At 41.0% G+C, this 248,559-nt stretch overlaps 4 protein-coding genes across 6 annotated transcripts; 3 read left to right on the top strand and 1 right to left on the bottom strand.

Annotated features, from left to right (window-relative positions):
* Positions 1–578: 578 nt before the first annotated feature.
* Positions 579–191,518, top strand: roraa (RAR-related orphan receptor A, paralog a). Of its 2 annotated transcripts, XM_085412223.1 has the most exons (11): positions 579–876; positions 131,014–131,043; positions 176,438–176,523; positions 178,134–178,275; positions 180,226–180,621; positions 181,261–181,382; positions 181,488–181,620; positions 182,603–182,710; positions 183,697–183,807; positions 184,000–184,112; positions 184,512–191,518. In XM_085412223.1, the coding sequence occupies exons 1-11, from the start codon at positions 723–725 to the stop codon at positions 184,674–184,676; spliced, it is 1,560 nt and encodes a 519-aa protein (XP_085268349.1). In that variant the 5' UTR covers positions 579–722; the 3' UTR covers positions 184,677–191,518. The 2 variants fall into 2 exon arrangements, with proteins under 2 accessions (XP_085268349.1, XP_085268350.1); XM_085412224.1 differs by lacking the exons at positions 579–876; positions 131,014–131,043 and adding an exon at positions 144,657–144,775.
* Positions 191,519–193,510: 1,992 nt separating this feature from the next.
* ice2 (interactor of little elongator complex ELL subunit 2) lies at positions 193,511–202,981 on the top strand. 2 transcript variants are annotated; one of them, XM_085412226.1, is made up of 15 exons: positions 193,511–193,648; positions 194,919–195,020; positions 195,117–195,468; positions 195,579–195,698; positions 195,801–195,935; positions 196,158–196,274; positions 196,633–196,792; positions 197,527–197,708; positions 197,794–198,574; positions 198,676–198,845; positions 198,926–199,055; positions 200,136–200,220; positions 200,420–200,470; positions 201,937–202,180; positions 202,654–202,981. In XM_085412226.1, the coding sequence occupies exons 1-15, from the start codon at positions 193,635–193,637 to the stop codon at positions 202,747–202,749; spliced, it is 2,739 nt and encodes a 912-aa protein (XP_085268352.1). In that variant the 5' UTR covers positions 193,511–193,634; the 3' UTR covers positions 202,750–202,981. The 2 variants fall into 2 exon arrangements, with proteins under 2 accessions (XP_085268352.1, XP_085268353.1); XM_085412227.1 differs by lacking the exons at positions 194,919–195,020; positions 195,117–195,468 and having other exon boundaries at positions 193,526–193,648.
* A 155-nt stretch (positions 202,982–203,136) lies between these two features.
* LOC146664887 (annexin A2-A-like) lies at positions 203,137–207,308 on the top strand. The gene is made up of 13 exons (XM_085412228.1): positions 203,137–203,278; positions 203,857–203,909; positions 204,195–204,288; positions 204,790–204,884; positions 204,993–205,106; positions 205,251–205,341; positions 205,531–205,610; positions 205,782–205,841; positions 206,031–206,124; positions 206,242–206,337; positions 206,482–206,540; positions 206,797–206,919; positions 207,022–207,308. Exons 2-13 carry the CDS (start codon positions 203,862–203,864, stop codon positions 207,079–207,081), a joined length of 1,014 nt encoding a protein of 337 aa, XP_085268354.1. The 5' UTR covers positions 203,137–203,278; positions 203,857–203,861; the 3' UTR covers positions 207,082–207,308.
* A 29,539-nt stretch (positions 207,309–236,847) lies between these two features.
* Positions 236,848–239,243, bottom strand: foxb1a (forkhead box B1a). Its single transcript, XM_085412229.1, has one exon. It carries the CDS (start codon positions 238,825–238,827, stop codon positions 237,886–237,888), a length of 942 nt encoding a protein of 313 aa, XP_085268355.1. The 5' UTR covers positions 238,828–239,243; the 3' UTR covers positions 236,848–237,885.
* Positions 239,244–248,559: the final 9,316 nt, after the last annotated feature.

Genomic DNA, 248,559 nt, shown 5'->3' on the forward strand with positions numbered 1-248,559 from the left:
GGCTGAGAGCAGCCGACAGACTCCTATATGCTTATGGCTGGCAAGCCCAGTGAAGGAATTTGAAGTGAATATTCCCTGCACCCCTACAGCTTTTGGCTGACGTTAGAGAGAAGAGAGATGGGTAATATGGCGATAATTATAAAAGTTCCATATTTAACAGGGATTTTTTTTTTTAAATTAAAGCAAAAATAAAATAACAACCCCAAGAATAAAGTGTTTTCCTAAAATTATATTGATTATTTTTAGATCGACGGCCTAAAAGAAATAGATTATGTAGCTACAGGCGCAGTTGCGTGCACAAGGATGCATTTTGGCCACACTGTGCAGTTTTGCAGTTTATAATTCATAGTATTCTATCCCGGTTTTCTTATTTTGCATATAAGCAAATGCAGAGATGTAAAAAATCTTTGGAAATGGTTAGACAGTAATAGAAAATCGATATTACCATGCAAAACTGCGCGGGGTCGATCAGCGTGGATTACTTTCAGGCCTACATCTATTCTTCGACTATTGACAACCTCTCCCTTTCCAGTTTGCATGACTGGAGCTCTCACTAGCGCTGCTAGTGGACAATCAAACCTACACACCCACCTCCAGACACACTCGCATTTCTCATTTCTTACTTCTAAATTAGATAGCGAGACGTGGTGTCGGAGCTCACAGATCGCATAGAATTAGTTTGAAGTATCAGCGGTAGTTAAACAATAAATCTGAAATTCAACATGGAGTCCCCTCCAGATCCAGCGAGCGACCCGGGCAACAGCGCCTCGGAGCCGGCTACCCCGGTCAGGGAAACCCCGGTAAACCTGGAGACGCTCCGGAAAGCGGACCATCCAGCCCCGGTTCGAAGGCAGACCTGTTCCAGCACCAACAGAGGTAAGCGAACCGATTTCCCCCTTTTCACTTGATGAGAAATACGGAGCGATCGGGGACATTTTCATCAAACTTCAAAAATGAATTAAATCGCGTCCCCCTTGAATAACTGCACACTGTCTAAAAATCACCCAACCACAGGTACACAGCTTTTTATTTATTTTTTATTTAGTACCACAGCGGCGATTACCCACTTGGTCGTAATGAGTGCTTCGGTGTGGGATCCTGGTGTTTAGGCTCTGCTGACAGCTCAAATCATAGGGGGTGATACGGTCACAGATGTCACATTTACTCTGACTGCAAGATTAATCAATTATCCAGGAACCCGGAGTTGGCCAACGGGACCTTCTCCTCGTGCCAAAACGGGCTAACGTGCTCGCTCTAACGCGATATTGTCACAGAGTCGAAAGTGAACTTTGGGAAACTGTGGGTTAGTTTATCGATTAGTGCTATTCGCCTTCGCACAGACGTGTCCTCCACAGTGCCTTATACAACACACTGTACCGTCTGGATGGATTTTTCCCCCTTTTTTACATTTCCAGCTAACAGATTTGCGCTATTCCTGTGTGGAAAAAGACGCCCCAGCAGCTGGAATTTGTTTAATGCCAGCAAACAGTGTTGCAAGCATTGGAGGCTTCTGCACGCCTTTTGCGATTAAGCCCCCTCCCTTCAATACGAACAGACAATGAAAGCCAAACGAGCCCTACATTGCAATTAGCCCGTCAAAACGTCTGCATTGCTGCATGAGGACTGTTTCTTTTTTACACGATTTATCCATCACGTCCCGTCCATGTTGTACAGTACAAGACAGTATTTAACCACACCCCCTCTCGGCTGTATCCAGCACAGGCTAACCGGGCTCACCCAAGTTCAAAGAAATAGTGCTTTCTCTGCTGATTCCTGACAAGCAGAGTTGGTGTGGATACATGGCAGCGAAGCGACCGGTGTAGATGTGACATTCATTCATTGAACGACGTTTTCTTTTTTCTTTTTTGTGAGCGCACTCTTCCTGTGCGCAAGGGTATATTTAGAGTGTGATATGGTGATTGTGGAATGTAAGCTGGTTATGTAACAGGTTTAGCCATAAACAGAGGCGCGCAACTGAGAGCAGAAATCATCATCTTAGATCTTTTCACTTTATAAAGTGGTTACCCCCCCTTACTCCTCGTTATCACCGCGCTTGTTTTATATAGAAAAAACAGCCCAGTTCAGCGACTATTTATATGTATTTACCGCTCAAGCGAAACTGTGTGACTTTGTGGGCTGGCACAGCCTGCGCGCTTATGTAATAGCGGGGCAAAGACAGGTAGTTGGGAGGCTTCGTGGATTGATTTCTTTTTTCACAAGTCTGACTTTGAGACACTCCTAACCTGCTGACCCATATTCACCCCACCCTTTTATGCACAGGATTAAAGTGCGTCTGGGAAAGAGAAAGACAGGAAAAAGAACGCCTTTGGTCTGTTATGTAATGCTGAATGGGTGAAAAAAATGTCTTCACTGGGGCAATCTCTGCACTTTGAAAGGAGGTTCTCAGCACGGAAACTTTATTTTGGCCTTTATACAAAGAAAACAGATTATCGTTGGATATTATTTAGCATAGGAGGGCTTAAAGAAAACTTTTGAGAACTTTTCAAAAACTTATTGCAAGTAAATATTTGTCTGACATCGCTTATGGTTAAATTTCTGGAATTATTTTCTCATGTTTAACTGTGTAGTTCAAATCCTGTTTTGTATTTTAGCCTTTCATACAGGTGGGAAAAGCATTAGAAACTTTAACTCCACTCTGTTACGGTCAGTCGTCTAACCTTTAGAACATTAATAAATATTACAGTGAGATGACAACGTATTGTAATGCTACAAAGGAAGGCCACTGGTTGTTTTAAAAGACCCCCAAGCTGAGGTCACGATGGAGATGTCTTATAAATGTAATAATCTAGAAATATTTACAGCATTCATCATGCAGGAGAGCAGAAGAAAAGCTTGCTTTCATAAAGATATTATGCCATAATTGCTTTATTCAATTGAAAGTACACATGTTCTATTAAGGAGAAGCTGCAGCCGGGTTATTGCGTAGGCAGAGTTGATTGTAGGGTTGCTTAAAAAAATAAAACAATAAAAAAGGAGAAAAAAAGAAACAGTAAAAAAATATTTATAGTTCACAGCAGTGTTACAGACTTCTGAAACATTTTTTAGGATTACGCTTCCACGCTCAGACTCTGGCTTTTTAGGCCAGGCACGGAAACCAACATCTGAAAGGCGGCAGACACTCGCTTAAGCGCAGTTTCCCTCTTTACAGCAGCTGTATTAGACTTTCTGAGGATGCACATTGCTTATCCTGCATGCAGAGCGTTTACTGTTTTAACCCTGAGTGCTAATACCTTATAAGTAGAAATGGCTTACTTCAGCAGAAGCTCTGCTGTAAGACTTGAGTGGGTCAGAGAACAGGCCTTGAAGGGCTTTTGGTATATCATTACTGGAAAGAAGAAAGGGTGTTATTTTCATATTGCAAGATCTCTCCGTTCACAAATTTGGAAACAATCAATATTAATGGCTTAGTTATGTAAGGTGACGGTCTCTGCAGAGGTTTGAAATCTCACAGTTGCACAGGGAAGCACCGAAGCCGCGCGTGTGATGAGAGACCTGGTGTTTGCATCCACATTTAACATTAGTTTGTTCGACTGCTGAAAATGTGCGTGCTTCCTAGAAGTGTGGAATTAGACTCCACCGAATGATGCTGATTGATATGCTTGTCTTCTTGTGCTGCGCTATCATTGTCATGTATGCAGACTGTGAGTCATCTGAAAATCATTTTCCTTCGTTAGGGAGTAAGAGGTTACTCATAAAGTACAAATAACATTATGTTGGTTTAGAACAGCGTAATCTGTCACTAGGTGAAGTGTGATGTGGTTCCCTGTGGTGGAGAATATTACAGAGCCTCCTGCTTATTAGTTTGCCTCCGTCTCATATCTCGATTAATTCTGATATGATTTTTTTTTTAGCCTGAATAACAGCTTTCTTCCTATTGTTTCACTACATCTAGCGTTATTGTAGTTTTTCCCACCACACATTTTTGTTTCCATAAAATAAAAAAAGTAACCTGTTCTTCAGGTTTCAGTGTAGAGAAGTCTTAACATACAGTGCAGCATATTGCGTGATCCAGTCTAACGGAGGAGAGTTTAAACATTGTCACTCATCTCTTAATGAACACGTAGCCACAATTTACTCAGAGGTTTTATTTGTGGGGAGTGAAACGAGAGCTCTCAGCTAGACAGCCAGCATTTATTTAGTCGTTGTTGAAAGAGGACGGATGAGGTACAGCAGCATAGAGTTTTAACTTTTTGCACTAAATCTCAGAAAGCTGGCAGTTGGCTGAGGTTAGCGCGCCTCTCGAATGGACAGCGGCATTTCTGTGGCCGTGGCATTCTCAGATTCAGTGAATGAGGGCACTCTGCCCGCTGGAGAGCGTGAAGGTACAGGTATAGGCTTATAACTTGGACAGCTTGGACAGATCCAGGAGTGGAACTCCATTATGTGTCCTTTTTTTCTGGCTGGCTGGCTATAACATAATATCAAATCTGAGTCCTCTTGCGTTTTCAATTCTGAAATGTGGGTGAGGTAATGATATCATGAACTGTTTTATTGCTACCCATCAGACACTTCACATCGTTAAATGTTAACAGTCAGTCTTTCTTCAACCATACACCGAGCTGTTGCATAGATGGTGACAACTGTTTCTCGTTTTGACTTTGGCACTAGAGCTGTTGGAAACCCCCCCCCCCCGATCTTCTGTTCTTATGAGCTTCAAAGGTCAAACATTATTTCAGTTGCATCATGCTTATCTAGGCAGTGTACCTGTGAATATCAGCATAATATTAGAGTTAGTAGTTGATGAGCATTGATTGAAATATTGCCAGGCAAGATGTGAAGCTTTTTTTTTCTTGCTGTCATTTCAAAATATGAAATTAGCAGCACAGTGGCTCAGTGGTTACTACTGTTACTTCACAGCAGTGATGTGTGTGGTGACTTTCACAGAAAGGCGAATATAGATGATGACAGGAAGAAACATGCTTAACAAGACACATTAGATGAGATTAAAACAGATCTTTTTATGATTTTGTACTGCCTGTCTTTTATTCTTTTATATAAACTGACAACCTCCTGCAGCTTTCTGTACTCTGCACGGACACGTCTTAACCTTTCGGCAGTTGTTTCTGGATGAAGAATTATTTTAAAAATGTACTTTAGTATTTACCATCAAAAGATTTAGCATTAGCTGACAATTACAAGTACTGGAGGAATTGTTTAGTAAAATTATACTGCACTATGAAAATACCCAACTCCTTGTCTAAGGAGCTTGGTGGAGAGTCCCTAAATCTGGGCGTCTCAACCATTTGACCCTAGAACTGAAGAAGCTTCTCGGATGAGAGGTGAAACGTCTTCAAGCAACTTAAAGAAGTCCACACACCTTTCTTTCCAAGCTCCTTAGACTACGATGACCTGGATGACTGAGAACCTTCACAGACCCAACTCCTCGTAAACCGTGAACTATTGGAGCGTTTAACTTAAAGTATTAAAACAAATAGCAATTATGCTGCATAAAAATATTTTCTTGCGTTGTTATATGAATCGGTATTACTGCTGCATGTTTGAGCTTGAGCTTTAAATATTTTATATTCTGTCTAATCTCCTGTAATTTATCATATTCTGTAAAATTGTGTTTATAGTCGCTGTCCTGTGAGGATGCCATTTCTTAAAAACAAAACAAAAAAGCAATTTAATGAGCTCACTGGGATTAAAAATATCAATAAAAAATGAAGTTGATATTTTAGCGAAACACTGGGGTTAAATTTAGTACGTCCAATCAACCAAGTGAATTCTCATAGCTGATAATCTGAAAGTGATGGCCGAGCCTGCACCTGTGCAACTTGTCTGCTTTATTAAACCAGACGTGGCAGGATTTGACGTCCCCTCTCCATCATTGATGCTTTCTTTGCTGTTGTGCTGAAGGAATTATTAAAAACTTTTTCACACTATACTCTAACTCCGCTACATCACACAGGTTGGCCAAGGTGATTAGCTAGAGAAAACCTTGTTGTTGAGATGATAAATCATGGAGTGCTTGTTTATGTACTAATGTTAGCTCTGTCTCCACATAACATGTAGTCTGTAACTGATATTAGAGTAGTAAAAGCAGAGTCAGCTTTTCTAGCATACCTCTGAGTTTCCCACCAAAGCCCAGCAGTTTGTGGACATGCAAAGTACCAGAAAAACCGATTGTCTCTCAGCTTGCCAGCTAAGCTTTGCGAAAGGGCATTTCCATCATAATGCTGGCCCCGTATAGATTCCAGAGTCAAGCAGAATAAAGCCTGCTTCCAGAGACAATATCCAACTGTGGCCGCAAGATGGTAGGAAATTAAAGGATGGATGCAAACAAGTGAGCAGTTTTATGACATAATACTGTGAAATGCAAGGAGACAGATCACTTTCACACTGGTATATTTTAGTTGGTGTTAGTTCACTGGACAAGCTCTGCCTACCTTGCTTGCCCTGATGAAGCAACACTGCTTCACAGCAAACAAAATTTTCCTCCAGCCCCTGTGTTTGATGAATGCATTCTTTCACAGGGACGGTCGGCCTAACCTAGAGCTGGCTTAAGTTACCTCCAACTAAATGTGATACCTAAAAAGCACATATGTTCAAAAGCAAATCAAGTCATAATACTGTGTGTTTGGACAATGTATGTTTAAACATTTTCACAACTTGACAATAGCCTATTTTGTTAGTAGTACAATCCCCAAATGGTACTCATAGGTGTGGTTAGTTTTATGGGTCATTAACAAAATTTGGTTTCTGAACACAGGCACAAAAAGCACAAAAAAACCATGCTTTTTTCTGCATTAAATATCAACACAATTAGCAGCAAACTGCATGTCACAAACAGTTAATCAGTTTGCACAGGTGATTTAAATATTCCCCTTTCTATATTTTGTGCCTTCAGAAGGGAAATCCCAGTAATACACATCAAATCAAACCAAACTTTATTGTCAGTTTGCTTTGCATGCAGCTGTAGTGTATGCAAAATGAAAGGGCTTTTCTGCAGGGTCAACACAAGCGTATGCAACAGGGTCAGTCATAAAAACCTTTTCCACTTCTTGCATGCAATCTTATCACCGTGTTGTCTTTGTATATACAGACAGTACTTTTTTTAATGCCAAAACACAGTTTACACTGGCACAGGCGATTAGAAAACCAGAGCCAATTTGGATTAATCCTGACATAAATATTTTATTATTTGCACATTATGGTTATTGTCAACATCAGTGTGTAAAGCTAGACCCCAACTTTAATGCATACAACAGATGTAGGGTACTGTACAAGAGGGACAGCAAATATCGTCTCAGTGTTGAAGAAGGACAAGCACTCTTTCGTGCAGACTTGGAAGAGCTGGTATAAAAAAGCATCATACAGAACAGAGGGAAGCTGTATACAAATACTGTGGAGTAAAAAAGAATGCTGCTCCAAGTGGAAGCATGACTGATTTTCTTTTAACATCTTGTGCAATTCCAGGAAAAAACTGAAACACAGACACAGCTGTTCATGATATGGTGTTTGGTAACACCACTCCATTTGCTAAACTATTGGATTTGGCAGGGACCTTTGATTTCTTTATGTAACAAGACATGTGAAACAGCTCTAGAGTTTAATTCTATTTCAGCAAATACTCGATTGGTCTGACCTGTAAATATGACATAAAAAAGTCTCTCAAGTCTCAGAGATGCATAGTTACAGATACATTAAAGGTAGTAAATTAAGTTTAGTTTGATTAAAATTAAACTAAACTTGTGAAAAGACTCTAGACATTGGTTAAAGAAATTTGCTTGTTTTTCATTGTTTAGCTCTGTTTGTCTCAAATGAAAATCCAATATTCTCTGTTCATTTAACACTTTAAAATTTTATGCATAACACATATTAAGTCATTGTTAAATGAACTGAAGCATGCACCACAGTATTTGCCATTTGCAAAATAGCAGATTTTTGCTTGACCTGTGCATTTCACTCACAATTGTCCATATAAACTAAAGTGCATTTGGCTTGAAAATGCATTTATGTATATCATTTACTTTTGTTGACATAAATGCATTTCATATGTATATTTAATTTGCATTTTTTGCATAATTTAAGTTAGAACTTATATTTATTTTAGGCTTACACTATAGGTAATTCAATGCCAGCCTTTAACAGGCAATATTAATTAAAATAAGTTTAAAAACTTAACCTAGACCATCTATGAAAGTTTTATTCTTGTGGGACAGCTTATTTTTGAGTTTGAATCACTAGTGACTTAACTGGGGCTGGCGAGGAAATTTCAACTGGTGACAGACACCAGATTTGATGTGAAATCTCCAGTGGTGAATGATAGCTCAGATCTATGGCCCATTTACTGAAGTTTGTATCTTAGATAGAAAATTTTGAATAGTTATGACCGGAAATACTCCAGATGCATTATTGGAGGGCGTTAAAGGAGTCTAATTTTAATGTGGTACACTGTGACCTAAGTACTTGTGCTGCTTGGCTCCATGCCTCTCTGTGGCTCTGCGATATGAAAAGGGCCCCTTAGAAGAGGACTAGAGGGAAAGATATGGTGAGAGGGGTCTAAAATCTCACTCTGGGGGGATTCTTATGTCACATCTATGGCCAAGGCTTTCACATCTCCATCATTGTGGATGGTGAAAAGCTCCCAAGCAGGTAGGTAAGCCCTTTGCATGTAAATTTTTTACACTCAGAAACTTTGACCGTTTTATCTTTCAAACCATCATTCTTTTCACTTCTTAACAAAACTCCTGCAAAACACCTGCCAGACTGCACCACGCCCTGCGTGACATTCAGAGAAGTCTTTTATTATTTAATTCAAATCACAAATCCTTTACCTGTGTGTGCACTCTGATCGGCCAGCTATGGACATTATGTGCACATGTCTGCTTTAAAACGAGAAGAAATCTAAAGCATTTTATTCAAACAGCACAACTCAAGAGCTTCTTGGCTGTCATTTATCTTTCTTTCTGAAGGCTAAATTCACTGCAGCCTTGCTTTAAGGATTCTGTCGCGTATGATGTCGGACTAAGATAAAAATGGAAATATCTGTTGCATATTGCTGCCTTTCTAGCACAGATGAAGAGCAGCAGCAACGGACTATAACAAGGCAGAATAATCCATTTGCTTTCTCCTATGCTTAGAGTAATAATGTAATTTAACAATGTCTGCACTTACGCATTCTCACCATGTATTACATATAACAGAATAGTGTAGACGAGAGAAGGTGGTCTCAGGAGTTGTTAAACCTTCACTCAGAACAATGTGTTTTTACGAGTCTGTGCGCCATTATTGCACTACATGCAGAGTGTTTTTTCCGTTTTTACAGATTCAATTTTTAAAGAAAAAGAAGACCAAAATATTTTGTTATAGTAACAACATTGCTTTTCTGTGGTTCTGTCACACAAAATCCCAGTGCTGCAGGAGGTAAAGCACTCATATAACATCCTCCACTGCTAATTTCGTTACATTAGTAGTGCCGTGTCATTACTTCCCAAAGTTTATTTGTCACCTGAAATAAACAGAAAACTTTTGGAGACGTGGGAGATAAAACAACTTGAAAATCAGTGTCATTTCTGTTGGCTTGATTATTTATATTGGAATAACAAGCCCAACTTAATCTCATAAATAAAAAAGGGAGAGATACAGATCCGTCCCCTCCAGGTACTGCCACCACTTAATCGAATTAGCTCCACTTGCAGGCTTGACGGGCTCTTCAAACACCCCTGGTGACTTCTGAGTGCCGATTACAATCAGCTACTATTTTCAGCCTTTGATTATAATCTGGTGAGGTTGGACAGAATTTTTTTGAACGCAGAACTAACTAATTATTAACATCGCGGCCCATCTCTGTCTTTTTCTCTCTTTTTTTTTTCGTGCCCGCTACTCGGGGCCAATGGGGCTGGAGTAGTTAAACAATACCCACAAGTGTTAATCATATCAAATCAAGCAGTAGTGTGAAACTATTAGCTTGGTCTTATTGAAACAGCTCATATTAGTTGTTGTGTTGTCCAAACAATTAACTCACTAATTGTAAAATATGTGTAATATTAAAGAGGTCTTTTGTATATGTTTCTTATTGTGAAAGGAAAAAAAAGCTATAACATTTGTTCATACAGATTTCGCCACCTGACAGACAACAGTAATGAACACAATTCGCTACTCATAAAATAATAGGAGATGATCACAATTGTTCTTGCCTCACACAGTATGTCACAGAAACACTGCAACGTGCCTGTCAAACACAATTCTGCTCTTTTGTTACTTTTGAAAGGCAGCTTTTGAATATGAATAACTTACTAATGAATATTTGGTTCTTGTGTGTGTGCGCGTCTGTGAATTGATTGCTTTAGGAGGCGTGCTAAGACAGACTGTGGCACGATGGGGCTCAATCAGTGCAGCAATACTGGAGTGCTGCTTTCTGACAGTGATTGAAAGACAGACTTCACTATGTATGATTCTCCAATCACTTATTCACTGACAAATATCATCTGTCTGATCAATCAATATTTGCAGCTTTATTTTAGTAATGCAGTGCTTAAGAGGCAATAATTAACGCCGTGCTGGGTTGTTAAAAGCCTATTTTTATGTGACAGACCGAAATAGACGTACAGAAATAGGAAGATGAAAACTTTGGGTTGAGGTTGGTAGTGGCAGACCCTGCAGACGTTCGCTGCGCGCAGTGAACTTATCGAGAACTTGAGATTGTCCTATGGCATAACTATTTCAGTTGCTTTCAAGTTATGTTAATGTACAAAACTGTTTTTTTTTTTCGTCTTAACTTTGAACTTTCTTCCTTCTTTTTTGGTTGAATGCTTATTTCAAAGAGCTATTTGGATTAGAGCTGTATTGGAGACAGCGCTTCGAGAAAGTTCCAGGTATAAAAATGTCCAAATCTAATTCTTTAAAAGATTTTTTGAGCTGTTGTTGACACAAAACTTTTTGTTTAGCTTGCTGTCTCTTCAGGAACAATAATAAGTTCAGCTTTTTTTTGGGGGGGGGGAGGTTGCGAGTTTGTTTGTGAAATTGAAAATATACTGTGAAATAGTCCGAGGGAATATTCATTCAATGTCATCTTGCATTAAACAAGTGTGGCTTGTGATGCTCATTAATTTCTGCTTGCTCCACTTGCGGTGTTTGGGCTCTCTTTGCTGGCTCAGTGCCACAGTGTCTTCTGAAAGAGCCACTTCATCTCTGTCAGGGGCAGGTGGAAATTTTCTGCACACTTCTAATTGGACAAAGTGCCTTTCAAACTCTGAGCCATCATACACAGATCAAATTATCATACAGACCAGGTGTCAACAGAGGTTTTTCACCTCCCTTTTCCTCTTCTGCTCTCTCCGGCGTCTTTTGGTTGATTTTATGATTCTCCCTGGGCTTTTCAAACTCCCTAATGCTTAGTGGCCCCCGGCACGCTCAGGCTCGTCATAGGAATTGATTACAAGAAATTGCGCTTGCTATTTTGACTTTAAAGCTTTCATTATTTGCTGTCAAGAAATTTTTTTTTCTCCAGTGCAAGATCCTCAAGCAGATATAAGCAAATATTTCCACCAGATACAAGGAGAATTTGAGGCTGTGGTTTTAGCTACCAGGGAGCTTTAAGATCTTTAGTAAAGCTCGGGGCCAAACTTAACTGTGCTTTTAATAGTAATGGGTCAAATCTTCAGATGAATTCTTCATCTCCTAGGTGATAAGCGAAAAGAGCAACATGCTGGGCGATGCCATTTTGCCAGTATGTGTCATTTAAAGGTGTAACTGTATTTTTGATTGAGCACCAGTGAAGCCGGCTTGTGACTAATGTGAAAAAAGAGGCTGTCCAGATACAAGTATCAGACATGTGTTGGGTTAATTTTTTAGATAGTTAGACAGTTCACGGTACAAGACGGTAGATCAAGTGTTTTGAGTCTTTTAGGTGCCCTTTGTGTCCCTGTGCAGCAGTAAGAGGAAATATTTTGTTTTGTGTTGATATGAAAAGTAGGAGCAGTACTGGAGGAGAATAAATAGAGGATGGATTTTGAAACAAGTGTCTAAAAGGTTTCATAAAAGCTGAACCAATTACACTAAGTGTGATTTTTATATTTTCCCAAGCATGTGAGGTGGTCACTTTAAGCCGCATTCATTGCGAAAGCTCGCAGTAAATGAAAGGATGAAAGGACAAGTGCTGAATTTGCCTTTTTAAATTTAAACCTTGTTGGCGCTTGTACTCATGCATCACATTTTTATCCCAATATCTTTTGAAGGTTTAAAAGCTAAACTGGTGTAATGATTAAACGATTATCTCTGCTCCTTTAACAAATCACACAAACACGGCAAAGTTTTGACACGCTCGATCGCTTATCTTGTCTGCATGTCGTCAACGCAGATGCACTACACTGTGCTGACTTGATTCGGCGCAAAGGAAAGTGGACAGGAGAGATTGATGGTGGTGTCCCCAGTCAGACAGATAACACCTGATTCTGCCTGCAGGGGGCTGGTCTAGCGCGCTCCTCCCCTGCGCCTCAGATGCACCGAAGGCTGCGCCGAGGAGGTGAACCGTTCCTTCGCTCAATGCAAATTCATGGCCACATTCAGAGATGATCCCATGACAATTGAGCCAATGTGGCCCAGAGCACTCTGCAACACATGATCCATGCATCAGCCACACCTGGGAGAAACCCACACAGGCACGGGAGGTCATTTGTTCAACACAGGTGCATCACGTATTCCGATGCAGTCAAACAACCCACATGCTTGAATGCACGCTCGGAGACACACATGGCCAAATGCACACATGCGCATAGATACACAGGTGTTAATGAAATGCTCTGTACACACGTGGTTATCTATGTCTGCAGCACATCAGCTTTTTATTCTATTGTTCTTTGTTTCTATTGTTTCGTTGTTGCTTTGTCTGCTCAGGTTTGAAACATTTATACTTTTTACACGGGAACTTGCCTCAACAAATCAAAATACTATAAAATAATTAGTAGTTGAGGAAACGATACTATAATTGTCAGCCTTCTTGAAGGTGATGAGATCATGTGATGTGTTGGATGGTGTGGTGATTCTTTCTTTCATAGAAACATGTTAAAAACGTGATAATGATTTTTGGAAAACCACCTCCGGGTGTTGATATTTTTAAAGCCGAGCACTACAAATTGGGTGTTGGTCTTGATGCCAGCAAATATGTATTTTCCTGAGGAAAATGTACTTGTAAAACATGTCTACTAAAATGCCAACTCTCTTTAATGGAAGTTTGATTTCATCTGTTTGCCAGATCAGAAAGAAGTCTGGCCAGGTGTAACAGGCAGCACCTCACAAGGGTTAGTGCCAAATTGGTTTGTGTGAAGAATCCACATCATAGGGTGCTTGAGCTGTTACCCTCACATTGTCGCTTTAGGACAGCTGGTTATAAAACTAAAAAACTCCTTGTCTTTTTCTCATGTGCTATTGACTTAACAGCAAATAGCACTCTGGCTGCACTTGTCACACTACCCAGAGAGGGAGTTTGCTTATTTTGGTATGAATTTTCCATTTCACGCATCATTTTTTTTGTGATTTATTGTTGATGCTGTGATTTTGTATTCCAATACTAAGTGAACTCCTGTTGCAAGGTATCGTTATTTGCAATAAAGATAACGTAGAAGCTTGTATAGAGCTTTCCAGACTAAACAAGCAACTCAAAAATACCGCCATAGGCTTGGGGATAATTGTGATGGATGCCTTACTGACAGCTTTTTGATGTTGTTACATCATTTGTTGTAATTTACCAAACATCTGTAATATTTGAGTGTCTTATCATCCCTTTGAATCAAAGTAAGCTACATCTTCAAGAAGACATACAGTGTAGGAAAACAAAATCTCATAAATAAAAAAAAAATCAATAACAAGGTGTGTTGCACAGGTTCTCGGTGTATAAAGCAGATGGTGAAAGCCTTCTGTATAATAGATCTCAATATTAACTGTAGCACATGCTGGGAGTGTTGGTGGATGGCACACAGCAGAGTGAAAGAGAAGCAATGACCTTCTGTCCCATCATTTACCCTCTCGTGCCCCCCCATACTGCTCTCAAATTACTTTGTTTTAGCCAATTAAAGCAGCCGGCTGAGCATCAAGCAGGCTGCCATTTTTCGCTCACCTGGACCCAGGTGACATTATCGCTCTGTCATCGGGAGAGATAGCTGTAAGTGGGAATCTCCGGCATGGCGCCGTGCCACCTTAGACCCCACAGTGTTCGCTGAGATTAATGCAGTGATGCTCCCCCCAACTTGCACGAATCAGTCGGCTCTCTCATCTGTTCCCGGCGATAGCACCGCGCACTGCTTCTCACTGCATGAAGCAAGGACCCAGTGACTCTATAAGTTTTTGTGCTACAAAGCATATACACACAGACATACACGTGTACGTTTATGTATATATGTATATATATATATAACATTTCCTAAATCGCCCCAGTATAAGTAACTATCAATTTCTGAATATACAAGGAATTTATTGTCTCTTGCTATCTTATTGCCTTGTCGCTGATCAAGATACCATATGCTGAGAAATGACTTTCCATCCAAATCCTTTAATGGCTCAATAATAGAAAGACGGCAGACACAACAATACCATGGCACAAAATGAGTGAAGGACCGGAGAGTGTGGTGTTTAACAGCCATACGAGCACAGATTATGTGCTTGAAGGGGCTGAATCGAGTGCCAGCCGTGACAGTTGGGCTGGGAATTGAGCGTTCCGGGGACGTGCGGCTTGACTCCGCTCGGAAACACCACTGGGTCCAGGGCTCATCTCCGCAGTCCTCCGCCTCCCTCCTCGCATAGTGGCATTGTGGCCTGCCGTTTGCTCCGCTTCTCCGGGGGAATGGACGGGCCCTTGCTCTCGCTTGATGAGCACTCGCTAATGGCTGCTTCTTTGAAAGCTGACGGGCCCGTTTGAGGAGGAGTGTCTTTTACTTCCCTCCAGCTTGCCTTGGCCGGGCATTCGTCAGGCAGCCTGGCTTTGCTGTCCTGCCCACATGATGGTGCGCCAAGGGGCTGAAACGTCTGTCATTTGTTTTACTTTCAAATAAAAGTTGACGATTTACCAATAAAAAGTAAAAATAGTCTTTTGATGATGTCTGGAGGCATATGGAGAAAGTGTTGCAGTAGTGACATTTACAGCACTTTGTTGGGCTAGAAATAACAAAAGACAAAGGAGATTTGTCTGTTTAATTTTTTTTGTCTGTGTCCCCTCTGTTAGAGTTGTTACATGCAAATTAAACGAGTGAGTATAGAAAGTGTCATAGACATTAAAACATGATTTGGAGCCCCTGCTGAAAGTTGCACTTCATTAATGCTCTAAAGCTTCTTTTAATATATCGCTTGCTGTGTATCAATTTATGCACTGAATTGCCAAAATACATTCTTGCTCTCAACAAAACCCCACTTGTTTGTGCTTTATTTAAGAAAAGATATTTCTACTGCTCAGCCTCTGAAAAAGGACTGTAATAATCGATGCACTGACTGTGATTTCTTGGCCGAGACTAATTTGTGTGTGATTTCTTTTTTTTTTTTTGTTTCTGCTCTTTATTATATACAACAAGTTGCCAAAATGAATGTAACAAAGCAGATAAACACCATCCACTAGTGGTAAATGCCATGTTATTTGCCAATAGTCTGCTCATGTATAGTGGTCCATCCTTGTATTAACAAAGAAGTTGATTGCCTGGATATGTTGTTTTGATGCTTCGCTTGCATCAGTCAATCTGCCAGTTAGTTGGTTACATATCCTGCTGATACCCTTGACCAGTCTTCTCACCCCAGAGGGAGCTGTTGTTCCTGTTGCCCTCCTCTACACTACTGTACCAGTCTCCAGCTTCTGGAGACTCCATTAAAAAGTTAGTCGTCCTTGGAAATCTCCTTTCTTTAACTTCTCTTGTCTTTACTCTCTCCAGCCCTCTCCCACTCTGTTTTCACGTGGACTCTTTTTTTCCCCCCACTTGAAACTAGGGCGAAGGTCAGAATGGTGAATTTGATATAAGAGCTGACATGGTTTCGTGGAGCACCTTGTCAACTCAAAACAATAGGTTTGCAGGAGCTGTTATGCCGAATAAAGAATGTTCGCATATTCCCACTGAAATGTCCTCCGCTAGACATTCCCAAAAGAGATGTGAACATTTGTCTGCATACATTTTTACCAGTCCTGGCCCAGTAGAAAATGGAGGTTGAGGCAAAATGAACATGTGAGCAAATAAGTTATTTCACAGGGGAAGCTAAAAAAAAAGAAAAGTCGACCACTTTGCTTTTATCCTCGTGTAGTGGCCTGCTCTCTTCGGTCTCGCTCCGGGTTTGCTTTAAATAAATTTAAGCTTCTTGTTGTAACCCTGCATATAATGATGCAGCTACATCAGGCCACACATATTATCTATGAAGAAGTAACTGATGTTAGTAGGTGCGTAATGGCAAGAAAGGGCAGCTGGCTGGGATGTTGTACAGTGGCGTGATCAAATAGTTTTAATTTGATCTGACCTCTTTGTCTCAGTGGCGTCTCTGAGCTGCCTCTTAGTTGCAGCTTAAACAACAGAGTATAATGAAACAGGATGAATGTGGTGACGAGAACCAGTCAAGTTCAAACATACTGTGAAAAAGTAAATTGTGCATTTGCTTTTGTTTATCATTAATGAAACAGGGTTGGGAATTTTTACAGCTTAAAATATAGCATATATATATACACACACAAAAGAAGTCTGATTATGAAAATGATAACATCTAAAAAGGATGGATTGATATTATTATAACAGCTTCATTCGTTTCCTTTGTTAGAGATCTCTCACCAACCAGTTGTCGCAGGCAGTTTCATCTCAAATTAAATTCATTTGGACATGACATTTTAATTGGAACACTATTCCCATTAATTGAACAAATTAGAGAAAGTCTGCTGGGGGAAAGGTAATCTCTGGGAGAAATGATTTGGAATTCACAATTTAAAATTAAAAATCAGCTGCTCAGCTTTGTTTGTATGGCAGCCAGTTTGCGGCAGTGCACGCAGGCAGCGCCAGTGTTTGGGGTCCCAGCGGCACTCAGGGCTCACATTGTCTTCATTAAAAGCGATTAAGGAATAGGTCAATTTAGTCTGCTTGGCTGCTTAAGCCGAGCATTATTTTTTCCTAGTAAATGTCTTTGTCTGCACCAGCCTTTCCTCTGTGGGATCGGGCAGTCCCCGATTTTATTCATGTTTATATGTTTGACTGAACGTCTGAGTGAGTCATAGCAGTATCATTTTAAATATTGTCATTTTGTTTAATTTGTGTGCACATACACATGTTTGGGTTTTTCATGCTCCCGTGCTCCGGTTTTAGCATGCAAGCTGTCCGGGTGCTGATGACTTGCTGTCTGATTAGCAGTGAAAGGCAGTTGAACCCTGCAGCTTCGACTACAGTGAGCAATTAATTGTGCTAATAAAGAGCACCTTAAAATGTGCAGTTAATTTTGTAAACACACATGGATAGAGGATTTCACCCCTGTTGTTGATGAAAATTAGTCATCATTCACTGTTGCTTTCAGAAAAGCAACATGTTTCTTCACATTAAGTTGTTTGGAATGTGGCACGATTTACTCCGCTGCTTTTCACAGATTTTGAATCAAAAATGTTTTGCTGATTTTTTTATTTCAGTGTTTATCATTTTGGATAGAAAGATGACTTATTTTAAACAAGTAAATAAAATAAGGGAGGTTGGTATCAGACATACACAAACTCATAAAGGCTTTAAGTCCGAAACACTTACAAGGACCTGTGCTGTATGTAAAGAAAGAACAAAACAGAACAGTCTGCCTACATTCTCATTAGGTATACATATGTGCACATAAGAATAATAATGGGTGATGTGGTGTGTCAAAGCTCACACTTTGGCCAAGAGGAAAAAATCAATCGAAAATAGTGAGCGTTATAATGAATCAGGTGTTGATTTAGAGCGGAGAGCTTGTTACATTATTCTTTCATTTTATTACCCTACTCTGTCAAATGATATACTTAGGACATGTGCTGCATGTTTCAAAAGTAGAAGTCTCTGTAGCCGTGTTGCCAGCATACAACTTTTCCAAAGGAGCCCTTTGAAATTTCATCTCATTGTGTTTCCCCTGTATTCAGATCAATCCCGTGGTTTCTCAGCTACCACATTATTATTCATCAGTCTATGGAGCTAGATCCTGATTGTAAACCTTGAAGATGAATCACAGCACATGTTTGTGCATTTGTGTAAATACCACTTGTTTGTGCTTTGAAAACTGGGGGGAGAGACAAAAAAGGTTTATAGTGTCTCATCAACCTTGGAAGTCTCAGTTATTATTATTATGTTTTGGGGGTTTTTATCGCCCTGGAATATTTTCCAAAATTGAAACAGCAGCGATGCCTGTGATATGAATGAGGTAAGAACTGAAGAAAGAGGATGAGAGCCTTAATTGGAGCTATGTGTTGTAAAAATGTGGCGAGAAAGGAGAGGATGGAGTGGAAGGAGGAAAGAGAGAGAGAGAGCCAGACAGAGGGGGCTCCTAGATAGAGGGCCGGGGGGAAAAAGTTCCCCCATGCTTGTCAGAGTTTGAGCAAGTTCAGAATTGATGGAGCCCACAGGCAGCACTGCTAATTTTAGTTGAAATCACCTAAGTGGTTTGGCTAATTTATCCAGGCTCCTCGGCCCTCAGCCCCTGGTTTCTGGCTCTCTTCTCCCTGCCCCTCCCTCTGTGAAATATCCACAAAGCGTGAAGGTACCAGGAGGTGACAGTGGGAACAGAAGGGTATTTTGTGCCCAGCTGATTTGCGGAGCACTGGGCGGTTTCAACCCGTGTCACACTCTTGGATATTGTTTGAACCCTAACGACAGCCCAGGTTCAATCATCTATTCCGCAAAATAATTCCCACCACCCTGAATTTAATGGAAAGTGAAATTACATTCGAACTTTAAAGAAAATCAGATGCAATCTCTCATATATCTTATTTCTCCTAATGGCTTACATTTCACGTTTCAGCTATTTCTTCATTGTTACTTAGATATCAGGAACACTTTTGGAGAGGGAGTGAGTCTGATTTTGTGTAATGATGGTCTGCCAGCTGGATTTGCTGAACATGTTGAAGCTTAACAAGCAGCATTGCTGGCGTTTGAATGTTTAGTAACAACTTGGAGAATCCCTTTTTTGTCCGCCTGTGAACTGCAATTTGGTAGAAAGTCGGGAAGAAAGAATTTAAAATGAAATTGTCATGAAATTACAATGAAGACGGGAGGTCAAAACGACTTTTTTGGTTCCTGGTATCAAGTGATGTTAAATTATTTGTGGAGTCTTTTATGCATTCAGAGTTTAAATGAAACATTGTGAGCAGCTTGCTATATCATAGGTTATTTTCTATGACTATTTGATTGTTTCAAATGAAAGAATCAGAACAACTTGGCTAAACATGTCAAGGTGACTGGAATCCATCAAGGCTTTTAGATGTCATGAGGTCCTTTCATTCCTTGCCCATTATTAGGAAAATGCTTTGAAATTTAAGATTTACTGATGTTTAATTACTTTAAGTGTGCTTTGGATAAGTCTAGTAACAAAAAACGGACCTTCTTAGCCAATTTAGTGGATAAGAAGCTTTTGTGGTTATGAAAATAGCCATTTCTCATTCAATAGGTGTGCGGTACACCCTATATAAGTAACCTCGTCACTTCTGGATATGTAAAATGAGAAGCAAGTTAAGACAATTAAGAGTTTCATAAAATTAACATTTCAATCATTTGGAACCAGAAGAGCCATCAGAAACAAAAAGGTAAGGGAATGTGTGGTTACGCTAAAATGCATTCTAGTTAATCTAATAGAAAAACTCCTGTTTCTTTAATACTTATTTTGCAGCCAATTGATTTCTTTTCTTTGTAAGAAACCTGTTTAACCCCAGTTTCTGGTTAACTGCAAGGCAGCAAATAAAACTGCTGGACTGGGACTGCCTTTCTTTTATTGTTTTAAAAAAAGATTACACCCTATTTGCCGTTGATATAAATATTTGTTGAAATACCTCAATAAAAACTGTTTGTGTTTCTAAGTGGAGCCGAGTTTCTTGAAAAAATTTTTCGGAGCTGTGACCAAGAGGGATGTTTGAAGTCTAGTGTGCAAGCCAGCAGTTTTTGGCAGATGAATGTAGGGGTTTTATGTGCCAAGCACCTGGTCAAACTGCAAACAATGAGGAGCTTATGGATTCGCTTTATCCAGCGACGGAGACGATACAGAGAACGTTAGAACTCTTATGGGCCATTTTAAGAAATGCTGATGCACAATAAAACTCAGCTCTTCTTGATGCTGTGGAAAGATTTCATATACCATAAGTTTCATATAGCATGTGTAGTAGGGGCGCAGATAGCTATGGATATTAACATATTAATGTTAATCTGCAGTGAGCCTATTTATACTTACTCATTACCATATGAACAAAATTAACAGCCTTCCAGGTTTGCTAACCTGATCAGGTTAGCAAACCTGCTGTAGCATGACGTCTTTCCAATATAAACAAAGGAATGAGGGAAAATAATTAGGAAAAAATCGTAGCCCTATTGAGCTGATGGAATAGTGATATTGTATAAACAGCTTAAAAACTACATGCAGAATTGAGATTCAGTGTGGAGGGTCTTGTTTGACTCTTTAGCAGTGATCTAATAATGAGCTCCACAGATGGGTTTGTTGGCCGAAGCTCTGCTGAGTCCACCGTGTATGCGGTAGAGAGTGTCAAAGTGTCTCCTGTGCAGGATCATCTCCAGGTTTGGGAAATGGATGGTGTCTGCCAGACATGCTGGCATTCAGTGGGCCTTCACTCGTGCACTACCTGGGCTGGTGCTCAGCCAGGGTTAATTATAGGGGAGCTCCAGAGTCTTGTGTCACTAAGGATTCTAGACAGAATATTGTCATACTGCCATGTCCTATACAGAAAAGACACGAGTAAAAGCACAACTGCTCCGTGGCGTTTCTGTCTTGCACAGTCATTTCACTGTTGGTCTAAAATCAACAGTGGCAAAGAGCCAAATGGCTGGTAAAAATGTGTGTTTGGTGAGTAAATTAGTAATAGTGCTCCAATAAAATGAGTGGTAACTTTTGTCAGATGGTGACATTTTATTGAATTGCTTGCAGTATTTTTTAAATTTTTTTTTTGTCTCAACATTTTAACTGAGTATCCCTGCCGTGGTACAGCCCTCTGAAAGATGGGGAAATTAAGAGTACACCATAGCAGCACAGCTCGGGATGCTGCATTTTTAATTCTCTGCTTTCTTCTTTCTCATCAAAAACTGGTGTCTACATTACCAGCCTTGAACTCCTAGCCTTAAGCATACAGTAGATGGGGGAGGATGAGGAAGAGGTTACAGAAGTCTGGGCAGATCACTTCTTCTTCTTTTCTTTTTTTTAACACTACACCCTTGGATTTTTATTAATGTTCAAACTTGCAGTCAGTGAACATAGCCTCAGATGACTGTAGTTCAAACAATATGTTAGACTTTATGCAACTTTTATGATGGGTCCAATATTCTCCGAGACGTGTTTCTCCGAGTTTTTCTTATGGCTGACAGTATACAGTGGTGTATTAGCTACACCATGTTTTCAAAAGGTTGGATCCCCAACAGCAAGGCAGTGGAAACAATTCCTCAGAGATTTTGGTCCATATTGACGTGATAGCATCACACAGTTTCTGCACAGCTGCACATGCTTATCTCCTGTTCCACTACATCTCAAGCGTGCTGTATTGAATTGAGATCTGTTGACCGTGGAGGCCATTTGAGTACAATGAACCCACAATAATGTTCAAGAAACCAGTTTGAGATGTGAGCTTTGTGACATGATGTGGTAACCTCCTGATAACAGTCATTAGAAGATGGGTACACTGTGGTCTTAAAGGTATGGACATGGTCAGCAACGATACTCAGGTAGGCTGTGCTGTTTAAATGATGCTCAGTTGGTACTAAAGGACCCAAAGCGTACTAAGAAACCCTCCCTCATACCATTATACCACCAGCACCTGAACTATTGATACAAGACAATATGGATCCATGCTTTCATTTTGTTTACACCAAATTCAGACCTCACTATCTGAATGCTGCAGCAGAAATCAAGACTCATCAGAACCAGGCAACACTTTTCCAAACTTCTGTTGTTCAATTTTGGCGAGTCCATGTGAATTGTTTCCTGTTCTTAGCTGCACCTGGCGTCTGGTGCAACATCTGCTTCAACTTTTGACATTTTGTGCACTTACAGCACAATCTCATTGTAATAAGTGGTGCTTTGAGTTACTGTTTCTTGCCTGTCAGCTCGAAGCCGCCGTTCTCCTCTTAGTGCCACTCTCTGGAAATTTTCAGTTTTTCAGACCATTCTCTGTAAACCCTAGAGATGATTGTGTGGGATAATCTCAATATCCTTAGCAGTTTCTGAAATACTCAGATAGCGTCCCATCGGGCACCAACACCCACTCCACATTCAAAGTTACTAAGATCACCTTTTTGTCGACTTCTGATGCTCGGTTTGAACTCCAAAAAGTTTTTTTGGCCATCAGTATCTGTCTGAATGCATTGTAATGATTAGCTAATTAGATAATTGCATAAATGAGCAGTTGAATAGATGTATCTAGCAAAGTGTCTGGGAAATAGTTTTCTTAAAAGGTACTTCGGCTAATGTATGTTTGTCTATTGGTTCAATCAGCTAATTGGTCAAGCAAAAGATCTTGACCTCCACTGATATTAGTGCAGCTAATTTAGTGTATATTAAACATCTGCTGAGAATCACTCCTAATTAAATTTGTGAACCCCTGACCATTATTGCGACTATAATTTCAGATATTTCTTCTTGACTAAGGCTTTAGTCCTTCAGCTTTCAATCCTAAAGCCAGTATATCCACCAGAAAACTAGTGATTTCGCTTGTGGAATAAAAATATCAAAACTCGTTTTACTACCAATAATGTAAGATTAATTCAAGCAGTTGATTCTGTTGTCCTGATAGTTATCATATAAAGCTTGTGTGTGCTTCTTCTTTCTGTGACCCACTAACCTTTCTATTACCATCACCCTCAGGGGAAAATATCTATACATAACATCTTTCATGAAGTTTACTGGACACAGCCTGACTTTGTACAACTGGTAACTGACCTTTTCTTTGGTGCCACACTTTCCTCAAATTATAAAAAGAAAAATTCAGTTGTCAATGGGTCATTCCAATTATATGTCACTTGAATATTCATTTACAATATTCATGATTTTCATATACATTCAAGATAGAAATGTAGTTCCATTATGAGTTCAATCTTTACATTTTAACCTCTTGGCAGCAGCACTCTAAGGACATACGTGCATTAAATTTTGGCACTGTGGGATAATGAAGATTGGCAGCCCACTTCGCACTTGTCTAGTTTATTAATCAGATGAAAAGGTGTTGCTGCCATTGACTCTAATTTTGACTGTTAATCCAACAGTTCTGTCTCCCCCTAAAGCGCTTAATAATGTAGCTTAAATTGGTTTATAAGAATTAAAAATGAGTCATCTTCACATTTTCACGGTCTTTTATCAAGTTTCCCCGAACTAAGTCTGGAGCCACAAATCTAAAAGCAAGTTATTCATCTATCAATGCTTTCCTCTAAAGTAAAAGTGTGTTACTTCCCCTTTTTTACTTAGACAATGTCTAGTCATGGCAAGCTGGTGCACACTGGCCTAGAAAAAAAGAACAGCTTGTGTTTCTGAAGTTTTCTCTCCTGTCTAGTTATTTTTAAAATGCCCCATTTCCGCCATTGTTGTGGCATTGTTTTGACCTTACGCAGAACAATTTTCCCCAAGTCAAATTAGCTTTCACCATTCAAAGAAATGTTGTAATATAATGGTTTGACGGTTCTGCCTGTGAAATATAAAGAAATGGAAGGCCGTGCCACTGGGGTTAATAATATTCCTCCTCTTCAACAAGTACCTTGGGATCGTAAGTGTCCTTGAAAGCAAACGGCATCTGACTTGCGCTGGGCATCTTTCAGCACTCATGGGTAATAGCAGTCTACTTTCCAAACTCTGTGCACTTTGTATCAGTCTGATATGTTTGCTTTCTCCACTTTATAAGAGTTGATGGGGGGGAGTGGGGAAAAAAAACCCTTTCTCCTGCTGTAATTTTTTTTCATGCTTTCTAGAATAAAAGTGAAGATAATTGGAAAATAATTTTCTTGCTATTACTTCTTTGTCCATGAGAAAAGCATCTTCTGCAAGAGATCAATAGCAGCTCATCAGTCTTTTGAATGTACCAGCGTGAGAACTAGAGTCAGCCTTCATGCAAGTCAATGAGCACCTGGAGCGCTTTTCCCAGAGGCCACTAAGTGTGCATAGCAAGGGACTACAAGGGAACTGCAGCAAGGTCTCACATCCTGCTTTGATAGGACAGAGTCAGGGAGGCTTCGTGCGGAGATGCCGGGCCCGCCGAGGTTTACACCACCTGTTTGTTTCCCTTCTCCTGAGCGGCACAGATCTTACATGCCTTTCTGTGCCCAGCCTGCTGGGAATTGGGGTGTTAGATACAACAAAAAAGGTGACTGAGGTGTGCTGAGTTCGGGTTTATGATTTATTAATCTGCACTCCTTTAAATTCCAAACTAACGGTGTGGGGCTACCATGCACACTCTGGGGAGTAATCTTGAAACACAGAACAATTCAGATTCACTGAATTACCGTCTTCTCCATCTGATGGAGAATAGACAATGCGGTAGCAGAGTGCAGCTGAGAGACACGGGGAACAAAAGCTTTAAAGCCAAAAGTTCAAGAAATGGAGGTCACAGGCAAAGAAAAATGTGGTTTCACTTTTCATCTTGTGGACTATATTTTAGTACTCAAGCAGCAAGCTGTGGATATCCCGCAGGTCTGTTGGGTATAATTTTGGATTAATCTCACATGAAGAACACCTTCTCCTATCAAGTTTTTTCCTGTCACTCGTGCTTTAAGAGGTGCAGTAATTTAGAAGTTGGGTATGATTACAGTTAATTTAGTCCCACCTGTGAGACTCTAAACACAAAGAAGTCAAAGTCAACTGTTCTGGTACAGTAGTGGCCTCAGGTGTACTTATCTACCGTGGAGATTTATCCAGCAGGAGAGATTTTTTTGCCAGACATTTCTTTGGCAATCTTTCACTACTTGACTTGGCTCTGTATTTTGGGTGTATCACCCCAGCCAACAAGGTGGTTAAAGAAGCAACAATGTTGAAGCATGCACATGTCAGAAGGTGTCAGATCATCATTACAGCTTTTTTTTTTCACATAAACTCATGTTAGTGTTGCTTTGGAGGAATGCGTGCTAAGCTTGTAAAATAAGGTGCGCTGTGAATTTAAAACACACCGAGGCCATTTACCAAATATTTCGCCTTTGCAGTCCATCATCCGCCACAGCACATTCTGTGTAGTGTAAAATTTCACTATCTCCGCAGAGCTGTCAGCTGCACACCAGATTTCACTCTAGCTGCATGTGAAGTCCATTATGTGCAACCATTCCCCCTCGGTAATACACGGGTGTCACTTCGAATGTACTTCTTCTTGGGTTACTTTGATATCTTTAACATGATGGCCATCCATCATTACAAATGTTCTGGTCTCTAGCCTGGTGTGTCAAGTAGTTGCAGCAATCATGAAAATATGATGTATTTTATGACACAGCCAACACCATATGGTAGTGTGTGTAGTACACAGGCAATAAATCACTAGAAAATTGTACATGCAGTCCGCTCCTTTGTCTCAGTTTTAGAAATTATTCGATAATAATCTAATAAGCAACATGTGTCATGTTACTAGTTTATACAAATTCCTTGGGAAAAGAGAATCCTGTTAACCTGTCAACTAGCAATATATAAAAAAGTAAGTGCTAACTGTGTAAAAAAAAAGGTCTTAGGAGAAAAAACAGTTTACTAATTGATTATTCTTGGGGTTTTGGGGGTTAATTCCTGTACAAATTTCAACCCAGACTAGAGAAAAATGAGAAACTGGCAAATGAAATGTAATTTTAAAAAATTCATCACAAAAATAATGAAATTTCACTCAGAGGAGTAAACTTTAAACATTCATAGCTACAAAGGAAAAAGGTTTTTAAGGAGATTTTCACTGGGAGCTTTAGACACGTTGTTCTAGACTCTCCCATAGATGAGTTGGTGAAATGACTGTTAATAAACTGTGCTTATTACAAAGAGATAAGTGTGTCTGATTGTTGGTTTTGTACTGGCTGTCTGGGGTTTCCTTTTAAAGTGCTGCAACTGAGAGGGCAAAGCTGCTCCTCTGCCCATTAGAGCAGAACCACTATCCTTCACCTGACAAAGTTTGGGAAAGGACACGGATGTTTCCAGTCTACTTCATAGAGTTCAGCATAGCTCCGCCTTGGGAACCCACGTTTTACGTTTGAAGAGTGGATGTGAGGGGTAAATGGGACAGGGGTGATGGGCCGGTGGGGGTCTGTATGAGCGGACACGGATGCGGGGATGCGAATAGAAGGTCTAAAATAAGAAGTAGCCCCTTGGTCAGAGTCGTGGCAGATGGAGGCTCAAAGAATGAAAGGATGCCAGCATTCTTTGTGCAGTCTGGTGCCAGCAGAGCACTCGATGGACCACTTGAGACCGGGGTAGGGCCGATGTGATAAGACAGCTGCCTTAGCCTAACCTCCACAAGGTCATTTTGGCCAGAGCAGAGTGTCGTGCTGATGAGGGGAGACACCCTGAATCCTGAGAACGACAGCTGAGTTGAAAGGGAAACAAGTCGTGATTTCTTTTTTCTTGTTTTAAGCTATGGAACTTGAAAGATGCATTTCCAAGAACCATTATTAACGTTTGCGCAATTTAAACCGAGCTCTCTCATGTAAGTGACTGCGGAAGGAAGTTGCATTGGGTGTGAAAGTTTTAAACATTAGCAGTCTGTTTCTGAACTATGTTTTAAATGAGCTACCCAGTAAATCAAAGCAAAAATTAGCATGGAGAAAGTTTGGAGGTGCTAATGACTTTGACTGTCCCTGTGGAAAGGCTTACTGTTCCAGAGAAGTTGTAGAGTCGTGTGTGTGCGTGCGTGTGTGTGTCTGCGTTACGGAGAGCGAGCAGAGTGTGATTCACTAGTTAATAAATCATGCCAGATGAGTTTATCATGGAGATACAGAAGCTCCTCTGGGTCCTGAGCTAACAGCGAGTATCTGGGAGCTGGTACAACACATGATGAAATGCCGTTGTCACGTATATCATTTTTATAGCCCCTAACTTTTTACCTTCATTGCTGTCAAAGGGGCAGGATGAGTGACTGTGTATCAAATATCCCAATGTGCTTTAAGGAGGAGCCGGCTGACTTATCAAACTAGAAACATTTCGGCTCATGCACTACATTCCCTGCCACAGCATCTTAAAATCACTTTTTATCAGCTTAATCCAGTTTGATTATCTGCTGGCAACAAATTAACTATTCTTGTTTACTATAATTGAGTTCTTCGATGAGCACTTGGTAATTCTCCTGAAGTTTCTCATCTTTGCTTTCACAGGGGAATTGATGGTATCTCCCTAGATGCTCTTATCTTTATGCAGATGATACAGCTTGTCATCCATTGGGGAGTGTACTTGGATAATCATCAATAAATTGACTTGATACGTTGTGACTTGGTGGCTAAGTAAGCCACGCTCCAAATGAGGGGGGGAATGGACCTCGATCACGCCTGTAATTTTTTTCTTTTTTGAATAACATTTCTTGGAAAATCTTGCTTTATTTAGAATGGACCAAACTCTTTGGAATGACATTGAAGGCAAGAACGGGCAGTGCACCATTCCTCCTGCGCTCCTCTTAGGGAATAAAAGTCAGTATAACGGCTATCTCAGCTAATGACTTGGGAGAACAAACCTTGGTCTCTTAACATCGAAGACTTATTATTTTTAGCTCTGGCCAATGCTAAGCTTATCCCTCTTATAGGGAGCACGTTTTGTGATATCAGATGTGGAAATTAAAGCTAAATGACTTAAGGGGAAGATTGCCCACACTGCAAGTAGGCTACTCTGACCTTCAATAAAGCTAAGCTTGACATGCCTATTTCCCCTCTTTTTTTGCTCAGTTCTTTTCAAATCAGTGGGCTTGTAACATGATGGTTTGGTATTAACTGCCATCAATTTCCTGCTTTCTCCAGGGTCCTTTTTTTTTTTTTTTTTTTACAATGCAGTGAGCTGTCCTACAGGAAATATACTCGAAATTGTGTCTGTTGTTTTTTTTTGTACTTTAATAATTCCTCAATCACAGTTTTGGTTTCTTACTTTGGCTTGACATATTGAACTATTGATCAGCATTTAAATAAGTGGTTATGTATAAGAAACAGCACTAAAAATGTAGGTTTTGCCTGCTGTTAAGTTGTTTTTTCTTTGGCTGTCTCTTCTTTTGCTTGTTTCCTGTCGGTGGCTTACAGTGATGTTTGCCCTTAATGCTTCCGCAGCTGCTAAGATATAAGTCACTCGTTTAAGCACTTTAAACTCTAAGTCACACGGAGCAGGATCATTTAAAAGTTACCTTTTTCGTAACAGCTGTTGTGTGTATTTACTTGCTGTTTATTTTGTAACACCTCAGTGGGTGGACTACATGGATTATTTTGAGTTTTTATTTTTAATGCTTTTTTTTTCCCATATGCCCACTCTCACCTCTGTGCCTTCTGAGTCGCAGGAGAGCTCAGAGCTTCAAAGTTCCTGTTGATGTTTTTGACTCCTTCTAGTAATGAGATGAAGTACAGTACATAAGGGGAAGAACTCTCAAGCTGCTTTTCCAGGGGGCTTTGGAATACATTTGGTAAAATGTTTATGATGCCAAAGACCAGGGCTGGCTTCTCATTAGCTGATCTACCCGTTGCAAGTGTTACAGCGGCATTAGTCTTTTGGGTTAATCTTCAAACGTTCCCATATTTATACCCATCAAATACCAGTGACTGCCTGCGACACCCTTGTGTGCATTCGGGGAACTTGCTTAGTTAAACGCCACAGAATAAATGCAGAAATGTGAGCTAAACTTGACAAGATCAAACACACTGGTGAATGTACAGACTCTGGCCAGTGTTCTAAGTGTGCTGCATTATTCATGTTCTCCAACATGGGGTCCCTAATGAGAGTCTGGTGTCTGTTTTTTTGGAGTTGGAAAGCGTGGAAGTCTGTGTGACCCGTACACGAGTCTGTGGACAAAGCTTTGCATTTTGTGGTGAAAGTGGAATTAAAGGCAAACCAAGTTCATCACCACTCCAATTTAAAAGAGTTTTGATCCAAGTCCTTGAAATCGTTCGCATTCATCACAGCGTCATGTCTTTTCGTGTTTGCCTGTCCTACAGTTTTAACACTCACAAGTCATTTTTTGTAACCCTAATGTAACTTAAGTACGGGTATAATAATTAATGTCAAAAAGGAGAACATTCTGCAGTATTTCCTCAAACACGATGCTTAGTTTTTCCAAGGATAATTTTTAACTTAAAAAAGTTTTCTTAACAGCACAATAGGCCGTTTTATGATATGCTGTAGACTTGACACTCCCTCCGGAGGGTTCCTCTCACATCAAGCGGCTAAGGCCTGTGGTTAAATGCAAAATCTACTGCTAGCATTGTAATAAGCCAGTGCAACAAAATAAGGATTATCACCCTGCGGCATGCTGGTTCAGTAAGAGGACGCTGAACCAAAGGCTGAGCATCCATCCTATTAACACCACATATCCCTTGAAGAGTAAGCAGCAGGTTGCAGCTGAGCATGTTGTCTTCATTCTTGAATCAGAGCTGGCAATAACATATTCAGACTGAAGGGCCTCAATTAGACACTTTAAAACTCTGTGTAATTGGCGTATTTCTGCAGATTGCCTGTGGATATGTAATGCTCAAATTAAAACAGCCTAACTTTATGTCTGTGGTGCTGTGATTGTCATGCAGTGTGGTGGCAAGGCAGTGGAGGTGCTGTCATTTTTGTATTTCAGTGGCATAATTGAGGCCCAGTACATGGTACTCTATGTGTTTATGAATATTGAGAATCTGGCAGCAATGGACAAGACAGATTTGCCTCCAAAGTAAAAGCTGCACCTTCGGACCGTGGAAAAAAAACCTAATCATGTTTTTGAGGGTGTATTTTAAAAAAGGGGAAAATTAAACTACACCAAGCTAAAATGTTAATCACATTTCATTTTAGACTCGTCTAACCATTTTTTTTCTGAGTTTCAGTATCTTATAAATAAAATAATTACATTAAAATTACATTATGGGATTGCACAGTTTTGGCAGATACTGGTTAGAGGCACCAGCCTTCAGCCATGCAATCCATCATGTCCTTCAGTCCATTGAGGGCATTTTTGTGAAATGATTTTCCAAACTACCTTTAGGTTACTTTAATGCTTAAGTGCATTAATTTGTTGAATAAACTGTTGAAACTCTGATCTGATTATTAACAACAGTATAGTAATTTTTTTAAAAATTATTTTTAATCACTGCTCAAATGACTTAACTGGGGACTGTTTGGCTTACTGTGTTACAAAATGAAAACCTAAAGTCTATCCACAGAGGGACTGTATAAGTCACATTACAAAGAAATTAAACCTTTGTCAAATGTTTTCACTGGATACAAAGTACAACAGTGGTCTTGGAGCATCTGTGTTTGGGAAAACACTAAAATCGGAGGACCAGCAGATCTAATTTTATTCCCATAAACTGCGGTTCACAGCAAGAGGGTCCCGGATTCAGTTTCCAGTCTGGTTTAAATCCTTCTGTGAGGGCTTTGTATGATCTCCCTGTGCCTGCCCGAGTTCTGTCAAGACACTTTACCTTCCTGCAACAGGCCATCCACGAAAGCCCCGTAATAGACTGCAGTCCTGATTTCCAGGGTGTACCCTGCCTCTTGCTCTATGACACTGGGAATAGACTCCGTCTTGTTTAAACACCACAAGAGATGTTTGGTTGACTTGGAATCCCTGTTATTCCAAATGTATGACTTTATACATAGGTAAGTTAAAAACCAGTACTTAAGTTTTTTCATGTGTTTTCATTCAAGTGGTTCAAACCTTTGTAAATTTCACCACTTCAGCCAACACAATTCAAAAGACGCAACTTTTATGTTAAAGGAAAACTGGGTCTGGTGCTATCGAAGACTGTAGCTTTATATTACCACAAGTAGCTGAATGAAAATAGGAAATATCCTCAAAACTAGAATTTTTCAACAAATGCAAGTGATTCAAACTTCATGCACGAATCATGGTGCACTGCGTTCACCAGCCACGGGTGAGTGGGTATTGATTCCTTGCAAGCACAGTCATTGTGCAGAGCCACACAGAAACATGTTCACTGAAATGAAACCTCAACCATAGCTTGTAAAAATGGTTCTGCATTCACTGTCAGACAATGACCAACAAATGCAACCGGGAGTCATGACCCTCGTATCAGTTGTCTGCTAACCGAATGTCCCAAAACATTATTGTTGCCCCTGGTTGAGTCATCAGATAAAAGCCATTGGGTTCCCAAACTGATGTTGCCCCAGTCAGGAATGCTCATGTAACTGCACTACGTATGTGAATTATACAGTTCAAATGACATGAGAGACGAGACAACACCACGGCCACTTGCAAACCCACATGCTCATATATGCCAATTATTGATCATCCTGTTTTTATATAAAGCAACATATTTCTGAAAGTTAAATATTTGTGGGTTGGCCACTTTTAAAACTTTTTAATTAAAAAACATATTTTGGAGAATTAGATTTACCAATGTGTATTACAGCTTTAGCAGTATTTTTCATCATCAGGCCTTCTAACAGTTTTTCAGAGAAACTTGAATTGTTTAGTTTATACAAACCTGCAATTACAATCCACGTATTAACATTTTTTAATGTTTTTGTGACAGATGAACCATGAACCTCTCTGACAGATGACAGAGAGCCACAATTTAAGGTCACACAAAGCAACAAAGATAAAAAAAATAAGACAAACAGTGATAAAAGGCATCACGTGTAATGCAATATAAAAATAAAAGCAAGTCTATAAAAATGCGTCAAATGAAGGCTCATGATTTCGCTACCCTTATCTCATTGCAAAGCTGAGGGAGCCTGATGGTAAAAGAAAGGCCATCTTTAGATTTAAGCCTTGACTTTGAAACAGCCAGGAGGCCTGCACCTGAGGATCCATGGCTGTGAACTGGCTCATAAGATAAGATAAGATAAGATAAGATAAGATAAGATAAGATAAGATAAGATAAGATAAGATAACCTTTATTAGTCCCACACGTGGGAAATTTGTTTTGTCACAGCAGGAAGTGGACAGTGCAAAAGTTATGACGCAAAAATTAGAATACAATAAGAATAAATACAGTACACAGCTGTACAGAATAGAATAAAATAATATACTATATACAGTAGAATAAAATAGAATAAAAATATACAATAAGATAAAAATAGAATACGAATGCTATATACAACTGAGTAAAAATACAACGATGCCAGAAAAGATTATTGCACTTAGTGTTATTGCACATGTGTGGATGTGTGTGTTTGTTCAGTTAAAGTCTTTGTTGTGGAGTCTGACAGCAGTGGGGAGGAAAGACCTGCGAAATCTCTCCGTCCCACACCGTGGGTGCCGCAGTCTCCCACTGAAGGAGCTGCTCAGTGCTGTCACAGTCTGCTGCATGGGGTGGGAGACGTTGTCCAACAGGGATGACAGCTTAGCCGCCGTTCTCCTGTCACTCACCACCTCCACTGGGTCCAGAGGGCATCCTAGAACAGAGCTGGCCCTTCGGATCACCCTGTTCAGTCTCTTCCTGTCCCCAGCAGAGATGCTGCCGCCCCAGCAGACCACACCATAAAAGATAGCAGAAGCCACCACAGAGTCATAGAATTTCTTCAGGAGTGGGCCCTCCACCCCAAACGACCTGAGTCTCCGCAGCAGGTATAGCCTGCTCTGCCCTTTCCTGTAGAGGGCGTCTGAGTTATGAGTCCAGTCCAGTCTGTTGTTCAGATGAACACCAAGGTACCTGTAGCTGTCCACAGCCTCAATGTCCATACCTTGGATGTTCAGTGGTTGCAGTGGAGAATGCTTGTGCCTGCGGAAGTCTACCACCAGCTCCTTGGTTTTACTGGCGTTGATCTGGAGGTAGTTCAGCTGGCACCAGTCCACAAAGTCTTGAGTCAGTCCTCTGTACTCCTTGTCGTCCCCATCAGTGATGAGGCCGACTATTGCAGAGTCATCAGAGAACTTCTGCAGGAAGCACTGGGTGGAATTGTGGGAGAAGTCTGCAGTGTAGATGGTGAAGAGGAACGGAGCCAGAACCGTTCCCTGTGGGGCCCCCGTACTGCAGACGACCCTGTCCGACACACAGCCCTGAGTCCTCACATACACATATCATCAGATTGCACAATTAGGTTAATCTGCTGCAATGCTGTTTCCTTTGTCACTTCTTTAAGTTGTATTATAGAAACCAGCTGTGGCGCCCATGCTTATGCATCCTTTATCAAATGGATGCAAAATCAAGCCGAAGCCTCCCTTTTCCGTGCTGTCCACTTAGAGTTGGCTGTTGGCGTGGAGGCAACACTGAGTCATTTTACTGTAAGCGACAAGTATCTGGCTACATTTTTCACCAAGCTCAGGTAAACAGTGGAAATTTGAGGAAGTGCTTTTAAAACACACAAATTGTCTAACAAGTGTTCTCCAGTGACCGACACTGACGGAGTGCTTCTGGGGGGAAAAAAGGCAATAACAGATGCTCTAAGAGCTGGGAAAATATTTTGGTTTTAAGTCCAGTAATAATTAGTGTGACTGCCAAGTTACTGAAAGTTTGTGACCTTTCTGTTATTCTGACTGTATCCATGAGCACCTAGTTACAGCATGAAAACATCCTGCTCTTTGCCGTCACAACAGTTTTTCCTGTCAGTATTAGCTCTATAGCAGCTCCTTGTTGCTTCAGTGCAACCATGTAGACAGGCCTGACTGCTCTCCAATCCAAACATGTCAGCCTCACCATGTCTTTTCTGCAGGCACAAGCCACCCTCTGTTTGTCACTAAGGAACAAACACATGCGTAGTAAAGGAAAGCCCTAACCTCAGCCTCTGGAGTGTGAGTCCTCTCAGTTTAAAGAGCTACTCAGCATGGCTACCAGACCCTTCTGGGAGGGGCCTGGTTAGTGGCCAGAACCTGAGTCCACCCAGAGTCCCAGCAGATCTGTGCAGCCAGTGGCTGATGGGCTATGTGAGAGGGCTTGTTACACACACCCTGGTTAAGAAACAGCTGGGGGTCCAGTTCAGGCAGGGGGCTCTGCCCACGGATCAGACGCTGGATTCTGTCTTTGTGACTCCATGCTGGCAACCTCATGAATGTTTCAGTGAAAAAAAAAAAAAAAAAAAAAAATATGAATGTTTCAGTGAAGTGCTGTGAGGTCTGCCTGAAGAGCCTGGCCTAATCCGGCACTCCTCGAGCCATGCTGCTTCACCTTGCCATGGAGACGCGGCTTCTCATCGAGGGGGCTGAGATGTGGTCAAGCAGAAGCAGATATTGAACTTCCTGGGGGCTGCTTTTGTTTCTTCCCCCCAGTGCATAGAAAGGCAGGTGGGATTAGAGCACTGGGGCATCCAGCTTTTTCTCTCTCTCTCTCTGACTGCTAACAATCCCTGTATTGAAATCCTGTCAGCACACTGCTTTGCGTCTTCCATTTGCATTTTGTTGTAGTGTGCATCTTGAATTGCTCGCTATGCTTCTCGAATTGCTCCGTCTGGCAAGCATCTTGCAAAAAAAGGAGATCCATCCAAATACTAATAAGGCCTCTTTTATACGGAAACTTTGGTGCTTTTGTCACTTTGCAAGTCCGCTTAATTTTTCCAACCCGACTTAACTGAATAATGAGAAGAGGTTGGCAAATGACAAACTGACCTGAGTAAGAACAAACATCAGTGCACAGAGTGTTGTGACATGCGAGTGTTATTCATGCACAGTCAGCAGGGCTGTCTCTTTTTCTCCCTGTGGTCATTGACTTCAGCTTGTAAGCTTCCTGTTTCCGATAATTAAAGGTGAAGCGTGTGTGTGTAAGTATGTGTGTGTGTAAATAAAGGGAAGCTAGATAATGAGCATGTTGCCTAACTATAGACTACTTAACGAGCAGGCGCATCGATAGCCTTTGCCCCGTAGAAAGCGCTAGATGCTGCTGCTGCCCACTCGCTGACTAAGTAAAGGCTACATTTGCATAATTATCTGTTTAATTGGTGGGCCACTGCCAGAAAACTGACCTTTTTTGGGTAAGCAGTAGCATCCACACTAAATTTATTACAAAGATATGGGGGAAGAGATTACAAAGCAAGCAAACTGCCAGCTCATGGGTTTCTTCTGCTTAACCTGATAATCGTTTGCGCTCATAAACACTTTTCTGCCCACGCACATTTGCAGGAGATAATTTGCCAAGTGATTTTAAAGCAATCATGTTGCTCTGACGTGACAAGAGTATCCGCTATGATTGCAGGCTTTATCATGCTGCCGAAAATAAAATCATTTTTTCAGGAGGGGGACAGAGTCTGGTAAAGTTTGCTCTACTGCCAAATGCAGTTAAATGAAGATAGGTGTTTTTAGTTCTCAATGATAAAGAATAAATCTGATTTTTTTTTTTTTATTGTAAAGAGTTTTGTCTCTGCTGAGCATCAACACATGATAAGGTTCCCATCTGTGTTTTACAGTCCAGTGACAGTGGAAAAGCATTAATGCCCCTCCCCCTTTCCTGAGCACAAATACCCCCCGCCCCGCCATCTCCATCCTGTTTTCATCTCCCAGGCTTCAGCTGTGGCCCTGTGAAATGCTCTAAAGCTGAACAATTAACTGAGAGACTGTGAAAACGATTCATGTAATTAATATTTTGTACAAAAAGAAGTGGCAGAAGGATTGGGGGAAAAAAAGAAAACATAAAGCTAATTTTAATTGAATCTATCCCTGGGAACAGGTCAGACGAGCATGCTCAATTTATCTACGCTATCGAAATCCCACTGGCCAGTGTAGACATAAAGGTGTGCGCGCGCGCGTGTGTGATTTGTTGCTCCGAATAATCGCGTTCGCATTCTCCCTCTGAGAGGCCGTATTCAAGCGTACACTTATCTTTTTCTCCTCATGCTGGCTCGGTGTAGTGGGAAATGCAGTATTTAGGAGGAACTATGCAAGAAACTGTTGAATCAGTAACTTTGTTCCATGCGACGCTGCCTAAGCTCTGCAGGGTGTTGTGCTTTGGAATACAGTCTCAGTTTCCCTCAGTGGCGAAGCTTACGCTCACTCTGTGTGTAGGCTATCAGTGGTGGGTAGAGGGCTCATTTGAAACTGACTATAGTACGAGTGTTTGTGCCTACTGCTGCTGCATTTGCTGCGCTGGGCAGCTTCTGATCAGCCTGAGCCTTGCCTGCAGAGAGCTGGCACAGCCTCCAATCCTATTCTATGTTCAAAGGTAAAGCAGACCTCTCATAGGCCCCGTCTTTGATGTGCTCTTCGACACTAGAGCCATATCTCTGCCACTGCACATCTCTTGGCAGACAACAAGAGCCAGTCCAAGGGAAGGAAGAAAAGAAAAAAAAAACTTAATTTGCCAGTCACAATTCATTTCTACAGACATGGTTCATATTCAATTGCGGGCCTGTTTCTTGAGCCTGTTGGTATTATTTACGAGAGGAGCACAACAACGGCAGAACAAAGTGGAGAATTAAAAGGGCTGCTGCATTTAAGCCTCCAGTGCTGGTTGGTTGGGAAGCTGAGCCAGGATTAGCGGTAGAACAATGGTTTCCTCACAATGAGCATCCTCCATATAGCACATCATTGTATCTGCTGCAGATGGAAGGCTCACCTATAAGCATGCGACTGAGACTAAATTTACCGCTTCTTCATGAAATTGGTGGGTTTAAATGACACAAATGGCACCTTATGAATCATTTATTATGATATTCCGATTCCCAACCCCACAGCAGCCATTTTCCAGCTATTCCATTGGTGTTTAAATTAGCTTGGAATTATGCAAATGATCCCAACAAGGGGTTAAGTTTACCATCACTCAGCTTGTTATGTTGCATTTGCCAAAGACAGAGCATAGAGCAAATGAAATCAAATTCACTTTGGCAATGGAGGTATATGACCACTATCTCCGAGGAGTATCTGTCTTAATGATTTATTTTACCACAAAGACCTCTGAGAATTAGCAGTTGGGGGTGATATTCACGACGTTGTTTCAGTGTTGCAGATTAGTGTCCCTTGGATGCCTAATAGGAAAGGAGTTGAAAAAAGTGAGGAGATGCCCGTTTGCTGGCTTCACTGGGAAAATCACAAGTTTTGGGAAAAGGGATCATATTCCCTTGTTTCCAGTTTACTGCAGATGTGGCTTAAACATCTCAGTTTGGTTTATCTGAGCTATCGCCTCCAAAAAAATAAGTCTGAGTGACTCAGGCTGTAAGACTGAGTTCATGAGTCAGTGTTTAAGGTTTATTTATCATTGGTTGTCATGCAAACAAAGCAGGGGCTACTGAATAGACATCTTTGCATGGAGACACTCCCGCACAACTGTTCAGCTAAGATAATGTCATCTGTGATGACTGTACGCTGGCGATGATGACTATACAATAGATCGATCCATATTCACTTAGATTTAATGGATTACTTACTTTTCTTCTACCCACTACTCTTATAAATGCTCATGTAGCTTGCTTCTAGACAAGTTATCACATCAGGCTCGTCTAAAGACTCCCATCACATGGGCAATTTTGAAACAGAAAGAGATTTGTAGCATGCCACACCCATGCTCTTTGATGGTATGTGGGGAAAAAGAAGTACAATTTAGATGTGGAGAAACCACCTTGAAAAAGCACCAGTTAATCCTCTATGATAAGCTCTTTTTCAGCTGTTCACTTTACAGGAACCAGCAAGAGAATCCTATCGTTGCGCACACCACAGTCAGGATTAGATTTTGTTGGCACATTTGACAGGAGATTGAAATAGATCCTTGTGAATGAATGGGTCCTATCAGGATGTCTGGGTGAAAATAACTTTCTTGGAATTTCATGTACAGCGATAGTTTGTGAAAATTATAGAACATTATGGGTTTAGGTGTATATTCATCCCCGGTACCATAAACATTTAGTTTGATGTCAAATTCCCTCAGTCTAAGTATGTGGATGTACAAATATGATAATACAAAATTACTGATTTCACCTGGAATATTTTGGCAGTGCTGAAAGTAAACACCAAGACTCCAGTCTTTATATCCAAAGAAAATTCAAAGATTTTTTCTTAAAGACAAAAAGGCTGGATTGCAGTTTTGTGGCTTTTTAAGGGCAACAGGCTAGATAAGAATTTGGTGATGACTCGGTTGAACTGCATGTGCGTGCACACAGACACGCACACAACTAAAACTATACTCACTATTTCACTACATAAGCTTGTAAGAAACAACCAGAGGTCCTGCTAACATTTCCTCATACCTGGATTACATTGATGGTAAGTGTTTTTATTTTTCTCCTATATTCTGTGTCAGTAAGCGATCAACTCCAAAACCACGCTGCATATCAAACAATGAATTTTGTGTACAGCTGCAGTCCTAACACGAGTGCATCTTGATTTGATGTCATACATTTCAATTTGCAGTCAAACATAATGTTTCTGAAATATTTTTAGTTCTGTTGTCAGTATTCCTGTTCAGATATTCAGAACATCTCCCATATATGCTGGTCACCACTAGCATGCTGAGTGCACTGATGCCACTCAGGATTTCAGCATGTGGATATTAACAATGACAGAAAAATCATATCACAACAAATAGCTTTCAGGCACTAATCTCACAACCTAACCGAATTCACAACTTGCCGTTGCTGTTTATTAGCAGACATGTGACACCAGCAATAATATGACACTTGCTCATTTGTTATATGCCAGCTGTCATTATTGCTTCTCTTCTGTCCCAGCCTTTGAAACTAGTTGATAATCCCCAATCCCTATTTGATAAACAGCACTTGGTTGGTTTTATTCCTCGATCCAGGCTGAACTTACAGTACCGTGCAAAAGTTTTGAGCCACCTCTCATTTTGAGCTTGACTTTCTTCACATTTTTAAAGTGGTCTTGAGCAACAGTTCTCCAGGGTTTCTGAAGGCCATTACAATTTTTTTTGGACATTTGGCTTTGGCTGTTCTTTTTCACTCATTTTCAATCCAATCCTTGTACCTTGTTAAGTTACTTAACACTGACCTTTGAATCATTCAAGCATAAAAAAGGCCCCTTACGTAAGGGATGAACCAGTGTTGTGCCGTAACAGACAACGTAGCAAAGAACCGGTAGAACCTATAAATCGTATCTTTTGGCACAAAAACATCTTATTTGTTCCAATTTCTTTCAGTAAATCTGTGAAAAATGTCAAAGATAACACAGTCTGACAGGCATAAAATAGTATTTTTCACCAACAAGGTGATTCCCAGAGAGTTATTGGCTGAAAACTCAGTGGATCCATCTACTGATGGCTGAAGCCTCATCAGAAATGGTCTTAAGGGAAGAATGGCTGTTAAGAAGCCATTCTTAAGGAAGGGAAACAGGAAAAAAAAGCTGAGGTATGCCAAATTATCCAAGAACTGGACTGAAAATAAGTGGCAACAGGTCTTGTACTGTGATTAATGCAAATTTGGGAATTCTACTTCAAATTCTCAATGTGTATAGATGAGGTAAAGAGTGAGGCACAACTCTAAGTCTCCACAGCCATCTGTAAACAGGATGCTGTGTCCTGGTTGTTAGCTGCATTTCAGACAGTGGTGATCTTATCAGAATTGATGGAATTATGAAAATAGAAAAGGTGACAATGATCTCAAACACGGGTATGGAATCATACTTGCGCACAATGGATTGCCATCCCCAGAGTGTGGACCTCAAGACTATTAACCTGTTGTGGGATCATCTTGACAGAGAGCAAAACAAAAGGCAGAGAACTATTTCTGAAGACCACTTCAGAAATTAAAGTTTCACAATGAGAATCCAGGCTATGTTGAACATTGAAGTTGGTAATACCAAATCGTTAAAACTGTACAAACTCTTGATTCTGGTCATCATTTCTTTACTTGGATGACTGAACATGCATCAAGATATTTCCATGTATTTTTCAATAAATTACTACATCTCTTTTACCATTTTCCTATTTCCCATTGAATGAAAGTAGAGGATAGGCTTGTCTATTTGTTAGCAGAACCAGCACGTTTCTAATTTGTACAAAAGAGCAAAAGCCTCAGGTGCAATAGCCAAAAAGCAACCATCTGTAACACACCTGACAGTGCCACGGTCAGATAGCCACAACCCCAACAGACCCCAAACATGCTTCTGTTTAATTTCAAAGCACTTTATTCATGTAAGCAATAAAATTATTACCTGATTGCACTTCCCTGCGCTGTGGAGTCTTTTAGAATCGTTTAGGTTTTGTTTTAGGTTTTTGCTTTTGTTTTGATGAACTCATCTTGTTTCCAATCACTGTAGGCAGCTCTTTTCAGCAAAAGATGACCTGTCAAGCAGCACATGTAGCAAAAAATTTGTGAAGCTCTGTGAGGATTTAGTACCTAAAGGGCCAGATATTATTGTAAGTGGGTTTAAAACAGAGCTTAAGGGTGAACTGAATATTGGAATCAATTGGACAGAACCACTTATCGGGATTAATGTTGCTATGCTGGATGTATAAATAAGAAATTGCATGCTTTCCATATCTACTTTTAAAACATAATTATACTGCAATGATACATTTACAACCTATTTTTCTGCTCCCGAGTGACAAAAGAATCTATTATTGCACTTGCAATATCTTCTCAGTGCAGCAATAACCCCAGATTGCCAACAACATGCACGGTAGTAGAAAATTACATCTGGAAAAATATCTATTCATCGTTTTTAAGTAGACACTGAAAGATTTTTTTTTTCATTTGGCTTCAGTGTAGTATGATTATTGGTGGCTAGGAAATAAAATTTTGCTTTATGCACCATTGAATCTAGCAGCTCCAAGAACAAGGACTGTACTTGTAATATTAATTTAACATTTACTTTCTCACAGTGCACTTTTTGTAATTTTAAAGATTGCTTAATGTATGCAGTACTTTATGGTGTGTGAGTGAGGATTGCCTGACTGACATCATGATATCCATCTTACGGTCGTAAGAGCAAATAATGTAAAAAGAAACCCCATCTGCTATATATTTTGTGTCTATTTTATTACCTTATAATGTCCTGGACAGAGTGAAGCTTTGCAGCGACCAGCACATTAAAACCCATTGGAACCAAATGTAGGAGAAAGGCTGTCTTGGGATGCCCTCATTGGAGAGCAGCTAGGCTCATTAGTTAAATCCCCACCGTGGGCTAATGCAGCCCTCTAGGAGTGAAGGAGAGAGGGGGGAAAGAAGACATTTCTTTGACTCCTTCTCAGGGGTTTCTTTCCCACATTTTCTTGCATGCATCAGCAGTTAAGAAGGTGATGCACGTCGCCGGTTTTAAAGCCGCCTTCAGTGTTCTTTTGAAGCCCTTCATTGGGGGTTTTGCGATTCTGGGTTTCGTGCTGGTGGTCAGATGTAACAATTCTATCACGATCGTGCTGTTATATGATGTTTACTACAATGAATAATACAATCATTAAAACGAAAATTCTTTTAATGAACTTGCTCGCTTTGAAGTTTGGCCCCGAGAATTACTGAGAATGGAAAAAAAAAAAAGTAACCAAAGGTTCTTTAATATGTCGTGTACACATGCACACAATCTGACCTTTTCCATTAATAAGTGAGAGTAAAACTCTTGTTTTGCTCATAATGATTGGGGAACTGGAGGCCACAATGCAGGCAGGTCCCCACTTAACCAGAATTTATCTTTTTGGCAGTAAAAGGAGGGGTTTTGAGTGCTGTTATCTATGGCCTCCCCCTTGAACAAGTAAACAGCCCATTTATTATTAACTCAGGTTTAAGGTAGAGCATTAATCCTCTCTGACAGTTTGCCTACTTGTTAAGGCAGCCAGTTCTTCCTCCACAGCAGATGGCTTTCAGCTGCTGTTACTCTACAATGCAGACCCTCTAGATAAGAGAGAATCCTCCAAAGTTTGTGCTGCATTGTCTGGATCCGAAATGAGTTAATATAGGCAAATACACTTGACTGACAACATCAAGATAGTTAAGACCATTTGTCAAAGTACCCTGTCATATATGGAACTCACTGTGGGGATTTTGAACAGCACCCTCGCAGACATTTTCATCTACACTTGATGCTACTGCACCTGACTTTTGGTCAACTGCAATGTTCAACTTCAAGTACATTTCATTATAAGTGTCAGACATTGCAAATGGCTATGGTGCGCTCCCATTGGATGATATAAAGTCTGACCCATTCTTCCCTTTCCCTGCTGGTGCTGTTGATAATTGCACAAGAGCTCCTGTAGAGCCAGCTGCTGAAGTGTGTCCTGACTTGAACTTGCAAACTGAGTCACCCTGAGACCGCCTCGATGGTTTTCTCTTTGACTTGTCTGCACAAAATCTCTTTGACAGTGGGACAGTAAAGTGATGTGTAATGCCTCAGTTCAACGATACAAGGTTGTTCAATAAAGATGCATACATTGCCCACTGTACAAAGGAGCAAACTTCTCTACCCCTGCTGCCTTATTCTCATTCAACCCTACACTTCAACTGACTAAAGGTTAGCACATACAGGGCAGATTTTATGGCTGGAATGAGGCAGTTTTGTGTGTACTATGAGGAATGCCTCTCAGTTTTATCAGTAAATATACCTGGGGTACAGATGAGGATATTAGATCAGTAGACGGGGTAAAAAGGAAATATATACTTGCTCTCTATTAAGACTATTGCACATGAATCAGTGGAAGTCTGTGAGAATCAAGAGTGAAGCTGTGAGAAATGGATGAGAGTACTTTTAAATTTGAAGATCATGTCCCTTTTTATAAGTAGTTGTAGAACTCCCTATGTGCCAGTGCAAGCCCTCTGTAATGGGGAGAGAAAAGGTCCCCCTTCTTCCTTGTATGACTGAAGACAGAACCGTCAACACAACTTAACTTAAGACAGGAACTCCAAATATCTATGAACTATAATCTGTCTTGTCTTTGGTTTCTTCATCCAGTTTTCCAGTACTGAATTTACTTTAGTGACATAAAGTATTCAGCAAATTGATCAAAGTGTGTCACTACAGAGAAACCTAAACAATTTAAATTTCCACCCAATAAAGCCCAGCAAGCCTGTCAGTACTGGAAAGTTTAAATAGCTGAATGGAAGTGCAGTTACAGCATTTTACACAATATCTATACATTTTTGTCTGCAATATCTATACATTGTTTTTACAATCTCAAACAGAGCACACAGCAGTAGGCTGGAATAAAGAAACTGTTTTAATGAATGCAGCTCTAATTCCCTCTTCGTCACTGATTATGAAGGAGGAAATGTATCCGACCACTGCTGAGATAAATCAGCAGGCATAAAGAGCAGCGTGAATTACGACATGAAGATAATTATGTCATTCTTTCAGCTGTTTAACACATTCTTTTCTACTCTGTTGGTTTTAGAGAAAGAACGTGCGCGTTGCACAATAGAGTATCTGGTTCAATTAAGCAACTTTCTCCAACTGAAATGTACTTTCTCTAAGCCACTAAAACACTTGAATACTGCTATAATCAGCATTCATGCCATGGCAAATATAGAGGATTTTCTTTTACAAACACTTTTGCCTAAAATTGGGTCTCGTCCAAGATTTGAAGTTATTCATTCAGAAGTGCCGTCGTATTGCGAGCACACGGAGAAGGAAAAGAAAGATTTGTTGGAATCATCAGCTATCCAAATGAAATGGAATATCTTATTTTGTGGCCATGCTTAATTTGGATTAACCATATGAAAGCAATTTAACCGAGGCTTCCATTTATGGGGATGTCGGGAACAGAAAATGTCAATTTAACTGTTACCACTGGAAAGTATGAAATAAGACTGAGAGGCTTGTAACCACGCTCTGCTCCTATTTCAGCAGTGTGTGTGTGTGTGTGTGTCTGTCTGAAGCTGTCTGTACCTGCCTTCACACCGCACAGGCTCTCCTCTGGTGTCACCAGCCAGGTCACATCGAAGACATTGCATCTTTCCATTTAGATTCAAGTTTTAACCCTCAATAAATTGTTGTTTCTCTTTGAAATAAACAAAGTATATGGAGGAGGGGACCTGCGTTTGCATGCCACGAATATGTCCCAGTCATACACAGAGTGTAGCAGGCAAGATGACACTTACATGGAATATTACTCATGAGCTCAGACTCAAAACTATTTCAGTTCACCACAGTGAGATCATGACAAATTGCACTAAATTTATTTCTACAATAATTGTATTTGTAATGTAAACTTTAAACGGTCGGGAGACCTAAAACTGCAGCAAGTATGTTCTTTTTATCATGTGACACAGACAGCACATTTCCTCAGCATCACCTCAGAGTTACTTCAGCTCTTCAGACAGCCCAGATATCTGAGAAGCAATGACATCACACCTGCTTGTAGTGACAAAACGGCAGGTAGCAAGACATGAAAAATAATCAACTAGTAAACAGGGGTGAGAAAGTATGACATCATTTATTTCGAATTTTGTTTTAATGAATTAATAATGCAAAGAGTAAAGAGTCACTTTTGAGGGGACTCAAAGCATTTTAATTAATTACAGTAAATGGGTTATTGTGTGTAAAGAGTTGATTAGTTAGTGTAGCACCATTATTTACAATGCTATGAATTATAAATGGATGTTTTAATGACTGGGAAATTCTGGGATCTCGCAAAACGTCGTAGCACCAGTAACACTCATAGGAAACAAAAATGATACAGATGTCTGGACAAATTTTAAGTGGCTTAATAATAATAAAATAACTTCTCCCATTCTTGTGCATTGTAAATAAGTACAAGTACATACTAAAATCAATTCACGTAACAGATGCAGCTGATGAAAAGCCTGGGTTTAAGAAAAGTCAATGTAGTTTTAAAAATATGGTTCTTCACATTCAGTCTACTGTAATTAAATGTGTATTATAATTATTCAAGCATAGTGGCTCTACAGAGGCACAACTGTAACAATCAATTACTTTGGGACTAAACTATGGCATTTTTACACCATATGATTCTTGTAGAACTAGAAGTATTTTAATCTTTCCATATATTTATTTTAGTGGAATTACTAAAGATGTGTTCAGGAATAGTTCTCCTGCCTGGCTGAAGAACATTCAAAGATCTTCTCTGGATGTTAAATGCCTTTTGTTCTGGTCTCTGTAAAGATGATCCCACAATACTTCAATAACGTTTGCATGTCTGGGCTCTGGGGAGGCCAATCCATGACTGATGGTTTCCATTGTACTTTTTTCTACCCAGGCATGTTTTTACTGAGCTGGCAGTTTGATGTAAGAAACGGAAACAATTGTGTATAAAGAGGAAACCAGAAAAGATGCAGCTTCCAAATATTTTCCATGGGAGTGATGACGGTTAAAAGAAGGAAAGAAAACAAAGAAAGGCTCTGGCTGAAATAATGGAGGTTCTGAATATTGTTTACCCTGAGACACTCACTGTGGCTCAAGTGAAAAAAAGTTGGAGTGTCAAAGTTGGTATGAAAAAGACTAACAGCTTACAGAAACGCCGGTGGAAGACAGGGTGCATGTGATTGCTCACCACAAGAATGAAAGAGAAGATAATTTAAGATGATAAAAAATAAACTATTAATACTTTGTTTTAATAAATGAATTGTTTTTGAATTTTTACCTAAAAGTTAGTATTATGATTAATAGTAGTAGTATTTATTTTAAAGACTTGTGTTTAAACTTTCTAAGACAGACAGCCAGGTCTTTATCATTTGTTTGTGTGGTCAGAGACATTTGGTCTTAAAATACAAACAAGTTCGGATAAAAAAAATATCGATAAGTCACTGATTTGTGCATGAAATGTGCATGATTTACACAAACATATGTGTGTACACACTGTTAGTGAATAAGGGCACTGTCAGGCTGAAAAATGAAACTGTTGCTGATCAGACACTTTACCGATGATATTGCACGCGAATCAAAATGTGTTTATAATTTCAGCAATTTCAGGAATATCCCCAGCACCACTAGATCCAAGCCATGACAGCGCCTCCACCTTGTTTTATAGGTAGTTGTAGGTACTCGCTATTGTACCTCTCTTCTGACCTCTGTGCATATTGTCATTTGGATTCATCCCTCCATAAGTGCTGTTGGCACAGATTTTTCCTAAAGCATACCTCAGCCTTTTCTCTTCTTGACTGCCACCCTTCCATTGAGGCCATTTATGACAGAGCTTCAGTGAACAGAAATAACACAGAAAAAAAGTCTCAGGTACAAGGATTAGACTGAAAACGAGTGAAAAGCACAGAGAACCTTTTATATAGTTTTGATAAAAAAAATAAATGATTTTCTAAAATAATTGGGGACTGTTTGCTTTTGCCTTTACATGGATTATGTTAATATTTTTTGTGATATTAATATCCATCCATTTTCTTCTGGTGATCCAATTCACAGTTGGTGATATTAGTATATGACCAAAAGGAAATAAAAACCTGTAAGACTGAGACTAAGAATCTGTGAAGGATATATTATATAGGAGGAAAAAAGGCACAAATCACAACAAACAATAAATGCTATCCTATGTCAAGATAATGCATGCAATTGGCATGAAAAATGACTAATTTTTAAGAGTGACTTTATCCCTAACATGAAAAAAAAACCCAGAAAACATAAGACAACATATGACAAATATATTCATTTGCTGTAGGATGAAATTAATGTATATGAGAAATGATGCTTTGAATATTACACACAAGATTACTCATCATCTTAAAAAGGAAAACTATAATAAATAAATATTTTGTCATGATTTGATTTGAGGATTTTTCCTTAAAGCATTAAATAAAGCTCTAACTGATGGTTTTTTTAATAGCAATTATTTTAATTCTCAAAACTCAAATATCTCGGCCGTTGGAAAGACATGGTGGTGTCCTTCAGCTCTTGCAGCTTACTCATCCAAATCAACACTCCACAGACACTGAGTGCATTAGAGTGTCGGCTGTACATGTGTGAATGTGTCAGGAGAGATGGAGCCTGAATTTGTGAGGCAGAGTGCATAAACGTGTGACACCAAGTGTGAGTGTACATGTGTGAGAGTGAAAAGGTAGAGAGGATGCATGTGTTTCAGCGTTAGTGCAAGTGCATAGTTGTCTGTGCGCTGGATGATGTGTGTGCGTGTGTGTGCGTGTGTGTGGGCCTGCTCTACACTGCGCTGGGGGCCAAAACACTAGAGATTGCTTTGATCTGGATTCTCTGTGTCTCGTCCAATCACAATCATGTCACCGGCTCCCCACGGCAGGAGCGACTCATTCATGGTGCAGAGAGGAGACCCTCCTGCATGTTATTACTTTATGTACACTTTATTTTACACCAACTATGTTCACAAAATGGCTTCATCTATATCCCACGGAAGCCTCACAATAATGACAGACAAAAGGATTTTATAGTCACTGGCAGGGATGTGGCATGCAACCAAATATGTTTATATTTAGGAACATCTGCAATGGTAAATTTGTCCATTTGAGACAATTATGCAGGAGCAACATTAGAAATGTTCAGGCGGATTTGTGTGCATTGGATTGGCTTATTTAAAATAGAGACATGTTAATATGCTCAGAAAACAGTAAGGAAAATTAAACAACCTACTTAGCTAATGCTTCTGTCCTGAATAAGAATGAAAAATCTGATTTAGTGCTTTCACTTTCTTATATTTTATTATAGATTTCCACTTGCAGCGTACACGAAATGCTTTCATGCAAGAGACATATCTCGACTGGAGGCTACAGGGAAAAGTTTTTGCCCTTTTTCAAAATGCATTACACCAAAATAGATGCTTCAATGTGAAAGCACAGAGCAGTATTTGTTTAGATGGTTGTTAAAGTTAGATGAAAAGACATTGTAATCAAAATCTATTAGGGAATTTAATGTGTCTTCCTTCTGGCTGTTTTCAAACTGCTGTAGTATTAAGGATTTCTCTTAGTCTAGCTATAAACTGTCTCTTGAAACACAATAGTTAAAGCCCAAAGGGTCTAGCCTGTGAGCATAAATGAAAGATATTTAAATGCAATTACAAATTGTTGCTGTACAGTAACTTCACCAGAGCAAAACGAAAGGGAGATGGTTACAGCAGTAGTGCAAAAGTAAACTTATTTCGAGTTCAAGTCTCCACTCTGCTTTCAAATTTGATGTTGGGAAGTATCCCTTGTATGACACAGAAATGCTCATTTCCATATTCTTCAAAGCTGGTAAAATGTGGAAAAATGAACTTGAGTTGAAACACAGAAAATGCTAAAATTAGGTTTGTGCATCAATCAGTAAAGCGGTAAGTACATGTGCTCGCAACAGATCCGTGGCATGTGATTTTCAGCTCGGTACAAGATTAAGCTTCACTTCAGACAGTAAAATTAATGTTTAACTTAAAAAAATAACAGCTAAACAGATTTGACACCCTTATTGGACCTTTACACCTTGTCAGAGTTTAAAGATGTATCCTGGTAGAAAACCGCTAGTGGAATATCCCACTCTTACCCTCAGGAGAAAATTGCTATTGGTGACCATCATAAGTGGAAGATTCCTACTAGAGTGACTTTGTTTCCATGATAGCTATTTAACCGTTAAACTTTATATTTTTTTAGGTTAAACATGACCATGCCCTTAGAATAAAGGCATTAAAAAGCGGTAATTTAGTAATCATGGCACAGCAGTCATTATCTTTCTCTTTTAAGTTTCAGAGTGTGTTTTTCTTCTGAAATCAAACGCGAAAGGGGAGTCCATAGAATGACAACCTGGCAGAAAGACAAATTTGTTGATAACTGGCACTGACACTGAGTGATGGCCAGCAAAATTGTCTGCTGCCATTATGTTTCGGAGTTGAAATACTTGTGGTGTCATGTCATTTGTATTCATGGCACCTGCAGTCCTGGCTTAACATTAAAGACAGCTTTTACATCACCTGACATCAATATATTGAAAAGTAAATAGTAAAACTACTAGAGTAGAAAAAGCGGACGCAGCTTTTGATATACCCGAATGGATCCGAAGACAAATAGCTACTATATTCCAGAACTGTGCCAAACTCTTGAGCCACCCCTCATTTTTTATTATTTTGCCAGGAAAATGGGAGATAGGTACAGCGGCATGAAGCATGTGCAAACAGAGTATGCGACAAAAACAGTTTCTAAGAAGCTTTAGCGTTAGCTTGAAGCTTGAAGTTCTCTTAGGCAGGTTTTATTGTTATTTCTTTAACTGGTCTTTCGTTCTGTTCTCTGTCATGATGGTCCCACACTGCCTCAGTAATGCTCTGGGGAGGCCAATCCATGACTGATGGTTTTCTATTATATGTTTTTCTATCCATGTATGCTTTTAGCATAGCATAGTGTTTATTGTGCCATGCTGAAGAATAAAGCCATTGCTATTCAGACTCTTTTCCAGTGGTATTGCATGGTGGATCAGAATCTGACAGTACTATTCTGTGTTCATAATTCATAATTTTCACAAGATCCCCAACACCACTGGCTGAAACCATGACAGAGAGCAGCTACAGACGGCTGTAGCCACTCACTGTTGTACCTCTCCTCAACCTCCTCTGTGCATTTTGAGAATTTAAAGTAAAATTTTTACATTTAGATACATTTGGACATCTACTACAGTAACAGGGAGGTTGGGGATTCAATCCCTGGCTGCTCTAGTCTGCATGCCAGAGTATCCTTGGGCAAGACACTAACCCCAAGTAGCTCTCAGTGCTCAGGTAGAGCAGAAAAGTGCTATATAAGAATCAGTCCTTTACGTTTACCATTTAACCTTCAACTGAGACCATTTCTGATGAAGCATCACTGAACAGTTTATTGATTAACTGATAGCGAGACTAGAGCTGGGCGATATATCGAGTTTTAAAAAAATATCGATATATTTTTATACGAGATATAAGATGTGACAATATCTTTTATATCGATATAGTCTATGTTACGTTAAAGCTATACTTGTGGAGCCGCAAGTTTGCCTCTCTTTCGTCCACTTTTGTCTTTACGCAACGTTACTCGGCCTCGCCCCTCCTTCACTGAATACAACTCCCCCTCCTCCCCCATCGCTTCACCTGCAGGAAGCGACAAGACGGACACGGCAAATCTCCGTTAATGAGTTACTGCGCATCGACCCGTGCGTGGGGCTGGACGCCGTCAACGTGTTAGCTAGCTAATCACGCTAACGAGCTAACCACGCTAACGCCATGCAGCCCAGAGGCGCTGCACAGCCTAAAATCCTTTCATTTTCTCAAAAGTTGACAGCGCGCCTTATGTATGAATTCTGGTTGTGCTTGATGGCTGCGAACCGATTTTATGTGGTACACAGCGCTCAGCAATCTGTCAAAAAATGTTTTAGTACGACTTTGGTAAGCTACGGAGCTGCACCGCTTGATGGACTGTCAGAGCATTACGGCTACCGAGGAGCCTCGCGGAGTGATACGTACTGTGCTTCAACGTAATATTACCCTACTGTGTATAAGGACCATAAATGGCACCTGTTAAGAGACGTGGTTACGAAGAGGATTTCAAACTCAATGCTGTCAGTCACAGAGTAGAAGTTGGGAACAGAGCAGCTGTGAAATCTGTCTTTGTTATTGTGCTCAGCGTCTTTTAGTTTACATTTTGACTGCACAATTGTGAGCTTTTTGTTATGCACAAAAACAACATTGTTTTCTTTTATTTATGGAGCATTATTATTTAATAAATGCTCATAATTTATTTTTGAGTAAATTTTATGTACATCTATGCTCTATGTTAATAAAAGTGCCTGTGTGACATCTGGGACACAGCTTTGACTAAGAACTCTCTTTTTGTTCTTACTTTATGGCTTTAAAAAAAAAAAATCGAGATATATATCTTATATCGCCATCTAGGTAAAAAATATCGAGATATGAATTTTGGGTCATATCGCCCAGCCCTAAGCGAGACTACAAACTGTGCTGAGATATGCAGTTTCCAGCTCATGGCTCTTCGGGAATCAAATTTTTGGAGCAAAAGTACTTTTTTACACATCTCAGATTGTGTTGTCTTTGGCATTTTTTTAATAGATTCAACTAAAGAAATGGGAACAAATTATGCCTTTTTTTTTTGCAACAGGCAATTTCTTTTGGACTCACAACATCAATGGTTTGCAACAGTAGCCTTAAGCAAATTGATTAACACAATGAATCAGCAGGTGGAAAAAACCCAAACAATCAGATTACCTAATATAGGAACCAACATATCATGATGATAGATAAAGCTTTCAGTCCAAACACATGTCTGGGAGAAAACGCTTTTTGCCCACTAGTGTTTAACATGTGGGGTAAACAGCTTGAGAAACAAAAATGCAAATAAAACAATAATGCCTTCTCCCTGCTTTGCAAAACAGAGAGGTCTTGCATCTGTGGGAGGGGTGGGATGTCTAACAAGAACTAATGCTGTTTATGAAAGCAGAGTTTTCGCATCTAATCACAATGTCTATTCCCATGGGCCTGCTAGTTCTTCATGCTCCCCTTCAGACTGGTAGAGCACCTCTCTTCCAGGAGCGCTGTATTTTTAGGATGTTGTGAAGCTTCCTCAGCTGCATACAGAATGAGATGCTCGCCTTTAGGGGGATGTCGAGTTTGAAGATGATGTCCTTTGGATTTGATTAATTCAGTAACGGAGAGAGAAGCTGTCCCTGACTCAAAATAGACTTCCTTTAAATGACTATATTGCTGTTGTTTTCTTACTTTTCACTGTTTGGTCTCTTTGCCACTTATCAGCGTATCACGACAGGAAGCAGATAATAAAAAAAAAAGTTGGACTATCAGTGAAGGGAAACTGCCTATGAGTGAATGTGCTTGTGCACCTGTGTGCACACAAATGTATTATAAAAAATAGGCACAGGATTGAAAAGCGTGTCTGCTTTAAGCCTCTTTTTATTCCCCTCCCTCACTCCCTGCTCCTGTCTGCTGTCACACTTGTCCAGAGAGCGACCTTCTGAAGTTCACCATCAAGGCCTGCATGTAGTGAAACCTGACTCGCTCCTACTTCCTATAGAGTTGCTCGTTAAGGAACATAACAGTTACACATCCCATTTGTGAGTGTTTTTATTTTTGTGTTTTTTAAAAAAAAAAATAAGCAAAATGCTCACCCCAAATACAAAATATCCCCCTGAAAGATTCCAATAAATCTAAATCCAGTCGCGCTAGAATATGCCAATCATGTATTTAATAATCTGGCTCATTTAGCATCTGGAAGAGAGATTAATGACATGTACTATCTTTACAACCATCCCATAAAGATGAAAGAACTCTCAAACAAAAGCACATGTGCTACAACTTTGATTTAGTAGTTTAATACAATGCTAATTAGATCACATGCAGTGTCTCCTCATGAAATCTGCTCCCATCGTCTAATTATAACAGCCAGATATGCCATAATGGGACACATGTATTTTAAATCAAAGCGGTTGTGTGTCAGAGTGGCGATCGAGAGGGAACGCTGAGGCTGTGTACGGACAGCTCGGACATTGTTTTCCCCGTGTCCTGTCAAACTGTGATAATGCCCCCAGCTGACTGCATAGAGGAGAGGCTGCTCTTGTTGGGGTGGGAGGGCTAATTGTGCTACTAATGACTAATGAAAAATCTTCAGCTTTCAAACACATCTTTCACCTCCTTCAGCTCTAATTAATGGCTCATTGGTGGAGGACGGTAGTTCACCCTGGCCTTTTTCACCCATTATCCACTACTTTAACATAATGCTCTTCTGAATACTGATCATGTATTAAAGCAGCGAGAGTAATGTAAAGTCTCCACTGAAAATCTTCCCACAAAGTGTGTTTTTCTAATGAATTAAAGATGGCTTCCTTGCTCTCTGGCTGGTAAACACTGCCGTTTGCTGCATAATCAGCATGCGGATTTATACAAATGAATACCATGGTTATGTTCAAAAATTCAGATAATAGTTGAAAGTGAAAGACATTAAAAACAGTGGATGTGGAATCAGATGCAGTAGCACAATCGTAACTCATAATCGCTGTCAACTTTTGCTCTTTTACTCCATCTTATCGTCCATGAAAAATGTCCGTATTACCCGGAGATGTTTTCTCAACTGCTAATCCTTGACAGGTTGTTTCACTGTGCCCGCTGCTGCTGTGCATGAGTTTATATTACAGTTTTACCAGTGCTGACCTTCCATTGTGCAGGGTTGATACTGGGGCCATGAGCTGACTGTTGGAGAGAGAGAGGGAGGGAGGATCACAGCTGGGAGTGGGAGAGTAGTTCCTGATCTGACAAAAAAACAGCAGCTGATGTGAAAATGGCTCAATTAGGCCAGCCATAAACTCGTTAAGGCCCACGTCGTGCCTGGCAGGACTGGGGCTTTTTTATTTGCCGCTGCAGATATTATTGCTTCAACGTATTAAAACGTGCATTTGATGTGCACTTGGGAGCACTGGCGGTGTCAGAAAGTGCCCTCCTGATGGACACTTATACAAAGAATGAGCCCACTGCTGCACTCCCTCTGCAGAGGCTCAATTATCAATGTTGTTTTTCCTAGGGATAGAACAAAACATGGTGCGGCTCCTTCAAGCTAATAGAAGGGTTTCACTCCTTCAGATATACGGCTGGCATCGCGACGTCAGCTGTGAAATATGCTATCCAGTAGCCACGGATCAAAGCAGCAGTCCTAAATCATGGGGTTTTTGTCACTGAAAGGCTGTAACAATAAGTGTCCTTTTCCCAGCATGTCTGTCTGCCAAACAACTGAAGTAAGCACACCTTTTCTCACGCAGAGCCAAGATGTACAGAGACAAATGATCACAGTGGTGTTTGGGCAGCCGATAGCACTATCCTCAGGCTGCTGCCCACGTTCGTGTCTCTGACAATTAGACTCCAGGCTGACAAGCGAGCATGGTTCAGCCACTGTGTTAAGAGACTTTGTCAAATGTGCAGCCCATCAAAATGCATGGGCGGCCCCAGCTGAAGTCAGTCATCCCCTATTAACGATGGCCCTATTAGCTCCTCCCGTGACCTGTGAGCTGGGAAATGAAAGGCGTGGAGGTGCATTCATTTATATAACCAATGTCAGGGTGCGTCGGACATGGACACCCCTCATCTCCCCGCGCCTCATCAGCCTCTCTGATCAGATGGGGATGCATAATACATCAGACGGCCAGTAAGTGGAGGAAAGACATTCATCACTGTCCACCTTTCAAATTAGATTCCACAGACGTGGCAATCAGTCAGACACATCAGTATTCAGCCCTGGCTGAAGGCTCTCCTGCAGAGACGTCCCCTCCATTACAGCTTTACAAACCTTACTTTAGTGTAACAACTGCCCTCACTGCATAATCTGCACTTCAAACAGCGGTGTTTTTCCCCGTATTGAATTTTACTCTAATGTGTTGATGAGTCACTGTGATTGTCTGTATAGATTTATGGATGTGAAACTTGGAGATGAAGAGACTTGGATTTCCAGGAATATACAGTAGAGTGCAGAAGTCTTGAGCCGCCCCTCATTTTGCAGCTTTTTATTGAAACACGCAAATATTAATATGGAAAAACAGACAAAATGGACTTTGTACCATTCCAAGAAACTTGAAAGTCAATACTTGGTATGCTATGCTGCACAGGGCAGCCATATGAAAATCTCAGTTTATTAGAAATGTTTAATTTGAAAGTGGCATCTTATTTTGTTTCTCAGCGCATTGTTTGTTAAATATTGTTCAGTGAATGTTTTTAATGCAATTTCAATGCAATTTTTAAAAACTTGAAAAAATAGAGACTAACGCTCGTCTAACTAAGAATTCTTTGTTTTCTTTCCTCATGTTGTTGCTTCCATTTCTCATGCTGTGGCCTCTCCTATCTCCATCTCAGGTAAGAAAGTTTTTTTATTTTCATTTTTATTCTTTGTTTATTCACAAACTAATAAAACATAATCAAATATTAGATTTTCTATTCTTTGCTGGCAAGCTGAGCAAGCATCACTTTTCCAACATTTCTTCCAGTGTTATAGATATGGTATAGATATGCATATTAAATGTGGGACTCACTAGATACCCAATGATATATCACCAAAATACATAGACATAGAATAATCCTTTAATTGTCCCACAGGGGGAAATTTGGTTGTAACAACAGTAAAAAAACAACAACACATATACAAACAGAACAAGACACAGGACATAGAACAGAAACACACAAATTTTTTACATATTTACATCATGGACAATAGTTACCAAAACAGTAACTGTACAGTTATTAAAATTAAAGTACAGATAAGTGGCAAACCCAGATTGTAGTGTGCAAACAGAGCAGTATACTGAAAGATGTTTAAATAGTTAAGAATATTTAGAATAATTAGAAAAGTACAGATTGTGTATTGTACCTGTGCATTAAAAAGTAGACATGTAACTTCCAGTAAGTTAGTGTATATAAACTGAGAAAAGTAATGTGCAAGTTATAACAGTAGTAGTTGTTCGGTTGAACACCTTACTCACGATACACTATTAATTTGATTTTCAACATTTTGCAATATGCTGACTATTGTAATATCACATATTGCGATATATTACTTTTTCAACTTTAACTTCAAACCTCTAAGTTTAACTATGTCAGAAATTGTCTTATCCAGTAAGGTTCAGTTTCTAAGTTTATTGTCATATTTACAGTAAAGAAATATGTTTCCATGTACAATGAAATTCTTTCTATGCTGTCCACAGATGCCAAACAGAATAGATCTGATAGATAGAATTTAAAAAACAATAGCTAGACTACACTAAGTATAAAAAAAGAAATACAGTAGAAATATAAGATATGCAAAATATGACTGTGTTAAAGGCAGAACTGTCAACAAAGAGCATCTGACATAGGAGTCTTTATTCTCAATAAGATAAACTTGCCAGAAATGTTGCCATAAGATCGAATCAATCTGAGATCAGTCTGATATCAGTCTGCGACTGAATGGGGTCAAGTTGGCAATTACGTGCAAGCTGTTTCTGTTAATGAACTGTGATAAATCATCAAAAATCCCATGTCTTTTGCTGTCTGCATAGACACAAATCCACATTTAACAGAAAACCACATTTAACTGTTTCATTAGCGCTCAGCAGCCATCTTGATCTATAGGAATATAACCAAAATACAACCAGCTGACAGCCAGTTGAGTCGAGTCTCTGTGAGTTGTGCTCATTAACAAAGACTCATTCAAATTGATGGTAACATGATTTTTGCCATGACTTTTCACAATCTCTCTGTGAGTGATTGCAGTTAGTCCAAGTCAGACTGCAACTGTTTGCAGAAAGCCTCCTAAAAGGCATCCTGTTCAATTGCTTTGCAATCACCACAAGTTGCAATCAGTCGCACAATGTCAAAAAATATGTATGGTTTTTTTTTTTGTAAATGGAAGGAGATTGCTGCCCTATTTTCACTTGTGTGAAAGAGCCATTAGCTTGCTCTGAATTATGAGGCAGCTTTGTCAAAGCTACCTCATAACTTTGTCAAAAGTACGTTTTTTTGGTTGAGCTGATTTGCTGTAAAATTATTCAGCTCAAGTTATCTCATTTTTATTTTTTTCCCCACTAATAATCAGTAAAGCGGTGAGTTTATAGCTATGTTTCCACTGACAAATGCATAGAAGGTGTGTTGTAAGTCTTTCCTACAAATTAACTGAAACATGCAGTTCCCTGGAAGACCACATCATCGAAAATCATCCATAATTAAAGGAAGGATTGCATAGAGCATTCATTTTAATTCAAACCCGTCACAATAACATTAAAGCATTTTCAAAACTTTCCCCGGATGTTTCATCAGCCTAATTCATTTTGCGCTAAGCTCAATTATTTCAGTTATATTCCACTGAAAATTGAACATTAAATCGAAATCTGCATGCTCTGTTTCTGCTAAAGCAAGTCCTCTCGCTGGCTCTGGATCCACGGTTAATTACATGTACATCAAGCCAATCTCAGCACTTCTGTCTGATGTATTAAGCAGTATTCTCTCTGTTTCTCGGTTTTCCTCTGCAATTAAGACGGTGTAAAAAAGGATTTTCCAGAAGTCTTTTATTCAATTTAGACCTGCAGGAGAACACCTTATTTAGTCTAGGCTGTCTGTAATGTGTGTCCTCTGTCGGTCTTGACTGAGATGCACTATAATGCTACATGTAAGTAAGTCTCTGTTCTGCCAATGTGCAGGGATGCAGATGTACTTGGTGAAAAGCTTGAGCCTCAGCGACAGCTCTTCTTCCTGGATGTTTGGTTCTGTGAAGTCCAACTGTCTGAGTTTCCCTGAGGCTGTTAATCGGCTTTGAAATGGAAACAATTAGTTCCATAGCTGAGGTAGCCTGTTGTGTGGATGGATTCTTCCTTGCAGGCTGAAAAGCATTTTTGCTGTGTCATTTGGAGCTAGCAGAGAGGATGTAGGTCCTTGGAGTCAAATGTTTGTTTCTTGCATTTCAGAAATTGTGAATTTAAAGCTTATAGATCTGCTTTTTTCCCTCCCACAACAACAAAAATGAATGAAAATAATCCACAAAGCAGGCCCTCAGCTTGTTGTTGAAATAGCTGGGCAATGTAACCTGTTATATGTGCAGTGACTTGAAAGCGTGGAAGCGTCGGGGCTGTTCTTGGAGCAGCTTGGAAGGTCTCCTTAGTCTCTTCTCTTCAGATGTCTGGCTTTAATTTGTCTCGGTGCGCCCGAGGTAAGGTCATGATCCAGATGCTTCTTACGCTCCTCTGATGGTCTTCAGATTTGCACAAGCAGAAAAGAGGAAGAGTGATGTACAGAGTGGGAGGAACATTGTGATGTCTCTGCCTAGCACCTCCTCTTTTTCACAGTTGTACATCCTCATTTATAATGAGCAAACCTGTCTAGCAGAATAGTGGCTCATTTCTTGGTTGTGAAAGAAACTCAACAGGGACTCCTAGATGGGACCTAGGTATTCATTGCAGTACTGAGATGACTGAACAAGTCTCAAGATTGCAAGATTGCACCATGTTTCCAGGATCCTTTCTTTAAGTTACAAAAGTATTATTCTGCTTATGATTGTTTTTATTATCATTATCTCAAAACATGAGCCGCTATACATCTTGGCAAAAATAAAAAATAATAAAATGACACAGCGAGAAGAACTAGACTGGAATTCCTACCAAAGCATGCATTGAGATGCCTTCTTGGTCAAGCCTGGCACATCTAATTTGCAGACGAACATCAATGAATAATAGTAGATATTACAATTTCAAGGTGTGTTGCACATTGTTTTAGCACACAAAATGAGATTGCATACATCAGGACAGATAATTGATGACAACAGGGGGAAAATGTTTTTAATAGGTTCTGACCTTAAGGCTATAATTGATTCAATTCACCTCATCACGTTTCACTAATTTCTGTGAGAGGAATAGCTGTGGGATTTTCTATTTTATATGGGTGGGGGTTGTGGGGGGAGATGGCTGGAAGCATGTACAATTACTCACATGAAAGAGCTCTTGTTAAATGAGCTTGGCACTCAAGAAACAAACCTCAGAATGTGCCTGTGCAGGCGTCTGTATGCATGTTAATCAATAGTCATGATTTATTCAATGAAGCAGTTGTCAGGAAGTGGTTGTGCTAAGTGTTAAGAGGCTGGTGAGAGGCAGACAGTGGTTCGTATTAGTGTCCGCAGAGAAGGAGCAGCTAAAATAAAAGTAGGTATCAGCAGCTGTAGTGAATTTGAATAGCCAATATGGACTTGTTGTCATAGAAAATATTTTGAAGATCCTGTGTCAGATGTGAAAAAGCAAATTTCCTGGACAGTTAATGTTTTAGCACATTCCTCATTGTTTCACTGGATGTGGTTGCTTCTGAGGACGGTTCACTGAGGGCACCCAGCCACTTTCTAAATTGGCTTTTGATTCATTTCTAATCTGGCAATGTCTAAATAATGCCTTTGGATCAGGGTTTCACGAGCTATGAGTGAAAAACAAGCGGAATCAACCATGTCTGTGTTTGTTTGGCCTACTCTGTTCAGGGCTCTTGCAAAATGTAACCAGCGTGGCATTGACAAAGATTACGGTCCCACAGGCCACAGTGGGTGTGCAGGAAAAAAATGCGGCCTTGCTCTGGCAGCTGGCACTGAAACATATATACTTAGGCACAGTGGCACACGCTGCCGCACAGCTGCATACACAGACACAGACAGACACGCACGGACAAACACATAGAGTAAGAGAGTCCGATTTGGATAGCATCAACAAGGGGATAGTCCTAAGTCCAGACATTTGTAGTAAGTGTTTGACTCAGCTCAACCCCCTCATAGACACTTCTAATGTAGTTGGCTCTGCCTCCACCCTTCACCCTGGATCCAGCCCAGATGGAACGCACCCATCTCACTCTCACTCACTCCGTCTTAATCATTTCCTCTGTCTTTAGACACAAAATAGTATAAAAGCCAAGTTAATGATATAAAAACCATCGCACTGTCTCTTTAAGTGGGGATTAGAAAAAAGAGGAGTGGAGGCCAAGGGAGTAGAGGGGGGCTGTGATGAGGAGGGTAAAAATAAGAAGCCCGGCAGGAGCGGCACTGCAAGGTCACCTCTGCTGTAGTGTCTGGCCTGTCGGATCGAAGGCATGGCTAAGGGGTTGCTGTGGTACGGTACGGTCTCCCAGGAATGCTTCAGGAAGATCTCCTGCCATACCTGAGGCAGCCGGTCATTTATCTGGAATGCTGCGCTCCGACTGCTAACGACCAGCTCAAATTGGACTATTTTTTCCCATTTGTCAGTTGGCCAGCTGCACTGGCTCAGCTGCGCATCTGTGTGGAGGCAAAGCTTTGGACAATGAAAGTTCCAAACTCATTTTTCTCACTTCTTTTCATTTTGTATCTCTCTTCTCACAGTTGGGAGAGTTTTCAGTATTGTTGCCGCTTGTCAGTCTAAGTAAGTCTCCCCTGGTGCAGTGTTAATGGAGACAAGTGCCTTTGGCATGTGGCAAAGCATTTACTTTGACTTTACAGAGGCCCCTGCACAGCAGGGGTCGTCAGTATTGCTTGTAGTGTAGCTGTTGTTAAGCATAGTTAACATGTATGTAAATTTTCTCCAGTAGCAAAGTTTAATCTTGTGACTAATTAAAAAGTCATTCTCTTTTTTTGAACTACTTTTAAAATCATAGCGGAAATAGTTGAGATAGTATCTCAACTATTTCCACTTTACACAGAAAATCAGGAATATCTTTAATACAGTCCAACAACTATTTTAAAATGTAAGGCATCAAGAATTATCACTAGCTGATGAGTTAATAGTAACTGCAGAACTATGTGTTTTGTGGCCTGTACTGTGCTGTAATTGTCCTTCCAGTGGAATCATTATCTTCCATCAGCAGTATAATGCAACATAGTCTAAGTTTAGAATTTCAACTATAACATGGAGTGTGGTGACAGACTGTGGCTGTTTCCAAACCAAGAACAACCCCACCTCCTTTGTTCATTAAGATGAAATGAGAGGGTTTTCTGCAACATTTTTATCATTTAAATGAGCTTCATCAAATAGGTCATTAATATGGAAATTACCTTCCTTTAGCTTTATTGGAATCCCTTTTTCAATCCAGCGAAAGGCTAAACATTATTGTAGGTTTATGGTGACTTTTTAGTTTCTGTGTTACTTGAAAATACAAATGACACAAATTGTCATTTGTACCTAGTGCTATTATCTTAATTAACAACACTAAATTGTAAGTGTTGTTGCCATTGCACATTGCACTTTTTTCGATGGAATATCTAGGTTGTTTTATCAGGCTTATATTATATTATAGTATTTTTTTAATGAGTGTACGTGATGTGTTGGTTGTATGTTTGTTGTTTGTTTTGACATACTGCGAATCAGTGGCGGCTCCTGAAAAAAATCTCAGGGGGGGCAATTTTTATGATATCGACTAAAATGACCCATTTAATGAGTACATCAAACAACACAATTTTAATTTAAATTTAAAATGAACAACCATATTCTGGCCATTTGTATAGATTTGAACTCGTGAGCTTTCATGTTTCTTGATTCGTTCGGAGAGGTGCTTTAAGTCGGTTTGTCCAGATTGTGTCCACGTCAAATCACACTTGTCACTTTTGAACAGTATGCACGGGAAACAAAAAAGTGCATTAGCTGTTCCACAGCCTGTCAGCCACGACTTGCGCTGGAACCAACTCCGACAAAAAGTCCTGTTGTATGCTTTTGACTTCTCCTTCGTTGCCTGGGTTAGTTGAATTTCGGGCTTGTCAGGTCCCAACTCTTTAACTTGCAGTTTTTCTGCCATTGTCCTTCTGGCAAAAGGGTAGGTTAGAAGCGATCTAACCGAATTTGGGGGAGGCTGTGCCTCAACCGTTAACAATACCGCTGCCATCGTCTCTCTCTGACCTTATAGCTCACTTAGGCTACTGACTGAGGTAAAATTCTAGAACAGCAAATCTTCGCGCATTTTCTGCAGGGGCGCAATTTTAAGCGCCCCCAAACCATTTAATTCAGCGACGCTGATAGGTCAAATATTTATTATTTTCCCCTGGCAACCATTTAATGATAGGCTATTTCGCTGCATATCAAGGGCGCTTTGACGAGCGCCCCAGAAGAAGAAAAACACCGTTTGTTGGTTGAACTTTAATGAGTCAGCTGGTGAAAATGTTAAAATACGCCTGGCTGTATATGGGCACACACATAGTAAAACTATCATTGATGAATTTTTTAAAAATATATATTTTTACTCCTCCACATTTGGGGGGGCGGAGCCCGAGCGCCCCCTATGGGCCAGCCGCCACTGCTGCGAATCAATTTCCCATCAGGGACAATAAAGTTACCATTGACCATTGAATATTTTCTTAGAGAGATTATTATACCGCTTAGCACAAAAAGTATTTCTAATATTTGCTTTACCATTGTATAGAGAAGGTATTCAGTAGGCACTACAGTATGTGACTTCAACTTTAAAAGAAAAGAAGATTTTAACTAACTTCACCCTAGGTTGCACACAAAAAGACTAATGCCTATACCGTAATGAAGAATCACTGTACAGCTGAAATCAGCTCATAAACAGAACAAAGCAAGGTGTTATATGTTGTATATTTTCTCTTTAAAAAAGAGAGCAAGTATGTTAGGTTTGGATTTTAGTTGAGGAGCTTGGGATACACGTCTCACACACCTTTACCAAAACTACTTTGATTATAACTGACGTTAACGTTATCTGTCGCTTATATTATTGGGCCACAGCACAGCTTGGTGATGTTCCTCTAGTGCAGAGGAGAAACCACTGACCGGTCAGGAACTGGCGGAGGCGAGTCAGTCTGACAAGGTGTGAAAAGAGTCATGATCTTCTTCTCTCTCCCTCTCAGATCTCACTTTGATGGACTGCTTTGTAGTACAGGGAGCTGGGCAAGTGCTAAGCTACATTACAATATATGGCGTGTTTGCCCAGCAGGTGCCATTTCCCTCTCTGCCATAATATGAATCGCTTTGCATTTCAGCTGCGCTGAATGCCAATGTCAGCTTAAGCATGTAACTCACAGACCTCTTCTTTAAACACTTCCTGCACCACCTGGGAAAAAGAAGCAGTGATATTCTGCTTGTTCAGCTCAGTTTGTATTGCCAAAATCTTTAAGAGTCAGATTAACAAAAAAAAAAAATTCCTACATATATATATATATATAGTGGGGGAAATAATTATTTTCTCTTTTGCTTAATCCCTTGCTGAACTTAAAAAGAAATGAACTGACTTAGGTAGGTTCATTTTACTGGAGAGAGGTAGAATATCAACCAAAACTCCAGAAAAAAACTAGATTAGATAAAAGTTATAGATTGATTTGCATGTCATTGAGTGAAATAAGTATAAGGATGATATGATTTAGTACTTGGTGGATAATCCTCTGTTGTAGTTGGTCATGAGGTTATACCGTGTCTCATGAAGGATTTTGGCCTACTCCTCTTTACAGAAACTCTCTGCATCCTTCAGATTTCTTGGCTGCTACCTGGCAACTTGAAGCGTTCGCTTCCTCCACAGATTTTCTGTAGGACTGAGGTGTGGAGACTGGCTAGGCCACTCCGTGACCTTAATGTGCTTCTTCATTAGCCACTCCTTTGTTGCCTTGGTGCTATGTTTTGAATTATTATCATGCTGGAAGACCAATCTTCAGTACATGGCACAAGGCATAATATCTCTACCACCATGCTTGACTGTGGGGATGGGGTTTTTTTTGGCTTATACTCAGCATTTCTCTTCCTCTCAACATGTTGGATCAAGTTCATGCCAAAGCTCGAGAGCTCCAGACCAAGAGAGATTAGTGGTCATTTTATATTTCTTCCATTTCTGATTAATCACATCAACAGCTGTCACCTTCTTATCAAGATTGTTGCTGATAGTCTTAAAGGTAGGGTCTACAATCCCCTGGTGGTAGAGAGGTTGGAACGAAAGAAACGAATTCTGTGGACAGGCGTGCTTTGTACACATAATGAGATGAGATCAGGAGTATCATTGATTGATTAGGTGTAAGAAAAGAAAAAGATCTCCAAACATGTGCACCAGATCAAACTCAAATTGTCTAAGTGGCCAGAAAACCCCAAGAGGTAAGTGAGAAATTGTGCTTTTGGACCAGTGCTTTATTGTTCTGAGCTACAGGGAATCATGTTCAGTCCCTACTGTTGTTTATCTCAGATGCATATGGCACTCGCTGGCAGCCCAGCTGAAACACTGTCTGTCACTTAGTGGGTACTGCAAAAAAAAAAAAAAAAAAAGGGACACGTCATGTGGAACATGGTAATACAAAAATGAACTGCGATGTGTGATGACAGGCAAAAGCCACCAAGCACACCTTTTAACTGGGTCTAACCTACTCTACAGAGGCAGGTGAAATGCCTTAGCAATAGTCGTTTAATGTTTTGTGGCATTTCTCATTTATTGTTGTTCAATGACTCAACTGAGCAACAAGCCAATCACAAAATCTCCTACTACCTCTGTGTTGGCTTTTTTGCGTTGGTCCAAGGTGTGGTTTAGGTGTAATGAGGGAGTGTGAAAGTGGTGCTTAATACCGAGCATCAAGTTTAATGAAGTCAATGTGCAGTTAACTGAAAGCAGACCTTGGTTGCACAATGACTTCCTCACCCTCTTTGATACCAACGCTGCCCCTTGTTTGCCTCTTAGACTCCTTCTGTTCTGCTCCTTTGCCATGTCTCTTTCAACTTTGATGTCAATAACTCACCACCGGATCCACACAGATTAATTAATATGATTAAAAAAATAATAACGAGGGGTAAATTTCCACTAGATGAATATAGCTCTTCTCAAGTTCAGGGAAAAGGCCAAGATTCTTTCAACATTCTGTAGGTGTTTACCAAATAATCCCACACAACAAGTGAAGCAGAAACTTAATTGTAACTAATTAGCTCCCTAGAGGTTTAATTGGATCTGCATTCTTTATTCCCCAGTTTACCTGCAGTATGTAAATCCCGCTTCCATGTTGAGGAGGGGGGAAAAAGGAGAAATGCTAGGGTATGGAAGGGCTCTGTAAAGGGAGACTGAATTAAGTGAAGTTGAAAATCAGTCTGTAACAAGCTTAATTTCTATCTTGTCTTGCTCTCTTCATCCATTCGGCAGCCTGGAGCTGTTTCCAGCCTGTGTAATTGAATGTGCATTCACTAATGGTAGAGAATACGACTCATCTCTGAGGTCAGGTAATAAGAAAGCTTTGTTCTTTGTTCAGATGAGTCGCTACCTCTGGATTGAAAGTGACATTGTCGGCATTCTTATTGTTGTGTGGGAGCCATACTTGAACTCGACTGGAGAAACCGAGCAACCTGCTTCTGTTTTGTTTCTTTATGGCATTCCTTTGAGGGAACGCAGTTGTTTCTTTTGCATGATTTCACTTAAAATGATGAGGCTCAAACCAGAGCACCACCATCTGTCCACCTTGACTTTGAAGTGCACTTTTCTGGGCGAGGGTACTTTCTGTTTTCAGGTTCATCTGCACTATCGCAGACTGGGAGTCCACCGGTGGGGTATTGTTCACTTTCCTCTTGACAAATTACACGATGGGTTAAAGGTTAAACGAGCTCTGCTACCGCCAAAACAGGATATTACTCTTTTCTTTTTCTTTTTTTTTCTTTTTGTAAAATCTTGCTGAAATCACCAACAAGAGAACACAATGGAGGCCTATTCATCCAAGACCTTCAGCTACAGTGCTGACAATACTGTCCATCCTGTTTTGTTTCTATAGCAACTGCAACTGTTAACTTGGCCTTACCTAGCCTGAACATAGTATAGACTTGCTAAACTAGTAGAAAACAGATGTCAGTAGTCTGAGTGCCAGATCCACTCCAAAGTAATTTTTTGTTACATAGCTTTCTTCCTTTTCATAACACTTCATCAACAATTCCCCTTTAAGCAGGAAACAAGAAAGGTTTAAATTTAATTTTACTGTGAGGCTTGACCTCATAAAGGAGGCTTTCTAATCAAGCAGGCATTGCATAGCCAACCCCAAAAAACAAAACAACATTTAGTTAAAAATCTGTAATGTTCTGTTTCTACTTTGTCTATGGACACCAGAATAAAATGCAAACACCACAATAAAACAAGGTGGAAAAGAAGGCACACAGAGCGTTTCAGTAATAGTAGAGACAGGAACAGGGTGTGGAGCATTCAGCCTCAGAGGGTGTTACATCACCAGACTTTTCCCCTTTTCCATCAGGCCACACATACATCATCACAGCGAAGAGAATAAAAAAACAGGATTCACAGGACTTTGGTCTGAAATATTTTGCAGAAGTTTGGTTATGAGTATCATCCCATTTCAATGTGAACAAAAATAAAAGAAATAAAAATAATAAAACATAAATATAATAAAAATATATTTTTGTGTAATTTTATTTATATATTCTATATTCATCATGGATGAAGTGAAATATTTAAACATTGTTTTAATTTGATTAATTATAACTTACAACTAATGGAAGTCAGAAAACCGTTATCCCAGAGTTTTTATTTGAAGTTTGAGTAAGTTACATTTTAACTGTATAAACACCTCGTATCTCCAGCGCTAGTGCTATATATGGAACCGCAGTCAGTAAAGACTTGACAGTTGTCCAGGAGATGTTCGTTAACACACTCTACAAGGAGTGTAAGCCACAGAATGTCATTGCTGAAAAGGATGCCTGCATTGAAGTATATTAATGGAAAGTTGACTGGAAGAGAAGTGTGGTAGGAAAAGTTGCACATGCAACATGGATCACTGCAGTCTTGAGAAGACTGTCAAGAAAAGTTAATTCAAGAACTTGGAAGAGCTTCACAGGGAACAGTCTGAGAGTGCAAGAAAGTGGCTACAACTGTTGCAGTCCTAAAGTCTGTAGTAAAGTACATTATTTTGTTTTTATTAACCTCCTAGGACCTGGCGTCCACATGTGGACATCACATTTTGGGTTATTTAGACTAAAATACTAAATTTTACTCTACAAGGGCCTGATATCCACTTACGAGGACATTATACTGCTACTGTTCTATCAAAATTTTAAATGAATATCCTCATATGTGGCTCATATTTTTCTTAGAAACAAAAATTAGGTAAAAAAAATCTGGTAAGTCTTCATTCATTCAAAACATTTTTGGGGCTTTTTGTTTTTATGACAGGCAGTTTAGTGAATTTGTCAAGCCCCATGGATGATGCTTGGATCTGATGGTTATATTGCCTGTATATACTGAGCTGAATTGATCTATCCACAAACCGACTAAACTCCAAAACCTTCATGGGACAGTGCAAATGATTTTGCATAACAATGGATAAAAACCTGTGTCTACAAATGTAACATTATAAATTTGAGACTTCAGCAGTAAAAATGTCATCTAAAAGTCTATCGCTTGTATATTAAAATATAACTTTCTCATTATGTTATTATTTTAGTTTAGCAGCTCTAGTGATTTAGAGCTTAACAACACTAGTATTCAGACTAATAGGGGTTAAACAGGTTAAATACACACATGCATATCTTTTCTGATGAGCACTACTGCTTCACATTACCCCTTTTTCTCCCGTGAAAATCTTTATTGGCATAAAATACTGCATAATTATACAACCATTTGAAGGAAAAACTAACAGTTGATGCAGTTTCAGTGTCTTAATGCAAGTCGCAAACTTCATTTTTGTTGTCAGTTTGGCAACAAAATTAAAAATGTTAACACTGTGGTATAAAAGAAATCCAAAATAAAACTGGTATAGGCTATTTAAGTTACATGGCAAAAAAAATTGTGTAAAAGAAAAAATGTACATCAATTTTATGATTTTGTAAAATCTGCACAAGCTTGGACAACAACAACATGCTGTTTTTGCTTCCACATCGTCTGAACATGTTTTTCAGTTATATTTGTAGGACTGCAAGTGGGTTCAGCCTTGAGTTCAAAAGTCTCCGGCTCTTTCTTTTATGGACACTTTGTAGAAACAGTTGGTCCTGTTGTACCTAACATTTTATTTGTTAGGTATTGTCATAGTGATGATAGTTAATTTAGGAAGATGATGTGACAGCCAGCATGTTTATATGAATTAGGTAGGCTTTTTGTAAAATAATTCTATGAGTTATTAATATTGTTATTGATGGCAAAGTAGGGGTGGTAGTAGTAGAACTAGCAGTGGAAGTAGTATATTCTGCAGATGAGACTGGCACCTTCAGTGACAGTTGTGTCATGCCTGCCTGAGAAGGTTCATCATGAGCTCTAGCAAAGCATGTCAGGCATGCAGGTGAAAGACTGGAATGTGATTAGTCTGTCCTGCAGGATTGTGATAAGAGGCCACAGTTCATGCATATCAGTGAAGGGGGAGCTATTTGACTCAACTCTGAAAAAGTGATACTTAATAAAGACTTGCTAAAAAAGTCAAATATATGTTCGAGGCAGTCACCTTTCACTTGCTAATTGAGCTGCTAAATTTGATTGGGTAGTACATGTACTTAAAGAGGATTTTCCTCTGCTACGAATGCCAATACCTGGTGATTTATTTATTTATTTTTTAAAGATAGTATTCTACACATTGCTGATAGCAAACAGTCCGCCTTTGCCTTTTCTTGAAAATAATGATGGACCTCGCAGTTCATGCATAATGCAAAGGCTGTGAAAATAGTGTTTCTGAGAGCACACAGCACCGCCTTTGGACTTAAGTGAAATATAACCTGAATTTGACATTTTCTAATATCCTACACCAAACTTTTTGTTTCAAAGAGATAGAGGTGGTAATTGCTGCACCAGAAGAAAGACTGCCGATTCTTCTGGGTATTGCGGGTGACTGTGGGGACAAGGCGAGATTGGAACATGGTAATTGCAAAGACAAGGGCTGAGAATAAATGGGGGAAAAGAATTCTTTACTGTCAGACAGAGGAAGGTCAAAAGCACAAGTGTATGACATCCATGCATGTTACAGTGTGTTATTCACAACGCACGCAAGGGACTGATACCTTTTCTTAGATATCCACTTCACTGCTTTGGTTCTGACAAAGAGAAGAGATGATCTCTGCTGAAGTTTCCCCCGACTACACTGAACTAACAGGATACAAGATGCAAGGATGTCAGCAGTGCTGGGTCACAGTGAATATCAGAGCAGCCCTCCCCCTTCCCCAAATCATTATTTTATCATTTGATTAATGCTTCCACGGTGTTGACAGAATGCTTATACATTTCCTCGAAGATGAAAGACAAACAGCAGCAATTTATTTCTCCAGATTAGATATTGATCCCAGATAGTGTGCTGGGGATCGGATATGTCTTCCGAAAAAATGAACGTCAAATATTAAGCATCACAACTTTTTATTCTCTCCCCTATATTTTTATTAAACAGTGGTCCTCGCGCACACACACACACACACACACACACACACACACACACACACACACACACACACACACACACACACACACACACACACAACACAACACAACACAAAAAAATGAGATTTCTGCAGTCTTAAAAGGATTTGTCTCCTCACTGTTAGTCAGTCTCAAGCTATAATTTAGTATCTCTGACATGATAATTTATGACCGTCACTGTTTGTGTCTTGTCTCAGTAATGTTTTTTTTCCTCAATAGTTTTGTCCCATTTTGGGGCCTCTTGACTGTGGCCAGAGGCATAGCGCAGTACATAATCAAGAAAGAATGTCGTGTCATAAATAGGACGAAGAGGCCAAGCAGATTCCCTGTATACAGGCTGTAGGTTTGGAGCAACCCTGTTTCTCCAACAGGATTAGATTGACTTTAAAACAAACTTTTTTTTTTAATGGAAGCTCATAAACTCTCAATAACACGAAAAACCTTACTGGTCTATTTCAGATGATGGCTGTGCTGTTGTTCACATGACCCTACTCTACATCGCTACAAAGTTTTAGCAGAATTCATTCAAAATGTTTGAGTTATCGTGTTTACAGACAGAATAATGACATGCACTACCAGAACCCTAACCTACTTGGCAGAAGTAAGGAGAACAATAAGAATGTTGTTTTTTTATTAATATCAATTTCATTCAAAACAACACTCCACTTATTTTTTAGCCTCAAAGACAAGTCGTCAGACACACAAATAATAATCACGTAAAGAAGGTAGAGCAAAGTCTAGCTTAAAACGGAGACAATTAGTAAAGGAATCTATTACCATAAAGTTTCCAGAAGCTTTGAGATGCCAAGTTATTTAATTTACTTTGCCTATTTAATCTATTCCACGTGGCTGGAGCAGAAAACATTGGCAAAATCCTTTGTTTCCCATACCTGCCCATATGTTCCAGATGTGTTTGAGAGAACAGTGGTGAGTAGATGGCAGAGCAACTACACTGCCTTCTGAATCCAGACTGATGCAAAATAGTACCAGCATGAGGTTGCTCAAGTGTTTTTGACTGATTCATCCAGACTGAATACCTCTGTATTTTAGACTCTTATGGTCATGTTGTCATAAACAGCTTTAGAAGACGTTACTAAATAAAATTAGACATATAATCAGTTTTAGAATTTATTTTCTGCGCAGTGGGCTGTGGACACACCGCACAGTGAATAGGTGTGTGTGTGTGTGTGTGTGTGTGTGTGTGTGTGTGTGTGTGTGTGTGTGTGTGTGTGTGTGTGTGTGTGTGTGTATGAGATAACAACAGCAGTGAAGTCACCGTTGCCCAAAGGGAGCATAAACACCTTGAGTCACTCACAGACTGCACAGACAGACGGGAGTAAACAAACAATTATGTTCCTGTGTATATATCACACCATAAATGGGGGTTTCACTGCAGTACAGGAGAAATGAATCTACTTGAATTTGAATTACTCTTGTGTGACCTGTTCACTTGAGGATTGCAGATAGGAAGTCAGGGGCTTTATTTATTTTTAATTTCCTTTTTCTTTTGGCCTTTCTTTTTTTTCTGTGGCACACTGGCTGTCTAAAAGGTTTGATTTGTAAAGCCTTACAGCTAACCGTCTCCCAGTTTGACCGCTATTTGCTGTGAGTGCTCATCACCGTATTCCAAATTACCTTTCTCTGAATTCACCTTTTATTCCATATAGTCGGGGGGAAAAAACAAAACACTGTTGCTTTGTGTTTAGTGCCAGCGTGACAGCCTGGTGTGAATTATCTCACTGTTTCTGTCAGCGTAAAACAAATAGAAGAGCGAGACATCAATTACTGTAGCTACTCCTGGGGAAAATAAAAGCATTGGAATCTAATGAGTGTATTACATTTACGTGCTGTTATATAATTTATGCCCTGTTAACCCATCCATCACCTCGACGCATACAGTTAACTACAAGCTGAGATCCCAGTGCGGATTCGCTACAGGAAAGAACAAATCACCAAATGGCAACTCGTACGCGCCGCATACTAGAAATGCTCCTTATAACATTAAGTGTTATAAGTAAGTGTATGCACTCCTCTCATAAACATTAGTGTTTATTTGCATATCCTTTCATTTCATGCAGATTTTAACCCTGAATTCCTGAAGTAATGCTTTTGACTTTGAAAAGCTCCTACACATCAGAGAAACACAGCTGATGATCCGCACTGCGAGCTGTGCTGTGAGTCACTGAGGCTTAGCAGGATCTACTGCTCTGACTCAGACATGTGCTGCTAGGGATAAAGGCTTTCTCCCCCACTTTTATTGTCTCACTGCCACAATGCTGCCTCAGACAGCCATCTCCAACCAAATCATCATCCCACAGAAAACATAACTTGTCCCTAGAGTCTGTTACCTCACGAACACAGGCCAATCAAACCGCTGACTCCAATCGGAGCGCTTCAGTGAAATTTCCAGGGGAATATCTCAGGTTTTCGTATTGCGTTGGGTGGCTGTCAGGCGAGAGGTGTCTCTGTGACGTTTGTTAACGTTCTGAAGCTGAGCCAGCTGCTTTAACAGAGCTGGAAGTCCAGTGTTAGCTTTGACAGCAAGAAATGCACCATCTGGACTCTGAAATTCAAGTAAAAAAAAAAAAAAAACTGCTCCATGTGCATCACTCTGGTCAGTATTTTCTAAAATAAACCGATTACACATATTTGGCACTGAGAGAAAATCTGAAGTAGCACGGCACAACAAGTTGGGTTAAATGAAAATGGTATTTGATTTATATAGGGCTGTCAGAAAAAAGGAAAAAAAAAACAGGGCAATTAGTAATGCACACTATATGTCATTTTTTCCCTCGGACTGACATTTCTGTCTGAAGTCTTCCCGTTTGCCTCTATCATTTTCTCCCCAACCACGAAATCCTTCTCACTTGTTCCGTTTTATCATCACCGAAACTCATTCAACATGTCCGCTCACAGGCATTCAATTTTTTCTTTATTTATGTATTCCACTTTTTATTCGGAATCACATGTTAATGAAGAGCGTCATTATCAACCTTAAATATTTAATTTTCCGCTCTGTGTCTGCTTCCGAGGGAGGCTGAGTGGAAGAGCAGCAGAGTGGCGAGGAAGGGGGGGGGGATGGAAAGAGCCTGCCGTAGCATCAGCCATATCTGCATCCGCTGCTTTAAAGTCGGCTCCAACCAAAGCAAAAGCACAGCAGTGTTTTTCCACATTGACTCCATCTGAAGTATAGTTAGAAGCCTCCGTTTCTAAACAACCTAAGATTCCAGACTCGTTGTAACTACGCTGGCCAATTTTTTGGAGGCGAGCTCCAGATTCGGCTTCAGTATCTGTCTTTGCCCCATAGCCCCATCTTTAAACTTCATCCCCAGTCCCAGCATTAGCTCCAGAGAGGCTGAGTGCCCTTGTGATAAGGTGTGAGGCCTGTCTGCCTCTGACTGACAAGCCTGCTCTCACCATGCCAGTGCCTGCTGCTTGATAAGAGAAAATGTCAGCATGATTTTGGGAAATGTCATTTATCGCGGCTTTCTGGCCGTGTCTGTAACCCAGACTGATTATGGTTGCTGGACATTTATATCACTGGGGGTGGCTTGGAAAATTGTACAAATGCTATGTTTTTCTGTGATAACACACTTAATATCCCTTTTGCTGTAATGGATTTGATTTTGTTCCCTTACCTCTCCTTCCCTTGTCTGAATTGACGCAACATTAGATGCTGCACTTGCTAGTTTATTTTATGAAGCGTGTATCAGACACCATCAAAGTGTCTGCGTGTGGAGGCGTTTAGATCAGGGATTCACTCCACAGCCAGACAAAGACTTCCACCATTCTCTGTGTTGTGTAGAAGCTATGAGTTGAAGTGTTTATGGTACGAGTGGAGCCCCAGATTTAAGTGACAATCTGCTGCTAGTCTTTGTCGGAGTGTGTGTGTGTGTGTGTGTGGGCTGCGTGGTAGATAGAGGACATCTTGCTGTATTATTTAGAAAGACAATCCTCCCCAAAGATGAGTGGGTTAACAGGAACCATTAATTGGTTTAGCGGGATCATATACACTCTAGTTCCGACTTAGCTGCAAGGAAGAAAGCGCTCGTGTTCAGACGTATTCAAAAGCTTCTGCTTGTTGTTATTTTTTTCACACTATAAACCCTCTCACTGTGAAGATGGACTATTTACCGTTCGCTTTTTTTTTCCTTCCTTTTTTTTTGCCTTAGGTTTTGATTTGTGGATCCAAGATGAAGCAGAGCTGAGTTTGTACTCACATCATCACTTTTAATGTTGGATTCAAAACCCAAGCTATCATATATTATTCAGGGAGTTTGCGTCTTCTCTCCGAAGCGCTTCACTATAGTACTGTACCTCAGCTTTGCCGCTGCTGATTCTTGGAGCCATTCTGTTTAGAGGAGGGTCTGTGATTCAGTGCTGTATATTTTTTTTCTTCCCTCATTGTTGACTCAAAGTGACATTTGTGGGACACCCTGATAAAGCAATTCTTCCTGCTGCTCAGACCAGCCCGGTATTTTCAACAGATTTTCTCATTCATTTGTATTCACCTCTTTTTTTTTTTTCAGGGAGACCCTGGCTGCCTTTTGTGATCCACAGCCCCAAAGTAGACTGAGACAGGAAGAAGTGTCTTTAACATGGGCTCCCTGGCAGCCTCTCGGGAGCTTAGTGAGAGTGTTGTCCCCCCACTCTTAACCAAATTTATAGCTACCCTGACTGTGGAAATCTAACAAAGGCACGGGCCCACAGTTCCTGGTATATTTGTCAAATCACTGCACCTGTGAGAGTCCCTGTGCAAGATAAATTCGAGGTTGGAGTGTTTGTCCAGGAATAAATCTCTCTTTTTTTCCCATTGTCTTTGTTTGGGTGAGCTGTAGGCAGCGAATGAGCTTTCCTCTTCACGTGAAGTGGAGTTAGTGAAAGCCATGATAAATGGTGCTCTTTGTTGACACCTTCATTGGGTTATTTATGGCTCATTAATTGAAGTGAAAAGGAGACTTGTTGGCACAGCGGGGGGAGGTAGCGCCAGGCCTCCGTGGCTGTGCCTCAGACCGGCCCACAGGCTTCGGGGGGTAAAGCAAGTGAGGAAGGTAGTGAGGGTGAGGCAGCCATCCCTCTCTTACGTTTGTCAGTTTTGCGTTTGCCGTCGATAGAAAGGGGGGAAACCTGTTTTCTAGGAATGAATAGGGAGTGAAAGAGGAGGACATGCAAGAGAACAGCCTCCACCTGTTCCAGGCGGCCCCTTAATATTTCAGTTTGCACACATGAACCTAAGGTACAGCAACCCCGGTTAGATGTGATAAATTAAAGATGCATATCTGAAATAGTAAATACAAAGAAAATTGTCGGTTTGCATTTCGAACAGCTCAGGGATGCTTCAAATTATAAATGGTCTTGCGAAATGTTCTCGCCTTAGCCGTTTAGAAGTCAGTGTTTATTGCCGAGCCCAAAAAAAAAGAAGAAAAATCTGGATCTGCAGTGTATGTATTGGTCACAGCTCCGCTCAGATTTTGTCTGAAGTTTACAATACTTCGTCTTTTTCATCCCAACACAATTTCCTTTGAACGCTTTACGTCTTCCAAGGAGAAAGAGCCACTTCAGACATAAGCTCATGAGAACACTTGATTAACAAGTGGATTAACTATGCTCGTTTCATGGGATGATGTACCTCAAAGCACTTCAAAGGCCACGCCGAGTGCCCATGAGGTGCAGTAATGAGGGGTTCTTCTCCACAACGACAAATTTGGTGGCCTCGCTTCATGTGAACCTGATCATTTTCTCATTTTGTGCGCGCTTGCTCTTTTCTGTCTCCTGCTCTCTGCCACTCGGTTTCTCCTGCCTTCCTCTTGCGATCTTTTCCCCACTTTTTTCCCCTCTCCGTCTCTCGTCTCCTTCTGCCTTTTCCATCTCTCCCCTTAGATTTCCATTCAGTGATTCCCCTCCACCACCACCGCCACCTTTATTTTCAGCTGAGTTGAGATTTAAGATTCTTTCTCTTCCGTGCACTACATTTTTATTCCAGCTCCTGATTATCTGCAGCCATTATTTACCCCTTTAACATTAATGTTGTTTGTTCTGTCAGCATAAACTAAAGCAGCGATCGTCTGGAAGTTGCCGGGCTTTTTGGTGTCCTTGAGCTGCTAGACCGGGTTTGACTCCACTGAAGCCTGTTTCTGACATCCTCAGTGCTGTCACAGCTGTCAGTCACCTCTCAGTCACGCCCATGTCCGCCAACACTTCTCCATCTTTCAACACCCAGGCTTCCGCCTCACTCTCTATGAGGGGAACATGTCCTGGCCTGTCATACACTCATCCAGAGTGCAGTTTAGAAGAGAGGTGGTGGAGTGGGGGTGGAGAGGAGGGGGATTCAATTTTCTAAGTGGCATAACGTCCTCCTGAGAAGGATTGTGAGGCTTCTTTCTGTCTCTGGCAGTGGAATGGCATGTACAACTGTGCCACAGTGGAGTGCCCGCTCATATTCGCTCTCTATCACTCCCTCCCTGCATTTTTATTATTTTGATCTGGCAAGCACATGAGAGATAGTAATCTACACTTCAATTACATCACACAAGTCATCAGATGCTATCTTGCGCTGGTGATAGAATGTGCTCTGAGGCAGCCCAGCGCCACAGTGAAACAGCCCCTAGAGAGCCAAAGTCTCAGCGTGTGTGCGTGCATGTGAGTTCCGTCTATCTGTATTTGTCTGTGCGTGTGTGTTCGTTTGCGTGTCTGTGTGTGTGTGCGTGTAAGAGAGACAGAGTGAGCTGGAGAAACAGAGAGAGACCAACAGATCGACAGAGAGACAGAGTCTGGGAAGGAGCTCTATTTATCAGTATAACAGACGTATTTGCCAGTAGGGTACAGTATTTAACCTCAGTTTGTCATTGCGGTGATTCTTATCATTACATTTCATTTAGTTTGCAATGAACAGACTGCGCTGTAATAAGAGGATGAATTTCGTGCATCGTTTATCATCTGAATTCCAGATAGTAACCAGCAGAGGGCTAATACAGATGTTTTAAGGTCTTTGTCTACAAGACAGCCACTTGTGCTTCACGAGCTTTTATGTGATTTATTGCAGTGAGTGAGCCCTAATAATAATATTGCCATTGCCAGTATTATTTACAATACAGATTTCCTTTTGTTTATTTATTCCACATGTAATGTTCATGTGAGCTGTCTCAACTGTGTCCTGGGAATACATATAGAAATGATCTGTGTTTGTGTTTTCTTTCTTTCCGGTACTGTGTCCTTCCTTGCGCTCGCTCTTCATTCAATCAACTTATTTTCAAGGTAAGCCATGTTATCTATCATGCCATGTTTTAAACACAGCAGCAGCAACAGCAGCATCGCATGACACATTTTCAGTGACATTGTCTTTCTAAAAATGTATTTCTATATGCAAAGACAAACGCAAGCGTGCATACATGTACTGCAAAAGTTTTGACCTTACTTATAGTGTACGTATTCCCACATAGATTACATAGATGCATGTTTGCTTTCCAGTACTTGTATTTCTTCATATTATTAATTATTAAAAGCCACACTATATATCATTTTAATATACGTGTAGTACTTGTAAATGGATGTTGGTCTTTTCCTTAAGAAAACCACCTACAGTTACAGTATTCTTCCACTGAGTGGCAGGTATACTCCCCGCTCACTCGCACCGGCAAATCAAGATGGATGGCTGGATTCCATAGTTTTTATCAGACCTTAATGTGCACTTATACAATGACAGAGAACTCTCCTAGAGGCGGACAGAGCGGTGTTTGAGAATTGAGCTAGAAGGAGATAGCACTCTCCAGGCCCAGCCATTTTCTTCTATCAGAGAGCCTGTGATGAGAGGCAGCCCTGGAAGGAAGGCTGTTTCTCAGGTAGGCATCACATTCAGTGCTCTGCCCTGCCTTTCCACTCCTGCTGAACCAGCAAGTGGAAAACCTCACCTACTCTGCGCTTCTGTTAGGCCCCACTTCAGATATGACAGCAAATGTGAAGCTGGCTTGTGAAGCACTTTGTTTTTCTTTTTGTTTTTTTCTTATTAGCATTATTAATTAATATTTCCTGTCAAGACACTGGCCGGTACAAACTGCAGATCTTAAAGGGTAAGGCTGAGGGCTGACTTTATTTGCAGCATATAAATCTGCTCTGTTTTGAATCTGAGGATTGAAGCGATATTAAACAGTTGTTCGGAGCTCTCGTCTGTTTCAGGAAGAAGAGGTGGCAATAAAAAATTTGCTCTCTGCCTTTGTTTGTGTTACCCCGCTGATAAAAGCGCCTTGATGTTTGAATATCTAAACGAATGGGAAAATGTAAATATTTTCTACCAGACGTTTTGAGTGGGACTGCATGCAGTCGCGGTCTCCAAAGCGCACTGCTGTCTAAATGAGTGGTTATTGACAGACCTTTGGCGTCGTGAGAATCACATGTTCTTTGAATCTCTGGTACACTAGCAAAATGTGATCCTCTCTGATGGTTGCATTTGAACTTATTTTGATGTCCCTGAGCATTAAGGGAAGTGACAGCTTACAAATAAATCCATAATTATCACATCTGAAAGCCGCCATCCCCAAACTTTATTTGCATACCCAACACTTGGAGGAATGTGGATAATAAACCCTGAGGGTTTTCCAGACTCTGGCAAAGTCGTAACTGTCATATCATCAGCTTTTGGGTCTTTCTCAAAAGCAAGCTAAAAGGGAAAGGCAGACTGGAGTGAGACAATACCGCTCTGTTAAAAAGAAGCTACAGTAAATGGGCAGCACTGACTAAGGTTCAGCAGAGCACAAAAGGAAACTGAAGGACAAGATTGTTCCCATTGTGTTTTCGCTGTGTATTTCCCCACAGAGCAAGGTCTGCCAAGGCCCCACGGGCTTCATTTCACCCCTTCAAAACCCAACATATTTCTTTGAGTGTCCTGAAGATAGGAACACAATGACTGCCTGTAGAATTTCATCTTAATTCTACCTGGGAACACAAAAGACTAATCACAGCCATCACAAAAGCACCGTTCCTGCAGCCCAGTGTGTGATAGGACAGGCTCCGGCAGCATAAAGGCCTGGCCCTCCAGAGAGCCAGGAGGCTGGAAGAGGCAGTCAAATGGGAAGCAGAATAGGCCAGGCGACACCTAAGATTATGTCTCGTCCACCATGTGGGGAGAACACAGACCTGTAGGACCAGACATCTATCAGAGGAGGTCACCGTCTGGGCCGAAGTAATAGAACAGTCGTAATTTCACATCAGACGACAGGTGCAAGAAAAGTTAAGCGATAACAGATGTCTGATATTGTACAAAGGGTGCGTATGGTCATTTCTGAAGGAATTAGGGCTATTAATACTGATTCCTTTATTAAAATGTAAAACAGCTGAGGTTTGTTACATTTTACTATTTATAATTCCCTGTTTCCATGTGCCTTTTTGCATGATGCCGCACTTTGCATATAAGCAAAGAAAAAGAAGACCTATAGTCTATTGATCTGAAAGTCTGCGAGAGAGACCTTCCAAACAGACATCGCCTTCTAGGTGGCTCAGCCTCTGTACCTCCCCCAAAATTGGTTGCTGGGCTTTAATTAGCCTGGCTCGTTTGCATGGCTGCCATTAGGGATTCAGATAGGGTGGAGTGATAGCTGACATTTTCCCCTCGCCTCCCCTCTTGCCAGAATCCTCCCCTCTGATTCATCTCATCTTCATTTCCCCAGATCCTGTTTTTAAAGTTTTATTTAGGGTGTCATTTATTTAACAAGGGATTATTTATTTAGCGCATCAAATCATTCTGGAATGAATATTTATATATTTGTGAGGGTTTTAAATATTTACATGGTCTCCCCATTTCTAGTTTTGGAGCCACTGTAATGAGTGCTGTTGTTGGATGTCGAGGGGAATAACAAGACTGGTTTCAAAGTGAAAAGTCCTTTGAATATATTTCTAACTTAATTGGTATGAATCTATTATCAGGCCCGATGCTCTGATCATAGTTTAATTGGAGGTATATTATTATGGAATGACTTTAGCGGTGGCTAATGATATTTCGTTCAGCTGATGATATTCATTTGAATGGCGATGAATGATTCATGTCAGGGGTGGTGTGTGAAAACACTTGGCAGTGCCATGACCCCATGTTAGCTGCTCTAATGCACTCGCAGACTGCTACTTGACTAAATTCCATTAATCCTCAAAGAAGCTTAGCCATTTTGCCCTGATGCTCACTTTCTTTCTGCATCTTGTTTTACAGAGACACCATTGTGCAATGGTGGCTTATAAAAGAGGATGAACATTAACAGGGTCGTGTCCTGAGGACTTTAACCACTCTTTCTTCACTTGATCTGTCTGGTGGTGCACTATATAGGCTTGTGAGAGCCAGTGGTCTAACCAGGCTTGCAGAGGCATGTGGAGACTCACTACCAAGTTTACACATATCGGTCCTTAGAAGAGTCTTATTAACAGCAGCTGCAGGCAGTAGGAGAGCACAGAGAGCGGCGGCATGACTGTTGAACCAGGGAACGCCTCTCCACGCTAGAACCCCCACCCCACTCTTCCTTCTCCTCAGACTTAATGACTAACCAGAATGAGAAGTGGAGGAGAGGAAGAGCCTGGAAGAGCCTGATTTGTTCTGCATGCTAAATATGGCCTGTAATCTTTATTCCTCTGAGTGCCTTATTAAAAGTGAAAGGAAGATGAAATCCCACCAGCCAGCCCATCCTTTCTGCTGTTTATTAGAGGGGCTTTTCCTCTGTTAATATTGAGGTTATGGTAACCTTAGTGGTGATAGATGCATCGTGCGACTTCAGGTAATAATAGCAATGATTGATTCCCACCTGAACCCTGGAGGTGTAATCTAGCAGGATGGAAGAGATAAAGTGGCAGCCAGTGTCTAAGAGATACACAGAGAGGCAGATTCCATCCAACAGTGCTGTTTATCATCCTGCAGACAACAGCACTGTGTCAGAATTTATGATGTTTCCCCTCGTCTCTAATTCATCATTCATTAACTACTCTCTTCTCCCCCTAAATCCATCTCTATTTGTTAGTTTTATCCGTAAGGTTAGGATGAAAAATACCTGTGTGTTAGTTTTTGATTCTGCGGGAAGATGAATGTGATTTCTGACTGCAAGTGTGTCACATCAGTCAGATCTGATTTGATAATCAAAGTGATTTTTTTTCTTCCTTTCTTCCCCCGGTCTTAGAGTTTGTTGTCGTCTACAGCCAAAGTGGCACACACTTGGCATCATTTACAAGACGACTTGTCTTTTTTTTGTTTTTTTTGTTTTCAGGCTCAAGTAATTTATTTAGATTAATGCTGGGAATGTGTTTAAGCCTCAATTACATATGTCAGGATTTTCAGAAAATACATTAATATGGAAGAAAAACAAAAACAAGCCTTTCTCAGGCATCTACACTGTGATATTCAGAGCACAGCACAATTTGCATTATTTCTTTACCTTGCCCTTTCTGTGCAGCTGGAATGATTCACACTTGTGATTTTTTTTTCTGTCATTATGTAAACAGATAACCAGAATGAGAGAGAATATGATCAGCATATTTTTGTGCCCGTATTTGCATTATGGCGCTCGCGCTGGAGCGCTAATGAAGCTCAAAGACAAGTGGAGTCCTACATAATTATTTTTTAAGCCACACCTTTTCTGTAGTAGAGCTGCACTAGATGGCACATCTATTATTCCATTAGCAGGTAATTAATGACTCTCATTTGTGTAACTGTTATTAAGCCCTTTGAAAGATTGTTTGTGTTCAGATGAAATGAAACACATCCCAGAAGCCATCCATTGTGGCGGATAGATTAAAAGAGCAATAAGGCTCTTTGAAAAATGATATTTTATCAACGGTAATTTTTCACCGTACCTCAGGGGCAGCGATGACAGGGAAACACTGCAGTCCTCCTTCATGTTGATATCCTTTTTTTAGTCAAACTACCAGGGGAGTACACTAAGTGTGATTTATTCATCCCTTGACCAGTAAAAGGTGTCAGCCAGGTGAAAATGGATGCTGGGAGAGTATTGACAGGAGAAATAGCAGTGCAGTTGTCCTGCTCTGTCATATCACTTATGAAGGTGGGGACATGTCCTATACTCCAGATGCCTAGTTCACAGCTGTCTGCCTTTCGCTTGTGCCGTGCTACTTTCTGAATGTTTGCTGCTGATTAATAATTGCATGAACTTTTTCAATTTCAAGATTTTTGTTTCTTGTGGACGCTGTTATTATAAATGTAAGTAATTTTCTAATTTGCTTTATTTATTTTACTCTACTTTTTTTTGGCTTTACTCGTATCCTGGAGTGCATTGCATAAATCTCAGAGAGGATTCAGATTTCCCACATGAGCAGATCAAATTGTCTCTTTTGTTCATGGTTTCGATCTGGCAGTATAATAAGAGATTGAGGGTTTTTTTCATTTCCTTTTTTTTTATATTGAAGAACAGGAGGCTGGAGGAATCAAAAGGAGTGTGTCTTATGAACAAACACGGAGCCTTTCCAAAGGAGACACTGTGTAACACAAGCACTGGCATTCCACAACTCCAGCTGGAAAGGCAGAGAGCATCTCCTTGGGATTTATATTTAGCATTTGCTATGCTACTTATAAAATATTTCATAAATAATGTGAATATATTAGACGAGAGAGAGAGAACTGTCGCCAGTCATTCCATATGCACTGCCATAGCAACAAGATGTTCCGCCTTTATCTGTTTAGGGCCCACGATTCTTAAACTGTTCATTGCCCACGTTTCCTTTTTTAATCAGTGTGTGTTTGGGATCCCCTGCAGCAGGGATCTAGATAAAAGGATTAACTCTGCCTCTACTAGTTAACCACATTTAGACTTTGCCAGGCAGGCCCTCAAAATGAAAATAGATGGATTTCTAATGCCTACATCAGTGTGTTCTGACTGTGTGTCTTAAGTATAATGTGGCAATACGTATTTATCAGTTTATCAAAATTAATAAAGCAATACAAAATAGAGGCAAGTTTATATTTTTCAGGATAATGCTACTTTTGATTTGTTTAATTGTCATGAATTTCCGCAGATTTGCTTTAGTTTTATATGTATTCTTTTATATATAAATTGTCTAAAATGCACATTTGTTTCAAGGTGAAGTCAAGCCACTGAATTTACACAATTTGCACTTGAAATCACTCAAAATATTTATTTTTCTTTCTTTTTTTAGGGTAATAGAAAATGCCGATGTCGATCCCATCCAAAAGCATTCAGTGCTCTGATATTCAATAAAATCACAGCCTGATTGAGGCTTTAAAAAACACAGAGGAAGCAATGACTAAAGGGCTGGCTGGTAGAAGCTAGAAATATTTCTTAGGGAACATCCACATATATTCATTATTGGTTTTGATCCATGAGGCCTTGTTAGAATCTGCAGGCCACTGCTGCACTGCCGGCTGGGTAACACAGTGTAGAGGGAAGGAACTGGCTCCTTTGTTACTGCTGTTAGCATTAGCTAGAGATTTGCATATATTTCTCTTGGACGCATTAAAGGAATACAAAAAAAGACTAATTCACTATTGAAAGTCTCCTTTGCAAGATTAAAAAAGAGTCCCATTAGAAATGTATGACTGCTCATGTAGTTTTTATTTCGTTTTTTTCCGCCCCCCCCTCCTTTGTTAAAGGCTTTGATTATTTGCCAGGTTGGCAGGAGAAAAAAAAAAGTAACCTTGAAAAAAAATTATAGCTGCCATCTTTTCTAGTATTTTTTATGTGTTTGTTTCTTTGTGGCAGTGACTGTGTTTTTTCCCTTTCAGGTTATTTCAATAGAAATAATATTTTTATTCAGAATTCAGTGAAAGGAAAAACAATTTTTCTGGAGCAAACTTTTTCAAGTTCCCGCATCATTTCTCTCTTCTTTTTTTTTTTTTTCAAAGGATCACTGGACAGATGTAAAAGTGATGTATATTTCTGAAAATCTTTTTCTCCATCTTCTGTTCAGTAGTAGAGCGCTGGCCTGCTACCAGCATGGTGGTGCAGTGTGCCACACAGATGTCTGAACGAGAACATGTGAACAGCACTCCCAGAAGGAGTGCCCACAATGCTTATCGCTCTGACCTGAATTCTGTGACGACAGACAATTTTACAAACAGCTGGGGATCAATCAAAGCCCACTTGAAATATGCCACCTGCCACTTTTACATTAGGAAGCATGCTGTTCAAAATGGAACATTTTCACTTGTATTTGTGATTATTTTACAGGCAAAGTTGGTCTCCTCATGGGGCCTCAAGTGCCAAATGATTTATTCCTCCCCCTACTACCACCTCCACCATCCAGAGCTGGGTGGAGAGAAGGGGGTAAGATTTACTTTAAGTTGTGTCTAAGCCTGGGGATGTAGTCAACAAGGAATGGATAGATACAGTATTTGTATTTAAGCTAAAATCCCGTGCCCACTCCTTAACCCAACCCCCTTTCCGAGGCGGTTTGCATGCGTTTATGATGCCTGTAATTTGTACACTTAAACAAAGTGAGTGATCTGTGCCACACATTTAGGATCTCTTCCTCTCACAATGTAAGAGCGGGTAAGGTAAAGAACTCCTCCTCTCGGGTATAGGTGTCTCTGACTATCCCAGTTTAGCCAAGAGTAACTCGTCTCCCAGCAGGTGTCAGTGTTACAGCTGCAGACAGATGTCACTAATACAAATTTACAACTATCTTGAGCCCTTTCACGTCCTAAATGTAATCAGTATTGTTTTGGACAGTAGCTCACATCATAGCTACGCAACAGGTGGCTCTGATTTTGCGCTCAAAAGAGGTGTCTAAGACTTGCAGCTGGTTTCATAACACTGGCAGGTTTTCAGTAAATGAAAACGTATTACCTTTTACATCCTTTTTCAAATTTTAGTTAGCTAGATTTTATTTCTTTAGTAAGGATGTGAATGTTACATTACTGATTCTTTTTTTAAAAATCTCAAGGCAAAAATTCAAATTCTGTCTAAATAAAATACAAATAGAGGAAAAAAGACGCACACAATAATGTTTATTACAAGATTGTTGTTGAGGTTGAACTTGTCATTACCTCCACACACACACACGCACATACACACACAGAACCTGCGGTCATTTCTGAACAGTCATAGTGAAAATTTCTTCCAGACGAGCAAACAGCAGTAAGATAAAAATGAGTGGAATTTATATAGAAACAGGATGAGGCAGATTTGTTAACAGTGAGCCTGGTCCTGCTTGTTTGACTTGAGGTCAGCAGCGCACCACAGACTTGCAGGATGTGCTTCACAAACTGTTGCTTGAGAAAACATCCGTTATAAACAGGATAATTAGCTTTTTGGAAGCCATTAATTCTGGCAGGTGAAGGGGCGGAGGAGGAAATAAATAAATGTGTCTGTGTCGTGTGACACAGTGCTAAAAAATTGGGCACCTTTCCAACAGCTCATTTCACCTTTTTAAAATTGGCCATATTGTAGATGAAATATTAAATGGCCAGGCTGGCTATTAATGCTGACTTTTATGGATTGGATGCTGTTGTGCTTAATATACCAGTTGAGTTCTCCTTTTTATTCCTCAGCAGAGTTCTGTCCACCCGTAATGTATTGCGCCGGGAGTGAACCAACTGGTGCACAATGGGGTTTCAACCCATGTGAAGCTCCCTGGCTCTGCTCCAGGCTGAAAGTGTGTTGTCTGAAGTGTATTTTCTTCTCTTTAGCATCTCCATTAGTAGCACCTCAGTACATTTGGAAGTACATTTAAAGCTCCACTTTGGAAAAAAAATATATCATCAAACATCTATCGAGTGCATTGATTGGAATCCTAGCTCATATTCATTATTCAGTATTTTTTAATCCTTTGTTATCCAAAATAATGAAGGATCTGCATCAATATATTATAGATAGATCCCAAATAGATCTGCATCCTAATGTCCTTGATATCAGTTTATATCTGCAAAAAGGAAAAGAAAGAAGGGGGGGGGGGGGGGGGGCGCGTGCGCTGTGTACTACCAGCACATATAACAAAGTTAGATGAACACAGAGCAGTGGATCTCAGATTTCTCTGGCATGCCTCACTTCAACAGCTGAAAAAAGGTTCGTGCCCCATACACCAAACTATCGCATTCCAGTTTGTCTTAACGAATTTTCCTAAAACTGCAGGAAAATTATTTTTCATGGCAAACTCTTTATGATATGATATGATTATTACGTTTTTTTTAATTCCATATTTTTATATTTGTTCCCTTACAACTCCATTATAGCAACTTAGCCACTACAGAGGAAGAGTTATGCGGAGAAGGAAAAAAACACACAGAACAATAACCTTTGTTTCATCTTCTAACCAAACCATTTGTTAGCTATTGCTGCAAAAACAGAAAGTGGTGAAGTCATGGTATCATGCCAGGGATTGCCTGTGTTTCATTTTGACTAATTCGTGTTGATCACTTATCCTGCGTACTGCAGCTTAATTTTCTCTTATATGATACATGTTTTTGTTCGTGCCAAATGATGGAGTGTTAATGTTATATTTCCCTTTAATAATGTAAACAGAAAATACACTCACTCCTCAGTCCTTGAGATCATAATCGGTTAACTTGATTGAATGCAACTGCCAGTTTATTAATAAATGAAATAAACAGAAATCAAATATAAGCTTATTGTAGATAGATCTATGTTGTGTAGTTAGTGCTTATAACATATGATCTAAAGATTTATTAAACTGTATCAATATGCATTTAACACTCTTGTATTTCAATTTAAAGATGACTTAAAATAATGAGCAACAGTGACGATAACATTGGTTAAAAAAGTTTTCCTTTGAAATTATTTGGTGAAATAAGTATAAAAATGCTGTTAGGTTTAAGTTTATTTAAAACTGAAAGTCATGGTAATATTGAATAGATACATAGAAAAAAAATATTCCCATAGTATCTGTGAAAAATATTCTCAGTTTTTTTTTTAACCTATCAGTAAGTCTGTATTTTGATAGACACAGTAGCGGGAAAAAACAACACAAACAAAATAAAACTCTCAAAATAGAACTCTCTCTTACAAACACACACACACACACACACACACACACACACACACACACACACACACACACACACACACAAAGACAGCGAGAGAGACTAAAATGTGCCTCGTTCTTAAAATTTGAAAGTAAATCGTGGTTATTAAAGGTTTGTCTTAAATGACTATTTGAAATTCATTTATATTATAACTGAATTTCAAAAATGTCATTTCAGGTGTTGTATTATTATTATTATTATTATTATTCTTTTTCACATTTCAGTGGTTAAAAACCTGAAACTATATACTGTTTTAAAAACCCTGCCCAAAATGCACACACACACAAAGCAATGATGGGTCCTGCTATAAGAATTATAGCCATACAGGAGTGTGAGCAGCCAGGACTCTCCTGTAGATGGACGTCCCCCTCAGCATCATGCACAGTGGGGGAGGATGTGGCTGTTTTCTGCCTCAAAGGAAGACGCTGGCCAGGGACCATAATGCCTGCAGCCGCTAGCAAAGCCCTCTAAAATATTCATCACATAACTTTTTCTGTGTGACTATATGTTTTTAGCAGATGGTTACATTTTTGAGAGGAGAACAAAGTTGTAAAAGGAATATGATTTTACTTGTTGCCATGGGAACAGAGATGGATGAAGATGTTTCATGGTTCACTGGCTGCCTTGTCTCTCTCTCTCTCTCTCTCTCTCTGTGTGTGTGTGTGTGTGTGTGTGTGTGTGTGTGTGTGTGTGTGTGTGTGTGTGTGTGTGTGTGTGTGTGTGTGTGTGTGTGTCTGGGTGAATCTGCACATGCCTCACTTTGTCTGCATGACTTAGTGTACATATTCTGCAGATTTATACAGCGTGTGCATGTACCATATTTGCATGAGAAAGTCTTTTTATATTGAATTTTTAAGTGAGCGGCAGATTTTGCCGTCACTTAATTTCTGTGAAGGAAAACTTGCTCAGTGAAAGGTCAGCGCGGTTCCAAGAGGGGATCATTTCCTAATACACTATTACAACACGTATCAAGCTGCTAGTATTATAGAAATAATGCACGCTCTTGTCAGAAGCTCTGTTCACAACGTGATTTATTTTTCTCTCTGATGGTGAAGTGGTGCTCATTTCACAGTGTATTAGCCGACTGTCTAAATAGTGATGATTCAGTACCATGGCTACTCATTTTCACATGACACATGAAAGGGAGGATCTGTCGATAAATGCGACAATAACAGTGGCCCGAGTTATCTGGTGCCGTTTTTTTTTTTCTTAGCTGCATTTCAAAATGAGTGTTCTCCCATTCGAGAGGAGCTAATTAGATTGTGTGAGTTGCATGATATGGGGTCCTACACATAAAAGCCCTGCTGCGGAGATGAGCAACGGTTGCCTGTACCCCAGACAGTGCTGATAGTAGAGCCACTCCTTTAATTCCACTCTCAAAAATCAGATCCTAATTGCATGTCTGATTTTAGTAACTTGTTCAGCAATTTAAGAAAATTGCTTTTTGAAATGTAACAATTTCAGTGATCTTAAGCGTTCTCATTTCTCATTCTGTGCGCTCTGCTGAGGACTGTCTCTTTTCAGGCCTCATCAGGCAGTAATTGAAAGGTCCTCCTTCGCCTGTAAACCACTGACCCCGTAGAATTTATCATGCTGTTCATTTTGGGAGTATGAAAAACTGTTTTTCGAGCTCATCAAAGAAGAAAGGAGGAAAATATATTTGTGGCTAATTGTTTAACTTTTCTCATTCGGCTCTTTGTGTCGTACAGGTGAGTACTGTTACAGAAGACCACGTGAACACACAGAAGGACCCACACTCACTTTTGCAAGAGCACACATAAACCTATTATAATTTATTAAATCGAACTTGGCAGCATGCGCCAGGTGAAGAATGTAGTTATTAGAGGAGGCACCTGCAGACTGAACGTGGAGCCTTTTATTTAGTCCCGGTAACAAAGAGGAAGACTAAATTTCCACAGAGGCATTTGTGTGAGTGGTGAAGTGTAGCTTAATGGCATGGTTTTATTCATCAAGCGAGGTCTGTGCACTCGTCCACTGCGAAGCTGCCTTGAGGGACAGTGAGTGATTCCGACCACTCAGCCTCATTATGGAATCATATTAATATTTAAGGGGTTGGAATTGAGGAATAAAGAGGGTAATTGATAGCATCAAAATGGAAGTGTTTGAACCCTGTTATATTATTTAAATATTTCTAATAGCGCTGCCACAATACGCGCTAAAAATGCAGCGAGCATCCCTCTTTTTAAGTGATAACAATTGTTGAGCACCCTTGAACTTAGTTGTGAATGGCATGCACGGTCGCAGACAAGAATCGAAGACACAAATGACTGGCTGATGAGTCGTGCCCGGCAGAGGGGATTGAGTCATAGCATAAGTACTGTGGGGGTTTTTTTTTCCCTCCCTTGCTGCAGCTGAAGAGCCACAGACCATCATGTTTTGGAACAACAATGGGGGAGGAAAACAATACAGTCATATTTGTTTTCATTTCCTGTTTATTTTAATCTAGATAACCCTGTGTAGCAGGGGTTTCATTTACTTTAAGTAGCAATGGAAAGGACAGTAACCTTTAAAGTCTTCTGTGTGGGCGTTTGCGTGCGTGTGTGTGTGTGTGTGTGTGTGTGTGTGTGTGTGTGTGTGTGTGTGTGTGTGTGTGTGTGTGTGTGTGTGTGTGTGTGTGTGTTAATCAGCTGATTAGACTGTATGGAAGGAAAGTGACATGTAAGCATAAATGAGTCTGCAGGCAAGTAGACTGTGAATGATAATGATGCTCTGGAGTTCTACTTAGCATAACATAAGGGACTGCTGCTTGTGCTCATGGCATTCCTCAGAACGCAGTCAGTGGACTTTGTTACAGACTAGCACTAATTAGGCTTTACCACGTTTAGCCAGCGGCTCTACAAAACCACCATTGTGGCTTGTTTCTGGAACTTGTGCATGATTTAGCCTCAGCATTGCATCAACCAGTTCTGGGAATGAATGCTAACTTGTATTGCTGCTATTATGAGAGCAGCATATGGAGATACAGACGGGCAGGTGTACGCAGCCTGTTATTTGATTGTTACCTAGAGATTGATAATCATACAACAAAAGCAGTTAATGAAAAGGCGCCCAATACAACGCTTTTTATTTGGAGTGGAAAAAAAAACAGTGCAAACACACAGACAGATTGCTAGCAGATGCCGGTGTACCTGTAGCTCCTGATCGGGTTAATTGTCTGTTTCGGGGGAAGAAAAGGTTTTGGATGGTCAAGAGGCCTGTAGTTCAAAGCACATGGCATCAATGCAGTTGCTGAAGTTCGCTGTTGTTGTAAAAACAAAAAGGTAACATTTAGTTTTTGATATATTCTAATGTTATTTTAAGCTGATAGATGTAGTTACTGATAAACAGTAACTGTAGCTACCTCAGTGAACTATTTATGACAGATAAAACGAATCAGGCTGAGGTGTAATATTCAAACACTGTCTTAATAAAAGTACAAATATAGTATTATATTAAAATGTAAATGTGCTTGGATCTACTTATTGTGTCTACTTACAACCACATAATACTTTTACATTTATATATGCACTTTTAGTAACTTTATACGGGTAACAGCCATTTATCCTGCTGCTTCTATCAGCAGTCACATTATCAATAAACAATAAAGACCCTTTTATTGTCAGCCATGTCAAAACATTGGCTCCACTGTGTTTGATAAATGTTGTGGTGTGCTTTGGATCAGGAGCTTTCCAATCCTGAGCTCTCCTTCTCCTTACTTTAGTCTTTCCATCATTCTGGTGAAAGTGAACTTTGGCTTTGTTTTTTTTTTTAAAGATGTATTTATTTATTTGTAATTTTTAAGAACTGGTAGAGCAGAGCCTTATTGGTCTTCATTCTAAACACCTTATTGTAAATCCTCTGTATTTCCATTCATGACGGCATCTCTTGATAGTAGACTGAATGACAATGATGCCCACCTCCTCAAGAGAGTTCTTGACTTGGTGGTGAAGTTTTCTTAGTCAAGAAAAAAAATCTGTTTAGCTGTTTTGTGTGGTCCTTCAGGCCCCAGGGTTTTGCCGAGTTGGCCAGTGCATTCCTTGTTTTTAAGAATGTACCAGCTAGTCGATCTAGCCGCTACTACATTTAGTTGGGTTTTTCAAACTAATGATGGCTTCCCTCAGATGCGCTGACCTCATTGACAGTTCCAGTGAACAGCAACCAAATACCAGCTCGACACTTTGAACCAGCTTCAGATCAAATACCTGTTTAATTTACCATGAAATAATGAGGGAACAGGCCTCACCTGGCCATGAAACTACTTGTCAATCAATTGTCCAGTTAAATTTGAGCCTCAACCTCATGAAAATGAGGGCAGTGTATAAAAACGGCGGTAATTCTAGGTAATGCAACATTTTTGTAAATTTGAATTAAAGCTGAAAGTCTGCACTTCAATCACACACAAGGCAAAACATTATTATTAGGTGTTAAACTTTGGGATGCTATTCAAACAAGTACTCACTAGGCCTTAAAAATAAAATCTTGCATGCATGTAGCATGTTACCATTAGACTTTTATCTAAGCAAGCTAAGCTAACCAAGGTCATTCTTTTTTTAAGTATAATAACAAGCATGAAATTGTGCAACTGATGCTCGTCTTTTTGTTGTGTTGCCAGTAGAAACACTGAAGCTCACAAAGAACATAGTCGCTATACAAACTCTGTGTTGAATGAGTGATGTGTGATTAGGCAGCAGGGTCTCAGAGTACTACGTGTGGTGTCTATTGCCTGAACAAAAACACCCCCAAAACATTAATACACTGACTGCAGCCAGTGAATTTTTCTTGTGGAGTGCCTGTGTGTTGGTATAAATAGATAGCCAATTTGTAAAATCGTCCGCCTGAACATAAGCATCTTGGGCCACTCTAATTGGTCAATTTCCTGCCTGTGTTGAGCGCCTAGATTGATTTATTGCCTTTTTTAAAAGGCCGTGGGGACCAACAAAACAGCTGTGCCAGCCGTCCGTGCCGGAACTGTTATAAAAACAAGAGGCTGAGCGCTGAGAGTCGGACAGCAGTCACGGCAGCAAGTGGTGGGTAGAATGGAGCAGAGCGGCATGGCAGACAGCTGGCAAAGACAGCGTATGCTGTCTGGCACCACTGGAGATGCAGGATTTATTTCAGCAAACACCGCTGAGTGGAGAAGCCCTGCCCTGGTGGTGATCGCTCCTTTCTCATGAAAACACACACACAACCAGGAATTTGCTTGATTGCTTCAATGCTTTAATCATGTGAAGGTCTGTGTGATCGCAGCCAAAGAATAGACATTTTTCATGTCATGATATCCCCCATCCACTTGACATGGAGAGGGCTCAAAGAGAGCGGATTTGAGTGCTCTGTCTCTGAGGGCTTGAGTGATAGCTCCCCAACCTGAGCGCATCTCGGCTGAATCCAGCTGTTTGTGAGCAACCGCGGTGATTTACTCTCCCGCCTCCCGCGTCTGGCTGAAACAAATCCATTGCATGTGAGATTTAGAATAATGCATCCGTCTACTCGTGTGCCTGTGACCCATCTGAGCTTTGTTGTTTGTTTTTATAAGTGCCTATCAGAGCATATCTCGAGTGTTAGGAAACGCGATGTGAAGAAATGACAATTTCTGCACAAGTGGTATTTGAGACAGAAAAGCAGCGCATAAAATTGTTTGGAGGAGGGTGTTTTTGTGAGAACTGTCTTTTAGTTGTAACCTTCAGTGTGAGTTATGACCTGTGTGGGTTGTAGCACAAGTGTTTTCTCAGTGTGTAGCAGGTTTGAAAGACTGAGCACTTTACATCTGCTATGTTCAAATCATTTTCAGAATGCTTCCTTAAACACAAACACACGCCTATATTTCCTCTCACCACCACATCTTCTTTCCTCCACCGCATCTTTTTTATCTGTTTCAGTTTTCTGCAGTAGTGAAGTTGATTCTAGACCTCACTTATGATGCTTGTGATCTTTCTATGTATTCACCTAAAGTAACTATGGAGAGAAGATTAGAGATAACCTTTATTGCCTGGTGAGGCAACACTGAAGCGTTCTGTGAAACATTTGAGATAATTCACCCCATGGTGAAGCATCTGCTTTAAGCGTCCTAGAGCAGCCATTGACTCTGGTTCGCTTGTGAAATGTGAGTGCAGTTAGCTAAGTGTCTCCTTTTTGAACTGTGATTCTTAGAAATTCCTGTATTTAGCACTGGGGATGGGGAGCCTGAGTCTTCCACAGGCATTTGAATGCAGATTCTGTGAGTCCTCCATTAAAGTCAAGAAAGAGAGAGACCAAGAGAGAGTGTGTGTATATGTGCAAAAGTGTGCGAAAGGGAGAGATGGAGAGGGAGGGAGTAATCGCACAGTCTTCATCTAGTGCTTAACTTTAGGAAATATGAGTCTGGTTGAAGATGAAAGGGACTTAATCTCGAATGCCTCTCTCTCTCCTCTACTCTTTCTCTTCTCAGTGCCTGCTGTCCATTGGGACTGGCCCATTCTAGCACATTGAAGTGCATTATGTAATCCCCTCCAACTCTCCACGCCCTGCAGTAATGGTTTAATTAGGGGAGGGGAGGCAGCCATCACGGCATCCCACCTGCCATCACTTTTCAAACATTCACCAAGTGATTTTGATACCAAAGACGCCTCCCAGTCTATCGTATGTCCTCTCAATACTCTTTGATAAACACTAAGAGTGATAACTTTTCAAGCTGTCAGCATTGTGTTTGCTTGATGCATCCTGCGACGCAGAATTAACAGAGCTTGTAGCCACAGCCTACTGTCCTCTTTCTCTTTCGTCTAGCAGGCTCTCTTCACTCCACCCAGTCCCTAGTCAGCCAGGCAGCCAGTCAGGGCAGGCGTGCTCAGTCTGTCAACACTTGTGCAGCACTCGAGTGTTTGAATTGAAACAGGAGGAACCTGGCAGAGCAGCCTTTAGAAACAGGGGGTTAATACCAGATAGAGTGTGATGTAACTCAACTTGGCACATGTTAACTGACTGTGTTTTACTTGATGTTCAGTTCCATTCTTATTATAAAGGTGGCAAACATTTTGATATTGTTAAATACTGTTTACTGGCCTTTGTTTAGATTAATATGCTGCACACAGTGCACTGAAGAATTATTAGATGGTTTTTATATCATTTAAAATTTCCTTAAAAAGTACTTGTGTGTTGAATGGTCTTAGATGAATTTTATTAGTGCGATAGAAATGATCTCGTTTCCTATACAAATTATTTCAGTGTTTCTTTAGGATATTGGTTTCTAAAGTAACTTTGATCTTGCCATCTTTACAAAGCATCAAACTTTTATGTTTTCTATGTGCATAGACTGTGTAAAAGATGGACGTGGCTACCGCCACGTCACCCACTATTTTCTGATATCCCACGTTTCTGCCGTTTGCATCTTAGTTACAAAACAATGGATGTGACTAGGAGGGGCAGGTCAGACTGCGAAACTGCATGCTCATTGGCTACTGACAATTCATTAACAATGAGCATGCTGTTTCACAGCACAGATAATCCTCCGTTTTGAAACATGGTATGGCCGCGATTTACAATTTTTATTTACTGTGACCTGAATTGAATGACTAAGTCAACAACAGAGCAGAAAAGTGTTTACAGAGTTTCAGACAGAAAGCCCATAGACTTTTACAGGACTAGAAGTCTTTTTGCAACCACAGCTCTTGCCATCTGGTGGCCCTCAGATAGACTGCAGGTTTAGCACGCTTCTGTATCAGCTTCATTTTACTGACTCAGAAGCTACATCCATGTTCTTTACCAAAATTAGCAGTGCTGGGAATTTAATGTCTTTATTAAAGTTATATAGAGCACTTCAAATTGGTGGTGTGGCTGTTTACCCTGGAGTTTTTGCTGTGCGCTCAGAACTCTTTGCACTAAACAAACCTTATCAGTGAGTTTAGCCAAATGTTTGATTGTAGTGAAATAGTGAGTGTAGTGAGTGACTGAGCAGCCTGACTAGAGATTTTCCCCTTTCATGTACTATTTCCAAATCTGCCTCCGTCCTTTGAGCTTCCTTTATGAATGCTAAATGGCAAGTTTAAAGAAGGAAAAATGGTTTACGTAAAAATCTTTTATTCAAACTGACAAATATGAACATGGAGAGAAAAATCATCATTCTGAGGTGCGCAGGAGTCCTTCAGTTTGAGGTCCAGGGCTGATATATGTAAAAGATTCATTTAGCAGTTTTAGTTTATTGTGCCTACATTCACTATCAAAATACATTTATGCATGTTATTGATATTCACCTGTGTAGCTGCAAAACCTAAGCTGCCAGACACTGAGTGAGCGAAGACTATTCGAGTGCTTTGAGAAGTGAAGTGTGGTTTGACTGACTGACCTGAGATTGGCTCCTGCTGAATACATCATCTGCTGTAGGGAAGAAGTCTGTTTTCAATTGTGTGCATGTGTTGCCTTCTGTCTCCACTCTGTGTTGAGACGGGTTTGGTGGGATGTTTTGGGACAGCTTGCATAAAATACAACATCTTACGGACATGCGGATTCAACTAAATTTACATGTTGGCACTTTAAATTTCTTACACAAGAATGAAGAAGGTCAATCAACTTTTGACATGCGCAAATATTTTATGTAACATTTTTTTTTTTCCAGGTCAGACAGGGGGATGATAAATTGCACATGGTTTTTTTCCCCCTTGTACTCGGTTAAGCTTCCTCGGTACTCAGGAAGGGGTCGTGTTGTTTTAACAAGCTTATACTTTTTCATTAACAAAGGCCTTGTGGGACAGTAATAAGCAAAAATCTTAATGAATTGAGATGTTTTCAGATGTTGCTTTTGCAAATGTCACTACAAATGTTTCCCAGATTCATTCAGCAACCCAACCATTAATATGAAGAATTATTTTCAACCAGAAGAGATCCTGCAACAGTTGGAGTTGGGCCCACAAAGAATCGATGTTACAAGTTGTCCAAGATGCTGAGAGCAGCTCTACCTAACTTGAAAAAAATGCCCACAATAATATCACTTACACTTGCTCCCACAGATTGGCTGTGTGCCCATCAATGTGGCACGTAGATTGCAATCAATCAATTACAGATACTCCTGATCTCAACTGATTATATGTATTAAGCACTTCTGTCCACAGAATCAATTTCTTCCACTCCAACCTCTCCACCACCATGGGCAAGATTAAAGAGCTGTCAGAGGACGTCAGGGACAATTGGGAAGATTGTAAACCTGCACACAGACAGGAATGGGCTACAGGACCATCAGCAAGAAGCTTGGAGAGAAGGCGACAGCTGTTGATGTGATTATTGGGAAATGAAAGAAATAGAAAATGAGTATGAGTCACTCTCAGCTTCGATCTTTATATAAGATCTTGGCTCATGGCATGAGGATGATCATGAGAAAGGTGCTGTATCAGCCCAAAACTACACAGGAAGAGCTCGTTAGTAGTATGAAGAAGTCGGTTCTCAGTCACCAAGAGGACCAACACTGAGCTGAAATCTTGCAGTGCCTACGTATGTACAGGCTTGTCTTATATCTAAATATGAATATCGAAATAATTTAGAGAAGGCTTGGGAGAAAGTGCTGTGGTCAGATGAAACCAAAATCAAGCTTTTTGACATCAATTCAACCAAACGTGTTTGGAGGAAGAAAAATGCTGAGTATGACCCAAAGAACAACATCCACACAGTCAAGATTGGAGGTGAATACATGTTTTTTCTGCCAAGGGTACAGGATGATTTCATCCTTTCTTCAGCCAGAATACCAAAGATTGGTCAGAGATGTTCAACAGCATGATAATAACCCCAAAATACCACCAAGACAACAGAAGTGTGGAGACAAAGCGCATTGAAGTCATGGATTGGCCTAACCAGTCTCCAGACCTCAGTCCTTTGGAAGATCTGTGGAGGAAGCGGAGGCGTCGAGTTGCGAAGCAGCAGACAAGAAACCTAAAAGTTTTAGAGAATTTAAGTAAATTTGGTGATCGACTATAAGAAACATGTTACCGCTGTGCTCGCCAACAAGGGTTTCTCCTAAAATTATTGAGTCATGTGTTGCCTGCGGATCAAACACTTATTTCATCCAATGACATGCAAATCAGCCTTTTATGTAATGTTTTTGTGTTTTGTTTTGTTGTTGTTGTTTTTTGTAGTTTTGCTACAAACTGCTCATTTTCTTTTCAAGCGAGCAAACTTACAAAATTCAGCAGGTGATCAAATAGTTATTTCCATCAGTGTATAACTGGTGCTGTTTTAGAGGAGGAAAGAAATGTGTATGATATTACTTTTGTAGACATTAGTCCCAAACTCTTTTTTTACAGTTCTCAGTTACTATTTAGTGACATTTATTTATATACTGCATAATTAAAGAGTAGAATTATGAGTTGATGTGTTGGTACAAATTGTAGCAAGCCCTCCAGTCCTCTTAATGGGCTTATCGGAAAAAGTCACGGCCAGCCCCCTCTCCAGTGTGGAAATCTGCCTCTCCCAGGATGACAGAGACTCTGTGGGTCAGGATTCACTCTGCTCCTGGCACAGCAGACGCACGCATGCTTTTACAAACAAATGCAAATTTTGCATAGGGTTAACCGCACTTCTGTCACTGCTCCTGCTATCCTGGAGGGCTGAATAGAATTAAAAAGAGGTTGATAATGACTTATTAAAAACTGTGGTTAAATAAATGAAGTGTGTTGTGTAGTCATTAGAGGATGGGAGCTGTTACATTTTGATTTGTGAAGTGGGGTGTGGACTTGCTAATCCAGAGACAGTTGTGGATGCTGGAGGGAGGAATCAAGCCATGCATATTATATGAGAACATTAGGTTGATGTATACAGACGGGTGCTTCAGAGCAAGAGAAGTAGGGATGATCGATGAACTCTTAAAGGAAAAAATTATGAATATGATATTAGCTAATGTAAGTAGATATGTTTGTTTTAAAATCTCCTAAATGTCCAGACCATGTCATTTTTAGTTACCTTACAGTTTTACCCACAGGTCTGATCCCTTTTCTAAAAGTTTTGCATGTTACACGTAGAGTTTGAAAGGCTATACCTATTCATAGACAGATGTTACTATATTATGGATTGGCTGAAGCAGGCCAATGAGGATGGAGCATTTTTCCTCTGCATTTTCCAGGCCCGACTGCCAGACTGCGTCTGAGACTGATAAATCACCTTGCCCCAGCCCTTCTCCTGTGTTTTCTTTTCAAATGTAGAATCGATGGATTTTTCCTTCATTTCATTGACCTGTGCATAATGGTGCTCTCACTCCTTCTACCACTGGGAAGGAGCCCAGCGCCGCAGACGTGCTTGCCCAGGCAAAGACAGGCGGCCTGGGCTTTGTGTTGCTTATTGTTCAGCCTGGAGAAATTAATGTGCTGTGAAATTAGCATTTTATCTGACTGCAGATACAGTAATGGAGGCAATTAGAGTGCAGGGGAGACGCAGTGCTCGGGGTAGTGGAGAGGTAAGGGACAATCCGCAAGCTGCAGGAGCCCAGCGGAGAGTTGCACAGCCGGCCTCACAGATAACACAATCACCTCCGTCTGGCAGGCAACATTAGAATGTCCGTTGGTTAATAAAGAACGCATTTGCTCTATGAAATGACACTGTATCATTCAGATTAGCTAACAGAGAAACCACACTGTAATGAAAAATGACTGTAATGAAATAGCTTTTACTCATTTGCTTGCAGGAAGAGTGATCTTTTTATGTGTTTGACACCAGAGCTCTGTTGTTGACAGAACTGAAGACTGAAATTATTGGAATGGGATGGGAGTGAGGCGATGAAATCAATGCACATTTTGAGCTTAGATCATTTCTCTTCAGTTATTTTCAGACATGACATTGTGTATTTACAGCTGAGGGGCGCATTGTCAACTCTCTTTATCACGTCTCCAGATTGAAATTGATCTCTGTGATTGCGAGCCACAGGCAAGGAGATGGACCTTATCAGATGCTGAGGTGCTGCCAGTATGCTGTGTTGTCACCTGCAGCATCATAGATTGTTTATTTATTCTTCAAAAGACTCTGTGATGTGAGGCTGGAGGGGAGGCACTAACATAATGCCATGTTTAATTCTCTGAGCTTTGAGACAGTCATGGCACCATCCAAACAAACTATTTTGGTCTGCTGAAGTTGTACCTGTCTCTATTGTATGCCAATACAGTGCCATAGAGTTATTGTTTTCCCGTGTTGTAATGTCTCGTGGAACTGTATATTACTCTTGATCCCTCTGAGCATCCTACCAGGGTTTGAGTCAAATATTGACATACATAGGTTAGAGTTACAACTTCAAGGTTTGCTGTGTAGAGAAAGGATAAAGTGTTCTCTCTTTGGTCTGCAAGGCCTCCTGAGTGGATTGTTTGTTCAGCGAGAGCACAGTCAGGTAGTTGTTTCTAGAAGTTTTTCACTGTAAAATATATCAGGGTGCTATACGGGTACCAAAATGTTTTTCTATATGTCTATATTTTATATATCCAGCCTCAGATCACAGAGTATTTTGAAGAATAAATAAACATTCTATAATATATAATATTCAAAATATTAATCTTTGTTTCAGTGATTATCATCTACGCTCTGGTTGGTATCTATGGACCATCAGTGACTGTAGGAACTTTTACACAGTCATTGTTACGGATGATTTCAGGCCAGTGTGTTTCTGTGGGTCTGACACTGATAATTATTCTGTGTGGAACTTCAAGAGGCAAAGGCGAATATCACTTTTTTGTCATTTACTCAACTTACTTACATAGCCATGTGCAGAACTTCCTCTATTCAGCTTTAGTTATTCATTATTTCCATATAAAGCTACAATGATTGTTTATTTCTCACATATACTCATTTGTGTGATAATTCATGTCTTGTGCATATTGTCTGTTTTATCCATCTGCTCGTGCACTTTGAAGGTTAACTGCATTTTGTTCTCATGTACTGCAAATTGTGCAATGACACTATTGTTGAATCTAAACTAATTTGACTTTTGGAGTACCATTGCATACTGGTATCTATCTCCGTTCATAAAGTGTACACACATCATTACGTACATATGCATATTATTGCTTACCCACACACAACACATATAGCTCACACTTAACTGACCGACTATTCCTCAAACCGGATTCTGAGGTCCACTCTTACTAACTGTCACTCTCTAACAGTTATTCTGTATATAATAATGAGCAGCTTGGGTTTCCACCCCCAGGTCAAAGGGTCAAACCTTTATTATTTTACTTATAATTATTATATATGTTATCATGTTATATTCTTATCATATTATACATAAGAAAGTAAATCGCCAAATATATGATTTTTAGTATAGAGGGTGAGAAAAAATGAAAAGAAGTTCCCTATAAAAATAATTCAAGTTACAAAATCGGTTTTTCACTACAGAAAGCTATTAAATTGGGGTTTTATTCCTATATTTTTTGTGTGATTTTAAAAATAATTATAGTAATATGACCCCTTTTCTTCTTATTACTAATTCTCTAATTTTGTGGGTTTAAGCAAGTGGAACAGGAACTTTTTTCTTCTTCTCCTTTTTTTAAATCTGTTGGGGCAAAGCCAGCCACCCACCTCTAGTCCGCCCCCCCCCTCCCCGCGCGCTTTCCTGAGTAAAGACAGCATGACTTCTGCAGTCGGAGGATCACGCCCAATAAGAACATTATCCCAAAGAGTGCACTGGGCTGGCAAGAGTCTGAGATAATACCCCTTCCTCTTAAACTCCACCAGCTCCAGCTCAGGAAGTAGAGGCAGAGACAGGGAGACCTTACCAAATGATACCCCACAGCACCCATGAAACCAATTGTTCCCCCACCACCTTATGCTTTAGGGAGGAAAGGGAAGGGATGGCTGGATGTTTGCATAATATCCTTATTCTCAAACATGAGGGTGTAGTCGGTGTGTCCATTAGTGTCAACACACCAGTGCTAAATGGGCCTGAGCTGTCTTTTCTTTTTAGCTGCAGTCTTCCTCTGCCTGTGTAGACGGTGGTAGTCAGTCCACAGGGTATTATCCATACTGATTGGGAGGCTGCGCTGCCTCTGAGGAGAGGGAGATAGATGAGGACAAGCCACAGTGGTGAGAAATGTGTATGATTAGAAAGGCAGCTCTGATACCTGTCACTGGCAGCGTGTTTACGTGCTAAATGATGCTGATCAAATGGATGAGTGCTAACAGTGGCGCAGACGAATGAGAGGTCTTAAACAGTCATTTACAATATCTTCGGTGTGAGATTAGCCACATTACACAGTGATACTTCCAAACGACACCTTTGTCTGAAAGAGCTCGTCTTGAAAATACAAATGGGATTCCTGCAGTCGAGCACTTTTCTTCTCTCACTCCCTCCTTTACAGCTCGTCATTGTGAGGCGAATTGAAAGGCTTGCTCCTCATTAAGGCTAGTGTTGAAGTAGGCAGTGTTATGTAACCTGAGTTGTCTGCTCAGCACTCAGCCCCCTGGCTTATGGCAGACAAACCCCTCTTCTCAGATATTGTGCCTTCTCTGTGCTTCCTCGCTGATCTCAGACCAGGTGTTGCGGCTCAGGCAAGCATTCAACACGGGGCCAAATCTGTCCCGAGTCCAGTGTAATCACAAGGCCCCAGGTTGAGCGCAGACTTGGCCCTGGGCCTCACATCTTGTTTGAGTTAACAACACAGGCTGAATGGCCTGTTTACAATCTCCACAGCAGAGGCAGAAAACCTCACTAAATCTGTCTGGATGGCTGTCAGATGTGGAACAGATGTGCTGAAATGGAGGAAATTATGTCACTTCTTTTTCCCCTCTCTCGAGTGACCATGATGACTAAAGAGCCGTGATCAGGGTGATGTGATTATGCAGAAGGAGACTAGTATCGTGGTGACAGTTCTGCCTTGTCTGTTTTTTCTTCATCAGCTTCCTATGGCACAACACGGGCCCCCCCATTCCCTACCTGCGTTACACTGCCCTCTACAGGTGTATTTTGGTGACGTTCTAAAACTGATTGCTCCACATCCCGTGGAGTCAGGTGTGGGTGAGCTCAGTGTGCTCATATAGTAGTTCTCTCTTTGTGATTAGAAGATCCTGGGGGGATTTACAGTGATAAATAATAACCTATGAATTACTGATGATGAGCTTGACGTATAGGTGCATTCAGATGAGTATAAATATAAAGTCCACTGAGGTAGAGACTTAGGCATTGTCCCCCCCTGATATAAAAGACCACTGGAGTGCATGACCATAGTGAGACAAAATTAAAAATGCACATTTTCAGGGAAGAGTGTGCTTACTTTACCTCAAATATTTATTTGTTCTCATGGCCCTTGAAAGCTTCAGTGTAGATTGCTTGAGAGGCAAAAATATTGAGTTGTGCAAGTGTGTGTGTGTATCTAGGTGTGTGTGTCTGAGAGAGAAAAAGAAAGACATCCCTGGTCACACCTTTCTATCACTAAGGATTTTATTCTGCATTGCTGCATCTCATCAAAGCCAAGGAAACAGAGTGCTGGTATAGCCACTAAAACGTGAACACCCACATATAGATATATAAGAAAAAGTATAACTTTTTTGCCTTTTTTCTCTGTGTACAAACCCATTCCAGTAACATCATCCTCATTCACATCTTCGCTTCATGACGTACCACCTTTCTGAAGATGTGTTTATCTCAGACAAATGTTTCTGGCTGCTGCGGGCCCACATCTGCTAAACATGTGCGTTGTTTCAGTTGAGTTGTACTTTACCTCATGCGCTAGAAGGGATGTAGATCACTAGCACACAGATTGAAAAGACACTTGCACACACAGTGCATTTTTCTGTATGTTTTCTGTCACTGTCCTTGTCTCATCACAGCAGCGGCGTAGACAGAAAGCAGTCTAAGTGAGCCGTGCGTTTTATCTACGGAGACAAACACATGTAAGTTTAAAGGTTACATGAGGTTTAATTAAAATGATGAAATGGACAATAAGGGTATTGTCAAGCCCCCCCCCCCCCCCCGTCTTTCTTCCCTTCTGTACATGCTGACACGTAGAGATGTTTCATTTTCAACAATGAGTCTTTTCCTCTGTCTTTTGGATATTCTTAAATCTCTTATCTTATTAATCTTTTAAAAAAAAGAAGGCTTTTTGCCGCAGGCGGCAGAAGAGGAATTTGTGTTTAGTGGATTCCTGTTCCCAGATGAGGAGAGCTAAATGAGTTTGGAGGCTTCCTGAATGCTCTATAATTGTGATGAGGCTCTGTTCCTCTGAACAATTAAAGATGCAGGAGCCCTGTCTCTTCTGAGATCCATCCCAGATCACTATCGTTGAGTCTTCCCAGTGAATCATACTGGCATTGTAGTCGGATGATGACCACCTCTCTCTACTGCCCAGCTACTACTTTAAGAGGAAATCTCAAGGTCGGCATCATGCCCAACGCCGTGATCAATTTATTACTTGCTGTCAAAGCATTAGAGGGTAAAAACAGAGGACTTGCCAGTCTCCCTAGCGGTCCAACCCCCCTCTTCTCGTCTGCTACTACTCTCACATAGCAGGCTTTATTTGTCCCCTCAGAACAAAACGTTGAACAAAGCTTCATAGCCGTCTGGTCTGTGGAGCTCTGTGGCTATGCTAATGTCTCTAGGCTGGTTGAAGTCTTATTGAATGGGAGAGCAGAAGAGGTAAATAAGCGTGTCTGGATGAGAGGTGGGGGCCAGCGGGTGAACGAGATGAAGTAATAGACTATTCCAAGGGTCAGCCCATGTGAATGCAAATATTTATATAAGTGATTAAAATACCCTCCCCACATCCCGCCCACTTCATTTAAATGAGGAACTAAACTGTAAAACGATTCATCTCCTAAAGGCAAGTCTGAAAGAGGAAGCAGGAAGAGCCGTTTGTGGGTGGAAAAAAAGAGCAAACAAATGGTGACGTAAATCTGACTCACTCGTCTTTTGCCTTCACAATGCAAAGATTAGAGCAGCAGGCTCTTTCGGGAATGCAGATTTCATCCCTTGCTTTTCTTAGACTTTCATCCTCACAGTGACGAGTCTGTGGAATTTCACACTGTCACAGCCATTTCAGGGTCAGAATTGCCGGCAATATTGTTGTCTTTGTTCAATTTGTACCCCTTATAGTATATGTGCACTTCTTTGTTGACGGTGCTTTGATTACATAAGGAAGAAAATAGTCTTGTTCTCAATTTGCTAAGATCACACCAAGTCTTTATTTGTGTGTTTATCACAAGATATATATTTAATAATCTCTTTTGTGTGTTTGCATTGCCGTGAATTAAAGCACTAGATGCATGCGCATTATAAAGACTCGCACAGGCCAAGATGAGAGAACTCAAAATAGTTTTCTGTTATCCTTGACAGTGCTTATCTAATCAAAATTCTGATATCAACATATCGCGTGATTGCTCTGTATGATAGGCGCAACCAATGGATTCTCAAGTCGGTTTCAAACCATGACCTTCAGCAATTTGTCATGAAACCAATCAGGTTTGTTTCAGTTATCTCCTCATCAGATAAGCGTGGGGAATCCTGAGGTACAGACACTTTAAAATGCAGAAGTCTAGAAATGGGCCCTGCTGTAATTGAAATTAGGATGCGATAAGATGCTCATTATGGAGGAATCCTGAAGACATGGACTCAAGCAACAAGGGGTGGTGATTTGGTGTTAATGTTTACTGTTTATTTATTCATTTCGACTGTATTTATCATTTTTCTTAAATCTTAGAGCACACAGGCTGAGGAGAAATTGAGTCAATTTGCAAGTGTCTCTAGTTGCATTGAGGATGATCAGCCTATCATCAACTAGCAATAACATCATTCCCGGTGTACTGTTATGGAGGAGTGGAGTGATTTCCTTTTTATTTTGATGTCTTAATGAAAGCATTGTGCTGCTGAGAGCCCTGTTAAGCACTATTAACAAGTGGATTAGATCACATCCACAGGCCTCGGGTTTGTTCAGGAGGTCTTAGATTACAAAAGTGTTTCCTAAAAAGAGATCAAACCACTGAAAGATTGTTAAACCATTCTGGTTTGATTCTCAAAGGAGGGCTTTGCAATTTCAGGTTTATTTTATTTATCCTTATGAACACAGCAATGCCACAAGCGATTCATTTCCATTCATCGGGCTGGAACATCTCAACACGGTAAAAAGAAAGTGCACCCTCTTTCAGTTATAAGGTTTTACTTATTAGGTCATAATAAAAGACATCTGGTTCTCAGCGGATTTTAAAATTAAGTAAATACAACCTCAGATGAACTACAAAACATGACAGTGTATTTATTTATTTATGAGAAGCAGTGTTGGGGGAAAGAATCCAGTACATCCTTAAGGCATCAGTAGGAATTAAAAGATTGTACTCAAATAATCGGTCATCGCCAAATGTGACCTCCTATTTAAAAGCAGATGTTTTGTCGGTTTGTTGGTCTGGAGCATTTAGCTGCATGTTAACACAATGCCGAGGAGGAAAGGCATCAGCATTGATATTATAATGATATTATATAATGATTTAGAGATGTAATTGCTGATGCTTATCAATCTGGGAAGTTTTAAGGTAATTTCCAAATAATTTGAAGTTCATCATTCTGCAGTGAACAAGATTATTCAAAAGTGAAAAACATTTAAGACAGCTGCCCGTATTCCCAGGAGCAGACATCCCAGCACATCGCCACATTTGGAGAAATTCACAGCATATCAGTATAAACGTCTGGTATCAACTGTCAGGCACGGTGGTGGAGGGGTTATGACTTGGGTTTGTTCTGCAGCCACAAAACCTCCGATCTTGCTGTCATTATGTCAACCGTGAACTTTTCAGTATAACGAAATATTGTCTGACAGCTAAAGCGTTGCTGAAAATGGGGTCATGCAACAGGATACAGATAGATTTACAACAGAATGGCTGAGAAAGAACAGAATCAAGGTGTTGCAGCGGCCGAATCAAAAACCTCAAACTGACTGAAGTGCTGTGGGGAGACCCTAAGAGAACAAATGCCTACAAACCTCAGTCAACTAAAACATCATTTTAAAGAGGACTGGGCCAAAATTCCTCCACGGTGATGTGAGAGACTGATAAAGACTTACTTAAATAAATAATGACATGGTTTAATGTGGCACGTGATGTTGTTCATCTGAGGTTGCATTTACAGCACCTAATTTTAAGACCTGGAAAGGAGAAATTTTTTATGTCCTTATTTGCTTTTAAAGCAGGAGTGCCAAACATATGGCCCAAAGCCCAGCACCAGTCCATTAAAGAGGCGAGTTCAGCCTTTGGATTAATGCCTTCTTGACTTTTCACTGTCTTTGTCACCAGAATGAAGAGCGTTCCCAGTATTTGATAATCTATCATGTCATGAAAGTTGCTGACCAGCTAATGACAAATATATTTCCAATGTACTACCATGCCACATTAATGATGATTAAACCAAGGAGATGTTTAGACATGTTTCTTTCATTTACCCCCAAACTTTTCTTTGTAATCCAAAAAATGGAAAAACTAAGACATGCTTTTAAAAATGCACATATTTATGTTCATTAGACATCTCTGGTTTACAAATGGATTGCTCATTAATTTTAACCTTTCTTAAGATGTACTTCGTTACAGAAGAAAAAAAAACAGGGGAAGCATCTTTGGAAGTTTTCTATAGGTTCTTATTTAATGGCCAAAAGATTGTACTCCAAATGGTCCATGAATAAAAAAAATAACTTTAACATCCCAGTACTAAATACTTTGCAAAAGTGTACTATTCTTACGTGTTTTTATATCACTACGTTACACCGAATTGCTTCAACCTCAGTATATTGTCAGCTATGTAAGAAAACACATACTATAAATTTTATAGTCGGCCTCACCCATCCTTATTTGGAAATAATCTGCTTGTTCACTCCAAAAGCAAAAACACTGCTGCTTACTTAAACCAATTAAAAAAGAACTGGTCTCCTGATGCGTCATCATCGGAGCTATTGTCACAATACTTTTCTATTTTTTTCCTTTGATTTTTCTTAGATAAAATACAGGAATCACATTCAAATATATCTTTATTGATGAAAAAAGAGAAATCACATAATTTAAGCATAACAAGGACTACAGCTGTTCCAGGAACACTCGGTGACACTATTTTTAAGCGGTGGTTTCATACTGTTGACTTAAGTTGGAAAGATTTATATGGGGAGTAAGAAAACTGCATTATGAGCTTAGCTTGGAAAAATCTTTTTAAATTATCTGATGTCAAAGAGAATTATTTCATTTCCTCCATCTAGGCCCTTTACTGGTCATAAGGGAGCATTAGGCATGCCACTGCAAATCCCTCTGACTTTGGTGTGACTGCAGATTTGCTTTTCTGCCCACACCTTGAATCAACTCTGTTGATCTCAGCGCGGCTCTCTAAATCCACTTTGCAGCGACAGTTTTTTCTGTTTTTTGAGCATTGTTGTATCTTGAGCTTACTGTTGTATATCAGTATCATGTAACTTAGTGAAGATTACTGTACACTAAAATTAATCATCTTCAAATGGATCTTTATTATTTAAATTATTTACATAGTAAAACTGGTCATGTGCAGTCCATTAGCAATTTTTAACAGTAGAGAAGTCGTGAATGTGAAAAAAAAAAGTCATGGTTTTATATTCAGAACCAGTAAGACCTTTTTATCGTGTTACCTGGCTGAATTGCAGCTGATTTAATGCCTGCAGGTAGTCACCAGTTAAAGACTCATTACAGGTCTTTGTTGCAAACAAAGAACCAGAGTGATGATGTGATGGTTGAGCTCATATTATGATAAAAGCTATGCTTAAGTGAGTTAATGCATTTATTGCAAGTGAAGTAATACTTACGTGATTTTTTTTTTAAAATGAAACAACCACTGCATCCCACTACACAGACCTCAGATGGGCAGTGAGTCATGTCCTCAGAGTAGAAGCAGCTGTTGTGGGAATTTAGCACTCATAAGTTTGATTCCACATAAGTTGGGTTTTATATATGCAAAATAATATGAGGTAACTACACGGGGACATTGTTTAGTATACTCCCAGGTTGGGACCCCATTTTGCCTTCAGAACTACATTAATTATTCTTGGTATAGATTAAACAAGGTACTGGAAACATTGCTCTGAGATTTTGGTCCTGTAGTCTTGGTCTGGTGTGGTCTTCTGCTGCTGTAGTCCATCTGCTTCAGGCTTCAATGCTTTTTTGCACCATGGTGGTGACATCTGACGTCAATAAGGCACTCACACTAGATTTGTTTTTGTTTTTCATTGTCTGTAAACTCAATAGATGGTTGTGTGGGAAAATTGCAATAGATCAGCAGTTTATGATATACTCCATACCAGCTCGTCTGGCACTAACAACCATTTCACTGAAAAAGTCACTTAAGTAATCTTTCTTCTTCACTTAGATGCTCACTTTGAACTTCAGCAGGTCGTCTTGACCACGTCTGCATGCACTTTGCTGCCATGTGATAACCTAATGAGATGTTTGTGTTAATGAGTAGTTGACACAACCCCCCAACTGAATTAAAATATACAACTTTAACACATTATATATTACAACTCTTTATTAAAACACAGTCTGAGGATTGACAGACTGCTCAAGTAGCTGAAAAGCATTATAAAAAGTGCCATCATTTTTCAGTTGTTCTCAGCCCGTTAATCTCATTTTTGTCTGTAGTATGGCTGTTATCAAGAAAGTAAACAAATTACTTGCAGCATCCCTTTACTTCAAACCCTTTGTCATTTCACTCCACGGTGCTGCTAAACAATTAGATTTGTCATTTCGTCTCTGGTAGTGTCATATAAAATGCTGTTTTACATTATTTGTAAAGGCATTCACAGCTGGAAGCAGATAAGGTAAAAATTGTACTTGTTAATGTGGAGCAATGACAAGCTTGTTATTTTGTTTTCTGTTATTATTCACTGCTCTATAGTGTGCATGGCGCATGAGGCTGATTCATTTGGACAGATACACTGCATTATGTTGACAGCAGCACCTTGATGCCATGGCACAGTACATGCAAGGCCTTTCGATGCTGGCTTTATTCACACGAAGGGCCACATGAACAGAAACCTGTTTTCTGGGATTAATTGTAATTTGTCAGAGTGTGAACCGCGTTTTCAACAAATCTCGGACGTTTTTCGCTTTGGTTAATGAGCATTTACTTTATATTAGGAGTTGAACTGGGTTAAAAAAATGTTAACAGTTTTAAAACAACATTTAGCTCGAAATCAGAGAAACACAGACAATAATTTGTAGGCAGAAAAATGGCGCCATTGATCACTGAGAAATCCACCAGGAGGTTTAAATGTTTTAGTATTTCAACTGCAAATCATCTCTGTGTACCTTATGTCACAGGTAAGTACGTGGGTTTTTTTAAATGTACTTTTTCTATAATTCCAGACACTTAGAGCTTGTAATGTATTTCCTTTTAGGTTGAAGAGAATGCCTGCTTAAATTATATTTGATAAACTTGATTTTCATCCAACAGTAATGTGACAAATTTAATATTTACTGTGACTGATTTCAGGAACAAGCAGGAGTCTGATTATTGACTTTCACACTGCATGGAAATAAATGGTGACCAGTAATTGCCGGGAGGAGGAGTAAAAGTGCATCATGGTCCTCAATCTTTACTTTTATGTGATGAAATTGAAGTATTTTGCAGTGTTTATAGCTACAGTAATGCACTGTGTTGCAGATATGACAATAAACAGGAAAGCTATGCAATTAACAGGCAGTCTTGTAGCACAATATGAATTATTCACAGTCAGTCAGAATGTGTGTTCTGTAGACCTGCATCACTCTCCCCGTATGAAAGGGACATAAGTGTTTCACCGTGGTTAAGTGCTGTTTTTGTCTAGCATGGTGGCTATTGGCATTGTCTTCTTGCAGTGGAGCTATGGGGCTCTCATTGCCCGTAACACTGCTATAATCCCGCAATTGAAGAGGATCTGTCCAGGGGACTAGAGACAAAGCATTCTGTAGAGGGTATCAAGTGTTCGCCACCAAAGCCTACCTCCCCAGGCTGCCCTCCAGGTGGTTTTCCTGTGAGCTGCAGAGAAATCAAGGTGAGGGCAAAGCTTGGTCTGTGGGATTTTGATTTGATCTGGGTTCTGTAGGGAGCCCCGGTGTTGGCCGAGGCACGGGGAGATCACAAGCCGCCGCTAGTTCGGTCTGTGTTTCACAAGGTCGACATAGTGACTTCTGACGTGGTTTGTTGCATTTTTCCTCCAGCAATGCTCCACTGACCTACTTCTTTTTAATCCCTCGATGTGACTTTAATTGACTAGAGGGAGGGGCGGGGAGGAGAGAGGGGTGTGTCTGTGTGTTCTAGGAGGGGGCAGTGGGTGCACGAAAGGAAGGGTGAATGAAGATAGGAAACACGAGAGGAAGCAGGAGAAAGGGGAGACTTGAGAAGTTGAGTGATTTCCTACCGCTCCTGCTGTAGTCAGTCCACAAATTAATTTGATTCTGTTATGTAACTGTAATCATCATCCTCTCTAATCACATCAGCAGCTCTGTAAGACACCCAAAATATAGGGACTGTGGGCTGGACAGAGGGTGGGGCAAACTGAAGAATCTGGTTGCTAAGGGGGAAAGAAAGTAAACTGACTGGGGCTCAGGAATACGCATCCGGAAAAAAGGTAGATGATGCTGCAAATTCGATTGGGATGTAATTCTGTAGAAGCAATATTTGGGGTTACGTTTCACTCTTTCTTGTCTTCCACCAAATATATTGCAATGTTATTAGCATGTGGTACTTTAATTCTGACAAATACATCAAACTGAGCTGTCTGAATTTCAGTGGGTGCATGACCTCGACTTGTACGGATGCTTGGTCATGCTCTTTTGCATCACATTTTAACGTCCTGAGCACTGACCATCCATTAATTTTCTCCCACTTACTGTATCCAGGTTTAGATTGTGGGGGCAGACCTCCCTCTCCCCATCAACTTCCTTCAGTGTACCCAAGCCAGCTGGGAGGTATAATCTCTCCAGTGTGTCCTGGGTCTGCCCCAGGGTCTCCTCAGAGTTGGACATGCCCAAAACACCTCACCTAGGAGGCGTTCAGAAGGCATCCTAGTCAGATGCCTGAACCATAATTGTAGCATGTAGCATAATTTCTCATAAGGTATATGCTATATGACTACTACTGTCTTGAGAGGTAAACTGTTTTCATAGTTTAAAAAACTATTTTCATATCACAATGACTCCAAGCATGTTTTTCTATATTATGTTCCGTAAAGGAAAAAAAATCTATATTGGCATGTATCACCAACATGGTGCTCTGTCACTGGTGCAGCCTGTAAAGTGGAAAATAAACTCCCCTGTGTCTTTCTCTCTCCTGTCTCCCACTGTTTCTGATGCACGTAGGGCAACAATGTTCTACTGGTCCATCTGTACCAAACAGTTATCTTTTTAGGGAATGGATAGATGTAGATTAATTCAATACATTGTTACATTGCTCCACTAGCTGGTCAAAGCCATTATGTTAACAGCTTTTCTTGTGGAGTGCCTGGATATTGTACGTCTGAAACAGTCAAATGGAAAAAAGAAACATTTTAATAACCAAGTGCTTGGTGTTTTCAAATCATTTTCTGTATCCGATTGAAGACATTAAATAATATATTGCCATAGTGGAAAATCAATAAGTTGTAAACCAGATCTTTCAATTCAGGCCCAAGCTGCTGGAAAGAGCAGAAAGCCTGTTGCCCTGACTCTGTGTTATCACAGTACATAAAGGCTCATGATAGGCTGTGTTTCTTCCACTTTCTGGAGAGGACAGATGCCAGCCAACATGACTGATCCCGTCAGGTGAAAAGAGTGCAATGTATATTTTTCTTTTAGCTGAGTGTCCATGACTCCTGGGATCTAAGTTGTTCCAGATAGGTCGAAGGTTAACTGATTTGGGGAGGCTCGTCTCCAGGGGTCTGATTGGGAAGCTGAAGACCCCGTGAGTGTCCTCTGTAAAGTGCAGTCCTGTGTCACTTACTGACACTTGTGTTTGCTTTGAGTACCATTGGGTCCTCTGCTGTCTGTAGAAAAGCACACACACACGAAAAAGAAAAAAAAAAAAGCTCTCGCCATGTCTAGTTCTTTGTTCTCAACCTGAGTTGGATGAATACAGTCATGGTGAAAATACAAGTGGGATGCAGCATCAACAGAGGTGTCTTGCTTCCTGTATCTATTGATTCCTTTTGATTGTAGCCTGTTTTTCTATTGAGTCACCGAATCGCACCGTAGCTGATGCATTCATGTAGACTTCATCTGGGCTTAGGGTACAGACAACCATGCTTTGTACCTTGTTAGTACATAGTTATGTGACAGATGCACATGGTCCACGTGGCTTTTGCTTTGCATCAGAACTGCCTGTGTGTCATGTGTTTGTTGTTGTGGAAGGGCAGGAGGCTTGCGGTGCGCCTTCTCCCCTCCAGCTGAAACCTGTCAGTCCCCCTGGGGAGCTGGGCCCGGGTTTACAGGACAGCTGAGGCAGCCCTGACAGCCCAGCTCATCTCGTTTGGAGCAAGGCATGCCGCTTTGCCGCTTGCTGCCTGGACAGGATTTGTTCCCTTCCTGCCACTTTACATCCACAAGCTCTACATTTAATTAGAATCGCTTGTCATGTCTTGTATATCACCTGGGCCTCTTGGTGTCAGCTGTCAGCCAAAGAAATGTGATAGTTATTCATTGCTCTGCAGAAGTGTAACAGCAAGGTCACAGGACAGAATGCACCTTGAGCTAACTGTACTTAATGTCTGTGTGTGGGTGCACAGCATGTGTGGTGTCGAACACAACCGATTTCTCAAATTAAGCCCTTCATTTTCTATCCTGTGCAAATGAGAATGTTAATTTGTTATGTTAGGGTAAGCCAGATAAATGGAAATGGGGTGCAAAGCTAATGGTAGTCATTGGTTGGGGGTGAAAGGACTTTTTGAGGCTGTTAGTGGCCTTAGTGGGTACTGGCTTGTGGTGTTGGTTGGTTGGACAATCTGGGAGTCTTTTCTTTAGAGCTGGAGGAATCCCAAAAAACCTTCTGAATGCAGAAGTACTCAGGCAACAATGTGCTCTAAGGGCATGCAGCCGCTGCTTACACAAGACCCTGTGCCTGGATAATGCATGCATGATGAATGTGATAACCTCTGACCTGTGTTCACATCTGTGTGGTGGTTGTATTTTTACTCACCAGAGATTCCTGCTTGTTGGACACTCACCTGCCTCAGTCTCAGTGTGTGTGTGTGTGCCATGTTTGTTTTTTCTTTGATAATGTTGTCCCTGTCACTTTAAATGGCAATGTTTTTTCCCGGTCCCTGTCTTGTTCTCTGTCTCTGTCTGCCTGTCTCTCACACCCGCTCTCCCTGCTTTAACAGCCTGGTTATATAACTCGGTTTTCTTTCTCTGATATCCCAGAGCTCTTCCAGTCAGCTGACAGCACCCAAATGTCTGCTGGTAAACACACTGCTTTCTGTCTTTTCACTCAGATTTTTTTTTCCACTTCCTCTTCACCCCTCCTACTGCCTACTCCTCAGCGATTAGGGATTGATTCTCTCCTCTGTCCCTCTGCCTCCTCTTCCATTGGTTGGACTCCATATCCCCAGGCCAGTTTCCACATATTAGCACCCGAGGCCAGGGGAGGCGGGCAGATACGCATTGCCTGCCATGGCCCATGGATCCTGCAAGCCAGTGAAAAATGAGCTTTGGAGAGGCAATAAATTGCATCCAATTTAGAGATGAAGGGAGAAATAAATTTCTCTTTTCTGAAGTCTGAAGAAAGGGGGGGGGGGGGGGAAGCCCCAAGATAATTTCTGTTCCATCTTTTTTTATGTGGAAATTTCTTTGAAATATCCTTTTTGTGTTGTTCGTTTGAATTCATAAAATAATTATATGTCTGCACTTTAGATTGCCTTTTTATGTTTCAGCAGGTTATGAAAATAATCATTCTTGTCTTCGCTGATGTGGTTTGTGTCTTGCTTGAAATGCAGAGGGGACATTTTTGAAAAGATATATTTACCAGAAATGATTTGGCGCACGCACACACGCGCTAACACGTACACATACGAGAGAGAGTCCCCATTTTTCATCACTGCATTATCCTAAATGAACTGTCCAACAGTCTTTGGCTTTCTCAGCTCAGCATTGCAAGTACTCTAGGAGAATGAGAGCATGTGCAAGATAGTCTCACAGATGATGAAAGAAAGTGTCTTGTAATGGCCACAGTCTGGATCTCCTGTTCCGCTGGCTGTGCCCCAGATGTTTTCAGAAGCCTCATGGCACCTGTGTAAGAAGCTCCTGAAGTAATGAAGAACTTAGCAAATCCACTGCAGTCTGTAAACCTTGCATCAACAGTATAATCCAATGGAGATCCTAACATTCGTTTTCCCTGTGGTGAAGTCGAAGCCTCATATTAGTCTCTGAAGCCCAACTCCAGGCTGAGATGTTTCCCTTTGTGCTCAGGTAGAGAGTGTTGTGTGCCAGTGCTTCCCTGTGTATTACTTGGCCTGCCAAAAAAACAGTGGAAAAGACATGAGGGGGATAAACTCGGGAGAATTGCATCCCGTTCTGTTTTTCTTTTCTTTTTTACCTCCAAGAGATGTTTCTTCTGAGTTAAAAGAGTTGTGTTTCCCAACACCATTTCAATGTGCTGACACCCCAGCTGTGAGGTGTTGAAATTGGCAAAAAAACATTGTCAGCGCGCAGCGTTGTGGTGCCACTGAACTCCAAAAGTACAACATGAAAGGGCTGATTTTGTGTATGTTAGAGTGTATTTACTGACAACATCGCCATGCTGTTACTCATCACTGACTTCACCCTAGGAGATGAATAATGTGCAAATGGGCAAACATTCTTTGTTTGCTGTACACTGTGTGACAGTATTTACTTTGGATCACATAGTAATGTTTTGTTTGCAGCCAAATAAGCACAAATGGATTTACAGTGCTAAGCTTTAGATTGTTTGCTCACTTTGTGTTACTGTATTCCTTTTACAATCTCTTTGAGCATTAATGGAATAGACGCTATGTAAAAAATACAGATATGTGCAGATGCAAAATATTCCGTGGCACATAGCTTTAACCCAAGCTAATGCATCGTGTATTATAAGCTGCGTTATGCCAACAGTTTTCCCGTCTTACTGCAGTGTATCACAACCTCGTGCTGCTCATCTAAGCAGGCAGTTAGCTAAGCTCAGCTGATTAATAAATAACCATGCCATGGTCTTGGATCAGTGCACCTCTAATGTGCTCAGACTCTCTGCCTTGTTCCCGTAGTGTCTACTGTATATTCCGCTTGGCTTTGTAAATGCAAAGGAGGGGTGGGGTCTCGTACTGTCTATCAGCATGTCGTAGGGGTGTCTCAGCATGTAGTCATCAAATCCCGCTGTGGCATGAGCTCCCCTCATACTGCCATATTTGTCTCTCCACATGGCCAAGCGCAATTGGACGTGAGCTCCCCGTAGCTCTGCCCCGCCACCCCCACCACCATCTCTTTCCTGTCCTCCCCTCCCTTGTGTAAATTATGTAAGTGCAGGGAAAGCAACGGTGATGATGCATACAGTAGTGGCATTTCACTAACCAGGGTTGCGAGCAACACATGCGAGCCCACTGGCCCGCGTGGCATGCCTAAGTATCATGGTCTGCCTGCTCCATTGGCTACACCAAATGCATTTTTAACTCGGGTTTCTAGAACAGCCCGGCTAGACGTGGCGAAGGCGTGGGGTTAGAGGGTTTACCTCACTGACTGTTCTCTAGTTAGGAGCTGACATCTCTAAATGTGCTGTCTGTGTATTGTGTAGCCATGCAGGGGGAATTCTTCCTGCACAGCTCAGACGAGGCTGTGGCTCTGCGCTCAGCCCTTCTCATAAAAAAACAATAGGGTCGCACTTTAGAACACAGACCTCACAGAAGATGAACAGTCAGCTCCAAAAAGGCATGCTAGACAGACAGAGGGACTTTTCTTCTAAAAGCCTTTGAATGTATATTTTGCACTTGTCCCAAAAGACTTTAGATTTGGTTTCAATATTTTTAGTGTAATACTTAATATAATTCTTGTGATTACTCCAGCAAGTAACATACACATCATTTTTTTTAGCTGTTCCTGTGTTTTCTTTTCTTATCCTGTATTAGAGACGCACCTTCAGATTATCTTTTAAATCCAGACTAAGCTTCAGTGATGAAACAATCAGTCAAATGATTGTAGTGTATGTGAATGTCTGTATGTACCCTATCACCTTCTTAACTCCTCTCGATCCCCCTGCAAATGCACTGTCATGTTCTCCGTTCGCTATTCTTCCACATTACATTCGATAATGATGCAATCAGCCATTCAGATCATTGACAACCTGAAAGAAATCCAGGTCAGGGAGATGAATTCTTAGCTCTCTCTTATTATATTCTATTAGAGCTACATATAACCACACTTGGTATGTTTGTTTCATTTCCTTCAGCATTTTCAATGAAAATTGTAACAGAGTCTGGGCACATGTGGATAGAAACTGCAGCTTAACTGGTTAGTAGAGCCATACAAGTGGTAATTCTAATTCTTCTTACAATATTTTGCTTTGAGTTTCTTGTGCTTTTTTTCTGTTGCTGACACAAAATAAACCATTTAACAGCAATTTGTGTTGTTGATTACCCATCGAACAGCCCCTATCAGTAGATGTAACTCCCATAGCTCTCACCAGCAGGCGTCATCCTTCAACTAACTAGCAGTCCGGGTAGCCAGGCATTATTTAATGGTGGTCATACCACCTTGATGAACAGAGATTATGGGCAAAATGTTTCCGACTTTGTTTCCACCACAAAAGCCAGCACAGCAAGGCTGAAGGGGTGTTGGTGGCACAAGTCGCAGTTAACACTTATTTGACCACGAGCTTTTGGATCTGACTTTTGCTTTCACTCATCCTTTTGTTATTGCTTTTGTTTTCCCTTTTGGATCTGTTGGGTTTAGGCACATGATTAAAGAATAATACTTTTAGTGTTGTTTATATGGCTCAGGTAGTTCTAATTCTGTCTAAGCACAGGTCATGTGAGGGCGCATACATTGCTTTGTAAGGCAAAGACCTTGCATTATCATAGTGAGAAACCCAGTGATAACTTGCGAGCCAGCAGTTGGTTACAGCGGGGAGAAAAAAAACTCCCTTTTGACAGGAAGAAACCTCATGCAGAAACAAGGTTCAGGGCAGGTCGTAATCTGCCTCGACATGTTGAAACATGAACATAGGGTAGATTCAGGAGCCAAAAGTGCATAAAGATCTTGGTTTGGATTAAAATATACTTTACCTCAGAAAGCTCAGTTTTCAAGGTGTATAAGGTAAAGACACCATTCAACATTTTATGTGCACTTATTCACGTGGATCCTGCTTTCTATTAGAATGAAAATCATACATTCTACTTCACAAATAAATGCAGGAGGGCTCCTACTGACCTGATGTAGAGATGCAATTGGGTGGGTGGATTTGAAAAAACACTAACACTTGCACTATAACATACACAAATCACCCTTTTATACTTAATCAATCACTCAATGAAAAAAGTTGCAGATCCTGCATGAATATAAAAAATCAAATAGCTGTCACCGTCCTCTTTTTAAAGAGTTATTTAGGTACTTATAACTAGCTATATAGCCTGTAGCTAATGCCATATTACTTCTCTGTTGGAGGGACCTCTCATTGTGATATGCCACAACAGGTGTCACTTATCTGTTGAATACAATCCCCTCACAGTACCAGGGTTCTCTTACTTCAGGAGTTTAACTTGATGTCCTCCCGAGCCTACCCTAGTGCCTAATGCCAGTTATACCAGTTTCAGTGTTGTTGTTCTGTAGATAGAATGGTAAGCACCATCTCTGTCTTTCTGATCATCCACACGGTTTTCTGAATTGCTATAAGTGTGTCCCATCTGCCAGGCAGAAATCAATAGGCTCTCTTCACGCGGCGCTGACTTTGTCTGGTTTCTGACGAATAATTAAAGAGCCAGCTTTCTTCACACAACCACGATGACTAATGCCGTTTAAGGAATGTACGTGAATCAATAGTTCTTATTTCTCTCTCATCCTTTCTCTCTTTCACACGCGTTTTCCCTTCTTCCTCTTTCTGTGTTTGCGTGTTTATCAAGGCAGACAAAGTTCTCCTTTGTGCTTGTAGGTCAGTGTGTCACTGTGCCGTGGCAATGATGCTCAGGCATTTTGACAACTTCTGAGCACAAAAACCAAAACAGACAAACAAACAAACAGGAAAATAAAATAGCTGTCTTCTCTCCAAAATCGCAATACAGCCAATATATTTGGTTGTTATACACTGATGCAGTAACTCGCTTTCTTTTTCTGTCTATAGCAAATAGAGGTCAATGATGAATCCAATTAGATTTGTCTTTCTAGGCTGCTTGCTCAAGTCTCCATCACCCAAAAACAGAGAGGCAGAATAAATATGTGTGAAATAATGCATGGTTATGAGCGAGCACCATGCACACCTTTCTTTCCACTATATTAGATTTTCATAATTGAATAAAACATGGAAGTGCTCTGAACATCCCCTCAAAGGGAAATGGCAGGCACTAAAGCATAGAAGCCAACTCTGTAAAGAACTGCAAATGAATAAGTGATGAGGAACAAACGAAGTGTGGTATATGAGAACAAGGGAGTGATTTACTCTAAAACAATATTTGAAAGAGGAGGTGGATGAGGGGCAATAATTACATTCCAAAATAAAAAAAAACAGAAGCGGCTGGTCTTGTATGAATTACAGAGTGTCAGGCCGTTTTTTTGGAAGCAGACAAAATATACATGAATCATATGCAAACATGACGGGGGAAACATCTCAGTCAACCAAATTTTCATTTGCAGATATGGTATACAAACACACAGCGAGAGAGAGGGGGGATACAGAGAAAAAGCTGGGAAAGGCGGTACACTGTGAAATATCCTGAAGGTCCTTGGCAGCATTAGAGAAAGGCCTGGGAGGTTAGGAAACATCAAATCAATGCATTGTAATGTGAATTGACTGCTGACTTTGATCATCTGCCTTGGGAGTGCTTTAGCATTGAGTGCTGTCACACTGGCTGGGTTAAGCAAATATGGCATGGGTTGAAATGGAGAGAGATGGGTTGGGGGGGGGGGGGGGGGACAGGTTAGAATGGGAGTGGGAAAAAAGGGATGTATGATGCCTGGCTATCATCACGGAGTAATGGGCACATTAAAATTCTGTGTTCGCTTTGGTAAATGGCATCCTGTAGATGTTTTTGCATGGTTAAATTGATTTGTAGACTGTAAATATTCTGTACATTAACAACAGCAGCTTGTGTCGGTGTCTCAGAGTGCTGGGTTTTGTTTGGGAGTTCTTTTGTTAGGGTTTTATGTGTGTGTTGTTCTTTCAAAGAGCTGTAGTGGTCAGGGGGGAAAAAAATCTTGCCCAGACTCAACTATTCCTGGGAAGACAGCTGATACCCTCCACTCACCTCCCTCCAAAACGATGGGTCAGCCATGCTTAGTGTCAGAAGCTGCTGATATCCCCGCTCTGAAAGTGGAAATGCTCTTAAGCCTTTCTCCTATAATGGAGTGGCCAGTCTAATCTTGCCCTCTCTGAGTGAGAGCTGGTAAGGAAGAGCGTTTTTACCACAGCACTCTGACCCTTGCTTTGGCACAATATCGTACGCGGTACAGTAAGAGAGCAAGAGAGCCATCCTCGTTCTTTTTGCCAGCGCCCTTCTGCTGCTCTCTCCCTCTTATCCTCAGGAGGATGTCCTTTTTTATGTGAAGCACACTGTGAAAGGTCTGCGGTTTGTTTTACGCCTCTGTGGTTCAAGTGTTGCATTTCAGATAAAATCTCTAATTGAGACTTTTTTTCTCCCCTCATCAGTGGCTTTATTTTTTCCTAAATGTTTGTCCCCTTTTGACCAAAAAAAATGTAAGCAAACTGGAAAAACCGATGGAGTGTGTGAATGAAAAAAAGAAGGAAAAAAAATCATTGTGCAGTTATGTCACTGTGACAAAGAAAATACGAGGGGGAGAGAGATTCCTTGAGTCAAGCCAGAGCAGCAAAGAGAAGCCCAAAACCTCTTGTCACTGTATGAAAAGAATAGCAAGACGACCCGTAGGTATTGGGCTGCTAGGTGCATCTCCTAACAAGCTGACTGTTCAAAGGCTTTTTAGTGCTCTAGAGAACATGAAAGGCATGTTTAAAAATTTAAAAGCCCGATCTGTTCCAGTGCTATGGAGCGGCAGAGGGAAGCAGATTTTTACGTCGCCATAATTCCCTAGTTGCATGCTTTGTAAATTAATTAAGATGTTTATGACAGCTGCTTGCACCTAATGGAATGCTTATAGAGTATGCTATTAATTATTACTGCTGGGCACGGCTGCAAGCTTTCATACTGCTGAGAATGTATGGCTGTGGCCGCAGTATAGACGTCGTCCCAGCCTCCACCTCACACCTCTCTCTTCACACTTCCAGCGAGAGTCAGTGGGCTGTCTGTGCATATGTTTCAGATGCCCACTGTGAGGTATAGTCAGACGGCGTGTTTAGCTCAATGCGTCACATTGTTGACAGCTGCATAAAACATGATGAATAAACATGTATTCCAGCGGTCAGCATTCCACAAAGTGGCGGTGCATTAGGCTTGTCATCTTCATCGATAGACTGACAGTGCTCTGATGTTTGTGCGGGGCATTTGTGCTGTGAACTGTCACTGACCTCATGAGCCTAAAGGAAGTTCATCCATTCGCTCCCTGCTGTTAACTTGGCCGTCGAGCGGGGAGCTGTTATAATTTCAGTAAGAAAGGAAGAATGAATATCTCGACAGCTATGCCCGTGAGTGTGAAAAAGCAAGTATGGCTGGCTAATTATAGTTTCTTTTCATATGACTTCACCACAAGTTCTTCCTCTGACATTGTTACGCAATGGCATAACAATAACACCATTGACAGCAGGAAGCTTTGCAGCAGCAAGATACCATAGGCAGCAAGTAGAAAATATAAATTGTGTACATTTTTTGATCACTGCACGAGCTCATTGTTCTCGAGGGCTGATGCGTACAAGCCGTACTTTTACTCTTTTGTTTTTAAATTGTGGTCTGAGATAAATAGTGAGTGTTTGATGTCATTTCAAACTTAGATCTGTTGTAGAGTATTTTTACTTCATTACATTTGGCAGCAATTACTTTGCAGATTAAGGCAAAAAATAACCCAAATAAGTCTTAACTTTAATGGAACATTTTTATACTGTAATACTGCAACTTTTGCAATGTTTGTTGCTTAAGACTTCCCTCTAGTTTCCACTTTTCTGTCATGATAAATCAACCTAAAACATGGTAATCGCAAATGCTAAACAAATGCAACCTGTAACAAAAAAGGAAGTGGAAACTACACACACACACACACATATATATATATATATTAGGGGTGCAACGATACACAAAATTCACGGTTCGGTTCGGTTCGATACTTTGGTGTCACGGTTCGATATTTTTTCGATACAAAAAAATGTTCATGCCTTTTTAATTTGTCATTTATTAAAATTATAAATATATATTTTAACTCAAAAGTACAGTTTTTAAATTTAACCCTAACCCTTGTGCGCGTTTTTTATTTTGACAGCGAATGCGCACCTGCGGACCACTTATGTGCAGCCCTGGTTATTTAGCTCGTCATATTGCAGCCACAGAAATTCTTTTGTCCATGAAACCATAAAGCTGCACTTTCTTTTTGCCTTATAGTCTGATTTGTCATAACTTCTCCGTTTTGTGGTAAGCTTTTCTTTGGCTGTCACTTCTTCACCCCGACCTGTCTTATTTGGCTCAGCAGAACTAAAATATATATACTGCTACTTTTACACACGACTCACATAAGCTCAGCGATTCTCTGCGCGATCAACCTCTCACATGTTTAAGCTTGCTGCGGGAGATTTCACTTGTCATGTTTGCATAGTAAGCTAACGATTAATAAGACGATGTCAGAGGAATTGGTGCACAAATTATCATCACTCACAGATCAGTGCTGTCATTGCAAAGTGAAAGCAAAAAAACAAGCGCAAATTCAAACGCGATTTCAATATGTCACATATTGACAGTGGCTCACCGATGCCAATGACATAATTACCCAGCTACATTTCTGAAAGAATGCAAAAGCATTGACATATATTTTTCCTACAATAGCCCGACGGGCAGGGCAGAGAGATTTTTGTAGCCCGACTGGAAAGATCGCTAGCTCCGGGACGTCGGGCTAGCGATTTTGCAAGCCCTGTATCTGATTGAGGAATCACTCATCTTTGGAAAAGAGAGTTTATTACAGAGAAATGGCTCTTTCCAAAATAAAAGCTATACTATCCGCTCCTTCTGGGCTATATTCTCAGCAGCATAAGGAGAATCACGCACTAACAGCTGTCTAAATGACTCGGCTAAAGTTAGTAGCATGCTTGTTGTTTTTGTCTTTGCACTAGGATGATGTCGGCGTAAATGTGCAGTCATATTCGTTGTGTTCCCACTAGTGCTTTCAGGTTAATCTCGTTGAAATGACCTTAACGCCACAACACGGCAAATCTCCGTTAACGAGCTACCGCCGATCGCCCCGTGCATGGGGCTAGACGGCCAACACGTTAACGAGCTAACTGCGCTAACACACTAGTTCACACCAATGTAATTAAGCATTGCATGGCACATCCAACATACTGTTTTACTTTAGTCCATGACTCGCTTACCTTCAGGGTCATACGTCACATGAAAACCAAAATAATTCCAAACGCCAGATCTGAATGAGGGTGGGGGAGGTCCATCTTGCAAGGAGAGCTTAACTTCTGTCTCGCTAGCTTGCCCTGCGCTCTTCCTCCTGACTATGCTGTCTGTGTTGAGCGCTCAGTGGATCTGCGCTCGACAGTGCAGCCTAGGCAGAGTAGTCGAACGCAGATTCACTGAGCGCTCAACACAGACAGCATCGTCAGAAGGAAAGTTGATAAAATAAATTACAAATGTTGTATTGTTCGATACATATGCGTACCGAACCGAAAGCACTGTATCGAACGGTTCAATATCGATACGAATATCGTTGCACCCCTAATATATATATATATATATATATATATATATATATATATATATATATATATATATATATATATATATATATATATATATTATTCACATATATACAAAATGAAAGAAGGGACACTTTTGCTATCATCTGTCTAGTTACAGTCAGTGGGAAAATGGAGTATCCAGACAAGTGCACCCTATGGCGGCAACTTACCCAGGAGTCAGTGGGACAAATAAATAACGCTACGCAGCTCACTCTCTTCATTACACCATGTGAGGTAGATTTGTATCCCTCTATCCCCGCAGAAGGGAGGCATCATGTCTCTGCTCTGCAGAGCTTTATCCCGTGTTATCCTCCGATTACATTTACATACAGAATGCAGCAGGGAGGGAGAAGGCAACAAACTGAAGCACACTCCACCTGTACCACAAGAGGCAATGTGTGAAATATATATTCAGTCTTTCATCAACCACTTTATCTGCTGTGCATGGGTTATTTCTGTCTGCAACGCTTTGAAAAGGGAGCCAGAAGCTGTGATCTGTTCCGTTAACCGTAGTCCACCTCCACGGTTGCCCCGTTATCAAGTGTGGAGTGTATCTTTGTACTTAATAATAAAACTCTGTCTCCTGAAAAAAAAATACGGTGGATTTCCTTTATTTATTTTTGTTTTTGTTGTTGTTTCATGGAAAACGTATATTCTTCTCAACGAAACACATCGCAATTTAAAAACCCAAATAAGACAGTCACGTTGGTGTCGACATCCCGCAGACGTTCATCCTCTTATTTGTGTGTTTATTGTTTATTTACTTAAATATTCATTTTGGACTTTATTACTTTTGTTTCATTTTTAGTGTCTGTTTTGTTAGGTTAGGCTTAGGTACCAACCCGTTAAAGGCATCAGAAGCTTTTCTTTCGTTTTTTTGTTTTGGTTTGCTAGAGTGATGAGTCCCGGCCGTCTTATATGATTGGTTGACTGAAAAAATTCGACAGTGGGAAAGCAAAAAATATAAATGCCAAATATATGTTGATTAGGAATGTATTTTTGAAATGTAGCAAACAGACATAATCCTCAAGAAAATACATTTTCCCCTGAAATGTAAATGAGAATACGGCAGTGTCATTTTTAGGGCTCTGTAATGCCACCACTGACGAACTCCCTGCTAATAGCGCTATCTTTGATCTACATGGAGCATGGCGGGCTTACAGAACTCACAGGTTTTAATTATGAAATACATGAAAAATAGATGCTTCACTAAGTGCCGACCGTGACTTGCAGTGAATTACAGTAGCAGGGCGCTTGCTGGTTTGCCTCTGCCTTTCCTTCCTTTATGTCTTCCAGTGCCTCCAATACCTCCACTCGGGTCTCTCTCACTCAGTTTGTTACTGCAGAGAAGCAAAAAAGACAAGTCCATGATATTAATTAGTGGATTGACAGACTTGTAATTCATCTCAGAGGAAGTTTTCATTACATGGGAGGCTTCAGAGGGGCAGTTTGGCTTATTGGCAAGTGCTAAGACCAGACCTAATGGGGCTGCAGTTCCCTCCCTTTTGAGCAATTACAGCCAAGTCCTTATCAGCAGCGCCACGAGTCCACTGTTGTGGGACCTTGATTTCCACCACACTCGCATAGAGTGATCCTTCCCCGTAGACTCTTGTTCATTAGACAAGTGTGCAGTACTCTACTTTGCTGGATGAGAATTGAGACTGAGTGAGTGATGGTAATGAAAGGTTTCCTGTATGTTTCTGAGTCAGCTTTTATAGAGCTGATATTAGCTGACATTAGTTTGCCATCAAAGCTCTAGCCTCCTTTCTCCCTCCGTGATTATTCCAGCAGCCTTGTGTCTACAGTCTATTGACAGGCCCGTGCAGCTCCTGTAACAGCTTGTCACAAGCCGTCAGAGTCCATATAAACTTAATCCTATCTTTCGATTCTATTCTTGAGATAATGCAAAATGCAAGCTCGGACATGGGAGTTGAATAAACAGATGCTGAACGGCGCTTCATCTGTTAAAATGACATATACCTCTGGCAAAAGCAGTCTAACACTGTGGTTTCCTGAAGTTGGCAGGTGGCCTGTGAATCATCTTTTGCAGCCTTGCAAGGAAAACCGAACACAGAGAAAAACAAAACAAGCAATCTCAAGTAAACTGTAGATCTGAGATGATCTTTATTTACCAGCTGTACGCTGCTTTTCATGAATATTTAAACTCTTCTGAATAGGTTAACCCAAGGGGGTTCATCTCTGTTGGCCAACTGTACTACTCTTACAAGCCATTATTGTTGTTACAAAGGAGGAAAAAAAAGGAGCATAAGTAGTGTGTTTGCCCCGGGAGCTGGAGGTAATTGTATCCCCTCCCCTTTAGATTTGCACCTGCGTGGAGATAAGGTAATATATTGTAACGTGAACGGGAATTTTAAAGTGTTGTCTGTGAGGCTGTTTTCTTCTATGCTGACAGAGCAAACGCTAACCTCAAAAGCATAATGTTATTATGGAGTTTTCTGTACGCACTGTGTAAATAAAAATTAAAGAATGGGCTCGATTATGTTATTTTATGGAGGAGCACCATTTGAAATAAGCATCCCTCTGACAGAGTAGGGTATCTATTTAAACTTTATGTAGTTAGAGCCTTTATATATAAGTGTAAACACAACCGGTGGTGGTCTCTCGTGCTGTTCTGTGCAGCTCTGTAACAGTAAAGTAAGTCAGGGTGGTCTGCTGAATGCGGTTTGTCTTTATTTATGGTGCGGGCTGAAAGGCTATTGGGTTTCATGTGTGGTTGAAGCTGGATCATTGGGAGATTACTGCTGGGCTGGGAACCGACAGCGCACAGAGTACACAGAGGCCTGCCTGTGCTGCTGGCCTCTCTCTGACCACTGCCCAGGGCTTTCCTGCATCCATCAGGCCCCCTGGGACCAGCCCGCACTCGGAGGAGAATTACTGAATAGTATGTTAGAGCCAAGATCAGAACGAACAACATCAGAGCTGCAGAAACATAACCATTTTGGGTTTTTTTTTTGGTTTTTTTACCTGCAGTACAGTACTAAGTCACAAAACAATCTAACTGAATTGGATGGCTCAGCAGTTGCAGATTGAGCCGTTTCTTGTGTATTTGTCGATGTTTCCTGACCCTTTTTTTTCCATTGCGATGTTTCTTGGGCTTTTGTGCATGTTGTCCATAAGTATAGAGCGCTGTGACTTTGCAGCCACACATGTTAGTAAAAAACAGTAAAACAAACCGTAACGTCATTCAGTAATAAGCAGTCTTCTGTATATTTATTGTTGGGTGCTATTTGAAGAAAAAAACAGTCATTTAACATTAAACATAAAGGAAACGGATGAGGTCTAAACACCAATCAGTAAAGAGGACACATAAATACACGATAGAAGGTAAACAGCTCTGGAAGGTGGCCCGTAAGAAAGATTCAAATCATGGAAAAAATATAATCGTCGAAAAACAATGTCATGATCCAAACACTACAATTTTAATTTAAATTATATCTAAATTATATAAATATTTTTAGGAATCTGCCATCACAATGCGTGTACCGGTCTTTTTAGAATACAGAGTTGGTGTCAAGGTGGACACTGTTCTGGATTCTGTCATTTTTTTCATCTTAACCTGTGCAGCGGTGTCTTACCAATAACAATAGCACTTATCGCAGCGTTCCCTGCGGTACAATTAAAATTCCATCAGAGTCTTCATTCTGCCTCCAAGCCATGCCTGCTGTTTTTTTGGCCCTCCTGGGCCACGTCAATTCCTCTGCTGCAATGTATAATTCACGAGCCACCAAACAGCACTGAGAACTCACCTGGAGACTTTTTTTTTTTTTTTTTTTAACTCTTTATTTTGTACTTTTTCCTTTGTATTACATACGGACAAGACAATAATAATAATAACACAACAACAAATACACAAAAAAAAAAAAAAAAAAAAAACCACGAGAGGTCCCGCCCTATAAGGCTGACTGAGACTTATAAATTATCCATTTTGTCCACTGTTTTCGGTGTTTGTCAGATTTCAGTCTCAGAGTGTAAGTCATTTTTTCCATTGTATATATGTCCTCGATTACGTCCATCCAGTCTTCCAGTTTTAAAGGATCGCTTTAAATGACTCACCTGGAGACTTGCAGGCCTAGCAATGCAGAACTGCTCTGGGGGAGATGTTGCACATGAACCTGGGGGACATTTGTAAGGGTCGAGGTGCGCCTGACACGAAGCCTCAAGTCAGCCAGGGCTTCTCCGATCTCAGGGTCATCCTGATAATGTCGCTCTTCCTTTGGGATCTACCACCTTCACGTATCCTTTTATTTTTTCCTGACCTTTCTTCTTTCGTCTTCTGAAAGACAGTTGTGGTGTCCTCTAAAACTAATTTGGATGTATATCTTCTATTTGCAGACAATTCCATAGTGATGCAATGAAGTAACCTGTAGAGTCTCAGAGTGGTTGCTTTTATTTAAAACCAATTAGAAATGACCAGAAATAACAGCGCCTGGAGACAGAGAAGTCATTTTTCTTTGGGCCTCCCCAGAGAGTTGGCCTCTCCATGGATTAAGTGTTTTAGTATATTAGGGGGCAGCTGATTAGAATCATTGTGCTTTTTTAATCATTAAATTTTTGCATGTATAGTTTATAGCTGTATAATAGCTAATAAGTCTAAGTGTGTCACAGAAAAAGGGGCGGATTGTTTAAGTGACTTTGTGTATGAAAGTTTCAGAAAGACTGCCAAAGAGGAGCACTGAGGTTCTTGAATCAGCTAAACCACATTTTTTGACTTTTGATGAGACGAGCATTAATTTAAGAGCGACCTTGCATTATATCTTTATGCTTTTAACAGCGCTTTGTACTGTCTAACCCGCTATGTTAGTTTTTCCCCCTTTAATGCATTCATGGATTGCTGACTACCTAAATGAGTCACCTAGCCCACTGAATATTCTAATTTCCTCCAAGCCTGAATTTGTACCACTGTTGAATTTCTTAAAAGCACAGCTCCAAAGATCACGTTTCCTAAACGATTCGAGCCGCTCGTTGGAGCTTTGTGATGGCTAAGAAGAGAAACACATTAATTATTTCTAATTATTTTCTCTCAGGAATGTAGCAGCAATTTGTTAATTGGGCAGGTAGCAGCAGTCAAGAGATGGACCGCTGAACACGACCACATCGATCATTCTTAAGATGTTCGTCTTACCCACCATTATTAACCAGCAACCTCAGGAGTAGCCTAAAATTAACAGTCCCATACAGCTGCCATCATTAAGACAATAAGCAAACGTTCCATTATGATCTGTGTTTTTCTATCTTCGAGGCCATATTAACTAATTAACTGTGGAGAGTGGATACTGCTAGCATTCCCAAGGCCTATGGTATTGACCCGTAATTCCAGTAGGTGTCTAGCCAGTCCCTCACTGGACCCTCACTGCCTCCTACTGCAATTGGGTCTGCAGCGGCGGCGCCGTCCTTGTGTGCGGCGGGCGTGCAGCAGCGGCATGTGGAGCAGGCAGCGGGAAGCGAGCCTCCCTGTCTCCCCAGACTGAACAGTGAATGAGGATAAGTGAGGAGCACCAGTCAATGAATCAAGCAGCAGGAAGGGAGCAGCCGGGGGGGGAGTGTGACGTCCCCACGGGAGAGGCCTCGCATTAGGAACTTCCTCGTCTGTGTGTTTCTGGCACAGGTTAAATGGATCGCTCCCATTAGCGCGCTGAGAGGACAGCTCCATTATATGAAGGAGACTGTAACTTTGAATGTCATGGTGCAACAACCCCAGAGCACGCCTCGTCTACCAGGGAGGCAGGGTGACAATAACCATCCATGATAATCATTCCCTGTCAGGCTTTAAGGAACCTGAAATTATGACGTACAGCCTGCCGTGTGCCTCAGACTTCATTACAGTGCTGTCACTTTGAGTCGCCTGCGATGGCACCGCACTCCACAGCCGGCTGCAGCGCTGTGACTGCCAAACCCCCGACTCACTCTCCTCCTGTTTAAGTGGCATGTTTACAGGATGTGTGCCCCCCTGCAGATAGATGTGGTGGAGGCTAACCTCCAGTCGTTTGCACGGTACCTCTCTTCCTCTATAGCATAGGCAGTGTCTCATGAGAACAAATGCTGAATTGTTTACCCAGGCAGGGGAAAGTATGACTGATCAAAGGCAGCGAAGAGTGTCCCTCCTTCCACTGTGACAAATGTATAATTTAGAAATTGGAATTCAGCTACAAGTTCACACAGGCAACAGCCTTTTAACTTGAATTTCTATTAACGCTCATAAACGCGCACAGTAGATGTTTAGAAAAGAAAATCCACAAGCTATACGTCTGTTTATAGCAGCCTGTTTATCAGCCAAGGAGAGTTTCACCTCCAGACTGACCTCTGAACCTGCCATCCAGTGGAGAAGACAGGAGCTGGCAGGCATTGCCAATGTCAGTGCCCAGAGCTAACTCCTTCTTTCTCACCGCCTGACTCATTCATTGGCTTTGTGGCCCCTTCTCCTTGCCACCTCCAATCACAGGGTTTTGAATGACACATAGAGGAGGAAGTGGGCCCACTAACCTCCCCTCCTACTTCTTCTAACCTGCATAGCAACAGGAAGGATGAGCCTTTGTCTGTATGGTGATAGTTTTATATCAGCACCCTGGAAAATATTACCGTGGGAGTAGTTTTGTTATCATTAGGCGTGCTGCATTAAGTAGATGGGAGTAGCACAGTAGTTGGTTGGAGCCCTTATTATTTACAGTGCAAATAATACAAGCTCTGCTGTCTTACCAGTTTCTGTGTTTCTCTCACTTTACTTACATTTACAGGCACAATATGTCTTTGGCTTTTGTCATTTTCAGCACATCTGGCTTATTTACAGTAACAAACCTGATAGCGAGTAAGCTGTGAAATTGTTGTTGTTGTTTTTAACTGTTTCTAGGAAATGTTTGCGTGAGAACACACACCAAAAGCATGTTGTAAACATTTCTACCGACTGCATATTATCATCTGCTATCAGTAAAAGTTTCATAATAGGTTATCGTGTGTGGAAAAAAACGAGGCGACTGCAGGATGATTTAAATAATGCAGTTTTTCAAACACGCTGGAAATGCACTCGATAGGATTTTTTTTTTTTTGTTGTTCCAAGTGAGCACACAAAAATTTTGGTGATAAGCTAAACAAAATGGTTTACTTCTGAAAATACCCTAAAACCTTTTATGGCAAATTCCCCTTTTGCATGGAGTTGACTTAATGAAGCATTTATGTGGTAGGCACAAGAGTGAGAACTGCTCTGCACCGAGTTCATGACGGCTTCAGTGTATCAGCTAGGCAATGAAGCAACGTAAAAATGATCAGGCAGGCAGACTGCAGCGCTGAAAACTTGAGTTTTAGAAGCATACGTCCTCACGTGAATGGTTTCTTCTTGACTTTGACTGCGAAATAGTCAGTGACAGCAAAGCATCTACTCAACATTATCAGTGTGGTCTGTGTGGCTAAAGCTGGGTGAAAGCCTCCACATGTACTGTATGTACACACCCTCACACAAGCTGTTTCTTTCACTTCCTCTGTCACAAACATTTCACAAAGCAAAGGGTTGTTTACAACTTTAAGTTCTCCAGCCAGGCCACCACACTTTTGTTAACACTTCAGAAGATGACAGATGAAAGCTGGAGGCAGTTGTTTTAAATTCTCTGTAACTTTTTGCATATTCTGTATGTTTTATGCATTTTGTAGATATATCGTGCCCTTAAATCAAATAATATCTTATATGTGTCATTGACCACACTCCTCTTGAAAGCTGTGAAGTGTCTGTTTTATGCAGTAGCGTAGGCTCTGACAGAAAGCCACCCTATTTGCTCTTTCGGTTTCTGCTAAGCACAGCCACTGTGTTCCTTCGTAGGTTAACGAGTTGTCTTAACCATCAGCCAGTTAGCTGCTTGATACAGTCCTTTGCAGCTGCCTTGTGCATAAGCTGAAGCTTAGAACAGAAGCTTTGACACTGCTGGTTTTTAATGAACCATCAGGTCTCGCTGGCTCCCATGTCATCTGATTTTAGTGCAGAATTAAGACTCGAGTACTGTTTATTTTCTTCTTGCGTAATGTCACAGTTGGAGAGAACAGAAGCTTTTGGCCCTGAGCAATGGAACAATGCTAGCTCCATCACAGGCTGCTGGCCCCTAGGTGACGGCTTTCCCTCTTCCTGCTCAGTGGAGTTGATATCAGCTATGTGTTTCTCTGTGTATGTCTATAGGAGACCGAAGGGCTTATTTGTTTTCCCCCTCGTTGCACTTTGACTCGTTTCCCCTCAAACGTGTCTCAAACATTGTTATCTCTGGCCAGACGCCTTTTTTCACAGAGAGCTATTGAATCATGTCAACTTGCCGTCCCCCGAGTTTCAAATGCAAGCTGTAGAAAAATTAGCCATTGCTTCCGCATGACAAGTGGGATCTATTAGTGTGCTCTCGTCCTGCAAAGCATGAGCATCTTAGGGGCCGCAGGGGACCTCGGCTGGCTGTGTGCTTGTCCGCGTCAGGCTCCTGGGGCATTAGACCAATGTTGCAGACAGGAGAAGGAGCCAGAGCCAAAAAATTAAAAAAAATAAAAACCCCAAAGTGGCTCACTCAAGGAGCTGACACCTGAAGTGGTGAAGATGGGAAGTATAAGTTGCAGTTGCAGTACAGCCCAGGTTTGACTCAACCTGGTCAGACTGCCTGCTTCTTATAAGCCGTTTGTACCCACATTGGCACTGCTTATATCTGTTCTATAGTGTATCCAATCGTTTCTCTCTTTGATCATGTTACAGTTTTTAAAATGGAGACTCTGTCACACATTAAGAAGGGAGTTTTTGTGAGCCATCTCTTTGCCTCCTGAGCCGGTCAGACGAGCGAGGGCTTACAATTTATTTACAAAATAACTTCAAAAATCCCTTTTGTATTGAAACCGTTTAAATAAAGGATTAGCTAACATTAAGGTCAAAATGCCTTTATCTCCCTTAGGGCCAGTGGCTTAGTCATGCACTCGGACCCAATCGGAGAGGAGACTCAACACATTAGCATTCCAAATGTTTTTTTTCCCTTTAGTTTGAAATTTTATTCACTGCCTGAAGAAAATGGGGTTTCAGCCACCTTGTCATAGATGTTGCTATAGAATGGCCCTAAGTTAAACACCAGCCTACACACATAATTACTCAGGGCCACCTAAGTGACCTTGGTCTGTTGCAATCTGTTGCAACACAGGGTTTCCTTCTTTGCTGCTGTTATCATATTATAAGTTATTAATAAGAGCCCCATGTGAATAGTTCATGTCATTTGTTTTTTTAAATATATTTTCTCATTTTTATTTGCTTTTTTTCTTCACAGGTATCTCAGTAACAAAGAAGACACATACTTGTAAGTACAATTTTTATTAATGTGGTTTTTATTCTACTACAATTTTAAGACGGTAAAAGTGATACTTAATTCAAAGAAGAATCCCATACTTAATGTGAAAAACAACAACAAACAACCCCTTGCCTCATGTATAGTGGAGATGGTGAGATCATTATGTTTGTGTCTATGTTGACTCTTTTTCATCATTGCCTATAAATGTGCTGTTGTCTGCCTACTACTGTCATAAATCAAGGCCTTCAATTAGATTTCTGTTCATCCACTTTCACTGTTTTGTATCTCTCCGTCTCCATACTGGAGAGAATATGATGATAACCCCAGAGAGGAAATTAAAATGCTATGCAGTCTTATGACTGCTTGGTAATCATGCACATTTGAAGCAGACAGTGTGGTGAAGCACCTCTTTGTTTTCTGCAAGGCCTTGCAGCTGAAAAACACGGATGTGGTGCAGCGTGGTGGTTTCTAACCTCTGAGGCTGCATTAACTACCAGACTTTGTGTTCTTCAAGTGCAGATCCTATCACTAAAATTGAAAGATACAGACACTGTATGTGACACATGTATCACATGCTAGATGCAAGGCTCCTTTTGTGCAATACAACAATAGTACACAGCCTTTTCTTACCACCGCTGCCTTTTCAATTTCGGTGCGCTTATGAAGAATTGATGAGCAGTCAAACCTGCAGAAATCAATGATTTCCAAGAGATTTGTACTGTATTTTGACACATGTGAAGTGCAATCGAGAAAGCATGTAAAAACGCTTTTGTGCGGTGTTCTGCAGTGTGTCTGTGCATGCGTGTACATCCATATGTGTGTTCATACCCCACTGTGTGAATGGAAGAAACTAGCCCTGAAGGCTATCCTTTCTCTCTGATCACTCTGATGAAACTTGTGGAGAGGGAAGGCCAGGGGGCTTTTCTGTAAGAGCGGTCGGAGTGTTTCAGATTGTGAGAGGCTGCATCTCCCCCTGTTAAACACCCCGGCTCTTTCTTACATCAGACAGCAGGGCAAAGGGATATGATCTTCAGTGCTAGACAGCTCTACCTTACTCAAACAGCCCCGTCAAAACAGCAGCATGGTTGTGTGTTAAGCTATTTGCTTGTCTGGAGGGGCTATGGTATTTTTTTTAATTAATTAATTTATTTTTTGATGCGTGTTCATGTTTGTGTCAGGATATCTTCAAGGTAGAACAGAAACGCTTTGACCCGCCATCCACCACCCCGCTATCTTAATTAGTGCGGCGCTAAGCACCTCTACACTGGAAGGGGGCTCAAATCAAAGAGCATGATTTAGGAGTCTTGGGTTCAAAGCCCTGGGCAGAGACTGGACTACGCTGTCTCATTTCAGTGAGAAATATTCAAATCTTATCCATGTGCGGAAATCAAAGTAAAGCCCCTTAACAAGTAGTTGATTGCTGTGCCTTACAGACAGGAAGCGGCTGTGGAGCCTCGTCAGAGCTGCGTGCACAAGAAGAAGTTCAAGGGCCAGTTAATGGTCATTGAGAATGCGGGCGGACGGTCTGAGAAGCCTGGTGATTATATGGCTGGTGGAGTAATAATGAGGGAGATGGCTCTGCCCTGCATGGTTATAGCCAAGATGTAGATCTATTTCTGTTCCCGGAGTGAAAACATTGGCTTCCCCAATACGCCAGTCCGCGCTGCCACGCGTAATGTGAGCTTGGCAGCCTTGATTTCATGTGCATATGTGTGCAAGTATGTTAGTTTCTGTGTGTGTGTTTAGGAGGTCTTCTCGGTCCAACCCGGACCACAGGGATGGGCTGTGTCTCTGACTAACTCCCCACTCTGCCTGAGTGATCAAACTGCTGGAAGCTCCCCGCCATGCCAGTCCCCTCATCAATATAAATTACAGGGGCAGCTGTTCACTGGCAGACTCCTCTCCTTTCCTCGCCTCTCCTCTCCTCTCGTCTCTTCTCCTCTCCTCTCCTCTCGAACCCCCTTCATCGCTAATCATTGAGCCATCAGAAAGTGAAGTATTCTAGATGAAAACAGATACTTATATCATTGTGTCATTGACTGTAATGTCCTCTCCCCATTCAGGACTTACATAGATTTATTGTCTGAGCCTCTTTATCTGTCTCCCCCTTTCTTTCTTCATTTCCTCAAAGGGGCTGTCCCTCGCCATCACTTCTTCTTACAACAAAGCTTCAGTTCTGAGCAAGAAGTCAGCTGTGGTTTTCCTGCACCTTTCCCTGGCAGTTTTACATCTGTTTTATGGACTCTCTGAGTAGCAGTTGATTTACGCACTTGTGACAAATTAAAGGAAAACCCCGAACGCGTAACGTCTGATTCAACAGCGCTTTTGTATGCTGTTGGGGGATTTTGCTGGCTCCACTTGTCCTTGCTATAACCCCCCAGCACATTTCTTGTTGGTTTTTCCCTTTCATTTCTCCTTCCATCTTTATGTCTCAAACTGCCCATGTCAGGAAGAGGTGACAGTAAAAGATAATTAAATTTTGCACTTTTTCCCCCTCTTGCGTTGATGTTGGACACCAGATATGTCTCTTCACCTTCTTCTACCTCAGCGGGGCTGTTTTGCTGTGAGATGACTTTCTGTTTGGACCTGTTGAGAGAGATGGTGTGGAGCGGAGGCTCAGATGCAATAGCTGATTACACTGAGATTAGGCGTCTCACCTCTAATCTACCATCAGCAGTCTGGGTCTCACAGCTCGAATAGCAGAGCACTAGCTAACACATACACACGCAGGTCATGTGGACAGGATGCTCTTGCTTGAACAGAGCAGATCTCATGATTACTTAGAGCTAATCCTCCCTGTCTTTCTCACTTGCAGCTATAGATTTACAGTATACTGATTGTTTGATGACTGTTCAGACCATAATTCGCAGCAAGACAAAGATCTGCAAATCCACTTGTAGTTGCACAGCTTTATCTATGAAAGCATAAATAGAACATCCATAACAATATAATAACACCCAAATATATCTAAATAACAGAACCATCAGACAGCCAGCACAGAAAATTTTTAAAAGTAGAAAACTCTTTGTATAGCTAATTTAGCTGAAAAATATATTATTCTTAATTAATCCTGTCATGGTATTGTGATATATTTATCAGTGTTTACATTATTATACCAGTGTCAGTGTGTAGCAGTCTATGTGTAATATATCTGACTGGGAATAGACTTACCAGAGGGAGGCAGTAGTACAAATGTAACCCGGGGAAAGGAGAAAAAGAGACAGACGATTTCCTTTCATCGGTCCACAGATACATTTTGGAGAGCCCCGCGTTTCTTTTCCCCCCTCACCCTATATTTATCTCCATTGTGTTGGTAGACTTCTCGCACTGATTGAGAAACATGGCCTCGCTCATGAATCATCATTTATTTACTAGCAGCTTTTATTGAGTTTCTCTCGTCAGCGATGTGCATTCACATACTAATAGTACGGCTAATCTGTTCCAAAAGAAACCCGATGATTCAGACTCTTCTGCGCTGCTTTCAGTTCCGAGTTACAGAGAAATTATATCGCCCATTGATGCGCTCTCAAAGTTATAAGAGTCTGTAGACTTCATGTCTTTGTTTTGTGTGTGGGGTTTTTTTTCTTTTTCTTTTTACAGAACACTCTTAAAAGTTGACTGATACATGTTTTTTAAAAATATGCTAACAGCCTTATTAATCCCAATAATGCAGTCTGTCTTCACATAACACAATGACAGTTTTCCCCTTGTGAAGAATCTACTTTATTAAAAAAAAAATGCCATGGCAGATCCGGCTTGGATGTCTGAGTTGTAGAATGTTAATGCACTGGCTCTGTGAGTCGAGGTATTTTCAGCTAATCAAACATGAGATTTATGGTACTTAATAGTGCTGTACATTGCCAATTTAGGAGAATAATATGTCCCAGTTGCTGTCTAATTTTGCTTGGCAACAGGCGCACTCCTGTGGAATCGCCCAGGGCAGTGTGAGTTGTCTCTGCATAGCTCAGTGTTCCATGCTCAGTGGTTGTTTGAAGGTATTTCATCACATTGTTGCCTTGATTCAGCTCTGTGGGGATTTGTTAGTTGCACTCATGTGGGAAGTGCATCCAGTACATTGTTAAGCTAGGGCTGATAATGAAGATCAGCCAGCCAGAGTCCCCTGAGCTAAGCGGAGAGAGATAGTCTAGTGAGACGCGCTGCTACAGACATAGTGGAGCAGGACGAGCGCACGCAGCAATACGTACAGACACAAAGGAATCATCAGCACAAAAACATACAACACCGAACCGCGCTGTACTGTGGTGCACTGAAAAACACAATGCAGTACAGAGTATTGCATAGGTAGATTATGAAATCCATTATAATCTGTTCTTCTTACCGGCCATTTTCCTGAATTTGTTAAATTGGCATTATGATGTTTAAACATTAGTTGAGCAATAACGCAGTCATTTTAATGTTGTGGGGGGTTTTTTGGGTTTTTTTGTTGGATGTGAAATTGACAATAAAAAGGGCCTCACAACACACCGCCTCTATTTCACTGGAAAGTTATTTGATTCTCAGCATGGTACTAGAACTGGTTGTTTCCTCTTCTCCCACAGCAACATTGAATGCTTAAATTGACACAATATTTTTCTCTCTCTGTGTACTGTAGGTTATGTTTTCGTCTTACTCTATTTGTTTGTTCCACAAAGGGAGTATTTTCTTTTTGGACATTTTGGTTTAATCTATAATAGATGGCTTTTTTTTTCTGAAATAGGTCAGTGTAATCACAACAGTGAGGGATGGACAGTCACTGTAACAGGGAAATCAATAGAGCTATCTATTTGTCGTAAACCAGGCCAACATGATTTTTCTCTATTTTTTCCCTCCTGCCTTGTCTTTTCCTCTCCAACTCAATATGGCAGGTCCTCATTTTTCAGTAAAAGCATTACGTCTGCCATTTTGTAAAATTGCAAATGGCCTTTTGTGCGTGCACTTTCTTTGCATAAGTTTCTGGATGTAAAGTCTCTTCGTCTTATCACCTCCGAGGGGCCCTGCTTGTTTTCTAAGGGGAAGTGTGGTGAGGGGAGCCGTAGGGGTGCAAGACCGCTTCTTGTCGGGGGGGTTGCTCTGCTTTTGTTGGCGCATAATCTGGTTCTTCTCGTGGTGCCGGCTCTTTCAGAAAATTTGAGCTTGAGTGAAGAGACACCTCGTCAGCTTTTCCTCACCTTTTTTTCTTCTTCTTCCTTTTGTGTCTCACACAAAACCGAACGCACTGTCTTGAAGCGTTGTCAGACTGGAAAACAAGAGTAAGTGACATGTGACAAGGACACAATGCTCGGATGGGCCAGCCAAAGTAAGTGGCCCCATCTGCTGCGGGCGATTTCTCTTATGCCGGCTGTCTGCCGCCTCAGGTGAAAGGGGCCAAGGAGCGAGGGGCTGTGCTGGGATGGTGGCTTCTGCCAGGCGAAGCAGTTGGCATGGCTGGGAGGGCACGGCTGGCCTCTCGCTCGCTGCGGCACGCAGTCAACCAGCATTTGCAAAAGCGCAGGTTAGCCGTCTCTCGTCGGGTTTCCAATGCCTCATCACTTTCCTATGGTGTATACACATTCGGCATAGGACAGGAGTGTCAGCATGTAATGAAAGGTTTGATTCATGGAGGGCGACAGCTGCAGAGGTCACAGAGCTCTATAAGATATGATCCTCACTAATGCTGATGGGGAAATTTTAAATGATGGGTCCATAATTTGACGTGCCTTCCTCAGCTTTCACTGAGCTCTTCATTGATCAGTGTGTTTATAATATTGTTGGTCTTTTCATAGAAGTTATGCAAAAGGAAAGTGAAGCAAAATCAATTTTCTACTCTTTTCAATTTTTTAGCAATAAAAATCGACAGTTTCGTGCATTAACAAAAACAAATATAAACAAATATGTGCCATCAAAACAGCTACTGCATCATGAAAGGAAAAAAGATAATTTCAAGTGAGGATCAGAACTTTACAACAAATAAGCTGTTCAAAAAGTAAAGGAGAGGAGGGAAAATAAACTTCCTACACAGAGACGAAAGCAGACGTGCTCACAAAAGCTTTTGGTGATGTTATACATTGACATTTGTGCTGATCGCATTGTGCCCATTTTGTTGAATCTGCTTTATTAGAGGAATGCTGTTTTTTGTTTTTTTTCCACGTTGCTATTAATTTGTGTTTCTGTGGGTGTGCAGCGCGATAACAGAGAGATGTGGTTAACCCATTGTGAAGTTAGCCGTCATCATTAAGATTCAGGAGATAACAGGCATGCGGATTTCTACTGCTCAGCATTATAGGATCCCAGACATCAAAGGCAGGTTTTCATTCTACTGTGTCTGCTGCATGGTGAAGGAAAGAAGAAGAAAAAAACAGGTAAGGAGATATGGAGTCAGGAAAATAAAGCAGATTTTGAGTGGAAAGGAGCGCGTGTATACTGTACAGAGGTATGCAGAGGCAGGTGACACAATGCTCAGTGATCTGTTTGATGCCTCAGATGGTCCCTCCTGCATAGTTAGCCCTTTGCTAAATTGGCATCCACTCTGATTAAGTGGCACAGCCCTTAATAACACCATGGTTGACCTCAAACTGGCTTACTTTTAAAGATCAAGTTCATTCCTCAATGTGGTCATTAAAGTTCAGGTGACTCAAAACAATTCATTTGTGTTGTTTTGGTCATTATTTGCCATCTCTGTATTTTTACCTGCAACACAATTTTCTGTGTATACCTCCTCCTTTCATTTGTAATCGATATATAAAAGTGCTGTGAATATTTTTTTTCTTTGTACAAATCTTGTAATAGTATTTCCAGGTCTGTTACACAGATATAACAATGAAGTTCCCCTTAATTCAGATTACTTTGTCAGTCAGCGTGGTGCCATTATGTGCCATTACATCAGTGTGAGCTGTTCTACAGTGAGAGTATTGAATGTACAAGAGCGAGAAATACGCTGTTCTCCAGTATTGTGCTGGATTACAGAATCAAGGTCGACTCACAAGACACAGAGCAGCATTATCCCTTAATCCTGTGTTTTGGTTTCAAATAGCCTTTTTACACCTAATCTTCACAAGTAAAATGACAAACATGAATACAGAGGTAGGTATTTAAATGTGCATTACCTGCAATGTTAAGGTCAAAGGCTTACGCTGACTCAAAGTGGCTGTATATTTTGTGACGGAACAGACAGCCATTTGTTATTTTGTTGCTGCTTTATTACGGAATACTAGGGAGTCTTGTGATGAAATTCCTGCAGGGAGTTTCAGATGGGTAAGTGTGGGAACTTTTTATCCAAACTGCGACTCGGAGCTTGTTTGTTTTTGTGCCATTTTCTTTGTAAAAACGTTTAATGAAAATAAGATTTCCGCCTCACTTTAACCTCTCAACAAGTTGTGGCTTTCCGTACTTGGCCGCTCAGAGGACGGGCTTCACTGAGTCAACAGATATAGCGACTATAGCGAAGGCTGTGCCTCCCCTTGACCAAACTGGTCTTAGTGTGTCCGTCAGGCTCAGCTGTGGCAGAGCTGGAGGAAACTTAAAGGTGCTGTGAAAGACTAAAAGTGGGCCAGCCGCTGCTGCCTCCTGTTGACCTACCTTGTTCAGAGGGTCCAGGTACAGACTGATGACAGGACTCCTCCTCAGCGGACCACATTACTAATGTGTGAGGGTGCAAGAACACATCCAATGATGAATCACTCCCCTGCACCCATGGCATCCTCATAAGTCAAGAGTAAAAGTGTTGAGAGTGCGCTCAGTAAAGAGATCCTTCGCACTGTCCACCGTAGAGCAGCTCGATCCCGGTCCGCTGGAAGAAGGGAAAGGGGGAAGGCTAAGTGGTGCACATCACGCATAGCCTGAAGATCTCCCTCAATCTTGAGGAAAAACATTAGTCCCTCGAGTGGGTCACTTGTTTTTTTTAAAGCTCATAGAACTCAGGAAAAGTTACTTTCATGCTTGACCAGAGCTGTATTTTAATAAATGAGAGTAATCTACATTGTGTTGATGTGGAATGCCTCCCTGGACCTACATTACCAGAAGTCACAGAGAGAACATTAAATGTGTGTTAGTTTAAGCTAAAAGGGTTTTCTTCTGAGGAACAAAAAGGCGCTCCCTCATTATTCACTTTGTTGTTTCAGAACTTTGTGTGTGTTTTTTCTTTGGAAACAACTTTTTGGATGCAAATCTTGTACATCAGGTTGCTCCTCTGTTGTCTTCTTCTAGCTTTGAGCCAGAAGGTTAAACTATTTTAGTTTACACGCCTGCCTCCCCCTAGAGCTGATGTCAGGCTTTACTGGTGATGTTGGGGGAGTGAGTAAGTTTGGCGCTAGGTAATACATCACACACACCAGGGGGTCTCCCTGGTATGCTCCTCAATAATGAAGTTCATTCGTTAACTTCTCCCTCAAAGGCCAAGTTCCCCCGCTGCCCTTTTCAGCAGCCATTGCAACTCTTACCAGAGTCACCCTACTAACAGAGTGAGAAAAAAAACATCATCATGCTTTTCTCCTTGACAGACTCAGTGGTTGCCTTTGCAGAGCATGAAGAATAAGCAGCTCCATTACCAATCCCTCATGCCTGGTTATAGCCATAATTATCACAGGGAAAATGACCTCCTCTGTTTGGTTTGCCGTAGAGGGGCTGCGCCTTCCTAATCACCTCCTTCTTCCCTCCTATCGTCCTCATGCCATGGAGATGGAGCTGGTTTTGGGGGAGTCTTGCCAGTTCATTAGAATTCACAGGGTTCCACCTCCCTGCCTAGCCAAGCTAAGCCTCTCACACAGGCTGCCATGCCTGTGATAATCTCCTCTCCTCGTTCCCTTTCGCTTCTTCTTTCTCTATCCTTCTATTCCTTTCCTTTCTGTCCCCAAGGGCGGCCTCACACAAAAGAGATGCAGTACAATTCATTGATAAATCTGATTTCTATTGACCTATTGAAAAATTGTTCCTGGAGATGTGTGGTAGTGCTCCGGCAGTGTCCACGGGCTCACTTTGCCGCCACATTTCCATATAACAAAATAAATAAATAACCCGATTTATACTGGTTACTTAAATGACGGCCTCTATTCAACAGCTTTGCGTGTGAAGTTGGTATTTTTTTCAAGGCTGATTCGACCAATTGAACATCCATTTAATCACTTTTTCTTACTCTAGAAACACCCAAAATAACCAGAAATAGCCTCGCTTTAAATCTTAAATAACAAGCAAATAAAAAGGCAGCTGAGAGCAGTTCTTTTCCATTGTAATTTATATTATTGTCCCCATCATCTTGTCATCACCACATCTGTACCTTGAGGAGATCATTTAATGTGGAACAGGCATGTAAGGATGCCTTAAATGAAGCGAGACTTGGTCAGTCCGTGGAGAATAAATCGGCTTAGCTGTAAAAGTGACACAGTACTTTTAATTTTTTTTGACAAAAACGTGATGATTCAGTTGATTTGGAAAACTGGACTTGTTCTTTTTCCTTCAAAAAATATTTAAATGAAGTCTATAAATAACTACCTGTAAAACAAAAGGCTATAGCCCTGTCAGCCATTCACTATAAGTGCTGTGTTGTTGATTCTGATTACATGACAGTTGACAGGTGTATACTTCACCTATGTAGGAATGAATTGCTTTCATGCCTTTTGCTTTTGACCCTACTATTCTATAAATATTGTGTTTGTGTGTATTTGTATTTAGAGACAGACTAGGGCTGATCTGGCCCTGGGGCTGCTGTGCATACAAAGGAAGGGCAGTGTATATCGTCATCTGATCTGAGAGGAACTTTAAAAATTTCGAAAGTACATTACTTACCTGCAGCTGCTACTTTGCTTAGAGGAGACATATTGCACTGCTTTGTGGAAAATCCATTAGCGGTAATGAGTTAACAGCATTTCCTGTAGCTACACGTGCTATGAAATGCTGGCACAGCAGTGGCATGAATGGTTTTAAATTCACACCTTTCTTATTTAAACTTGTCTTTAAATGCAACCCTCCGCAGTGCTCTGGACGTAACCCAATAGTGTCCTCTATTTTCACTGAAATAGGTATTTCCTTTGTTGTCTGTGTGATTTATTGAAGTCTTCCCACAAGTGGAAGCCCCCAGGAAATTGCCTGGAATGGCCTTAAATTGGTTTATGATTGCGTGGTGTGGGCCGGTGCTGTTATGGTTCTAATATTATGCCCTCCACTCCTTGGCATCTATATTAAATTGATCTGTATTGTTTTCATGGAGTGCCTGTTGGAGCTTGTTAATTCTGCCGCTGCTTCAGGCAGGTGGTGTAGCTCCAAACACCCAGGTGGCGCGGTGGAATATAAGCCTCGGCTCTCTAAAATATCTCACATGACTGGGACGCAAAATGAGTAAGTCCAAAAGTGTTTATCTTGCGGGGTTAACGGCTGCGGAGCGGAACACCACGCAGCCGACTGGGTCCGCGCTCTTAAGAGGCGAGTCCAGAGTTGTAAGAGTTAACGTGGATCAGCTGCATGGTGAGCCTGTGCAGGGAATGGCTACTGACAGACTGCTAATGAGGCCATTATCAGGTCTCGTCCTCTTCTCTTCTCCCGGGGCACCGGTGGATGTTCTGTACCACATCTCAATTGAATTTCATTCCACAGGGCTTGTTTACGGTAAATACATTTGCTTGAATTAATCCACGAGGAGTGTGAGATACATGACTCGGCCAGTCTAAATGCAGAAATTTACTGTGTTGTGTCCGCTTCAGTTCAGTGTCAGCATCCACTACCAAGACTTTTTTTTCCCCCCTCAGGGATATAAAGAAATTATCAGCTAAAACAGTTCTATTGAGGGCTCCACATCGCTGCATTAATACCCATAGACAGCTGACCATCAGTCCCTCTGTGGCTTAATCAATACCCTAATGAGCAACTATCAGCAGCGTATTGGCATACTGTCACTGGTAATGTGAAGCAGTCAAGGAAGTGTGTGATCAAAAGCTAATGAACCAGCCTTGCTGGAAACATTTGTCCTTAGGGAAGCTTCGGCTTTTAAGCACAATTATATACAGTTGGAGGCACTATATTTGTTGCATGGCTGACAGACAGAGCAGCAGCAGCAGCGTCTTTTTCCAGTTTCACTCTGTATGATCCACATAAACACTGTCAACTGTTCTTTTATTGAACATTTTTTTTGCATTGCAAGAAGGCTGAAAAGGAGGACTGAGTGTACAGTGTGACCCTTATTTAACCTTGCAATTTACACAAAAGCTCTGTATCTTGTGTTTCGTTTTTATGTAGTTTTTTATTCATATTAATTATATATATATTTATATATATAGAGAGAGAGAGTTACACGTCTCTATTTTGCTGTAGCATTTAACTTTGTTTTCTTTTCTTTTACGAGGAAACAAATAGGTTTTATTAGAAGCACGGCTATTTCACTTCCAAAAAAAAAAAAAAAAAGAAGCACGGCTATTTCATTTTCATGGTTATTTTATGAACCTCTCTCTCTCTCTATATATATATATTTATATATATATATATAGAGAGAGAGAGTTACACGTCTCTATTTTGCTGTAGCATTTAACTTTGTTTTCTTTTCTTTTCTTTTACGAGGAAACAAATAGGTTTTATTAGAAGCACGGCTATTTCATTTTCATGGTTATTTTATGAACCTCTCTCTCTTGTCAGAAGCTATTCGTCACATTCACGCTGCAGAAACATAATGTAGAAAGCATGCACTCCTTTCAGCTCTCTCCTGATGCTCAGGTTGGAGTACTGTATGGGTGTTTTCCTTCTCTATGTCCCTGCTATCATATTGTGCTTGTTTGTTTCCCCTTAACGGTACCTCGGTGTTATGTCCCAGTGTGTCGCGCCGTGCTCGGTTCCAGAGAGTCTGATGCAGCAGCCAGTTTCTGAGAGACAACCACAGATAGTGACAGTTAAACCTGCTTGTGCGTGGGCCTTCGCCCTCTGACTCATCTGTTGAACTTTGAAGATCTTGCGGGGAGATGCCTACATCAAAATGAGAGGACTGTACCTTCTGTTACATCATATTGTTTCGAATAGTTTGCCGTGCATGCGTGTCTGCATCTAGTTTGTATACCAGGCACGCTCCATTTGATTCTATCAGCCTCTGAATGATACTTTGCTCATTAGACAGTGTGCAATAAGAGACCAGTGTTGACACAACCTGAGTTAATGTGTTTAGAGACTCTAATGGATCATAGAGGTGCTAATGAAACATTGTCATGGGAAGATTTATGTTGCAAGCTGCTGAGTTCTCATTTCCATTTTATATGTGGTTAGATGTACCTTTATTCAATGAGCAGTACACAGCGGAAGACACCAAATGAATATAGATATTTCAAGTGTAACGTGGGAATAAATAATTCAATTTCATGTTGCAACTGCTTTGTTAAGCAGTCGTAACAGGAGGCAATTCTCTATAATTCTGTGGCGTGGATACAGTGGGGTTAATAAAAGGTTTAGTAAAATGAAACAAATATAGAGAAGTTGAGAAAACGAGGGTGTAAAATTCACATTTCTACATGTGAAATATTGACTTTGTAAAAAAAAAAAAAAGTAAAAAAGAAATGTAAAAAAAAAAATCACTAGTTTATTTTTTAGATGTGAAATATTGCAGTGTTTGAAACCGAAGCTGTGTGATGTTTGTCTTCAGACAAGATGATACCAGCACCAGCTTATTCGTGGAAATGCCAAATGGTTATTGGCCAAGGCTGGATTGCAGTAAAACCAGAATATTGTATCAGAGAGAGGCAGCTGGTTAGGAGTCAGAACAGATTATCATATGAGAGAGGATGAGTGAGGAGGAGGAGGGGAGGAGAGGATCGGAGAGAGAGGGAGCGAGAGAGAGAGGTAGAGACTGGAATGGAAAGCAGGGGGCGAGAGTGAGGGGCAAAAAGGAGGACGAGACGGAGAAGTGATACCAAGAAACTCATCGCCTGGTCGCGATGGGGTGGGGGGGATCATCCAAAAGCCTTCTGTCAGTATCTATATCGCCTCCTTCACCTGTCTGAAGGGGTGTGTGTGTGTGTGTGTGTGTGAGAGAGAGAGAGAGAGAGAGAGAGAGAGCTGCATGCAGGTCCTCTGAGAGGTCAGAGGAAGATGCTGAGGCTCCACTCATCTTCTCTCTGTGATGGGCCCACTGCTGCTTGCCGACATCTGGCCTCACACTGATCACTCATATCTACAGACAGGGAGGTGGAGAAGAGCGGGGCACTTGTATCACCAAGTCACAGAAAAAATTACACTTCCTCTGTCATCCATTCTCACTGCTCTCTTTTCTTTTCTTCTTTTCTTTTTTGAGTCACCAGTCTGTTGTCTTCCTGTCCCTCCTCTCTTTTCTTAGCCTTCACATTGCACAGTTTTAAAGGCAAAACAAAAGCACAAGGTGCAGAACCAGAATGTGATTTTTTTTTCTCTCTCTCTTTTTTTATGCGAGAGCTGGTTTTGTCTTTACCCTTGCACTAAAAAGATAAGACGCAGATAGTTAAGAGTGTGCTGTGTCTAGCAAAGCTGGTATACACGGCTCCGACTGCAATCAGTGGGAAGAGGGCCAGCTTCCCTGCCTGAGCTCTCAGCGCCCCTACTGGCTGCATGCTGTGCCAATCAAAGGCTAGTGGGTGGGGAGCAGTCAGACATGAACACTGATGTCACAGTCACATGGATTCTGGTGTGGTCATGCTCGGAGGCTGAGAGACAGAGCTGTGCTGGCCAGCTGCTGCTGAGACAGCAGTGGAGGGCTTTGCGCTGGTGATAGTTCTTCTCTTATGGACTCGAAGCTCAATGATGTATTTTGTGATTTCAGCTATGAAAGGTAAGAGCACAATGCATGCCGATCGCGCACCCAGAGTAACAAGTAGGGAAGTACGAGTACGCTATTCACAGCCTGCCAACTCTTTGCATTTCATTTGCAAGGCATGAGTGTGACAGAGAGAGAGAGAGAGAGAGAGTGTGTGAGGGGGAGAGAGGAGGGGAGGGAGAGATATAGTAATACATTGCTTCTGATTGTGTCCAAGTCAGTTAAGCTTTTCTAATATGTCTGTCCGTGCACTTCGAGAATTTCTGCTTTGAACTCTCAGAAAGAAAGAGATGGCGCAATAGGAGCAATTTGCATCTTCCAAAAAAATAAAAATAAAGAAAATAAAAATTAAAGGTTTGCTTTCATTTTTTTATTTACAGTGTGCGTTTTGTCGCTGCAGGTTTGCAGGATGCTGTAGAAAACCACAGCCGGTGCAGCTTTTTTTCCACTAGTTCGTCTATTACATGAAATAGCTCCAGGGTTTCAAGAGTAGAAGTTTTTATTGGCGTAGATGCGAGGTGGCATGCGATGGAGAGGGGGCTTGGGTTGGAGGGGTGTTTTTTTTTTCTTCTTAATCCTGTCGTTCCAGTCCAGGGAACGTGTCTGTGCTGCAGGAAGATGTGTGTGGTAGTGTTGAACGCGGGTCGCAGACGAGCGACGAGGCACTGGCGCGACTGGCAGACTGAGATTGTTTGAGTTGATACCGATGCACGTGTTTGTCTCTCTCTGTGTGTATATATATTTATATAATTATATGTACTTTTTAATTTTTTATTTCTGCGTGTCTGTGACAGTGTTGTGTTCCACTGACCTATTTTTGGGGTAGTCGGGTTTACATCTGGCACAAGAGCAGGACTGGGTCCTCCCAGTCTCTGATGTTGATCTAGTACGCTTTAATCCCAGCTCTTCCACCCCCTCTCCGTTGTACAGGCGAGCATGTGCACACGCAAACACACACACGCACACACACCCGTGCAGACAGATAGTGAGTGTAGTCAGACATACAGTGCATCCCCACACTTCTCTCACGCATGCCTGCACACACAAACATACACACAGACGCGCACACACACATGCACATAATCACGTTTTTTCCACACTTATGAGTTCTTCCATACAGAGAGATGTGAACAACCATGCAGACATATGTGGGGAGATGCACTCCTAATATAATTAAATAGGCAACGATAACCCCGCTGAGGCACAGGCAGCTGTCATTCGGTGCAAAATGACAAAAAATATATGGAGCTGGAAATAATTTGATTTGATATGTGCTGCTTTCTTATTTTTTCCTTCCCAGTAGATTGAAAGGTTTGGAAGAAAAAAGCACTCGGGCATCTTCAGAACACAGTGGCTGCATACATGCATATTATTAAAAGCAAATGAAATTAATGTGTGATATTATATGTAATTAGAGTATTAGTAATATTGATAGTAACACTTACAGCTTGTCTGACTTTCGTTTGACTCAAGCTGCCACGACCACAGTATTAATTCCTTTCATTCTTTTCTTCTTCTTCTTCTCTTTTGTTAAGAGTGTAAGGGAAGTCATTTACAAAGTGAAGCTCACAGTCAATTGTGATAAGCCTGACGTGTGTGAAATTGAGAAAGAGCAAAGTCCTGAATCTTATTTTCATGAAAAAAAAGACCCGTTTGACCTAATGTCCTTTTACATGCATTTCATAGTGAAGGGTTTTTATGAAACCTCATATTTTTGGAGAAAAAAACGAGTTTTGTGCTGTGTAGCATTTCTAATCTTTTTATGTTAAAGTGTAACATGCTCAAAATTTTATTGTGTTTATTTGTGCTTCGCTTGACTTGGCACAGAATTGCGTCTTTTTTGTTACTCATTCGGTTCAGAAAAAAATAAGCAGATCTGATATGTACAGCAAAAAAACTGCTTATTTTTTGTGCTCTAATGAGTCTCTTCACCAGTCTTCCTCTAGCTCCGTCTGTTCCCTCATTGGTACTTTCAGTTTGATGAGGGGTGTCTAGTGTCATGAAAGGATATTGTGACAATGTCAGAAATTAATTAAAACGTCAACAAGGGGGATAATTGAAAGCTAATTTAAATAGGAGCAGTCATTTCTCCTGAATGTGGTCAGGGAAGTGCACGATGACTTGCTGCATTGCCACAGACACAGAGTTTACATTGTTACCCGTGCATACTGCATGTGCCCTATGTGGTGTTTTTGAAAACTGTTTTTCATCCTCTGCACTTCAAAAAATAATGCTAATGTATTATAACGAACATCTCTCTGTGCCTCTGTGGCTTTGTCTCTACCCTGCACCACCCTCTACCCACCTCTCCCTCTCAATTCAGCCTCTCTACCACACCACTGCCTCTCAAGTACCTAATTACCTGTAATGGAAACGTCCCTCTCATTACCCCATGCAAATTAGCCAGCCTACTCAACACAATTAAGATGAAAATTCCAATTACATAATCAAAGAAAGTTGTTTGATGTGTGGATAGAAAAGGTAAAAAAGAAAAAGTGTCTCACACAGAGCACATATAATTAACCCTTGAAAAGGAGAATTATTGTGGCAAGATGGGTAGCATCAATGTTTCAAAATTGTTGAAAGCAGTGGCCAGTAAGCTACTACAGCGCGTGCAGACAACACATAAATATGTGATCTAGCATGAGTGTGTACTAGACTGTGAAAAATCTTTTGGGGCCCTAGAGAAGGTAAAGCCAAATATCTTATGATAGGCGCTTTAAGGCTATGTTAACAAGGCTGTAAATATTTGCTGTGGATTTGGTACTCTTTGTCTCTTTCAATCAGTGGCCGATTGAAGCGCTCACTAACCAGTGCTGCAGGCTCTCACACATTAAAGCAGAAGTTAGCAAGATTGGCTATTATCCAGTTAAGGACTGAGGACATAAAGAGCCAAAGGGGAAAAATATGCCACAGATTAAGGTGAAGGCAAATATAGCCACCTATAATCCACCTGCAAGGATTTAAAATAAAAGACCCAATTATTTTAGGACGAGGCATTCATGCACGTTTTGATCTTTTAAAAAAAATCAATAAATACGGGGTACGTTTTAGTCTGTCAGTATGTAATTTTAGACAGCTACATTTACTTCAGTAGAACCACAAATGTCTGTATATTTGCAATGAAAAAAACCTTTATTAATTTAAGGGGTTATATACAATACAATTAAAAGCATGCACACAACATCTGAGCAGATGCAAGGCAGGACAAACAAGTCAGCCTACCAGACGTGCAGTGTGTGCTTCAGCCCTCTCTCCTGCCTCTTAGCTCACCGAGGAAGTGGATTGGTGTCCCCACAGGTTATTAAAGTGTGTGAGCTGTGCCAGTCTGCGCTGTGCACACTGAGACAAACATCCTGGCTGCCTGTCTGTGTGTAGAGGGACTGGTTAATGAGATATTGACTGCCCATTGAGAGCATGGATTTTTGATTTGGCTCCATAGAAGTTGGGGAGAAAAGGATGTGCACTCCAGAGAGGATAGGCGCCTACGGATAGACACCAGTTTCTGAACTGGGGATTATTTTGCATTTTAATGTTGCACGTTTTAGGTGATTATGAATTTGAAAAAAATTCAAATTCTGGGTTTGAGAAATGTGTTATTTGTGCATTGGATATAAGTGTGTTAAGTATATGATTTGCCTTTGTGCTTCCAGTAACAACACAAAGAAGAATTGCCATTTCTTTGTAACCACGTCTGAGCATAGTTTTTGTACAAACATTAATCTGCAGCGGCATCCGAAGCATTGCCAGGGTGCCAGACAGCTCTGTCAGTCATCTTGTCTTGTCAGTCACACCTTGTGGTTTTGACAGATTAGTCCAATCACAGGCAAGGTTAAACGACTCCCCTGTTCTATGTCCAATCAAACAGCGGGCAACAACAAACAGCACTTGCTCAAGGTAACCATCGGACTAAATCCTTAAAAACTTGAGGTTCATTGAGGGTTCTCTATTTGGCTCCCCAGTCAGGTAACAGACCAAGCTGGGCTTAGCCTAATGCCTTTAACTTAAAGGTAATTTCCTACTTTACTTTCAGTCTGTATTTCAGGAGTCACTTATAGAGCCTTTTGAAGTATCTCGCTGTCATGCAGCATTTAGCTTCTGATAGAATACTTCCTCTGTCAGCACTCATTAGATAATCACATACCACAGGCTATGGAGTTAGAGAACATTTTTACTTTCATTTTTTTTTCTTGCCTTCTGTAACGTTCTAAGCAGAAAATGTAGAAAGAATATAGATTCTCTCTTTTTTTTTGCAGCCCTCAATCTTTGCGTTCTAATAGTTTGCTGTTTGCAGTTATTTGAAATACTGACACGCATCCTCCCAGCGCAAATCAGCGTTACTCAGTAAAGTGCCTCAATAAAATTAGTGTATGACTATGTAATTTAATAAGGAACGTACACTTCTTCTGCTTCGCATGCTTTGCCTTGCCCTCGTGTGCTTTGCCGCCTGTGGTTTAAAAGTTAGCAGTGTTTTAAGAGAGTGAAGGATGAAGTTTTATTCCCCTGTACTTTCATTCTGAGCATGTTTCGTACCATTGGCTTTTTTCCTCTGTGGGCCTCTGGAGGGCTGTCCATTTGCTTTTTGAAGTTGCATCAAAGAGGAAATGGGGGAGAAAAAGCATTATTGATTTTGCGTTTTGTCTGACTGAAACACTGAGGACAGAAAAACACATAAGGAGTTAGGTGTTGGCAGTGGGGCAGCTCCGTCTCTTGTGTGTGAGCCAGAGGGAGATGGGGGAGATATCGAAAGAGGTAGAAGGTGAGGAGGAACACCAGACAACACTAATGCATCTCTCCCTAGAGTCGTATGCTCAGTCCTTTCACTTCCATCATTTCTCCTCTCTTTTCTGTTCCTAATGGCGGAGTAAATAAAGCCCATTACTGTACGGCCTGAGACAAACCTCTGTCTTTCCCCACCATGTCGGATAGCTTTTCCATCAGACCGGTGACTCCCGAGGTCTGACAGCGCTCTACAGTTGACCTGCTTTTCCATGAAACACCAAGCTGCTCTCTTCTCAGTTGTAATCAGATCTCCCTGCTAGGCAAGCATGCTGGCAGCAGGCAAGAAGAGGAGTATTGTTTTTTGTGGTTTATCACCTTCTTCGCCCTCTTCCTGCATGCGTCAGCCTAGCAGAGGTGACACAGGAGAGGAGTACTTTTCTGGTGTTAATCTGACCTAAGGTGACTAAGAAAGAAACTCTTAGTGATAGAAACCGATAAGAGCTTGTTTCTAATATTCCTTACTCAGCACTTATGCTAAACAGATGCGTGGCGTCTTTTAGCCGTTTTCTGTGAACTCTGTCGAAAGACATACGCGATTCTGTGGAATTTTTAGTTCGGAAAATGACGGTGAAATTCGAAGACTTTGCCAGTGAAAGCGTGCTGCAGAATAAGAGGCTGAGGAAGGGTCAGAGGTCACAGCATACTGAGACATACTCCCTTCTTCTCCGTGGAGAGCTACGGCAGCATCTAGGGAGCCTGGTGGGGAAGAAAGGATGAAAAATGAGAGGCGTGCAGAATTTTGATGAGATGAGGGAACAGGCAACGTTATAACAAAGGTCGTCGCAACATGTGCTCCGCCACTTGATTACAAAAGGGAGAGAAGTGTGTGAGGCGTTTGATTGCATGTCCCAGTAGAGGCCATTAGAGGTTCTACTTGTAGGATGGCTTCATTTACACTCATCTGATCTGTTGTGTGCGCTTATGAACAAACAAAGATTGCGAATCTTCCCGAGCACTAGGGGGTGCTCTTCAAGGGGAACAAATGAGAATATCTGTCCCCCAGGGTTTTAAAGTTTTTACCGCCTCCTAAGTTCACCATCATTGCCGGTGCTGGTTACGTGTTGCCACCAGGCAGAGCGATGCATGTTTGAATCTGGAATCAAAGTGAGAACTTGCTCTCAAGGTTTGCAGCATAAGGTGCTCTCACACCAGCGAAGATGCATAAAAGGAATTCCTAATCATAAATAACAAAGAAAAACAGCCTCGCCAGAACAGACTGCTTAAGATTGATTTTTATGCACATGCATTCATTTGGAATAAAAGAAATGCTGCTTCAGTGCTAATTGCAAAGATGAAAGGGGAAGAATGTGCAAGGCAATGAACTTTGATTAAAGGCACAGCGCATATCCTATTCAGGGACATAACGTTTTAATGAAATCCAGGCCCATTTATGGACTCGTGAAGTATGTTTTGAAATTAAAACTGAGTTTACACGGTTGATATACGGGATGAAAAAGATACACTCCGTTCGTATGTGTTGGTCTCATCATCCTAATTCAGCAAGTCAGGCGTCAGCGCCAAATACACAATGTCTGTCTTAGACAATGAGCGTGTGCATGCTTCCCAGCTGGAGCAAAGGGGTTAACTGGCTGTGGAGAGATCCTTGACCTATCTGAGATGAGCTTACCGCCCCCTCAAGCAATGTGGAATATCTGATTGCTGATTATGAGTTTATTCCCTATCGTGCTGAGCCTTTTGCATGTCAGGATCCATCCCTCCCCAGCAGAACTGATTAAGGAGCTGGAGATGATGCTACAGCTCTTAGCAATTGCTGAAAGACTCTCAGAGAGCCTGGTAATCTAGAGTGCAGCTGGCAATCACCCACCACTGACTTTTTTTCTTTCTTTTTTTACAGGCTTTTGGGTTGTTTTGTTGTTTTCAAGTGGGTTTTTGTTTTTTTTTGGCATATTGTTGTCTTTGTTCCCCCAGGGCTTCTTGTTTCTGGATGAGAGCTTTCCTAGTGCTGAGCACAGGTCCTTGTCAACCTGGCTGCTCAGCCCAGTCCAGCCTTAACAACAGCAGCGTCAGCAAAGACCCTCGCTCAAAGTCTCAGGATTTGCTTATGATCTCCCTCTTATAAGAGCCTAATTTGGGCAAAAGAAGCATCTTCATCCCTGATGTAATAACGCTCTCTCTTGGCTCATTTTCAGAGTTCCTGGAATCCAATACATGGGACATAGGCATCAGATAAATTGAAATAAATAGCTCCTCAAAACTGTACCCTTATGTTAAGTTTTGGGGATTTATGTGCCATTCAGTAAATTTCTCACAGGAAACTCCCATTTGTTTTCACAGGAAAACAAATGGGAGTTTTCTAGCAAAAAGACTGCATGACTGCTTTATTTGCTCACAGGGATCTGTCACTTAGTTACAAATCAGCAGCTGTCATCTCTTAAGTTTTGTTTTTGTCAATAGTTGGAGGGTAGAGGAAGACAGCGCCGTTCCTACTGTGCTAATGGTTGTTTTAATGCCTTTAAAGTGCGACCTGGAGCAACAGAGGACAAATCTGCCCAAATAGAGCATTCTTAATTACTGTAAAAGCTCCACAGCCCACCGTTATTGACGTTTCACTGTCAAACACATCAGCCACAATGTTAGTGCCTAACGCTGAAATGCTCGTTAAATATTGAAATATTAAATAGATTGTGTATGTTATTGATTTTTTTTTGTTTGTTTTAAAACCCAGCTAGAGAAAGACAATGCAAACTTTCTTATTCTATAAATACTATGGTGTGTTGGCTGGTTTATTTAACATGTAGTAGTGTATGTAGTTTTGCACACAGTCAAAGAAGGGTACATAGAAATCATTTCTATTTTTTCCAAAGGTATTTTTAGAGTAAAGCTAATGGAGTTCCACATGTGACACAATCAGCCCTGGTAATCAAATGACTGTTGTCTGAGCTCTGCTTTCTTGTGTAAATGAAACGTCTTAAAATGTTGCACTGTGGTGGTGAAAGACACCAAACATGTTTCATGTGACAGTCTAAAGTATCTTTGGGAAATCTCCTGTAAAACTGTGTGTGTTTCTTAGGTGGGGAGAGGGGTGGACAATTACACTTATATTTTTTGCACAACTGCATGTTGAATTGCATGCTTTTTAAGTATCATTATTTTCATATGGACAAAGTGTTTAGGTGGTACTCTGTTAAAAACCCCATCTACCTTGTGCTTAGAGGTTCCCATAGTAACATTGCTAGGTGACATAATTCACAGGCAATTTACTCTCTTGATTTTTTTTCTTATCATGTATGATCATAAACTACGCCTCAGAGGGGGGATCAAAACGTAGGTGAAGCACATTTACATTTTCAGATTGATAATAAAACTGACTTATAAGTATATAATACTAACATCTTCCATCTATCCAAGTCAGGTTTGGGTGGGGGGCTGGAGCATCTCCAAGCTGTGATAGGTGGGGCACGCCTATCTAGCAATCTAGGTTGTCTACCGCTGGGCTAACACAGACAGAAAACCAGTCATGCTCACATTCACACCAATTTAGAATTGCCAATTAATCTAAGGCATGCATATCTTTGGACTGTGGGAGGAAACCAGGAGTACCCACGGAGAACCCACCTGAGCCAGCTGGTGGATTTGAACCCAGGACCTTCAGGCTTTGAGACAACAGTGCTAATAATTTAATAACTGTATATTAATTATTCAGTGCACAAAAACCAAGGAATTTATAAACAAGTAAATGTGTTTGCTTTAGTAATAAGTCCCCTGTTCTGTTTTCTTTTTATTTAAATCAGGTTGTTACATTTTAGTTACTGATTAAATAAAAAATAGTAATAATTTTGCACTCGTGGGTGTGCTGTCAAAACGTTAGCTAGTCAATGTAGCTACATAGCTTAGCTACACTGGCAGCGCACAAAGTCGATGTAACACTCCTAGATAAAATGTCTTAAGTCTTACCGCAGTCCCACCCAAATATGACATTCTCACTAACTTTGTGCCGCCTTCTGCCTCACAGTTATTTTCGATGTACGTGTGCAGGTACCCACAATGAGTCCTTGCTTCCAATTTATTGAAACGAAAAGTTGACCCTCTGTGTTCATATATGGTGATTTGAAACACACCATCCATGCGAGTGTCTAACTAAACAGCCCAAACGGTCTGTATTATTTTAGGTTAGATTATCTAAGCATCTCAGTTCTCTAACGACCTCCCGACTGGAGGCGGGCATTTCTGTTGTGGCAATGTTTGTGGAAAAAAGACGCAATAAGCAAAATGTTGACCCCATGGCACAGTTTGAACGACAGCTCCTTTTTATTTGCATAATAAAGCAAAAAATGCTTCAAGAAATGTATAAAAATCAGAAGTGAGAAAGTTTTAGGGAAAAATGCAAAGAAAAAATGCATTAATGCATGCAGTGTGTATCTGCATTATCTGTGTATGCATCAATGCAGAAATGTATACACAGATAAAATAAATTAAGTGGAAAATTGTAACTAAATAGAGAAATGAATATAAAGGTAATTCAGTATTGATTTACTTGTTTATTTTTGTTATTGGCATATTAATTAATTCATTTACTCTTTTTTAATTATTTTTAATTATGGCAAATTCAGCCCTCTATGATAAACCACTCTATGTTTCACATACCTTCTCTAGTAGAGTTAGTGAGGAAGGTGTTTTTTGATCTTTTGACACATGATTACATTGGGCCCGTCTGGGCTTTGATCTCAGGATGGATTTTTTTTCCATCTCTTGATGTGGGATTATTATAATTTATACATAAGGGATTTTTTTCGGCCTCACCAAACTTGAGTAAACATAGTATACATAGTAGATTAACATTGTATTTGTTTACAAATTCTCATTAGCGAGGCCTAAGATAATTAATCAGTGGCCGTGGTATATAAGTAGATAGACACCGTTCAAATAATTTATTCCTTTCAGCTCTAACCAAGTGTGAGAAAAAGTGTCTGATCAATTTCTCCCTTAGATGTAGCTCTTTGAAGGCATGCAGTGTCTTAGGAGAGTACTAGCCCAGTATTTATTCTCTAGAAACTGAGAGTTGAAGACCTTGCAAATTCTGTACAAATATTACAGGGTGCTGGCTGCCTGACTCAATCTAGGAGTCCTCAATTCCCCTTAAATAAAAGAACTGTATGAACCCAATACACCCATACAGATGTAAAATATTAGCTATAGTGTAGGTGTTTGCTGTTTATTGATGTTGAAACGAAATGGCCTGAGTAATTTGAGCGCATTTTCTTTTTTTGTACCCAAATCTTTTTTTGATTTTATGTTTTCAGGCACCTGAGGCACAACTTCACAGAATCATGATTACAAATGGTTTCTTTCTTTTCTTTTCTACACTCATTTGTTTTGATTAACAGAAAAAGAAACTAACACCAGCTAGCAATGGAGCAAAAATAGCAGTGCTTATCAACAGAAAAGTTTGAGATATCCTGAATAATTCACCTCTGGATCGCTGTCGTCACACAGGAGTTTCAGTGACTCGTCGACTCATATTTAAGTCCTTTCACAAAGTTTTACACCCCCCTCAAGAGTAAATAGACATGGACACCAGCTGAGGTAAACAACGGACTGGCAGCCTACACATCGTAAATTACCACAAAATATTTAATTGACACATAAAATTTTTCTATTTTTGATTTATTGCTTAGTTTTGATGATATTCAAATTTGTTAAAATATAGTGCGTACAAAAATGTTTTTATTAGTGCTGTCAGTGTTAATCTCGTTAAAATGACGTTAACGCCATAACTGCATTAACGCGACAAATCTCGGTTAGCGGGTTAGCACGGATCGGACGTGCTAACCCGTGGGACTGCACGGCGTGGGACTGCATGGCGTTAACGCATTAGCGCTAACGGAGATTTGCCGCGTTAATGCGCTTATGGCGTTAACGTCATTTTAACGAGATTAACGCTGACAGCACTAGTTTTTATACACAAACAGAAGAAACGCAGTGGCCAGCTGCTTTGCATTTCCCCACAATAGCCGTGACTGACCGAATCCATTATGGGCAAATGTAGAATATACAATCTAAATACAATGTTTTTGATTTCTGTTGGCTGAATAAAGCCTTTGTCCTACACCAGCCGCCATAGCTAGGATTATGCACTTGAAATGAAACTAAAAGATGAAACTAATTCAAGAAAGAACTAATATCACATGAATTAATTCATGTTCTGAAGCGTGAATCCCACTTTTAAAAAACCTCATGTTTCACTATAGTTCCCGTAAAACATATTGTTACACCTGTTTATAGTGCATAACAATTATTTTTTCATTTCACGATGAGGGGCTGTGTAATCATTCCACTTTTAAAATGCTTGTTTCTCTAAACGGGTAATTAGAAATTAGTCTAGGAACACATGAGCCAGTCTGCTGACAGGGCCAGTTTTTCTGAGCTTTTCTGAGTGTATATCGCAATCTTTACCAAGCCATCCTGCCTCATGAAGTGTTCACTTTTTTCTTTTTTTCACAAATGCAGATACAGTATGAAAAAAAAAATCTATAAATAGCTAAATTGTCACCCAGTGATATCCTTCTTTTTCTCTCCACATAGACTGATTAACAGTATAAAGCCAAATCTGGTCGTTATTAGTCGGACAAATTTACACTACAAGAGAAAACCAGTGGAAAACTTGTCCCTTTTGTATAGATTGAATTGATTGAAGCATTGTATACTTTATTTTTTGCATATATTAAGAGAAAGCAGCTTTTTTTTTGTTACATTCGTTTTAGTTTATGACATAAAGCAGCTCAGTTTCTCTCCCAGGCGATTCAAAGATTGCTTGCTTTGTAATTTGAATGCTATCCATAGGCAACCGATATTATGTGGCTATTACTGATGTATGTTCATAAGATAGATTTGATGTCATAGTGTATCCCTTAAGCAACAACAAAAGCTTGCAGTGATGAAGGGTTTATTTTTAAAACAACAGGAAAGGCTTTCTGCAGATTAATTCCAGTGTGTGGTTCACATTGTTGGAGAAACAAATTGGGCTTTACGGAATTAGTGCGTTTGCTGCATAAACCTCAAATCTATTCCTGAAACATACAATTGAGTTTGATGTGATGGATGCTTCTGTGTTTTCTTTGCAGGAAATTAAAAGAAAAGGAGCAAACCTTCCCAAATGGGTTATTGTGTAGTTGGAAGTACAGTAATGATAGCTTGGTGTTTTCTTCATTGACCCAGGTGTGGTTTAAAACTACAGTATGGATGTGAGGGGCTGCCTGTGTACTCCAGTGCTGGGAGACTATTTGCTGAAGGTCATTTGGGATCATAGCTTGCCATTAATAATTCCTGAAAGCATCCAACATCTCCATCTGTTCTGGTGCATTCATCGCTCCACTTCAAAGGCAAAAGCAGCATCTGCAGGTTAGCATTAAACCTGCCTCCGGGCTAAGATGTTGGAGGTGGGATTCTTTGTAGAGAAAACACATCTCTGGTCATCAGGTCATGCTGCTCATATAATAGCCAATTAATGTGTTGTATGTTTGCTCCCACAGCTTGAACTTGTGAACACATGTGTACACAAAGACTCGCAGACGCACATACAGTACACATTACCTCCTATTTGGACTATGGTGCGCGTTTTTCAGCTCTCGCTACCGAATCCAGTGGACATAAATCCATGCTTTCCATCGAAGGCTACCAGCCTCTCTACAGGGATGCAATTACCACCCTCCGTCGAGTCATTCCACCCGACAAGGTGTTCCCGGAGAAATTATCGAATCGGATTTCAAATGAGGCATTTAATTACGTGCATTGTGTGTGTTTATCTGTGTGGCTCACCAAATAACAGGTATTCACCTGTGCAATGGGTGTTCAGTGCTGTCTAAAATCTAAACAGGTCTCAGTGACAGGCACACTTCAGATACGTGGGAGTCCTGCGGGGAGTAAATGGATGTTTGGCAGTGGCATGTGCTGCCCGGGCCTGGTGGGCACAGTGGGCGAGGAGGCAAGTGCCTGGCTGAGTGAAAGATGGCAGTGTGTAAGGAGAGTGTGTGCACACAGCTGAGGCTGTGACAGAAAACAGTGAGAGTTCTGCTCCTGCTGCTCCATCTCTCCCTGCCAATGATAGATCTTCACTTTAATTTTGTTAATAGCGAGAGTCTGGCTCTCAGTGGACTTAGACACGGCTATTCTGCACCAATTTTCTCTGGGATTATTGTAATCACAAAGGTGTATTTGGGAGAGGGAAAAAAAGGACTGGAAATCTTAGTTTGCATAATAATGTCTTTCTAATTTACTGTAAATTTACAGTTACAGTGCGAGTATAGCTTGCAGTCGTTAGTCCTTCATCTCTCACATGTAATTTGCTGATAAAGCACCTGTGCCAATGAGTAACTCCACCATCTTTCAGCCCTTGGCTCTTGTACTGTACTGTAGGGCTGACCAGTAAGTCCACTCAAATCAACATCAGCTCCAAACTGCTTAGCCTGGCTAATTTGAATTTCACATCTCTGCTGAATCATAACCCTGTCAGGACCTTTCTTCTTTATCATGCCTGTGCCCCCGGTGGATTTTCATCACAAGCAATAGAAATTAATTACTCAGATTAGAAACTGAGCCACAATTACTATCATTCTTTTTTTTCAAAGACTTACATTTCGCTTAATGTTGATATCTGATCGGAATCACACTGCAGAGGCTAGATTGTCTTTGAAAGCAATTATTTTGCTGTATTTATTCATGGGGTTTCAGCGGAAGTTAATGACTGTGGAAGAGAGCGGGAAATGATTTTTCTCGATGACACACTCCCGGAGTTGTCAGGTGAAAGCGAGTGCAGCGCTGTGCCGGCCGCTACACTGGACAGGAGCTCAGATCAACATGATAAAGAGGGACTGATTGAGCTCTGTACGACCACAGGAAGCTGAGCGTTAAGGTTCAAGGTTATCTGGACAAATCAGACTCCTGTTTCCATTCATCCCCTCCTCAACCACCAGCCAGCCCTCCCTGGGCAAACTGGCAAATTAGCAATTCTGATGTCGGCAAGCAGGTCTAGCAAGGGAATGCCTGTGAATCCTAATGCCATGATTAAACTTTCATATCCGTCCGGGGGAAGTGCTGCATATACAAAATAAGCAATCTCTTTTTATTTTTCAGCACTTTAAGTAAGGCTGTCGAGATGGGCAAACATAAACCCTTCAGTGGGGTTAAATTGACTGGGCCAAGAGGGATGAGCCTTCACTCAAGTCACTCAAGTTTTTTTGTATTTCCTTAGTGATTAGAACTGGTATTGATATACACAAAGAAACTGCATTTAAAAGACATTTAAATGACCATAATTCAATTGTAGCTGCGCTTCTGCAACAGACTCAGTGCCCATTCCTCAACATCACAGATTATTTGGTGAGAATTAACATATTAAAAGGTCACGTTTAAGGAAACTGGATATGCAGGCAGTCTTACACTCCCTCGGTCGGCCACGGTGATTGTATAGGACAGAATGTGAGGGACAGGGAGCTTCGGTCCAAACGGCGAGCAAATTCTGGATGTGGCCATTATGTAAGATGGTCTTATCAGGCTCTACCTCCTGCTGAGCCACAGCCTAGCTTCCCTCTGCTCCTTCTTCCCAGTGCTCCCAAAACATGGGGCTTCATTAGCTGGGCTAAATATCCCCATTCTTTGCAATCTCTATCATTTTTTGCCTTGAGGCAATCCGATAATTACCTGTTCTCATTCCCCCTCCTTCTGGCCAGCAGGGAAGTGTTCTGACTTGCATTCGTTTGCATGAAATATTATCAGAATATTGCACATTTCTCCATTCTGCAGGCTCAGACACAGGAAATATGGAGTTGCAGGAGCTGTGATTGACAGGTGTCTGTCTTTCATGTTCCTCTGAGAATAGCTGCTTTGTTCTGGAGATGCAGCAAGAATTTTGATGGAAGGAGAAATGGCGTAATGTGTATAACGGCTTTGTTGCTTTGTTTAACCTCTCTCGCTCCCATAATTTCCTGTGTTACACTGCTCTTTGTTACCTACAGTGTAGGTGTAAAGGAACTCACAGATTGTCTGAATTTAAAAACATCAATGCGTTCCCCCCACAGAGAAAAACTATCAGTGCTGGAGTAGGATCGCTCTCTTTGTGAATTTGCAGAGTTTGGGGAAATAGACAGATGGGTGCAGAGCACATAATGCCTGGAAGGGAATAGCATCTTGAGTGGTTACGGTCAAAACAAAAGGCCAAGGCTTCCACCCAACTGCACGTATTCTGTCTTATATTATAATTCGTAATGTACAGCGGCTGGTTGAGTTGATGTATAAGCTTTACCACTAAAGGCAAATCAGCCAGGCTCCCAGCTCTGCAGTTAGTAGAAATCATGTATGAAAGCTCTAATATGCAGGAAATTGCATCTGATCCTCCTATGATGCAGAGCATCCTTGTTTGTCTGCTAAATGACTGCTATGGAATCAAAAATATTCCTGCTTCAAATATCGCTCTCTTTGCAAGGTAATGTCATGCTTGGTATTTACTTGCATGTCTGTTTCATGGCAGCAAAGCCATGAATATGACAAGTCTGATTGTAGCCAATTTAAAAAAATGTCTTTAAATGTCATTCATGAATGCATATTGAAATTTAAAAGGAACTTGTGTTAAACAGAGGATCCGTCTGATACTGACTTGCTGTTGATGCATGAGCTTAAACCCATTCAGTGTCTCCCCTCGCCTTGCTGTGGGAAGCAGTGATGATTTTGGACTTTGTGACGGTCACTTTAATCTCTAATGAAGGCTCGTCCCTGGCTCTGCTCAGCCCTCTGATAGCAGAGCAGTCATAAACAGGCCTGTCAGGGGGATTGCAGCGCTAGCAGTGTAAATGGCAAAGAAAACCCCAGGGACCAAGCCATGCTTGCATTATGGTCTTATTCAGATATAGTGTAGCTGGGAAAAGACAGACTTTCATATGACAAAATTCCCCTGCTTTGCCTCAGCTTACTGTGTGACTGAATCACAGTATACCTTTGGACCCACTTTCCATTTGAAAACTAAACATTACCCACATTAGTGTGAGTATATGAGTTGCATTCAGGTAGTCGACATGTCTTTGACGATGCTTGAATGAAAACTAAAATACCATCAGGCTTAATTCCAGCTGCAAATAAACACTCGGCTTTTGAGATTGACAAATTGACCATAAAATTTGTGTTTCTAAATTCAGTCGTGCCGTGTTATAGCATATGCTTCTTTTAGTTTTACAACATTACCATACAAATGAAGACAATTTCATGTTTATCATCGTGTGCAAGATGTAAATGTGTGCTCAAACGATTCTGTGAAACTGATTACTGGTTGCTCTGTGTTCTGACACATCCTGTGCTCATGCAGCATGTGCGACAGCTGGTTAGTAATTAGAATAATCTTCTCCCTGGTAGTGATTTAGCTTTCGTGACTGCAGCTTACCTCAAATTGAAAATAAATTTATAGATAAATGCGTTTGCTGTTCCAACAAATTATACCGCTGTAACTCAAAGGAGCCAAGTTGTTTATTTTGGTAGTAAAAGAGCAATCAGAGAAAACAAACAAAGCGCTTTATGAGAGCTGTCAGATTAATAATGATGCTACCCAGCGGTGATGATACAAACGATTATTTTTCACCACACTCTACCCCACATCATCATGGTAATTATAGATACTATATCATTATTATATCAAGTATTCATTACAGATTATCAAGATAATTGAGGCTTGCTCCAGGATTGCCAAGTTGACTATGCAGCCATTAAACTGGGAATTACTGTTGATGAGCGAAACACACACATTTCATTATCCACAGCAAACCAGTACTGAGTCCGTGCGCTGCGTTACGCGAGCCTCAATATGTGTGCTCGTACACGGTGGCTACACATGAACGGCTGACAGTGTTAAGATGAGGCTATACATGTGATACATTGTTTTTCTCCCAGCTTCTGTTCTGGTGTATCTGGGCAAATCCCATGGTGATGAGGCGTAGAATCTGTCATGGAGAAGGCATAAGCCTTTCATATGCATAGTGGAGATAAGAGGCAGCCATTTTATCAGGCGAGCTGTCGCTCCAACATGCTCGCGTGTTACGTATCCCCGGGAGCGCCTCCAGAAACATGTCCCTTTAATGACACGGCCCGTGCTCGCCAAGAGGACGCCCAGTTTGTTCCGAGCACTAACCTGACAATTATGCCAATTACACAAGGCAGCAGTGTTGACAAACACACCGGGAGAATTGCTTCAGTTGATTGGTAGCTGTGTTCCCAAGTTCCCTGCTGTGACTTCTTCTGTAATTTAACTAGCATGGAGGAGAATTGCAATGGGTTTTCGAGAAAATTCCCCAAGCCTTGTGTTCTTTTGTAACGCGGTGATGTTTGTGCCAAATGAACAGGCAGAGAAATAAATCTTGTGCATCAAGGAGGCAAAGGGGGAGAGATCTTTTTTCCTGCTCGGCACCCGTGTTTGTGGTTTGTTTCGATTCATAAAGAGTGTTATGTTTCCTGTAGGGCCAGAGCGGCATGTAGAAAGTTGTTGTGGTGGATCATATTACCTCTGAGGATTAGATCCCAAATACTGACCCGGCACCATTAGCGGCTGCTTGTGTAACTAAGAGCACTGCTGTTGGCACCTGAGTATGAAACTTAGCTTTCAATGTAGTAAGACAGGAAACACTGCCAGTGTGGAAGCATACACAGTACACTTGCTACAGCATGATGTGCGAGCGCTTGGTTAGAATACATAAAAGCTATTTCAGCAGGTTTTTGAGCAAGAGCAGCATTGTACCGCATCAGCCTATTTGCAAAAAATCTGTGTTGATAAGCATGAATATTTTGCAGGGGGGAAAAAAAACATGACCCCCCCCCCCCATTCCCCTTTTTTTATTTAGGTGCACATTTACTTATTGATCTCCTCCAAGCGCAGCACTTTCTTTGCATTCCCGTCTACAATAACGAGGTCCTTTATGATCACGTGAATTGAATCGCAAATAATGCGCTTTTCAGGCCAGATACAACATTTGTGGCCAAGTATTTTCTTGAGGTGAGCTACATTGTCTACATGGTAGCGGTTTTTAGTCGTGATGGGCTTGAAAAACCTTGCAGGGAGATTTTAAGGCAAGAGCAAATTCAGCTTATTGTTCCACAAAGGAGGCCGTTTCGTAACAGTTTACTTGAGCTTTAGTCTAACCACATAGGCACACGGCGGACGGAAGCTTGTGCCATGACTGAGGTTCATATCTTGAGCCACCCTGAAGCTGAAGTCAGACGTGGTCAGTACGAAGTGTCACTGCAGACGTTTTTCTAAGAGCCCAGCGATACGCAGAAAAGCAGGCACATCCAGCTGCCTGCACTCGCATGGTCAAATAGAAGTGAACAGAGTTCAGTTCCCACATGTCCCCTTCACTTCTCTTACATAATGCGCTGTTAAGCTGGAGTTAGCGGACATTAGAGGTCAGCTGGTTATTGGGACAGTGGAATTATTTACTGTAGAGGAATAGAGATGGCTGTGTGTTTTTTGGGTTGTTTGTGTTTTTTACATAGTTCGTGGTGGGTTTAAACGCGTCACTGAAAAAGCGGGCACATTCAATGCAACGCCTCCGAAAGTGACTGACGTGCCTTCTTTTATTGTATGTTACTGCGCATAAGCCCACACGTCCTCGAGGACATATTTCCTGTTGCATTATCATGTTAGTGCAGCGTAACAAGTGCCGCTTGTTAGAAATGTCAAAAGTCCCTTAACAGTGAAAGTGCTGTGATTTACACCCATGTTTGACGAGGCTAGGAATCCATTAGTGTCCATCTAAATTATATCAGCCAAGCCACTGACACCAGTGTGCAGTCAGCTGCCAGTTCATTGATTAAGAACAGTTTCCAGTGGTCTTACGTAACTGGCCCTTTCACTCAGTTCAGCGGCGCTGGCCTTCTCCTTGTGGCGGTACAAAATGAAATAAAAGCTGTGAATATTAAGCCTCACGTGCTTTCTCGTAACTCTAGAGGTGTTAGGTGAAGCGTGTGATGGTACACGATTTAATGTGGCACGCTGCACAAAGGACACCATTACTCGGGTTTGTAATAATACTTCCTATTGTGCTGTCAGTAACCACAAAACACTTTCTGAACTTTATGAGATGTTCTTCTAGCCACCATAATTTTTTGACAGCCCGTGTGAAAACTGTATTTAGATTGCTGTTGGAAGTCTCCATCTTAATTCAGTCAACTCTCTTCTGTTTTTTTCGGGTTTTGATAAAAGAAGAAGCAATGTCAATCAGGTGAACTAATGGGAATGCGCATTTTGTAATTCCCTCAAAGGGAATGGTAGATTGAAAAGAGTTTGCAACCTTTTAACACACTTGCACACACTAGCACTGACAGTCAAGCTCCATTATCTGACAGCTGGAGAGGTTAAAAATAACTGTGCTTGCAGCAAATTAGACGTATCATTTGGCTTCTAAGTGAGAGATGAATCTTTGTGTGGATGCTCCTGCCATGCCGTGACACAGGGGCAATATATCAGGCTGTGTTTGCCTGTCTTTCTCATAAACTCCAAATGGAATTGTAAACAGATGAAGCAATTTTACACCAAATGTATTCTCTCTGAGTCGCTCCTATGCTACAGTGAGAAGCCCAGCTACCACAGATATATACAATACTGCCCCATGTGCTCTCAAGCCAAAGTAGATAAATCATAATTTGGCCGCCTGCAGGATTATTGCTATCGCTCAAAGCCAATCCTTGAAGTGTTTTATGTGTTACTTTTTTATCTGATGATAAATCTGGTGTTATTGCATATATGTGGGGAGGACTTTGAAAGATCTCACTGGCTATTATTTTTGCTGCTCGCACATGAAGCCATATTTGCACATGATTTACAGCAGTATTAGCCATATGTACACTTAAAGAAACACTAGTCAAGTTTTCAATATCATTCAAAAGCCCCGTGCCCAATTGTTAATGCACTTATTGTGCAATGTAAGAAGGTGGAGCGTTAGTTGCCTTTTAAGATGTTAAAAGACGTGTAGCGGAGGTATCCATGTTTCACTGGGGTAAGTAAAGAGATTTCCATGGGAGGCTTAGGTGACAGCAGAGGTATTCGTTTCCTCTAAAGACCCAACAACATCATTGTTAATTCATTGCTATTTAATGACTTGCTAGAGAAGGTGCAGGAAGGATGATCTTTGTCTCTGAACACAATCTCTTGTATTCCCTTGCTTAAGACCCGTGCACTAAATTTGTCACCGACTGCGTAAAACTGCATTCACCCCGAGTTTTAAGTTCGGGTTCTGCGTGTTTGCTGAGCGCAGTGTGGTCCTGACTGAGTCTACTTGACATGATTTATTTCATCCTGCTTAACTGGCAGGTATTGATGAGATAGAGGGATAAATACAGTAGAGTGATGGAATTAAAGCCCACCCTATTGTTCCCATGCTGTGCATCACTGACACATGAGACTCATGTCTCTCATTAAAGAAAGTAAATGCTTCAGGCATTCTCCCTGCAAAAGCATCGGGTTTGCATGCGCGTCTGCGTGCACACTTGTGTGTGCTTGTGTGTGTGTGTGTGTGTGTATGTGTGGGAAGCTATCTCAGTTATTTTCACTCCGTATAATCTCCCCCTTCTTGCACAATGGATTTAGCTTAGCCTTGAAGAGGGTGAGAGCACAAATTGCGGCTGACTCTAAACAGCATTCACTGTGTTGACTGGACATGTGATTACATTAAACAACAGGCAAGACTATTGATTATTTCATTAACTTTAAAGTATTGCCCGTGAAAAGGACAACACAGCCATTCTTCTTGTAGCCTTTCTCTGATACTGAAGCATCTTTGTGTTGCACCGCTGGGCAATCCCCGTTGTTTCCTATATGATGCTTCTAAGCCACTAAAGGAATCCAATCTTAACTATGCAAAAGAGAGAAGGAGAGAGGAAGATGGAGAGGGGGAGAGAGAGAGAGCTTTTTCCACTTTACGTGTTCAGCAGGCACTTGGCTGTGCATCTAAATTTTGGGAAGCTGGTGTTAACTCTATATTTGGATTCCACTGGAGTGGATTAAGGATTCTTTACTGCAAACCCACGGGATTCTCAGAGACATAAAAAGAGGAGACTGTATGCATCCGTGCTATACAAATAATTGCAGGTTTCAAATAGTGTAATTTCAAGCACCAGCTATATGGAAGAGTGTGGGCTTTGATGTACAAATCCACAATTCACGGGGGATTAGCACCCCAAAGGTTAGCAGTTGCTAATTACAGGAGATTGGTTATACATATCTAACAAGGCAAGAAGACAGCCTTAATAAATGTGAGGATTCATCAGGAACAAGGATAAGCGGCCGTGATAAGCGGACATGTATCCGAATCGCTGTGGATTGATACACCGTAATGCCCTTGTTCATACAGTGGAATAAAAGAAGTAGTTGTCTCTTCTGTTGTCTCTGCAAACAGTGCACCTTGCGCGATATGAGATTTTCAGGATGCATTTGTGAATGCAGATTTGTGCAATCATATAAATTAACCTCTCAGATATTCTTCCTGTGTCTCTTACTGCAGCACTTTCTTTTTTTTTACTGTATTTCGCTTGCAGCGTTCAGTGCTGCATTACCATAATCCTTCCACAAGCCACCACTGGCTAAACGAATCTATTATTTTTGCCTGGAGCCAAAAAGATGCAACCAAATGCAATGCATTGAGGGAAATGAAACTTGCGATAAGATGCACATTTTCTCTATAATAGCCTGTCTACAATGAATTTTCTGCCCAGAGTTGAAAGTGTCAGTGTACTTGACCTTTTAATAATATGTACGTTGTAAGCTAAAAGGGTGGAAACCAAGCCAAAGGACGAAAAAGAACAAAACAAAACAGGAATTGAAAAAATCTTAATTCAATTCTGCACACAGCATTTATCCTGGCTCTGACTTACTGGCCATATGGGGTGTTGATTCCCCCTGACTGACAACAGCAGACCTGAGCAGTGTGGCCTTCTGTTTTCATATGGCCCTAAATTAAACATGTCCGAGCTAAGGCAGGCACTTGCTCTGCCGCAGGAAATGCTTTTTCATCTCCTAATGAATGTGCCTGAGGGGATCCCACAGGGGGCTCCACTTCACCCCTCATTAGGCGGGGTGCTGCCTCTGCCTTCATGTTTAGGAGCAACCTCCTGGAGTGGGACCTCCCACTTCATCTGAACGTCCCACGCTCTCTTGCCCCTGGACTAGTGGACTGCACTGCTCCTCCCAACTTCTCTTTTACAGCCTCTCGCTCTCCCCGTCTCCACTACTTCCTCCTCATCATAAAGCAGCTCATCTTAGCGTCACAGACCTGGAATGACAGGAATGAGAGGATGGACCATGCTCCTAATGTCATTTTAATGGCCCTTTTTGGTCTGTTGGGGTTGTGATTTATTTCTGTACACACACACTTCTAATGTCCTCCTAAATATCTACTAGATTGCTTTTTTTTTTTTTAAACAAGAAGTCATAAATGCAAGTATTTTACAAGTCCTGATGAGGGTGACAAGCTAATCAAAAGTCTTCGAGAACCTCCACTTTCCTCCTATCATGTTGCCTTCATTATGGCCTCAGACAGACGGGGTTGTTATGTCAGGCGCTGAGGGCCAGACATGCTGTGCAGTGGCCTTGATTAGCAACAAGAAGTAAGAAGTGGAGAGCTTAAGAACTGTGGAGGACCCTTTATTACGCTCTAGCATAGACGCATCCTCCCAGTGCAGCGTTGCGTACCCCCGTCATGTAGAAAATATTGACAGCTTCCTGTCGCTAATGAAGCAACAAAGCACAGACGATTCCTGGCTGTTTTGAGGCAGCAGGAAGGGAAGAGGGATATACAGGTTGTCAGCTGACTCTGAGAGCCTTTGCATGGCAGCAGAACAGGCTGAAGAGCCGACTGTTATTCCAGGGCTTTGGGGACGCGTTTATGCAATCATTAATCTTGGCACTTGTTTATTTGCCTGGGATTAGAGCACCAAAGCACCAGCAGTCAGGGAAGCTGGTTCACCAAAAGGTAGCAAAGAGCGCTCAGGCCTTCCATTGTAAGCAAAGTGTGCAAGGAGGGAAGCATGCTTTGCGCATGGCTGCTTAATCCTGCCATGTTAAACAAAACCAGGCCAGTGTTTGTAGGACTATGAAAACAGCAGTGTGGGGGGGAAATGTGCCTCACACGCTGTAAGCAGTCTATGAACTCTGTGTGGCAGTAGGTACTCCTTGTGCACCCCTGTCGTCTAGGAATGCCTTTCATACGGTCTGTTACATCTAGAGGAAAGGAGGATGACGGTGAAATTGCTCAGCAGCTCCTCCACCGTCAGTGCAGAGATTATCGCAGATTTTATTTTTATATTCTGCAAAAATGACTGAAAACCCCTTTTTTGGGACAAATGTAAGCTTTTCAAAAACGGAATTAATTCACTTGATTGTGAGCTCAGTGGCAGTGTATTTTCAAAAATGTATATTTAGAGGGTTTAAAGGAAGAAGTATAGTCTCTAACTGTGGGGCTCAGATGCACAGGAATTATAAGAAGATATCACTACTATATATATATATATATATATATATATATATATATATATATATATATATATATATATATATAAATGGAATATACACCTAATTTCCTACAAGCCTGTCAGATACTGTGTAACTTGACGCTCGCTTGCATTCATGATTACCACTAAAGTGACACAGCAGTGTGCTCACACTTAAGCAGAACCCTTAAAATTCATTGCCTCAGTCTGCTTATCATGGCCAACAATGCAAATATATTTTGGATTGTTGCAATGTCAATGCAATCATTTTGTGCATTTAGTAGCAGTGGGAATGCATAATGAATGAAGGAAGTGCTCATAGACACTAATGCTCAAGTGTATTGTATATAGATTAGATCATGGCTGTATTTCACTTTCATCTACACCTAGAAAAGGCCAAAATAATCTTTGAAGGCCATGTAGCCACAATGTTTGTGTGTGTTTGTGTGTGTGGGTGCACTGGTATAAAATAGAGCAAAGCAAATGTGGGCCAAGAGAAAAGCAGAAAAAGGGGGGGGGGGAGTGAGCCCAGCGAAGCAGGCACTTTGAGAAAGCTCTTCTTCTCGGGCCCCATGACACCGGTGATCTGTAGAAAGGTTGGGTGCCTCTAGTTTCAGCTCTATCAAGCTCTGGATCTTTGAGCAGCAGGATTCAGTATCCCAGCTAATGTAACAAGGCTCATTTGTCTCAATCACACGTCCCTGGAAGTATCGGCTGGCCATTGATGTCATTCATCTTCCCTGTCCTTGCCTGCTCTTTTTCAGCTGATGAAAACCAAAGACCTTCAAGCAGAATGGCAGAGGTAGTGCTCATCAGCCCTGCTGCGAAAGTTGTTGAGTAACGGAGATGCCACGCGGAGCATTCATTGTTTAAACTAATAGACTAGAATAGCTTTCAAAGACAAACATGTTTTGGCAACATGACTTTTTAATTTTGGGATTTACTTTGACATTTCTTTAGCACGTTGTCACAAGACGGCGAAAGCATGTGCTTTTATCTTGGTTCGTTTCAACAGCGTTCGTCTTTGTCCGCCGCTGGAGTCGGTAAAGAGCACCAGCAGCTGACAAATGTGGCAGTCACAACAAATGTTATTAAAAGGATTTTTTTAAATTCAGGTTGTGGGTAGTGGGATAAAAAAAAAATCTTGGTATTGTAATATTATCTGCCGTTTAATTTGGTCTTGCACGGCATAATAAAATAGTAAAAATTTGACTTTATTTTTAAAGGGTGACTTGCAGTGTGGATTCTCTTGAGATTTTATTCTATGTTATTCAATTTTTGAAGAGATATTGTATTATAACACTGCTGTGCTGTGTTCCTGCCCAGAGGTTGCTTCAGCTGATGTCAGCTCCAGTGGAAATACTGACTCGAGCCATATCTGGAGGTTTATGCCGAGCTTCCCCATTCGATGGAGCAAATCAAGATCGTGATTACTATCTGGCTCGTGCAGCCAGTCCGCGTTGTCTGGAAACATGTTTTCCTAAGCAGACCACAGAGGGACAATTACTGTCAGCTGAACTATTCAGCCTGCTCTGCATGTGTGTTCTGGCTGTGTGCCTCTGACCCACTGACCCTGAGCAGCAGCATGAGATGGGACCTCCAGCTTCCCTCCTCTTTTCCCCTTTACATCTTTGCTTCACCCCCAATGTTTAATGAACTGAAGTGAGCAAAAAAATTTTTTAAATGTCGAAAAACGCACGTGTGAGTGTATGTTTTGATTTCTTTGTGTGAAACAGCAGAATGATTCGATTCAGAACGCCCAGAAGAATCCTGGTTGTCTTACAGAAACGCATACTAATACAGCAATTATAGGAGGAAGGAAGTTGTGGTGTGTCGCAGTGTGGCAGCAGCAAATTCCCCTGGTGCACTGGAACAAGACTCTTTGTTGTTATGTAAAGGTTTCCGCGTGTAATTGCAGTGGATATTTTTGAAAGATTCATTATTTATATATTCCTGAGTTTTTTTCTGGAAGAGCCTACTCGGCTGCCATCGCTGCAGGGAGTTTTGGGACTGAGAGGTGCTTAACTAAGGCACTGTACCACAGTCGAGCCTTTAACTATTGCCCCTTTAGTTGAAGTGGTCAGAATGCAGGCTCCAAACATCACATGATCCTCAACCAAATCATTCAACCAGCAGCTCTTGCACCAGTCCATCAGTTGGCCCTGTGTGATTTGAGCCTCAGTGATTTTGACTTTTGATGCATCCCAATGACTTGCTGCAGAACGTGTGAGTAGAGCATAAAATGCACATTTACTCGAGTTTTATTTTTTATATACGTCATAATAACCAAGGATGGATGACATACGATCTTAATGAACTAAATACTTTGCAACTTTGTGATGCATTTTTTTGTGGCTCAATATATAAGTGAGTTCTGTCGTACCGGTTGTGTTTTGTCATTAAAGCAAACAGCGCGAGCTTTTCTCCGAGGCACACATGTATGCTCATGTGCACACGCTTGCGTGCACGCAAGGGGCGTGCCCTCTGGTCCCCAGCACCGAGGCACAACTTCACTTGTCACTACAGTTGCAGACGAAATGGGAATATGTGGGGGGAAGATGGATAGAGGGGGTAAAGAGTGATGGGGTGTGGGGGGGGGGAGATTTGAGCTCAGGTGGGAAAGACAAGGGAGGGAAAAGTGCACCGCACACATGCTACCCTTCATGGTGCTCGTCTGCTCAGTAAACCCAGGCTTTTGTTGTTTCCCCTAGAGTGCAGGAAAGCAGACTCCCAGTCAGGAAGCTCCTCAATCTTTGTCACAACAACACATAAATTAGTGCCCAAATTACTGTTACGCCGGTGGAGAAAGAGACATGGAGAGAGATGTCTTGTGCTGTGGTTTGGGAATACGTCTTCCCCTCTCTCCTGCTCCCCCTTCATAGAGGGTGTCAGAATGCACTTCAATAAAACAGTCAAGTAAATACAGGCAGATACATGAAGAGAGAAGCACTGCTGTGTTGTACAGGCATCTGGAGTTGGGCAGTGTTAAATATTAATAGGCCTCACACACACACACACACACACACAAACAAACACAGAGATGTATGCTTGAGTTCATCCAAAAAGCAGCCCAGGGCAATGGTCCAGACCTGAGCTTTGCTAAAGTCACTGCACTTCTATGAAGGAATAATAGGGAAGGGCTTAAAGAGCCCCCTCTTTTTTTCTTTTTTTGAAACTGGAATAGGTCTTCAGATATAGCTGGTCTCTAGTGAAGTGGGATCACAGCTTAGGCAGCTAAATGATTGGGGGGAATTAGCAAAACTCAGCATAAAGACATCAAAATGTGTCAATTATGTCCTTCCTCACGCTAATCCCTTTGGTCCAAATATTTTTGATGACTTGTGTATATTTATAGGTTGAATAGAAGCTGTTTCACAGTGATGATATAGAGTTTAGGTCTGCAGGTTTGTGGGTTGTTTTTGTGTATGCGTGTGTGCTGCCGACCAGTAAATGCCATTAGAACAGCACTATGGTAATATGCCAACTGCCTCCGATCCCTAAACAAATAACACATTTATACTATTCTGCCTGTGTTCCGTGCCATGACTGTCCTTTGCCACTGACATTCAAATAACCTTTCTTCTGCTGCATAAATGGGAATAAAAAAGTATTGTGTTGTGTGACTTCACATGACAGCCGAGCCCTGGCAGATAAAAAGAGGCAGAATTCTGATTCCATCTCTTGTTAGGCTGTCGTCGCTCTACAGCTCGATCTGACTGTTACGGGAATCTGTTCAGAGAAGACTCTGTTTATCAACCGACAGCTGATCTCCATTTCCAAATGGGAAGTTCATGTAAGGAAAATAAATAGACGCATAATGATGGAGAAACATTGCTTAGTGCGCATTTGCCAGACAGTTCAGTGCCTCTGGTGTTTGCGTGTTGACCGCGTTTGAAGGCTCTGTAAGAAAATGTGCTTTGTATAACTGTCTTGGGAGCCGATATCCCCATAAGCTTTTGTTTTGATTTGTTGCTAAATATTTTAGAAAGATAATATATTAGCACACTTTGTTATGTGTGGGAGAGAATTTGCTAATCTGCTCATAATGCTGTGCCCTGTCCAGTTCCTTACATAATCTCTGACATGAGCCCGCTGGCTTGCGTCACTCTGTCATTGACAGCTGTCAGCACAACACGGCTGTCACACATAGAGAAGCCAATGTTTGGGGGTTTTTTTGTTGGGTTTTTTTCCCCAGAGTGGTGTACATTGTAAATGAGCCCCCCAAAAAAACAAAAAGAAATATTTTATTCCCGTACGGAGCAGCGTAGAAGCTTTGGTTTCAAACCTAATTTATTCTACACATCTATCACATGAAGGCTATGGGAAAATGATTTAATGGTCCAATCGAGTAATGGGTTAAGCTCTCAGCATTATGATGGTGGCCCGGGCATGGGTCTGTAATGTAAGGGATAATCTTAATCCGTCAACGTTATGTCAGTAGTCCAAGGGTTCAGTGGGAACAGCCAGGAGATTTTGACTAGTAGTGATTTTCCATGTTGGCACAAGCCTGTAGGATTTTCAGTTGCTCTATGGGTTGTTTTTTTTATCTGCATGCTACAGTGAATAATATGGAGAGAAAAAAACGAGGAATTACCTGAATTAATGGTTTGTTTACATCTGACAAGAATACAGTCTATATCTGATACTAGGGCTGTTCGATATAACGATATATATCGGATGACGATATAAAAACGTGTGATTTATATCGTTGTCAGGACGATAAATGTCTTATATCGGGATATGAGATTTTGGTCATATTGCGCAGCCCTATCTGATACCATGAGCAGGTCCTCTCAGTGCACACTTACTTGTTCTTTTCATCAGCAGTCATTTTATTCTTCACCTTGATAGAATCTTGCGCATCATTCCTTACATCTTTAATTTAAATTTGCATCACGCAGGCGAATGTGTTTTTATCTGCTAATAGCTGCTTACTCAGTGGTTAGGCAGCGAGTAAGCAGCCTCGGTAAACTGTTAGCGTGGACTTTGTAAATTGTTATGAGCGGTCAGAGTTGAATGATCGTTTCCTGGTCCTTGTTAATGTGTGCTGAAGTTTTAATAAAGGGGCTGATGATCTCAGGGCTGTGAAGAAGACAGTGAAGGGCACCGAGTGAGCATACGGAGGCCTCACTGCCCCATTGTACATGTGCTCTGAGTGACACGTCATCCTCTCAAAAGGCCTGCCAGTGTTGTGAATCAGTGTCCTTGAACTGCTCAGACACAGACAGACAAAGAACAAGCTTTAACATTCTGTTTCACTGTCTGCTCTCTTTGCCATGCCTATCACCCAAGCCCACCCGCACCTCGCTGCAAATGCTGTATACAGTCCTGAGACGCTGTACGACCCTCATGGTCTTATCCGTGATAAGATTGTGTTGTGGTGTGATTCAAACGTAATCTTGGCATCTCAGCAGGTGTCTCTGAAGTGTCCTGCGTGCAGAGGCCATCTCACAGTGCTGTGAGGAGCAGCGGGCTGCTGGGATGGACTTTAGCATGACTGCCTGTCTAACTGTGCCTGGCTTTGATGTCGTAAACAGAGCAGGCAAGGCTGGCTGACAGGGAAGTGGCAGGCAGAGAGGCAGGCAGGCAGGCAGGCAGGCAGGCGCGGTGAATGGGATCAGTGGCACTGCACCGGTCAAGCTCAAGCGAGCCAGCAGCTGCCTGTTTCACACCAAGAGGCAGTTAACACCGCAGCTCATGTCAATAGATATTGACTGCCAGATTGGGAGTGCTTATAAGTGTAGGCCTTTCTGTTTGATTGGGTCCCCTCTGTGAATTCAGTTCAAATCATCCTCAGTTGTCTGAAGTGTGGCTTAGGGGCCTCATGACCAGTCACTCAAAGGGGCAAATATTGACTGATGATTTAGGTGACTTCATGGTGTATTTGATCTCCGTTGTGCCATTGCTCATTTCTTCTCCTTGACCCCTTTCTTTATGAAAGCAGCTCAGCCTAGCGTGGAAATAACTATATGTTCGAAGTGATGTCTTTTCTCCTACAAGAAGCTATGGAGCCTGTCTCAGCTGGTCCAGAGACAAACCCTTTTTATTGTTGAGTGCACTGAACATCTAGGGGCTTGTGCAGCGGTGGAGGGAGAAGAGTGTTAGCTAGTGAGACTGTGTGCACTCAGGGCCTTCATGCTGCAGATAGGGCTATGTGAGGCATGCTTGTGTGAATGTATGCCCTGCCTAGCCTGGCACCCCTGTGTCTATACTCCCACTGCTTTCACCTGATGTGGCACAGCCTCTGTCAGGCCTGAGTGAGCGCCCAGCCAGCTCCGCTTCTTCAGGAGAGATGAAGGCATCTCACAGCTATGCTGTGGGGGTGGGGGAAGCTAGCAGCAGCCTAAGCCTGAAGCTATCAGAGGCTGGAGCTCAGAGCCAAAAGCCTGTGGGCTGGATAGGGTGGGTGGAAGCTTGGCTTAACTTGGCAAGACAACCATAGCTACAGCCCTGCACTGCCACCCAATGGCTGGGGCCTGCCGCTACAACCTTTAGTTCATCATAACCGCAGCTAGTCATAATTACAGCACGCTTCAGTTGTTGTGAGTGCATGTCAGAACAAATTATGTAAGTAATGAGGCTGAAAATGCTAAAGGAGTCGAAACACACTGCACTGCTAATGCTCATGCGGGGAGAACACAAAAACAAACAATAGAGTGCACTCATACAGAGATAGACCTAAATGAAATAACAAGTAACTGTGCACAGTAAGGAGAAGATTAATTATGAATTAACCCTCTCAGTTAGGTTGTCAAAGCCCGCCTCCTGCCTGGATTTCACTCTAATCCGGGCCGATGAGGTGCAGTGCCCTCTATTGTATGTGAGAATCGCAAATCACAGGAGGTGTTGTCTGGAGGAGAATTAATTGTGCATGTTCCACCACTCCCTTTTGTTCATTTTGCTAAAATGTAGGCTAATTCCAAGTAAACATGGCTGGTCTTGTTGACTCCAGCAGTGCGAGGAGAACAGACAGATTCCTGAATGAATAGAGTGTGGCTCCCGGGTTAGTGGATTAGAGTCTGTGTGTTAAGGGCCTCTCCCGGGCATGCCTCCGGGACAAGGACATTATCCACATGACACATTATAGGCTCGTAGGCAGCTGATTAAAATGGGCAGGGATCTCTGGATTGAACCCCACAAAAGTACTTTTGATGTGATCAAACTAGTTTAAAGAGGCTGGTTGTTAAGGTGTTGAAGGGGATATTTAAAGCTCCTTGTCTTTAGAAGAATTGTAGTAGACAGTTAGGCCTTGTTAGAGGGGTGAGGCTGATGTAATACTTTGACACTGTGAACGTGCCACTATATTTTAAAATATTATAATTTCTATTTCATCCCTGCAAGACAAATCATAATATTCCTCCACTAATTGGTATAGACTTGTGCTGCAACAACTCATTGCACCGTGATTGGCTGGCTCCAGGTTGGTTAGTTAAAAAAAAAAATCCCAAAAACCATTAGATTGTGAGAAAATATCCTGCGGTGATCTTTCCTCGATTTAGATCAGATAGTGGCGTTTGTCTGGCGCTGTAGTGCACTGTTGGGATGGCGGGACTGAGATGCTAGAGATGTGGAGGAGGGCTTTGAGATAGAGATCTCTGGAGTGGGGTGGGGGTGGAGGTGGAGAGGGATGGTAGCATCAGTGGCTGCAGTGATAAAGCTGAAAGCAGTGGGACGAGCTGGGAGTTCTGTGTCTCTGATGTCTGTGTGTTCTGTCTGTTCTGCTGTGTTGCCCTGTGGTCGGCTCCTGAGGAGAAGGCCAACGATGGATGAGGCCTGTCCCCTCGTTGCTTTTGTCCTCTTAAGGCGGGTGAATCACAGGCCTGTCAACAGCACAACACCACAGCCAAACCGCAACTGAACCCTGTAGCGTATACAGAGGTGCACATGCAGTCGCTGCCACAGCTCCCTGCAGCACAGCGGGCATGTTATGATTCTTTGTGGCCACGGTGGATTTACTCCTGGGTTTTTTATGGTTCTGAAATATATACGAGGCTTCATGAAGTCAAGTTTTCCAGCGAGGAAAACATCTCCTCGTGTGGCTAAATGAGTCATTGCCGTAATACAAGGCCAATATTAGTGCTCCTGTTGTATATTAAGGATTATGGGTAACTTTTCTTCTAGAGGTTGTGTTTAGGATCCAAAATGACACTCTGTTTACATTGCTGCTTGTAAGGAGTTAAAATGGCCTCCTTGCTTACACACAGACACACACACAGACACACATTACAAATCGGTAAATATTCAGCTAATGCTGTGTGGAAGTGAAGATTCAAAAGCCATCGGATGAGATGTTTTTAGAAGCACGGTGCTCTTTCATGTACCGACATGGATCCATGGTGAGGGTGTTGTACGGTGACTTGTGACAGCAACGTTTTTATTTATTTATTTTCTTCTTCTTTCGTTTCCTTTTCTTCTCCGCAGCTCAAATCGAAATAATTCCCTGCAAGATCTGTGGAGACAAATCATCAGGCATCCATTACGGTGTGATAACATGTGAAGGCTGTAAGGTAAGCATCAAGAGACCGAACCCGTTTGTGCCAAGGGAGGTAGTGTGCCTGCGTGCACGCAAAGGGACAGAAGAGCTCAAAGAGGAAAGACTGGGAACGCCGGGGAAGTGCCGAAAGTTGCTTGCGAGGAAAAAATACACTTGAAAATGTTGCTGAAGTTTTGCGACGATTTGGAGAGGGACTGCAAAGCAAAGACACGCGGAGTGTGATCATTAAAGTGGTCAAGCACCGCAGAGGACATCACAGAAAACCACAATTAGTAGGACAAAGTCATTCCTCTGCCTTGCTTTGCCTTTCCCTCCCAGGGACGTGTCTTTTGCTGTTTTTGCTTTTGCTGCAGCCTGCTCTTCTTGAAATAAAATGATCAAAAGCACAGTGCTTTGAATTATAGCAGATTGTTGGCTGTTTGCTACAGTGTGTTGCTTCTATTGAAGCCACCTTTTGTACTGTTTCAAATGCACCAACCATTCACAGTGAGAGGAATTTTGTGCTTAGAGTGTATTCTTGTCCCCATGCTTGTCACCAGGCACATCATTAGCATTCCTCAGCCAGCCTGCACCTTTGCTGTTTGCTCCTGGTTATATATGTGCACGTGTGTGTGTGTGCGCGCGTGTGTGTGTGTGTGTGTGAAGGAGAGAGAGGCAGACAAGAGAGGGACAGAGAGAGTTTCCTTTCCTGCACTCTTCTCCCTCACATAGGAGCTTGCAGGGACAAAACACTAAAGAATAAACTGCTGAAATCTATCTTTAATGACTGCTAATTAGTCCAGGCAGAGAGGCCTTTAATGATATGTGCGAGTACAAAAGTTTGGACCATAAATCATAGCATTATTAAAGAGTGCTGCTTGTCACTGGCAGTTTTAGTCGGTTTCCATAATGGCTTCTATTATAAAGCAACTTGGCAGCTGTCAGCTGTTTTCTTGTAATTAAACAGCCAATGAGCAGCTAATTAAGACATATGTGTATGGAGCAGTAGAGTGGGGCATGTTAATGATGTGCTGGAATCAATTCATTAAGTCAAAGGATGAGGAATCCGGTCGGTGTGCATTCACAATCCTTTAACACCGCGCATGCCAGTGCTGCGTTAATCAACACTAATAACCATCCACTGTTATCATTCCTACCCAAACACAACACCCTCATGCTGTACTCACGGTTGAAATGCAGCACTCCTAAGATACTACAGTAGAAAATATAGTCACGGTAGTATTGTTATGTATCAATTTCATATTAATAATTTAAAAAAAACACCACTTGGAAACAGTCACGGTCAATGAGTAATATGTTAAGCACAGTGGTAAACAGATCACTTTTTACAGAGCACCTTTTAACCTTACTGGTTCTATAAAGCATTTTACATGTTTGTTATTCACGCACACACATCTGAAGCAACTTGGAGTTCAGTGACTTTCGCGAGGAAGCTTCAGCATGTCGAGGACGTTAGCGATTGAACCCATATGATTAGCAGACAAACCTCTCTACAACCTGAGCTACGGCTATGCTATTGACATGGGGCATGAATTGATCCTTCGAGATGAAAACACGACTTCACTCACACAAGTTTTTCCAGTAACCCGAGCTGTTTCCTTGTCTGTCCTCTGTTTAATGCAGGGCTTTTTCAGGAGGAGTCAGCAGAGCAATGCAGCTTACTCCTGTCCCCGTCAGAAGAACTGCTTGATCGACCGCACAAGCCGCAACCGCTGCCAGCACTGCCGGCTGCAGAAGTGCCTGGCAGTGGGCATGTCACGAGATGGTAAGTCCTCTATGGAAGAGGAGAAGCAAGTGGGTGGATTTAGCAGGGTGGCATGGTGAGTGGTGAGATGTGAAGAGCCCCGGTTCAGGCTCCTGTGTGGGCAAACGTGTGCTCCGCTAAACCGCCTTTGGATCGATGCTTCAGGGAAACTGTTGGACACTGACCTCCCCGTAAAGGGAGCAAAAAGAGCTTCCTTGTGGCAGTGAAAATATCAAACTTACTGAGAAGCAGCTCTAATTTACATTATCAAGTCAGTCTATATCTTTTAGCAGCTGTGTATTTGAATCTCGCTGGAGAGACAAAGAAAATCTGTAGGAATGAGATGAGATAATGTCGTTATTCTCAAAGGGGTACAACAGACATTTCCAAAGGAATTCTTGGCACGAGAACATGTTAAGCTGTCAGTCTGTGTTCATTCTCTGCCAGTAGTAGGTGAGCACTATGTCTGTGGGCCTAATTTGTTGCTGTGATAGAAACTAGGTTTGATGAAATACAAGGTTGTTAGAGGTTGTCATTAGTCCTGCTGCAGCTGAGATGCAGTAATGGGATCACACAGGTGGGGGTGTGTGCAGAGGGGCTCCTGCTGTGCCAGGCTGGTCCAAACTAGACTGGGCTTAAGAGATTCTATCAGAACAGAGCAGAGCCATGCCATTTTTCTGTAAATGGCACAGAGGGATGTGCACAGACATGTGAAAACTTGAACGGAGTACAAGCGAAGAGACTGGTACAACTTCATAGACACACATGCACACTTATTAAATTAACACAGAAGTGCATTAGCACCGTGTGCGCAGCTATCCAGTATACATTATTACATGCACGTATGAAGACACACTCATGTATAAACACACACTCTGGACAGTAGAAGGTGACTCTTACCTTCACTGAACACACCAGAGCCCATCTGCCCGAACTCTTCTCTGCTGTTCCACTCACTTTCCACTGTGCATACACACACACATACACACACTGTGACCGGCTGACTTATTGCCAGGCCCCCAGAACACCGGCCAAGAAGTCTCATTCACAGAACCAATGTTTAGTCTGGAAACCTTAAGGTGGGAGGCAGACACTTGGGCTGTTTGATTGTCTGATAAGCTTTTCTGGTTCCTTTCCACCTTTACCTCTGCATTTGTGAAGCTGCTCATAATAATCTCTAAATCAATATAATTAATGCTGATCCCCCCCTAGATAAAAATATGTTGTAAATTAATGGGAATAACCCGTGGCTAAAATATATGGTGTGCCTCTTTCTGATAGTAAAGCACAGTTTATAGATGAAGGGTAATTAAATTGCCTAAGACTTTAATTTCTTCCCAAAAAATTCCCAAACGTGTGAGAAAACTCAGTCTGTGCAATTCCATTGTATTTCCTAGAGACAAGTGTCAGTATACTTAAAGATGAGGCAAAAGAGAATGCCATATAATTTAAAATCTTTTACTAGGTTTGAAAAAATAATCGTATTGAGTGTTTTCTCCTAGATGGACTGCTTTGGGGAAGTGTTGAAATGAATGCAAGTTTTCTTCAGCTTGAGTGTAGGCAAGCTTTTGCCTGACACAGCATGCATATGGTGAAATCGAGAGCACAGGAGAGGGGAGAAAGTGGCTCGACTGTAAATTACAGCAAATCAAAACAGTACAAATCAGATCAAAACTGGTAAATAACTAACAATATATTTATTTATTTCATTATTTAATTGGTTACTTTAATGTAAGGCATTTGGGGGAGAGTGCTTTGATAAAACACTGATTCTCAAAAAACAGTGATATTCTATGTACGCCCAACCCGCTAGTAAAACTAGTAGTGGTTCACAATCACTTGACTGTGAATACAATAAGTAAATTAAACTTAGTACATTTATTTTACTTGATGCAAAGATCCTTCATAGAAAGTGCCACCAATTCTGAGTGTTTTGTTAGTCTCACACTTGTCTTGTCCTGCTAATTACAGCAGTGAAGTTTGGTCGGATGTCAAAGAAGCAGCGAGACAGCCTATACGCTGAGGTCCAGAAGCACCGGCTGCAGCAGCAGCAACGTGACCACCAACAACAGCCTGGGGAGGCGGAGCCACTCACACCTAGCTACGGCCTCTCTGCCAGTGGCCTCACGGAGCTTCACGATGACCTCAGCGGCTACATGGATGGTCATACTCCTGATGGCAGCAAACCAGACTCAGCTGTCAGCAGCTTCTACCTGGACATTCAGCCATCTCCTGACCAGTCAGGCCTGGACATCAACGGCATCAAGCCGGAGCCCATCTGCGACTTTGCCCCAGGCTCTGGCTTCTTCCCCTACTGCTCCTTCACCAATGGAGAAACCTCCCCCACCGTGTCCATGGCTGAACTAGGTAAGGAGCAGCAGCGAGAGAGAGGGAGAGGCAAAAGGCAAAAGGAGACAGCAAAATGAAGGAGAGGGGGGGAACAACTCAACCGTGGGGCAAACGACACAAAGGTTGCTTAAAATAGCAGGAGGTTGGAGACTCATCTCCAACACTCATTAAAAGAGCCTCTTTTTTGTAATTAGTTTCCATTAATTAGGGCCAATCAGGATCCAGCAGGGCAGGCGTCTGGGGAAATCATTTTTTTAGGCTCCCCTGTGCCTAGGAACTCCTTTTAACAGATGTGTTTTCAAAACCATTTAAATTCTTATACTCAATATTTCTCTCAGAGAAAATGTGACCTTTGTTTCAGTGAGTAACGTGGCACCCCTCCTCCTTTCCATGCATTTGTGTCATAACTAGATTGGCTTTCCCTCAACCTTAAGCTATGAGCTTCCTGCAGGCAGTAAAAGGAAATGTCAACAAGCCTTTTCCCAGTCAAAAAAAGCCCACGCGTATCCGCCTCTCCTCCTTCACGAAGGCTCAGTAAATAAATCTTCTTTTCCTGTGGCATATTTCATCAGTGAGGTCTTCACTTTCACATAGCCTTGTGAGAAACATTCGAATCTCAACTGTGATCTTCCGTCTTTGTGACTGCTTGTGTTTCAGAACACCTGGCCCAGAACATTTCTAAGTCACACATGGAGACATGTCAGTATCTGAGAGAGGAGCTGCAGCAGATGACCTGGCAGGCTTTCCTGCAAGAGGAGGTGGAGAGCTACCAGAACAAGGTATCTTTACCACCGCTGTGCCTTTCTGGGTCTCCACAGCAGTTTCAGTAATCAGAATCATTGTTTTAAAGTAGATAACCCATTCACTGTCCTATCTGTTCTTAGCCCCGGGAAGTCATGTGGCAGCTGTGCGCTATCAAAATAACAGAGGCCATTCAGTATGTGGTGGAGTTTGCCAAGCGCATCGACGGCTTCATGGAGCTGTGTCAGAACGATCAGATAGTGCTGCTGAAAGCAGGTATGACAGCTTGTCAACATGGCCTGTTGCCGTCAAACTCACCCACCACTACCAGCCCCTCCACCCCTCTCCTCTGGCATTGTCACAAGGGCGTAGCTGACCTGACTGCACAAAGCCCTCTTCTTCACAGGCACAGACAGTGTCACAGAGAGGAGACCCCACCCCGCCTGCTTTCCCTCACCGTCTCTGTCTCTCCCCGTTTGGCTCCGTTCATTACATACATAACAAAGGCAGACACAGCATTAGATAAGTCATGTGTTCCCAAGCTCAGATAATACCTATCATGCCTGCCGCCATTTCTCTCTCCTTTTCTCAAGCATCAGCGATGTCTGTTTAAACTTCTCTTAAGAGGATGCACTCACAGAATTGTGTATATATAACCCTGCTATGGCTCTTTGCACACAGTCACCTATATTTATAGACAAATACAGACACACATCTACCTCATATCCAGCAAACAAACAGCTCTCCTGGGTCCTTCCCTGGGTGTTTCTTTACATTAGCACAGCCCATACGAATAACGAAATACAGAGCGAGATCCCTTGTCAGACATGACATTTTAAAACAGTAGCATCTCCCTTGGAGGCAATAATGGCTTCAGTTACATTTTCTTGATCCTCTTATCCACTCCCACAGAGTGGTGCAAATTATACAACACAATAAACACCTATCTATCTAAATAAAGGTTGAATGAATAAGCACTGTCACCAATGAATGGAGTACAATTTTTTATCAGGCATGTCATTATGGAAGAATAGCCTTCTGTCGATGATGTTTTCATCTGCAGAGGCTTTTTTCTTCTTCACTCTGACAGCAGGCTTCTTTATTTCAAAGTGGTTGTGTTAGTCATATTGTAGAAGATTAGCACAAAGCTAAATCATGTGTTTTGCATGGCTGACTGATGTGTAACTGTTGGGATAAAGGAAAAAAACAGAAATAACAAAGCTCAGATTCAGCATCTTATTCCTGTCTGTCTCCACAGGCTCTCTGGAAGTTGTGTTTGTCAGAATGTGCCGTGCCTTTGACACGCAAAACAACACAGTGTATTTTGATGGAAAATATGCTGGACCTGATGTGTTCAAGTCATTAGGTAAGTGGAGTGGGTTTAGGCACGTGTGTGTGCGCGTGTGCACTCATGCATTTGAATGACTGTGCATGTGTGTATTTTTGTGCTGCTGTGTTTGTGTGAGTGTGTTTAGTTGTTTTTTTTTGTTTTTTTTACAGTGTATTACTCCTTTCTTTGTTGTAACAGCCAGAATTAGAGTCTGCTGTTCTGTTCTGCACAATGCTGAACGCCTCGAAGCAAACACTCATCCCTTCCTCACCTGGCATTGCTGTCTTTTCAGCGGTTATTTATGGTAGAACAAAGATCTTAGTGAGGCTCTGCTGCATATGGCTCCTGTAACTGTGGAATAAATAAAGCCAGACGGAGTGTCTTTAGGGAGAGTGCTATCAAAACTATCATTGATAGCCTGACATAAAACATCTCAGGCGAAAGCAAATAGAATTTGTGTCAGACTGCCATATTACTGCTAAGATGTCCCGCCGTGGATTTTTCCAGCTACCTTTTGACAAAAAAAAAAATGTAAATGCATCCCATAGTGGCTGAAAAAGTGGAGAATTCTGTTTCTCATTGTGAGTTTGCATTCACTATCATTGTGTTTGTATACGAGTGAGCATGTGTGTGTACTATACCAGTGTCCTATGAATTCTGTGCCGAGAGGTCCACAGTGGGGGAGGCAGAGTGATGGGCTTCCCGAGCTGCCGTGGCATCCGCCTGTCTCTCTCTATCTCCGATAATTGATTTAACTAAAAGCCTCAATAGTGACCTCATTTTGGCTTGCATAACGCCACCCAACTGCCAAAAGTGACTCGTCTGGGAGGCAAAACTCAGTAAAAGCATTGCCTGTTCTGCTTAAGACGCTCCCATGTGCTGTCAGCACGCCGCTCTTTTTCATTTCTCCCCCTTTCCTCTCCCCTCCCCGTGTGCCTCTCTCCCAATAAAGATCAAGAGTGAATGTTGTTCTTTGGTCTTCCATATCCTAAGCCCCCTCTCTCTGTCCTTTGCTGCGGCAGGCTGTGACGACTTGATCAGCTCCGTCTTCGAGTTTGGGAAAAACTTGTGTTCTATGCACCTGTCTGAGGATGAGATCGCCCTGTTCTCCGCCTTTGTGTTGATGTCTGCTGGTAGGTGTCATTCACGGTGCAAAGAGAGGGTGAAAAAAAGGCAAACATACATTCACCACAATAATGAACACACTGTTGCAGTCCTATTTTTTTCTGATAATTAAAATCTTGCATTTCAAGAATTGTGTTTGGCTTTGAAGAGCCCCACATGTGTTTTACAGCCACATAAAGATGTGACTATTTTCCTTCCAGACCGGTCCTGGCTGCAGGAGAAGGTGAAGGTGGAAAAACTCCAGCAGAAGATCCAACTGGCCCTCCAGCACGTCCTGCAGAAGAACCACAGAGAGGACGGTATACTTACAAAGGTACAGTGCATACAGAACACACTTCATCCGTTATCCCCGAAAGCTGGAATTCCCTGCTGTTGTAGCAATTTAATCTTACACTGCTTAGGATCTTTATCCACTGGCCTTGAAACATTTTTAACCCCAGTAGATTAAATGAACCCAGATTTCGGAGGAAACATTCATAATGTGACATGAAATACCTCTTTTATCAGTATATGCTTTGTTATCAGCTACACCGGCTCCTTAATATAAAGTGTCAAGTTTTCCTTGTGCCTGAGCGCTTGTCTCAATATTTACAAGTCTGTTTGCCCCTGTGTGAGACGGAATACACTGTAGGGAGGAATGTTTTTCACTACCATTGCTCCATGTCCTTGCCTCCCTGTGAATCTAAACAGCCTGTCTCCTCTCTCTCCACAGTTGATATGCAAAGTGTCGACACTGCGGGCGCTGTGCAGTAGGCATACAGAGAAGCTTACAGCTTTCAAAGCAATATACCCAGACATTGTGCGTGCCCACTTCCCCCCGTTATACAAGGAGCTGTTTGGATCAGACTTTGAGCAGTCCATTCCCCTTGACGGGTAGCAACCCTGCCAGGTGCCAGTGTGCCCACTGTAGGGGAATGTGGAGGAGGAATCTGAGACACTTTACTGGTGCCCTGCACACACCAGAGCGGACAGATGGCACACTGTTCAACTTCTTCTTTTACATTGGAGGGTAGGGCTTGGGGAGTTGATTGTCAAGGTTTACCATATTGAATCTAGTTCTCTTTGTAAGAATTGTGGGACCCGACACCCCACGGGACATGAAGAGGAGATAGGAACAAATCATTTCTGTTTGGTTGAACTTGACCCTCTTATGCGCTTTTCTAACCCAATTCTCTTCATTCGTCGTTGTTTTCACTTGATTAACTGCATCACCCCCTATCATTCTCCCTTTTTTTTTTTTTTTAATCTGCACACCTGGCTTCTAATCATTATGAACAATTAATGAGACACCTTTGAAGAAAAAGAAAAGAAAAGCTGAAGACCTCTTCATTTAGAGGATGACCACATCAGTATTATTTCCCAGGTTACACTCCCGTAACAGTTCTGCTTTCTTTCCATGGTCAAAGCTGTCACCTTTTTACGCAGAAAAAGTGACAACAACAACAAACAAAAAAAAGATAAACGCGCACACTTTGGTCAAGTTCAGCCTCTTTTCTCTTGTGCTCAAGCCGTGTCGTTTGGGATGACGCAGTGCTTGGGATGAAAACTCACGGCGACTTCGAGGGAGGTTCCATTGGCATGGCGTTGCAATCGGCACTTCTCTGTGGACAATCGTTTAAAAGAGAGAGAAAAAAAAGAAACCTAGAATTCTGGTAATTCTAATGAAAACGCAATGATTTAAGTTGTCAAAGACTCCATCCACCATTGTTGCATAGTGAAACCATGTAAGGCCATCTGCTATTAATCCTTCTCTGGACAGGTGCCCTGGAGAAGCACAGGGCGCCAATACAATGAAAAGGGTCCATTCCACCTGTTTTATAATGTACTACAGGGTATATGGTCATAAGTACTTACTATACAGAAAAAAGTAATGTTTATAGAATCTATTTTAAATAACATGTATGATATTAGTAGTTAGACCATTCTTAATTGTTGAATTGATAAGGCACTTTTATTTACACCGTTCTTTAATTTAAGACTTGTATATTTACCTAGTGATGTGTTGCATGTGCACAAGAAATACAAGTTGAATCATGGATGCAGAGGTTAGTCCCGGGAGCTGCAGATGTTACTGGTCTACTGGAAGCGTACGGGATGTCTGTTAGGGTGGCTGGCGTGGCTGCCGGTTGGCGAACAAAAGAGGCGTGGATGAGAAGGCAGGTTAAAGACACTCCGTCGCTTGTTTTCGCAACAACTGCCAGTGCGACGCCTGTCAAAATGTAGCTGTGATACTCCTCTGAGGGGAGCATGCACAAACATAAAAAATAATACAAAAAAACAAAACAAAACAACCTTGCGGTGATGTTTTGTTTTTGTTGTGAACAGATCTGGATTTCATGGCATCTGTTTCAAGTTTTTGAAAATACAAGAAAACTTAGGTGTGCTCGGGTGACAGATTTTGGGGATTTTTTTTTTTTTTTACTAAACATTTGCTTCTCATTGTACTGTGAAAATCTGTACATTTTTCTTTAAGGCTATAAATCAACCCAAATAGCCATGTGGTTGGACTGGGAAATTCACATGCAGTCTCTAATCCAATTGTTCCATCTAGTGGAAGATAAAGATACAGCAAGCGAGTTAACAGCCTAATGGCAAGAGACCCCGGGGTCTAACCTAAAAAGCACATTTACGAGCCTCTGTAAGAACATTTTCAGCGTCTTTATCTGCCTTCTCACCGCAGTCTCAGCCCGGCAACGCCACGACAGGACACAGAAGAAACAGTGAAGGGAAAGTGAATATTCAAAGCCTTGTCTGGTTGTAAAGCTTCTATTTTTGTAACTTGTTTTGGTTAATAAACTCACGAAAGAGAACGAGGGAGAGAAAAAGATGTCAGGTAGCACTTAACTATATCCCTGCAATAATTAGACTAGCCGTTGTTCGTATGATTAGGGGAGAAGCATAAAAATGGTAGGACAAGTGCTATTTTCAGAATGCTTTGTTGTTGTGCTTCTGTTTTTGTTGAGTGCGTCTTTTTTGTCAGTGTGGTAGTAAAGTGGTAGAAAAAAGAAAAAAAAGAAACAACCCTGGATGTGCCAAACAATAGTCGTTGCTTCCGCTTTTCCAGTCTACTCGTCTGTAATGTAGAATGGATTCCTAAGACATTCCAGCAATCTCAGTAGCGGCTTTTAGAAAAATCGTTAAGAACAAAACAAAAAAAAAGAACAAAAAAAGAAAAGACTAGAAAAAAATGATATCCCTTTAGAAACCCGACAAAGCATGTTAACACATCTGTCACCAGTCTGTCTGTAACATTGAATCCAGTTGTTTTGTCTTTTTGTTTGTTTGTTTGTTTGTTGTTGTTTTCCTTTTGTTTGCACACTATCATTCCTCTACCGTGCAATTTGCGCGAGGCGTTAATGCCTTGCGCTGTCACCCCTCAGGGAAGAGTTTCTTCTGTGCTTTTCTGTTTGAATTCATTAGATTTATAGTTTAGTAGATATTTTTTCTTTCTATCGTTCTCTCTTTTTTTTTCAGGGACGTTCCATGAGAAGTGGTTGAAAATTCCGATTTGAAAATTCATCACAGAGTTGTTCAGAATTTCACATTATTGGTGTCCTTAAAGGGCCTCCAGCCAAGTCGATTAATGAAAGCAAATCTTCTTTGTAAAAGAAAAACCCATCAAACCCCATCGCATTTACAAAGTGTAGTTTTTCAGTACACGGCATATTTCTTTCACGCACACAAAATAATTTTAAAAAAAAATCTGTTTTGGTTTAAAACGGTGTCATCAGGGTCTTTATGAATAATAACCCTCTTTGTTAGGAAACCAAATATTCTTATGCAATACTAAATCTGTTGTGTTTTGGGTTGTTAGTAAATATGCTGTACCTAAGTAATAATATCTGTTAACGATCCAATGCTATTTTGGATATGCACAAGCCCTGTACGACTAGAAAACCTCAGTCTCAAAGCAAAAGAAACCCAGTCTGGAACACTGCTAGACAATCCGGTGTTGAGAGGCCCGGCGGCCCGCCAAGAGCAGAAAAAAGGATTAGGTGCGAACGCTCAGGGAGGTAACAGGTAGACCGAAGAAACGGCTCGCTTTCCTCTGGAGTCGCGGAGCATTTCATTAACTTTTTTTTGGGTTTTTTTGGTGAATTTATGAGATTTTTTTGGAAATCTTTAAAAAGCACTCAAATGATGAGAGGAGCTTGGCTGAACTTTTTCTATTTTATTTTTAATTTTTTTTTTTTTTTTTGGCGTAGCACACTGAACATTTTGTTAGAAAATAATGAGAAAATTGAGATTTGGCTGATTCTTTGTCAATTCTTTTCATTTTGTTTGTTTGTTTCTTGAAGATTATTATTTCTTCTTCAAACGTTATGTGATCACGTAAACAATATTCTGTCAAACATGGTCAGCCTAAGGTCTACCACTAAAAAGGGGTTCTTATCTCATAAAATGTGTTTTGTTTTTCATTTTAGTCAAGTAGCTGGTAATGTGCTCTACAATGTATAACAAGCAATATGCCTTGTGTTATAATTACGGGTCTCTACAGTGCAGCCATCATCTTTTTTCAATTGACTTTATTCATACAGTTGATTTTTGTTTACTCTTTTTCTGAACAAAAAGAAGTAATAAAGCCCAATCACTCTATTTTTTAATCTTCTTAAGGTTCCGATAGAGGGAAGATTGCAGGAAACGGTCACCAAACACACAGATGCTTGTGTATAACTATAAACTACGCCTTTACACGGGCCTGAAAAGTGATGTCTTTCTGTATATTCTCATTCGAGATATCCCACTTTAAGCGAGGGATCGATGCTACTTGTGCTATTCAATCAGTGTATAGTATACAGTAAAATGTGCTGGTCCTTTTGTCTCTGCTCTGTTGTCTGTAAAAAGCAATAGTGTGTGCGTGTGTGTGTGTCTGTCTGTTCTCACAGTATGTGAATATTTAAAAAAAAAAACCCAGACAAGGCTTTAATAATTACAGAGGAACAGGGTCATGTGGATGAAGAGGTTTTGATCTTTTTTTCTTTCTTTTTTTTACATTTTCTAACAAAAAAGAAGCAAAGGTTTTGAGGAATGCTGAGCTCGATCCATCCATAATAGTTGTAGATTTTAAAAAGCATGACATAACGCCTTCGACAATTCACGGGTCTCAAAAGAAAAAATTCTTCGCTATCAGTTTGTTGGTCCAAGCCTAAATTGAAATGAACCGAGCCAAAATGTGCACTGTAGATTGCGTCTTCGACCGTAAATTGTGAAGACCGGCGTTATGTCACGCTTGAGGTTGCCGGTGTGTCGCCCAGAATTGTGAGTCAGTCGTCGCATTTTAACAAAACCCATTTTCCAAAGCACAGGTGATAAGACTTTATGATTAAAGTTACGTTTAAGAATATAGTTTAAAAGTAACGAGACAAAACAATGAAAAGCAACTTTTAGCCATAATCGAATGTCAAGCAATAATATATGTCTGTGTATTATTTTTCATTCTTTTGTGCATAATAAGTCTTTGAACATCTGCATGTAAATACACCTCTTATTTATCGCCATTGGGTTCGGTTTTATTTTTGTGTTGATTTTGTGGATGTTTTCTCTTTTTTTTTATGTTTCATCTGTACATTTGACCAGTTCTGTTCCCAGGTGGAGAACTAAGAACTTGACACGGCCTGTGTGCTGTATATCTTATTTTCTCACTCTCTCTCCCTCATTCTCTGCTGTTTATTCACCATATTTAATATTATTATTGATCACATGTATAAAGGTAGCTTTGTAACTTCTGTCTGTATAGGGTAAGAGGAAAATACTGCTACTAAGGCCTACCCAGTGAAAAAAAAAAATTTATCTGTTTATCAATGACATCATATTGTACGATAACTCTGTTTCTACTTTGCTTCCCTCCTTTAGGATTAGTTTGATAGCGATAGGGCGTGCTGACATTTATTTTGTGTTGCCCTGATGTGTGGTGCTAGGTAAGTTAATTTTGTGAACCAAGTATTGATTCCTAAGCCAGGCCGCCCTATTAGTTCATTGATTTCATCGCATATTAATGTATTATTGATATTAGGACTCAACGAATAATGATAATAATGATAATGATAATGATAATAATGAAAATGAAAATGATAGTGGTAAAATTACCCAGCCAGTACCTGTATCAGTGTGCTAGACTTGGGATAAGGCACTTATTTCCTTCTGACTTATATCAAAGCTAGTATCTGCGAATTAACAAGCTTATTAAGGTCGCTTTTCTGGTTTGTGGAAGAATTATAATATTCAAACTGAAACAGCAGTATTGGATTTTTTTTGTCCTTTTTCCTTTGTGTGATTGTAAAGAAAAAAACACTCACTGAGGCTAGTTAGTTTGTCAGGTTTTAAGATACTATTTACCTCCCCGTGTCTGCATTGTTCTTCACCTGATGCAGGGAAGTGGTGCTTGGATTTCATTTTACAGAGCCTCGGTGTATGCTTTTGTTATTCCCCATTTTAAGACTATCCTGATCCTGAAGCAGCGGTTTCTCCAGAACCAGTGGCACAAGCCTTTTGCACCACACTGAAGTGTTAAAATGTACACGAGAGGATTGCCATTTGAAGACAAAGTTGACCTTTTTCTTTTCTCTCGACTCTGTAGCAAATATCAGTAAGAATATGCTTGCAATAATACACAACGTATCACACTGAGTGCCTCTCGGTGTAACAAAATGCATACATGGTTTTGATTGTCCTTTTTTGTTGTTGTTTTTGTGGTTTTTCCAGATGTGTACTGAAGTGACAATGTATTTTGTACATGAGGGGGAATTGTCGCTCGCTCATGCTTAAAATGTTTGTTTTTTTTGTTTGTTTTTCTCAAACTCTCTCTCTTCATGTGTTGTTCATTCTTTTTCGCGTGGGTTGTTGTTGAAGGGTTCCGATGTGTAGATGGTCTGTTTAGAGTGTACACGTCACCCCTCACGTCATTTCGGAAACATAACTGGGAACGTCGCTTCTCGTTGGTCGACAAATGCTCGCGGACGATATTACAGAAGTGTTCTCCTGCACATTGTTTTGATTTTTCTGGTTGAGCAAAAAAAAAAGAAAAAAAAGAACTAAACAAACAAAAAATACCTAACAGAAAGTCCACATTTCTTCATTTTCTGTTAGTGTTAAATCTACTTTTTCTTTTTTATTTCACTGAGGATGGAAGATTTACTAATGCATTGTATATTAAGTATTTGTATGTGTTTGTAAAACAGACATACGATGCATCTGGATTTCTTTAATGTTCTGTGTTCAATGTGCCCTCGGTCTGTTGGGGTAATTTAACATAAAAAATGGGGTGGGTGCGTGGGGGAGGGTGGAGCAAGGGTGGCTTCTTTTTTTTTTCCATGCAAAAGCAGTACGAATTACGGAAAAAGCCGAAACTAGTGTGTGGTTGTCACAAATTTCTAAGTCACATGTTTGCTACTGATGTAAAATGGGGACAGATGATCATGTACCTTTTTATCCAGCTCTTTTGAACTCTCTTTAGCAGGTAGTCTATTCACAAACGTAGTTTTGCTCCTTCTTGTCTGATTCTTAAATATGAAAATAAGTATTTTGATTCATTTTGTAAATACGGCTGTAAAGAAAAATAAGAAATTTAATGTTGTCTTTTAAATACTTTTCATTCTAATATGAATGTTGTTATATTGTACTTAGAAACTGTACCTTTAATATTACCTTTATTAAAAGTGCATTGGACACATCGATTTTAGATGTGCTTTATGTGCTGTTATCCCATAATAAAATTTACCGCTTGTAATGGGCTTTGTTTTTTCCCTGGCTGTTTATCTGTCTCCTGTTGTCTGCTCTCTGTATTCAGCTCACACTAGAAAAGTTAAACCGCACGTTCTGCCGTTACTTAATCAGAGTGACGAGCCTCACTCCGCTAGAAACTTTTCTTAATGACTGAATTATGTGGACAATACCCAGATCTAAATAAATCTGTGGTGACTAAAAGAATGCAAAATCTGAAGCTTCTCCAGAAATCTGGATAATCATTTCACTTGTATTAATTATTTTAATGAATGACTCTTTATACATTTTTCATTAAATGTTTTCCATGTAATACATTTTAGATTTTGATTAAGCATTATTAACTGCAAAACTGTGGAATAATATCCAACATTTCAGATTGTTTTTCTATATGTGCTTACAGTCATGTGAACTCTATGCAGGCCTGTGCAAAGTTAAATGCACCCTTGTTGCTTCCATAGGAGTTTAGAGGCTCATCAAATGCACTTAATTAACTGAGCATCAGCAAATGTGATCACCTCTATAAAAGCAATGATGGCAGTTTTCTGACCTGCAGCATTTCGTTGTGTGTTAATACAACAGCATAATCTTCACAGGTGTGGACATCCTAACAAATGCAAACCTCAGAGAAAAGAAAACAAGAATTACTCAGACTCTACAGGACTCAGTATGTTAAATATTAAAGTTTTTGACAGTACAATTAGAAAAAGGCTGAATATTTATGGCTTGTTTGGACGGGTGGCCAGAAGAAAGACTTTTCTCCCTAAAAACAACACGACAGAATGCCTTGAGTTTGCAAAGCTGCATCTGAACAAACCACAAGACTTCTGGAACAAAGTCTTCTGGATAGACAAGATCAAAGCGGAGATGTTTGGCCATGCACAGCATCACTTTTGGTGAAACACAGCATATCAGCACCAACACCTCATACTAGCAGTCATGCACGGTGGTGGAGTCCTGATAATTAGGGCTTGTTGTGCAGCCACAGGACCTGGGAACCACGAACTCCTCTGTACAGTGTACTGAGTGGTATTCTAAAATATGAGGTAATCTGTCTGATTGCTGAAGTTGGGGATGGCAAGAAGACAATGACCCCAAGAACAGCAGCAGGTCTACACCAGAAAGGCTGTAAAAATAAATTAATCAAGGCATTGCAAATGGGACTTTAACAGAGCTTTGCCTGCAAATCAATGAACTGAAGCAATTTTGTAAAGAAGAGTGAGCAGAAATCCTTCAACAATGATTTCTTCAAGTTATTGCTGCTAAAGGTGGTTCCTCGGGCAACAAAATATCTATATGGACGCCAGAGTTCAATGGAAAAAGCAAGTCTCTTGATTTTAGAAAAGACCAATAGAAGGGTTTAAGTTTGTCAAATGTTAAATAGTGCTATTACTTTTGGTGTTTTTGATCTTAGTTTTCATACACCTCAGCAGAGTAGTGGAGCATGTAAGCTGCATTCAGGTTAATGCCTGAGACCGCTGTGGATATGAGCAAGAGATCCAGATAGGTCTCCCTATAATTATCTGTACTAGAGCTGGGACTCGTATCTCCAGATATAATAAGATTTTACAGACCCCAAGATAGCAACTAACAGCGGTCTCAGAAACCACACAGAGACGGGGCTCAGAACTGGACAGCAAAGGTTCTTTGGACATTATTATTACATGAAGGGAATTACCTGCTCGTAGCAAAATTAGAATACAGCATGCTCTTTTCCCCTCACTTTGCTGAAAAAAGGTCTTCCTTAATTCAAAGTAAGGAGAGTTATTTGTAAACAGACACCATGGAGATGTTTTAGGCTGTTGGCGTGAACACACATTCAAGTGTATTTTTCTCTTTCATAGATGGGCAGGGAAACTGTTACCGAGCACTAAAGCAAAGCTGCAAAGAAATGTCATCTTATTTGTAACCAAATACACACACACACAAAAATAATAAAATCGATTGATTAATAGTTACCATCCGTTAGGGGGCAGCAATGCACACAGAGCGGTTAATGTCAGCAGAATTTTACCAAGACGAATACTGTCGCTCAACAAACGTGTGTTAGCCAGATAACACTAAAGTTAACAGACAGTAGTGCAGTTTTTCCTGTGGACCGCTGTCACAGACCACCATGGAGCTCACATGGTACGTAGCATTCTCACTGCCACTGGTTTCTGTCCTTTGAATCCTTGTGGATATTATTTGTCAGCTTGAGCTAAGTACGCTCGCTACATCAAGTAAGGATTAGCACATGCTGGCTAACAGGAGTTGAGAGAGCTCACTTACGCTTTGTGCGGCGTTGACTTAACGTTATTTATATGGATTCAAATCCCATTTAGTGGCTACCTTAGGAGTAAAACCTTTAATGTTTAACTCCGAACAGGAGCCGAAACATGTGCTTACAAAACGAGGCTGCACCATGTTATTTATCCTTGGCTAGCTGTCTGTCAAGCTGCTTAAATAAGACAGGAAGTTAGAGAACTGTTAGACACTTCCACCATTTAAAAAAAAAAAAAAAAATCTAAATAAATGTTGTTTTACCAGTTAAAAAAATAATGTTGTTTCTATATTATTTCGTTTTTCTCGCTCATTTTTCCAGTATGCTGATACCGTTAGCTAAACACTAGATTTTGTATTGTTTGTACCTGACGTTACAACTTTAATATTTTTTTAATTTTTTTTTAATTTATAATCAGTTCTGTTCAAGAATTCATTATAACAACAACAAAACAACTTTTATATTTTGAAAGGGAAAACAGGAAGTTGCACCTGAGAACAGCTGCGCAACATTTCTCTCAGAGAAACACGTGTTTCACTTTGTTTACTCTCTGTTTGGCGGAAACGTTGATTTGATAATAATAAGACTTATACCAGAATTAGAATTATATTTGTGCAAAAAAATAGTGCATTAAAATATATTTTAATATTTCGTTTATTAAAGTAACTGAAAAATGAAATCAAATTGTGTATATATTACATTTTTTGGATATATTGTGATATTGCTATTATTATCACTGGGATTAAAAAAAAACATCCATAAGTTAAATATGAAGTTGGGGTATTTTTTTCGAAACTTTGAGTCAGATACCTTGAAATTGCGACACTAAGTCAAACCTTTAAGAAAATAACTTCAGAAGGTGTTTTCCCCCCCATAGTCAGTAAATTTTATTTATAAAATACTTTTTTTAAAGTGAATATTGAATATTTATACTTTAGTTAATTATCTGTCAGGTGGCTTTTTTATTTCTTTTTGTCTTACATAAACAAGTTTATCTACCGTAGTAATCAATATTTTTTAATATACAACAGCAATATAAAAACACCAGTTAAATTCTAGAAACGTTTGGCACTTTGGACGGGTTTAATAACAACATAGGGTCTCTAATATCTTTTATTTTTTCATTTTAAATTGAAGGGAAGACCACCCAGTTCCTGAAGGACCTTTCTTTTCCAGAGATGTTTATGACAAATATTCCCTTGCACCTAATATCAGAGAACTGTGGGCCTTTCTCCGAGGGTATGCCATTAAATTAACAGTTAAAGTAAACTATAATTTCAAGTGCATTTACACTATCTGTTTATTCTACTCGTGTTTTCATTCTCCTTCTTCAAGTCCTGTAGAGAATGCCAAAGCCAAACAGGAGTGTGGTGATGGGGCTGCAAAAGTCTCCCGCTCTCCTTCCACAAATGAAGCTGCAGAGTTTAAAGACAACAGTTGCATCAGCAGCCAAGCATCCTGCTGGGACAGCTGTGATAGTGAGGATCTAAGTGCAGACAAAGCCGTTGAAAGAACAGGAGACTTTGAGGATACCAAAAAATCAGGAGCAGAGCAGAAGCAGATTAAGAAAGATGCTCCCTTTCCCGAGCCCAGGCTCCCTTATCCCTGCCTGTCCAACATTTCTAGCAAACAACAGGAGACATTTCTTGGTTTTTTAATGAATAAGAAAACCAAGGATCCTCCAGAGGTATCAGCATTTGCATCTTAATGCTCTTAATGGGAGCTTAGTCCTGGTAGTTGTAATTCCATTACTTGGGGAAAAAAGACCCTGATTTTTTGTTTGCTTGTTTTTTCCAGGTCTTAAAGGCACGAGTGAACAATGAAGTGATGCACTTCAATAGCTACCTCCAAGATGTGGCTAGAATGTGTGCTGATGACTACAATTTCATATCACAAGGAGCTATGCAATATTCAGAGGTACTGATACTCCATCAGTTGCACCTCTCGTTAGCTTTATGTGGTTTAGTTCATAAGCAATGAAACACAAACCCTAATTGTTTTTTCTTTGTTGTTTTTAAGGAATTTTTAAGGAGCTGTTTGGAATGCATTAGGACGCTTCCCCAGTTCTACCAGATCCACGAGCTGACCAGTTTAACAGGAGGGACATTCGATCCAGGGCTGGCGCTGACCTTTGAAAAACAGCTGCTGAATATGGTAATGTACATCTGCAGCCGCTTTTCAGTCTCAGCAGTATCAGACTACAGCCGTATATAATTTAGTTGTTCAGAAATTAAAATGTCTTTTTTTTTCCTTGTTTAAAATTTTTTTATCATCACTTTGATACCTTCTCAGCTTCAAGTGTTGAATTGCAGAATCAGTTTTTTTGCTGTTGATTAAGTTTCTCTATTACCATATTTCTTCCCTTTATTTCTCCAGGGCAGTGTGAATATTACAGACCACAAGATAGTGCCTGCTGATGCACAACTTGCATGGGATTATCAGAGTGTTTCATCAGAGAATCCTCCAGCTAAAAAGGCTAAGGACATGCATGCTGTAAGCAATTGTCTCACTTTTTGTAATTGCTCCATCAAAGTAAGCCACAGACACGTTTTACTGCTAGAATGAGATTCATGACCTCAGGTCTATTGAAATTCTCTTTCGCCTCTTGCAGTTTTCACCAAAGACACCAGAGGGTGTTCATGTCTTGCTCAGCAAAATTAGACCTTATTGCATTTTTCTGAAAGATGCCAGGTCACACATGTTAATGTCAAACCCCGTTTAACTGTAGAAAGTTGTGTATCCACCTGTGTTTGTTTGACTGATACAGAAGATTTTCTCATGTTCTGGTAGTGTGATTTATTTATTTTTTTGTGTGTGTGTGTGTGTTTTGTTTTTTCCCCTCCCTCTCCAGACTGTCAGTGGTGATGGGAATGCTGAGAAGCTCTGTGCTTGTTATGAGCCTCATGTTTGTTTGACTCGAGATGCCTTGGTCAGGCTGCTGGACAACCATGGCCCTGAATTTGTGGAGCAATGGGAACTGCCTGTTTGGGTCAAATTAAACCAAGGAAAAGGTACAGCACACATCACATGCTGTCGTACTGGAAGTTAATTAGAGCCAGTTTAAGTTTTACTTCCAGCAATTAAAAATGTGCTATCATGGTGAAGCGAGAAAAAAATATAGATTACCCTTTTTAAACTTAACAGGTTTTAAATTAAATTCTGTTTTGAAGAATATAGGGCATATTATGACCTAACAAAAACATGCTGCAGAATTGAGCTTCATAGGATTACCAAAAAAGAAAAGAGCAGAAGACATGTTCACATTTTTTAAAAGTGAGAAATAAATTATATGTTTATGAGACACATAGAGTATCTAATACCTCATTGATGCTCACTGTTGTCACCTTCATGAAGTGTGGTGTGCTGCAAAAGTGACGTCACAACTGCTGGCACGCATTACTTTAGCGTCATTTTAGCTTGCTGTGCACCTTTTGTAGTTTTGTAGCCTTGTGCGCGTGCCAGTCATTACTTCCATTTCACTGAAATGTCAGTACAGGAGCTCACAAATTTGAAGAATCTGTAACAACATTGCTGTAACAGCTTGAAAAGATGACACTTCCTGGCAAAAACTGGCAAAAATGTCTTTGCTTCCTGCAACAAGACTGTGAGGACATCACAGTTGGTGCACAGCACAGCCAATGTGGTGACCATAAACTAGGCATTAGGTAGCTATTGTGTGTATTGATGTTATATATGGCCTGACGGTGGTACTGTTTCACATGGCCCTTTTTATTCTTATTCACAGTCGGTAATCAGAAGAAGACTGTGTATATAGACTCGCCACTCCTGAAGACTGAAATGACAGTAAGAGAAAGGAGTCATATCTATCATGAAGAGAGTTTGAAGCGGTCCATCAAGAAGAATGGAAGTAAAAATGTGTTCCATTTGATGACAGAGCTTCCTGTAAATAAGCAGAACCCCTCACAGGTATGTTTATGTGTAAATTAACTGTGGTAGTGGTGGTGTTATCTGGTCTTATTTCATTAGAGCAATTCTTCTGTTTCTGACATAGGAAATTTCCCAGAGGAGTGAAGTTTCTCTGGAAAACAGTGGTCTGGATTTTGAGGTGGATCTCACCGACCTGGAGACATTTGGAGAGACGTCAAAGTGTAAGAAGATCCCAGATGAACAGGGTGGTTATATTAAAAGTAAAAAAGATAGAGGGTCCCCACTTTCAAAAAAGATTAAAACGTTCAGTGAAGAGATGAGCAGCTCCTCAATAAAAACTAACGACTCTGTGTCAGAGCCAGCTCAGCAGGTTTTGAGTGAGCACATTCAACCAGGGACTGAACAAGCAAGACAAGACCCTGCCCTGCAAAGTGATGAAGACCAAGCTTTTACTGGAGACTCGGATGATGAGAAACTGGTCATTGATGACTCGATGTCTCCAGTGAACACTGTCCCAAAACAAAGTAAACCTCAAACTGTAACGTGCTCTGCAGACCCTCCAGTTGTTCCTGCTTCTGAGTCCACCCCTGAAAGTTCAGAGATGTCTTCCCCTCAAAGAGTTACAAGGGCCAGACGGCAAACCAAAAGAGCAAAGGATTCTGGGGACCAGCTAGGTGAGATCCTGCGCATGCAGACAGCCATGTTCAAGTCTGCCAACGAGATGGCCAAATGCTCTGCTAAGTCGCCCACCCGATGTGCAGGGCCATCAGTTCACTCTCATCCAACATTGCTGGTTAAACCGTGTGTGTCTTCATTTTTGGAGAGAAACCAGAGCAAGGATGGCGAAACCTGTGTGGTTCCCCCCAACTCTTCATCCCTCAGTGCTGACACTAAAGAACATAAAAGTTAGTGTTGATTGATTTTCAATATGGTGGTTTAATTTCTGTGTGACGTGATTACCATGCAATGCTTCATTGACTCTCTGCTCCTTTATTGACCCCCTCAGAGCTTCTTTCACAAGACCTGCAGGCTACAACAGAAGATGAGCAAGATTACGAGGTTCCTGTTGAGGGCAGCCTGTTTTATAAACTCTACAGTCTGCAAGACTTGTTACTCATGGTGCGCAGCTCTGTCTCTCTGACCCACACGAGAAAAGTAGGCAGCAGGAAAAACCAGGTATAAACATTCATTCTGTATATGCACAATCCTCAGAATGAGATTTGTTTTTAATATTGACATTTGATCTGTCCCAATAGCATACACCAGTGCATGTCTTGCCTAAGCTGGAGTACCAGTTGTGTTATGGTGTTGAGTGCCTAACCAGGAGCGAGGTATGCAACTTGTGGACAGAGACTTTGCTTCACTCCAGCACAGTATCTTACATAGGTAACGTTTTTATCCTTGTTACTTTCAAACTTGTTGCTTTGAGATACTATTAAAATGATGATGGTTATGTTCCACACATGGTTCTAAATTGAGCTAAAGGAGGGACCCTTTGGCTTTCCTTTTTTTAACCTCGTTGCCAAGGAAATAGCCAATGTATCATTTAGACAGCTTAAAACAGGCCACAATACAATCAGTGGGGCAGATCCTTCCACAAACCAGAGAAATAGTCTTCAGATGACTCATCGTCCTCCTCTGACTGTAATGGTTAGGTTTACTTAGTTGCCATAGCTACAGCCACATGTGATCATGTGTTATTACAGTGAATGCAGTGTGCAAAGCTAAGCTAAGTGTTGTTTTGGGCTTGAGTTGCATTGTCAGTGTCTCCGTGCTGCTTATCTATGACTCAAGATTCGGGGAAAGACTGCACCTTTTGTCTGTGCTAGGTTCACTGAACTGACTCATGTAATCTTGACATGCATGTTCTGTGTTCCTTTTGCCTATTGGATTAATTAAACACCTTTATAGTTCACAAAAGGTACACACATTGGCACAAGTTTCATATGTTCAGCTTCACTGCTGTAAATGTAGCCATTCAAGAGAATGGCTAACAGGCCTGTGTGGCAAAATAATGTCTGGTTTTGCCACTAGTGGTAAGAACATTGAGCTATATGAAATAAATAATATCCCCCAGCTATTGAAATTATATGGTGCTAATAGACTTCCTTATTTACTTGGCTCTTTGTGGTTTATCATGTGGTTTGTCATGGGGCATTCTGCTATTGTGTATTTATGGCTGCTGTTGTCAGCTCTAAAACACTCTGCAAATGAAGGAAGACACTGCTGAAATATGCAGGCCTTTCCAGCTGGAGTGGGAGGCAGGGAAGGATCAAGATGAGAGGGGGCCAACGAGCATTTCTTAACACCCACTCAAGCTGGTTAACAATGCTGGCAAATCACCACAGACTAATTACTTTGTGAGCACCAGACATAGCACGGATGATGAAGTGAAGCTCTTGATGTGCACACTAGCTCTTGTTGTTCTCTCAGTTTGTCTTTCACCCTGTCTCCATGACTCTGTAGCGCACATCAATGCACACACATCAAAAGTAGCTCTGCTGCGAAAGCTGCCTGATGACTGGAAGCAGAACGTCTCCTGTGGGTTCAAGTGAGTGTTGTTTCAACAAATGTGTGTCGATAAAAAGGATTAAGCTAATCATCTCAGAATGATTGTGTTACTTAAGATTTCGAGTTTGTCTTCTTGAGTTTCAGTCAGTGTTGATAATCCAGGCCTTTTCATCACCTCTGAATCTGTTAGATGCCAAGTAAAGCAGATAGACTGAAACTTGCTGATGTCTCTTTTCCAGGCTTTCCAAGTCATTAAATATACTCCACCACCTACTGAAAAAACTTACTGGGTAAGTTGTTGCTGACACAAATTATATTATTACTATTTTTGTTTGTATATTGTTGTCATTGAGATCCTCCACCCAAATTTTATTTGATAATTGTAAGTGTGTGCACAGATTTATTAAAATGTACAAACATACATGCAGATACATTATATAAAGCAAAAACAGAGTTTATATAATTCTATCACACTTGAAAGTCAATATTTGGTGTGACCGCCTTTATAATTCAATACAACCTGGATGAACTCTTGGGCAAACTTTCTTTTCATTTCTTTAAGCAGTCTCCAGGAATCGTCCTCCAGGCCTCTTGAAGGACATTCAAAGCTCTTCTTTGAATGTCGGCTGTCTTTTGTTTTATTCTCTGTTAACATGATCCCACATCTTCAGTAATGTTGAGGCCCGGCTTCTGGGGAGGCCAAACCATGAGTGATAGAGTTCCATGGTGTGTTTTTCCTCTCCAGTTAAGCTTTTACTGCAATGACGATGTGCTTATGGTCATTTTCATGCTGGAAAAGGAAGCCAGTTGCCAATCAGACTCTTTCCAGATGGTATGGATATAATATCTGACAGCTCTTTTCTATCTTTTGTTAATCTTAAACCATGACTGAGCCTCCACCATGCTTTAGAGCAATAAGACCCCCCCTCCCTCCCTGAGTACTTTTTTTTTTTTTTTTTGCTTGCCCCATTTGGTTCCTTAGCCATCAGAATTGTTGTCTGAAGACCAACAAGGATACCCAATGGATTTACTTTGCCAAATGGATCATCGTGGCATTGCCGTATTGGTCCATTTGATCGACCTTTGTTTTTATTATTTATTATATTTTATTTTCAGATGTTACAGACGGGACAGACATGAGTGAGGGATCCCTCCCTGAGTACTGACACTAATGAACACAAAAGTTGATGTCGATTGATTTTCAATATGTTGGTTTAATTTCTGTATGACTTGGTTAACATAACAGTGCATCATTGACTTCCTGCTCCTTTATTGACCCCCTCAGAGCTTCTTTCACAAGACCTGCAGGCTACAACAGAAGATGAGCAAGATTACGAGGCTCCTGTTGAGGGCAACCTGTTTTATAAACTCTATAGTGTTTGGTTAAATGTTGATGAATTGAATGTAAAGTCTATACCCCAAGGAGTTTTTTTTTTTTTTTTCTTCAAACTTGCTCATCACCTTCAGGTTATCAGAAAGTTGGCTATTGATTTGTAAAGCTTTGTTTAAGCCGATGAAGTGTTCACACTGTTCGCTCTGGCTGCCTCGGGCTAAAACTGTGACGCAAGTCTGCCTTCATGTTTGCGCTGGAGAATTACTCAATCAGAGAATTACTCAATGACACTCGGTACATGTGTCAACTTCTTTGTCAGCGCTTCATTCTTCATCATTTCTTCCAAGAATGGAGAAATCATTGCAGTGCTACAACATGTTTCTGTGAGTGACACAGTCTCAAGGACTTTGTTTGCTTTTGTAGGTTAGAGGAAGGACGATACCTGATTGCACATAAATCGGGGGAACCGTTTGTGACCATCCTCAAAGCAGCACATGGAAAAGGGAATCTGGGGGGATACGACCTGCATCAGGCCCACAGCTCTGTTCCACAACCCCCGGCCTTTGGCTTTGTGCCTTGGATACCTGTTGATCCAGCTGTAGTCCTGCCCTTCCACCAGCAACATGGAAGGGTCCCCTGCACCTTTCCACCAACACCCATTGTGAAGGTTTGTATTCATGTTTTCGCTACAGTTACCCTGTTAATTCAAAACATTATAGGGAAAAAATCTCCACAACAACAGACATGTGGCCCAGGTTAATAAAGAGCAACAAGAGGAAAGGTTGCTATGTTTATATTAATATCTAGGAAGTCCCCACCCCCACTCCAGAGAATTTGTAAAAGCAAAAATAACTCTTCTAACAAGTTGAACCAGAAGCTGCCTCATATTTGTTAATGGCAAAGCCTAAAACTAACAGCAGGGACAAATACTGAGAAGAGTTATTGGCTTTTCTGGTTTAGATTCTGAGACATTCATTGGAGGTCTGTCTGAAATTTAACATAGCAAATAGCTGAACGGCATTCTTTATTCACTTACCGTAACAGCTTTTGGTAAAACAAGTTTTCAGCCAAGCAACTTTGAGCACTCAGTCCTTCTGAAAATGACAAATAAACATATTCTCTTATTGTCCATCCTACCAGAAAACCAATGGAAGCAACAAGAAGACGTGCAAGCAGAAGAAACGTACAGCCAAGCGTAACACGTATGTGAAAAAGCTAATTCAAAAGTCGTTTTAAGATCCCTTTGTTAATGTATTGTCATATAACTTCATGATTTGCATTAGGAGAGCTGGAGGAGGAGCTGCACATGCATGCCTAAAGAAATAAAAGCAAAGTCCTTAAATTATAAATGTGGATCCTGATGCACTTTTATTCTATATAACCTGTAATTTTGTTCAAAGGTATGTTTGTATGTATTTTGTTTACTTTTTGTGTGAAAAAGAGTTAATAAACTGAAAGTGATTTATAACGTTCGGATGTTTTGACTGTGGGAAGTTGGGATCAGACACACCTAGGATTTCTCCTAACGGCACAAGGCTTCAGTCACTTTGAATAGTGTGTGGGAAAACTTAGCTCTAAAACTCTGAGCTGCTGACTCGTAGCAGATTAGGGTGGAGTCATGAGTCCACAGAAAGGGGGAGGGAATCCGTCAGGGGAAGTGAAGTGGGAAGCCTTTTCATATCTCTGAAAAGTTGAGCCTCCACACCCAATCCATTTAAACATCACCAGGACAAATCTGTGCATCATCTCAGCTTTTACAGCTCAGGTAAGTGTGCTGGAATTTTTTCAACTGTTTGTTAATAGAATAAAAGGAAGTACGGTTCAGTTTACACTGCATAAAGCTTCAAGGAGTTTTAAGGAGGCATTTTGCATTCACGAATCATGACATATGACTTGCATTTTCACAGTTTGTATAAAAGAGTCTCACTTCTGTTTTAAGTTTCAGTTAAGTTTTAATTCTTCAGGTTCTTAAAGCAGTTTTTTCCCCTTGTCCACGTGTGAAAGAACTCAGTTGCCTTACAACATCGAAGTGCAGCAGCACATTTTCCAGGGCGTGTCACTTCGGTGTTTCTAATGCGTCTGAAATCTTTTACTAGAAACTCCTCTGAATGTGGCAGAGCAGTCAAAAAGAAATACCCATTTGTCAAAGGAATAAATTCCCCTGCAGTCACTCGGCTTTGTAAAAAGCAACAACTTGATTTAACTTCTCTGCCTTTGTTAGAAAGACCTTGCTTTACCTTCTCAAACGATTACATCTCCAGTCAAAATAAACATGGTCTTGTGCAAGTCAGTGATAGGATTATAGCGAGATTTGATTATGAGATTTTTTTTTCCCCACAACAGTGAAAATGGCTATGGTATCAGAGTTTCTGGGACAGCTGTCTCTCAACATTGGGGTAAAGTTCTGCTTTCTTTTTTTTCTTCTTTATCATGGCAACTCTTATTTTATCATTTATTTGTTGCATGTATATGTAATGTTTAACTTCTCCACCGGTAGCCTGCCACATTTAGCTTTAAGGGTGAGCTTTGTTTCAGTCACATACTAAAATACGTTCTCTGGGAAACTGACATTAGCTGAACTCGTGCACTCAACCTGACCTTTTGTGTGCCACCAGTTTCCTAATGGAGGTTAAGAGGTTAACAACAAAACAGTTAGTTTACTTCTTGCTTTGACTTCTCAGGGTCAGGATCCTTTGTTCCCCACTGTGGTACCTGCTCCTGACTTTGACCCTGATAAAGATGCTGCCAGGATAGAGACCGCCATCAAAACCAAAGGCAAGATCTCTCTCTCCAAAAAAAGAAAAAAAAAAAAAAGGAAAAAGAAATGGTGCTTGGTTCTGCAAATTCTTGCAACAGATGAGTGACTGGTATTTGTGAGTCAGCCTCGTGGCTTAAAATGTTTGGACCACATTGGGAACATCTCCATGTCCACGCCCCAGTGCTGGCAGAGCTGTGTTCTGGCTGCTGACTGAGAGCTACTGGCACTCCTAACAGCCCACCATCGTGCTGTGGTGAAGAATGTGTTCAGAGTGGAAAAATGTTTTTCTGCAAATAAGAATAGGAGGAAATTACACCTTATGCCCATGTTGCGTTTAAACCTTTACTCAGACACGATATTTGTGTATATCCATCCCCTCTTCTTCTTTTAAAAGGTTGTTGTAGGGATTTACTGATTGTGTCTTTCTTTTGTCATCATAACCTAATCAGATTTCTTAGTATTGTTAAAAAAAATTCATTCATTTGTGTAATTAATGTGTTCAAATCATGTATAATCAGGTGTGGATGAGCAGACCATCATTGATGTCCTAACAAAGCGGACATACGCCCAAAGGAGAGAGATTGCTTTTGCGTATGAAAGGAGGGCAAAGAAGGTACAGCAGGCCTAAACTCCTTCATGGCTTTAAAGCGCCATTCTTTGTCTTTTCAGCAATATGCCAGACATTAAGCATGATCAGGTAATGCTGTTATAATTTATATAGGACATGATCTCAGCCCTGAAGGGTGCTTTGTCTGGCTCACTGGAAACTGTAATCCTTGGACTGATGAAGAGCACGGCGCAGTTTGATGCCTCAGAGATCAAGGCATCCATCAAGGTAAAGTGTGGTTTGTTTGTTTTTTCTCTCTCAGGGAGATTTTGTGGAAGGGCAACACCGCCCTCTGCTGGAAACAAAAAGCCATTAGTCTTATGTCTTCAGATGGCTTTCAGGTGTGATCGTTTAAAATTCTCCTTTTTTCAGGGATTAGGAACTGATGAAGAAACACTGATTGAGATTTTGTGCTCACGTAGTAATGATGAGCTGGTAGAAATCAAGAAGGTCTACAAGGAATGTAAGTACACTTTGAAATCCTGTGTAAAGTTTAGATTACAGTTGAGGTTGCGTGCTTTTCATTTACTATGCATTGTTCTTGTTGTATTACATATCATATCATGTCTTAATCAGTCATAAATCAAGTTATGTGACTACTCTGGTTTCAAGAGATGGCTAAATCCCTGACGTGAAAATCTAATTTTTATAGTGTTCAAAAAGGAACTGGACAAAGATGTGGCTGGAGATACTTCTGGAAACTTCGCTAAGTTACTATTGGCTCTTGTGCAGGTGAGACGTAGCTGCATTGTTCCTTAAGATTTACATACATATAGGTGACAAATTAAAAGAAACTTTCATAATTACATCCATGCAGGCATTTGGTGCCAAATATAACCTGTAAAAGTGACTTTTCAGCAGTTGCTTGTGAAAATGACCTGAATGTTGTTTATTTTGCTGCAGACCAAGAGAGCTGAACCGTCCTCTATTACAGACTATGAAAAGATTGATGAAGATGCCAGAGTAAGTTGTTTGCCTTTGAATTAAACAGATTTTTGTTTGGGTCTTATATTCCCGTCATGTATAGAATAATAGAATAATTAATATAGAATAATTAGACACGAATGAAATTTTTTTGTTGTCCATGAACGGCTCTTTTCTGTGCCACAAGCTAAATTCTGGCACTGTTTAAGGATATTTCCTCATGCCTAGGCTCTCTATGATGCTGGAATAAAAATTAAAGGGACTGATGTGGCGACCTGGATCTCCATTATGTCTGAGAGAAGTGTACCCCACCTCCAAAAAGGTGCCCCATCCTTTTTACTAAGAGCACTATTAATACATGTGGATTTGTGATCCTCTGTTGCAAGTTGTGAAATGGACCCAGTACACCACTCAAAGATTTTTTTCTTCTGTGTCTTAGTATTTCAGAAGTACAAGAGTTACAGCCCCTACGACATGCAGGAGAGCATTGTGAAGGAAGTTAAAGGAGACTTGCAAACATCCTTCCTGGTGCTAGGTACACTTTAGCAGTGCATTTAGATTATGAATGAACGACAACTCCCCAGTTTTGGTTTAAGAATTCCTTTCAAAGTGATAAGAAACATATCTGCAGAATGTAAGATGTACTCCTGTTAATATTTGTTCTTTTTATTTGTTCCAGTTCAGTGCTTTGAAAACAAACAGCTGTACTTTGCCAAAAGACTCAATGAAGCCATGAAGGTACTCGCACTACTGTTCTTTTCCTTTTTCTTGAGATGTGGCTATTTTGAGGGCTAAACTGTTTTTTGTTTTTTTGTTTTTTTTTTTAATCTAGCAGATGTAAGAAATACATCTGCTTGTGAAAGTGTAATTTAGCTGCAGGAACACAGAGAATCCAAAGTTGACAAAAGTTATCTTACAACAGTGTTGCATCAGCTGCTGCAGTTAAGTTTGGAGCGTGTGCAACTTAAGTGCTGACTTGTGCTCGTTTCCTCAGAGTAAAGGGGCCAAAGAGAAGATGGTGACCAGAATTATTGTGTCACGCTGTGAGGTGGACCTGAGAAAAATCTGCTCTGAATACAAGTCCTGCTTTGGGCAATCTCTGCAACAGACTATTATGGCAAGTGAATTTTCTAACCTGCCTCTGGTCTATGAGTGATTTACAGTAAAGCTTGTTCTGTCATGCAGCATGTCTGACTTGCTGTTTCTGTTCCTTCTCCAGGAACATACCAAGGGAGACTACCAGAAGGTACTGCTTGGCCTCTGTGGACCAGGGCAATAAAAAGAGTCATCAGATGCAAAAGAGCCTCTTTATCCATAGCTGGAAAGCTGCGCTTTGAATATCAGCTGGAGCCCTCCTAAACTCATCTCATGTTTTCTGGATTTGCATTTGAATGCAACATTTAAGGAGAGATTTTTTTTGTCTTTTTTTTTGTATTTCATACATGAAGAGTCTGTGTCAAGGTTTGTTTGTTATACCAAAACGGAAATAAAGTTGCTTTGTTTGAACATTGCTCATTTTTTTTGCCTCAATGTTGCTTTATGTTTACATGAATCGCCACCAGAGGGCGATATATGTAAACGGTAAAAGCAGCTGCAGAAAGCTCTGCCCCTCTGTCTCTGGGCCTTACATTGCCTATATCTGCAGAAGGAATGCAGATATGTAAAAAAAAACAAAAGATATATGACAAAATATTTTTTTAACAGCAACCTTTTTACCCACCATTATTATCCTTATTCTTAATTATTGGGCATTTTATAAATATGTGAAAGGAAATGAAAATGACAAAAAACATTTTGTCTGCACAAGAAATGAAAATACATTTCTGAGCTTTGAATATAAAAAAAAAATACTGTATACATTTTCTTCCAATTCAGACATTCGATGGCAAGCCTCATTTGCAAACATAAAGATTCACGACCATAAAAACATTAATGTACAGTGTGAGCAGTGCTGCGTGTTTTCAGATAAAGAATTACAAGAAAAAAGCTTCGGTTTCCACTATGAGATTCCATCAAGATGATTTAATCATTAGTGTGTTTTTCTGTGTTTGTTTGGTGCTAATATTTTAATTGAAAATGTTAATTTTACCTCCGGCCAAGATGATTTGCATACCACTAAACAAGTGTCTATACAACGTGTTTCTGCTGTTTAGTTTGTGGTCTCTCAGGATGAAATAACCACCACAGTGTTGTCAAGGCATTTCTACTGAAGTATAAGGAAAAAAAATAGCCCCAAAAGGCAAGTTCAGTGCTGCTGAACACAGCGATGAGGAAAGGATCGGAAGGAAAGTGCAATAATCTTGCGAAAATAAAGCGGCGTGCTGTGGCTCAAATATGATAGAAGCCCATCTGTTACTGTGGGAGAAACCGCCTGATAAAATAATGCTTCTGTCAAATATTTTCAGTGGTTGAATGGCTGAGAAGAGAAACGGCTTCAAATTTTAACAAGGCGTCAGATTTATGGTCATTTTGTAATAATATTGATGAGAACATTAGCCCTTTGTGATGGTTTGTGTTTATGAGCAATAAAAAAATAAAATATAGCATAAAGTAAGATAAAACAGTATTTTGCAAAGGAGTGAGTGAGATTTATGCACGCATACAGTGACAGATTAATCTCTGCATCATAAAGGGAAAAGTACCACCATATTTTTCACTTTTTTTATATGGATGTACAACATGCTGTTCTGTTCAAGGCCAGCCCGTTGGGACCTCCAGCAAACCCAAGGGGAACTCTCTTCTCAATTGAAACGATGCAATTTACTGTCCCAAACACTGGCACTTCATCATTCAGGGGACTTTAACCCCATGAATGTCAAACAGAGCATGCTGGGAAGGAGATGGAATACCTCACATTACCATAACAACTAGAGCCAAATGACAAGCACTCTGAAGTCTAAAAGGTGAAGAATAATACCATATAATCACCTAATAACATCTGAATAGCAGAAGAGAGTTTGGAATACTTTATATTTAGGAAAAAGCTCTGTGAGGAGGGTTTTTTTTGTCAGTTGGATCCTGATATGGATCCTGTCAGGCACCTGTACCTCAGTGTCTTTAAAGGTCACACAAAAATCCTTTTCTTCTTCTACTTTCAAACATTTTTGTTAGTTTGATCGAATATGTGGAAAAAGCCCTGCACCCGCCCATCCGCCCCACACCCCCACCTGAGAGAAAGGGCCCGGGCAATCGCTTTAGGCATCCAGCGGCATTAAAGTTTCACAGTACAGCTGTATAGCTGCTGCTGCCCCGCCAGACATACCAACTGCACACCGGGAAGGTATTAGTTTGTGCTTTTTATTAATTAATTGCATTAAACAGAACTTCCAGTGTAAGGGACCGACAGCTTCTTCACGCTTGCCTTCACTCCTCTCTCCTTGACGCATCTGAACCTGGCTTAGTATATTTGTGCAGAGCACCAAAGGGTGTTTAATTATAGAGTAGGGGGCCACCAGGGTTTGATTTTAATTGTGTGCATCTGTGTGTGTTTGCGTGTGTCTGCACGTTTGCCTGCAGCTCTATAGGTCGCGGGCATACTTTAAATCAGAACTCCTACAGGCTAAGCTGGAAGACCGGGCTCCCTCAACACATCCACAGAGCCGTGAGAGCCCGAGTTTGATTAATATTTTCGTAATTATCATTATTTAATTCAGCAAAACCACAGCTTCTTCAGTGAAAGCGCGGCCTTTGTCTCTGTGATGCTGAATATCCTGGCTCATTAAGGGCGCGCAGAGATCCTGTATATGGTAAATAAGAGGCTGTGTCTCATGCTGCTGCCCCAGGGAGAGTTGGCACCACTCTGAAGGACATCTCCTTCTAAAGAATGGCGCTCTGCTGATGTTTCTCGGCTCAGACCGTAGAGCTGGATCCCCTGCCTCTGGCATCGTCAGGCCCGCTTCCTTTTATGAGGCTCAAACTGAGACAACAGCACAGGCAGATGAGCGCTGTGCACTCGTCATGCCATCAGGCTGCTTCCTTTGTACAGTCGACTGGTGATTGAAACAACATAAGAGAGCAGAATAAGGCCTGTCTCCTCTCGGGTTTTGGCTCCAGTCAGACCATCTACAGACACGAAAGACATATGGAGAAGTTTATAAAAGAGCTTTGTGTACATGCACTGCATTTTATGTCTTTGAAGAGTTCAGCTTCTGTCATTTTGAGAAGCCAAAAAATAATCTTAATAAGGTTAAACTTGAAGCAAACTGGGATGCTGCTGCTTCAGTTCAGCATGTTTGATACAGTAACTACTTGTAAAGTAGAAAAAAACCCATTTCTTTCTTAATAATTACGTCTTGTATCAATTATGTGTGGTACAAGTCACAATCTAGTTTGTTAAAAAGCTCGCCCCGAGGGGATAACTGGTATTTCACATACTGCAGTTTATTAGATCAGCAGTGTTTGATGCTCAGAGCTGGACTGTATGCTGAGTTTTCTCTTTGCTTGAAGCTTTCTCTCTGTTGCTATGTGCTGAAAGGATCAAAATACCCGGTGGCTGGTTAACCTGCATGCTATATATTCATACCGTCGCGTCCCAGGTTGGCCCAAGGAGACGTCCGTCATTCCTCTGCCTGTCCTGCCACTCCCTGGTCTGCCAAGAACGCAGCAAGAAATTTTCTGACAAAGAGCGCTCCTTGCCTACAGTGTTGTTAACCGCCTGATTTGATCACCTCTTTGACAAAAATAACGCACGCGCAAGCTCCCGTTTTATATCATGCAATTGCGCAAGATCCGTGTAAAAATACTCCTTGTACGGTTTAATCATTTGATGAGGCTGGGTGGCCTCAAGCCAGATGCACTAATGATAATTTTCTGTGAAGTGGTTGTAATAGTCTGGCCCCAGCTTCAGTATCTCTTCCGTTGTTTGCACATGCCACTGGATCAGTTTGTGTGTACTTTGCAGCAATGATAATAATATACAAAGAACTGCAAGGAGGAGGACAGTCTTTATCAGGGTGGCATATTAATGTTTATTTACACCGTGGCTAATAAGATGTGTGCTTCCGCAGTTAGGTGAGACAGAATGATGGTGGGTAATTAAACTGCTTTGCTTTAGATTCATCCATTATCCATACTCAAGCTTGCATACATAATGTAATAATGTTAAATAAGGCCTGTTGCGGCGGTGGGCGAGGTGACCATTCTGAGGTGTTTTCATCCCGCGAGCGTGGCGTAAATCAATACGGCGTGTCACCGCAGTCAAAATGTATAAAGATCCGTGTGATAAATTTTCGGAATTGTCAAATATCTATTCAGCGGCGAGTGAGATACGACCCTTTACATAATGCGGTTTTGCAAGAGCACAAACACACTGACGAGACTCGTTTGTGTTTCAGCGTTTGGCTTTCAACTTTCTAACCTGCTGGAGGTTTGAGACTGACCGAGGGGGTCTCTAATCCATATTGTCATGATGCTTAATCCCATCTGCTGAAGGCAAGTCCTGTCTTTAATGTCCTTGTCAGACTGGCCGCTGGACCCCAAGCACACTTACACACACACACACACACACATGCGCGCATACACAAACACAGGCTCACCTTCATGCAAGAGATTGAAATCAGCTAGGCAGACACTCAAGCATGAACCAAATGTCAGCGACAAGCCACAGGGAGAGAAGAGGGGCCCATGTTAATTATTACAGAGAGAAATCATACAGTTTCACCTGCAAGACATGCTATCCAGGATATCTGTGGATCATGAAGTCATTTTCTCTTTTTCCCCCCTGTGGTGATACTAAGAGGAGACTCAATCTCAATGAGTAGGTCTTTAAAAAGGAGTGATTAACTCTGTGATGGATGTGCCCCCCCCACAAAAAAAATCTTTTGCTTATCACATTATGAAACTGTGTTGTGTGTACTTCTCTAAAGCGAACGATAATGATATACAGAAAGGTGAACAAGTTGGTGAAACCTGCAGAGTTCTTTTGTTCATCAAAATGTCACGGATTTACAGATATTGTTTGAAGCCAGACTGTGAAGCTCTGCCCTTCTGACAGAGAAATGCAAAGTTTTGGAAAGGTGTCTACAAATTTCTTCCCTCTGCAGCAGCTCTGCTCTCTCATTTGATTTTGAACGTGGAGCAGAAAAAAAGAAGAAGAAGAAAAAAGAACCTGCCTACCTCCTTGTCTTCTGACAACACGCTTCCCATGTGACACTTAACCTTTGGAGATTTCCCATTCTCTCTGATCATTCACTGTTTGGATCATGTTAATTAACCCTAAGGCACAGCAGAGACTTACAGGCTTTGAAGCAGAAGAAAAACACCAAGAAAGAAGTAAAAGGAGAAGGGATTTTTGTTGTTTTCTGTTTCTTCATGGCGATTAATTTCTATATCCATGTGAAAGTCCTGATGGTGCCAGTGAGAATAATGAGTGGCGTGGGTGTTGGAACGGATGGAACATGGTTTGTGTCCCTGTCACCGTTAGTCCTTGTCCCTGTGAGGAAGTTGGCTGGACCAGCCTGACCTCCCTCAGGTGGCCATGGAAATGGAAATCAGTTCAAAAATAGAACACAGGATGGTTTTCATAGCCTTCAGCTTCCCCCCGAAAAAAAGAAAAGGGGATTTTTGTCTATTTCTTTTTCTTCTTTTTTGGCTCCTGGCATAAATGGTCTTTTCTGTAGTTGCACGAAACACACAAAGCAGGTTTCTTGGTGAAAAGTGCCACTGGTGGCAGGCAGAGCGATATCGCCCGAGCCCAAAGAATATGCTGTGCATGTGAAATTATTTTGTTAACTATTTCGCTCCTTGGTCTCATCTCACATTTGGCAAGGCTCTGTGAAAATCGTGTCTGCGCTCTACAGCAAGCAGGATATAAGCCCCTGGCCTTGATGTCTTCTGTCAACCAACTGTAGGTACAGCTAAAAATACGCTAAAGTCAGGTGACATACAGTACATATACTCTCGCGTCTTTAACTCTGAAAGACTTCCCTTGTCTCTCAAAAGCAGCCCTTTTTTCAAAGCAGCAATGGGTTGAAATCCACCACTCCAAAAACTGTGGAAATATTTATGAGGAAATCTGCTGGAAAAGATGAGCTGCAGCACAACCAGAGGCTTTATTCTCCAGGTTTTCGGGGCAAATCTGTTCCTGTGCTTCTATCTGACGCTTGTCTAAAGCACATAAAGACAAAGACAGGAAGTATGATTAGCCATGGAGAATAGAAGTGCACGGTTCCCTCCAGGATAAGTCTTGAGGTGGGACTGATCAAAGCTATGCCCAGAGACAGAAGGAGACTGAACCAGCACTTTTTCAGTGGCTATCTCTGCCTCAAGACTGGGGAAGAGGGGTGGGGGCTGTTCTATACATATTTTGCTTTTAACGTTTTTGCTGGAAAAGTTGCAGAACAATATGCTGTTAAACGTTTTATTGTAACTCTGCGAACTACAACTGTAAATATAATTGTTTCTGGAATGAGCATAAACAAGATGCTGGCAATATGACTAAAGAAAAAGATGATGATCTTTTAAAAAAATCAGTTTTAAGCATATCTATGAGCAGTATTTAGTAACAGAAAATCTAAAGATGATACAAACCTCTCTGGATTGTATTTATTTTAGTTTATTGTATTATTTTTTGTAAAATAATATGAAGCCTGGCTTTTTTACCCCTCGCTCTTTCTCTACAGTTGACGCCTTCAGTATACTCAGGTTATTATAATGTGCCCTTTTTAAATCCGTGGTCTTTTGTATTTCAAAGGTGCAGTCTCGCACATTTTATGATTTCCACATCACGGGCCCTAGTTACCTCCACTGCCTAATACAGACTAAGAAATGTCGTATTCCAGCTTTTACCCCTTTTTAGTTGAGGAGAAAAAGAGATGCAGGTATATTCAGCTGGCCTGAGGGTTCGAGACTGGAAGTACAAGGCCGCTCTGGCTTGTCATGGACAGAGTGTGATGAGATGCCTTCATTATAGCTGGTTTTTAAGGAGAGCTGATCTTTGTGAGTCTGCTTATATCAAAGGAATGGCTTTGATATCCCGGCCTCAAACACTTAGAGCTGTTGTAATGACAGCCGTCTGCTGCTTTGGTTTTTCATTGTTTTTCTCCACTATCATCATCAATATTTGATTTTTCTTCATGCAAAGCCTACACGTTCCTTTATGCAACCTTATGCATGTGCACACTGAGTCCCGTCTGTTTATTTTCACATGCTATAAGTGGGATCTCTTTGTAACACGCAGATGACTGGAAAAGTCCTTAAAAACCTTTTTTTTTTTTTTTTTGCCAATGTGATTATTTTTGTTAATTTACAAACTGAAGGTTCACATTCCTCCAGCAGAGCTTAAGCACAGAACTTACACTGTTTATTAAAATATTGTTAACATTTTGGCAATGGCGTAGTCCTGAAAGCACAAATTTGAATATCTGCCTCGGCCTGTAAGCCTCTAAACTAGGAGACTAAATATATACTTACATTTTATTTCAAAGAGAAAAAAAATCCTTTCTGGCAAAAAAGACTGGCTATGAAGAACTTTACTCAAGGACAGGAAGCACATCATTAAAATGGGGAGAAATATTAAAAAGGGGGAGATATGAAAGCGTGAAGATCTGCTCGCCTTTGGCTACTCTGACTTGCTTCAAAAACATCTTGAGATCTTTCCCTCCCTCAGACCTGCACTCTCCCTCGTTATTTGACTTTATTTGCTGGCTCCACACTGATTTGAGTTGTGGAGCTTTCCTCTAAATAATCAATCACATAGCACGCACCACAAAAGCAGAGGATCCCTATGAGGAGGCTCTTTTGCAGTATTCAGCATAAATGCAAGACCGAAAAAGTGAAGGGCACAAGTGATGTGGTCCCTTCATGTCTACTTGACACCTCAGATTTCATCAAAGTCCTCGGGTGTATGTGTCCTCGTCCTCAGACTGTGGCCCGGTTAGTCTAATTAGAATACACAGAAATGTGAATGCTGAAGGAGCCACCTCTCTAAAACTGTAGGTATGGAGGTAATTACCTGTTTTTGTGCTCGGCCCTCTGCCTGTCTTTTCTCTCTCATCATCTATGACATGGCACAGTGCTGTCACTTCGGACCAAAAGATGAGGGGACATTATCACATTACTCCTGCTCCCTCATGGATAATGGAACAAGGTTTGCATTTGAATGATAAACAAAATGACTTGGAGACACTGGGAAGATCACTCACACCTGCCCCTCCCTGCTTCTGCTGAGTATTATGCAAAACAAGGGGTGAGGATTTTTTTTTTTTTTTGAGTCCCATGAACTCATCCCTGTATCTCCCAGGCATGTTGGACAATTATGAGTCAGTAGAAGTAACGGCACCTTACTAATGTTATGCAGTGTTTGTGTTCACCGTCCTTTTATCAGAGCACAGCTGCTTTCATTTGCAAAGTTCTTCACCAGATACTGACATTAGCATAGACTTGCAACCGAGGCCCTTAATCAGAAAAAATACAAAATAAAACAAAGCATAATGGCTTCAAAGTGTCCGTAGGGCGATAAATAATTCTGGACCTTGTCGAAACGATCAGATCAAATAAGATAAAATGACATTCCGAAGCGCCACAGCGTACAAAGCAAATATATTTTCATTTGCGAGGGAAAGAATATTCAGCAGCACATAGCTGCATCGCTGTTTATTTTCATTTAGGAAGACTTTCAATTCAAAACAAACTAAAGTTATTTTAAGTTTATTTTGTTGCCAATAAACACCTGGAGGGAATGTTCCTCTGCAGTGACGCTCTGACGAAAAAAGGTATTTCAAGTCTCCTGAAATCTGCAGCAGCGATGCTGCTCACATAACACTGCCATGCTTGAAGAGTGCCTCCTTAGAACTGAGTCTAAAAAGAGAGCATTGAATATATATTGGTTAACATCCTTTAAAGGCAGCTACAATTAATGTGTGAAGCTGCGCTTGGATCCTTTGTGCCTTACACCTGCCAATCACCATGTTTGTAGAGCTAGATCACAGTCTTGTTTTTCCTACTGTATGCAGCTATGTATTTATTTCCACTGGTGTGAAAAGATTATATTTACCGGCGTTTTGAAGATGAGGCGTTTCTGCACACGCTGTGCAAAGACTTGCAAATTGCAAAAAGAAGAAAAGCAGGAGAAAACGGCACATGCAGGGCTGGAAAAGCAAACTGTGTGGCGTGCGTGTACTGAAAGTCAGAGCTGGCAAAGTATTCGCTTTCATAAATCTGGTGATTGTGTTCCCACTGCAGCTTTATCGTGTCTCCCTATCTGACAAGAGTGGAAACTGACTTAGCACTGCTCCTTTGAACAGATTCTCGCTGTCACCTGAAACCAAAAGGTGAAGCTTTTAGCAAGCAAATAAATCGGAGGAAGAGACTAAATCTTACCAGTTGGGATTTGCTATAATCACACCTAAAGTGCCTGGTCTAATCGACTTTCAGCATCTGTTTACTCTGCATGTCTTTAAAAAAAAAAGCCTGTGGTGTCTGGCTTGTTCTACAGGGAGTCATTGCGGTTCAGGCTTCGCAGTTCTCCAGCGGTTATTGCATCGAGAGAGGTGCCAATCCAGTCATTTCACCACCTATCCGAGACAGAGCCCAGAAGGCGCGGGAAGACAGAAGTCCCTGGTTAGGACAAACTGCTTCTTGTATCAATGTTGACCAGCCACACTCCTCGTGGCTCCCGCACATCTGCATCTGGGAGCTTGTCTAATCCCTCTTCTTTGTCATCTCAGGTCAGTAGATGTACTAAATTTCCACCCTGAGAATTATGACAAGGGAAATAAGCTATGTGAAGAGGAAATACACTGAGCTTGTGGATTTTAAAAAAAAATCACCTGCATGAATCCACAGACAAATTAAAGTCCAAGCCCAATTTGTCAAGATCATCCCAGCTTGATATTATCTAAGGTGACACGATTTTATTTATTTCCAGCTGGCATCAGGGCGATGAGGATTAAAAAGATAAAACATAGGCTTTTATGTATGGGCCACTTTGCTAATGAGATGGATTAAAATGTGCTCTGTGAAGGGAATTAATTTGCAACTGAATGGCAGTTAGTAGGCAAATGTGTATAGCACATGACACAAACCCCTGAGGGTATTCCATGGTTAGTTTGGTACAATTTAGAAATTACACAACTCGTTTACTAAATAACGGGCTCGATTTTCCCTGAACTGCATTCTTTAGCGCCTCACTGTCACACTTGACTTTCAGATGTGTTGAAAATAGGTTAGTCTATTCCAGTGAATGAAGCCTCCTGGTACTACCACTCACTGCAGTAATAGATAGCCATTTATAATTCATGAGATGGCTAGTCCCCCAAGTTAATTTTGCCCAAGGCACTGTTTACTTCTGCTTTGTACTTTGTTTAAAGTCAGTTGTTGACAACTCTTGTACATGTCAAACTATCACCGCTAATAATTGCTTAAGGAGATAGAACTTTTGCAAATGTTGGTTCCACCAGAGGTATATTCGCCTCACCCTATGCAGAACTTCTTTAGATGAATTTTTGATTCATCTCCTTCTCGCTCTTGACAAAAAGAAAAAAAAAGATGGAAAAAAAATCCTCTGTAATTCAAAGCAATAGCTGTAAGAGAAATTATAAAAAAGAATAATGTAGTATGCTCTTCATAACATCCTAGTTTTCATGTGAAATAGGAAATGTCTCTCTTACGCTCCCTCTCCTCTCCCACCACCCCCGCCTCTTTCTTACTGCTTCCACTTTCTTGTTTTTTTGCATATTGGCCAAAGACGGACTTGCGCTGCTAGATGATGATTGTCACACGCTGAGGATTGACAGAATCTATTGTAGGCGAGTAACGGCCTTGGGCGCTACCTCTGTGGGTCATCCCTGTTCGTCTCTCTCTGCGCTGATAGCGACATTCTCTCAATCCAGGCAGTCGCTTGATTAGTGCCAATTATCCGGGCTGTCACTTTCCCTGGTGAGAGTGGCCCAGGATGCTCCCCGTCCCCCACACTTCCCGTCTAGAGCGGACGTGCACTAAAAGTCTGCGCTCGTAGCTGTAGGCTGTGGGAATGATTTTGAATGCAGAGATGGGTGGGGCGGGGGATAAAAGAAATGAGGGAAGCAAGTTCTGAGTTTGACAGTGTGATAGCATTGACTTCCGAGACAGTTACAAGGGGAGTGTCATTTTCTCCCGCAAAGATGTCTCCCCAGGGCTCCACCATCTTCCATCAGTCAGTCAGTCATCAGCTTAATATTCAACTGTACACTGTCTACAGGACCCAACTGGGTTACATTCACTAAGGTATACAAAATTCACTTGTAAGTCTGTTAGTTTTAGTCGAAACCAGAGGTACCAACTTTAATAAAAGTGCAGTAAAATAGTATTAACAATAACAGCAGTTTGTCTAGAGCGTAATTCGTGTGACCGAAGAATCACTGCAATCTGAAGAATGAATGCCATAAATGTGCGACGCTAGAATCAACCAGTCCAAATACATGTGAACAACTGGAGCAAACACACCAAACAAAGACAGGGCGGAGATCGTAAAAAAATTCACAACATGCTAATAATTTTGATCAAAAAATGTTGCAGACAACAAAAAGCAACCTACATTTTTGCATATATAAAAAAAGCTATACGTCATCTGTTCCTGAATGTCTCTATTTAATTAGAAAAAGTCAGATTAGGCTCATTGTCACGCCACCTGGTTTAGCCCAAGTCTTTCTGCAGTCACTTCTTGGCTGTGCTGCACTGTTTTTTCCTGATTCCACACAACGCAATCACAGTATTTTCAAGCCACTCTTTAAACAGTGCTGCTGTGTATTTACTGATCTATTTCTTGCCTCTTTCATGTTGTTACTGTGTCTCTTGTAACTTCTCAGCATTCAGCAGCAGAGAAGTGAGACGCAGAGCTGCTTTAAACAGCAGAGGTTATCCTCAGTATGGATGTCTGCAGGGGGAGTAAACACCACTGGAGTGCGAGTGAATATTTTGTATGAGAGAGGGTATTAATTATTCATGCCAGCTTCATTGTGTATGATGATGTGTCAGGATGTTTGCCAATAAACAACAATATTCCTTGTAGGATTGATCCAATATGAAAAGTTGTTGAGCTAGTTCCTCTCGGTGTGAAAAAGTCTGACGAATGCAGTATGTGTGAGAGGTGGCACTGGCACTTATTTATGGAAATATCAATATTGTATCATAATGCGTATCCTCTCCGCTTAGTATAAACAATACAATCTAAAGGGGGTACTTTAAATCTGGACTGTGAGAATAACATTAATATGAGGATTAAGGGAAATGTGAAACCACTGAATACAAAGCTGTGTAATCAAATCGATCTGAAGCAGGAAAGTAAACTGGGTCAGTTCGGTGCTGGGATTTTTGGGATTGGCAGAAAAGTACACATAGAAGACAACAGCAAAAAATAAAACCCCCGCACCTTCTTTTAAAGTGTTTATTCTGCTCACAAGAATGCTCTAACAAAGTGCGGCACGCCCCGCTGATCCGGCTCGTCATTGGCTCTTAGCGTGGGGCGATGAGCCCGGCGTGTCTGTGGGGGGATTTTTGCTCCCTTTCATGGTTCGAGTGCCCCGCCACCATCTCCCTGTGACGCCCCGGGGAATACATCACCACACGGGCAGGACAGCAGGCCAGCACGGGCGTTATAATTGCCATCTCCTCCTAGTGCACATTGTGCACTGTGGAGCACGGTGATTAAATCAAAAAAACTCCTCTGCACCCCAGCTCCTTACCTCGCAGGCAAAACAGCAGGCTCCTCTGGGATGGGGTCATCATGGCCCCCTCTGTGTTCTCTGATCTTTGCAAAAAGGGGGGTCTAGTGCACACTGTTCACTATTATGTACTAAAGGAAACACAAGGAACCTAATGACTGTTCAAATTAAGAGTCATTTACAGTTTTTCTCATCCAAAACAATCTCACTCACAACTCAAATGTTGGATAAATATTTGAACTGGTGAATACTAAGCAGCTGAGAAAGGACAATGAATGCACTAACTCCATCCTCCTGAGTGACTAAACTCTTTTAATTACCACTATCACTTGTGTTGGATGATTCCTTTTTCATTCGTGATTTAACTCAGACAGGAAGAGCACACCTTCGATCATCGGCATCCTGATTTACATATGCCTGTGATCATTAAAATACAGATAATTCACCTGAAGCCATAAAGAAAATTAGACCAGGGTTTTATACAGAGTTATCGTCCTTGGACAACCTGCGCGCACACACACAAAACAGACCATTATCACTTGGGTTAATGGCTTTGTTAATTTGAAGACATTAACAACTGCTCGGCTGTCCCCAATGAATGTGTCATACAAGGCAGGCCTTGTATTGTTAAATGGGTTGCTAAGTAGATTGATTCCTTAGCTACAAAACACAGCAGTGATGTAGGCAAACAGGTTAATTAAACATTTACACACAAACGCTCAACAATCTATTGTACTCCTCTAATTTATGGCATCAATATGCACTTTCATCAGGATTTCTTTCTTCTTTTTTTTCTTTTTTTTTGAGAGAGGCATATGTTTGCTCGCTCCGTTCAAATTGGCACCACGCCAGTCTTACTGCACTGCTGTTTTTGAGGAGCAACTGGGACTATCGAGCTCTCCGCAGTCACCCATAACAGGGACGCAGCAGTCCCTCCGCTGCGCAGGGAGACAGTCAGACACAGATTCAAACACCTGCACCCACACCTCCACCTACGCTCCTTTTCATCTCCTGCACCAGCCAGAGGAAGCAGAGCCACTGATTCCTAATCAGCTTCGTCTCCACTTCCTCCACCTCTCAGCTCTCTTTGGCACACACACAAATCGGAGTGTACACATTTGCACACAGGAATATACACACACCCAGTCCACCACAGAGACTTCTGCAGAAGAAGAAGTGAAGCGCCACACCTCTTCCGAGAGAAATTTCCTTTTTTTTCCTCTTCTCATTCGGAAAACTCTTGGGGGTCACGAGGACAGAAAAAGTTCTTGCTTTTTGTTATTTTCGAAGAATTTCTACAATTGTGAGAGCAAAGTGGGATTTGGGCCAGAGGCGTAAGATAGTTTCCATCTTTCATGTATCCTCTACTGACAGAAAGTGAGCTGACAGGAAGACAACAAGGGAACAATCAATCACCTTTCTTTTCAACTTTCCTTTTTGCCCACGTACGTGTTGGTTAATTTCTTAACACGGGGATATATATATAAAAAACAGAGGCTTTTCTGCTTTTCTTTAGTGGTTGTCTAAGTGATGGAGCACAACTCTCCTGCAGTGTAACAACTGTGAGCTATGATGAATTCCAACGATCACTTCATATGCCAGGCCTCATTAGCTACGGATGTGTTTGCTTACAGCTTCGCCTAAATACCTCAAGTACTAGATGCGTGTTGTTTTTCTTTCCCCTTTTAAGTTCTCACCCTCTCTTATTCACACATGCAAACACACAAACACACACACATGCACAGCCTGGAAAAGCCTTTAATACACTTGCCAACCACGGGCCCTGGGTAAGATTCCTTGAGGGCGATGTGTATCCACAACAATGTTTCTCCCTCAGACATGTGGCATGGGTAAACAACACGGTTAAGCCTAAAACAATGTGTGTCCCTGATGACTGCAATTATTTATGAAATCAAACACAATTCAGCTCTCCGCCATGTGGGACAGCTCTCTACATCACTCAACAAATCTCCACTCTTTACTGCTCGTGATCTTATAATGCAATCCCGGCGATTACTACAAGTGTCAAACTCTTGTTATCATCAAAACAGCATTAATCAATACACTGATCTCCCACCTGCACTGAAAAAAAACTCACATTTTATCCATGTCACATGTACCTTCACTGCCTCCCCACCCCGCCCAAACCAAGCGAAACATGTGTAAACCATGCAACCTTCAGGCTATATTTCCTCAGGCTGTCTTTGTGGATTATAACAAGGCGATGGCTAAATTATTCAACTTTTGGTTTCTCATGATTGGATGAACAGTGCAGTGGGAGAAATGCCAGTGTCAAGACAGTATGCAAGCTCTCGGGACATTAGCCTCCAGTCAGCAGATGGTATGCTCACTTTGTCGTCCACTTTCTCAGCATTGCTTGTGAAGAGCAATTAACTAACAGCGCAGACACAGACAGACAAGTTCATTTTGTTTTCAAAAGGATTAGAGAGGTGGACCGAGGGAAGAGGCCATTCATCACATAGGCGCCTCTTTATCTCTCACATGCTTTGGACTTTAAAGGGTTTCAGGATTTTAATCAAACAGCCGTCTCTTTGCACTTTTAACATAGCCAGTGCTGACAAGCAGTGATCACCCAGGAAATTTCCTCAGTCTTAAGGTCACTGACCTTTGTCTTATCAGTGTTACCAAAAGTAAAAATGTGTGTACACATGCACTTCACTTGTCCAATAGAAGATGTCTAGATGTTTGTTTTTGTTTTGTTTTTTTAACATTTTGGTCAAATGCAAGTAAGAGCTTGAACTTGAAATGCAATCTACTGAGCTCCACAGATTAAGATTAAGGCTAAAGAATTAAGAAATATAGGTTTTTTTAAAAAAGTGCATCATGTAAAGTGCATGGCAGGATTTGCAGATGATGACGCTGCAGGCAAAGCCAAGGGTCTGCTGTGCAGGTCAGAGGTGTTAGCCTGGTGGCCTTGCAAAACTAGCTTTGACATTTCTAACACTGCACATTGTTTATGGTGTGTGATCATTTTTAAGACCCCATAAAATATACAAAAAGAACAATTTGCATATTAATATTATTATATGCATTGCTATTTTACCTCAAAATTATTCTGCAAAAGTATCAACTGTTAGTGCAACATTGTGAAAAATTCTGCAGATCGGCACAGTAAAGACATACCCTACATTTTCAGCGCGTAGGTTCTAACCTCGTAAATCACAGGCAGAAGATAAATATGTGAGGGCAACTAAATTAAATGGTACTTAGCCTTGTGAAATGCTCTGTAATAGATCTGAAGAGGAGGTTTAGAGAAACAAAAAGGTATGCATCCCCCTTTCTCCAGCCAGCGGTTGTAACCCTCACTGAGCTCCCTTAACACAGAAGAAACCAAAGATCATGACAAGACCTACTAGAAACATATCTCATTAGCTGCCTGCATACCTCTCCCATCATCTCCTAGCACCCTCCTTGGGAATATAGAAAGAGGGCTTTGCCTGCTCTGTCCCCAAGCTCTTGTCAAAATCTTCTTAATTGTGATTAATTGCATGGCCATAATGATTTCCTTTACTAAGTACAAATAATACAACAATGATAACAATATAAGCGGCAGAAAGCTTTCACTAAATGCTGCCGTGTTTGTCAATTGCAGGTGTGTTTTCTGCAAAAAATAAAGTTGTTGTTGAGAATATATTGCGTGACAAAAAAGAACAATGTTTTTCATATTTCCACAACAACTTGAAAAAAGCACCGCTTTGCAAAGAATGCCCTAGCTCCGGGCTCCTCTGCATATTGGAGGTTTTCCCTCTGTGGACTCAGTTGTTATGGATGCTGTTTATGGTGCTGCTATGACAAGTGTGAAGGGCAGGCATAGTGAAAGATGTATCGCTCGCTTATCTGCTCAGTGTCTGAATATGTTATAGGATTGTAAATGACCCCGCTATCATGACACGAGTGTCACAACAAGCGCCCCCTCCTCCCCCCTTTTTTAATTTTCATTCATTTAATTTTTTTTTAGATTTGACTCTTCTGTGATAAGTTTTTGACACGACGTGACAAACGCTGTTTGGGAGCCTAAACATCTGTAAACTCATTGAATTTGCATGCTGTGCTTGTGTTGGTAGGTTGTTATAAAACACTTCACATGAGATCAAATTATTATTTCTTTTTTTTTTTTTTTTTCCTTCTTCTTGTTTTGCCAAAAATTCCCATTCGTGACAGAAATTTTTCTTGAGTTTGCGGAAAGTCGTTGAACGAAAACAGGCAACTGTGAGCAAAGTAGCGGGAATGAGTGACAAGAGGCAGACTAATGATAAGGTTTATAAGTTTTGATAGTTTTTACGGCCTGCGAGTGGAGCTGAGGCACATCACTGAGATGTGCTCTTGAGCTGCACAGAGAACAATGTGCCTTTGAGACACTCTCACTGCACAGAAGCAGCCTCGTCCTTCCGCCTCTTGCTGCATATGCTTTATAGCCGACAATAAACCATTTTAGTGCAAAATAAATTGGGATCGTATTGAAATGCTGGCGCTATATATGTCATCGAAGACATACAGTTATTTTTTAGCAAAGCTGGAGAATAGTTTATCATCATGTGAGTGCTGCGATGGGTCTGTTCCACATCATTGGCTTCTCTTGCTTAGTTAGATTGTGAAGGTCAGAGTTCTCAAGCCTTTTATCGCTGTTTAACTTCGGAGAATTATCACATGGGCAGGATTTGGCTGATATATGCTGCACAGTCCTACCTCAGCATAGTGTCATATACATCCTGCATTTTAAGTTAAAAGATCTAGTGACATTATTTGGACCATGTCGTGGGGGAGAAATGGATAGAGGCCTGACCTCGCACTGAAACATTTGCATAGATGCCTTTATTTGACAAAAGAGATTTAAATATCATACATAAAAATTTGGTATCCCACAAATGGTCACGTCTTAGCATGTGTGTGCTCTCATTTCACAGTGCAAAACAAGAATCAGTCATCTAATTTAGCTGTAAGTGTAACCAATTGCTTGAATTGCTTCGAAGGGCAATTAACTGTTTACCACTGCAAATATGTTTTATAGTTGTTTAAGTCTGTGCATCACATTCACCCTTATTTTAAAGCAGCATTAACATTCAAATCATCTGCCTGGCCCGTCCGCGGCTGGTGTTAAAAGAACATCTTTGTCGGCATTTCCTAATTCAAAACTTAGATTAACAAGAGCTCTGGAAAAACATATTTGAATACTGACATTTTGTGGTTACATCTGTTTGGCTTTAATTGCTGTGTTGAGTTTTAAAACTTTGCAAACATAATTAGCGCCCCGGCAAATGAGAAGAGCATTAGCACACAGCACAATCACAAAATTACCATAAAGGAAAAAAAAGATTTTTAAGGTTTGCTTAATGAAAGCTTGAAAGGAGAAGCTTTCTCCCCCTGAAACACCAAGGTGACATTTTATTTCCAACTGTTAATTGATGTTCTGCTGATTAAAGCACATTTTATGCAGAAGACCAGAGGGCTCTATTTCTGGAAGCTATCAGTTCGCAGGCATGGATTGCAACAGAGTTACAAGGCTGAGCTGAACCTCATATCATTTTTTATTTTCCAATTGCATCATGGATCCAGTTTCTTCTGGGAAAGCTGCAGATAAAAGTGCAGATTAAAAGGACAAGAAAGTATATAATTAGTGTTTGGGATTAATCCTGCATTGTGTGAACTAATACTGTCATTCTTACAAAAGAGTGACAGTATTAGTATCTCTACAAAGACTGTATTTGTATTATATTGTACTCTGTTGTACAGCACTGTGTATCCGTGGTATTTTTTATAGTCCGGATGCTATTGTATTGTAAAACCGATGATATTATTTCACTTACAAACAGCCCGTGTCATTAATCAGCTCACAATATTTGTTAGAGCAAAGCAGACTAATAATTCAAAACTGCAGCTTATTTATGGAAGTGAACAATTGATAAAATGCCAGGAAGACTGTAATCTTTTAAAGCACTTCTTACAAAAACCTCTTTGTCAGAATAATCAACACAATCTGCATAATTTACATTACTTACTTAGATACATGAGCGAGCCCGAGCTTAGAGTAAAGAAGTTTGTTTTCTCGTGTTTGTGCCTATTAGCCACAAATTAATTAATCTACCATCCAAAACCCAATTAAGCCACAAGCTATATTAATACATCGCCCATTACACAGCGTGCAGAGGAAGTACCGGAGAAGCGCTATTATTTTCACAAACATAATCACATTTTGCTGCAGCAGTGGCGCCCACTGTTTTGTAATGTATTCAGAAGCCAGCGAGAGCTGTTCGGGTAGAGGAGACAGACCTGAGCAAGGAGATGGATTTTAGGTCCAAGAGACTGATTTATTTTCTGCCACTAGGGGGAGAGGTGCTCCTTGCAGGCCTCACCAGGGAGAGCAATAATATCCAGCTATAAAGTACTGATGAGGCAGCTCAGTGAATACTTATGAAGAGTCCTGAATTAGATTCACTCTCACAACCTTGGTCGTCTTATTCAAAATGCCCTCGGTCTGGTTTATAGCCCATGTATAACGACACATCCCAAAAGCACCAATCATATAATTACCAGTGTCTCAAACTTGAGCATTCATTCAGCGTGGGTTCCTTCAGCCTTTTTTAGACCCCCTCTATCCATCAATGATGTGAAAAACTCCAGCTCCTCCATTTAATATTGTTTGTTTTGTTGTTTGTCAACACAACAGAGGAGATGTGGTTTTCTAAAGCTCGGTGTTAAAGAGGCACCCCGAAGAAGAATACACACAGGGTTGCCATGGAGCCCATTGATGTGCAAATGTTTTCATTTAAATATTTTTAAGAGGATCAGCTCAGATTACGCCAAAGTTTGACAGAGATAATTCGATGGCTTGTGTAGCAGCTTTGTTTGTGGAGACCATCATTCAAGGCACGTCAGACCACCTTCACAAACCACATAGCCTTTTTAATGAAGTTTACTTTGAGGAAAAGGCCAAAGCTAGTAGCTTTTCTTCATGCGGGGCTATATTAGGGAAATCTCCTCAGTCCTTATTAATGATTAGATTAGTGTTTTTAAAAAGCTTATATTTGCGCTTATGCAGCCGTGAGAGGCTTAGTGAACGTTAACAGGATGACTGCATGGTTGCGATTTCTGGATAAACAAAAAGTTGCACTTAACATACTGTGTTTTGTAAAACAAAACAAAAATACCAACAAGCTGGTATAGAAGCATCAAGCAGATATATTTGCTCTTTTTTCCTTGTATAACAGATAAATACACCATGGAGACCCCCCAGTATTTGGGACAAGAGAGAAGAGCTTAAATATTTATGCCTAAGCCTCTGGAGGCCCACTATTAGTAGTAAAATGTTTTACTTTCTGGGGCTGTCACTCTGCATTGGCTCCCATTAACAACGGGGCTGACAGGGACCTCTGGGTCAAACACTTTGAGGCAACAAAGGGTCCTGATGAAATCACTCAGTGACACCCAAATTACTTCTGTGTCATTGCTGAACAATATTTTCTCCCCAAAGCATTCCTCCTTCTGTTAACGCCATGACCCCTTCCACTGCATATGGAAAGGATTGTTTGTCTATAACACTGGGGGATGGAGATGAGGAGAAGTTCATGGACAATGTTCCCGGCTGTGTTAGCCCCCCCTACAAGCAGCGAGACTCTCCTCCCTCTGTTTTGTTGCGCTTTGTGAAAAAAGTTGATAAAAACAGGTTGTAAATGGAGATGGGCAGTTGGAAATGAACACGTTGAGGTGGAGCAGTGAAGCGGGAAATCCAAATATACAAGACCTCAAAGAAAATCTGGCAAAAGCAGAGAGGGAAGCTCCCGGGACGCTTCGTTTGGCACAGCGGAATTCAAACGAGACAAGCGTTTGGGAAAACTGCTTCACAACAAAAATTTCAGAAAGCGCTTTTTTTTGAAAGGAAATTTCTGTTTAGCTGTTTCTGTCAAAGATTTCTGCCGCTAATATCTGAACAGACACATGTTGTATTGTTACATTCGACATATTTGACTAGTCTGACCTAATAAAGTACACTTAAAGTTGTCAAGTACTTCAAGACACACGCAGATATAAGCCTAAGATTAATGATTGACACTTGCCTGCAGAAAGACATACAATAATGGTAAGAGTGGCACAATTGGATGAGCTCAAACAGTATCCGAAAGGCCTGGAAAGGAATGAGCAGGCAGGGAAGCTTCAAATCCCCTCTCAATCCTAAGTGGGTGGTCCTTTCACTGTTGGTAACTGTGCAGTCGCCAGGCATCCACACTGAGGTTTTGAGGAGGGGGGACTGGCTCTCCAGACGCAACATTCACCGTCCCAGGCCCATACATCCACAGAATTAGATTCATGCTACACTGACTTTATTTAAGCTAAGAGTCCTGGCAGTGGCAGCATTAAATGACAGCCAGTTCTCCAGGTCTTTTCTCTGGATTAAAGGATGATTCAGGAGTGGAAGGCAGAATGGCTTAAGAAAAAAATCATTCAAGGATAAAGGAGTCCATAGTTTATCGGAAGAAAGTAACTGAGACTTGCAGACGTTGCCAGATTCCATTGAACACCGCGGACATGTGTGAAGATTGACAGAGAGATATGCTGCAGCCCCTCCGCACCCCACCCAGTCTGTGCAAAAATACACGCACACAAACACACACACTTACACATCAGCGCCATCTTTACACTTTCATTTATTTAACTTAAAAGATTTCAACACGAAAAGTGAAATTCTCAATTTCTGCATGCATTGCACTTGCATCTAGTTATATGATACCAAACTTATACCTAAATACCTTCCTCTAGAGGTTGTAGTGTTGCTATTTGCTCTTAAAAATCAACAAAAAAATGTCAAGTTAGAAAGAAATCTTTGTTAGTCTTTCAAAAGAGAAAAATAAAGGTTACCAAAACCTGTGCCAGACGTTTTAATAACTTGTAAAAGTCCAAAAGATTTCTTTTTATTTAAACCCGTGTTTACGTTGGTATCAGGACCACTTTTACTCTAACAGCCAATATTTGGGTGCCACCCAGGCATGGGAATGAAAAGCAGCCACGCAGCCTCCAAAGCCAAGCACATAAGAACTGTTTAAGTTGGCCCCACAAGTCATACATTTCAATGATTTCAAAGAGACCTCCAATTAAAAGCTACAAACATGTCTTTGGAATGCGAACTAACACAATTAAAAGTGTTCATGAGTGTATTAGAGGAATAAGTTGTGAATTAGCACTTCGAATACACAAGGCTGTTTTCACTCCCAAACTCTTTCACTCATTCAAAAAGCACAGGGAAAGAGGTCTTTTTGAAGTCAGTCACTTCTCTTTCTTTTCTCTCTCCTGCTCTCCCTCCCTCTCTCTCGCCCTCTCTCTCTCTCTCCCCGGGCAAAAGAAGATTGAGTCAGCCTAATCTGCTCCTTGTACATTTGAATGTCTTCTGCAAAGAGCTCATCCTGGCCGCTTGATAAAGGCCCAGGTGCAGAGACAGTGGCCGTGCCTAACTTTGTCTCTGTGGGGGCTGTAAATCACAGTGAGAAGCCCACCCTTTGAAGATGCGAGCTCGCTTTCTCCACTGATTTGTGGCCAGAAGGACAAGCCCTTTACCCGGGCCCTGCACAATGCTCACGCCAAAACCAGGGAGGACGTCAGAAGGAGGCAAACTGATAACTTGCTGATATGCTCGAGGGCTCTCAATCGAGCAGCACAACACACACTTCACGTAGTAAGAAGCAGGGCTCCTGACTGCCAAAGGTCAAGTGGAAGGAGACTTGGGTGACACCATGAGGACTTAGAAAATCATATGCAAACAAAAATGTTAACAAGTATTGACAAGTGCTGAGGGCAGCAGTCTTTTGGTAAGGAAAGAAGAACTTCAATAAAGAGTGAAACATAAGGCAAAGCTAGGAATCCGCTGTGACCGTAGCTCTTTATAATTACTTGACATGCCCGGAAAGTGATTCATAAATAAGGCATATAATTCATTCACTGCTGCAGGGTCCATATACAGCACCAATCATTCTGCATTGAGTTATTTCCCACAATTTGCTCATCAAACTAGCTAAGAACAAGCTAGAGTTGCAAAAGAAAGCTGTTCCAAAGGCTGACATGTTGCAAAATGTAATTTTCATAGTAGCCCAGTCTACAGTGTAAATCACCTTTAAATACCATATGACATGTATCATATTTTTATTTGTGTCTTGCCAATTCTTTTACAGTCAGTTGATAATCCCTGACTAACACACACACATACACACACATACATACTGGCTTCTTATTTCGTTAGTCCACTACACTTCCATCTCTTGATGCCAAAGAAAAGAAATTAGCAGACCATTGCACGCTCCCTTTGACAGAGTCATTAAGGTAGCCAGTGCAGGGCTAAAGCAGAGCTGCGAGAAGCTCACTGTGACACACACAGACTTGCATGCCTTCTGTTTGTTATTTAGAGCCTTATTTACACTTGTTGTCAGAGACAGGCTGGAAGCACAGCAGTGGCTTCCTCCATGGGCTGGATAACAATGAGCTGTAGGGGAGCAGCCCAGAAAGGCATTTATCCTGGCCCTGCCCCATCTTGAGAAAAAGGAAAGCGAGAAGTTTACTGCCTGTGAATCAGAGACTTTTACTCCCCACACACCTAACCGTCTTCCTCCTCCTACTGACTTCTGATTTGACAGCTTGGAGATCATGCACGCAAGTGGAAGAGACTAAACTTTGATTTCACGTGTGAGGCGGTGCGGACAGTCCAGCACCTTCAGTTTCTGCTCACGAGAGCGATCCAGTAACGTGAAGCACAGCCGGTCAACTTCAGGCGTAAATAACTTGAAGTAACTCATTGTTCTCGTCTGCTCTACTTTGCAGCTCGCAGAAAAGAAAGATGGAGGCGGCAAGCAAGCAAGCGATGTTCATTTTTGGTTCTTAAAGTGCTTCCCTGGCTCTTTCATCGCATTTCATCATTCTGCACTTTTCTTAATGAATTTAATGAGCCAAAAAAAAGCAGAAAATGGGAAGAACAACCACTTTTTGAACGCATCATCACAAAAGCTGCCACACAGAAACTTCTTTGGAAACTCAACTCTAGATGAAAACAATTCGGACTATTTGGGGAGTCACATTCAATCCAGTATTTTAAATGATGGCAAGCCAGTTATAGGGCAGTTTATTTTTTCTTTTATTGTCAGGAACAAAGTGATCAGCAGCAGATAAATAATTATAGCTAGAGGATCAAATGAACCTTGAAAGCTCACTTATTGACAGGATATTACATCATTCATAAAGAATCCCAGTTCCCAAGTGTACTAGTGACTCTTATCGTCATGACAATTAGACTGATGAAGTGCACCATGTGATAAGAGTACACAAAAATTGTGTTTTTTTAAGAAAAAGTGGCGTTATGTGAGCCTTGTATGGGTGTGTGAGCCCATTGTGACCTTTTTGTCCGGCGACTTCCTGAGAGGACAAGCGGTGTGTTCGGAGGTATCAGCAGCTGCGTGCTACATGCCTCTGATCCAGGCAGCTATTGACTTCCTGAGATTTGAATTAATTACTTGCTTCACAAGAGAAACTGGATTGCTGTGGAACCCCCTAAGAAGTCCACTCATTCTTAGGAAACTGCCCCATGGACTTGCAGATGGTTTCACTGAGATGTGCTTTCCCATAGAGAACAATTACACAGGGGATTGTGGCGCTGGCATAAACCTGGAGCACACAGTCTCCATTCTGAACATTTCAAAACAGCCATAGGGGAGATTTGTGACTTAACATAAATTAGACCACCAGGGAATGGGGAGATCTGAAGTGGCGGAAGGGCAATATTGCAGATAAATGCACTGTGCTTAGAGCTTCTGCACCGCGGAAGAATGAAAATTGCACTATGACACCTTGGAATCGGATAATAACCGAATTAACATCTTTTAATGTTTGACAAATGCGACCACTGCAACCTCGCCTGTAAATATATTGTGATGCGGCGCCGGTTTAGTCGGTTTTTCCTTTGTGTGTTTTCACTTCTAGAAAGGAAAACAATGATGAGAGCAATTAATGATGTGAAGAAGAGACAATTACAGTTTATACTTTTGGGGCCCCGTGCGTTAGTCTGAAAGGGATTAACTTACTGCCGCGTTTGTATTCTGCTTACTTTCAATTGGCTCAAGCCCTCATGTTTGGTCTTGTTAGTGCCAGCGGGCCCCCGTTTCCCAGTGAAGAGTACACTTCAGCTGTGATGAAGTATCCAGGAACGCAGAGGTTACCAGTGGCTGCTAATTAACCTCGCATTGTATTCGCTAACAAAGAAACAAAGGAACAAAGTGGAATTTCAATGCAGAAGATTATCACAATCACAAAGAGCATAGTGCTGGATCATGCACTTAATGGGGATTTTCACACCGGCCATGACACCATGAGATTAGATCAAAGACAGATGAAGTTACATTAACAAAACAATGCAGTCTTGTTATGCAACAACAAACAGCCCATCTGGGCCTTCTCTGGGGTAGGAAAGGCTACAAGTGCACAGCATCAACTGGTCACGCCAGAGCTCCCGTCTTCCTCAACAACTTCTGGAAGACTGGATTTGATTGTGAGAACTTTATTGCAGCTTTGTTCTGGTTGAGAGGAGGTAGCATCCTCTCCTCAAATACATTAAGACAAAGAGGAAATGGGCTGTATGTTCTTCACTGGTTATTGTTGTCTCGGTTTCTGTCCCCCTGGCTGAATGGCAATTACTGACGATTTCCTACCAGGCACTGAGCCCAGGCCCGCTGAGGGTGCCCTGACCCCGCACTATCCAGAGGGGAGAGACAGAAGCTGTCAAAACTTACACCTCTCCCTGCTCCCACTGGGAGTTCTCCTCCAGCTGCTGCCCCACGGGGCTTGTTGCGCACTCCTGCTAATCAGCTCCATCTTCTTCTTTTTTTCTTTTTTTTTGTGTGGAAGAAATCAGCCCCGAGTGGATGTATGTGCGTTTCTCACCTCTGCTACCTATTGCACCTTTGAAGTCCTCTGTAAGTGTTAGTTTATGGCTGGAGAGAGTACGATAAGATCCCAAGGAAAGGTGATAAATTAGCTTTTCGTCCCACATTTAAAAGGGGAAATAGCAGCCTGCTAAAATCCACAGAATCAGTTACAGTTCTGACACCTAACAGCTAAAGCACTCGAGAAGCAAAACATTGCAGTGCCAAATCTGTTAAGCAACTTCATTAAAGCAGATTATTTGCAGGAAGTTTACTTGCTTCCCACAATGAAGCTCTGTATGACAAGCATTTGGTGAAATCTCTCATAGTGCCATTTTTTGGAAAACAGAATTTGATAAATATTGCCGATCCAACAGATTCACTAGGATACACAAGGCAAGCTGGGACAGAGCAGATATTTTGAATCCCCAAAACACGCCCTTCACAGGCATGCCAATTACCAAAAACTGGGGAGTAAAAACACTTTTAAAAATCTGTAATTCATTTAATAGGATTAGATATGCGTTCAGCTACTTGCTGAACCCCTTTATGCGCCAAAATGCAACATAACTTAATCGTGAGTCACACGCAGTTGCTTAAAGTTCAGGATGACAGCTCGAAATTTGATGAATAGTTCTGTGTTGGTTGTGTTTCTCACCTTGTCTCAACCCGCCCAACAGTTGCACACACTCAGGCAAAAACAAGTGATCCATCTACATATAGAAGTGTCATGGCGTTACATTACATATTGTAAAATGAAGATGGGAAATGTGTCAGTGACTGTCGCCAATTCACGATATCCTGTAACAGCTAATCCATATGTATATTATTCAATTTATTATTCAAGTTAGCTTGAATCAGAAGAAATACATGGAATTATACAGAATCAGAAAAATATATTGTACAGAAAAGGGGTTCTACTTATAAACACACACACACATATATATGAACATACATATATAATTCAGAAAAAACTGTGCTGACAGTGTAACAACAGGGACTCATTTTCACCTCACAGCCTGTCACAATAAGCATTCTTATCTTGAATATCAATTATCACCTCATTTCCTAGAACCACTGAATCTCCTTTACAACACCTGCCTCTGTGCTGGAAACACCATCTCTGTGATGTGAGTGAGAATATGATCTGAACCACATAAACTTTATGGCGTAAAAAAAGTTTCACCGCAGTTTATAAAACAGACTCGATGGCCTATAACTTCCGCACAGCCACCGTCTGCTGCAGCTCAGTGGAATTTCGCCGCTGCCACCCGCTGACATAATTTGTTTCACAGTCACCACCCAGCAGCATGAATCAGATGTTGACACTCTAATTTCATGCACACATGGGTGTTTGGCTGAGCCAGCCTTGAATGTTGCTGCATTCCCCCCGTCTCTCTCGCTCCAGCTGCCCGCTATACCTGCCCTTTGCCCTGCGACACAGCCATGTAATGTATTTAGCCTATGACTCAGGATTTGACCAAATACTGTTGGACTGATAATGTGTAAGTCAGGAGTATGTCTTGAAAGTTGTAAAATATAATTCCAGTACTTATTATAAGCTAAACATATGAGCTTATCTTCTTTATTTCCCAGGGATTAAACCTTGGGATAAATCCCTAACTGGCCTCAAGCTCTCAAGTTTAAAAGAGACTCAGTCGTAAATGTCTGAAAGTAGAGATTTGTTTTTAATCCACAACTACTCTTTTACCCATCAGGAGAGCTTCAAGTTGCCCTGCTTACCACTAAAATAAACCTGTTTACCATGGTCCACAGCTCCATCTGAAAATATTTGTTTTACTGGGTTTTTTTTAAATACAAATTGCACATACTTGCAAGGAATAATAAAATAAAGCCACTAGCCATGCTACAAAATGCCAAACGCAAGTCAAGCACTGACATTTTGCTGAGTATAATTAATGCAAATTTTGTCTATCAGTGATTATTTGCTTCTTCTAAAAGCCACTTCTGGCAGTCTGCAGTGGGAGCGAGGAAGAATTACCTTGTGTTGTACATATATGTCCTCATTCTGTCAGCTCAAACAGGCAGCATAAACTATTTTCAACAGTAGTGACCAGCTGAATAAATGCAATTATATATCCCCCCCCCCCAAAAAAACGGATAAAGGTGAGAGCAAATCCCAATATATTTTCCCCTCAGCAAATATGACATCCTCTCTTATGGCTGAGCATAAATCTACAAGATAAGCACCGAAGAAACAAGTTGTTTGTGTGCATTGGAAGCAGCCAGGATTTTCTACTTGCTTCCTCGTGACAAATATCTAAACAGTAAACACATAGTAAATAACAGCACCCTGTCCATATCAGTTCCCTGCTTGAGGTTAAGTTGAGTTCATTGCAGAGGCCACTGCCTGCATGCATTAAGCAAATCATAAATTATACATGCTAATTACCTTGGGCCTCCACTTTAATGAATTATTTTAATTAAACTACAACATTGGGGTTTTGCATGTGGTCTATATTTCATCCCCTGCCTAAGATGACCTTCTTCTTTGTATAAGTGGAACATAGTTGAGAGAATAAGGACAATGCAGACTTGGTTTATACCGCTGAGTTCATACTGGTGCTGCTGAAGAAGGGAGTGAAACAGCAAGGCTGGCATTTATTTGCTGAAGGGAACGCTGGGTTTGTGTTTGCTAGTAAAGGAAAAAATAATCTATTCATATGGGTTTATGAAAAAATGTGATTTTTTTTACAGTGTCATAAGTGTCAGACGTGTCTCTTTACCTCCCACCTGTTACTTTAAAGCAAGGAGATTTAGACGCTCCCATTGGCTCTGGGAAAGGTTAAATCAATTTGCACATTTCATCAAGCTTGTAGTGTTCATATATTTGTAACTGAGTTGATTGTCTGCCCACCAAATACCTTTATATACCCCCCCCCCCCCCCCCCCCCCAATACAATTAAATTGAACCATCCAGTGAATCTGAAACAGAGCTGTAGGATGGCAGAGTTTCATGATTTAAATGCACATTAAAATATTGCATTTCTGTTTGTACACTGGTTGTGTTTGCGTTTCACATTTGGGTTGTATTAACAATAAATGACTTCTTATTCACAAAAGTTCCTTACAGCCGTTTATCTGCATTATTATATTACATAAACCTTTTAGCAATGCAGTACAAATAAGACAAATGACACTGAAATTCAAATAATAAAAAAATCCACATTTTTATATATATATATATATATATACATATTGCACTACTTAAAACAGTACTGTTTTTACCCCCCACTCTGTAAAACAGGTGTTTTAGGAGTTTTTTTCTTTTTATTTAACTTAATTAAAATAAAATAAAAAGTTCCATTTCTTAATGTGGTTTTAATGCAAGCCTAATTATTATTTTCTGATTAATCTGCTTCTAAATTGTAATCTGGTCTTCCAGTTTAAATACATCTAATCACCCAGAGTCAGAATTAATGTTACACACACAAAGATGCACAAAGTTGGGGTGGAGGGGTGGGGGGGCTAACACTGTTGTACAAACAGTCCGTGGGGGAGGGGTGGATTTAAATTCCAAAAGGGTCTCGCAGCTCGTTTCCTAGTTCCCCAGTCAGCAATGTGTTTGTGAAAAATCAGTCTTTTTGTCTTGCTGAAAAAAGGCTAAATCTACATTGGTGGCCCAGTCTAAGTTTACTATTCTTTGCACTTTCAATACAAGTGAATGAGGGAGAATGAAGTGGCCCGAGCCCCCTTATTTGATCTACTGGATTGTATAAAGTGACGGAATTCTAATGTATTTGCTCAATGCCCCGAAATAGGCTGTTGCTTTTCTATAGAGGATGCAGAAACGTCACGTTATTTTTTCAACACTAAAAAAAAAACAAAAAAAACACACACACACAAAAGTTAAAAAAGCGTATTTGGCAGCCTACGTAGGTATCTCCCTCCGTCTGTATTTACACAACCTGTTGGATAATGTCCCCTGAAATAGAAAAAAAGCACAAGGTTGAAACGTTCAGATGCTCTTTTTATAGGAACGAGGGGGAAAAAATGAACATGGCGCTTATTTAATTACCCTCTGTGACGTCTGAAGTCGAAATTATGTAACACTTAATTTAGACACTGTTTGCAGCTTTTCTAAATGTTTATTGTCGGGCCTAATCGTGTTTAGCTCAGCTTGATGAATGAGCCTGGTTGTCTGCGCTGTGGCCAGGGCATCGCAGCTCCATGCATCCTAATCGGCTGCACGATTCATTTCTCTGCCCACAGCCTCCACTGCCTTTCTCACATTCATAAAATTCGTAAAATCATCCAGTTCTGGATAAAGATTATTATTATTATTATTATTATTATTATTATTATTATTATTAGACGGAAATGTAAAACAAATCCTCAAAGTTACATTTACACGATCAAAAAAGCTGCCATTTGTAATAATAATAATAATAATAATAATAATAATAATAATAATAATAATAATAATAATAATAATAATAACAATAATTCGTATCGTCTTAGATAAAATCTTCAGAATCATTTTGATTGTTTACTTCACTTTTAATGAGAAAATATTTCGATGACCATTTTTTTCCAATTCATTGCAGACTGTTGGCACACTTTTCGAAAGCACGCATGCTTGCAAAAAAATTAAAAAAATTTAAAAAATAATAATAATAAAAAACAATTAAAACAACAACAATACCCACGTCATCATCATCAACAACAACAACAACAACAGCAACAACACAAATTTTAAAATGCATGCTTTACCTAAAAAAAAAAAGTACAAATTTACAGCATCTGATACACATGGTCACCACAGCCTTTTAAATTAAATGCTTCACAGAACATTTTCTGGAAAATAGATATCTAAAACATAAAACTAAAAAGTGCATTTTACAACATTTTTAGTATCAGTTATTTTCAATATTCACATCTTGCATTTTGAGGACTTCTCAAAATTCTACTTTTCAATATTGAAAAGAATTTCGTAACTCGGTTTGCTTTCTTTTTTTCTTTTTTTCTTACAGGGATGGTAAGAAGAAATCTAAACCCTATTCCTATTTGGTATACCCTTAACCATCATTCCAGTATTTTTTTTTTCTTTTTATAAAAAAAGCAAACAAAAAGTCATTGCCTCGCAATTTCATTGACATTACAGTGGTCACACAGAAACGGTGCAAAAGTTTTGCCAGTTGATGGAATTGAGAAACTGCAACGGGGGGATTTGGAAGCCACCTTCAAATAAGAGTTGATACTGCCAAAACAAACTCCCCCCCACCTCCCCACAGCCCTCCAATTGGATCCCCTCAGTGGCTCCACTTTCAACACTCGCATTTTAAAATAAACTGAAAAATAGAACTATCAAATAATTTATGATTTCAAGAGCAATACTGTACGATTCTGTGCTGGACTTGACACAATTTAAAGCGACACATTCAACACGAACACAAATAAATCGATATGCAAACTGCAACTCGCCTTGATTCCAACAGCAGAAAATATAAACTTTGGGTTTGGTAAAGGGGCCTTGGAGCCAGCCAGCAGTTCGTTTAATAGAAAAAGTTCAGGTGGTCAGTGCACAGCCACAGACTGTAGAGTGGAGGGGCTCGTCAGAGTCTCACTCGGGGTTGCAGGGCTGCTTTGGCTCGTCGCTGTCTGTGGGGACGTCGGGCTCAGAGACTGTGGAGAGTTTGATAGAAACGCGGGGATGTGGGGAGGTAGCGCCGAGAAACCGGGCATGGACGTCGGGGTGGGCTTGATTGGCACCGGGATAGCCGGTAAGGACTGTCCCCCGTGACACAGGGATTTTATGGGCACGCCATAGGCACTGTAGTCGCTGCTTGCCATGGATATTGGGGCCGCCGTGTCAATCACGCTAGTGTTGTACATGTGGGGCCAGGCTGTCGTCAGCTGGTTGTGAAGCGGGTACCCGGCAGACATGGACTGCATGGTGGAGAACGCCAGACTTCCCGGGACCTTGTATTCTCTGGCGATGATGTTCTCAATTGCAAAGGGGTGTTTGAAAGTTGATGACTGAGACACTCCGAGGTTGTAAGCTGACATCTGAGGGAGGTGTGTGCCGGTGGCTGCCAGGGCGCTCAGTCTCAGCTTGGCTTGCTGTTGGAGGTAATGGGCAGCATCCGACTGCTTGCTGGGAGCCAAATGATCAGACACGGGCAACACTTTGAACCTTTTGCGGCGCCTCAAAAAACTTCCATTCTCAAACATGTCCCCACAGTTGGGGTGCAGAGCCCAGAAACTGCCCTTACCTGGTTGATCTGGGCGCCGGGGGATTTTGATGAAACAGTCGTTAAATGACAGGTTGTGACGCAGAGAGTTCTGCCATCGCTGGGTGTTTTCTCTGTAATAAGGGAATCTATCCATGATGAACTTGTAAATTTCACTGAGTGGCAGCATCTTCTCCGGGCAGCTCTGGATCGCCATGGCAGTGAGCGAGATGTAGGAGTAAGGTGGCTTCTGATCGCTGTACGTGTTTCTCCCCGGACGAGGCATCCTCGGTGTATTTTTTCAGCAAACGCAATAATAATAATAATAATAAAGTAGCTTCCTTTAATTCCTTGGCGAAAGCTTGCTGCTCTTCATGAAAACAACCGCCGCAGAAAGTTTCAGTGCAGGCAGAGCCGGAGTTGGGTCGTGCGCAAAGCAGCCACTCTGAGCGCCTCTGCAGTGTGCAGGCGAACACGGTCGAGGACGGTGCACATTTATGGAGTGACGGCTGCTGCGAGTCTTTCTTCCAAAGTAAGTCAGCTTGTCCCTCTAGCAGAGCTGAATGGACTTCATTTGGCGTCCTTGATAAGACTAGCTAAGCGTATGCCTCCATGGCCTTCCTCTAACCATCTGATAGTTTTATGTAGTGACATGAACAGAAAAGACCCCTGTAGAGGCGCTCCATTAATGTGCCACCTCTTTGCTATCACATGACAATTGCCATGGGAGGAGGGGGCTGGGAGGAAGGCATAATCTGGTTTCATTTACACCTATTTACATGGACACCTTGGGCCAATGGAAATCATTTCCATTTGAAGACAGAAAAAGGGGCGAGAAGGCTCGGTAACCGGAATTGAACTGCGATGGCACTCAGTGTGTGAAGGTATGCGCTAATACTTCTTCAGCGGACTTTACAGCTGCACCTCACAAGTACGCTATGTGAGGGAACTACGTGGCAAATTTATGTCATTATAAAATGCTTTTAAATATTTATGTTTTTCTTAAAATAGATGCGTGTTTTAAAAACGTGACAATATTCCTGTTTGCGCAGTGATGTACGTAAGGAGCTATTTTATAAAGTGTTTTAGCATGCTGATCAGTCTTTTTATTATTATTATTATTATTATTATTATTATTATTATTATTATTATTATTATTATCATCATCATCATCATCATCATCATCACGTGGATTTGAATGAAAAGCTGATTTCCCAGATAGGCAAAAATGCTGAGAAAATGCATTTTGCTTTCCTCCCCTAATTACACTCTAACATTGTTTGCGAAATGCACACACCATAGAAAATAATTTGCCATGAGCAAGTTTGTTGATGAGCCCACTATTAGTTTTTCTCAGCTAATTTCGCCCAGAGCTGAACAACGGAAGTAGACGATATGAAAACATCAACACAATGCAAACAGCGCTGTTCAAACTAAAACTTCATGAGGCAATCAGGTCTATTGTGTTTATGTAAAGAAGATTCGAAAGTACTTCAGAAATGCAAATAAACCCTTGAGGACGGTGTGGTCAAAACTGTATAAAATATCCATAAGTCAATTATATGAATGTGAAAACCAAATGGGAAGCCTATTTTGAGCTATTGCTATTCAAGCTTTTGGCCAGGGCCACCTTTCCGCTTGGAGGGTTTGCAATGCCAGGGACCACACACACGCACACGCAGATTTACTCATAATTTATGCTAATTTCCCCCCCATAAACCCACAGTGCACCCCATCACCAGTCTGATGGATTACGAAAAGAATCGCATTGCGGGGGACACCGAGCAACTTTCACCCAGAAAGCAGAAGCAGGCTGAAGAAGAGCATCCTCCCTGCTGTATGAGGATTGTTTGACAATCGATTAGTTAGTACAAGTAAATCAGTTAATTAGCTGATTGAGATTAAAGAACAGAAAAAAGAAACAAAGTGAGAAAAAAAGTAAAATTATTGTTAATGTGTTGCATGCAATAAGTTAAAAATAAGCACGAAAAAATAAGCGTTTTTTTCTTTCTTTCTTTTTTTGCTGGAAAAATTCCCACCTTTCTCTTTCATTATTATTATTTTCCTGCAAAGTGGCTTTTAACACCTGTCATTTCACATTAATGTTCAGCTGAAAAGGTTTTGTCCAAAAGGAAGTGGCCCTGTCAACCTATCTCCAGCGGCTCGGATAATGACAACACACTGCCAAATGCCAAACATCTTCTGACATCCAGCCTGTTCAGTCAGCCATTCATTCCAAAAAAGAAAAAGAAGAAAAAGAAAAGTTAGGCCATGTTATTAGTTCTCACCCAGATTAATATGTCTGTCCACAAATCAGATAAATCGGTTTAAATTCGCAGTTGATTCAAAAAATTAGCTGCAGAAATCGCACTACAAATGCTTGAGCGTGCAGCAAATGGATTGCATTTCACGCACTATTCGGGCTTATTTTACATTATCAACTTGAATAAACTTTGACAGTTTTTATTTTTTGGCACCGCAAACCAGCTGCGGGTTTGCGGATTGAAAGTTAACCCGCAACGCTCGCGTTAACCAGCCGTGCCACACAGGCATTTTCCCACCTTCTTTTTGACTCCTCTCACTCATAGTCGGAGTGGCTTTTTGAGCTTCAGGGTTATGGGGTATTGGTAGGCCTTTTGTCCCCGTCCAATGCACACACTGAAAATACCACCATGACTCTGAATCTGAATGGGGTTTTTAGCTGCACCCAAAACTCCCGAGTTCAAGCAGCAGTAGATCAAGTCTGCACTATGTTTGGTCATTTGTAGAAACCCGAACAAAGGTTGGGATAAGCCAAATTGCATTGCACTTGTGAACCAGACCTCAGTCTGAAGTATCCTTTATAGCGGGAGGGGGAGACCAAGAACAATTTTGTGTGAGCTTAAAAAAAAAGGGGGGGGGGGGGCAAAACAAAGGGCACTTTCTGAAACATCTTAAAGTAGAGTAGTGAGGCGTGACATTCCCAGGGTGACGAGACACAAAAGCTGAGGTCATGGGGATGAAAAAGAGAATCAAACAGCCACTTTCACACGTCTGCCCTCCTCTGCTGCACCCCCCGAACACAATAGGAAACAAATGTTGTTAAAAGAGGATCGATGCCATTCATCCTAAAGCAGCGAATGATAGCCAAACAATATTGTCACAGTGAATCGAGTTGAGATATGCTGCCACCCAGACCTACGGAGAAGGAAAGAAACTGCTATTCAGGGAATAATTAGGGGGGGGGGGGGGCTCATGGCGCTCGACCAAAAAAAAAAAAGTCAAAATGTTTTGAAGTATGTCAATAAACAAATGTCACTCTTGCTTATTATTTTTTATGTGTCTCAAATAGTTTTTTGTTTTTTTTTTACTTCCAGGTGGTGCTCTCCAGTTGTCGGCTCAGAAGCTCCATGTCAGACTTCAGGCAATGATTTAGGCCATTACCGATCAATAAGTAAACACAGTGCAGCTGCAGAATCATTTTAAGACAATCGTTTATAATCCCAAGTTTTCTCTTTGAGTTGGCTCAGTGTTCTTCACGCAGATTATCATCATCGTAGCCCGTAGATTTAAACGGATTTGTCATCCGCTGGCCTCTGAACACACGCTCTGCGTAAAGGAAAGCGTGCATAGTTTTGTTGTCTGCTGCAAACTACGGCTCTCCAAGCCGTCCAATAGGCCTGTGCTTTTAATTAAGTCCGTGGTGATTTCATCCCCCCCAGAGATGTTTTACGGTGCAATTAAGGACGCGCTGATGATAAGGTATGAATATTCAGCAGAATGACAATTAATTAGCAGACAGAGTGCTCTCACAAGAGTCTCCTCAACGGAAAATTTAGCCTATATAACGCAATATTCACACCACTTCGAGGCCAACTTCACATGCTGCCCCCCCTTGAGATGGCTGTGGATTTTGACCAGAGAAAAATCAGCGTAAAGGTAAAACCCCAACGTTAACAAATACAGTAAATATATTTGTTAATATTTCTTTTTGGAACACTAAAATTACGGTCCTAGTCTAGTTGTTTCTTTGTGACATCAGAGGGAGTACCTGGAAGAAGACCTCAGGGCATTCGCAACATATGCTCGGATTAAGCTTAATGGTCTAATTACATAAATTAGGCATTAATTATACAGCACATCATGTGTAACAGATATCTCAATTGTACAGAGGCGGGAACAATCTAATTCAATTTGTGTGTGAATAGTTTCATCCAATTAAACACACAAGGACATAAAAAAGTAGAAATATCGATAGCGAGGCCCGGCTTATTTAATCAGGACACCAAGGGATTTTTCTGGTTGTAACATTTGAGCGTGCACATTTTTTTTAATCTAATTTCGTTGTAGAACGTTTTCCCCCCTTTAGCAGCATGAACACCGAGAGGCAGCAGTTTCACTCAATGGCCATAAGATGGGGACAGTGTAATTGATAGTTAAAGGAAGAGTTTTACAAGCGTAAATAGTAATCACTCTCTCTATGTGCATGTACACAGGGAGTTTTGTTTTTTTTTAAATTACAGTCATATTGAAGAATCACTATGACAACATGGGACTGTTTTTAAATCTATCTGTCCATCTATCTACTGTATTACTATGAGATTGTCTTCAGGCACACGAGTGTGCATGGTAAGTGTGAGTGTGTGTAGGAGGGTGTCCCAGTTCATTGACTCCATATGGTGAGAAACAGCAGGACTGATGAGTGTACTACCTGAGGTCCCTGTTTGTGCCGTGGAGTGTAACCAAAACAGCGGCCCCCCACCTGACCCCTCCACCCCCCCCACCCACCCCCTGCATAATTCATTACAGACAAGACGGTGCCACTCTCACTCCCATTTCATTTAGCTTCTTTAGTGACAGATGACTCTGTAACAACAAATCATACCATTAAACTACACGTGATACTTAGCCAGCTGACAGATATAAAAGGGGAAGGAGCAAAGAGCAAGAAGATGAGAGAGAAATGGAAATGGGTGAAAGATGAGAGGAGAAAACAGAATAACAATATGGCAGAATCCATATCAATATTGAGAAGAAAATGCAAAAGCCCTCACTGATACACTATGTATTACCTCATAATGAACTGGTTTCATTTGAACAATAATCATGGAAATTCTCAGTCACTGTATATACTGTTGAAAATGAGAGAATACTGAACTATTTATCAGTGTGAGATCATGATATATTAACAACAAACTCAACAGAAGAACGAACTTTCGTTGTGACGAAGCAAGATAAAAGGGCTTTTATGCACAAAAAGGTGTGAATTAACATAGGTCAATCCTGTACGCAGGGGATAAAAATGAGGTGGAAGACTTTGACGTGAAACACAGTGCAAGAGCGCAATGAGGACGAGATCAGAGGGTGAAGTAATATTAATGAAGGTATACCACGATTAAAATCGTACGTTCATACTCCCCTTAAGTGTCATTACACACTGATGTACAATAGCACAACCTACCCAGATGGCAGGTGACATATAAACTAAATGGCAGAAAACGGATCAATATACTGGGTCACGGCAGGGGAAATTACAACCTCTTGAGGTCAACGTTATAAGTTTAACCTAAAACCTCTAACCTTCATGTTTGCCTTTTGCTCTGCCATTATCTTTTCATTGCAGGAAAATTAGTACAAAACAATTACTGCCCTTTAAGCGTTGCCTGTTTGTCACAAATTAATTGCAGGATTTAAAAAAAAAAAGCTTTGAACTCAGGGATCAGTTGTAAGGAAAGTTGACATGTCCTCCGCAACACCACCAACACGTCTCTCCTTTGGGGGTTAATGTGAAAGACGTCTAATGGAGGCAAATCCCTTTTTTATTGTGAGCTTATGTGGTTGGAAGGCACGGTCCTTTGTGTGGCTCATGTTCATCCAGACCTTGGCAGTGATCAGAACACACTTAACCAACTGGGACCAAATGAGGGGCATTTTGTTCTGTCTTTCATCTTATACATCAGGGAAAAATGCTTGGTCTCCACGGACGGTTAACGGAGCCAAAGACCAGAACAACACAATACGCAATAACAATACAGGAGTGTTTACAGCACACGTAAACAAAAACACATGGCTGATCCTCGGGACACCCACGGGGAAGGTAAAAGACTAAAAACATATCACAGAAATTTTTATTTAAAAAAAGTTTGCAAACATATTCTGTTTGTGAACACCTAAGAAAACGAGATAACACACTCTTTCTGACCTACATCTGTAATCTGCTCTTATTTTAGAGTTGCCTGTCTGTCTTTCTGCAGCTATCACAGAAGATTCAGTCATTTACTCATGAGCGGCTAACAAAATAACCAATCATTAAGTGCCACTTCCACTGATATGTTTTAATTGGTATGTGATATATGCCGCTGTAAGACTCAAATTTGCATTGCTAAGCATAAACAAGCATCGCTGTAAATCACAAGAAGCCCTAAAGAGAAACAAGAAATGTTGCATGGTGTGCTTTGAAATGCTCTTTATTGTTGACCAGCTCAATGTGCCTCCTGCTGAAAGATAATATGCATGACACAGTTCCAGGCACTGATTCATTTGTTTAGTAACAGGGCAGCTAACCTACGCTGAAGGCATGAGTGCAATGAGGAAAACATAAAGGTCCTGTTAATCCACAGCTAATCACAGGGCCACAGGAAACAATCCTGCAAAAGGATTTTGTCAAGTTATTTAAGGCGGGACTTGATGTGTTTCTGTAAAAGCATGCTGACAAGACATGACACAGTGCAGATTCTGCATCATTATTCCATCAGGCTGCTGAAGACGCAGCCCCTAACTGGCAGCCAAGGACTTTTAGGAAAGCATGGCAAATGTCTAGAGAGAAATATGTATTTATGTTTCCGAAACACTGTTGATTAAGAGTTCTTGAAGCGGCGCCGTAGCTGATATACGAGAACGTTTATTTTTGAAGGATAGTAATGGACCTGATGAACTGCCGTGTTGATTACTAGAATCTTAAGGGTGTACACTTGAAAATAATGTTGTTGACTCTGACCCATTCAGGAGCAAGTGCTTCGGATGTGACAAGGCATCTGAATTATACATGGGAAATGCACAGAGGCTGCACTGCACACAGAAGAATGCAATTACATTTCTATCAAACAAATTTAATCTAGAGTCGAGGTTTATGCTATTATAATGCACTAATGGAAAAGCACAAGAAGAATCCTATAAAATGTCAAGTACCGCTGCATATCAGGAAAAGTCTTTATTGGTCACTGTAGGCACAGACTGAGTGTTAACAGGCTTATCCGCAAGGGAAATGTTCAGTTCCCCTGCCAAAACCAAAGCTATTACAATCCCAAATAATTAACTTTCAGCAGAATAGCCAGTTGTCACGAAAACTAGGATAGGAAGATGTCCAAGGGGGGAAACTGGATGAAAACACCAAGCTCTGTTTGCAACTACATCTTCAGACACAAGCTGGCAAGGTACACACTAATCCAAACCTTTGGTGGTCAATTAAAAATAAATGCAAACATGGTTAATACCTAACAGTATGGAGTCTTTTCTCCGAGCTGTCACCGTTTGCTTTCTCATAGGCAAATGTTTAACTGTTGGGTTCCTATTTATAATGGTCACTGAGATGATTGTCATTAGCTGGTGCTTAATTCCCCAAAATTAATTTAAATAAATAATCCAAATCTGGGCAAAAAAAGCACATCGCACATTGGCACTGTTGCACTTTTTCTTGTTTTCTATAATTCTTACACTCTTCTACAAATAAACACAGTTCTGAATTCCTTACACCGAAACCTCCTCGACTGAGAGAGAGACATTTATTATCAGTGAGGTCGATCTGCCTCCACATCACCGAAGCACTGTCATTCAATCATTACCTTGTTTATGCCCACATTTCACTGACAGTCTTGAATGGCCCTTAAACCAACTCAGGTAATATGGCCTAATAAACTGGGACCAATAAAAAGCATTTAATCGCGAGTGTCAACATGATTAATTGTGTACTAAAATCCATGTGAGACCTAGTCATGGGGGCAGTGAAAAAGGCATTTTGCATTTCAGCATAACTGGCACCAGGACAAGCAGTTATGTGAGTCTATCCATGGAATGGTATGAATATCAAATTAATAATTAGTCATGTAATTTCTCCTCAGGAATTACTATGCCTCAAACTGGTCGGTGAATTTAATTATTAGCAGCCTTTTTGTTTCCATGTCCCTCTCATTACTGTCAGGATTGATGTAACGTAAACTTCATTAAAAATTAAAGCAAGAGTCTTAATTATGAGGCTACACTGACTGAAGTTAGAATTAGCCAACTCAGTGATGTGCAAATGAGAGCATTATTTAAGAAACATGCTGGAAGTAGTTATGCTAATTTCAAGAGTTCACAGTAGCAGACCTTTTCACTTGCAGTTGCATATTCATTAAACACACTATGCAAATTTAATGTAGCAGTCTTAGTAATGCCTTGTTAATTTATTCAGATTTATTGAGAACGACTTGTAAAAAGTACCAATTTAATTACCCTATCTCCTTGGAAGGTAAGGGATATGGCCAAGGTTTTAAACTGTGTAAATCAGCATTAGTGTGGTTTGATGGAGAAAAAGGGAATGAAAGGACACTGCTGTTAATAGCCATGCTTGAAAGACATATTGATTCACTTAAGACATGATCCAGGTAAAGCGCATTCAACCAGCCAAATTTGGACAGTGCTGTAAAAAATTACAAAGTGTCAGTTTTAGCAACAGGAAATACTTTATCACCGATCGTGTGTTTTACACCTACAATCCGATCTGCAAAGTAACTCCTAGTTTAAAAAAATAAATATATAAAGTAATAAAGACATTACATTTTAATTTACAACAGCTTCTATTATCATATTACTCATTAACATAACATAACACTTCTGGTTGCTTACACCTGTTCAGGTGCTCGTTAATGCAAATATCTAACCGGCCAATCGCATGGCAGCACGTCTCGCGCTTAGGGGTGCAGGAGATGACCTGCTGAAACCAAGCATTACAATGGGAAGGATGTGAATTAATGATAAAATGTCCCATTGGTTCTAGACAGATTGGTCTGAGTAGTTCAGAAACAGCTGGTCTATTGAGGAGAGAGGGCTCTCTCAAGTCTGAATAAGAGACAATGTCCAGTGAGTGGCAGTCCTCCAGCCAGAAATGCCTTGTTGATCCCACAGGTCAAAGGAGAGTGGCCAGAAATGCTGCAACAGTAACTCAACCAAGCACTCATTACAACCAAGGTATGCAGGTGAATATCTCTGAATGCACAACATGTTGAACCATGAAGCAGATAAGCTACAGCAGCAGAAGACTGCACTGAGTGCAACTCCTGTCTTTACCTTACAATATAAAGCACCTTGGGGTTATTGTGATTTGACACTTTATGACACTTTATTTAAAACTGAATTGAATTAAAACACATAGATTACAATGACATTGAACTTAATATTGGTGTGTTGTATATTCAGCAACAATTTGTCTAAATTGCTTTTCATTTTGTTTGATTGCACTAATACTGTTAAGTGCTATTCCATTTAACTGTACTGACAAAATATTGATGTATAATCAGGTCCAACTTGGAAACATCTCCATAATGCAAATCATTCTCAGAATTTATCAGTATAGAACCCTTGAAGCTACGGTAGCAGAAGTTAATGTCCTTCCAGTTACACATTCAAATTCCTGCCTTGAACAGCTGAGGTAAGACTGAATTTGTTTACAAGCCATCTTTGACTCACATTTTTTGGCCTAAATGGACTGTTAGTCGTGATGCTGTTTCCCCAGTATGTGCAGGTTGATTATGGTGTACACTGAAGATAATAATAAATAAGACAAGGGACTATAGCCAACTTTTACGAGATTAGCATAACAGAACTGTAACTAAATCTCTCCCTCTCAAGTAAAAATCATCGTCAAATTAGAAGACTGTTAAAGATGGACATCACCAGCATGACACTTGTTTTGAAGCCTCAATTGCTGCATTACAGAGATCACCATCTTGTTTTTTGTAACCATATATTATAAGTAATATATGGCTCCAGAGTAATCAGCTAA

This window comes from Rhamphochromis longiceps, linkage group LG7 (genome assembly GCF_057381845.1).
Source record: "Rhamphochromis longiceps isolate RC_006_pf linkage group LG7, R_longiceps_female_GT1.1, whole genome shotgun sequence".
In the NCBI taxonomy this organism is placed as follows: Eukaryota; Metazoa; Chordata; class Actinopteri; order Cichliformes; family Cichlidae; genus Rhamphochromis; species Rhamphochromis longiceps.

Bases quoted from the DNA above. Each gene is read 5' to 3' on its own strand.
- roraa (XM_085412223.1), top strand. From the start codon at position 723: ATGGAGTCCCCTCCAGATCCAGCGAGCGACCCGGGCAACAGCGCCTCG. The intron at 877-131,013 runs GTAAGCGAACCG...TTTTCTTCACAG, and splicing joins CTGTTCCAGCACCAACAGAG to GTATCTCAGTAACAAAGAAG. The intron at 184,113-184,511 runs GTACAGTGCATA...CTCTCTCCACAG, and splicing joins AGGACGGTATACTTACAAAG to TTGATATGCAAAGTGTCGAC.
- ice2 (XM_085412226.1), top strand. The intron at 195,021-195,116 runs GTATGCCATTAA...TCCTTCTTCAAG, and splicing joins CTGTGGGCCTTTCTCCGAGG to TCCTGTAGAGAATGCCAAAG. The intron at 202,181-202,653 runs GTTTGTATTCAT...CCATCCTACCAG, and splicing joins CACCAACACCCATTGTGAAG to AAAACCAATGGAAGCAACAA.
- LOC146664887 (XM_085412228.1), top strand. From the start codon at position 203,862: ATGGCTATGGTATCAGAGTTTCTGGGACAGCTGTCTCTCAACATTGGG. The intron at 203,910-204,194 runs GTAAAGTTCTGC...TTGACTTCTCAG, and splicing joins AGCTGTCTCTCAACATTGGG to GGTCAGGATCCTTTGTTCCC. The intron at 206,920-207,021 runs GCAAGTGAATTT...TTCCTTCTCCAG, and splicing joins CTCTGCAACAGACTATTATG to GAACATACCAAGGGAGACTA.
- foxb1a (XM_085412229.1), bottom strand. From the start codon at position 238,827: ATGCCTCGTCCGGGGAGAAACACGTACAGCGATCAGAAGCCACCTTAC.